At 41.6% G+C, this 288,358-nt stretch overlaps 2 protein-coding genes and 1 pseudogene across 4 annotated transcripts; 2 read left to right on the top strand and 1 right to left on the bottom strand.

Annotated features, from left to right (window-relative positions):
• Positions 1-13,436: 13,436 nt before the first annotated feature.
• LOC139765870 (uncharacterized) lies at positions 13,437-75,896 on the top strand. 2 transcript variants are annotated; one of them, XM_071693734.1, is made up of 8 exons: positions 13,437-13,682; positions 19,084-19,232; positions 26,824-27,006; positions 31,473-31,619; positions 38,892-38,903; positions 53,871-54,077; positions 55,127-55,283; positions 63,159-75,896. In XM_071693734.1, the coding sequence occupies exons 1-8, from the start codon at positions 13,556-13,558 to the stop codon at positions 63,413-63,415; spliced, it is 1,239 nt and encodes a 412-aa protein (XP_071549835.1). In that variant the 5' UTR covers positions 13,437-13,555; the 3' UTR covers positions 63,416-75,896. The 2 variants fall into 2 exon arrangements, with proteins under 2 accessions (XP_071549835.1, XP_071549836.1); XM_071693735.1 differs by lacking the exon at positions 38,892-38,903.
• A 22,593-nt stretch (positions 75,897-98,489) lies between these two features.
• LOC139765869 (dual oxidase 2-like) lies at positions 98,490-286,781 on the top strand. Of its 2 annotated transcripts, XM_071693732.1 has the most exons (32): positions 98,490-98,625; positions 121,403-121,567; positions 136,659-136,759; positions 146,335-146,493; positions 147,281-147,465; positions 157,140-157,268; positions 171,429-171,549; positions 179,650-179,766; positions 180,779-180,889; positions 184,035-184,237; positions 184,510-184,612; positions 185,732-185,913; positions 204,888-204,994; positions 207,907-207,975; positions 209,811-209,941; positions 215,220-215,426; positions 216,672-216,785; positions 218,800-218,990; positions 224,579-224,764; positions 229,288-229,437; positions 231,333-231,508; positions 243,788-244,231; positions 249,626-249,763; positions 250,190-250,369; positions 251,429-251,636; positions 264,059-264,179; positions 264,486-264,577; positions 266,135-266,269; positions 266,405-266,566; positions 276,360-276,515; positions 279,811-279,939; positions 285,956-286,781. In XM_071693732.1, exons 1-32 carry the CDS (start codon positions 98,621-98,623, stop codon positions 286,076-286,078), a joined length of 4,800 nt encoding a protein of 1,599 aa, XP_071549833.1. In that variant the 5' UTR covers positions 98,490-98,620; the 3' UTR covers positions 286,079-286,781. The 2 variants fall into 2 exon arrangements, with proteins under 2 accessions (XP_071549833.1, XP_071549834.1); XM_071693733.1 differs by lacking the exons at positions 98,490-98,625; positions 121,403-121,567; positions 136,659-136,759; ... (1 more) ...; positions 147,281-147,465; positions 157,140-157,268 and adding an exon at positions 161,189-161,315.
• Positions 117,886-118,689, bottom strand: LOC139765895 (uncharacterized; annotated as a pseudogene).
• Positions 286,782-288,358: the final 1,577 nt, after the last annotated feature.

The following is a 288,358-nucleotide window of genomic DNA, read 5'->3' as shown; positions in this document are numbered from 1 at the left end:
TAACAAATTTTTTTGTTTAGTTTCTTTTAGGGAAAAGTAAAGCAAAGAAGAAGATAAACGTGATGTATAACGAAACTGTCAGAAAGACCCAATGAAAAAACTAATCAGCCTTTCTCTGCATTATGAATTTCCAGCTGCATTCCTGAATTCCCATTTCTCCAAACAAAATATTAAGATAGTAATTGGTCTTTTTTTTAAATTTTTTATTATTATACCCTTTTTCGCTGCCCCCCTTTTTAGCGAGGGAGCCAAGGAAACAGACGAAAGAAATGGCCCAACCCACCCACAAAACACATGTATATACATAAGTCCCCCACAGCAAATATAAAATACCTATACATTTCAAGGTGATACAGAGCATGAGTGGGTGGTTGTGTTTCGTTGATGGTGGTGGGTTCTTAGGGGAGGTATTGATGGTTGTTGTATAGTGGATAGGTATCTGGTCTGAGATGGGTTTCGTAAGTAGGCTTTTCGGGGGCTGGCGCTGGGAATTCTCTCTATCTACATCTGAGTGATCCTGTGATCGCTTCACGCTAGGGGCGGATCTAAATTATAATTCCTATAAGATTAGGCTTATATAGAAAATACTTCTACTACCGCATTGACCGTCTCCCCTTATACAGCTCGGTACTACTCAATCAAATCCCAGATTTAATTCAATAGCTACTTCACTGAATCTGTAAACAGCTGTTGTTTCATTCAGCAAATATCGTACATCTTCATACTCATTCACCATTTGAACCTGTGTACCGTTTGTCTATCACAACAGCTTAGAGGAGCTAGTGCTCGATAACCCTTTACCCTACAAACAGGCTGCTATATTAATTTCACCTTTATATCTAAATACTTATTATGATCCTTAGTCCAATAATACTCTACCGCGCTGTCCTACTTACTACTTTTCATCGACACACGGCTAAATATATATGATGTTGGATATTGAACCTGGGTTGGGATTAGGGGGTTGGGGTGGTTGTCTGCTGAGGAGATTTAGGGGTCTTGCGGATCGCTATCTTTGTTGGTCATAAGCTGTACTATCTTTTATCGATTTTCATCCATGCTAAAACCCGCAGCCATAAACTAGTCCTAACTGCGAAAATAAAGCCATTACTGAAGCGGAAGCGCGAGTCTTCATCATCATTATTCATTCGCCCTCCTTCTTCTTCTTCAAATTAAGATGAGTCCTATTCCCCACGAGCACCTTCATGCTAGTTCAAAGCTAATCCTATATCTCCCAACCCACCCCCATACACATGTATATACATATGTCCACACACACAAATATACATACCTACACAGCTTTCCATGGTTTACCCCAGACGCTTCACATGCCCTGATTCAATCCACTGACAGCACGTCAACCCCGGTATACCACATCGATCCAATTCACTCTATTCCTTGCCCTCCTTTCACCCTCCTGCATGTTCAGGCCCCGATCACACAAAATCTTTTTCACTCCATCTTTCCACCTCCAATTTGGTCTCCCACTTCTCGTTCCCTCCACCTCCGACACATATATCCTCTTGGTCAATCTTTCCTCACTCATTCTCTCCATGTGCCCAAACCATTTCAAAACACCCTCTTCTGCTCTCTCAACCACCTCACACCACACATTGTCCTCAAACATCTCATTTCCAGCACATCCATCCTCCTGCGCACAACTCTATCCATAGCCCACGCCTCGCAACCATACAACATTGTTGGAACCACTATTCCTTCAAACATACCCATTTTTGCTTTCCGAGATAATGTTCTCGACTTCCACACATTCTTCAAGGCTCCCAGGATTTTCGCCCCCTCCCCCACCCTATGATCCACTTCCGCTTCCATGGTTCCATCCGCTGCCAGATCCACTCCCAGATATCTAAAACACTTTACTTCCTCCAGTTTTTCTCCATTCAAACTTGCCACCCAATTGACTTGACCCTCAACCCTACTGTACCTAATAACCTTCACATTTACTCTTAACTTTCTTCTTTCACACACTTTACCAAACTCAGTCATCAGCTTCTGCAGTTTCTCACATGAATCAGCCACCAGCGCTGTATCATCAGCGAACAACAACTGACTCACTTCCCATACACAGACATATTCATATATACACATGTACGTATTCATACATGCTGCCTTCATCCATTCCCCCCGCCACACATGAAATGACACCCCCTTCCCCCCCGCATGTGTGTGAGGTAACACTAGGAAAAGACAACAAAGGACACATTCGTTCACAGTCTATAGCTGTCATGTATAATGCACTGAAACCACAGCTCCCTTTACATATCCAGGCCCCACAAAACTTTCCGTTGTTTACCTCAGATGCTTCACATGCCCTGATTCAATCCATTGACCTCGTTGACCCCGGTATACCACATCATTCCAGTTCACTCTATTCCTTGCACGCCTTTCACCCTCCTCCTCGTTCCCTCCACCTCTGACACACATATCCTTTTTGTCAATCTTTCCTCACTTATTCCCTCCATGTGACCAAACCATTTCAATACACCCTCTTCTTCTCTCTTAACCACACTCTTTTTATTCCCACACATCTCTCTTACCCTTTCATTACTTACTCGATCAAACCATTTCACACCACATATTGTCCTCAAACATCTCATTTCCAACACATCCACCCACCTCTGCACAACCCTATCTATTGCCCATGCCTCACAACCATATAACATTGTTGGAACCACTTTTCTTTCAAACATACCCATTTTTGCTCTCCAAGATGATGTTCTCGCCTTCCACACATTCTTCAACGCTCCCAGAACCTTCACCCCCTTCCCCACCCTGTGGTTACTTCCGCTTCCATGGTTCCATCCGTTACCAAATCCACTCCCAGATATCTAAAACACTTCACTTCCTCCTGTTTTTCTCCATTCAAACTTACCTCCCAATTTACTTGTCCCTCAGCTTACTGAACCTAATAACCTTGCTCTTATTCACATTTACTCTCAGCTTTCTTCTTCCACACACTTTACCAAACTCATTCACCAACTTCTGCAGTTTCTCACCCGAATCAGCCAACAGCACTGTATCATCAGCGAACAACAACTGACTCACTTCCCAAGCCCTCTCATCCACAACAGTCTGCATACTTGCCTCTCTCTCCAAAACTCGTGCATTCACCTCCCTAACAAGCCCATCCGTAAACAAATTAAACAACCATGGAGACATCACACACCCCTGCCGCAAACCGACATTCACTGGGCACCAATCACTTTCCTCTCTTCCTACTCGTACACATGCCTTACATCCTCAGTAAAAACTTTAAAAACTTTTCACTGCTTCTAGCAACTTACCTCCCACACCATATACTCTTGATACCTTCCACAGAGCATCTCTGTCAACTCTGTCATATGCCTTCACTAGATCCATAAATGCTACATACAAATTCATCTGCTTTTCTAAGTATTTCTCATATACATTCTTCAAATCAAACACCTGATCCACACATCCTCTACCACTTCTGAAACCACACTGCTCCTCCCCAATCTGATGTTCTGTGCATGTCTCACCCTCTCAATCAATACCCTCCCATATAATTTCCCAGGAATACTCATCAAACGTATACCTCTGTAATTTGAATCTTTATCCCCTTTGCCTTTGTACAATGGCACTATCGATGCATTCTGCCAATCCTCAAGCACCTCACCATGAACCATACATATATTCAATATCCTCACCAACCGGTCAACAACACAGTCACCCCCTTTTTTGATAAATTCCATAGCAATACCATCCAAACCTGCCATCTTGCCGGCTTTCATCTTCCGCTAAGCTTTCACTACCTCTTCTCTGTTTACCAAATCATTCTCCCTGACCCTCTCACTTCACACACTACCTCGACCAAAACACCCTATATCTGCCACTCAAACACATTCAACAAACTTTGAAAATACTCACTCCATCTCCCTGTCACTTCAACACTACTTGTTATTACCTCCTCTACTTTTTTTTCATATCTGGAATGTATTTTTTTTATGCTTAAGGCTCCAGTCACAGATAGAAATCCACATCAAGGTTGGGCCTTAATTGAAGTATGGAAAGAATTATGAAACAGAAAAAGGAAAGACAAGAGAAAGTATTTATGAATTTTTGAGAAAGTGATAAACCTGTCTTTTAAAATGTGCCAGATCATAATTATTGGGAAAGACATGAGAAGGTAGAGAGTTCCAAAGTTTCGATGCAAATGGAAAGAAGCAGGTATCAAAACAGCCCAACCTTACGTTGCAGATGGCCACACAATAATCACATGATGCAGCAGTTTGCCGAGTATTGCATGGTCTAGCTAGTGGTGTGGACACACAAGCAGCCAGCTCTCGGTAGCAAAATCCAAAGTAATATCTATATAAGAGGCAAAGTAGAGCAACATTGCAATGTAGGGCAAAGGGGGTCAAATTTGAAGTCAGCCTGGGACAGCTCATAAGGGAGATCACTTTCAACTCAACTCTGTCAAGTAAGGATGTAGAGGTGGAACCACCCCAAATGTGAGAGCAATACTCCATACAGGGACAAATCAATCCTTTGTATAAATGGAACAACTGTTTGGACGAGAAGAAGTTTCAACATCTAAACAGGTCACCCAGTTTCTCAGAGGCAGACTTAGCTATTCCTGTAATGTATAATCACTGAGTCGAAGTGGAATTATGGAACCATCAAAGGAGATACAAGAGTTGTGAGGAGTTTTTGATGGAGATTTAAATAGAAACTGGATCATGGAGGCATTAAGTTTAAGATTTTGTCTACCCCACGGAGATATCCTGTCCAGTCAGAGTTTATTGAGGAAGCTTTGTCAAGATGAGATGCAGATCGAGTGCAAGAAGAAGGGGTAGAATTGAAGGATGTGAATGAATGCAGTGTTGCATAGCCAGTGTATGAATGCATTGGATTATTTGTTGAAGAGAGGAAATTGTTGAAAAAAGAGAAAAAGTAGGTGACAGGACAGAACCTTAAGGGATGCCACTGATAATGGAAGAAAGGGGTGAGGCTGATCCACCAACAACCACAGAGATAGAGCAGCCAGAGAGGAAGCTAGATATGAAGGAGCAAAGTGAGGGAGGGAGGCTAAAGGAGGGAAGCTTAAAGATGAGACTCCAATGCCACACCCCACCAAAAGCCTTAAATATATATCAAGGGCAACAACACATGACTCCCCAAAATCTTTCAGGGATGATGACCAGACATTAGTAAGATAAGAAAGAATATCACCAGTGGATCTTGCCTAACAGAAGCCATACTGGTGATCAGAGAGAAGACTGGATTTTGAGGTGTCTAAGATATGGAGTTAAGGATGGATTAGAGGACTTTGGAAATGGTAGATGTCAAAGCAATAGGACGATAGTTAGAGGGGTCAGAAAAGTAACCCTTACGGATGGGATGTATCAGTGCATGCTTCCAAGGAGAAGGAAAAGTTTTGGTTTTTAGACAGAAACAGAACAAACAAGCAAACACAGGTGCAGGCTCAGAGGCACACTCTTTCAGTACACAGGGATGGACACCATCAGGACCATAAGCCTTGCTTGTGTCCAGAGAAAGAAGCGCTTTTCGGACAGTCTGAAAAGAGATTACATGAAAGGGGCATAGGATTAGTTAGAGGATATCAGGGCATGAAGGAATGTTAGAGTCATCTAAGGTGGAGTTAGAAGAGAAACAGGAACCAAAGAGAGTTGCTTTGTCAATAGAAGAGACAGCTATAGTACTGTCAGAGTGAAAAAGTGAAGGGAAGGTAGAGCAACAAAAGTTGTTAGAGATGCCCTTAGCTAATAAAGATCAGAAAGACCTACCAGTAGATGACAAGGAGAAGTTATTGCACTTCCTTTGAACAAAGGAATACTTTGCCTCAGATAACATGCTTGCAGCAATTATGGCCTGAATGGGAGCCAGAGGAAGGAGAGTTTTTCCAAGCCCTATATGCCTGATCCCTTGCCTGAATGGCCTCAGAACATAAACAGTTGAACCAGGGATTAGATGAAGAGGTCTTCTTGGAGGTAGAATAAGCTCTGCTATGCATTTGGCAGAGGCAGAAGCATCACCATGTAAGAGACAGTAATTTGCCCAATGAAAAAGAAATTATGTAAATTACTCCAGTCAGCTATGTTGAGGTAACAGTATATATGTTTAGAAGGGGCTACTGGAGGGAAAGGTGCCATTAGAATAGATATATTCATGAGAGAGTGATCAGATTAACCAATTGGGGCAAGATTGTGTACTTATAGCAGGATGAATTATAGGTGAAAAAGAAATCCAGAATATTGGGAGAGTGGTCTCAGCAGTCAGGATTATGGTTAGGATGGGAGATAATTTTCTCCAAATCACTGAGAACAGAGAACATGAGGGTTTCAATCCCTCCATCATCTGTACGGGAGGAATTCAACGTTACCTATGGTGAATGCTGAAATCCTCAAGAAAGAAGATCTCTGCAGGTGAGAGGATGTCACCATCTCATGGCAGGAGTTTAGATATTCGGAGAAGGATATAAGGTTTAAAGAATAAGGAGAGCAATGGGTGAAACAGGAAAAAAGTGGAAATAGGGAGGCAAACCCTGAGCCACATAACATCAAAGTTTGGAGATTCAAGGGCCTTGAGACATGCAACGGGTTAGTTGATGTTGGAGTAAGCAATCACACCACCTTTGAATCGTAATTGTGAGTGGAGATTATAAATAGATGTGAAAAAGGGACCAGTGAGAACATAGTTTGGTCACTGTTTCCCTCGATAATGAGATAGCGCTAGGAATAGACGAAGAAAGGCCATATTCACTCATTCATTCTCTAGCTGTAATCTGTACCACACAAAAACCACAGCTCCCTATCCATAATCAGGCCCCACAGACTTTTCCATGGTTTACTCTGAACACTTCCCATGCCCTGGAATTTATATTTCTTAAAAATATCTCCATTGTTTACTCTGAACACTTCCCATGCCCTGGAATTTATATTTCTTAAAAATATCTAACTGCAAGAGTGTGAATGAAGATAAATGAAAATGCATTATATATGGCTGATGCCTGCAGGATGGCATAAACTTCCTCAAGTGTAAACAGATTCTTGACCCTACACTCATAATGATGAACAAACTATGCAGGGTATGAAGAAAATCAAACAAACAAATTTAAAGAGACACCGCATCACCACATTGCCAACTCATGAGCACTTCAAAAACATTGTATGTTATCATTTTATATTTATATTAATGCATTATGATACATAACACATGATGATGAACAAATTATATATGGTGTGAAGAAAATTAAAGTGTAGGATTTACAGGGATGCTAAGCAGCCCTTTGTAGCCATCTCATAAACATTCATCAAAAACATCTTATAATATCATCATTTATGCATTATGGTACGTAACACACACTTTAACACATATTGACATTATTTATTTATTTATTTATTTTGCTTTGTCGCTGTCTCCCGCATTAGCAAGGTAGCGCAAGGAAACAGACGAAAGAATGGCCCAACCCACCCACATAGACATGGATATACATACACGTCCACACACGCAAATATACATGCCTATACATATCAGCGTATACAGATATATATACACATACAGACATATACATATATACACATGTACATAATTCACGCTGTCTGCCTTTATTCATTCCCATCACCACCTCGCCACACATGAAATAACAACCCCCTCCCCCCCTCATGTGTGTGAGGTAGCGCTAGGAAAAGACAACAAAGGCCCCATTCGTTCACACTCAGTCTCTAGCTGTCATGTAATAATGCACTGAAACCACAGCTCCCTTTCCACATCCAGGCCACACAGAACTTTCCATAGTTTACCCCAGACGCTTCACATGCCCTGGTTCAATCCATTGACAGCACGTCGACCCCGGTATACCACATCGTTCCAGTTCACTCTATTCCTTGCACGCCTTTCACCCTCCTGCATGTTCAGGTCCCGATCACTCAAAATCTTTTTCACTCTATCTTCCCACCTCCAATTTGGTCTACCACTTCTCCTCGTTCCCTCCACCTCTGACACATGTATCCTCTTGGTCAATCTTTCCTCATTCATTCTCTCCATGTGACCAAATCATTTCAAAACACCCTCTTCTGCTCTCTCAACCACACTCTTTTTATTACCACACATCTCTCTTACCCTATTATTACTTACTCGATCAAACCACCTCACACCACATATTGTCCTCAAACATCTCATTTCCAGCACATCGACCCTCCTGCGCACAACTCTATCCATAGCCCACGCCTTGCAACCATACAAAAAAGGTTCCCCCTCTCTGACAGACCTGCCTCTTTTTCTATTTACTGAACCAATATTTATGTCTAGTAGCCTTTTATTTGTGTTGAACACCATCTGTCCGGTACCTTTCCTAAAATTTTACTTCTCTCTGAGACCCAGTTGTCTAATGATGTTCTCACTTGCCCAATTTTCATATCCAATGATAATCTCTGCTCACATTTTCAGTTCAGAGATGGTGCCTGTGCTTTATTCCAATATCAACACACTTGTTACACACCTCAAGGACCTTGAGTCCCCAAACTTTGATGTTATCTGGCTCAAGGTTCGTCTCACAACTACCACTTTTTCTTTGTTTTGCCTACTGCTTTCTTAATTCTACAATTTTGTTCTTTCTTTGTCTATCTAAACTTTTGCCTTGAACTGTGGCACCCACTCATGCACAAGCTGAGATCATCTACATAGCGGAATTAAACTTATCATAGGGATTGATTGAATTCCCCTCATATGGATGTTAGGAGGATTGAAGCCCTAACGTTCTCCATTCTCAGTGATCTACAGTAAAGTGTATACCACTCCACCCATATTTCAAAGAGCTGTGACCACTCTCCTAATATTTTGGATCTGTTTTTCACCTCAATTCCTTCACACTTCATTGCAAGTACATTATCTTTCAGGCAAAATATTCTGTTCAAAGGAAGTACGATAACCTCTCCTCTTCTTCCAGTGGTAGGTCTTTGTGGTCTTTAGCTAAGGGCATCACTAACAGCTTCTGTCACTGTTCCTTTCCTTCACTTTTCCCTTATGACCTTAGATGACTTTAACTTTCTGGTCATCATTCCTGGAAGGTTTTGGGAATTCTGTGCTGTTCCCTTGATATATCCAAAGCTCTTGATAAGGTGTGGCATCTGGGTCTCATCTCTTATGCTCCCCTCTTTTGGCTTCTCTTCCTTGCTTACCTCCCTTATAGCTTCCTCTTTGGCCAATCTGTCTCTGTGGTTGTTAATGGATCAGCCTCTACCCCATTCTACAGGTTCTTCAAGGTTCTGTCCTGTCTCCAACACTTTTTTGCCTTTATACCAGCAATTTCATATCTTCCACAAATAACCAAATGCACTCATATGCTGATGACTTAACGCTACATTCATCCATATCCATCAACTCTGCTCCTTCTCCCTCTCGATCTGTATCATACTTGACACAACTTTCTTAATAAACTCAGACTTAGACAGGATATCTCAGTGGGACAGACGAAGTCTGGTCAGGTTTAATATTTCCAAGACCCAGTTTCTGCCAATCTCTCTAACTAAAATTCCTTACAACTTTTCTCTCTCTTTTGACATTCCACCTCTAGACTCATTGAATATACTTGGTATTATTGTTACATCCATTCTTTCCTGGAAACTTCACTTTATGGAAGCAGCTAAGCTTGCCTCTAAGAAACTGGCAGTCCTGTTTAGAAGACGAAAATTCTTTTTTTTCCAAACAGTTGCTCCATATATGTACTAAGGAGTGATCCATCCTTGTATGGAATACTACCCTCACATCTGGGGTGGTTTTATCCCAGCATCCTCTCTTTGACAGAGTTAAGTGAAAAGCAGTTTAACTTAAGAACTCTCCCAGGCTAACTTCAAAATTTCAAAACCCACTTGCCCAGCACAGCAATGTTGGCTTACTTTATCTTCTATAGTTATTACTTTTGTTTTTTCTCCTGAGGACTGGCTGTTTATGTGTCCCCACCACTAGTTAGACCATGCAGTACTCAGCAAGTTGCATCACATGATTACAGGGTGGGCCACTTTGATAATTGTTTCTTTCCCTACACCTCAAAGCTTTAGAACTCTCTACATTCTCATGTCTTTCCCAATAACTATGACCTAGCACATTTTAAGACAGGTTTTTCATTTCCTCCGGAATTTGTAAATACTTTCTCATCCCTGTTTTTCCCTTTCATTAACCTCTCTATATTTCAATAAAGGCTCAGCCATATGTGAACTTTTGTCCATGACTGGAACCTCAACATTTGAAATAAAAATAGATTATTAAAAAAGTAGGAGAAATTAGTGATAAATGAATTACAAATGGATGTCCAATTATTGTCTGTTTGAAATTAAAATCGGCCACCATGTGGAAGCAGCACCTTACATGACCTTGTCACCATTTCCCTGTTGGGTTGTACGAATTGTTTTTGACAGTTATGGACTTTTGTTATATTTGGCGGTGAGAAGGATTGATATTATTACAACTTTAGTTGTAATTGGCAGCCAAAAGGTTTGGTCATGTAACACACAACATGTATTTAGGGTGGTAAATAAGATTGTATTGTATGATTTAAAGCTCACGAGGAAAGATGGATGCAGTGAGTCAACATTTTAAAGCTACTTTGGATTAAGGTGCCCTGGGCCATATATTTCATCATTTATAGTGGAGCCATTTGTTCGTTTGGGTGGAGGTGCAAATCGAGAGTAACTTATTTTGCTAAATGAGAAATTCAAAAACAATTTAGTAATGCAAAAGTCTTAGTCTACTTTAAATCAGTGAACATTTGGTGATGTGTGGAAGTGAACTGAGAAGGTGTTTGATGTTGATCTGTTACATGTGAACTGAAATAGAATCATGAGATTACATATACAAATAGTTAACCAATAGCATCTGTCCATCAAACTACAATTCAATGCTGTTCTTTTTGATTGATAGGTATTGAAGTATGAGACTCCACCTTGGATGACTAACATCCTCTGATGCTCCTCACACTAATCCTATACCCCTTCCCTTAATCTCTTTTTGGACTGTCCAAAAAGTGCTTCTTTCTCTGGACACAAGCAAGGCTTATGGTCCTAATAGCATCCATCCTCGTGTACAGAAAGAGTGTGTCTTTGAACTTGCTGGTCTGCTCTCTCTGTTTAATAAACGAAGCTTTTCCGTCTTCCAAGCATGCATTGATACATCCATCTCAAAGAAGGGAGACCATTCTGACCCTTCTAACTATCGTCCTATTGTTCTGACGTCTAACACTTCCAAAGTCTTTGAATTACTCATCACTTTGCACATCCTTGGACACATTGAAACTTAGTCTTCTCTCTGATCACCGGAATGGCTTCCGTGAGGCAAGACCCACTGGTAATGTTCTTTCTTATATTGCTAGGGTCTGGTCGTCGTCACTGAAGGATTTGGGGGAGCCATGTGTTGTTGCTTTTGACATTTTCAGAGCTTTTGACTGGGTGTGCCATCGGGGGTCTTGTCTTTAACCCCCCTCTTTTGGCTTCCCTCTCTAACTTTGCTTCTTCATAAACGGCTTCCTCTCCAGCCGATCTGTCTCTGTGGTTGTTGAATGATCAGCCAAGCCAACTCCCTCTTCTCCATCAACAGCAGTGTCCCTCAGGGTTCTGTCCTGTCCCCTACACATTTTCCTCCGTTTCAAGAAAATGTCCTTTCTTCTACAAATGGCTAAGTGCATTCATACGCTGGCGATTCAACACTATATTCGTCCACGTCCTACACTTCTGCTGCATCTCTCAGTCGATCTGCATTTCGTCTTGGCACAGCTTCCACGATAGACTTGGACGGGATATATCCATGGGGTGGACGAAATCTAGTTGAGTTTAATGCCTCAAAAACCCAGTTTCTACCCATCTCTATCGGGGGTTCCTCGTTGTTCTCGTCTCTCCTTTGACTAGGTGAACATGCTTGGTATTTCTCTGGCAGCCGCTCTTTCTTGAAAGTCCTACGTTGTGGATATGGCTGTGTCTGCTTCTCAATAGACTGTGTGTCATGTTTGGATGTTGAAGCTTCTTTTCTTTTGATCGGTTTCTCCAGTGAGTCGAAGGACGTTCATCTTATAAACTCTCCCAGGCTAGCTTCTGAACTTGGCTCTCTTTCCCTGTGTCGCGATAGGCAAAAATAGCATTCAAGTTTATGAATGATAAAATATACAAGCTGCTTAGGTCCTACATTATGCCAAATCCAAAATATTCTTTTAACATTTGATTACTGCACTTAAACACAGAATGCCGTTAGAAAAGGTACAGAGAAACACATCAAGGACAGAACCGTTAGTACTAAAGCTGAGAAAGAGAAAGGCTTTAAGGGCCATAGATTTGCCTACCACTGAGGAGAAGATGCCATGATCACAATATTTGTTTTCCAAACTGCCCGATGTTACAATTGGTGAACAATTTTTCGAAAGATGTAGAGATAGAACAACCAAAGCCCATAACATGATTTTAATAAGAAACAAAGGCTGTAAATAAGTACATCTATATACCTCTTATATGTGGATAAACTGAATAACTAAGTTTAATGAATCAGAAGACAGTGAGTGCTGACAGCACGGTAATAGAGAATGTTCAGGAGTTGGGGCCAGCTAAAGTAGACCTCCTTAAGATGCAACTTAGGCAAAGGCAGGTCCAGAGACTAAAGGCAAGCGTTGATGACCGCGAATTGAGCCCTCGATTGATTATACGAATTTTATTCTGATTTTAATAAGAAACAAAGGCTGTAAATAAGTACATCTATATACCTCTTATATGTGGATAAACTGAATAACTAAGTTTAATGAATCAGAAGACAGTGAGTGCTGACAGCACGGTAATAGAGAATGTTCAGGAGTTGGGGCCAGCTAAAGTAGACCTCCTTAAGATGCAACTTAGGCAAAGGCAGGTCCAGAGACTAAAGGCAAGCGTTGATGACCGCGAATTGAGCCCTCGATTGATTATACGAATTTTATTCTGCATCTTTCATAGATTTAATCTTTTCTGGATAATTTTTTTTATTTTACTTTATGCACCATTTTACAACACGTGATATTCATTTCAAAAATCAGTTCGTTTTAAAGATTTTTCTGTATGTTAGAGAAACAAAGAGATCCAGCAGTGACTCACTGGTCAGTGCCGTTCATGGTTTGTAAACAATTCTTTATCAGTTAAAGAATAAGCAATTATATTTGTACACAGAGTAACGATAAACGTAGTCTTCCTCTTAATTGCGGATACTCATTTTCTATGAATAGAAAATTTCCCTTTTCTTTTGTTTTATTTCATTAAGTTTCGTTCATTGAAATTAAATTTGTCTGAACTGTATTATAACTTTATACAACGAAAGTTTTTGGTAGTGATACCAAATTTTTACCTCCGTTATATTGTAGAAATATATCAATATCGACTGAGAACGAGACAATCATCTGCGATATCTGACCTGAATATATTTATATTTGTTCATTCTGTAAATGTTCGTTTTGAGCGTCTCCATCCATGTAAACATCTCGCGCGGGACCTACGCTTATCCAAACTTCTTGAGAGGAATTTCTGTCTGTCTTGTGTAAATTAATGCTTGGACTATGTCCACGTACCAGGTAAGGTCGTTGGAAGAAGCAGACCAGATTATTCGGGAGCATGAGAGAAAGACCAAGACCACTTACGCCCTGCTGAGGTCTACTAAGAATTTCGGCTGTGTGGATGTCCCAGGTTAGAAGCTCATTTGTTGTGTATATTATTAATAATGAAAGCTCATCAGCATTTATATTTAACACGTGTTATACTATTTAAACTTAAGGGGAAGTACAGATAATAATTGACTTTCTTGAACTGTATGGGTCCGTGGTTTTTGTTTTCCAGGTTAGTGTAAACCCGTCCTCAACCTTCTCTATAATTTAAAGTCTGTAAACCATCACCCTTATTCTGTGGCATGGAGCAGTCCTCTACTGAAAGTTTGATAGGGGCGGTGTTAATGTTAATTATGTCAATGGATCTTTGACATTTTGAATAATAATACCTTTAGAATGATTTTATGTACCTAACCTTAATTGTTTATCTCTTGGAAATTTGTTCTGTTAAGACTGAATGAACATTTGTTATCAGAATGGCACCATAGGCTCTTGGTATGGCATTTCTGTGTACTCAAGCTTAGTGGAATGTCCTGGACATAAGCATAGACATTGCTTTAATCTGTCTTAAGTCAGCTATTGTTTTGGTGTCATAATCAGGACTGAAATATATTTTGGCATGCTTTTATATAGGCCCAGTGAACCATCAGAGGTCAAAACCTTACCATTTTATTTAATGACAATGTCTTCCAGGACATTCAGCTTGGATGACTGATTTAGAGGTCTGCTGAATTTCAAATCTTCATATCTTATGAAATCTCAATGATTTCTTGATGTCACAGAGGAATTGTTTGAGTTAAAGGAATTTGATAGTATGGAAAACTATTGGATTACATTGATGTACATTAGTATTGTATGTTATGTGTATGACAGTGATGTAATGTCCTGCTTGCTGTCATTAGGATACCAGGAGACTTCTCCTAACCCTATAGTTCGAATGGTAGCCATAAGTAATGTTAGGTTAAGCTAAGAGACAATCTACTTATGTAGGTTTGCAAATGTTACATATAGAGATTTAATGCAATGTGACTCCACTTCTGTGTCATGATTCATGGCTTAGGTATAATAACACTTGGTTATTACATTCTATTGGACTCTTGTGATATACAAGCAGTGTTACATTAGGAATAAACTTTTCAATGTCTTCATCAATTGAAATTTTACCAAGTTAGTACAAGTAGTACAGAAATGGCAATTGTCATGGCATTATCAGATGGGCTTGGGCAATGGTATATATTGCACTGGAGTTGCCTGCTATTTCACATGATTACCAGGAGTTAGAGAAAGTTTTTGTACCAGATAAGTCTTGGAAAAAAATTTGTCATTTTATGTCAAGAGTTATGCATAGCATTGAGGTTGGCAAGTACTGCACTTCAAAAATTTTTTTTTCAGAGAACTTTACATGGAGAGACTTGAAATTAAGGAGAATATGGAAATATTTTGTTATCCTCCGTATTAGAATGAAGATAGTAAATGTCTAATTTTGAGGTCTGTGCTTTGTACATTGTTTTAATCCTTACATGGTAGATATGATCATTAAATTCCATCACCAGGTGTAAAAAGAAGATAGAAAAATATGGTTCCAATACTGAATTGATAGATTATTATTCTAAGATAGAATAAAAAGGTATGAATGGAGAAAAACTGGAGGAAGTGAAGTGTTTTAGATATCTGGGAGTGGATCTGGCAGCGGATGGAACCATGGAAGCGTAAGTGGATCATAGGGTGGGGGAGGGGGCGAAAATTCTGGGAGCCTTGAAGAATGTGTGGAAGTCGAGAACATTATCTTGGAAAGCAAAAATGGGTATGTTTGAAGGAATAGTGGTTCCAACAATGTTGTATGGTTGCGAGGCGTGGGCTATGGACAGAGTTGTGCGCAGGAGGATGGATGTGCTGGAAATGAGATGTTTGAGGACAATATGTGGTGTGAGGTGGTGTGATCGAGTAAGTAACGTAAGGGTAAGAGAGATGTGTGGAAATAAAAAGAGCGTGGTTGAGAGAGCAGAAGAGGGTGCTTTGAAGTGGTTTGGGCACATGGAGAGAATGAGTGAGGAAAGATTGACCAAGAGGATATATGTGTCGGAGGTGGAGGGAACGAGGAGAAGAGGGAGACCAAATTGGAGGTGGAAGGATGGAGTGAAAAAGATTTTGTGTGATCGGGGCCTGAACATGCAGGAGGGTGAAAGGAGGGCAAGGAATAGAGTGAATTGGAGCGATGTGGTATACCGGGGTTGACGTGCTGTCAGTGGATTGAATCAAGGCATGTGAAGCGTCTGGGGTAAACCATGGAAAGTTTGTGTAGGTATGTATATTTGCATGTGGGATGTATGTATAACATGTATGGGGTGGGTTGGCCATTTCTTTCGTCTGTTTCCTTGCGCTACCTCGCAAACGTGGGAGACAGCGACAAAGCAAAAAAAAAAAATAATAAAAATAAAAAGTAATGTTGCTACCTTTGTACTGGCTAGGTGTAGAGCTCAGTAAGCAGGGGAAGGGGTATGCATGATACACAGAAACAAACCAAAGAAGGAAGGTGACTGAGTTTGGTAAAGTGTGTGTGAAAGAGGAAAGTTGAGAGTATATGTGAATAAGCAAGGGTTTTTAGGAAAAAGAGGGTTTAGGTCAATCAATTTGGGGGGTGGTTTGAATGGAAAAAACTGGGGAATGAAGTGTTTTAGATATCTGGGAGTGGATCTGGCAGCGGATGGAAACATGGAAGCGGAAGTGGATCATAGGGTGGGGGAGGGGGCGAAAATTCTGGGAGCCTTGAAGAATGTGTGGAAGTTGAGAACATTATCTCTGAAAGCAAAAATGGGTATGTTTGAAGGAATAGTGGTTCCAACAATGTTGTATGGTTGCGAGGCGTGGACTATGGATAGAGTTGTGCACAGGAGGATGGATGTGCTGGAAATGAGATGTTTGAGGACAATATGTGGTGTGACGTGGTTTGATCGAGTAAGTAACATAAGGGTAAGAGAGGTGTGTGGAAATAAAAAGAGTATGGTTGAGAGAGCAGAAGAGGGTGTTTTGAAATGGTTTGGTCACATGGAGAGAATGAGTGAGGAAAGATTGACCAAGAGGATATATGTGTCGGAGGTGGAGGGAACGAGGAGAAGAGGGAGACCAAATTGGAGGTGGAAAGATGGAGTGAAAAAGATTTTGTGTGATCGGGGCCTGAACATGCAGGAGGGTGAAAGGAGGGCAAGGAATAGAATGAATTGGAGCGACGTGGTATACCGGGATTGACGTGCTGTCAGTGGATTGAATCAAGGCATGTGAAGCGTCTGGGGTAAACCATGGAAAGCTGTGAAGGTATGTATACTTGCGTGTGTGGACGTATGTATATACATGTGTATGGGGGTGGGTTGGGCCATTTCTTTTGTCTGTTTCCTTGCGATACCTCGCAAACGCGGGAGACAGCGACAAAGCAAAAAAAAAAAAAAAAAAAAAAAAGTTTGTTGAGTATTCCTGGGGTATTATATGGGAGGGTATTGATTGAGAGGGTGAAGGCATGTACAGAGCATCAGATTGGGGAAGAGCAGTGTGGTTTCATAAGTGGTAGAGGATGTGTGGATCAGGTGTTTGCTTTGAAGAATCTATGTGAGAAATACTTAGAAAAGCTAATGGATTTGTATGTAGCTTTTATGGATCTGGAGAAGGCATATGATAAGAGTTGATAGAGATACTCTATGGAAGGTTTTAAGAATATATGGTGTGGGAGGCAAGTTGTTAGAAGCAGTGAAAAGTTTTTATCGAGGATGTAAGGCATGTGTATGTGTAGGAAGAGAGGAAAGTGATTGGTTCTCAGTGAATGTTGGTTTGCGGCAGGGGTGTGTGATGTCTCCATGGTTGTTTGATTTGTTTATGGATGAGGTTGTTAGGGAGGCGAATGCAAGAGTTTTGGAAAGAGGGGCAAGTATGCAGTCTGTTGTGGATGAGAGAGCTTGGGAAGTTAGTTAGTTGTTGTTCGCTGATGATACAGCGCTGATGGCTGATTCGTGTGAGAAACTGCAGAAGATGGTGACTGAGTTTGGTAAAGTGTGTGAAAGAAGAAAGCTGAGAGTAAATGTGAATAAGAGCAGGGTTATTTGGTATTGTAGGGTTGAGGGACAAGTCAATTGGAGATAAGTTTGAATGGAGAAAAACTGGAGGAAGTGAAGTGTTTTAGATATCTGGGAGTGGATTTGGCAGCGGATGGAACCATGGAAGTGAATCATAGGGTGGGGGAGGGGGCGAAAGTTCTGGGAGCCTTGAAGAATGTGTGGAAGTCGAGAACATTATCTCCGAAAGCAAAAACGGCTATATTTGAAGGAATAGTGGTTCCAACAGTGTTATATGGTTGCGAGGCATAGGCTATAGACAGAGTTGTGCGGAGGAGGGTGGATGTGCTGGAAATGAGATGTTTGAGGACTATATGTGGTGTGAGGTGGTTTGATTGAGTAAGTGATGATAGGGTAAGAGAGATGTGTGGTAGTAAAAAGAGTGTGGTTAAGAGAGCAGAAGAGGGTGTTTTGAAATGGTTTGGTCACATGGAGAGAATGGGTGAGGAAAGATTGATCAAGAGGATATATGTGTCAGAGGTGGAGGGAATGAGGAGAAGTGGGAGACCAAATTGGAGGAGGAAAGATGGATTGAAAAAGATTTTGAGTGATTGGGGCCTGAACATGCAGGAGGGTGAAAGGCGTGCAAGGAATAGAGTGAATTGGAACGATGTGGTGCACTGGGGTTGACGTGCTGTCAATGGATTGAATCAGGGCATGTGAAGCATCTAGGGTACACCATGGAAAGTTCTGTGTGGCCTGGATGTGGAAAGGGAGCTGTGGTTTCGGTGCATTATTACATGACATCTAGAGACTGAGTGTGAACGAATGTGGCCTTTGTTGTCTTTTCTTAGCGCTACCTAGCACACATGAGGGGGAGGGGGTTTTTATTTCATGTTTGTCAGGGTAGTGATGGGACTGAATAAGGGCAGACAGTATGAATTGTGTACATGCGTATATATGTATAAGTCTGTGTGTGTATATATATATATGTATACGTTGAGATGTATGGGTATGTATATTTGTGTGTGTAGACGTGTATGTATATACATGTGTATGTGGGTAGGTTGGACCATTCTTTTGTCTGCTTCCTTGCGCTGCCTTCCTAATGCGGGAGACAGCAACAAAGCAAAATAATAAAATGATAATAATAATAATCTGTCACATGTGCTCCTTTTCTGCTGTTGATCTATATCTTATATAGCAGTACCATATTGTTCATTCGAAAGATTGTTTGATTTCTAAACAAGTCCTCTTTTTATTGTGTATTGTGTTTATTTACACTTTTGATTCATCCTCATTGAATCAGAATTACTACAGAATGAATACAGCAAGGTAATGTTATTAGTTAAGTTTTTGTCACTTTATTTGTGTATTGCTTCTCAGCGTTTTGGTGTAGATCAAAGTGTAGTGTACCCAGTTAATACTGAATTAATATTTCAGCATGTGCAAATGATGAAAATGAAGTGCGCTTTGAGACTGTAGGTGTTCCATATTGCGGTGTGCCATTTTTTGTAGCAGGACTCAAGATTCTTCAATGCCAGTCATATAGGGGACGAGGAGGAAGGAAAAAAAAAGAAATAAAGATTGAGGTAAGAGTTTTGATGTGGTTCTTTTTCCTGTTCCTAAAATGTTTTTGGATTTTCTATTCACTTTTGGTTAGTATATATATTTATTCATTTTGCTTTGTCGCTGTCTCCCGCGTTAGCGAGGTAGCGCAAGGAAGCAGTCGAAAGAAATGGCCCAACCCACCCACATACACATGTATATACATACATGTCCACACACGCAGATATACATACCTATACATCTCAACGTATACATATATATACACACACAGACATATACATATATACACATGTACATGATTCATTCATATTAATTATTCATATTAATTCATTCATATTCATTCATTAATATTAAGAATATATGGTGTGGGAGGCAAGTTGTTAGAAGCAGTGAAAAGTTTTTATCGAGGATGTAAGGCATGTGTACGTGTAGGAAGAGAGGAAAGTGATTGGTTCTCAGTGAATGTAGGTTTGCGGCAGGGGTGTGTGATGTCTCCATGGTTGTTTAATTTGTTTATGGATGGGGTTTTTAGGGAGGTGAATGCAAGAGTTTTGGAAAGAGGGGCAAGGATGAAGTCTGTTGGGGATGAGAGAGCTTGGGAAGTGAGTCAGTTGTTGTTCACTGATGATACAGCGCTGGTGGCTGATTCATGTGAGAAACTGCAGAAGCTGGTGACTGAGTTTGGTAAAGTGTGTGAAAGAAGAAAGTTAAGAGTAAATGTGAATAAGAGCAAGGTTATTAGGTACAGTAGGGTTGAGGGTCAAGTCAATTGGGAGGTGAGTTTGAATGGAGAAAAACTGGAGGAAGTGAAGTGTTTTAGATATCTGGGAGTGGATCTGGCAGCGGATGGAAACATGGAAGCGGAAGTGGATCATAGGGTGGGGGAGGGGGCGAAAATTCTGGGAGCCTTGAAGAATGTGTGGAAGTCGAGAACATTATCTCGGAAAGCAAAAATGGGTATGTTTGAAGGAATAGTGGTTCCAACAATGTTGTATGGTTGCGAGGCGTGGACTATGGATAGAGTTGTGCGCAGGAGGATGGATGTGCTGGAAATGAGATGTTTGAGGACAGTGTGTGGTGTGAGGTGGTTTGATCGAGTAAGTAATGTAAGGGTAAGAGAGATGTGTGGAAATAAAAAGAGCATTGTTGAGAGAGCAGAAGAGGGTGTTTTGAAATGGTTTGGTCACATGGAGAGAATGAGCGAGGAAAGATTGACCAAGAGGATATATGTGTCGGAGGTGGAGGGAACGAGGAGAAGAGGGAGACCAAATTGGAGGTGGAAAGATGGAGTGAAAAAGATTTTGTGTGATCGGGGCCTGAACATGCAGGAGGGTGAAAGGAGGGCAAGGAATAGAGTGAATTTGAGCGATGTGGTATACCGGGGTTGACGTGCTGTCAGTGGATTGAATCAAGGCATGTGAAGCGTCTGGGGTAAACCATAGAAAGCTGTGTAGGTATGTATATGTGCGTGTGTGGACGTATGTATATACATGTGTATGGGGGTGGGTTGGGCCATTTCTTTCGTCTGTTTCCTTGCGCTACCTCGCAAACGTGGGAGACAGCGACAAAGCAAAAAAAAAAAAAAAAGAAAAACAGGATTCATACTGTCTGCCCTTATTCATTTCCATCGCCACTCCGCCACACATGAAATAACAACCCCCTCCCCACAAATGTGCGCAAGGTAGCGCTAGGAAAAGAGAACAAAGGCCACATTCGTTCACACTCAGTCTCTAGCTGTCATGTAATAATGCACCGAAACCACAGCTCCCTTTCGACATCCAGGCCCCACAGAACTTTCCATGGTTTACCCCAGACGCTTCACATGCCCTGGTTCAATCCATTAACAGCATGTCGAACCCGGTATACCACATTGTTTCAGTTCACTCTATTCCTTGCACGCCTTTCACCCTCCTGCATGTTCAGGCTCCGATCACTCAAAATCTTTTTCTCTCCATCCATCCACCTCCAGTTTGGTCTCCCGCTTCTCCTCGTTCCCTCCACCTCTGACACATATATCCTCTTGGTCAATCTTTCCTCACTCATTCTCTCCATGTGACCAAACCATTTCAAAACACCCTCTTCTGCTCTCTCAACCACACTCTTTTTATTACCACACATCTCTCTTACCCTATTTTTTCTTACTCGATCAAACCATCTCACACCACATATTGTCCTCAAACATCTCATTTCCAGCACATTCACCCTCCCTCGCACAACTCTATCCATAGCCCATGCCTTGCAACCATATAACATTGTTGGAACCACTTTTCCTTCAAACATACCCATTTTTGCTTTCCGAGATAATGTTCTCGACTTCCACACATTCTTCAACGCTCCCAGAACTTTCGCCCCCTCCCCCACCCTGTGATTCACTTCCGCTTTCATGGTTCCATCCGCTGCCAAAGCCACTCCCAGATATCTAAAACACTTCACTTCCTCCAGCTTTTCTCCATTCAAACTTACCTCCCAATTGACTTGTCCCTCAACCCTACTGTACCTAATAACCTTGCTCATATTCACATTTACTCTCAGCTTTCTTCTTTCACACACTTTACCAAACTCATTCACCAGCTTCTGCAGTTTCTCACACGAATCAGCCACCAGCTTCTGCAGTTTCTCACACGAATCAGCCATCAGCGCTGCCTCATCAGCGAACAACAACTGACTCACTTCCCAGGCTCTCTCATCAACAACAGACTGCATACTTGCCCCTCCTTCCAAAACTCTTGCATTCACCTCCCTAACAACCCCATCCATAAACAAATTAAACAACCATGGAGACAACACACACCCCTGCCGCAAACCTACATTCACTGAGAACCAATCACTCTTCTCTCTTCCTACACGTACACATGCCTTACACCCTCGATAAAAACTTTTCACTGCTTCTAAGAACTTGCCTCCCACACCATATATTCTTAATACCTTCCACAGAGCATCTCTATCAACTCTATCATATGCCTTCTCCAGATCCATAAATGCCACATACAAATCCATTTGCTTTTCTAAGTATTTCTCACATAGATTCTTCAAAGCAAACACCTGATCCACACATCCTCTACCACTTCTGAAACCACACTGCTCTTCCCCAATATGATGCTCTGTACATGCCTTCACCCACTCAGTCAATACCGTGCCAAATAATATCCCAGGAATACTCAACAAACTTATACATCTGTATTTTGAGCACTCACTTTTAGCACTCTGCCTTTGTACGATGGCACTATGCAAGCATTCCGCCAATCCTCAGGCACCTCACCATGAGACATACATACATTAAATAACCTTACCAACCAGTCAACAATATAGTCACCCCCGTTTTTAATAAATTCTACTACAGTATCATCCAAACCCACTGCCTTGCTGGCTTTCATCTTCTGCAAAGCTTGTACTACCTCTTCTCTGTTTACCAAATCATTTTCCCTAACCCTCTCACTTTGCACACCACCTCGACCAAAACACCCTATATATGCCACTCTATCATCAAGCACATTCAACAAACCTTCAAAATACTCACTCCATCTCCTTCTCACATCACCATTACCTGTTATCACCTCCCCATTATCCCCCTTCACTGAAGTTCCCATTTGCTTCCTTGTCTTATGCACTTTGTTTACCTCCTTGTAAAACATCTTTTTATTCTCCTAAAATTTAATGATACTCTCTCACCCCAACTCTCAATTGCCCTCTTGCACCTTTCTCTTGACCTCCTGCCTCTTTCTTTTATACATCTCCCACTCATTTGCATTATTTCCCTGCAAAAATCGTCCAAATGCCTCTCTCTTGTCTTTCACTAATAATCTTACTTCTGCATCCCACCACTCAATACCCTTTCTAGTCTGCCCACCTCCCATGCTTCTCATGCCACAAGCATCTTTTGTGCAAGCCATCACTGGTTCCCTAAATACATCCCATTCCTCCCCCACTCCCCTTACCTCCTTTGTTCTCACCTTTTTCCATTCTGTACTCAGTCTCTCCTGGTATTTCCTCACCTGTCTCCTTCCCAAGCTCACTTACTCTCACCACTCTCTTCACCCCAACATTCTCTCTTCTATTCTGAAAACCTGTACAAATCTTCACTTTCGCCTCCACAAGATAATGATCAGACATCCCTCCAGTTGCACCTCTCAGCACATTAACATCCAAAAGTCTCTCTTTCGCGCGCCTGTCAATTAACACGTAATCCAAAAACGCTCTCTGGCCATCTCTCCTACTTACATACATATACTTATGTATGTATATCTCTCTTTTTAAACCAGGTATTCCCAATGAACAGTCCTTTTTCAGCACATAAATCTACAAGCTCTTCATTTCCATTTACAACACTGAACACCCCATATACACCAAATATTCCCTAAACTGCCACATTACTCACCTTTGCATTCAAATCACCCATCACTATAACCCGGTCTCCTGCACCAAAACTACTAACACACTCACTCAGATGCTCCCAAAACACTTGCCTCTCATGATCTTTCTTCTCATGCCCAGGTGCATATGCACCAATAATCACCCTTCTCTCTCTATCAACTTTCAGTTTTACCTATATCAGTCTAGAGTTTACTTTCTTACACTCTATCACATACTCCCACCACTCCTGTTTCAGGAGTAATGCTACTCCTTCCCTTGCTCTTGTCCCCTCACTAACCCCTGACTTTACTTCCAAGACATTCCCAAACCACTCTTCCTCTTTACCCTTGAGCTTCGTTTCACTCCGAGCCAAAACATCCTGGTTCCTTTCCTCAAACATACTCCCTATCTCCTTTTTTCTCATCTTGGTTGCGTCCACACACATTTAGACACCCCAATCTGAGCCTTCGAGGAGGATGAGCACTCCCCACGTGACTCCTTCTGTTTCCCCTTTTAGAAAGTTAAAATACAAGGAGAGGAGGGTTACCAGTCCCCCTCTCCCGTCCCCTTTAGTCGTCTTTTACAACACGTGAGGAATGCGTGGGAAGTATTCTTTCTCCCCATCCCCAGGGATAATTTTGGTTAGTAAGTGTGCAAAATGAAAAACATAATGACAGTTCAGTGGAACTGTTGATATCCATTTGATAATATATGTTGGATGCTAAGCATGAAAGGCACCAAGATTTTGGGTGCAAGGTCATCAGAATATGGACAAGGTCTTAGGCATGTGCACATTGACCGTAAAGACTGTTTTCATGCCTTTCAAGGCCACCAAAATCCAATCTAACCATATGAATTACATAGTTCACTGTCATTTATTCATTTATTCAGAAAAGACAACCCAGCAACCTCAAATGTTTAAGAATTTTCCTCATGATCAAAGGCACAAAGGGTAACAGAGCCTGGACTTAAAGCCAATAAAGGCTATCTTTCAAGGTTCATAATTACTACAGCTTCACACACCTTCTAGAGGCCCCAAATTTTGGATATAGGTGCATCAAAATATGGGTAATCCTTTAAGGTAATGCATATTGCCCCTGAAGGCCGTTTTGAGGTTATTAAAAGCCACCCATCCTTATAGATTATGCTTGATTCACTGCAGCCTGAAAATATAATGAAGGCACCTTAGGATCTAAGGCAGTATCCAAGGATGCCTAGGATTAAAGGCCAACAAAGACCACCATCAAAGTTTTGCCTCTGCAGCTTCATATGGCACCTATAGGCCTCAAATTATGGGTGTAGGTTCTTCAAAATCAGGGTGAGGTTTTAATCTACTGCTCAGTCACATTGAAGGCTGTTTTTAGGCTATCAAATGCTGCCCCAGCTTTATGAAATACACATGATTCACTGTACTTATTCAGAATAAGCAAACTAACAGCCTGAAATTATAAAGGCACACGACAAAAAAATCATATTCATCCCCAGGTTTAGGGAATTTCAGAATGATCACTGTGTCTTCGATTGTTTCAAGAGGGTTGGTACTACTTATTGATAATTATGATGCTGAGTAGATTTGAAATAAAGAAATGAAAATTTAATTGCAATGTTTTTAGAAAAATATATATATATATTGATTTCTTTTGTTATTGATTTACTCATAATAAGAAACTTATCCCTCTCATAGGATGAGTTGCCATACAGAAATATAAAGTATAATGAAAGGGATTAAGGTTAGCATGAATTGGTGACTTTCTTTTTTCATACTTGATCACCTTTTTCTGCATTAGCGAGGTAGTGCCTGGAATAAACGAAGTAAGGTTACATCCACTCCCATCCATTCTCTAGCTCTTGTGTATAATGCACTGAAACCACAGCTCTCTATCCACTTTGTATGCCCTGGCTCAGTCCATTGACAGTATGTTGACTGCAGTATATCATATCACTCCACTTCTGACACATATATCCTCTTTTTCAGCCTTTTGCTTACTCATTTTTCCCAAATATCTAAACCATTTCAACACACCCTCCTCTGCTTTCTCAACCAAACTCTTTTTATTACCTCACATCTCTCTTACCTTTTCATTACTAACTCGATCAAACCACTTCACACCCCCCTATTGTCCTCAGACATTTTGTTTCCAACACATCTGCCCTCCTACGCACAGCTCCATGCATAGCCCATGCCTCACATCCACATGATATTGTGAGGACTGTTGTTTCTTCAAACATACTCAATTTTGCCATCTCGCTTTCCACACATTCTTCGACATTACCAGAACCTTCACCCCCCTCCCCCTTCCCTATGACTCACTTCCACTTCCATTGTTTCATTCACTGCCAAGTCTACTCGGAGATGTCAAAAAGACCTTACTTCCCCCAGTTTTTCTTCATTCAAACTCACACCCCAACTAACCTGTCCCACAACTCTGCTGAACATAATAACCTTGCTTGTGTTCATATTCATTCTCAACTTTCTGCTATCACACACTCTTCCAAACTCAGTCACTATCTTCTGCGGTTTCTCACTCATACCTCCCACCAGTATCATCAGCAAACAACAACTGACTTACTTCCTGGGCCTTTCCATCCCCTTCAGACTGCCCCTCTCTCCAGGACTCACATTTACCTCCCACATTACCCCATCCATAAACATATTGAACACCTTGCTAACATCACACCCCTTATCTACACCACCCTTTACTTGGAACCATTCACTCTCCTCTCTTCCTTCACATACCCAAGTCTTACCCCTTGATAAACGAAGTCTTCAGAGACCCAAGGAACTTAAGCTCACGGGATACTACATTGTACAGAAAAGGTTTTATATCCCTTAAAACCTACATTTATAGTGCAATGAAATGTTTCACATCACTGTATTGATAAGCATTTCTTTGCTTCACAAGTGAAAATGATATTCAGTAAGATTTACCGGCATGAATAAACCTTAAACTAACAGGTGCTGTGAAGATACTGGTACTGTACTCAGATGATTAGCCTGGGGAACATTGGGGCAAATGCAGTCACTGCACTATAGGCATCGATAAGCATGTGGTCACAGGTAAATCCAAATATTGACAGTATCATTAAGATTGGTTCAGAATAGCATGTATTTCATAAACTCCATGAAGCTAAGTTTGTCGAAGTCTTAATTGATAGTATTATCGAATATAATTCTTTATATGATAAAGAAAGAACACATGTTGCAATGTATCTTTTACAATATTTGAGGAGCTACATCTGGTTTCATATCTTGTGTTCATTCAGCTGACTGGCTCTGGAGCAGGTGTGATTGGTGAGGCAGGCGTTGGAGATGCGGGAGGTGATGATGATGATCCTTTGCAGACAAAGCCTATGGTTAAGAAGAAGAAAAAAGCTGGTCGGACTCATAAGGTTGGCTGCACTGCCACCATCATCATGAAAGAAGTTATTTATTACCCTGAGTTTCAGGTGTGATGTGACACTGACTTAGTTGTGTAAAAGGGAGAGAGCTGAATTAACAGAGTAAGGGTGTGTCTAGTTAATGTAGTTGATTAAGTAATTAATAACATATTATTAGGGATTTTACATCAGTTGTTCAACTGCCTGTACCCTGGGATAACATGTGACCCTTGAATTCCTGAGGTTGGTTCCCTTTCCTTACAGTAAAATGTCAAATAATCTGGGATTTTCAACTTTGATGAAAAAAGACATTCATAATATTAGATAGATATTCATATTACAAAAACAAAAACATGTAAGAATATGTTTAGGTTATTAACATCCTTCTGAGAGTGTTTAAAAGTGTGGATTTCTTACTCAGTAGGGAGCCCTAGAGACAGGCTTCTGATTGGTGCTAGATATGTTTGATGCGAGCTGCTACCCTGTGGATTTGTTTGTTTTTTCCTCCTGTACTTCGTGATTGACTACCTTATTATTATGTATTGCAGATTAATTATTTCCATTTATAAATTTTGATTTATGCAAATATGTAATATGTAACAGCACATGGAAGTTTGTGTGGTAAAATATGATGTTTGGGGGGCATTGTTTGTTTACATTTACCCATGTTGCCCCCTGCAGTTTCTAGCTACATTTACCAAGATTTGTCTCTACCCTTTTCTCATTATTTTTATGCCACTTCCCTTGTTTCTTTTCTCTCTTCCAGTTTGATACACACATTTTCTTCTTAGAATACATGGTAATACAACCAGTAACTGCAGAAGCTGTTATCTTCGTTTGAGGGTGTGTAAAAGGAGAAAGTTAAGAGTAAGTGTCAGCAGAGGCAAGGTTCTAAGGTTTAGCAGTGAAGAGAGACGAATTATTTGGAATTTGAGAGTGGGAGTGGAGTGTGTTAGATACCGGGGAGTGGATATGGCGAACCTTGGGAGCTGAAGTTAGCCGTGGTGTGAGTGAGGAGGCAAAGTTCCTAGGTGCATTGAGGAATATGTGGAAAGAGAGGTCACTGTCTTTAAGGGCAAAGATGGTTATGTTTGATAGTATAATAATCCTACCAGTGTTGTATGGATTCGAGGCTTGGGCCTTAGATGAAAACGTGAAGAAAGGGATGGGTGTGTTGGAAATTGAATGTTTGAGGGCAATATATAGTGTGAGAAGAATTGATTATGTAAGAAATGATAAGGAAAGAGAGAAGTATGGCAGTAAGAGGAGTGTGATCGAGAGAGCACAAGAGGGTGTGCTCATGGAAAAGGTGAGTGAGCAGAAGAAAAATAAGAGGGGTTGCATGTCACGATGGATGTTTTGAAAGATTGTTGAATGTTTTAGATGATATGTTTGTAGATGTAGGGTTCTTGGGTTGAGTTATGCAAAGTGAGAGATACATAGAAAGAGGTTTGGTGAAAAAAGAAGAGGTATTGCAGTTTGATTTCATAAGAAGGGGGTGACTTCAATGATGATTGGTTTGTTAGGATTTTCACTGTATGGATGGATCAAGGTGAAGTGCCTGAAGATTGCCAGAATGCATGTATAATGTCATAGTATAAGGCATTGGGAAGAAAGATGAGTGTTATAAGTACATTGGTATTAGTGTTTTGAATGTATCTGGTAAGATAGGGTAACAATTCTTGGCTGTAACAATGCTGCAGGAAAACAAAACCAAGCTGATGGTAATTGGTAAGAGTGTTCACCCAAGGGCCTTTGAAGGGGTGAAAATTCTTCCACTTCCACTTAACTACCATGATACTTAAAAAGGGTGGTTAACAATTAAACAATTTCTTAAATGGTTTGAAAATTACTTCATGCATGAAGCTAGAGCTCACTGTAACTCTGTCAGTCTCAATTCAAAGTGTAAAATATTTTTGATTTTAGCTAATTATTTGGCTCACTCCAAAGCAGAACTTTTAATAAAAGGCAATGTTTTTGGTCTCTACCTCCCTTGAGATTGCACCTTTCTGATTCAGCCCTGTGACCAGGGCATATTACATTCACTGAAATCTAAATACAAATTAGAAACTTCCTGAAGATTTCATGAAGGAATTTAACTTAAAGGATATGGTATGGTCACCAGCTTCTGCCTGGAATAAAGTCGAGAAAAGTACACTGCAATGTTGCTGGCACAAACTGTGGCCAAGCTTAATGCTTTGGGACAAGGAAAGGAATTAACCTGACTTCTCTGGATTTAGAGTGCCTTATGAAAAGATATTGATCCAAGAATTGATAGAGCATGCTAGAAGTATGACTAACCCAAAGTGTCTTGCAATAACCAAAGAGATTACAGAGGAAAACGTATAGGAATGGCTGAAAATTGATAATGATGAGCCAGTTGTCTATCAATCAACTGATCGAGAAATGGTTCAGTGAGGTGAGAAGAAACAAGATCATTGTGAAAAAAGTGCAGAGGAAAACAAAGAAGTGGAAGAAAGAATTTCCATAGATAATGGTATCCAGATGGTAGATTTAATTGCAGTACTAGAGCAAAGGGACTTTATAGCAGAACAAGAAATTATGTTTGTTTATTTGAATCAAAGAAAATTGATTTGATAAGGAAAAGCCAGAGTACCAGAAGTAAGCTACATTGGAAGTGGGGTTGAGGAATGTCATTAATAACACTGCCAAGGCTCATTCCAGCATAGAGAATCCACCTTCCTGCACCACCTCTGCTCCTGATGTGCATGTATCTGCTTACCATGAAGACCCAGCTGACCCTAATGTACTTCCAATGTAATCTGATGTGTCACTAAAAACCATGTTTGGAAGCATTGATGGTTGGGTTATTTCATGTTTTATGCTTTGTTCTACCATTGACAGCATAGTAATATGTATGTGGAATGAGCTGACAAGACTAGGAGTCAGGCATATGTTTACATAAGGGGTTCCCTTAGGGGTCAGTTTCTGTTTTCTGGCATTTTCTGTGGTCTGGCAATAGCCAGGTCCCAAGGCTTCTTGATGACAGAGGTTCAACCTGTACCTTGATAGTTTAGCAAAGATGGAGTGAAGATGTAGAATTCTGGAATGGTAAAGTTTCTTTTGAATTTGGGATTAATGAGGAATATTGAAGGTAACTTGCCAACAAGGAGGTCTAAAAATACTTCCTCAGCAACATAACTTATTGACATGACTTTTACTACCCTGTTGAAATTATTGCGTGAAGAGAAATGATTGTCAGACAAAACTGGTCATATATGTTTGTAAAAAGAAGTGAAAGTAGATTTCAGGTTTTTAGGAAATGAAGTGGTTTGGATACCTGTGAGTGGACATGGGTGAGGGCTGAAAGTCCTGGAAAGGCAAAGCCAACATGTCTCAGATACAGTATTCCTTGGGGTGTTGTATGGATGTAAAATATGTTTAGGCCCAAACACTCAAAGCTTCATTTCTTTCACTCCATCCTTTTACCTGCTCCTTGGTTTTCTCCCTTTCCTTATTTCCCTTTGTAAAAAAGATACATATTTTTTCTTACTTGATCACCTTTTGTGCAACAGGATAGCACCATAAACAGATGAAGAACAGTCTGCTTTGCTCATCCACTCTCTTCTGTAATGCAACAAAAACAGAGCACCCATCTTCAGCCAAGCCCCATAGACCTCTCTACTGGTACCCCTGACTACTTATACCCTGGTTTAGACCAATAACAGCTCTCTCTCTCTCTCCACACACACACACCCATTCCAAATACCACATATAACTCATAATATCCCATGAATGACTCATCTTCCTTTACTTTCAGGCCCTGATACCCCAAGCCTTCTTCACTTTAGCCTAACATATCCTTGGTCTTCCCCTTCCCTTTGCTCCCTCCACTTCAGCCAAAAAATTGAAAAAAAAATTTCTAGTCAGCCACAGTCTTTGCTCATTCGTGCTTTCCATATTTTTATTTCAAAATGCCTTAGTCAGCTCTCCGTCTGACAGCATCTATTAGCAAGCAGAATTCTTACATTATTTCTTATGTAATGAACCTGACACCAGATATTCTCCTCGGAAATATTTCCAACATATCCCCCTTTTTCTATCCCTGGGGATAGGGGAGAAAGAATACTTCCCACGTATTCCCTGCATGTCGTAGAAGGCGACTAAAAGGGAAGGGAGCGGGGGGCTGGAAATCCTCCCCTCTTTTTTTTTTTGTTTTTCTCAAAGCAGGAACAGAGAAGGGGTCCAGATGAGGATATTCCCTCAAAGGCCCAGTCCTCTGTTCTTAACGCTACCTCGCTAACGCGGGAAATGGCGAATAGTATGAAAGAAAAAGAAAAGAATTTGCATGTTAATGATGAAGTGTAGAGCTTTGATATTTGTCATATAGTTCTACTAACACAGAGTAAACTTTTGATATGTTGTGCTGGATTTGATTTGATAGGTTTATTGAAGGTGAGAGTGATCTTGACGTTCATACATATTTTGGTTATGTTTATTGAAAGTATTTTTGTACACATTTTTATGTTGTGTCTCACACATTATTTGTTTCCCAAATAATTTATATTCAACAGCTTTTCGAACACTCAAAAAACAATCGCATAGCTGTTGCACGTCAGCTCAAAGATGCACTGAAGTCCAAGGCTCCGGTGCAGAAAGATCGTATTATTTATGTCACAGTGCCTGCAATGTCTGATCATTTTGGTCATTCAGTTGGACTGGTAAGCTAAAATCGTATCTTGTTAATTTACTGGAACTATGTTTTGAATTCTTTTTAGTAATTGCTTTGATGTCCTGTTTCAGGTGTATTGGTAAGTTTTGATTGCACTATTTCCTGTTTCAGGTGTATTCATAAGTTTTTATTGCATTATTTTGTTCTCATGAAACGTGCTAATTGTGGGATATAGAGTTACTTTTTATGTGATTTCTGTAATTTGAAATATCTAATGAATTATATCTCAAAGATGATCAGAACCCTAGAAGCATCTGAGAGTATTATCTCTTGGAGAGTTAAATTGCATTTCTCTTCTAAAATGAATTGTATCCTTGAGGATTCACACCCATTCAACTGTCATAAAACTTAGGGAGGTAGATGCAAGAGTTTTGGAAAGAGTGGCAAGTATGAAGTCTGTTGGGGATGAGAGAGCTTGGGAAGTGAGTCAGTTGTTGTTCGCTGATGATACAGCGCTGGTGGCTGATTCATGTGAGAAACTGCAGAAGCTGGTGACTGAGTTTGGTAAAGTGTGTGGAAGAAGAAAGTTAAGAGTAAATGTGAATAAGAGCAAGGTTATTAGGTACAGTAGGGTTGAGGGTCAAGTCAATTGGGAGGTGAGTTTGAATGGAGAAAAACTGGAGGAAGTGAAGTGTTTTAGATATCTGGGAGTGGATCTGGCAGCGGATGGAACCATGGACGTGGAAGTGGATCATAGGGTGGGGGAGGGGGCGAAAATCCTGGGAGCCTTGAAGAATGTGTGGAAGTCGAGAACATTATCTCGGAAAGCAAAAGTGGGTATGTTTGAAGGAATAGTGGTTCCAACAATGTTGTATGGTTGCGAGGCGTGGGCTATGGATAGAGTTGTGCGCAGGAGGATGGATGTGCTGGAAATGAGATGTTTGAGGACAATGTGTGGTGTGAGGTGGTTTGATCGAGTGAGTAACGTAAGGGTAAGAGAGATGTGTGGAAATAAAAAGAGCGTGGTTGAGAGAGCAGAAGAGGGTGTTTTGAAGTGGTTTGGGCATATGGAGAGGATGAGTGAGGAAAGATTGACCAAGAGGATATATGTGTCGGAGGTGGAGGGAACAAGGAGAAGAGGGAGACCAAATTGGAGGTGGAAAGGTGGAGTGAAAAAGATTTTGTGTGATCGGGGCCTGAACATGCAGGAGGGTGAAAGGAGGGCAAGGAATAGAGTGAATTGGAGCGATGTGGTATACCGGGGTTGACGTGCTGTCAGTGGATTGAATCAAGGCATGTGAAGCGTCTGGGGTAAACCATGGAAAGCTGTGTAGGTATGTATATTTGCGTGTGTGGACGTATGTATATACATGTGTATGGGGGGGGGTTGGGCCATTTCTTTCGTCTGTTTCCTTGCGCTACCTCGCAAACGCGGGAGACAGCGACAAAGTATAATAAAAAAAAAAAAAAAAAAAAAAAAAAAAAAAAAAAAAAATATAAAAAATATATATATATATATATATATATATATATATATGTATTCCTGGTAAATTATATGGGAGGGTATTGATTGAGAGGGTGAAGGCATGTACAGAGCATCAGATTGGGGAAGAGCAGTGTGGTTTCAGAAGTGGTAGAGGATGTGTGGATCAGGTGTTTGCTTTGAATTTGAAGAATGTATGTGAGAAATACTTAGAAAAGCAAATGGATTTGTATGTAGCATTTATGGATCTGGAGAAGGCATATGATAGAATTGATAGAGATGCTCTGTGGAAGGTATTAAGAATATATGGTGTGGGAGGAAAGTTGTTAGAAGCAGTGAAAAGTTTTTATCGAGGATGTAAGGCATGTGTACGTGTAGGAAGAGAGGAAAGTGATTGGTTCTCAGTGAATGTAGGTTTGCGGCAGGGGTGTGTGATGTCTCCATGGTTGTTTAATTTGTTTATGGATGGGGTTGTTAGGGAGGTAAATGCAAGAGTTTTGGAAAGAGTGGCAAGTATGAAGTCTGTTGGGGATGAGAGAGCTTGGGAAGTGAGTCAGTTGTTGTTCGCTGATGATACAGCGCTGGTGGCTGATTCATGTGAGAAACTGCAGAAGCTGGTGACTGAGTTTGGAAAAGTGTGTGGAAGAAGAAAGTTAAGAGTAAATGTGAATAAGAGCAAGGTTATTAGGTACAGTAGGGTTGAGGGTCAAGTCAATTGGGAGGTGAGTTTGAATGGAGAAAAACTGGAGGAAGTGAAGTGTTTTAGATATCTGGGAGTGGATATGGCAGCGGATGGAACCATGGAAGCGGAAGTGGATCATAGGGTGGGGGAGGGGGCGAAAATTCTGGGGGCCTTGAAGAATGTGTGGAAGTCGAGAACATTATCTCGGAAAGCAAAAATGGGTATGTTTGAAGGAATAGTGGTTCCAACAATGTTGTATGGTTGTGAGGCGTGGGCTATGGATAGAGTTGTGCGCAGGAGGATGGATGTGCTGGAAATGAGATGTTTGAGGACAATGTGTGGTGTGAGGTGGTTTGATCGAGTGAGTAACGTAAGGGTAAGAGAGATGTGTGGAAATAAAAAGAGCGTGGTTGAGAGAGCAGAAGAGGGTGTTTTGAAGTGGTTTGGGCATATGGAGAGGATGAGTGAGGAAAGATTGACCAAGAGGATATATGTGTCGGAGGTGGAGGGAACAAGGAGAAGAGGGAGACCAAATTGGAGGTGGAAAGGTGGAGTGAAAAAGATTTTGTGTGATCGGGGCCTGAGCATGCAGGAGGGTGAAAGGAGGGCAAGGAATAGAGTGAATTGGAGCGATGTGGTATACCGGGGTTGACCTGCTGTCAGTGGATTGAAGCAGGGCATGTGAAGCATCTGGGGTGGACCATGGAGGGCTGTGTAGGTATGTATATTTGCGTGTGTGGACGTATGTATATACATGTGTATGGGGGGGGGTTGGGCCATTTCTTTCGTCTGTTTCCTTGCGCTACCTCGCAAACGCGGGAGACAGCGACAAAGTATAATAATAATAATAATAATAAAAAAAAAATATATATATATATATATATATGAAAAATGTAAGAAATAATTTAGAAAACTGAAACTTCTAGCTTGAAATGAAATGAAAAATGAATGTCACATAATGGTTCAACCTCTGGCTATGGAAAATGGAAATGTATAATTCATTTACATGTACATATACATAATTATATAAATTATGTACATCATTTCCATGACACAAATCATAAGTGCTTGTAATTCATCTTGAGAACCATTGTACTTGGTGACAATCCCTGGGTTAAAGGAGAAAGTAATCTACCCCACATTCCCTGCATCATATAAGACAACCAAAGGGGGCAGGAGCAGGGGGCTAGAAACCCTCACCTTGTATTTCAATTTTAAAAGATGGAACAGAATCCCAGTAGGGAGTGCATGAGATTAGATACTAATGATGGGTGATTGTACTGTGAAGGTGAGTGTGGCTGGTGAGGGTATAATTGGGGGGTAATTGGTATTCAGTATTATGAATGAAAATGGGGAACAGATTGTAGAGTTGTGTGCTGAAAAAGGACAGATGACTGTAAGAGAGAGAAGTTAGGAAGTAAATGTGCTGAGAGGGGCAGCTAGTGGGATGTCTGATCACTGTCTTGTGGAGGCAGTTGTGAGGATTTGTAGAGATTGTAGGAAAAGAGGAAACAGCTTTGGAGACAAGAGAGTGGTGAGAGTAAGTGAGCATGGAAAAGAGACTTGTGAGAAGAAATACCAGGAAAGATTAAGTGCAGAATGGCAAAAGGTGTCAGTAAATGAAGCAAGGGGTGTTGGTGAGGAATGGGAAGCTCTTCTGGCATGTGCAAGAGATGCAAGTACCATGTAAAAGGTGGGAGGTGGTCAGATTAGAAAGGTTACTGGGTGGTGGGATGAAGAATTAGGTTAGTTAAAGAGAAAAGGGAGCTGTTTGGGTGTTGAAGGGAAGGAGTACAAATGAGTGGGAGAATTATAAGACAGTAGCAGGAGGTCAACAGGAAGGTGCAGGGGTTGAAAAGGAGGGCAAATGAGATTTGGGGTGAGTGAGTATCAGTAAACTTTAGGGGAAAATAAGATGATTTGGAAGGAATTTAGTAATGTGCAGAAAATGAGAGAACAAATGGGAACATCGATAAAGGGGGCAGAAGGGGAAATGGTAATGGGTAGTAGGAACAAAGTGGAAAGGAGATGGAGTGAGTATTTTGAAGGACTGTTGAATGTATTTGATGATAGGGTGGCAGATGTAGGGTGTTTGGGTCGGAGTGGTATGCAAAGTGAGAGAGTCATGGAGTGGTTGATGAAGAGAGGAGAGGTGGTGAAAGCCTTATGACAGATGAAATATGTCAAGGCATCTGGAGTGAATGGTATTGCTGTTGAATTTATTAAGATTGGGGTGACTTTGTTTTTGACTGATTAGTTAGGATTTTCATTGTATGTATGGATCATGGAGTAGCGCCTGAGGATTGGCAGAATGCATATATAGCGCCTTTGTATAAAGGCAAGGGGGATAAAGGTGAGTGTATAAAGTACAGTTTGTTGAGAGTACCTGGCAAGTTGTATGGGAGGGTAGTGATTGAGAGAATGAAGGTATGTACAGAGCATTAGATTAAGAAGGAAGAGTGTGGTTTCAGAAGTGTTTGAGGATGTGTGGATCCGATGTTTGTATTGAAGAAATTGCGTGAGGAATACTCATAGAAACATGGATTTATATGGGGCATTTATGGATATGGAGAAAGCTTATGATAAAATTGATAGAGATGCTTTGCAAGTCTTAAGAATATATGACGTGGGAGGGAAGCTGCTAGAAGCAGTGACAAGTTTTTATTAGGAAAGTAAGGCATGTGTACGAATAAGAGGAGAGGAGAGTGAGTTGTTCCAGTTGAAGGTTCGTCTGTGGCAGGGATGTGTGATGTCAATTGTGGACAAGACATAACAGCTTAAGTATGTATGATTATGTGATGCAGATGGATGTTAGACATTTCACAGATCTCTTGAGAACTACTGTGATTGCCTGTTTTGGCATTACTGGACTTCACCTTGTGGGGGTTATGCCGCGAGTCAAGAGTCACTATCAGTAAGGTTGTATCATCAGAGTACAACCTCACTGAAGAATGAATTTCTCACTCCGACAAATACCATCATTTTCCTTCAACTGATTGTTGCACAGCCTGAGGCTGTAGGAAACAAAGTCCTCCCAGTTGTCAGTCATGTATGCAGCATACCCTCTTGACGAGGGACTTGATTGGAAGGCTAAAATTGAAGATAGTCAGTATGTTAAGTTTAACTTTGCATGAGTGAAACTTATTTTATATCTTCTGAAACTAGTGTCAAGAAATAGAATTTGTGTGGGTGAATTTATGCTTATTTGGCTTGTGTATAGTGGGGAAGTGGTTTACTTTAGAATGTAAGCAAGACAAGAAAATAAAGGCAATGTGCCAAATTTGTTAGCCTCACCCATTCTCCTTCTGAGTGCAGTATTACCATTCTTTTGTATCCATCTATTTGTCTGTCTTCTATCTATATCTCTGATGCCCTTTTTCTCTGGGAACTCCCATCAAGGGCATGGCAATGACAGAGTCTCCACTTATCCTTGTCCTTACATGCCTCTCTCATTTACACTATTCCACGCATTCTTCCACCATTTCTCTCCCTTCCATATTCTTCCACTCAATTTCCCCATGTCAGATGGTCGTCCTCTCACACCAACCCATTTAATTGTACTATAATTTACTCTCCTTGTAAATTTCCAGTCGTGCATTCTTTCCACATACCCAGACCACCTAAAAGTATTAAGTTTCACCCACTCCACCACTTCATAATTCATTCCCTTCACATTCGCTGCCATACCACAGCTTTCATACACCTCTTTATTTCTTTTTTCATTCCATCTAATTATACCACACGTTCCTTTTAAATAGTTCGTTTCCACAGCCTGGATTCTTGACCTCTGTGACTCATTCCATATTCATATTTTGGTTGCATAGGTCAGGGTTGGGAGTACTATGCTGTCCCTTAATCCTCTATTCACTTCCATACATACATCTTTACCCTTCATTATTCTATTCATGGACCCTGTGACCATTCTACTTTGTACTGTTCTCTCCCTTATCTGTCCTTTCATATTACCAAAGTTATCCAAGACAGCTTGTAGAGACTTAGATTCTCTCACCACTTCCAGTCTTTCTCCCCCATATCCAAAATAATTTAGTACACTATATAGTTTTCAAAATCTATACTTTCACTTAGTTTCCTTGCAAACATGATTACTGTACTTTAACATGCATTTACATTCAAGCACATATGCTTATACACATCATATAAAACACTCTTACATCCCTCTGCAACTCCTCTTCATGCTCAGCAGACAACACAGTATTATCCATAAACAGACTTGCCACTAGCCTCCATACCTCACTGCCACGCTCCATATCTAGACTCCCTTTGCTTACTTTTGCTTTCATTTCTCTTATCACTCCATCCATCCATGGAAAATAGCAGTCTCTAAATGACTTGGTGTGTATATAATAGCATAAGGTTAGTTTCTTTGACACTAAAAGAGTGAAAACAGTGACCACCATGACCACCAAACAGTCAGTTGTATCCATGAAAAGATAGTTTGCCATAAAATCAGCATTATCAACTGCAAATGAGCAGGTTTCAAATCTGAAACATTGCAAACTGATATTGATGAAAGCCCTCATTGACCAAGGGTCGCAAAGGACTGTCATGACTGAGAGCTTGTTTAGAAGGCTAAAATTTAAAATAGCTGATTTGGTCACTATAACAATGTCTGGTTCCATAGATACTGGAGATACAAGGAGTATAGATAGTGTGATGTGCCACATAATCTGTTTACAGGTGAGGGACATAGGTTATGAATGAAAAAAAATAATTTCTCAACCCTGGTTGGAGCCCTGTGAAAAAACAATTATTTTCCATCCCTCTCTCTCCCTATTGAGAAACTATTTTTTATTCTGACTGGCTTGAGGCATCTACCCGTTATCAGTGATTGAATATGTGTGACAAGTCTGTAGGCCTAATTCATCTCTGCACTTTAGCATTATAGGCTTTGGTGTTGGGTTCTGTGAGCAAGTATTTGCTGGCCTCATAAGTTTTATGATGGTTTAAGAGAGTGAACTCTCACAGAAACACCTTATTTTGGAAGGTAAAATGGTATTTTAACCTCCCACTGAGCAAATAGTATCTCAGATGCTTGAAGGGCTGTGATTGTGGTATAGAAATGACTTTTCAACCTTCAAAACTTACATTTTATTGATTAAAATTATTTTCTTTTTTTCATGAAACTTGGTCGACAGGGCACCACAAAGGTTAGTGCTGCAGGTTGCTTTTCTGTACTTATCATGTTACAAGGATTAGTTTGTTAAAAACTGATCCAAAGTAATTAGGATATGCATTATTTTTATAAAGTACTATTGCTGAAAGCATGTTAACTTTGCTAGGATCTCATTTGGAAATGAATTAAGTACATTCTTTCTTGCACTTTTTTTTTTTACTTTCGTTTGCTTTCACCCATAATTTTTTAAATCTGGTGTTGAATATAATGAAGCTACTTTTGTTTTCTTTACAGCACTCTTGCCTTAAAATTCACAACTCAAGGTAAATCAGAAAAATGAGGAATTGGCACTTGCTTCTTTGGTGTTGTAAGGGAATGCTCCTATGAGTAGGGTAAATAGATGGGGATGAATGTCCATAGATGTGCAGAAGCCTCGATATATGAAGAGTTGCCTAAATGCTTTCATGTAAGATAAGTAAGAGGCACATGGCTGGAGACATTTTCTTGATGGTAAATGGCATGCTGAAAAATAGCATATAGATACAAAATGAGCTTGTCACCCATGGGTATCTCATAATCATCTAGAGAGACCAATGCTCCATGAGGAGTTAGACTGCACTTAATTCCCCACCAGATTTGGGGTTATTCAGGGAATTTACCCCCTTTGATTATCACAAGCATTTAAGCCATAGGATGCTTATCACCAGGACCCAAACCAGTCAGAATCTGCCCAGAACTGCACTATGATGTCACTGCCACAGCTGATGGGATTTACTCTGCTGGAGAGCCTTCAGTTTTTCACTGGTGTACTGGTTGTTGGCTACCTGTATTGGGGAATTTCATGAAACCTTTCTTGCTCTCTTGTTGCTCCCCTGGTTAGGTCTCATGTTTTTCCCGTTTACCTTTTGTAAATGTAAGTTTGCGGCAGGGGTGTGTGATGTCTCCATGGTTGTTTAATTTGTTTATGGATGGGGTTGTTAGGGAGGTGAATGCAAGAGTTTTGGAAAGAGGGGCAAGTATGAAGTCTGTTGTGGATGAGAGAGCTTGGGAAGTGAGTCAGTTGTTGTTCGCTGATGATATAGCGGTGGTGGCTGATTCATGTGAGAAACTGCAGAAGCTGGTGACTGAGTTTGGTAAAGTGTGTGAAAGAAGAAAGTTAAGAGTAAATGTGAATAAGAGCAAGGTTATTAGGTACAGTAGGATTGAGGGTCAAGCCAATTGGGAGGTAAGTTTGAATGGAGAAAAACTGGAGGAAGTGAAGTGTTTTAGATATCTGGGAGTGGATCTGGCAGCGGATGGAACCATGGAAGCGGAAGTGAATCATAGGGTGGGGGAGGGGGCGAAAATCCTGGGAGCCTTGAAGAATGTGTGGAAGTCGAGAACATTATCTCGGAAAGCAAAAGTGGGTATGTTTGAAGGAGTAGTGGTTCCAACAATGTTGTATGGTTGCGAGGCTTGGGGTATGGATAGAGTTGTGCGCAGGAGGGTGGATGTGCTGGAAATGAGATGTTTGAGGACAATGTGTGGTGTGAGGTGGTTTGATCGAGTAAGTAATATAAGGGTAAGAGAGATGTGTGGAAATAAAAAGAGCGTGGTTGAGAGAGCAGAAGAGGGTGTTTTGAAATGGTTTGGGCACATGGAGAGAATGAGTGAGGAAAGATTGACCAAAAGGATATATGTTTCGGAGGTGGAGGGAACGAGGAGAAGTGGGAGACCAAATTGGAGGTGGAAAGATGGAGTGAAAAAGATTTTGAGTGATTGGGGCCTGAACATGCAGGAGGGTGAAAGGCGGGCAAGGAATAGAGTGAATTAGATCGATGTGGTATACTGGGGTTGACGTGCTATCAGTGGATTGAATCAGGGCATGTGAAGCGTCTGGGGTAAACCATGGAAAGCTGTGTGGGGCCTGGATGTGGAAAGGGAGCTGTGGTTTCGGGCATTATTGCATGACAGCTAGAGACTGAGTGTGAACGAATGGGGCCTTTGTTGTCTTTTCCTAGCGCTACCTCGCACACATGAGGGGGGAGGGGGATGGTATTCCATGTGTGGCGAGGTGGCGATGGGAATGAATAAAGGCAGACAGTGTGAATTGTGTGCATGGGTATATATGTATGTGTCTGTGTGTGTATATATATGTGTACATTGAGATGTATAGGTATGTATATTTGCGTGTTTGGACGTGTATGTATATACATGTGTATGGGGGTGGGTTGGGCCATTTCTTTCGTCTGTTTCCAAGCGCTACCTCGCAAACGCGGGAGACAGCGACAAAGCAAAATGAAATAAAAAAATATACCTTTTGTGTAATTCTTTTAGTACCCTTGAAGTGTATTTCCATTTTGATAACCCCAGCTGTGGCTTCATTGATGGTATATCATAAAGTTTTAGCTGGCAGGTATTTTTCTGCTTTTTCAGGCAAGGTCATTTGATTTTCATGAGACTCTGGAGGTAGACAGACACTAGAGTTGAAATTCTTTTGCCTCAGCCAGGATACCCATGACACACTGGTGATACTTTCTTAGGAAGTCTATCCTCTTTCATTGATATTGAATTACATACCATAATTTTATCTAACTGTTTTCAGGTGTTGTCACATGTGGCTTATGCAGCATTACATCTGTTTTGTTCAAGAACATTGGCAGGTCTTAACTTTTTTTCCTTGTTTGTGGATCAACAAGTGGATTGCAGCTACACCACAAGGAATATGTATGCCTTTTAGTTTGTCCACGACATTTGTAAGACATACATAAAGAATCTCACTGTAATGAACCCATGTCATGTGAGGTCAAGAAAATATGAATACTCCCCTTTGGCCTTTATGGCCGGTTGTGTCCACCTTGGATCGCTTCTAGTTACCAAGAGTTAGAACCTTCTTCTCTCGGGTGGGATTTAATGGCTCGTCTGTTCAGGCATTTTCTTTAACCCTTAAATGGCTTGGAATCATCTTGTGACAACCTACATGTGTTACAGGCACCAGGGATCAGCATATGAGTGCTTAGCTTTGCGTTTTCTTTGACATGCTGATAATATTATGACATTCATATGGCTACCAAATGCTTTGTTATTGCAGGTACATTTTTCAGAGAGTAGCAGTCTGTGGAAATTCTCCCCTCCTGTTTTTTCCTTTTCCAAAAAAAGGAACAGAGAAGGGTGCCAAGTGAAGATATTCCCTCTAAGGCTCAGTCATTTGTCCTTAATGCTACCTCGCAAATGCAGGGAAACAGACGAAAGAATGGTCCAACCCACCCACATATACATGTATGTACATAAATGCCCACACATGCACATATACATACTTATACATTTCAACATATACATTTTTTTTTTTTTTTTTTTTGCCGCTGTCTCCCGCGTTTGCGAGGTAGCGCAAGGAAACAGACGAAAGAAATGGCCCAACCCACCCCCATACACATGTATATACATACGTCCACACACGCAAATATACATACCTACACAGCTTTCCATGGTTTACCCCAGACGCTTCACATGCCCTGATTCAATCCACTGACAGCACGTCAACCCCGGTATACCACATCGCTCCAATTCACTCTATTCCTTGCCCTCCTTTCACCCTCCTGCATGTTCAGGCCCCGATCACACAAAATCTTTTTCACTCCATCCTTCCACCTCCAATTTGGTCTCCCTCTTCTCCTCGTTCCCTCCACCTCCGACACATATATCCTCTTGGTCAATCTTTCCTCACTCATTCTCTCCATGTGCCCAAACCATTTCAAAACACCCTCTTCTGCTCTCTCAACCACGGTCTTTTTATTTCCACACACCTCTCTTACCCTTACGTTACTTACTCGATCAAACCACCTCACACCACACATTGTCCTGAAACATCTCATTTCCAGCACATCCATCCTCCTGCGCACCGCTCTATCCATAGCCCATGCCTCGCAACCATACAACATTGTTGGAACCACTATTCCTTCAAACATACCCATTTTTGCTTTCCGAGATAATGTTCTCGACTTCCACACATTCTTCAAGGCTCCCAGAATTTTCACCCCCTCCCCCATCCTATGATCCACTTCCGCTTCCATGGTTCCATCCGCTGCCAGATCCACTCCCAGATATCTAAAACACTTTACTTCCTCCAGTTTTTCTCCATTCAAACTCACCTCCCAATTGACTTGACCCTCAACCCTACTGTACCTAATAACCTTGCTCTTATTCACATTTACTCTTAACTTAACTTAACTCTTAACTTCAACATATACATACATATACATATATACACATGTACATATTCATACTTGCTGCTTTCATCCATTCCCGTCACCACCCCACCACATGTGAGATGGCATCTCCCTCCCCCCACGCATGTGTGACGTAGCACTAGGAAAAGACAATAAAGGCCACATTCGTTCACACTCAGTCTGTAGCTGTCATGTGTAATGCACCGAAACCACAGCCCCCTTGCCACATCCAGGCCCCCTCAAAACTTTCCATGGTTTACCCCAGATGCTTACATGCCCTGGTTCAATCCAATGACAGCATGTCGACCCCGGTATACCACATCGTTCCAATTCACTCTATTCTTTGCACGCCTTTCACCCTCCTGCATGTTCCGGCCCTGATCACTCAAAATCTCTTTCACTCCATCTTTCCACCTCTAATTTGGTCTCCCACTTCTCCTTGTTCCCTCCACCTCTGACACATATATCCTCTTTGTCAATCTTTCCCCACTCATTCTCTCCATGTGACCAAACCATTTCAAAACACCCTCTTCTGCTCTCTCAACCACACTCTTTTTATTACCACACATCTCTCTTACCCTTTCATTACTTACTTGATCAAACCACCTCACTCCACATATTGTCCTGAAACATCTCATTTCCAGCACATCCACCCTCCTCCGCACAACCCTATCTATAGATGCCTCGCAACCATATAACATTGTTGGAACCCCTATTCCTTCACACATACCCATTTTTGCTTTCCGAGATTACGTTTTCGCGTTCCGTACATTCTTCAACACTCCCAGAACCTTCGCCCCCTCCCCCACCCTGTGACTCACTTCTGCTTCCATCCACTGCTAATATCCATTCCCAGATGTCTAAAAGACTTCACTTCACCAAAACCATATATATGTATCCCTGAGGATAGGGGAGAAAAAATACTTCCCATGCATTCCTCGCATGTCGTAGAAGGTGACTAAAGGGGATGGGAGTGGGGGGCTAGAACCTTCCCCACCTTGTATTTTGACTTTCTAAAAGGGGAAACAGAAGATGGAGTCACGCGGGGAGTGCTCATCCTCCTCAAAGGGTCAGATTGGGGTGTCTAAATGGTGGATGTAATCAAGATAAGAAAAAAGGAGAGATAGGTAGTATGTTTGAGGAAAGGAACCTGGATGTTTTGGCTCTGAGTGAAACGAAGCTCAAGGGTAAAGGGGAAGAGTGGTTTAGGAATGTTTTGTGAGTAAAGTCAGGTTGGTGAGATGACAGGAGCAAGGGAAGGAGTAGTACTACTGAAACAGGAGTGGTGGGAGTATGTGATAAGAGTGTAAGAAAGTAAACTCTAGATTGATATGGACAAAAGTGAAAGTGGATGGAGAGAGATGGATGATTATTGGTGCGTATGCACTTGGGCATGAGAAGAAAGATCATGAGAGGCAAGTGTTCTGGGAGCATCTGAGTGAGTGTATTAGCAGTTTTGATGCACGAGACCGGGTTATAGTGATGGGTGATTTGAATGCAAAGGTGAGTAATGTGGCAGTGGAGGGAATAATTGGTGTACATGGGGTGTTCATTGTTGTAAATGGAAATGGTAAAGAGCTTGTAGATTTGTGTGCTGAAAAAGGACTGGTAATTGGGAATACCTGGTTTAAAAGGAGAGATATACGTAAGTATACGTATGTAAGTAGGAGAGATGGCCAGAGAGCATTATTGGATTAGGAGTTAATTGATAGGCACACAAAAGAGAGACTTGTGGATGTTAATGTACTGAGAGGTGCAGCTGGAGGGATGTCTGATCATTATCTTGTGGAGGCGAAGGTGAAGATTTTTATAAGTTTTCAGAAAAGAAGAGAGAATGTTGGTGCAGAGAGTGGTGTGAGTAAGTCAGCTTAGGAAGGAGACTTGTGTCAGAAAGTACCAGGAGAGACTGAGTGGAGAATGGAAAAAGGTGAGAACAAAGGAGGTAAGGGGAGTGGAGGAGGAATGGGATGTATTTAGGGAAGCAGTGATGGCTTGCGCAAAAGATGCTTTTGGCATGAGAAGCATGGGAGGTGGGCAAATTAGAAAGGGTAGTGAGTGGTGGGATGAAGAAGTAAGATTATTAGGGAAAGGGAAGAGAGGCATTTGGATGAGTTTTACAGGGAAATAGTGCGAATGACTGAGAGATGTATGAAAGATAGAGGCCGGAGGTCAAGAGAAAGGTGCAAGAGGTGAAAAAGAGGGCAAATTAGAGTTGGGGTGAGAGAGTATCATTATATTTTAGGGAGAATAAGAAGATGTTTTGGAAGGAGGTAAATAAAGTGCATAAGACAAGAGAACAAATGGGAAAATCGGTGAAGAGGGCTAATGGGGAGGTGATAACAAGTAGTGGTGATGTGAGAAAGAGATGGAGTGAGTATTTTGAAGGTTTTATGAATGTATTAGATGATAGAGTGGCAAATATAGGTTGTTTTGGATGAGGTGGGGTGCGAAGTTAGAGGGTTAATGAGAATGATTTGGTAAACAGAGAAGAGGTAGTAAAAGCTTTTCGGAAGATGAAAGCTGGCAAGGTAGCGGGTTTGGATGGTATTGCAGTGGAATTCATTAAAAAAGGGGGGGGTGACTGTGTTGTTGACTGGTTTTAAGGATGTTTGATGTATGTATGACTCATGGTTAGGTGCCTGAAGATTGGCGAAATGCATGCATAATGCCATTGTACAAAGGCAAAGGGGATAAAGGTGAGTGCTCAAATTACAAAGGTATAAGTTTGTTTCGTATTTCTGGGAAATTTTATTGGAGGGTATTGATTGAGAGGGTGAAAGCATCTACAGAGCATCAGATTGGGTAAGACCAGTGTGGTTTCAGAAGTAGTAGAGGATGTCTGGATCAGGTGTCTGCTTTGAAGAATGTATGTGAGAAATACTTAGAAAAACAAATGGATTTGTATGTAGCATGTATGGATCTGGAGAAGGCATAAGTATGATAAAGTTGATAGAGATGCTCTTCGGAAGTTATTAAGAATATATGGTGTTGGAGGGAAGTTGTTAGAAGCAGTGAAAAGTTTTTATCGAGGATGTAAGGCATGTGTACGAGTAGGAAGAGAGGAAAGTGATTGGTTCTCATTGACTGTCCGTTTGTGGCAGGGGTGCGTGATGTCTCCATTATTGTTTAATTTGTTTATGGATTGGGTTGTTAGGGAGGTGAATGCAAGAGTTTTGGAGAGAGGGCAAGTATGCAGTCTGTTGTGGATGAGAGAGCTTGGGAAGTGAGTCATTTGTTGTTCACTGATGATACAGCGCTGGTGGTTGATTCGAGTGAGAAACTGCGGAAGCTGGTGACTGAGTTTGGTAAGATGTGTGAAAGAAAAAGCTGAGAGTAAATGTGAATAAGAGCAAGGTTATTAGGTACAGTAGGGTTGAGGGACATGTCAATTGGGAGGTAAGTTTGAATGGAGAAAAATGGAGGAAGTGAAGTGTTTTAGATAACTGGGAGTGGATTTGGCAGTGGATGGATCCATGGAAGCGGAAGTGAGTCACAGGGTGGGGGAGGGGGCGAAGGTTCTAGGAGTGTTGAAAAATGTGTGGAAGGTGAGAACATTATCTCAGAAAGCAAAAATTGGTATATCTGAAGGAGTAGTGGTTCCAACAATGTTGTATGGATGCAAGGCGTGGGCTTTAGATAGAGTTGTGCGGAGGAGGGTCGATGTGTTGGAAATGAGATGTTTGAGGACAATATGTGGTGTGAGGTGGTTTGATCCAGTAAGTAATGAAACTGTAAGAGAGATGTGTGGTAATAGAAAGAGTGTGGTTGAGAGAGCAGAAGAGAGTGTTTTGAAATGGTGTGGTCACATGGAAAGAATGAGTGAGGAAGGATTGACAAAGAGGATATATGTGTCAGAGGTGGAGGGAATGAGGAGAAGTGGGAGACCAAATTGGAGGTGGAAAAATGGAGTGAAAAATATTTTGAGCGATCGGTTGAAAGGCGTGCAAGGAATAGAGTGAATTGGAACGATGTGGTATACCGGGGTCGACGTGCTGTCAATGGATTGAACCAGGGCATTTCAAGCATCTGGGGTAAACCATGGAAAGTTTTGTGGAGCCTGGATGTGGAAAGGGAGCTGTGGTTTTGGTGCATTATATTTGACAGCTAGAGACTGAGTGTGAACGAATGGGGCCTTTGTTGTCTTTTCCTAGCGCTACCTCGTGCACATGCAGGGGGAGGGGGTTGTCATTTCATGTGTGGTGGGGTGATGACGGGAATGAATAAGGGCAGCAAGTATGAATTATGTACATGTGTATTTATGTATATGTCTGTGTATGTATATATATGTATATGTTGGAATATATAGGTATGTATTTGTGTGTGTGTGTGTGGACGTGCATGTATATACATGCGTATGTGGGGGGTTGGGCCATTCTTTCATCTGTTTCCTTGCGCTACCTCGCTAACATGGGAGACAGCGACAAAGTATAATAATAACAATGGTATTTCCACACATCTCTTTTACCCTTTCATTACTTACTCTATCAAACCACCTCACATCATATATTGTCCTCAAACATTTCATTTCCAACACGTCCACCCTCCTCTGTACAACCTTGCCTAAGAGACTCCAGTGATCAGCAAAAACTGAGGGCTCATCAGGAACACGACTCCCAGTGTTGGCTGTGGTAGTCATAGGTCTATGTGTCTGCTTATTGTTTAGGGCCCTAATAATGAGTATCATCCATTATCCAATTACACTGTTTGTGATGGTCAGAGGAGGGGAATTTTCATGAATTTCCTTTGATATATGGGAAAGTGGGTGGAATTTAATCCCTTGTAGCCAGGAATCTCTCTAGATGCTCAGTGGTCTCCACCTCTGGTAGAGAAATGGAAGGCTGCCAAAGTGTAAAGGGACTAAGCTCTCTATGGTAGTGATATGTTATTAACTTAATACCTGTACTGCACTGTAGGACAAGGTCACCTTGCATGAATTATAGCTTGCTACCATCTCCCTTAAAGGAACATGGCTTGGGCCAACTCAAATCTGGTTGGAACAAACACACCCAAAGCATGCATTCTTACAAATCACTGAAATATGCTTTAAGGAAAGGTGAAAGGGAGACCGAAAGGAAAATGAAAGCTTGTACACCAGCACTTCTAAAGATTATAACTCTTTTTCTTGCTAATAGGAGGTAGAGGCAGGCCTCACTGTCTTGATAATCACAACTCTTCCTTTTCTGCTATTATATTTATATATATTCACATCAGTAAATGATGCAATTTCGTGCTTCTATATCTGTCCAGCATTTTCTTTTCATGGTTTTGATTGTTCACATCATGTCTTCACTTCACTATTTTGTTTGTCTTAGGCTCTAGTTATGGACAAAAGTCCACAGCAAGACCATGTTTGTCGTGGAAAAAACAATAGATAGTGAAGGAAAAAGAAGACAAGAATCATCTAGTACTTTTTTAAAGATGTGGAAGACCTGCTTTTTGAAAAGTGGTCATTTCTTAGCTCTTTGAAGAAACACAGGATGCTAAAGAAAGAGTTCCAGTGCTCCTCAGTAAGGATAGAAAGAAACGGACCACATTGGCCCATCCCTGAGTTGCCACTGGCCTCTTAGCAGTCATTTGATGCCATTGTTTTTGGAGTATTGGGTAGTCTAGCTGTTCATAGGAACTGGAATTGAAGTTATGTCTACACAAGAGGAAAGAAAACCAGCATGATAAGATGGATTTCTTTAATATATGACACACCTGTATTTACAATAATTCTAATTCTTGCAATATTTCAAAAGAGAAGAATCTTCGGCATCTGACCTGGGCTTCCAGTACAGATAGTCCCGACTTATGATGGTTCGACTTACGATTTTTGGACTTTATGTTGGTGCAATGTCAATGTAAGTTCAATAGAAAACGTACTTCGAATTTTGAAATTTGATCTTTTTCCCAGGGTAGTGATATACTGCACAACGGCAGCAAGCCATAGCTTACAGTCAGCTATGCAACCTCAACTGTAAACAACCATATGAAGTGTGTTAAATGTATTTTTGACTTACGATATGCTCGACTTACAGTGGGTTTACTGGAACATAATCCCATTGTAAGTTGGGGACCGGCTGTATCAGTTAGTGTAACTGGAGTTCTCTGATATAGATTAGATGTCAGTGATATCAGATATGTTTAATGTGTTAAGTGGTGTAAATTAGGAGTAATCAAAGGAGATGGGGAAAGTTACAAGGGTGTTTAGAGAAATGGGGAGGTATTGAGTAATAGAATCATTAAGCAGAACAAGGTTATGGGAGTCTTTTTCAGTTTTGATTTTATGGAGATAGTTGATGCTAGAGTGGCAGATATAGGGTGTTTTGGTCTAGGTGTTGTGCGAAGTGAGAGGGCCAGGGAGAATGGTTTGGTAAACGGAGAAGAGGTAGTGAAAGCTTTGTGGAAGATGAAAGCCGGCAAGGCGATGGGTTAGGATGGTATTGCAGTGGAATGAATTAAAAAAGGGGGTGACTTTGTTGTCGACTGGTTGGTGAGGATATTCAGTGTATGTATGGTGCATGATGAAGTGCCTGAGGATTGGCAGAATGCATGCATAGTGCCATTGTATAAAGGCAAAGGGGATAAAGGTGAGTGTTCAAATTACATAGGTATAAGTTTGTTGAGTATTCCTGGGAAATTGTTTGGGAGGGTATTGATTGAGAGGGTAAAGGCATGTACAGAGCATCAGATTGGGGAAATGCATTGTGGTTTCAGAAGTGATAGAGGATATGTAGATCAGGTGTTTGCTTTGAAAAATATATGTGAGAAATACTTAGAAAAACAAGTGGATTTGTATGTGGCATTTATGGATCTGGAGAAGGCATATGATAGAGTTGATAGAGATGCTCTGTGGAAGGTATTAAGAGTATATTGTGTGGAAGGTAAGTTGCTAGAAGCAGTGAAAAGTTTTTATCGAGGATGTAAGGCATGTGTACGAGTAGGAAGAGAGGAAAGTGATTGGTTCCCAGTGAATGTTGGTTTGTGGCAGGGGTGCATGATGACTTCATGGTTGTTTAATTTGTTTATGGATGGAGTTGGTAGAGAGGTGAATGCAAGAGTTTTTGAGAGAGGGGCAAGTATGCAGCCTGTTGTGGATGAGAGAGCTTGGGAAGTGAGTTAGTTGATGTTCGCTGATGATACAGCGCTGGTGGCTGATTCGGGTGAGAAACTGCAGAAGCTGGTGACTGAGCTTGGTAAAGTGTGTGAAAGAAGAAGGCTGAGAGTAAATGTGAATAAGAGCAAGGTCATTAGGTACAGTTGGGTTGAAGGACAAGTCAATTTGGAGGTAAGTTTGAATGGAGAAAAACTGGAGTAAGTGAAGTGTTTTAGATATCTGGGAGTGGATTTGGCAGTGGATGAAACCATTGAAGCGGAACTGGGTCACAGGGTGGGGGAGGGGGCGAAGGTTCTGGGAGTGTTGAAGAATGTGTGGAAGGGGAGAACGTTATCTCGGAGAGCAAAAATGGGTATGTTTGAAGGAAAAGTGGTCCCAACAACGATGTATGGTTGCAAGGCGTGGGGTATAGATAGGGTTGTGCGGAGAAGGGTGGATGTGTTGGAATTGAAATGTTTGATGACAATATGTAGTGTGAGGTGGTTTGATCAAGTAAGTAATGAAAGGGTAAGAGAGATGTGTGGTAATAAAAAGAATGTGGTTGAGAGAGCAGAAGAGGGTGTATTGAAATGGTTTGGTCACATGGAGAGAATGATTGAGGAAAGATTGACAAAGAGGATATATGTGTCAGAGGTGGAGGGAACGAGGAGAAGTGGGAGACCAACGTTTAGGTGGAAGGATGGAGTGAAAAAGATTTTGAGCGAACGGGGCCTGAACGTGCAGGAGGGTGAAAGGCGTTCAAGTAATAAAGTGAATTGGAACGATGTGGTATACTGGGGTCAACGTGCTGTCCGTGGATTGAACCAAGGCATGTGAAGCGTCTTGGTTAAACCGTGGAATGTTTTGTGGGGCCTGGATGTGGAAAGGGAGCTGTGGTTTCAGTGCATTACACATGACAGCTAGAGACTGAGTGTGAATGAATGTGGCCTTTTGTCTTTTCCTAGCGCTACCTCGCAGGGGATAGGGAGGATGCTATTTCATGTGTGGTGGGGTGGCAACAGGAATGAATAAAGGCAGCGAGTATGAATATGTACATGTGTATATATGCATATGTCTCTGTATGTATATGTATGTATACCTTGAAATGTATAGGTGTGTGGGCGTGTATGTATATACATGTGTGTGTGGTTGGGTTGGGCCATTCTTTCATCTGTTTCCTTGCACTTCCTTGCTAATTTAGGAGACAGCGACAAAGTGTGATAAAAAATGAATAATAATTCAAAACAAGGTTATGTCAAGGAAGAGAACATGGTGCAGATTTGAAAGAATTGGAGGAATGCAATGTTGAATCATCAGTTTGAGATCTTTGAGTTATTTGTTGAAGGAATCGTGCTTGATGAGGAGTAAGAGCATGAGACGAGAGTTACACTTATGTTGATAGGGAAAGAGGGAGAAGTTGATCCAGTTATAGTACAGAAATAGACCAGTCATAGGGAAATATAGAGATGAGGGAGTGGAGTGGAAGGGGAATGCAGAAGAGGAGATATTAAAGATTAATCCTTGATGCTTCACCTTCTCAAAACATTAGAGGCTGTAGCCAGAGGAAGTGTGGAGAAAGTAAAATGTTTTTGATAAGTGTGTGGTCAGAATATCCAGTAAGCTGAGATATTTATTTTCTCCGGCATGAATGATGAGTGATGAAAAATAGATAAAGTGTTGGGAGAGTGGTTGTTATTGTTTGGAAAATGAGAAGGTAGAAGATAATTTGTTTGAGGTTAGTAAGAATAGAAAATATTAGACCTTTGGTCCCTGCTACCCTGTATGTTAGAGGATTTCAACCAATCCCATTAGTGTATGTTGAAGTCTTCAAAGTAGAGGACCTCAACTTGAGGATGAAAGGATGCCTCAGACCCATAGGAGATATTAGATAGTTGAAGGATGTAATAATGTTAGTGGAGTTGGAAGATTAGTAAAAGCTAAGTGTTCAGTCTTCTTATAAGTTTAAGCTTTCCTGGTTACAAACAAGATAAGATTATATTTATCATCATATCAGATGAGTTGGAGGATTTTTGACAGATGAAGATATTTAAACCAGCAGTGTTATCTGAGGACTATTTATTGGAAAAATCTTAAAAAAAAGATAGCTTTGGTAGCTTTTAGGCAGATGATAAAGCTTTTATTAAAGTGAACAAGTTGGGTATTTTCAGAATTTAGGCATTATCTTGCACTGAAAAATATTTGATTGGTCAAGCATCACTAAAAGCATAAAGAACTGTTTCAGGTCTTCAGTAGTTTTCATGCAGATGATAAGACTTGGAGTAAAGTGAACAGGTTAGGCTTTTTCAGAATTTAGCCCATGTACTGTTCAGGGTTTTATTACACTTAAGAAATATGGGAATGGGCAAACATTACTAAAAAGTGTAAAGAACTGCCTCAGGTCTTTTGTGACATTCTTCACAGAGTTTACTTGAGTAAATGAATCCCTTCCTGATGCTACAGCTTGACTCTCCTCTACCTCTGACCCTTCTGTATCCAGATCGTCTTTGCCATCTTATGAGGCTCAGGAAGAGGTGTCATCTATAAAAAAAATCATTTGGGTACAATGAACAATTTCAAGAAAGAGAGGAGAGTGGAAGAGGACCTGGAGTATGGTGTGTACTCCATACCATATCATCCTGTACTGTCCTAGATTTGATCACCATTTTCTTGGAGTAGTTTTTTCAGCTGAATTAGTTATCTTCATGTGATTTCGACTTTTCTCTCATGATTGTCATGAAAAGGTTTAAAACTTCAGAATTTTCCTTTTGATAAAACCTTTCATTTACTTTTAAAGTAGAATTCAGTCAAGTTAGCCCTCTATAAAGTATTATTTTCTCTCCTTTGCATTGTGATATAAAAAGATTTGTTGTTTAAGATTTATTATCAAAAGCTGTTCTGAGTATTACTGTTCTGCAGAGAGAACTGCCTTGTGCATAGAAGTGAATGATTGCATGCAAATACAATGTTGCCTTTTTTTCATTTTTAGGTGGATTTCATCACATTATTTAGGGAGCAAGATATTCATTCAATCTTATTCTCAAGTGAAGTTATGTATTTTCAGTATCACCTTAAAGAATAGATTTGTGCAAGTGCCCTTAAAGAGGAAGAATTTTAGTGGTAGTTGAAAAGTGAAAGGATTCTATAAAGACAGTAAAGTGGTAGTGAAGATTGACTGAAGTACATTATTGTGTTAGTTTTAAGAATTTATTTTGCTATTCTCTGTTCTTTACAGTATATCCTGATTAGAGAGGAAAATTACAGCATTATTCAAAATTATCAGCATTTATAGTTCTCATAGTTAGGTTGATTTTGTACTGGATATGGTGAAGGTGAGTGTGTGTTGATAAGTTGTAACGTATGTGTCTTTGGATAAAGCTCTTTGTTACTTTGAAGTGAATAGGCTGCTGAAGCGTTAGGTGTGTGGTGATTAGGCTGTCAAGGTGAAGCTTTGCATAATGCATCTGGTGTGAATTGATAGGTTTAAGCTGCTTTCTTTTGTGGTTTGGAGAAAATCAAATATTCATATATAATTTAGGCTTTTCTGTTTCATTCGTATGAAATCATTTATGAATGTTTTAGTATGGATCTTTTAGGATATATGATTATGATTATAGAACAGCTTTTGAATTATTGTACGATAGATTTGATACATAAATGAAGAAAGATATTTCTGTTATTCTTAGTAAAATGTAGTTTCTTTTTTCCATATATGTCTCAGCAAGGAGCAAAGCGACTGTTTGTGAAGAATGACTTTTATGGTCATAATGAGCCAGGTTCAAGCAAACGAGTTTATTATCCTGTTAAGCAAGAGAAATTAAATGTAGCACAATTAACCAAGCGTATGAAAGTAGATGAAGATGACACAGAAGCCAGAGCCAAGGAAGTGCGTGAGATCTTGCAAAGCATCATGGGACTTACTTATAAGGTCAGATTTGCAAATTGTATAACTGTATACATAATATAGTTTACCAGAGCCCTACAATTTTGTTCAGAATATTTTTAACACCAAATTGCCTTTTCTGCCTTAGCAAGGTAGTGTCAGGAGGAAATGAACAAAGACCTCACGTTCACATGTCTGATCGCTAGTTGTTGTGTATGATATACTGTAACCAGAGTGTACAATATCTAGACAGGCCCTACAGACTCCTTAATGGTTTAGCTTGATAGCTTCATATACCATGGTTTAACCCATTGACAGATTATTGCCTTCGCCTCCTCCTGTATACCTGATTGATTCAGTTAATTGTGTTCAGTCATTGCTTCTTGCTTTCCTGAATATTCAGCCCGTAGTCTATGTCATTATTTATCTATCTCCTTTCTGGTCTCTTTTCCTTCTTGCTTCCTCCACTTCTGGCACTGAGATCCTCAACCTTTCATATGCCCAGATCATTTTAGCATTCTGGTGGGTACTCTCAGTCAGACTGTGTTTATTCTCTTGGACAGTTTCATTTCTTATGTGTTTATTGTCTACAGTATAGAATTACTTCTTGGGCTTGAAAGGTCTTGTGAGATGATGGATTGGTATTTGTAATGTTGTATAGGTGGCTAGTATTCAGAATTCAGAGAAAAAGTGTAACCCTTACATGTGATATCAGAGAAGAAGGTAGATGGGACTCTCTGGGTAGGTAGATATGGTAAGGTACATATATGATATAATGTTTAAAGGAAACCATAGAACAACCTAAGAGCCTACCTTTGTATGGATAGACTCTGGTTTTGATGCATTGTGCATGGTAGCTTGAGAATGTATGGGAGAAAATGAGGCCATTCTTTTGTGTTTTCCTGGTGTTACCTCACTAACCTGGAAAACAGCATAGAAGTATGAAAAAAATCATGAACATCTTTGAAGAGACCTAGTGGTCTATATGCATTTCTTCTGTATTTCAACATTAATCATGGAAACACAAGGATGGGACAAAAGAAAGACTGTTTTGTAAAACAGATTTTCCATGCAGTTTCTGATTTTTTTTCCAGCAACCTGGAACTACAGAAGCATACCATGAACTTTATAAAGACTTGATGCAAGCCAAACTAAAGTACCAGCAAACAATGGACACATTGCTTGGTGGAACCCATGTGTCACAAAACCATGTAGTGGGTGAATTGGTCGGACAAAATGGAGAAAACCAAGGTAAGGCATAAATAGTTATCTCTCTATGTGTCTGTCTATTTATACCTCTGATGCCTGTTCCCTGTGGGAACTCCCCTCGAGAGGTTGGCCATGACAAAAGTCTCCACTTATTCCTCTCCTTACATTCCTCCCTCACAGACCCTGTTCCATGCTTTCTTCTACCATTTTTCTCCCTCCAGCATTCTTTTATTCTATTTGTCTATGTCACAGGTGATCTTCATCGCACACTAATCCCTTTGATTGTAATATCATACATTCTCCCTGAACACTCTTAGTCTTACAGCCCTTCCACATGCCCAGACCACCTCATCGTATTATATTTCACTCTCCCTACAACTTCACAATTCATTCGATGTATTACTTACTTATTATACTTGATCACCATTTCCTGCATCAGCAAGGTAGCACCATGAAACAAAGAATGACATATCCACTCATATACACATATATGTACATAATTGCCCATACACTTACATATACATATTTTTATATTTTTTATTGTACTTAATCGCTGTTTCCAGTGTCAGATAGGCAGCGTCAGGAAACAGACCAAGAATGGCCAATCCACTCATTTTTTTTTTTTTTTTTTTTTTTTTTTTATACTTTGTAGCTGTCTCCCGCGCTTGCGAGGTAGCGCAAGGAAACAGACGAAAGAAATGGCCCAACCCCCCCCCCATACACATATACATACACACGTCCACACACGCAAATATACATACCTACACAGCTTTCCATGGTTTACCCCAGACGCTTCACATGCCTTGCTTCAATCCACTGACAGCACGTCAACCCCGGTATACCACATCAATCCAATTCACTCTATTCCTTGCCCTCCTTTCACCCTCCAGCATGTTCAGGCCCCGATCACACAAAATCTTTTTCACTCCATTTTTCCACCTCCAGTTTGGTCTCCCACTTCTCCTCGTTCCCTCCACCTCCGACACATATATCCTCTTGGTCAATCTTTCCTCACTCATTCTCTCCTTGTTCCCAAACCATTTCAAAACACCCTCTTCTGCTCTCTCAACCACGCTCTTTTTATTTCCACACATCTCTCTTACCCTTACGTTACTTACTCGATCAAACCACCTCACACCACACATTGTCCTCAAACATCTCATTTCCAGCACATACATCCTCCTGCGCACAACTCTATCCATAGCCTACGCCTCGCAACCACTATTCCTTCAAACATACCCATTTTTGCTTTCGGAGATAATGTTCTCGACTTCCACACATTCTTGAAGGCTCCCAGGATTTTCGCCCCCTCCCCCACTCTATGATCCACTTCTGCTTCCATGGTTCCATCCGCTGCCAGATCCACTCCCAGATATCTAAAACACTTTACTTCCTCCAGTTTTTCTCCATTCAAACTTACCTCCCAATTGACTTGACCCTCAACCCTACTGTACCTAATAACCTTGCTCTTATTCACATTTACTCTTAACTTTCTTCTTTCACACACTTTACCAAACTCAGTCACCAGCTTCTGCAGTTTCTCACATGAATCAGCCACCAGCGCTGTATCATCAGCGAACAACAACTGACTCACTTCCCAAGCTCTCTCATCCCCAACAGACTTCATACTTGCCCCTCTTTCCAAAACTCTTGCATCCACCTCCCTAACAACCCCATCCATAAACAAATTAAACAACCATGGAGACATCACACACCCCTGCCGCAATCCTACATTCACTGAGAACCAATCACTTTCCTCTCTTCCTACACGTACACATGCCTTACATCCTCAATAAAAACTTTTCACTGCTTCTAACAACTTGCCTCTCACACCATATATTCTTAATACCTTCTACAGAGCATCTCTATCAACTCTATCATATGCCTTCTCCAGATCCATAAATACTATATATATTTTTTTTTTTTTTTTTTGTCGCTGTCTCCCGCGTTTGCGAGGTAGCGCAAGGAAACAGACGAAAGAAATGGCCCAACCCACCCCCATACACATGTATATACATACGTCCACACACGCAAATATACATACCTACACAGCTTTCCATGGTTTACCCCAGACGCTTCACATGCCTTGATTCAATCCACTGACAGCACGTCAACCCCGGTATACCACATCGCTCCAATTCACTCTATTCCTTGCCCTCCTTTCACCCTCCTGCATGTTCAGGCCCCGATCACACAAAATCTTTTTCACTCCATCTTTCCACCTCCAATTTTGGTCTCCCTCTTCTCCTCGTTCCCTCCACCTCCGACACATATATCCTCTTGGTCAATCTTTCCTCACTCATTCTCTCCATGTGACCAAACCATTTCAAAACACCCTCTTCTGCTCTCTCAACCACGCTCTTTTTATTTCCACACATCTCTCTTACCCTTATGTTACTTACTCGATCAAACCACCTCACACCACACATTGTCCTCAAACATCTCATTTCCAGCACATCCATCCTCCTGCGCACAACTCTATCCATAGTCCACGCCTCGCAACCATACAACATTGTTGGAACCACTATTCCTTCAAACATAGCCATTTTTGCTTTCCGAGATAATGTTCTTGACTTCCACACATTCTTCAAGGCTCCCAGAATTTTCGCCCCCTCCCCCACCCTATGATCCACTTCCGCTTCCATGTTTCCATCCGCTGCCAGATCCACTCCCAGATATCTAAAACACTTCACTTCCTCCAGTTTTTCTCCATTCAAACTTACCTCCCAATTGACTTGACCCTCAACCCTACTGTACCTAATAACCTTGCTCTTATTCACATTTACTCTTAACTTTCTTCTTACACACACTTTACCAATATATAATATATGTATATTATCCCTGGGGATAGGGGAGAAAGAATACTTCCCACGTATTCCCTGCGTTTTGTAGAAGGCGATTAAAAGGGAAGGGAGCGGGGGGCTGGAAATCCTCCCCTCTTTTTTTTTTTTTTTTCCCCAAAGGAAGAAACAGAGAAGGGGGCTGGATGAGGATGTTTCCTCAGAGGCCCAGTCCTCTGTTCTTAACGTTACCTCGCTGACGCGGGAAATGGCGAATAGTATGAAAGAAAGAAAGTGCAAGGAAACAGACGAAAGAAATGGCCCAACCCACCCCCATACACATGTATATACATACACATCCACACACGCAAATATACATACCTATACATCTCAATTTACACATATATATACACACACAGACACATACATATATACCCATGCACACAATTCACACTGTCTGCCTTTATTCATTCCCATCGCCACCTCGCCACACATGGAATACCATCCCCCTCCCCCCTCATATGTGCGAGGTAGCGCTAGGAAAAGACAACAAAGGCCCCATTCGTTCACACTCAGTCTCTAGCTGTCATGCAATAATGCCCGAAACCACAGCTCCCTTTCCACATCCAGGCCCCACACAACTTTCCATGGTTTACCCCAGACGTTTCACATGCCCTGATTCAATCCATTGACAGCACGTCAACCCCAGTATACCACATCGATCCAATTCACTCTATTCCTTGCCCACCTTTCACCCTCCTGCATGTTCAGACCCCGATCACTTAAAATCTTTTTCACTCCATCTTTCCACCTCCAATTTGGTCTCCCACTTCTCGTTCCCTCCACTTCCGACACATATATCCTCTTGGTCAATCTTTCCTCACTCATTCTCTCCATGTGCCCAAACCATTTCAAAACACCCTCTTCTGCTCTCTCAACCACGCTCTTTTTATTTCCACACATCTCTCTTACCCTTACATTACTTACTCGATCAAACCACCTCACACCACACATTGTCCTCAAACATCTCATTTCCAGCACATCCACCCTCCTGCGCACAACTCTATCCATAGCCCTCGCCTTGCAACCATACAACATTGTTGGAACCACTATTCCTTCAAACATAGCCATTTTTGCTTTCCGAGATAATGTTCTCGACTTCCACACATTCTTCAAGGCTCCCAGGATTTTCGCCCCCTCCCCCACCCTATGATTCACTTCCGCTTCCATGGTTCCATCTGCTGCCAGATCCACTCCCAGATATCTAAAATACTTTACTTCCTCCAGTTTTTCTCCATTCAAACTTACCTCCCAATTGACTTGACCCTCAACCCTACTGTACCTAATAACCTTGCTCTTATTCACAATTACTCTTAACTTTCTTCTTTCACACACTTTACCAAACTCAGTCACCAGCTTCTGCAGTTTCTCACATGAATCAGCCATCAGCGCTGTATCATCAGCGAACAACAACTGACTCACTTCCCAAGCTCTCTTATCCACAACAGACTGCATACTTGCCCCTCTTTCCAAAACTCTTGCATTCACCTCCCTAACAACCCCATCCATAAACAAATTAAACAACCATGGAGACATCACCCACCCCTGCTGCAAACCTACATTCACTGAGAACCAATCACTTTCCTCTCTTCCTACACGTACACATGCCTTACATCCTCGATAAAAATTTTCACTAACAACTTGCCTCCCACACCATATATTCTTAATACCTTCCACAGAGCATCTCTATCAACTCTATCATATGCCTTCTCCAGATCCATAAATGCTACATACAAATCCATTTGCTTTTCTAAGTACTTCTCACATGCATTCTTCAAAGCAAACACCTGATCCACACATCCTCTACCACTTCTGAAACCACACTGCTCTTCCCCAATCTGATGCTCTGTACATGCCTTCACCCTCTCAATCAATACCCTCCCATATAATTTACCAGGAATACTCAACAAACTTATACCTCTGTAATTTGAGCACTCACTCTTATCCCCTTTGCCTTTGTACAATGGCACTATGCATGCATTCCGCCAATCCTCAGGCACCTCACCATGAGTCATACATTCATTAAATAACCTTACCAACCAGTCAACAATACAGTCACCCCCTTTTTTAATAGATTCCACTGCAATACCATCCAAACCTGCTGTCTTGCCGGCTGTCATCTTCCGCAAAGCTTTTACTACCTCTTCTCTGTTTACCAAATCATTTTCCCTAACCCTCTCACTTTGCACACCACCTCGACCAAAACACCCTATATCTGCCACTCTATCATCAAACGCATTCAACAAACCTTCAAAATACTCACTCCATCTCCTTCTCACATCACCACTACTTGTTATCACCTCCCCATTAGCGCCCTTCACTGAAGTTCCCATTTGCTCCCTTGTCTTATGTACTTTATTTACCTCCTTCCAGAACATCTTTTTATTCACCCTAAAATTTAATGATACTCTCTCACCCCAACTCTCATTTGCCCTCTTTTTCACCTTTTGCACCTTTCTCTTGACCTCCTGTCTCTTTCTTTTATACATCTCCCACTCGATATATATATGCCCTGGTTTAATCCATTGACAACATGTCGACCCCCGTATACCACATCGTTTCAATTCACTCTCTTCCTTGCACACCTTTCACCCTCCTGCATGTTCAGTCCCTGATCACTCAAAATCTTTTTCGCTCCATCTTTCCACCTCCAATTTGGTCTCCCACTTCTCGTTCCCTCCACCTCTGACACATATATACATTTAAGTGTCCATATATGTACATATACATATCAAGGTATACATACATACACATACACAGACAGACATAAATACACATGTACATATTCATACTTGCTTGCCTTCATCCATTCCTGTTGCAACCCCACCCCATAGGAAACAGCAGCACTTCAGCAAGGTAGCGCCAGAAAAACAGACAAAAAGTCCACATTCATTCACACTCAGTCTCTAGCTCCCTGTCCACATCCAGGCCCCACAAACCTTTCCATGGTTTACCCCAGATGCTTCACATTCCCTGGCTCAGTCCACTGACAGCAAGTCAACCCCGGTATACTACATCATTCCAGTTCACCGTATTCATTGCACGTCAGCATATACTCAAAATCTTTTTCATTCCATCCTTCCACCTCCAATTTGGTCTCCCACATCTCCTTATTCCCTCCACCTCTGACACATATATCCTCTTTGTCAACCTTTCCTCACAACTTCGCTCATGTCCAAACCATTTCAACACACTCTCTTCTGCTCTCTCAACTACACTCTTCTTATTATCACACATCTCTCTTAACGTTTCATTGCTTACTTGCACAAACCACCTCACACCACTTACTGTCCTCAAACATTTCATTTCCAACATATCCACCCGCCTCCATTCAACCCTATCTATAGCCCATGCCTCACAACCATATAATATTGTTGGAACAAGTATTCCTTCAGACATGCTAATTTTGATTTTTGAGATAAAATTCTCTCTTTTCACACATTCTTGATCGCTCCCAGAACCTTTGCCCACTCCTCACCTTGTGACTCACTATCGCTTATATGGTTCCACTTGCTACTAAGTCCACTTCCAGATATCTAAAACACTTCATTTCCTCCAATTTCTCTCCATTCAAACTTAGATCTCAGCTAACTTGTCCCTCAACCCTACCAAACCTAATAACCATGCTCTTATTCACATTTACTCTCAACTTTCTCCTTTCACACACTTTTCCAAACTCATTCACCAGCTGTTGTTGTTTCTGATTTGAATCAGCCACCAGATCCATAAGTGGCACATACAAATTCATCTGTTTTTCTTAATATTTCTCTCACACATTCTTCAAAAGAAACACCTGATCCACACATCCTCTACCACTTCTGAAACCACACTGCTCCTCCCTAGTCTGATGCTTTGTACATACCTTTACCCTCTCAGTTAATACCCTCCCATACAATTTTCCAGGAATACTCAACAAACTTATGCCTCTCTAATTTGAACACTCACCTTTATCCCCTTTGTCTTTGTACAATGGCACTATACATGCATTCTTCCACTCCTCAGGCACTTCACCATGATCCATATTTACACTGAATATCCTTACCAACCAATCAACAACACAGTCACCCCCTTTCTCAGTGAATTCAACTGCAATGCCATCTAAACCTGCCACCTTTACAGATTTCATCTTTGGAAGGCTTTCACTGCCTTTTCTCTCTTAACCAAACCATTCTCTTTGATCCTCTTATTTCGCACACCACCCCTACCGAAACACCCTGCATCTGCCACTCTCTCACCAAACGCACTGAACAAACCTTCAAAATACTCACTCCATCTCCTCACTTCATCACATCTGTTATATTTTAATAAATCAGAATAATGTGTTGCTTGAGTTTTTAGGTAGCAAGGACATGGAATTGCTACATGTGTTGAGAAGATTTTGTAAGAGGGAAGTGAGCTGTAAGAAAAGATCATTGAAATTATGAATACTGACAGGACATAAAAGCTTAAAAACTGTCTGATAGAGAGTATTCAAGAGTATGTGAACTGAATGAGGTATAAGAGAAAATTCAAGAATATGTGAACTGAATTAGGGATACTGTTGAAAGAAAATCATCATTGATTATATTTGGGGGTTTGAGACAAATTATATTTGGAGGACATTCTACATGGGCCATCTTGCTGCTTATTGTCTACATTAAACACCATAGCTTTAACCATTAATGGAACAAAAAAAAAATAAGCAGATAAGAACATGCATTAGGGTGAGACATGCATGGGATAGGACGAATTAATGCAGTGTGATATACCTGTGCTGTCAGTGGGCTGAACCAAGACCTATGAATCAGTCAGCAAAAATCATGGGGAGATATGTGGGACTTGACAGTTGATAGGGTGCTATGGTTTCAGTGTATTACATGATAGCTGGAGAGAGGATGTGAGTGAATGAGGCGGTTCATCATCTGTTCCAGGCACTGCTGACTAAGCATACCCTTTTCACCTCATAATCATGCTGTTCTTATTACCACACTTCTCTCTCTTAATACTATTGAATTATGTACTCAATCAGTTGTCTTCACGCCAACTGTTGTCTTCAAAATTGCATATGATAGTGATATAATTTTTTTTTATATTTCAGATGTAAGTCAAGGTGATGGTAGTGAGGGTACCTGGCCTGTGCCTAGGACGACTGTGGTGACAACTGCCACAGTTCCTTCTGTATCTTTGCCTCCTGTCTCCTCTGTTACTACCACCACTGCAGCTATCACTGCAGCTCCTCAGGTTCAACAAAATCCTGCTGTGGTCACAACTGCCACTTCGACTGCAGATGGAAACAATCAGGAAACCAGTATCTTTATTGAAGCTATGGAGGCCATTCTTAATTCACAAATGTAAGGTCTCCATGTTATTAATCTGATCCCAAACAAATATTGTTGAAGTATTCAGCATTGAATATGCATTATGGACTGAATTACTCAAGGATTTTTTCTTTGTTGTAGTCATAAGAATCATTAAGGCTGAAGTACATGATCACCATCACAAGCTGAGAGCTTTACCATTCAGCATATTGATTGTTGAATAGAAGACAATTAGGATTTTTATATAAAACTAAATTTTTATCATATACAACTCTAGGACCCCTTTTATGGGGCTCCTACAATTCTGAAGATGTATTCCAGGGAAATGGTGGATTCCATTGGAGGAAGATTGTTCTCCTCTCCATTCATTGAGGATGACATAGCCTTGCCAAAGTTGATATCTCACTCAAGGTTTAACCAGTAGTAGGAGTAGTGCACTGACACATACAGAGATATTTTCATATGTGATCATTACTTCCTGTATGAGCATGGTAGTATTAGAAACAGATGACTGAGTCTTACAGGAAAGAAAAGAAAAACTCCCTGCCCTCTTCCTGTGTAATAGTTTGAATATTCACCCTTATCCTCCCTCCCTTTATACAGTGGCATTATACATGCATTCTGCCAATCCTCAGGCACCTCACCATGATCAATACATACGTTGAAAATCATAGCTAACCATTTGACATCATTGTCCTCCCTTTTTTAAGAAATTCAGTTACAATACCATCCACTCCAGCCAGCTTGCCATATTTCATCTTACATAAGGCTATCACCATTTTTTTTCTTCTTTTTTCACTATTACCAATCAGTGATAAAGGTGCTGAAAACTAGTTACTGCAAGAGGATATTTCCAAGTGTCGATAGTGAAGGAAAAGGTTGTTAGTCAGAGCTGTGTATGTCAAGAAGAGGAAGACAATAGGTCAAACTGCAGATTGCAAAGACAGAATTAAGATGAGACATAGGCAGTATGAATGGTGGTTAGACCGTACCCTACCTAATAGGACTCACTACAGTCCAGCTCCCAGTACTGTTCACCATCCAGTGCGGCCTGACGGACAGGAGTAGCAGGCTATCCACTGTCCATGACACTCTTACTCTACATACCACCCTGACTCACACATCCTACATCTACCATGTCATCAAACACATTCAACAGTCCTACGAAATACTCACTCCATCTCCTCCTGACTTCATGGCTACATGCTACCACTTCCCCTTTTGCCTCCTTCCTCCTTCACTGATGTTCCCATTTGTTCTCTTGTTTTTTTTTTGCACATTATTAACCTTCCTAAATATTATCTTATTCTCTCTGAAGTTTACCGATACTCATTCACCCCAACTCTCATTTGCCCTCTTTTTCAACCCATGCCCTTTCCTCTTGACTTTCTGCCACTTTCTTTTATAGATTTATCCTTATTTGCACTCGTTTGCAAATACCTTTCTTTTCTTTCTCTCTAGCAACTTTACATCAATATCCCATCATTCACAACCCTTTCTCATCTGCCCACCTTCAACTTTTCACATGACACATGCATTTATTGCACATACTAGCATTGCTTCCCTAAATACCTCTCATTTCACATCCACTCCTATAGCTTCATTTACTCTCACCTCTTGTCATTCAGTAATCAGTCTCTCCTGGTATTTCTTTGCATGAGTCTCTTTTTCTAAGTTCACTACCCTCACCACTCTCTTCTCACTGATAACATTTCATCTTAAAACCTCTACAAATCTTCACCTTTGCCTCATCAGGGAAGTGAACAGGTATCCCACCAGCTGCCTTCTCAGCACATTCACGTCCAGTTTCCTCTCAATCAATTAATATGTAATCCAATAATACCTGCTGACCATCTTTTCTACTCACATACATATAGTTGTGTGTCCCTCTTTTTATACCAGGTATTCCGAGTCTCCAATCATTTTTCACCACACAACTCAACAAGATCTTCACTACATCCATTCACTTTACTGAATACTCCTTCCCCCCACATTTTACTCTTCACTGCCGAATTACTCAGCTTGGCATTTGAATTACCCATCACTAATACCTGGTCTCTTACATCAAAACTGCTCACACAATCACTCAGCTGCCTCGAAAACCCTTGCCTCTCATGATCTTTTCTTATGGTCAGGTGTACAGGCACTAATAGTCACCCATCTCTTGCCATCCACTTTTATTTTTACCTACATCTATGTAGAGTTCACTTCTTTACACTCTTTAACACACTCCCACAACATTTACTTTAGCAGTAGTCATTGCTACGCCTTCCTTAGCTCTTGCCCTCTCATCAACCTTTGACTTAAAGATATTTCTAAACCATTCTTCCCCTTTACTCTTTGAGCTGTGTACCATTGTGAACCAGAATATCCATGTTTCTTTCCTCAAATAATTTACCTGTCTCTCATTTCTTTTCATATTGGTTACATTCATGCATGTTTAGACACCCCAGCATGAGTCTTTGATGGGATGAGCACTCCCTGCTTGACTCCTGTTCCTTCTTTTAGTTGCCTTGTTTGACATGCAAAGAATACAGAGGGTAAAATTCTTTTTCCCTTACTTACTATGTAGGTACTGTGTCATGTAATTGTTTAAGCCCATAAAGAAATATTCAGATTTTCTAAATAGTGATGTCAAAGGCTTCTTTTAAAAGTAAGATAAACTTCTGTCTTTTAGAATCTTTACTGTCAATAATTTAGAAAATAAGACACTTTATTTATAGTTTGCAATTTCTCAGTTATTCATTACTTCATGTGAATGATTGGCATCAGCTTCTCTAGTTTGATAGTCAAGCAAACATTCAGATTCAGAAGTTTTTAGCAAACATTTGAACATTGCTGTTGGGCTTTCAGTACCATATGGTAGGTGGAGATTTTGTATTTCATCCTGCTTCAGATGCAAGAGATGGCACACATGATGTATATAAATTGAATATTTATTGCTGACTTGGACATACCAAATTTAGCTCTCTGCATGTCACATGACAGCACAACACCTCAACCTAATGCAAAGAATTTGCCCATGTTCCTTATATGATGAATTATATTTGTTGGTTGTCCTACCATGACGAATTTAATCAGATTTTGTGTTACTTTCTTTCAGTTTTGTAAGTGTAGGTTATACTGTAAAACAGATGTTGATATACTTTGGGAGAGGGATGGAAAGAAGTTGAGTGTAAATGTGTGAACAAAAGTATGGAAATTAGTGCAGCATGGGTATGAGAGAGGGTGCTTTAAGAATATTTCTGGATGAGGAGGATCTGGAGAAGGTGAAGTGCTTTAGATACTTTTGAGAGTGATGTGGCAACAGCTGGAACAATGGGGGCTGAAGTGAGTGGAAGGGTGGATGGGCTAAGGTCTTGGGTGTATTTAGAAGCATGTAGAAGTAGAGGTTAGTGTCTGTCTGGGCAAAGATGAGTATATTCAAAGGTATAGTTGTGATAAAAATGTTGTATGGATGTGAGTCTTGGGTCTTGAATTCAAATGAAAGGAGGGGGTGAACATGGAAATGAAATGTCTGAGGACAGTATTTGGTGTTAGGAAGGTTGTTTATGTAAGGAATGACATTGTAAGAGAGCGTTACGAATGTGAATGTACTGTGATTGAGAGTTGTCTAATGTGTACTGAAGTGGTTTGGAGATATGGAGAGGGTGAGTGAAGAAGATTGAACTAAGAGGATCTACATGTCAGAATTGGAGTGAGCAAGTGGAAGCATAAGACCAAGATGGAAGGATGGAGTAAAGGAGTCTTTGGAGTACTGGGACTCGAACTTTAGAAGGATGAGAGGCCTGTGAAGGATAAATTAGTATATAACAATGTGGTACTTAGAAGGTCGTATGTTGTCAGTGGCCAGAACCAGGGCACATTAGTTAGTCGAGCCTAGACTATAAATTAGTCTGTCGAGCCTAGATGTATATGGTAGTTGCAGGTTTGTACAAGACAGGTAGAGAGTGGATATATACAAATAAGGCCATTGTTTGTTTGTATCTGCTTCTGATACATATGTGTGAGTACAAAATATTTATTTATTATTTAGTTAACGTGATCGTTGTTTCCATGCGGCAGGAAACAGACAAAGAATGGCCCATCCTCTCACATACACACACACACACATACACACATATATATATTCTTTTCTTTCTTTCTTTCATACTACTTTCATACATTTCCCGCGATAGCGAGGTAGCGTTAAGAACAGAGGACTGGGCCTTTGAGGGAATATCCTCACCTAGCCCCATTCTCTGTTCCTTCTTTTGGAAAATTAAACAAAAAAAAAGGGGAGGATTTCCAGCCCCCCGCTCCCTTCCCTTTTAATCGCCTTCTACAACACGCAGGGAATACGTGGGAAGGATTCTTTCTCCCCTATCCCCGGTTGTTGTTCGCTGATGATACAGCACTGGTGGCTGATTCATATGAGAAACTGCAGAAGCCGGTGACTGAGTTTGGTAAAGTATGTGAAAGAAGAAAGTTAAGAGTAAATGTGAATAAGAGTAAGGTTATTAGGTACAGTAGGGTTGAGGGTCAAGTAAATTGGGAGGTAAGTTTGAATGGAGAAAAACTGGAGGAAGTGATGTGTTTTTGATATCTAGGAGTGGATTTGGCAGCAGATGGAACCATGGAAGCGGAAGTGAATCATAGGGTGGGGGAGGGGGCGAAAATTCTGGAAGCGTTGAAGAATGTGTAGAAGTCGAGAACATTATCTCGGGAAGCAAAAATGGGTATGTTTGAAGGAATAGTGGTTCCAACAATGTTGTATGGTTGCGAGGCATGGGCTATGGATAGAGTCGTGCGCAGAAGGGTGGATGTGCTGGAAATGAGATGTTTGAGGACAATATGTGGTGTGAGTTGGTTTGATCGAGTAAGTAATAATAGGGTAAGAGAGATGTGTGGTAATAAAAAGAGTGTGGTTGAAAGAGCAGAAGAGGGTGTTTTGAAATGGTTTGGTCACATGGAGAGAATGAGTGAGGAAAGACTGACCAAGAGGATATGTGTGTCAGAGGTGGAGGGAACGAGGAGAAGTGGGAGACCGAATTGGAGGTGGAAAGATGGAGTGAAAAAGATTTTAAGTGATCGGGACTGAACATGCAGGAGGGTGAAAGGCATGCAAGGAATAGAGTGAATTGGAACAATGTGGTATACCAGGGTTGACGTGCTGTCATTGGATTGAACCAGGGCATTAGCGAGGTAGTGCAAGGAAACAGACGAAAGAATGGCCCAACCCACCAACATACACATGTATATACATGCACGTCCACACACGCAAATATACATACATATACATCTCAATGTACACATATATATACACACACAAACATATACATATATACACATGTACATAATTCATACTGTCTGCCTTTATGCATTCCCATCGCCACCTCACCACACATGGAATAACAACCCCCTCCCCCCTCATGTGTGCGAGGTAGCACTAGGGAAAGACAACAAGGGCCCCGTTCGTTCACACTCAGTCTCTAGCTGTCATGTAATAATGTACGAAACCACAGCTCCCACAAAACTTTCCATGGTTTACCCCAGATATTTCACATGCCCTGGTTCAATCCATTGACAGCATGTTGACCCCAGTATACCACGTAGTTCCAATTCACTCGTATTTTTCCACCTCCAATTTGGTCTCCCACTTCTCCACGTTCCCTCCACCTCTGACACATATATCCTCTTTGTCAATGTTTCCTTACTCATTCTCTCCATGTGACCAAACCATTTCAAAACACCCTCTTCTGCCCTCTCAACCACACTCTTTTTATTACCACACATCTCTCTTACCCTATCATTACTTACTCGATCAAAACACCTCACACCACATATTGTCCTCAAACGTCTCATTTCCAGCACATCCACCCTCCTCCGCGAAACTCTATCTATAGCCCACGCCTTGCAACCATATAACATTGTTGGAACCACTATTCCTTCAAACATACCCATTTTTGCTTTCCAAGATAACTTTCTCGACTTCCACACATTCTTCAGTGCTCCCAGAACCTTCGCCCCTCCCCCACCCTATGATTCACTTCCGCTTCCATGGTTCCATCCGCTGCCAAATCCACTCCCAGATACCTAAAACGCTTCACTTCCTCCAGTTTTTCTCCATGCAAACTTACCTCCCAATTGACTTGTCCCTACTGTACCTAATAACCTTGCTCTTATTCACATTTACTCCAACTTGTATATCTTCTTAATAACCAGCTTCTCCCTCATGTCCAAAATATTTCAGCACATCCCCTTAAGCTTTCTCTTTGTACCTTTCGTACTAACACACCCCTATCTTACCCTCTCATTTCTTTTTGATCAGCCCCCTGACAATGAACATTGTTCTCATACATTTTATTTCCAGTACATCCACCCTTTTTCATACTTTTATATTTAGGGCCCAATCCTCTCATCCTTATGTAGGTTTTTTTTCTTTTTTTTTTTTTTGCCTCTGTCTCCCACGTTTGCGAGGTAGCGCAAGGAAACAGACAAAAGAAATGGCCCAACCCACCCCCATACACATGTATATACATACACGTCCACACACGCAAATATACATACCCATACATCTCAATGTACACATATATATACACACACAGAAACATACATATATACACATGCACACAATTCACATTTTCTGCCTTTATTCATTTTCATCGCCACCTCACCACACATGGAATAACATCCTCCTCCCCCCTCATGTGTGCGAGGTAGCGCTAGGAAAAGACAACAAAAGCCCCATTTGTTCACACTCAGTCTCTAGCTGTCATGCTATAATGCCCGAAACCACAGCTCCCTTTCCACATCCAGGCCCTACAGAACTTTCCACGGTTTACCCCAGACGCTTCACATGCCCTGATTCAATCCATCGACAGCACGTCGACCCCGGTATACCACATCGATCCAATTCGCTCTGTTCCTTGCCCGCCTTTCACTCCTGCATGTTCAGGCCCCGATCACTCAAAATCTTTTTCACTCCATCTTTCCACCTCCAATTTGGTCTCCCGCTTCTCCTCGTTCCCTCCACCTCCGACACATATATCCTCTTGGTCAATCTTTCCTCACTCATTCTTTCCATGTGCCCAAACCATTTCAAAACACCCTCTTCTGCTCTCTCAACCACGCCCTTTTTATTTCCACACATCTCTCTTACCCATGCATTACTTACTCGATCAAACCACCTCACACCACATATTGTCCTCAAACATCTCATTTCCAGCACATCCACCCTCCTGCGCACAACTCTATCCATAGCCCACACCTCGCAACCATACAACATTGTTGGAACCACTATTCCTTCAAACATTCCCATTTTTGCTTTCCGAGATAATGTTCTCGACTTCCACACATTCTTCAAGGCTCCCAGGATTTTCTCTCCCTCCCCCACCCTATGATTCACTTCCGCTTCCATGGTTCCATCCGCTGCCAGATCCACTCCCAAATATCTAAAACACTTTAATTCCTCCAGTTTTTCTCCATTCAAACTTACCTCCCAATTGACTTGACCCTCAACCCTATTGTACCTAATAACCTTGCTCTTATTCGCATTTACTCTTAACTTTCTTCTTTCACACACTTTACCAAACTCAGTCACCAGCTTCTGCAGTTTCCCACATGAATCAGCCATCAGCACTGTATCATCAGCGAACAACAACTGACTCACTTCCCAAGTTCTCTCATCCCCAACAGACTTCATACTTGCCCCTCTTTCCAAAACTCTTGCATTCACCTCCCTAACAACCCTATCCATAAACAAATTAAACAACCATGGAGACATCACACACCCCTGCCACAAACCTACATTCACTGAGAACCAATCACTTTCCTCTCTTCCTACACGTACACATGCCTTACATCCTCGATAAAAACTTTTCACTGCTTCTAACAACTTGCCTCCCACACCATATATTCTTAGTACCTTCCACAGAGCATCTCTATCAACTCATCATATGCCTTCCCTAGATCCATAAATGCTACATACAAATCCATTTACTTTTCTTAGTATTTCTCACATACATTCTTCAAAGCAAACACCTGATCCACACATCCTCTACCACTTCTGAAACCACACTGCTCTTCCCCAATCTGATGCTCTGTACATGCCTTCACCCTCTCAATCAATACCCTCCCATATAATTTACCAGGAATACTCAACAAACTTATACCTCTGTATAGGTACACCACTGATTTTCTGGCACTCTTTGTTCCAAAGCTTTGCCGGATTAACCATTTTGCCGAACCAACTATGGTCACGTAATAATAATTCAACACACCTCAAACCCTGTGAGTATGCATATCCCATGTGTCTAAAGTATACCATGGGCTGCTGTAAATTTGAATGAGATATTAAATGTTTGAGCACCCTAAGATAGTAAGTCTGTCCTTAGATTGTTTGAATCCTGTGGGGTCTTCTTCATCTTCTGTTGTTAGCGTTTTCCTTGGTGTGCATCAACAGAATAATTCAGTTTCATCTGCTTTATACACCTGCTCAGGACTGAGATGCTCGTCAGCTACGAGTTTCGCAAATTCATCCACCTATTCCGCAGCTCCTTTGTGGTTTGCAGACCGCTTTTCTCCTCACACTTTATTCATGGAAATTCCATGACATTTCTTGAATCTTATACCTTCACTATAGTCACACTCATGTTGTAATTTAAGTTCTTTATGGAACAAAATATCCTGGTCTATTGTCCTGCTACCTGATAAATCCACTCCATCACTAAAATGCTGTTGAAACCATTCCATCATCACTGGATCATGCTCAGTACTCTTATCATCTTTCATTGTTTTTCTAATCTTCATTTGCTTCTTGGAATCACTGTGTGCATAGAATTTCAATATTTTTTCCCTTTGCTTCTTTATATCATAAACAGTTGATGAACCAATACTGTAGATGTCACACAGCTAATGCACTGAAACTCCACGGTCCATTTTTTCCAGCATTTCTACTTTATCTTGGATCGATACGGACTGGTGTTTACGTTTGACACCACAACTGACACACATATGTCTTAGAAGCCATAGCTAGGGTTAAATTTAAGCAAAATAAGCTAAGAATCTCACAGATTTGTGGTATCACCACCAACAAGTGCAGTGTAAAGAATGTAAATAAGCATGCCCTACACACAATGCCATCTGTGGCTGCCCAGTAAACTAGTGTGGTGGCTGCGGTAATTTCAAGTTCCCTTACGAAATTTTGTCCTGACTAAAGGAGGTGCCAGACCATCAGTTGCTGGAAATTTGATGGTGTACCTGTAACACAGTCAGGACTACTTTACCATCAAACAAATCCGTCTTTTCCCTCACAGACAGTGTCCTTCCTTTCCACACTCCTCAACGTGCCCATTCTGATGCTCAGTGCATGCCACCACCCTCTCAATCACCACTTCCCCATACAGTTTACCAGGTTTTCTCAGCAAACTTATTCCTCTGTAATTTGTATTTTCCTACTTTACCACTTTTTTTTGTCATATTGAACTAGTGCTAGGAAGAAATAATGGCCTCATTTATTCACACCCAATCTCTAGCAGTCATGTATGATTCCCCCCAAACCAAAGCCTTCCATCCACAGGCAAATCCTAGGAACCAATCTGTGGTTTTATCTGACTTCATATTTCTTGGTTCATCTTATTGACTGCACCTCTCCCCTAGTCCAGTTTGCTCCATCCCATGCATGACACATTCTTTTGTATATTCAAGCCTTGAACACCTAAAGCAACTTTCTCTTCATCCTTCCATCTCATCCTTGGTCAGGGGTCAAACTTAGCTGTTTTCCTTGGGGGATATGAGGTATGAGTACCTGACAAATGGGGCATGGTGTTATCGTTGCCCATCAATTGCATAACATTATTTTATTTTGCCAGTGTCTATGAGAATTAGAATTCAGTACTCAGAAATGGCCCATATTTACCAACAACTCGAAAATACTGCTGAACACGAGCATCCCCCCAAAAAAATCAGTATTATTACCTGTCCCCAGTTTCCCCCTTCTTCATCTCAACATTTTCAACACATATACCGTCATATTCAACCTCTCGTCACTCATTCTCTCTATATGACAAAACCAGTTCAGCACATCCTCTTTAGGTCTCTCAAACATATTTTTCTCATTACCTCTCTCTTACTCTGACATTTCTTTTTTGGTAAACCATCCTCACAGCCTGTATTGTCCCAAAGCATTTGATTTCCATCACAATATCCTTACCTTACATTTGTGCTCCAGAATCCCTTTTACAAGGCTTCTGCATCTCTCAGGAAGCTCTATACTGCATACAGTTGTTTCTCTCACCTTAATATGGTATTTTCAGGAACAGTTGAACTGTGATTTGATTGGTTCACATCCACTCTTTGTTTATCATCAGCAATGCATCAAAACAGCAAAGCCTCCTACTCACAGCCATGCCTCACAGACTTTTTCCTAGTTTTCCTGATTATGTGGATTACTATATGTCCTGGTGCTGCCTGTCGACAGCACACAGCACTCAGTATGCCACATCAGCTCACTTTATTCTGTTATATCCATGTCTTTCAGCCTTCTGAATGTTCAGGCCTTGATACCTCAAAGCCTCCTGTACTCAGTCGTTTTATCTTGATTTCTGTACACCCTGTTCAGCTTTCTCAGTCAGTCTGGAGTTACAGTCACTTTTCTATCTTGCACTTTCATTTCTTACATTCTGAATCTGCCTTGCACTTTGTATCACTCTCAGGCTTTTTATTTATATATCACTCTTTTAGATAAGTAATTTTGAAGTTTTTGTGGATATACCATTTTAAATTGAAATTCCTCCTTTTGGAGAGATCAGCAATTTACTAAGTACCAAGTACTCATGTAACTTAATGGAATGTTTTGATTAACATTCCAAAATATTTGATCTGTAAACTATGCATTTTATTTATTATTATTTTATATGTCCATATATTTAGTCTGACAAACTTTGTATCACATTTGTCACCTTGTGCTCTCAAAGCAATCTTTTAATTACTACTGTACAATACAGATAGAACTTCAGTAGACATTCAACCATGATTTTCAGTATTCCTCACTAACATTATTTCACTGTTCATCTGCTTCATGATTATCATGCATTATATCTCTTCACAGTATCAGTTACTCCATCTATCTTTCATTCATCATTATTTCATTCCATCCCTGTCTAACTGACTGTTGTTTACAACTGTTCTTCCTCTTACTTACCATGGTCTCTGGATCTTTATCACTGCTGTTTTCATGTACAACCAGCTCAGTATGGTCTTATTACTTTTTCGACCACCATTGTCACTTCATTACCCTCATTTATATCATTTATTAACACTGTCTGAAAATGTATTGCCATATTTTAGAATACTTCACAGTGTGTAGAGTGTATTCTTAATTACTACATAACCAGTTCTTTTTACATGTAGTACCAATGATTATGTGTATTCATCTATATTTTTTCTTCCATGACATACTATACAAGGGGAGGATTGGAGGATCCAGATAAACTATACAGTATTGTATATAAGACTCATTTCATAAAACGTTTATTGTATTTAAGTAAAAGTGTCGAACATTCAGAATCATTGCCCATTTCTTTTGAACCAGTTAGGACTGTTAACAGAGAGGTCTTTTTCTTGCAGGCAGTGATTATGAATGAAGTACTTTAAGCACAGCCTTGACAGAAAACTAACTTGTAAATTATTTGATAATAAGGATATGAAGAACAAGCTATTTTATTCTATTGTATATTCAATGTTCTTACATTTGTGAATGAAAAGAAATAAATTATATATACTAGAACCCAGAAATTTGGTTTTGTTACAAAATGAAATGAAACCATATTTTTTAACCTGTTAGCATCTAAGACCATATGCTCCAATGAGGGCTAAAACACTATTTTAACTACAGAGTGAAGATTATTCATTACAAAGGATACACAGGCATTCGAACTGCAATAGACTATTTGGTTCTTTTGAAGCTGTTAACCTAATGGATGAAATCTGATGTACATGGCTTAGTGTAGTGGGAGTAGAAAAGCATTCAAATGAATTTAAGACAAATACTTGTAAACTTTTTTAGAAACTAAGAAGACAAATAATGTTATTTGTATATTTCAGGTATTGTATTTATCAAGTCATGGTAAACATATCCATGGTGTTTCAGTTATTGTTATTGGTATGTCATTCATGTTAAAGATTTTGTTGAAGAAAAAGTACTTTGCCTTCTTAAAAGTAAGCTGTTTGCCAATATTTCCAATTAGTGAAATCAGATAAGTTAGCCCAAATTAACTTTATAGACCAAGATTATCAAAGCTTTGGATGATTATGAATACTTTGATAAAATCACCTATTAACATTTTGTTTTCAAAGCTAAATATATTCAAGCCATCTAGATAGCTCTCATAGGATTTGTTTCTCAGTTGAGGGATCTCCTTGGTTGTTAGCCACTGTACTTTCTCTTATTGTCTTCATCTTCTTACATGAAGGGTAACTAAAACTGAATACATTATTCAAAGTGAGAACATCCAAGTTAGTATTAAAGAGGAATAATTTCCTGAACTTTTCATTTACTTGGTGTAGTACACTCCTTCAAGGTTTTACATTGCTTAGTGCTAAAAATATTACTAATTTATTACACCAACTTTATTCAAGCCTGATAAATAAGGAAGCTGAATAGATACTTGATAGAGCTGGTCAGTTGCCAAGTTTGTTTCTACATATGCCTATTTCCAGGTTCTATTAGAAAGACAAAGAAAGAACATTCATGTTGCTTTTAGTAATTATTGATCTTTTCCTTGCACAGATGTGAATTCTTATTAACATATTGGCCTTGCAATCGATTTATTGGTAATACATGTTTTTGTTCTACTGATACTGTAAATATTTTCAAAAGTAAGATAAATTCACTTTGCATGTTGATAATAATTTGATGTTTCCCACTTAGCCCACTTAGTCATGTAGTTTCACAATTCAGGCAGAAGGACCATTCAGTGGATCAGAATAAGATTCAGAACTGTTATGTGGGAGATACAGAGCCTGAACTTGATCGAATGTCATTTGTGTCCAGTTCTCAAGAGGTGGTTGGTGGACAGCTCGAAATTGTTGTTCACTGATGAATGCATTCTGAATGTATACTTTGATTTCTCCACTAAGTTTAGATTACAATCAGCACTCAACCGCATCAGAACTTGAAGAAATTCATCCAGGCTAGGATGTGGATTGCAAATATTATGTTACTGGACTTAACATACAGTGTTAGGTTGACTATAGCCCTAAACACTAACACTTGTAAGGATTATACTGATAAAGTGCAGCAAGGAAGTTATGAAAGGTGGGTACCAATGTTTCTATGCCTTTAAGGCTTGGTATGTATTAGGATCAGCCTTGAAATGTTTAGGTCTCAGGAATCTGTTCATGATGGAGAACTTCACCTCTTAAGGGTAATGAAGAAAATATTGTGAGACCTCAGTTTGATTTAATGTTGTGAGGCCTCAGTTTGATTTAATGCTTTTGGCTGAAATTGAGTAAGTGCCAGCGACTGAACAGACATTCCAGACTTACCTTTCCTTCAGTGAGAGCAAATGACTTGAGTAGTTGAGGAATAGGATGTATTTAGGGAAGCAGTAATAGCATGTGCAAGAGATGCATGTGGCATGAGAAAGGTGGGAGGTGGGCAGATTAGAATGGGTAATCAGTGGTGGAATGAGGTAAAGTTGTTAGTCAAAGAGAAAAGAGAGGCATTTGGAAGATAAAAGGTAGGAGTGCAAATGACTGGGAGTTGTATAAGAGAAAGCAGCAGGAGGTCAAGAAGAAGGTTTTAGGTTTGAAAAAGAAGGCGGTTGAGTTATGTTGAGAGAATATTATTAAACTTTAGGGAGAATAAAAAGATGTTTTGGAAGGAAGTAACATGCATAAGACAAGAGAACAGATGGGAACTTTGGTGAAGGGGGCAAGGGAGGAAGTGATAACAGGTAGTGATGAAGTGAGTATTTTGAAGGTTTGTTGAATGTGTTTGATGATAGAGTGGCATATGTAGGGTGTTTTGTTCGTGAGAGTCAGGGAGAGTGTTTTGGTAAAAAGAGAAGAGGTGGTGAAGCCTTGCGGAAGATGAAATCCAGCAAGGCGGCGGGTTTAGATGATATTGCAGTTAAATTTATTGAGAAAGGGGGTGACTTGTGTTGTTTTATGGTTGGGAAAGATATTCAGTGTATGTACGGATCATGGTGAAGTGCCTGAGGATTGACAGAATGCATGTATCATGCCATTGTCTAGAGGCAAAGGGGATAAAGGTGTGTTCAAACTTTAGAGGTATAAGTTTGTTGATTATTCCTAGAAAATTGTATGGGAGGGTATTGATTGAGAGGATGAAAGCACATACAGAGCTTCAGATTAAGGGGGAGTAGTGTGGTTTCAGAAGTGTTAGAGGATGCTTTGAAGAATGTATGTGAGAAATACATAGAAAAACAGATGGATTTGTATGTAGCATTTATGGATCTGGAGAAGGCATATGATAGGGTTGATAGAGATGCTTTGTTAAAGGTCTTAAGAGTATATGGTGTGTTATGTGAGCTACTAGAAGCAGAGAAGTTTTTATCATGGGTGTAAGGCATGTGTGCAAGTAGGAAGAGAGATCATGATTGGTTCCCAGTGAAGGTTGGTCTGTGGCAGGGGTTTGTGATGTCCTCATGAATGTTTAATTTGTTTATGGATTGGGTGGTTAGGGAGGTAAATGCAAGAGTTTTGGAGAGGATGGTGAGTTTGCAGTCTGTAGGGGATGAGAGGGGCCTGAGAAGTGAGGCAGTTATTGTTCTCCGATGATACACTACTGGTGGCTGATTTGAGTGAGAAACTGCAGAAGTTGGTGACTGAGGTTAGAAAAGTTTGTGAAAGGAGAAAGTTGATAGTAAATGTGAATAAGAGCAAGGTTATTTGATTCAGCAGCATTGAGGGAAAAGTTAGTTGGGATGTAAGTTTGAATGGAGAAAAACTGGAGGAAGTGAAGTGCTTTAGATACCTGGGAGTGGACTTCACAGCGAATGGAACCATAGAAGCCGAAGTGAGTCACACATACACAGACATATACACATGTACATATTCATGCTTGTCTTCATCCATTGCTGGTGCCACCCTACCCCACAGGAAACAGCATATCCACCCCCTGTATCAGTGAGGTAGCACCAAGAAAACAGACAAAAAATGCCACATTCATTCACACTAAGTCTCTTGCTGTCATGTGTAATGCACCAAAACCACAGCTCCCCTATCCACATCCAGGCCCTACAGACCTTTCCTTTACCCTGACCTTTAACTTGCCCTGGTTAAGTCCATTGACAGCATTTCAACCCTTGTATACGACATCATTCCAGTTCGCCCTATTCCTTGCACACCTCTCACCCTCCAGCATATTCAAGCCCTGATCACTCAAGATCTTTTTCACTCCATCCTTCCACCTCCAATTTGGTCTCCCATTTCTCCTCATTCCCCTACCTCTGACACATATATCCTCTTCATCAAATTTTCCTTACTCATTCTCCATATGGCCAAACCATTTCAACACACCCTTTTCTGCCCTCTCAACCACACTATTTTTATTACCACACATCTCTTTCTTCGTCAGTTTCCTGGCACTACATCACTGATGCGGGAAACAGTGACCAAGTATAAGAATGAAAGTGATTTTTTTTTTCTTTTCTTTGCTTTGTCGCTGTCTCCCGCGTTTGCGAGGTAGCACAAGGAAACAGACGAAAGAAATGGCCCAACCCACCCCCATACACATGTATATACATACGTCCACACACGCAAATATACATACCTACACAGCTTTCCATGGTTTACCCCAGATGCTTCACATGCCCTGATTCAATCCACTGATAGCACGTCAACCCCGGTATACCATATCGATCCAATTCACTCTACTCCTTGCCATCCTTTCACCCTCCTGAATGTTCAGGCCCCGATCACACAAAATCTTTTTCACTCCATCTTTCCACCTCCAATTTGGTCTCCCACTTCTCCTCGTTCCCTCCACCTCCGACACATATATCCTCTTGGTCAATCTTTCCTCACTCATTCTCTCCATGTGCCCAAACCATTTCAAAACACCCTCTTCTGCTCTCTCAACCACGTTCTTTTTATTTCCACACATCTCTCTTACCCTTACGTTACTTACTCGATCAAACCACCTCACACCACACATTGTCCTCAAACATCTCATTTCCAGCACATCCACCCTCCTTTGCACAACTCTATCTATAGCCCACGCCTCGCAACCATAGAACATTGTTGGAACAACTATTCCTTCAAACATACCCATTTTTGCTTTCCAAGATAACGTTCTCAACTTCCATACATTTTTCAATGTTCCCAGAACTTTCGCCCCCTCCCCTACCCTATGATTCACTTCTGCTTCCATGGTTCCATCTGCTGCCAAATCCACTCCCAGATATCTAAAACACTTTACTTCCTCCAGTTTTTCTTCATTCAAACTTATCTCCCAATTGGCTTGTCCCTCAACCCTACTGTACCTAATAACCTTGCTCTTATTCACATTTACTCTCAGCTTTCTTCTTTCACACACTTTACCAAACTCAGTCACCAGCTTCTGCAGTTTCTCACATGAATCAGCCACAAGTGCTGTATCATCAACGAACAACAACTGACTCACTTCCCAAGCTCTCTCATCCACAACAGACTGCATACTTGCCCCTCTCTTGAAAACTTTTGCATTGACCTCCCTAACAACCCCATCCATAAACAAATTAAACAACCTTGGAGACACCACACACCCCGCCACAAACGAACATTCATTGAGAACCAATCACTTTCCTCTCTTCCTACACGTACACATGCCTTACATCCTTGATAAAAACTTTTCACTGCTTCTAGCAACTTACCTCCCACACCATATATTCTTGATACCTTCCACAGAGCATCTCTATCAACTCTATCATATGCCTTCTCCTGATCCATAACTGCTACATACAAATCCATTTGCTTTTCTAAGTATTTCTCATACATTCTTCAAAGCAAACACCTGATCCACACATCCTCTACAACTTCTGAAATCACACTGCTCTTCCCCAATCTGATGCTCTATACATGCCTTCACCCTCTCAATCAATACCCTCCCATATAATTTCCCAGGAATACTCAACAAACTTATACCTCTGTAATTAGAGCACTCACTTTTATCCCCTTTGCCTTTGTACAATGACACTATGCAAGCATTCCGCCAATCCTCAGGCACCTCACCATGAGTCATACATAAATTGAATAACCTTAACAACAAGTCAGCAATACAGTCACCCCCCTTTTTTTTAATAAATTCCACTGCAATACCATCCAAACCCGCTGCCTTGCCGGCTTTCATCTTCTGCAAAGCTTTTACTACCTCTTCTCTGTTTACCAAATCTTTCTCCCCAACCCTCTCACTTTGCACACCACCTCAACCAAAACACCCTATATCTGCCACTATTATCCCTGGGGATAGGGGAGAAAGAATACTTCCCACGTATTCCCTGCGTGTCGTATAAGGCGATTAAAAGGGGAGGGAGAGGGGGACTGGAAATCCCCCCCTCTCGTTTTTAATTTTCCAAAAGAAGGGACAGAGAAGGGGGCCAAGTGAGGATTTCCTTCATAGGCTCAATCCTCTGTTCTTAGCTACCTCGCTAACGCAGGAATTGGCGAATAGTATGAAAAAAAAATATATATATTTTAGATATCTGGGAGTGGATCTGGCAGCGGATGGAACCATGGAAGCGAAAGTGAATCATAGGGTGGGGGAGGGGGCAAAAATTCTGGGAGCCTTGAAGAATGTGTGGAAGTCGAGAACATTATCTCGGAAAGCAAAGATGGGTATGTTTGACGGAATAGTGGTTCCAACAATGCTGTATGGTTGCGAGGCGTGGGCTATGGATAGGGTTGTGCGCAGGAGGGTGGATGTGCTGGAAATGAGATGTTTGAGGACAATATGTGGTGTGAGGTGGTTTGATCGAGTAAGTAATGTAAGGGTAAGAGTGATGTGTGGAAATAAAAAGAGTGGTTGAGAGAGCAGAAGAGGGTGTTTTGAAATGGTTTGGTCACATGGAGAGAATGAGTGAGGAAAGACTGACCAAGAGGATATATGTGTCAGAGATGGAGGGAACGAGGAGAAGTGGGAGACCAAATTGGAGGTGGAAAGATGGAGTGAAAAAGATTTTGAGTGATCAGGGCCTGAACATGCACGAGGGTGAAAGGCATGCAAGGAATAGAGTGAATTGGAACGATGTGGTATACCGGGGTTGACGTGCTGTCAGTGGATTGAATCAGGGCATGTGAAGCGTCTGGGGTAAACCATGGAAAGTTGTGTGGGGCCTGGATGTGGAAAGGGAGCTGTGGTTTCGGTGCATTATTACATGACAGCCAGAGACTGAGTGTGAACGAATGGGGCCTTTGTTGTCTTTTCCTAGCGCTACCCTGCACACATTTTTTTTTTTTTTTTTTTTTTGCTTGCTGTCTCCCGCGTTTGCGAGGTAGCGCTAGGAAACAGACGAAAGAAATGGCCCAACCCACCCCCATACACATGTATATACATACGTCTACACACGCAAATATACATACCTACACAGCTTTCCATGGTTTACCCCAGTCGCTTCACATGCCTTGATTCAATCCACTGACAGCACGTCAACCCCGGTATACCACATCGCTCCAATTCACTCTATTCCTTGCCCTCCTTTCACCCTCCTGCATGTTCAGGCCCCGATCACACAAAATCTTTTTCACTCCATCTTTCCACCTCCAATTTTGTCTCCCTCTTCTCCTCGTTCCCTCCACCTCCGACACATATATTCTCTTGGTCAATCTTTCCTCACTCATTCTCTACATGTGCCCGAACCATTTCAAAACACCCTCTTCTGCTCTCTCAACCACGCTCTTTTTATTTCCACACATTTCTCTTACCCTTACGTTACTTACTCGATCAAACCACCTCACACCATACATTGTCCTCAAACATCTCATTTCCAGCACATCCATCCTCCTGCGCACAACTCTATCCATAGCCCACGCCTCGCAACCATACAACATTGTTGGAACCACTATTCCTTCAAACATACCCATTTTTGCTTTCCGAGATAATGTTCTCGACTTCCACACATTCTTCAAGGCTCCCAGAATTTTCGCCCCCTCCCCCACCCTATGATCCACTTCCGCTTCCATGGTTCCATCCGCTGCCAGATCCACTCCCAGATATCTAAAACACTTCACTTCCTCCAGTTTTTCTCCATTCAAACTCACCTCCCAATTGACTTGACCCTCAACCCTACTGTACCTAATAACCTTGCTCTTATTCACATTTACTCTTAACTTTCTTCTTTCACACACTTTACCAAACTCAGTCACCAGCTTCTGCAGTTTCTCACATGAATCAGCCATCAGCGCTGTATCATCAGCGAACAACAACTGACTCACTTCCCAAGCTCTCTCATCCCCAACAGACTTCATACTTGCCCCTCTTTCCAAAACTCTTGCATTCACCTCCCTAACAACCCCATCCATAAACAAATTAAACAACCATGGAGACATCACACACCCCTGCCGCAAACCTACATTCACCTACATATATATATATATATATATATATATATATATATATATATGTATTATATTTATATATTTATATATATTGCTCCATAGCGAACCAATTATGATTTCTCACAGCTCAGTTAGTTGCCCTAATTGATGCCCTTGTTTTGCACTTGCCTGACACCCTGCTTGTTGTAGTAGGTGACTAAAAGGGGTGGGAGTGGGGAGCTGAAATCCTCTTCTCCCATTTTTTATTTTTTATATTCTATTTTCCAAAAGAAAGAACAGAGAAGGGGGCCAAGTGAGGGTGTTACCTGTAAGGCTCAGTTCTTTGTTCTTACTGCTACCTTGCTAATGTGGGAAATGCCGAATGTGTATGATATCTACATATTTATTTATTTATGTATTATACTTTGTAGCTGTTTCTCGCGTTAGCGAGGTAGCGCAAGGAAACAGAAGAGAGAATAGTCCAACCCACCCACATACACATGTATATACATACATGTCCACACACGCACATATACATACCTATACATTTCACCGTATATACATATACATATATACACATGTACATAATTCATAATGCTGCCCTTATTCATTCCTGTCGACACCCCACCACACATGTAATGACAACGCCCTCCCCCCACATGTGCAAGAGGTAGCACCATGAAGAGACAACAAATGCCACATTCGCTCACACAGTCTCTAGCTGTTATGTATAATGCACCGAAACCACAGCTCCCTTTCCACATCCAGGCCCCACAAAACTTTCCATGGTTTACTCCAGACTCTTCACATGCTCTGGTTCCATCCATTGAAAGCGTGTCGACCCCGGTATAGCACATTCTTCCAATTCACTCTATTCCTTGCACGCCTTTCACCCACCCGCATGTTCAGGCTCCGATCGTTCAAAATCTTTTTGATTCCATCTTTCCAACTTCAATTTGGTCTTCCACTTTTCCTCATTCCCTCCACCTCTGACACATATATCCTCTTTGTCAATCTTTCCTCACTCATTCTCTCCATGTGACCAAACCATTTCAAAACACCCTCTTCTGCTTTCTCAACCACACTCTTTTTATTGCCACACATCTCTCTTACCCTTTTATTACTTACTCGATCTAACCACCTCACACCACATATTGTCCTCAAACATCTCATTTCCAACACATCCACCCTCCTCCACGCAACTCTATCTATAGCCCACGCCTCGCAACCATATATCATTGTTGGAACCACTATTCCTTCAAACGTAACCATTTTTGCTGTCCGAGATAATGTTCTCTCGACACATTTTTCAATGCTCCCAGAACTTTCGCCCCCCCTCCCCCACCCAGTGATTCACTTCCTCTTCCATGGTTCCATCCGCTGCCAAATCCACTCTCAGTCATCTAAAACACTTCACTTACTCCAGTTTTTCTCCATTGAACCTTACCTCCCAATTGACTTGTCCCTCAACCCTACTGTACCTAATAACCTTGCTCTTATTCACATTTACTCTCAGCTTTCTTCTTTCACACACTTTACCAAACTCAGTCACCAGCTTCTGCAGTTTCTCAGTTTCATCAGCCACCAGCACTGTATCATCAGCGAACAATAACTGACTCACTTCCCAAGCTCTCTCATCCACAACAGACTGCATACTTGCCCCTCTCTCCCAAACTCTTGCCTTCACCTCCCTAACAACCCCATCCATAAACAAATTAAACAACCATGGAGACATCACACACCCCTGCTGCAAACCGACATTCACTGAGAACCAATCAGTTTCTTCTCTTCCCACTCGCACACATGCCTTACATCCTTGATAAACACTTTTCACTGCTTCTAACAACTTGCCTCCCACACCATATATTTAAATACCTTCCACAGAGCATCTCTATCAGCTCTTATCAAATGCCTTCTCCAGATCCATAAATGTTACATACAAATCCATTTGCTTTTTTAAGTATTTTTCACACAGATTCTTCAAAGCAAACACTTGATCCACACATCCTCTACCACTTCTGAAACTACATTGCTCTTCCCCAATCTGATGCTCTGTACATGCTTTCATCCTCTCAATCAATACTCTCCCATAAAATTTCCCAGGTATACTCAACAAACTTATACTAATGTTATTTGAACTCTTACCTTCATCCCCTTTGCCTTTGTATAATGGCACTATGCATGCATTCCGCCAATCCCCGCGTGTTGTAGAAAGTGACTGAAAGGGACGGGAGCGGGGGGCTAGATACCCTCCCCCCTTGTATTTTAAGTTTCTAAAAGGTGAAACAGGAGTCATGGAGATAGTGCTCACTCTTCTCGAAGACTCAGATTGGGGTGTCTAATTGTTTGTGGATGTAATCAAGAGGAAAAAAAGGAGAGATAGGTAGTATGTTTGAGGAAAGGGACTTGGATGTTTTGGCTCTGAGTCAAACGAAACCCAAAGGGTAAAGGGGAAGAGTGGTTTGGGAATGTCTTGGGAGTAAAGTCAGGGTTTGGTGAGAGGACAAGAGATAAGGAAGGAGTAGCACTACTCCTGAAGCAGGAGTTGTGGGAGTATGTGATAGAGTGTAAGAAAGTAAACTCTAGATAGGGTAAAACTGAAAGTTGATGGAAAGAGATGGGTGATTATTGGTGCCTATGCACCTGGTCATAAGAAAGATCATGAGAGGCAAGTGATTTGGGAGCAGCTGAGTGAGTGTGTTAGCGGCTTTGATGCACGAGACGGGGTTATAGTGATCGGTGATTTAAATGCAAAGGTTAACAATGTGGCAGTTGAGGGTATAATTGGTGTACATGGGGTGTTTAGTGTTATAAATGGAAATGGTGAAGAGCTTGTGGATTTGTGTGCTGAAAATGGACTGGTGATTGGGAATACCTGGTTTAAAAAGACATATATACATAAGTATACGTCTTTTAGTAGGAGAGATGGCCAGAGAGCGTTACTGGACTACATGTTAATTGATAGGCACGTGAAAGAGAGACTTTTGGATGTTAATGTGCTGAGAGGGCAACTTGAGGGATGTCTGATCATTATCACTTGTAGGCGAAGATGAAGATTTGTAGAGGTTTTCAGCAAAGAAGAGAGAATGTTGGGGTAAAGAGTGTGGTGAGAGTAAGTGAGCTTGGAAAGGAGACTTGTGTGAGGAAGTACCATGAGAGATTGAGTGCAGAATGGAAAAAGGTGGGAGTAAATGATGTAAGGGGAGTAGGGGAGGAATGGGATATATTTAGGGAAGCAGTGATGGCTTGCGCAAAAGACGCCTGTGGCATAAGAAAGGTGGGAGGTGGGCAGATTAGAAAGGTTAGTGAGTGGTGGGATGAAGAAGTATGATTGTTAGTGAAAGAGAAGAGATAGGCGTTTGGACGATTTTTGCAGGGAAGTAGTGCGAATGACTGGGAGATGTATAAAAGAAGAGGCAGGAAGTCAAGCGAAAGGTACAAGAGGTGAAAAAGGGGGCAAATGAGAGCTGGTGTGAGAATCATTAGATTTTAGGGAAAATAAAAGATGTTTTGGAAGGAGGTAAATAAAATGCATAAGAGAAGAGAACAAGTGGGAACATCGGTGAACAGGCTAATGAGGAGGCAATAAGAAGTAGTAGTGAAGTGATTAGATGGAGTGAGTCTTTTGAAGGTTTGTTGAATGTATTAGATGATAGAGTAGCAGATATAGGATGTTATGGTTGTGGTGGTGTGCGAAGTGAGAGGGTCATGCAGAATGGTTTAGTAAACAGAGAAGAGGTAGTGAAAGCTTTGCGGGAGATGTAAGCAGGCAAGGCGGCGGTTTTGGATGCTATTGCAGTGGAATCTATTAAAAAAGGTGGTGACTGTGTTGCTGACTGGTTGGTAAGGATATTCAATGTATGTATGGATCATAGTGAAGTGCCTGAGGATTCGCGGAATGCATACATAGTGCCATTGTAAAAAGGCAAAGTGGATAAAGATGATATATATATATATATATATATATATATATATATATATATATATATATATATATATATATATATATATATATATATATATATATATGGGGAGGTGATAACAAGTAGTGGTGATGTGAGGAGTGAGTATTTTGAAGGTCTGTTAAATGTGTTTGATGATAGAGTGGCAGATATAGGGTGTTTTGGTCGAGGTGGTGTGCAAAGTGAGAGGGTTTGGAAAAATGATTTGGTAAACAGAGAAGAGGTAGTAAAAGCTTTGCGGAAGATGAAAGCCGGCAGGGCAGCGGGGTTGGATGGTATTGCTGTGGAATTTATTAAAAAAGGGGGTGACTGTATTGTTGACTGCTTGGTAAGATTATTTAATGTATGTATGACTCATGGTGAGGTGCCTGAGGATTGGCGGAATGCCTGCATAGTGCCATTGTACAAAGGCAAAGGGGACAAAGGTGAGTGCTCAAATTACAGAGATATAAGTTTGTTGAGTATTCATGGGAAATTATATGGGTGGGTATTGATTGAGAGGGTGAAGGCATGTACAGAGCATCAGAGTGGGGAAGAGCAGTGTGGTTTCAGAAGTGGTAGAGGATGTGTGGATCAGGTGTTTGCTTTGAAGAATGTATGTGAGAAATACTTAGAAAAGCAAATGGATTTGTATGTAGCATTTATGGATCTGGAGAAGGCATATGATAGAGTTGATAGAGATGCTCTGTGGAAGGTATTAAGAATATATGGTGTGGGAGGCAAGTTGTTAGAAGCAGTGAAAAGTTTTTATCGAGGATGTAAGGCATGTGTACGTGTAGGAAGAGAGGAAAGTGATTGGTTCTCAGTGAATGTAGGTTTGCGGCAGGGGTGTGTGATGTCTCCATGGTTGTTTAATTTGTTTATGGATGGGGTTGTTAGGGAGGTGAATGCAAGAGTTTTGGAAAGAGGGGCAAGTATGAAGTCTGTTGGGGATGAGAGAGCTTGGGAAGTGAGTCAGTTGTTGTTCGCTGATGATACAGCGCTGGTGGCTGATTCATGTGAGAAACTGCAGAAGCTGGTGACTGAGTTTGGTAAAGTGTGTGAAAGAAGAAAGTTAAGAGTAAATGTGAATAAGAGCAAGGTTATTAGGTACAGTAGGGTTGAGGGTCAAGTCAATTGGGAGGTGAGTTTGAATGGAGAAAAACTGGAGGAAGTGAAGTGTTTTAGATATCTGGGAGTGGATCTGGCAGCGGATGGAAACATGGAAGCGGAAGTGGATCATAGGGTGGGGGAGGGGGCGAAAATTCTGGGAGCCTAGAAGAATGTGTGGAAGTCGAGAACATTATCTCGGAAAGCAAAAATGGGTATATTTGAAGGAATAGTGGTTCCAACAATGTTGTATGGTTGCGAGGCGTGGACTATGGATAGAGTTGTGCGCAGGAGGATGGATGTGCTGGAAATGAGATGTTTGAGGACAATGTGTGGTGTGAGGTGGTTTGATCGAGTAAGTAACGTAAGGGTAAGAGAGATGTGTGGAAATAAAAAGAGCGTGGTTGAGAGAGCAGAAGAGGGTGGTTTAAAATGGTTTGGTCACATGGAGAGAATGAGTGAGGAGAGATTGACCAAGAGGATATATGTGTCGGAGGTGGAGGGAACGAGGAGAAGAGGGAGACCAAATTGGAGGTGGAAAGATGGAGTGAAATAGATTTTGTGTGATCGGGGCCTGAACATGAAGGAGGGTGAAAGGAGGGCAAGGAATAGAGTGAATTGGAGCAATGTGGTATACCGGGGTTGACGTGCTGTCAGTGGATTGAATCAAGGCATGTGAAGCGTCTGGGGTAAACCATGGAAAGCTGTGTAGGTATGTATATTTGCGTGTGTGGACGTATGTATATACATGTGTATGGGGGTGGGTTGGGCCATTTCTTTCGTCTGTTTCCTTGCGCTACCTCGCAAACGCGGGAGACAGCGACAAAGCAAAAAAAAAAAAAAAAAATATATATATATATATATATATATATATATATATATATATATATATATATATATATATATATATATATATATATATGCCATTGTACAAAGGTAAAGGGGATAAGAGTGAGCTCAAATTACAGAGGTATAAGTTTGTTGAGTATTCCTGGGAAATTATATGGGAGGGTATTGATTGAGAGGGTGAAGGCATGTACAGAGCATCAGATTGGGGAAGAGCAGTGTGGTTTCAGAAGTGGTAGAGGATGTGTGGATCAGGTGTTTGCTTTGAAGAATGTATGTGAGAAATACTTAGAAAAGCAAATGGATTTGTATGTAGCATTTATGGATCTGGAGAAGGCATATGATAGAGTTGATAGAGATGCTCTGTGAAAGGTATTAAGAATATATGGTGTGGGAGGCAAGTTGTTAGAAGCAGTGAAAAGTTTTTATCGAGAATGTAAGGCATGTGTACGTGTAGGAAGAGAGGAAAGTGATTGGTTCTCAGTGAATGTAGGTTTGCGGCAGGGGTGTGTGATGTCTTCATGGTTGTTTAATTTGTTTATGGATGGGGTTAGGGAGGTGAATGCAAGAGTTTTAGAAAGAGGGGCAAGTATGAAGTCTGTTGGGGATGAGAGAGCTTGGGAAGTGAGTCAGTTGTTGTTCGCTGATGATACAACGCTGGAGGCTGATTCATGTGAGAAACTGCAGAAGCTGGTGACTGAGTTTGGTAAAGTGTGTGAAAGAAGAAAGTTAAGAGTAAATGTGAATAAGAGCAAGGTTATTAGGTACAGTAGGGTTGGGGGTCAAGTCAATTGGGAGGTAAATTTGAATGGAGAAAAACTGGAGGAAGTAAAGTGTTTTAGATATCTGGGAGTGGATCTGGCAGCGGATGGATCCATGGAAGCGGAAGTGGATCATAGGGTGAGGGAGGGTGCGAAAATTCTGGGAGCCTTGAAGAATGTGTGGAAGTCGAGCACATTATCTCGGAAAGCAAAAATGGGTATGTTTGAAGGAATAGTGGTTCCAACAATGTTGTATGGTTGCGAGGCGTGGGCTATGGATAGAGTTGTGCGCAGGAGGATGGATGTGCTGGAAATGAGATGTTTGAGGACAATGTGTGGTGTGAGGTGGTTTGATCGAGTAAGTAACGTAAGGGTAAGAGAGATGTGTGGAAATAAAAAGAGCGTGGTTGAGAGAGCAGAAGAGGGTGTTTTGAAATGGTTTGGGCACATGGAGAGAATGAGTGAGGAAAGGTTGACCAAGAGGATATATGTGTCGGAGGTGGAGGGAACGAGGAGAAGTGGGAGACCAAATTGGAGGTGGAAAGATGGAGTGAAAAAGATTTTGTGTGATCGGGTCCTGAACATGCAGGAGGGTGAAAGGAGGGCAAGGAATAGAGTGAATTGGATCGATGTGGTATGCCGGGGTTGACGTGCTGTCAGTGGATTGAATCAGGGCATGTGAAGCGTCTGGGGTAAACCATGGAAAGCTGTGTAGGTATGTATATTTTGCGTGTGTGGACGTATGTATATACATGTGTATGGGGGTGGGTTGGGCCATTTCTTCGTCTGTTTCCTTGCGCTACTCGCAAACGCGGGAGACAGCGACAAAGCAAAAAAAAAAAGAAAAGGAAAAAAAATATATATATCCAACTGGAGGGATGTCTGATCATTATCTTGAGGAGGCGAAGGTGAAGATTTGTAAAGGTTTTCAGAAAAGAGGAGAGAATGTTGGGGTGAAAAGAGTGGCGAGAGTAAGTGAGATCGGGAAGGAGACTTGTGTGAGGAAGTACCAGGTGAGACTGAGTACAGAATGGAAAAAGGTGAGAACAATGGAAGTAAGGGAAGTGGGGGAGGAATGAGATGTATTTAGGGAAGCAGTGATGGCTTGCACAAAAGATGCTTGTGGCATGAGAAGCGTGGGAGGTGGGTTGATTAGAAAGGGTAGTGAGTGGTGGGATGAAGAAGTAAGATTATTAGTGAAAGAGAGGAGGGAGGCATTTGGACGATTTTTGCTGCGAAATAATGGAATGACTGGGAGATGTATAAAAGAAAGAGGCAGGAGGTCAAGAGAAAGGCGCAAGAGTAGAAAAAGAGGGCAAATGAGAGTTTGGGTGAGAGAGTATCATTGAATTTTAGGGAGAATAAAAAGATGTTTTGGAAGGAGGTAAATAAAGTGCGTAAGACAAGGGAACAAATGGGAACCTCAGTGAAGGGGGCTAATGGGAGATGATAACAAGTAGTGGTGATGTGAGAAGGAGATGGAGTGAGTATTTTGAAGGTTTGTTGAATGTGTTTGGTGATAGAGTGGCAGATATAGGGTATTTTGGTCGAGGTGGTGTGCAAAGTGATAGGGTTAGGGAAAATGATTTGGTAAACAGAGAAGAGGTAGTAAAAGCTTTGCGGAAGATGAGAGCCGGCAGGCAGCAGGTTTGGATGGTATTGCAGTGGAATCTATTAAAAAAGGGGGTGAATGTGTTGTTGACTGTTTGGTAAGGTTATTTAATGTATGTATGACTCATGGTGAGGTGCCTGAGGATTGGCGGAATGCTCGCATAGTGCTATTGTACAAAGGCAAAGGGGATAAAAGTGAGTGCTCAAATTACAGACGTATACGTTTGTTTAGTATTCCTGGGAAATTATATGAGGGGTATTGATTGAGAGGATGAAGGCATATACAGAGCATCAGATTTGGGAAGAGCAGTGTGGTTTCAGAAGTGGTAGAGGATGTGTGGATCAGGTGTTTGCTTTGAAGAATGTATGTGAGAAATTTGTATGTAGCATTTATGGATCTTGGGAAGGCATATGATAGAGTTGATAGAAATGCTCTGTGGAAGGTATTAAGAATATATGGTGTGGGAGGCAAGTTGTTAGAAGCAGTGAAAAGTTTTTATCGAGGATGTAAATCATGTATGCGTGTGAGAAGAGAGGAAAGTGATTGGTTCTCAGTGAATGTAGGTTTGCGGCAGGGGTTGTGTGATGTCTCCATGGTTGTTTAATTTGTTTGTGGATGGGGTTGTTAGGGAGGTGAATGCAAGAGTTTTGGAAAGAGGGGCAAGTATGAAGTCTGTTGTGGATGAGAGAGCTTGGGAAGTGAGTCAGTTGTTGTTCGCTGATGATACATCGCTGGTGGCTGATTCATGTGAGAAACTGCAGAAGCTGGTGACTGAGTTTGGTAAAGTGTGTGAAAGAAGAAAGTTAAGAGTAAAGGTGAATAAGAGCAAGGCTATTAGGTACAGTAGGGTTGAGGGTCAAGTCAATTGGGAGGTAAGTTTAAATGGAGAAAAACTGGAGGAAGTAAAGTGTTTTAGATATCTGGGAGTGGATCTGGCAGCAGATGGAACCATGGAAGCGGAAGTGGATCATAGGGTGGGGGAGGGGGCGAAAATCCTGGGAGCCTTGAAGAATGTGTGGAAGTCGAGAACATTATCTCGGAAAGCAAAAATGGGCATGTTTGAAGGAATAGTGGTTCCAACAATGTTGTATGGTTGCGAGGCGTGGGCTGTGGATAGAGTTGTGCGCAGGAGGATGGATGTGCTGGAAATGAGATGTTTGAGGACAATGTGTGGTGTGAGGTGGTTTGATCGAGTAAGTAATGTAAGGGTAAGAGAGATGAGTGGAAATAAAAAGAGCGTGGTTGAGAGAGCAGAAGAGGGTGTTTTGAAATGGTTTGGGCACATGGAGAGAATGAGTGAGGAAAGATTGACCAAGAGGATATATGTGTCGGAGGTGGAGGGAACGAGGAGAAGTGGGAGACCAAATTGGAGGTGGAAAGATGGAGTGAAAAAGATTCTGAGTGATCGGGGCCTGAACATGCAGGAGGGTGAAAGGCGGGCAAGGAATAGAGTGAATTGGATCGATGTGGTATACCGGGGTTGACGTGCTGTCAGTGGATTGAATCAGGGCATGTGAAGCGTTTGGGGTAAACCATGGAAAGCTGTGTAGGTATGTATATTTGCGTGTGTGGACGTATGTATATACATGTGTATGGGGGTGGGTTGGGCCATTTCTTTTGTCTGTTTCCTTGCGCTACCTCGCAAACGCGGGAGACAGCGACGAAGCAAAATATATATATATATATATATATATATATATATATATATATATATATATATATATATATATATATATATATATATATATATATGCCATTGTACAAAGGTAAAGGGGATAAGAGTGAGCTCAAATTACAGAGGTATAAGTTTGTTGAGTATTCCTGGTAAATTATATGGGAGGGTATTGATTGAGAGGGTGAAGGCATGTACAGAGCATCAGATTGGGGAAGAGCAGTGTGGTTTCAGAAGTGGTAGAGGATGTGTGGATCAGGTGTTTGCTTTGAAGAATGTATGTGAGAAATACTTAGAAAAGCAAATGGATTTGTATGTAGCATTTATGGATCTGGAGAAGGCATATGATAGAGTTGATAGAGATGCTCTGTGAAAGGTATTAAGAATATATGGTGTGGGAGGCAAGTTGTTAGAAGCAGTGAAAAGTTTTTATCGAGAATGTAAGGCATGTGTACGTGTAGGAAGAGAGGAAAGTGATTGGTTCTCAGTGAATGTAGGTTTGCGGCAGGGGTGTGTGATGTCTTCATGGTTGTTTAATTTGTTTATGGATGGGGTTAGGGAGGTGAATGCAAGAGTTTTAGAAAGAGGGGCAAGTATGAAGTCTGTTGGGGATGAGAGAGCTTGGGAAGTGAGTCAGTTGTTGTTCGCTGATGATACAACGCTGGAGGCTGATTCATGTGAGAAACTGCAGAAGCTGGTGACTGAGTTTGGTAAAGTGTGTGAAAGAAGAAAGTTAAGAGTAAATGTGAATAAGAGCAAGGTTATTAGGTACAGTAGGGTTGGGGGTCAAGTCAATTGGGAGGTAAATTTGAATGGAGAAAAACTGGAGGAAGTAAAGTGTTTTAGATATCTGGGAGTGGATCTGGCAGCGGATGGATCCATGGAAGCGGAAGTGGATCATAGGGTGAGGGAGGGTGCGAAAATTCTGGGAGCCTTGAAGAATGTGTGGAAGTCGAGCACATTATCTCGGAAAGCAAAAATGGGTATGTTTGAAGGAATAGTGGTTCCAACAATGTTGTATGGTTGCGAGGCGTGGGCTATGGATAGAGTTGTGCGCAGGAGGATGGATGTGCTGGAAATGAGATGTTTGAGGACAATGTGTGGTGTGAGGTGGTTTGATCGAGTAAGTAACGTAAGGGTAAGAGAGATGTGTGGAAATAAAAAGAGCGTGGTTGAGAGAGCAGAAGAGGGTGTTTTGAAATGGTTTGGGCACATGGAGAGAATGAGTGAGGAAAGGTTGACCAAGAGGATATATGTGTCGGAGGTGGAGGGAACGAGGAGAAGTGGGAGACCAAATTGGAGGTGGAAAGATGGAGTGAAAAAGATTTTGTGTGATCGGGTCCTGAACATGCAGGAGGGTGAAAGGAGGGCAAGGAATAGAGTGAATTGGATCGATGTGGTATGCCGGGGTTGACGTGCTGTCAGTGGATTGAATCAGGGCATGTGAAGCGTCTGGGGTAAACCATGGAAAGCTGTGTAGGTATGTATATTTTGCGTGTGTGGACGTATGTATATACATGTGTATGGGGGTGGGTTGGGCCATTTCTTCGTCTGTTTCCTTGCGCTACTCGCAAACGCGGGAGACAGCGACAAAGCAAAAAAAAAAAGAAAAGGAAAAAAAATATATATATCCAACTGGAGGGATGTCTGATCATTATCTTGAGGAGGCGAAGGTGAAGATTTGTAAAGGTTTTCAGAAAAGAGGAGAGAATGTTGGGGTGAAAAGAGTGGCGAGAGTAAGTGAGATCGGGAAGGAGACTTGTGTGAGGAAGTACCAGGTGAGACTGAGTACAGAATGGAAAAAGGTGAGAACAATGGAAGTAAGGGAAGTGGGGGAGGAATGAGATGTATTTAGGGAAGCAGTGATGGCTTGCACAAAAGATGCTTGTGGCATGAGAAGCGTGGGAGGTGGGTTGATTAGAAAGGGTAGTGAGTGGTGGGATGAAGAAGTAAGATTATTAGTGAAAGAGAGGAGGGAGGCATTTGGACGATTTTTGCTGCGAAATAATGGAATGACTGGGAGATGTATAAAAGAAAGAGGCAGGAGGTCAAGAGAAAGGCGCAAGAGTAGAAAAAGAGGGCAAATGAGAGTTTGGGTGAGAGAGTATCATTGAATTTTAGGGAGAATAAAAAGATGTTTTGGAAGGAGGTAAATAAAGTGCGTAAGACAAGGGAACAAATGGGAACCTCAGTGAAGGGGGCTAATGGGAGATGATAACAAGTAGTGGTGATGTGAGAAGGAGATGGAGTGAGTATTTTGAAGGTTTGTTGAATGTGTTTGGTGATAGAGTGGCAGATATAGGGTATTTTGGTCGAGGTGGTGTGCAAAGTGATAGGGTTAGGGAAAATGATTTGGTAAACAGAGAAGAGGTAGTAAAAGCTTTGCGGAAGATGAGAGCCGGCAGGCAGCAGGTTTGGATGGTATTGCAGTGGAATCTATTAAAAAAGGGGGTGAATGTGTTGTTGACTGTTTGGTAAGGTTATTTAATGTATGTATGACTCATGGTGAGGTGCCTGAGGATTGGCGGAATGCTCGCATAGTGCTATTGTACAAAGGCAAAGGGGATAAAAGTGAGTGCTCAAATTACAGACGTATACGTTTGTTTAGTATTCCTGGGAAATTATATGAGGGGTATTGATTGAGAGGATGAAGGCATATACAGAGCATCAGATTTGGGAAGAGCAGTGTGGTTTCAGAAGTGGTAGAGGATGTGTGGATCAGGTGTTTGCTTTGAAGAATGTATGTGAGAAATTTGTATGTAGCATTTATGGATCTTGGGAAGGCATATGATAGAGTTGATAGAAATGCTCTGTGGAAGGTATTAAGAATATATGGTGTGGGAGGCAAGTTGTTAGAAGCAGTGAAAAGTTTTTATCGAGGATGTAAATCATGTATGCGTGTGAGAAGAGAGGAAAGTGATTGGTTCTCAGTGAATGTAGGTTTGCGGCAGGGGTTGTGTGATGTCTCCATGGTTGTTTAATTTGTTTGTGAATGGGGTTGTTAGGGAGGTGAATGCAAGAGTTTTGGAAAGAGGGGCAAGTATGAAGTCTGTTGTGGATGAGAGAGCTTGGGAAGTGAGTCAGTTGTTGTTCGCTGATGATACATCGCTGGTGGCTGATTCATGTGAGAAACTGCAGAAGCTGGTGACTGAGTTTGGTAAAGTGTGTGAAAGAAGAAAGTTAAGAGTAAAGGTGAATAAGAGCAAGGCTATTAGGTACAGTAGGGTTGAGGGTCAAGTCAATTGGGAGGTAAGTTTAAATGGAGAAAAACTGGAGGAAGTAAAGTGTTTTAGATATCTGGGAGTGGATCTGGCAGCAGATGGAACCATGGAAGCGGAAGTGGATCATAGGGTGGGGGAGGGGGCGAAAATCCTGGGAGCCTTGAAGAATGTGTGGAAGTCGAGAACATTATCTCGGAAAGCAAAAATGGGCATGTTTGAAGGAATAGTGGTTCCAACAATGTTGTATGGTTGCGAGGCGTGGGCTGTGGATAGAGTTGTGCGCAGGAGGATGGATGTGCTGGAAATGAGATGTTTGAGGACAATGTGTGGTGTGAGGTGGTTTGATCGAGTAAGTAATGTAAGGGTAAGAGAGATGAGTGGAAATAAAAAGAGCGTGGTTGAGAGAGCAGAAGAGGGTGTTTTGAAATGGTTTGGGCACATGGAGAGAATGAGTGAGGAAAGATTGACCAAGAGGATATATGTGTCGGAGGTGGAGGGAACGAGGAGAAGTGGGAGACCAAATTGGAGGTGGAAAGATGGAGTGAAAAAGATTCTGAGTGATCGGGGCCTGAACATGCAGGAGGGTGAAAGGCGGGCAAGGAATAGAGTGAATTGGATCGATGTGGTATACCGGGGTTGACGTGCTGTCAGTGGATTGAATCAGGGCATGTGAAGCGTTTGGGGTAAACCATGGAAAGCTGTGTAGGTATGTATATTTGCGTGTGTGGACGTATGTATATACATGTGTATGGGGGTGGGTTGGGCCATTTCTTTTGTCTGTTTCCTTGCGCTACCTCGCAAACGCGGGAGACAGCGACGAAGCAAAATATATATATATATATATATATATATATATATATATATATATATATATATATATATATATATATATATTTCTTTATTTACCCCTTGCGGGGGGAGGTGGGTGCTGTTTCGTGTGTGGCGGAGTGGCGATAGGAATGGATGAAGGCAACAAGTGTGAATGTGTACATATTTGTATATGTATATGTCTGTGTGTGTTTATGTATCTGTGCGGTGAAGTGTATAGGAATGTGTATGTGTGCGTGTGGGCGTTTAAGTGTGTGCATGTGTATGTGGGTGGGTTGGACTGTTCTTTCGTCTGTTTCCCGGCGTTACCTTGCGGACGCGGGAGACAGCGACTAAGTATGGTCAATAGAAAAAATGAAATATATATAGATAGATGGATACATACATAGATATAGATAGATACGATCAAGCTAGTCCATGATGAAAGTTATTAAGGTGAAATCGCACTTCAATAGTTCATATAATTTTGTTTAACGTAACTTTTTCTATTCGTGACACATGTTTCGTGGACGCAGTCCACCACATCAGGTGCCAATTACTTGATAAAGTTATTTGAATCTCAGCATCACGGTGGAAGTAACGTCCGGCGTCTAGAAAACTAGATAACACAGTGGCCTGACCGACAGTAACTGTAAAAGGGAGAGTGGTTAAGGGGGTTTATGTGGCGGGGGTTGAGGTTGGGTAGGTGTGTCAGGGACCACTTTTCGTATATTGTTTTTTGTCAATACTCTCACAATGATTTAGTTAATGATAGGATGGGTTTTGAAATTTCCAGTGGACAAATTAAAGTTCTTAGTGTTAGCAGTTAAGACAGCTTCAGAGACGTTGTAGACCTTGAAAGTCCATTTATTCTGTACCCTTCTGCAGATTATGCCACACGCTAATATCAAGAACTTTAATTTGTCCCAAGATAACTGAAAGTTTGGAAACTTTGATGTTATGTGGCTCAAAGTCTGTCTCCCAACTACCAGACTTTTCCTCTCTTTCGGTTTTGGCAGTGGGCTTGGAAGTGGTTCCTTACATACGGAGAGTGGAGGGATTGAAGGCCTCAAGTTCTCCTACCTCAATGATGTAGAGCAGATTATCTCCCAACCCACCCATATACCTGACCGATGTGACCATTCTCCTATATTCTGGATATGTTTTTCACCTCCAGTACATCCCGCTGTAAGTTCACAATCTCGTTAATCTGATCACAATATTTTGTGGTTTATCAAGTATATTAGCACAAATTTTCTGCACATGGTGAAAGTTCAATGGCACTATGAGCCTTGTATAGGCCAAGACCCTTTAATATTCTGTTTGTGTTTGAGTGTGTTTGTGCATTTATTTTTGTGTGTATGAGCGTCTGTTTCCTGTCTTTGTATGTCAGTGTTGCATGAGTTTATTTGTGAATGTGTAGTATACGTGGATGCGTTTGTGTGTGTGTCATTAAAACATCATTTATACTATTTTGTATAGCGATTCAGTGAGAGGATAAGGCAAAGCAGTTTTCTGGAGAGTTATTCGGTTGAATTTGGGTCGACAGCTGTGGGTTAGTTGAAACTGATTTGTAGGATAATCGGCTGGCGTTGGCTCGGTAGGTGTAAGTGACAAGGCTTAGGGACAGTCGGTTGTGACGGTGACAGCAAAGCAAAGAGGCGTGGCCGTTATCAGAGCTGTAACGTCATATCCGACTTTCTGTACGCCGTCAAGCGGTGGACTATGTCACTTGCGTTCGTGGAGTCGTCGAGATGCGGTAAGTGTCATCTTTTTCACGTATGATGGTATCCTTTTACCGCATTTTTACTTTTACTGAGTTTATTGCATTTTCTAAGTTCGTTCGCTTGCTCCGTGGAGTGCGTACGTTTTCCTTTAAACTCTTCAGTCAAAGTCTGCTGAAAGGTCAAGAAGCTTGAAGGAGGTGATTTTGGGAGTAGCAATGGCGTTGATTTGGCGGAGGCAGGTACATTGGACGATGATTGGGCTTTATCTGATAATGGTATAGACTATGATAGTACGCCATTTGAACGTGACAAAAGTAAAAGGAAGCTGCTTAAGTTAGAAAGTCAGGTGTAGTTGAGGAAATGACCAATGGAAGAGAGCTGCGTCGAAATTAGCGATGAAAATCAAGGAAAGGATAGATTTCGTAATTTCTTAGCAAGAAAGTGTCTTTACTTCCCGAGGTGGAGTGAGGAGTTAGACTAGCTAAATCTGAAATAGTTTTCGAGGATGGTAGGCACTGGCCCTATATGATAAAGGTGAAGGATGGTGAGGAGGTTGAATATTTGTGTTCAAAGGGTTTTGAAAACGTGTTATTTAAAGTGCCGAAAGATACTGAGAAGTGTACGAAGATACTTATGTATGATTATCCCACATATTTGGATCCAGGTGATGTATTGACTCATGTTTGTGTGGGGTAAACGAAGTGTTCGATTTAATGGGAAACTTGAACCGAAACCACAATTGGCAGCCTTAGTAAAAGGAACATCGTAAGAGACGGCTTTTGTTAAATGCTTATGACATCATAAAATGCTTTTGATAATGAGAATTTTGTTTTGTGTCATAAATGTAGTAAAAGGGTTCACATGCGTATAAGTGCCACAATGACTACCAGTGTAATTGTTGTAGAAGAAACAAAAAAACATGATTACAAAAAATTTTCTGATAGAATTACGAAAACATTAAGGCTGTACCAAAATGCTGTGAGTGTGGTGGTGTTCATAATGCCAATTCTTAGGCATACCTGAAAGGCTCAAGTAGGGCATTTAAAGGAAAAAAGGAATCCGATAACTGTAGCAGACAAAAACAATGAAATGTAAAGATATTAATGGTAACTTAGCTTTAATGATGTGTGGGGAAAAATAAAGATGTAAATAAGCCTCTGCAGCAACTGTTGTAGGGCAGATATGAAATGTTAATCAGGAACGCAAAAGTAGGATTATCTCTTGATTTGTAAAATGCTGAAATTGCATCAGTCTTGGAAAAGAAATTGAAGGTCCGAAGCAGTTGATTCCAACAGGACAGAAAAATGTAAAATGTTTGTATTTTTTGGATGGGATGGTTGCTAAAGAGAGGGTTATAGTTAACTGACAATGAATTTGTTAGGCCAAAGTTGGTGTCCGGTAATGGTTTGCTTTTGTGGGAGGATGAAAAATGAGAAGAAATACTGTTATGTATGATATGTTTAGTATTGTAGTTCTATTGTTAATTGCACGTATTACCCTAAAGAGAAATTAGAACTGAATGTTCTTGTTTCAGCGAGGCAAAGTAGGGATTAGATTGCTTCTCATCGAACTCAAGTTTTATTATACAATGGAATGTCAACATTTACCAGAAGAGGTCTACAGATGTTCATGCCTATGTGTTAGTAAATAATATTGATTGCTCCGCAAGAGGTTATTACTCATGCTGCATGTCAGCAATTAAAAGGATAACAGTGTCTTGAGTTGCAAGTTGATTTGGAAATCCTGGAGGGTTAACACATACTTTAAAAATAACATACAGGCCACTCTACATTCTGCTCATAGAGTAAACGGTATAGAGTATTTGTTTCAACATTCACATGGATGCTGAAATAACTTGCATGCTTAATATGTAAGTACTTGCAAATTATATGGGACTTGAAGATCTGCCAATTGTATCTTCCCGTCTGATTGTCATTTGTTGGTTGGTGATATAAATGCAAGGCAGAAGAATTTTAGGAGTAAAAGTACTGAAAATATGAATGGAAATATATTGCACTGAATCTTTTAAGAGCCCAATAACAATGTAAGCATTTTGGGGGATGGTGAACCTACTCTTGTGAGAGGGGTAAGACTAGATTATGCAATTCATCTTAATTTTGGAGAAATTCAAGTAAATGCTGTTAATGTATTAAGTTAATATGTTAAGTGACCACTTTTCTGTTATTATATGAGTAAAATGAAATTCGTAAATAACAGAAAAAGATGTGTGTCGAAAGATTAACAAGTTAAGGTTATAGTGAGAGTTAGTGAATGGTATAAGGAGTAAAGAAAATCAAATGAAGAAAAATTGCCGCACCGAGCAGTCGATAATTATGATCAACTAGTTCATCGTGTACTCCACATGAGAAGAGAGTCGGACCGTCTTCATCGATTTATCTATACGTTTCAGCGGCGGACAAACGCTATTTTTCGCAAATATCTCATAAACGATTCATTGTATCATTATGATATTTCAGCACACCAACACCCGGGCCAAATGTATGGCTGACATACCACATTGCTATATGTGTTATGTGAGGAGTTTACTCGTGAAAAAAAATACGAAACCGAGTAGTCACACTGACGCTTTCGAAGGAAAGTGTGGCCCCCCCCAACACCCCAATTCCCCCTTTCTCGCCATCGTTATCCCTCCTCTTCTCCCTCTAACTCCTCATCACCCAACCTTGTGTCCCTCCCTATTTTCCCATAACTTTAGTACGTAATTATAATAGAATGTTATGTAGATGTATATGTATAGGTATGATTATTAACTAACAGTATGGTACAATTCCATAGACGCAAGACGTATTTCACGTTGATAATTACTGTACAACAGCATATTTACATACATGTAGCATGAAGAAGGTCGATTTTAAAGTCTTTATGGTCAACCAAGTGAACACGATGTACTGCCATTACCTGTGGTCTGGACCTTCTAGGAAGTGTTACTGCTGTTATTAGTACATAATGTGTACCTACCCATCATAAACTGTTAACCTGGTCCAGTTAATATACTGTCAGTTTGTTGACTGGTCTCTTTCATATCTATATTATCACGAAATTATAATCTGCATATAATTTCGCCCTCTATATATATATATATATCTGCCACTCTATCATCAAACACATTCAACAAACCTTCAAAATACTCACTCCATCTCCTTCTCACATCACCACTACTTGTTATCACCTCCCCATTTGCGCCCTTCACTGAAGTTCCCATTTGCTCCCTTGTTTTACGCACTTTATTTACCTCCTTCCAGAACATCTTTTTATTCTCCCTAAAACTTAATGACACTCTCTCACCCCAACTCTCATTTGCCCTTTTTTTCACCTCTTGCACCTTTCTCTTGACCTCCTGTCTCTTTCTTTTATACGTCTCCCACTCAACTGCATTTTTTCCCTGCAAAAATCGTCCAAATGCCTCTCTCTTCTCTTTCACTAATATCTTACTTCTTCATCCCACCACTCACTACCCTTTCTAATCAACCCACCTCCCACTCTTCTCATGCCACAAGCATCTTTTGCGCAATCCATCACTGATTCCCTAAATACATTCCATTCCTCCCCCACTCCCCTTACTTCCATTGTTCTCTTGGTCAATCTTTCCTCACTCATTCTCTCCATGTGCCCAAACCACTTCAAAACACCCTCTTCTGCTCTCTCAACCACGCTCTTTTTATTTCCACACATCTCTCTCACCATTACGTTACTCACTCGATCAAACCACCTCACACCACACATTGTCCTCAAACATCTCATTTCCAGCACATCCATCCTCCTGCGCACAACTCTATCCATAGCCCACGCCTCGCAACCATACAACATTGTTGGAACCACTATTCCTTCAAACATACCCATTTTTGCTTTCCGAGATAATGTTCTCGACTTCCACACATTCTTCAAGGCCCCCAGAATTTTCGCCCCCTCCCCCACCCTATGATCCACTTCCGCTTCCATGGTTCCATCCGCTGCCAGATCCACTCCAGATATCTAAAACACTTCACTTCCTCCAGTTTTTCTCCATTCAAACTCACCTCCCAATTGACTTGACCCTCAACCCTACTGTACCTAATAACCTTGCTCTTATTCACATTTACTCTTAACTTTCTTCTTCCACACACTTTACCAAACTCCGTCACCAGCTTCTGCAGTTTCTCACATGAATCAACCACCAGCGCTGTATCATCAGCGAACAACAACTGACTCACTTCCCAAGCTCTCTCATCCCCAACAGACTTCATACTTGCCCCTCTTTCCAAAACTCTTGCATTTACCTCCCTAACAACCCCATCCATAAACAAATTAAACAACCATGGAGACATCACACACCCCTGCCGCAAACCTGCATTCACTGAGAACCAATCACTTTCCTCTCTTCCTATACGTACACATGCCTTACATCCTCGATAAAAACTTTTCACTGCTTCTAACAACTTTCCTCCCACACCATATATTCTTAATACCTTCCACAGAGCATCTCTATCAACTCTATCATATGCCTTCTCCAGATCCATAAATGCTACATACAAATCCATTTGCTTTTCTAAGTATTTCTCACATACATTCTTCAAAGCAAACACCTGATCCACACATCCTCTACCACTTCTGAAACCACACTGCTCTTCCCCAATCTGATGCTCTGTACATGCCTTCACCCTCTCAATCAATACCCTCCCATATAATTTACCAGGAATACTCAACAAACTTACACCTCTGTAATTTGAGCACTCACTCTTATCCCCTTTGCCTTTGTACAATGGCACTATGCAGGCATTCCGCCAATCCTCAGGCACCTCACCATGAGTCATACATACATTAAATAACCTTACCAACCAGTCAACAATACAGTCACCCCCTTTTTTAATAAATTCCACTGCAATACCATCCAAACCTGCTTCCTTGCCGGCTTTCATCTTCCGCAAAGCTTTCACTACCTCTTCTCTGTTTACCAAATCATTTTCCCTAACCCTCTCACTTTGCACACCACCTCGCCCAAAACACCCTATATCTGCCACTCTATCATCAAACACATTCAACAAACCTTCAAAATACTCACTCCATCTCCTTCTCACATCACCACTGCTTGTTATCACCTCCCCATTTGCGCCCTTCACAGAAGTTCCCATTTGCTCCCTTGTCTTACGCACTTTATTTACCTCCTTCCAGAACATCTTTTTCTTCTCTCTAAAATTTAATGATATATATATATATATATATATATATATATATATATATATATATATATATATATATATATATATATATATATATATATATATATATATTTTTTTTTTTTTTCTTTTTTTTTATACTTTGTCGCTGTCTCCGGCGTTTGCGAGGTAGCGCAAGGAAACAGACGAAAGAAATGGCCCAACCCCCCTCATACACATGTATATACATACGTCCACACACGCAAATATACATACCTACACGGCTTTCCATGGTTTACCCCAGACGCTTCACATGCCTTGATTCAATCCACTGACAGCACGTCAACCCCGGTATACCACATCGCTCCAATTCACTCTATTCCTTGCCCTCCTTTCACCCTCCTGCATGTTCAGGCCCCGATCACACAAAATCTTTTTCACTCCATCTTTCCACCTCCAATTTGGTCTCCCTCTTCTCCTCGTTCCCTCCACCTCCGACACATATATCCTCTTGGTCAATCTTTCCTCACTCATTCTCTCCATGTGCCCAAACCACTTCAAAACACCCTCTTCTGCTCTCTCAACCACGCTCTTTTTATTTCCACACATCTCTCTTACCCTTACGTTACTCACTCGATCAAACCACCTCACACCACACATTGTCCTCAAACATCTCATTTCCAGCACATCCATCCTCCTGCGCACAACTCTATCCATAGCCCACGCCTCGCAACCATACAACATTGTTGGAACCACTATTCCTTCAAACATACCCATTTTTGCTTTCCGAGATAATGTTCTCGACTTCCACACATTCTTCAGGGCCCCCAGAATTTTCGCCCCCTCCCCCACCCTATGATCCACTTCCGCTTCCATGGTTCCATCCGCTGCCAGATCCACTCCCAGATATCTAAAACACTTCACTTCCTCCAGTTTTTCTCCATTCAAACTCACCTCCCAATTGACTTGACCCTCAACCCTACTGTACCTAATAACCTTGCTCTTATTCACATTTACTCTTAACTTTCTTCTTCCACACACTTTACCAAACTCAGTCACCAGCTTCTGCAGTTTCTCACATGAATCAGCCACCAGCGCTGTATCATCAGCGAACAACAACTGACTCACTTCCCAAGCTCTCTCATCCCCAACAGACTTCATACTTGCCCCTCTTTCCAAAACTCTTGCATTTACCTCCCTAACAACCCCATTCATAAACAAATTAAACAACCATGGAGACATCACACACCCCTGCCGCAAACCTACATTCACTGAGAACCAATCACTTTCCTCTCTTCCTACACGTACACATGCCTTACATCCTCGATAAAAACTTTTCACTGCTTCTAACAACTTTCCTCCCACACCATATATTCTTAATACCTTCCACAGAGCATCTCTATCAACTCTATCATATGCCTTCTCCAGATCCATAAATGCTACATACAAATCCATTTGCTTTTCTAAGTATTTCTCACATACATTCTTCAAAGCAAACACCTGATCCACACATCCTCTACCACTTCTGAAACCACACTGCTCTTCCCCAATCTGATGCTCTGTACATGCCTTCACCCTCTCAATCAATACCCTCCCATATAATTTACCAGGAATACTCAACAAACTTATACCTCTGTAATTTGAGCATTCACTCTTATCCCCTTTGCCTTTGTACAATGGCACTATGCACGCATTCCGCCAATCCTCAGGCACCTCACCATGAGTCATACATACATTAAATAACCTTACCAACCAGTCAACAATACAGTCACCCCCTTTTTTAATAAATTCCACTGCAATACCATCCAAACCTGCTGCCTTGCCGGCTTTCATCTTCCGCAAAGCTTTCACTACCTCTTCTCTGTTTACCAAATCATTTTCCCTAACCCTCTCACTTTGCACACCACCTCGACCAAAACACCCTATATCTGCCACTCTATCATCAAACACATTCAACAAACCTTCAATATACTCACTCCATCTCCTTCTCACATCACCACTACTTGTTATCACCTCCCCATTTGCGCCCTTCACTGAAGTTCCCATTTGCTCCCTTGTCTTACGCACTTTATTTACCTCCTTCCAGAACATCTTTTTATTCTCCCTAAAATTTAATGATGCTCTCTCACCCCAACTCTCATTTGCCCTTTTTTTCACCTCTTGCACCTTTCTCTTGACCTCCTGTCTCTTTCTTTTATACATCTCCCACTCAATTGCATTTTTTCCCTGCAAAAATCGTCCAAATGCCTCTCTCTTCTCTTTCAGTAAGACTCTTACTTCTTCATCCCACCACTCACTACCCTTTCTAATCAACCCACCTCCCACTCTTCTCATGCCACAAGCATCTTTTGCGCAATCCATCACTGATTCCCTAAATACATCCCATTCCTCCCCCACTCCCCTTGCTTCCATTGTTCTCACCTTTTTCCATTCTGTACTCAGTCTCTCCTGGTACTTCCTCACACAGGTCTCCTTCTCAAGCTCACTTACTCTCACCGCCCTCTTCACCCCAACATTCACTCTTCTTTTCTGAAAACCCATACAGATCTTCACCTTAGCCTCCACAAGATAATGATCAGACATCCCTCCAGTTGCACCTCTCAGCACATTAACATCCAAAAGTCTCTCTTTCGCACGCCTGTCAATTAACACGTAATCCAATAACGCTCTCTGGCCATCTCTCCTACTTACATAAGTATACTTATGTATATCTCGCTTTTTAAACCAGGTATTCCCAATCATCAGTCCTTTTTCAGCACATAAATCTACAAGCTCTTCACCATTTCCATTTACAACACTGAACACCCCATGTATACCAATTATTCCCTCAACTGCTACATTACTCACCTTTGCATTCAAATCACCCATCACTATAACCCGGTCTCGTGCATCAAAACCACTAACACACTCATTCAGCTGCTCCCAAAACACTTGCCTCTCTTGATCTTTCTTCTCATGCCCAGGTGCATATGCACCAATAATCACCCACCTCTCTCCATCAACTTTCAGTTTTACCCATATTAATCGAGAATTTACTTTCTTACACTCTATCACATACTCCCACAACTCCTGTTTCAGGAGTATTGCTACTCCTTCCCTTGCTCTTGTCCTCTCACTAACCCCTGACTTTACTCCCCAGACATTCCCAAACCACTCTTCCCCTTTACCCTTGAGCTTCGTTTCACTCAGAGCCAAAACATCCAGGTTCCTTTCCTCAAACATACTACCTATCTCTCCTTTTTTCACATCTTGGTTACATCCACACACATTTAGGCACCCCACTCTGAGCCTTCGAGGAGGATGAGCACTCCCCGCGTGACTCCTTCTTCTGTTTCCCATTTTAGAAAGTTAATATATATATTTTTTTTATCTTTTCTTTCAAACTATTCGCCATTTCCCGCATTAGCGAGGTAGCGTTAAGAACAGAGGACTGGGCCTTTGAGGGATTACCCTCACCTGGCCCAATGCTCTGTTCCTTCTTTTGAAAAAAAAAAAAAAAAAAAAAAATTGTTGCGAACTCAATACTTATTCGAGCAAGTTCGCCAGTAACATATATATGTTACAAATACTATATTGAACCTTGTCTTTGGAAGGACGTTTGATTTGTTATGTTGCACAACTCAGGATAACACCATGATAACGTTATGGGATTAGAACAAACACCAGGGTTAGAATTACTTATAATGAAAGAATTCAAATATACAAGGTGAACATATAAATCAGGCATGAATCATTTACGTTAACACTGAACATGAGTTTAACATTGAACATGAATTTAACATTGAACATGAGTTAACATTCCTGATAAGATTTCAAACCATGAGATCTCTTTCCTTTATGATAATTTATTCGATAGCATTACACTTAGTTAGACCTGACGTGACACAGTAAACATCATCGTTACACTTAGCTAACCCTGACGTGACATAGTAAACATCATCGTTACTCTTAGCTAAGCCTGACGTGACACAACAAACATCTTACAAACTAGGGTATCGGTGGCTACGGCGTTCGAGACAGGGAAAGCCTTCATTACCTTGCTGGGCTCGGGACTGCTGAAGGAATCGACTCCCAGACGATCGTCTGAGCCGTTTAAGTGAAGGACCAGCAAGGCAGGAACAGCTAGCCACGCCTTGACCCGCCATCTATGGCTACGATCAAAAGGTCAAAAGGCTAGGTCAAAAGACTGAATTGTCACGCCCTCATCCCAACGTGATTGGGTGGAGGAGGCCTAAGGTCCGGCCCACATCTTGCCTAGATTTCAAACTCCTTTGTTCCCTAGTTCACGACAGCAGCGAACGTACGGGATGACATACCCCGTAGCTGGCCCTACGCCTTGACCTGACGCCACTGATAAGGGTTTGGGTGCTGGAGGACTGGTAAGCATCTGCTTCAAAATACGATTACTAAGACAAATAACTTGGTCAGGGAAGTGAGGTCCGAGCCGAGGGCAACAACACCCTACACCAAGGCACACCATACACAAAGACACATCATACATATATAAGAGCATGTGGGCACATACACCATGTTCGTAACAATACACTGTATTTTTTTTTTTGTTTTTTTTTTTGTTTTTTTTATACTTTGTCGCTGTCTCCCGCGTTTGCGAGGTAGCGCAAGGAAACAGACGAAAGAAATGGCCCAACCCCCCCCCCCCCCCCCCATACACAATGTACATACACACGTCCACACACGCAAATATACATACCTACACAGCTTTCCATGGTTTACCCCAGACGCTTCACATGCCTTGATTCAATCCACTGACAGCACGTCAACCCCTGTATACCACATCGCTCCAATTCACTCTATTCCTTGCCCTCCTTTCACCCTCCTGCATGTTCAGGCCCCGATCACACAAAATCTTTTTCACTCCATCTTTCCACCTCCAATTTGGTCTCCCTCTTCTCCTCGTTCCCTCCACCTCCGACACATATATCCTCTTGGTCAATCTTTCCTCACTCATTCTCTCCATGTGCCCAAACCATTTCAAAACACCCTCTTCTGCTCTCTCAACCACGCTCTTTTTATTTCCACACATTTCTCTTACCCTTACGTTACTTACTCGATCAAACCACCTCACACCACACACTGTCCTCAAACATCTCATTTCCAGCACATCCATCCTCCTGCGCACAACTCTATCCATAGCCCACGCCTCGCAACCATACAACATTGTTGGAACCACTATTCCTTCAAACATACCCATTTTTGCTTTCCGAGATAATGTTCTCGACTTCCACACATTTTTCAAGGCTCCCAAAATTTTCGCCCCCTCCCCCACCCTATGATCCACTTCCGCTTCCATGGTTCCATCCGCTGACAGATCCACTCCAAGATATCTAAAACACTTTACTTCCTCCAGTTTTTCTCCATTCAAACTCACCTCCCAATTGACTTGACCCTCAACCCTACTGTACCTAATAACCTTGCTCTTATTCACATTACTCTTAACTTTCTTCTTCCACACACTTTACCAAACTCCGTCACCAGCTTCTGCAGTTTCTCACATGAATCAACCACCAGCGCTGTATCATCAGCGAACAACAACTGACTCACTTCCCAAGCTCTCTCATCCCCAACAGACTTCATACTTGCCCCTCTTTCCAAAACTCTTGCATTTACCTCCCTAACAACCCATCCATAAACAAATTAAACAACCATGGAGACATCACACACCCCTGCCGCAAACCTGCATTCACTGAGAACCAATCACTTTCCTCTCTTCCTATACGTACACATGCCTTACATCCTCGAAAAACTTTTCACTGCTTCTAACAACTTCCTCCCACACCATATATTCTTAATACCTTCCACAGAGCATCTCTATCAACTCTATCATATCCCTTCTCCAGATCCATAAATGCTACATACAAATCCATTTGCTTTTCTAAGTATTTCTCACATACATTCTTCAAAGCAAACACCTGATCCACACATCCTCTACCACTTCTGAAACCACACTGCTCTTCCCCAATCTGATGCTCTGTACATGCCTTCACCCTCTCAATCAATACCCTCCCATATAATTTACCAGGAATACTCAACAAACTTACACCTCTGTAATTTGAGCACTCACTCTTATCCCCTTTGCCTTTGTACAATGGCACTATGGCATTCCGCCAATCCTCAGGCACCTCACCATGAGTCATACATACATTAAATAACCTTACCAACCAGTCAACAATACAGTCACCCCTTTTTTAATAAATTCCACTGCAATACCATCCAAACCTGCTTCCTTGCCGGCTTTCATCTTCCGCAAAGCTTTCACTACCTCTTCTCTGTTACCAAATCATTTCCCTAACCCTCTCACTTTGCACACCACCTCGCCCAAAACACCCTATATCTGCCACTCTATCATCAAACACATTCAACAAACCTTCAAAATACTCACTCCATCTCTTCTCACATCACCACTGCTTGTTATCACCTCCCATTTGCGCCCTTCACAGAAGTTCCCATTTGCTCCTGTCTTACGCACTTTATTTACCTCCTTCCAGAACATCTTTTCTTCTCTCTAAATTAATGATATATATATATATATATATATATATATATATATATTTTTATATATATATATTATATATAATATATATATATATATATATATATATATTTTTTTTTTTTTTCTTTTTTTTATTACTTTGTCGCTGTCTCCGGCGTTTGCGAGGTAGCGCAAGGAAACAGACGAAAGAAATGCCCAACCCCCTCATACACATGTATATACATACGTCCACACACGCAAATATACATACCTACACGGCTTTCCATGGTTTACCCCAGACGCTTCACATGCCTTGATTCAATCCACTGACAGCACGTCAACCCCGGTATACCACATCGCTCCAATCACTCTATTCCTTGCCCTCCTTTCACCCTCCTGCATGTTCAGGCCCTGATCACACAAAATCTTTTTCACTCCATCTTTCCACCTCCAATTTTTGGTCTCCCTCTTCTCCTCGTTCCCTCCACCTCCGACACATTATCCTCTTGGGCAATCTTTCCTCACTCATTCTCTCCATGTGCCCAAACCACTTCAAAAACACCCTCTTCTGCTCTCTCAACCACGCTCTTTTTATTTCCACACATCTCTCTTACCCTTACGTTACTCACTCGATCAAACCACCTCACACCACACATTGTCCTCAAACATCTCATTTCCAGCACATCCATCCTCCTGCGCACAACTCTATCCATAGCCCACGCCTCGCAACCATACAACATTGTTGGAACCACTATTCCTTCAAACATACCCATTTTTGCTTTCCGAGATATGTTCTCGACTTCCACACATTCTTCAGGGCCCCCAGAATTTTCGCCCCCTCCCCCACCCTATGATCCACTTCCGCTTCCATGGTTCCATCCGCTGCCAGATCCACTCCCAGATATCTAAAACACTTCACTTCCTCCAGTTTTTTCTCCATTCAAACTCACCTCCCAATTGACTTGACCCTCAACCCTACTGTACCTAATAACCTTGCTCTTATTCACATTTACTCTTAACTTTCTTCTTCCACACACTTTACCAAACTCAGTCACCAGCTTCTGCAGTTTCTCACATGAATCAGCCACCAGCGCTGTATCATCAGCGAACAACAACTGACTCACTTCCCAAGCTCTCTCATCCCCAACAGACTTCATACTTGCCCCTCTTTCCAAAACTCTTGCATTTACCTCCCTAACAACCCCATTCATAAACAAATTAAACAACCATGGAGACATCACACACCCCTGCCGCAAACCTACATTCACTGAGAACCAATCACTTTCCTCTCTTCCTACACGTACACATGCCTTACATCCTCGATAAAAACTTTTCACTGCTTCTAACAACTTTCCTCCCACACCATATATTCTTAATACCTTCCACAGAGCATCTCTATCAACTCTATCATATGCCTTCTCCAGATCCATAAATGCTACATACAAATCCATTTGCTTTTCTAAGTATTTCTCACATACATTCTTCAAAGCAAACACCTGATCCACACATCCTCTACCACTTCTGAAACCACACTGCTCTTCCCCAATCTGATGCTCTGTACATGCCTTCACCCTCTCAATCAATACCCTCCCATATAATTTACCAGGAATACTCAACAAACTTATACCTCTGTAATTTGAGCATTCACTCTTATCCCCTTTGCCTTTGTACAATGGCACTATGCACGCATTCCGCCAATCCTCAGGCACCTCACCATGAGTCATACATACATTAAATAACCTTACCAACCAGTCAACAATACAGTCACCCCCCTTTTTTAATAAATTCCACTGCAATACCATCCAAACCTGCTGCCTTGCCGGCTTTCATCTTCCGCAAAGCTTTCACTACCTCTTCTCTGTTTACCAAATCATTTTCCCTAACCCTCTCACTTTGCACACCACCTCGACCAAAACACCCTATATCTGCCACTCTATCATCAAACACATTCAACAAACCTTCAATATACTCACTCCATCTCCTTCTCACATCACCACTACTTGTTATCACCTCCCCATTTGCGCCCTTCACTGAAGTTCCCATTTGCTCCCTTGTCTTACGCACTTTATTTACCTCCTTCCAGAACATCTTTTTATTCTCCCTAAAATTTAATGATGCTCTCTCACCCCAACTCTCATTTGCCCTTTTTTTCACCTCTTGCACCTTTCTCTTGACCTCCTGTCTCTTTCTTTTATACATCTCCCACTCAATTGCATTTTTTTCCCTGCAAAAATCGTCCAAATGCCTCTCTCTTCTCTTTCAGTAATACTCTTACTTCTTCATCCCACCACTCACTACCCTTTCTAATCAACCCACCTCCCACTCTTCTCATGCCACAAGCATCTTTTGCGCAATCCATCACTGATTCCCTAAATACATCCCATTCCTCCCCCACTCCCCTTGCTTCCATTGTTCTCACCTTTTTCCATTCTGTACTCAGTCTCTCCTGGTACTTCCTCACACAGGTCTCCTTCTCAAGCTCACTTACTCTCACCGCCCTCTTCACCCCAACATTCACTCTTCTTTTCTGAAAACCCATACAGATCTTCACCTTAGCCTCCACAAGATAATGATCAGACATCCCTCCAGTTGCACCTCTCAGCACATTAACATCCAAAAGTCTCTCTTTCGCACGCCTGTCAATTAACACGTAATCCAATAACGCTCTCTGGCCATCTCTCCTACTTACATAAGTATACTTATGTATATCTCGCTTTTTAAACCAGGTATTCCCAATCATCAGTCCTTTTTCAGCACATAAATCTACAAGCTCTTCACCATTTCCATTTACAACACTGAACACCCCATGTATACCAATTATTCCCTCAACTGCTACATTACTCACCTTTGCATTCAAATCACCCATCACTATAACCCGGTCTCGTGCATCAAAACCACTAACACACTCATTCAGCTGCTCCCAAAACACTTGCCTCTCTTGATCTTTCTTCTCATGCCCAGGTGCATATGCACCAATAATCACCCACCTCTCTCCATCAACTTTCAGTTTTACCCATATTAATCGAGAATTTACTTTCTTACACTCTATCACATACTCCCACAACTCCTGTTTCAGGAGTATTGCTACTCCTTCCCTTGCTCTTGTCCTCTCACTAACCCCTGACTTTACTCCCCAGACATTCCCAAACCACTCTTCCCCTTTACCCTTGAGCTTCGTTTCACTCAGAGCCAAAACATCCAGGTTCCTTTCCTCAAACATACTACCTATCTCTCCTTTTTTCACATCTTGGTTACATCCACACACATTTAGGCACCCCACTCTGAGCCTTCGAGGAGGATGAGCACTCCCCGCGTGACTCCTTCTTCTGTTTCCCATTTTAGAAAGTTAATATATATATTTTTTTTATCTTTTCTTTCAAACTATTCGCCATTTCCCGCATTAGCGAGGTAGCGTTAAGAACAGAGGACTGGGCCTTTGAGGGATTACCCTCACCTGGCCCAATGCTCTGTTCCTTCTTTTGAAAAAAAAAAAAAAAAAAAAAATTGTTGCGAACTCAATACTTATTCGAGCAAGTTCGCCAGTAACATATATATGTTACAAATACTATATTGAACCTTGTCTTTGGAAGGACGTTTGATTTGTTATGTTGCACAACTCAGGATAACACCATGATAACGTTATGGGATTAGAACAAACACCAGGGTTAGAATTACTTATAATGAAAGAATTCAAATATACAAGGTGAACATATAAATCAGGCATGAATCATTTACGTTAACACTGAACATGAGTTTAACATTGAACATGAATTTAACATTGAACATGAGTTAACATTCCTGATAAGATTTCAAACCATGAGATCTCTTTCCTTTATGATAATTTATTCGATAGCATTACACTTAGTTAGACCTGACGTGACACAGTAAACATCATCGTTACACTTAGCTAACCCTGACGTGACATAGTAAACATCATCGTTACTCTTAGCTAAGCCTGACGTGACACAACAAACATCTTACAAACTAGGGTATCGGTGGCTACGGCGTTCGAGACAGGGAAAGCCTTCATTACCTTGCTGGGCTCGGGACTGCTGAAGGAATCGACTCCCAGACGATCGTCTGAGCCGTTTAAGTGAAGGACCAGCAAGGCAGGAACAGCTAGCCACGCCTTGACCCGCCATCTATGGCTACGATCAAAAGGTCAAAAGGCTAGGTCAAAAGACTGAATTGTCACGCCCTCATCCCAACGTGATTGGGTGGAGGAGGCCTAAGGTCCGGCCCACATCTTGCCTAGATTTCAAACTCCTTTGTTCCCTAGTTCACGACAGCAGCGAACGTACGGGATGACATACCCCGTAGCTGGCCCTACGCCTTGACCTGACGCCACTGATAAGGGTTTGGGTGCTGGAGGACTGGTAAGCATCTGCTTCAAAATACGATTACTAAGACAAATAACTTGGTCAGGGAAGTGAGGTCCGAGCCGAGGGCAACAACACCCTACACCAAGGCACACCATACACAAAGACACATCATACATATATAAGAGCATGTGGGCACATACACCATGTTCGTAACAATACACTGTATTTTTTTTTTTGTTTTTTTTTTTGTTTTTTTTATACTTTGTCGCTGTCTCCCGCGTTTGCGAGGTAGCGCAAGGAAACAGACGAAAGAAATGGCCCAACCCCCCCCCCCCCCCATACACAATGTACATACACACGTCCACACACGCAAATATACATACCTACACAGCTTTCCATGGTTTACCCCAGACGCTTCACATGCCTTGATTCAATCCACTGACAGCACGTCAACCCCTGTATACCACATCGCTCCAATTCACTCTATTCCTTGCCCTCCTTTCACCCTCCTGCATGTTCAGGCCCCGATCACACAAAATCTTTTTCACTCCATCTTTCCACCTCCAATTTGGTCTCCCTCTTCTCCTCGTTCCCTCCACCTCCGACACATATATCCTCTTGGTCAATCTTTCCTCACTCATTCTCTCCATGTGCCCAAACCATTTCAAAACACCCTCTTCTGCTCTCTCAACCACGCTCTTTTTATTTCCACACATTTCTCTTACCCTTACGTTACTTACTCGATCAAACCACCTCACACCACACACTGTCCTCAAACATCTCATTTCCAGCACATCCATCCTCCTGCGCACAACTCTATCCATAGCCCACGCCTCGCAACCATACAACATTGTTGGAACCACTATTCCTTCAAACATACCCATTTTTGCTTTCCGAGATAATGTTCTCGACTTCCACACATTTTTCAAGGCTCCCAAAATTTTCGCCCCCTCCCCCACCCTATGATCCACTTCCGCTTCCATGGTTCCATCCGCTGACAGATCCACTCCAAGATATCTAAAACACTTTACTTCCTCCAGTTTTTCTCCATTCAAATACACTGTATATATATATATATATATATATATATATATATATATATATATATATATATATATATATATATATATATATATATATATATATATATATATATATATATACATATATATATATATATATATATATATATATATATATATATATATATATATATATATATATATATATATATATATATATGTATACTTATTATATATTCATATATTTTGCTTTGTCGCTGTTTCCCGCGTTTGCGAGGTAGCGCAAGGAAACAGACGAAAGAAATGGCCCAAACCACCCCCATACACATGTATATACATACACGTCCACAAACGCAAATATACATACCCATACATCTCAATGTACACATATATATACACACACAGACACATACATATATACACATGCACACAATTCACACTGTCTGCTTTTATTCATTCCCATCGCCACCTCGCCACACATGGAATAACATCCCCCTCCCCCCTCATGTGTGCGAGGTAGCGCTAGGAAAAGACAACAAAGGCCCCACTCGTTCACACTCAGTCTCTAGCTGTCATGCAATAATGCCCGAAACCACAGCTCCCTTTCCACATCCAGGCCCCACAGAACTTTCCATGGTTTACCCCAGACGCTTCACATGCCCTGATTCAATCCACTGACAGCACGTCGACCCCGGTATACCACATCGATCCAATTCATTCTATTCCTTGCCCGCCTTTCACCCTCCTGCATGTTCAGGCCCCGATCACTCAAAATCTTTTTCAATCCATCTTTCCACCTCCAATTTGATATCCCTTTTCTCCTCGCTCCCTCCACCTCCGACACATATATCCTCTTGGTCACTCTTTCCTCACTCATTCTCTCCATGTGCCCAAACCATTTCAAAACACCCTCTTCCGCTCTCTCAACCACGCTCTTTTTATTTCCACACATCTTTCTTACCCTTACATTACTTACTCGATCAAACCACCTCACACCACACATTGTCCTCAAACATCTCATTTCCAGCACATCCACCCTCCTGCGCACAACTCTATCCATAGCCCACGCCTCGCAACCATACAACATTGTTGGAACCACTATTCCTTCAAACATACCCATTTTTGCTTTCCGAGATAATGCTCTCGACTTCCACACATTCTTCAAGGCTCCCATGATTTTCGCCCCCTCCCCCACCCTATGATTCACTTCCGCTTCCATGGTTCCATCCGCTGCCAGATCCACTCCCAGATATCTAAAACACTTTACTTCCTCCAGTTTTTCTCCACTCAAACTTACCTCCCAATTGACTTGACCCTCAACCCTACTGTACCTAATAACCTTGCTCTTATTCACATTTACTCTTAACTTTCTTCTTTCACACACTTTACCAAACTCAGTCACCAGCTTCTGCAGTTTCTCACATGAATCAGCCACCAGCGCTGTATCATCAGCGAATAACAACTGACTCACTTCCCAAGCTCTCTCATCCCCAACAGACTTCATACTTGCCCCTCTTTTCAAAACTCTTGCATTTACCTCCCTAACAACCCCATCCATAAGCAAATTAAACAACCATGAAGACATCACACACCCCTGCCGCAAACCTACATTCACTGAGAACCAATCACTTTCCTCTCTTCCTACACGTACACATGCCTTACATCCTCGATAAAAACTTTTCACTGCTTCTAACAACTTTCCTCCCACACCATATATTCTTAATACCTTCCACAGAGCATCTCTATCAACTCTATCATATGCCCTCTCCAGATCCATAAATGCTACATACAAATCCATTTGCTTTTCTAAGTATTTCTCACATACATCTTCAAAGCAAACACCTGATCCACACATCCTCTACCACTTCTGAAACCACACTGCTTTTCCCCAATCTGATGCTATATATATATATATATATATATATATATATATATATATATATATATATATATATATATATATATATATATATATATCTCCTTTCTTCCTTTCAAACTATTCGCCACTTCCCGCATTAGCAAGGTAGCGTTAAGAACAGAGGACTGGGCCTCTGAGGGAATATCCTCACCTGGCCCCTTCTCTGTTCCTTCTTTGGAAAATTAAAAAAAAGAAAACAAGAGGGGAGGATTTCCAGCCCCCCCGCTCCCTCCCCTTTTAGTCGCCTTCTACGACACGCAGGGAATACGTGGGAAGTATTCTTTCTCCCCTATCCCTAGGGATGATATATATATATATATATATATATATATATATATATATATATATATATATATATATATATATATATATATGAGAAAACCAAATTTATTCGTAATCACTATCAAAGAAAACGTCATCGTCTTCATTATCACTGGCGATGTTAATAATAACGGGTTCGACTCCCTCGTGTATGTTGTCAGTCCTCCAGTATTCTTCTTCAGAATTACGGGAGTGCTGAACAGCTCCCGCCCACACGTCCTTGTGTACCAATTGCCTGGCTTCTTCCAATCTTGCCTTTAAGTCCGTCCGGGTAAACCGCTGGAGTGTGGAGCGCACATGACGCTTCATAAATCCCCATACTTGCTGGATGGCGTTGAGCTCGGGGTGGCCAGGTGGCAACCGTATGACCTCGTGGCCCCACATACGGATGGTGTTGTCGATCTTATACTGGGGCTGTGGACGGTTCTGCTGGCAGAGGACCAGCAGCTCAGGGCGAGTGGCAGCAGGTAGGATGGAAATCTTGCTCCAGCCACCTGATGATGAGGTCCGCCTTCCTGGTGGCCGTAGTAGGGCATCGACTCTCCTCCGTCAGCTGGCTGTGGTATGGTGCATTGTCTAGCACAAGTATCGATGGCTCTGGCAGTGACGGAAGGAGCTGCGTTGTTAGCCATCGCAGGAACAGTTCGGCATTCATTTCTCCATGATAATCACCCTGGTTGGTCTTGGCTGGGTAGCACAGGTATGAGCTGTCTACAAAGCCTTCGTCCGTGCCACCTGCGACCACTACAAATCGCTCCCCTTCACCAGGTGTTACCTGACGACTGTACGTGGTGTTGCTTGGAGCTTGTGTGGTATCTAGCCACTCCCTACTGTGGCCCATCCTGGTGGTAAACCACGTCTCATCCACATATACCACCTTCCTTCCCTCCTCTCGGTGGCGCTGTAGAGCCCGGAGAGCGTCAATCCGACGACACAACGTCCAGCGATTCCCTCCTTACATACATCTTTCGCTGTGACAGTCTGTATTGAAATCACATGGTGTGCAGGATCCGCTAAACTCTGGTGTCAGAGGTATCCTCCGGGAGGATCCCATGTGTTTTCAGGTTCGCTGATATGACTCTCGGTGTTAAATATTGTTTTTCCGAAATCTTCTTGTGGATGTGGCGCCGTATTGCACCGACAGTAAAGATATCACAAACAGCCGATGTAGGCGGTGGTGGTGCCGGTGTGGAATGGGAGGCTGTGGTGGTGGTGTTGGATATTATATTAAGGCATATATTTCTTATTCAAAAACGTAAAGAACACATGAAGTACCCATAAACGATTTCATTTGGTTGTCCAAAACCAAAACTGACTTCATTCTTCTTGTCGCTGTCAACACGTCGGTTATTAACAACGGGATTACCTGTTGCTTTCATGGTCGTTTGACGCACTCTGGTTTTCACGTCCATACACAATAACAGTATTACATATCATTACTAATGTATGATACATATATACATACTGTCATACCTATTATTAATGTACGTAATTAGAATACGACAAAATCAAATTTAGACAATGGTTGGTGTAAATATGGGGTGAAGACGGAAATGGGGAGGGAGATACTGCGATATTGGGGGGGTCTAGGGGGGGGGGTTCGAAGTGTTGAGGGAGGGTTAGACGACTACCCCACACTCGTCTGATTCCCTATAACGCCTTCGATATGATGACTGGCGTAAGCTTAATATCACTCAGTAAACTCCTCACATAGCACATATAGCAATGTGGTATGTCAGCCATAAATTAGGCCCGGGTGTTAAGGATAGTGTGCTGAAATATCATGGTGATACAACCATTCGTTTAGCAGAAATTTGTGAAAATCAGCGTTTGTCCGCCGCTGAAACGTATAGGAACTCTTGAGAAGGGGGATAAGCGGCTCACATATCAGCAGTCTGATCTATCATCTTCCTCTTGGTGTTTCCATATATCCCTTCCTTCAATTAACAACTTTCACTATCAACATGTAGTTTAATCACCTACTGACAACTCCCCATTAGATCAAAAAGAGATGCACTGTAGTATGTAGTTAAGCCTTTCCAGCAGGTCAAATCACTAATCAGGTATCTATTAAGAGTTTCAAAGTTTATTTTATGTATCCTTACGTATACTGTCTCGTGTATCCTTATATGTAATGTTGATATATAAATATATTAGGCCCGTCTCCCTTTTACTTTGAACGGTCGCCATGCCCTCTGACGGCAGAAGTGATAAGTTCTTAGGCAGTTAACACGTTCCCTTGGGTCTCGCTCATTTCATATATGCTTGCATGTTTGTGTATAAGCTCAGTGTCATGTCTTCACCAGTGTCTTTCACCATTCCTACTTGGCGCAATGAGTAGGATAAAGGAGGGGTGCAAGAAGACAGACACAGTGACGCAAGATATTGCTAGCCACCATAACACGCCATAACTGCCTTTGGTGCCCAGCCTCACGTGCTGCCGACCTGCATTTCCTGTGCCGTACCTCTCCCCCCCCCCCCCCCCCCCCCCCCCGTACGTCGCTGACCGTCTGTAGTCTGCCGTGACCATCCCAGGTGTTTTTCGCCGTGATTTTAACGGCCCAAGGTTGACACCTTGCCCCTGCCCACATCGGGACCCTGTGCTGTTACTTTGTTTCCCCGACGCCTATGAATCATCCCCAGTACCAACGTTGCCATGCCCGGCGTCGCAATCGTTGGAGAACGCGCGCCACCAAACAAGCAGAACGCCCATCAGCAGTGTGATGGCTGTGGTGTCACGATACATCCTTAAGGACGAGAGAAGCAGTGTCTTGCCAGGAGAGAGTGCTCCCATTATGGCAGCACGGGACCCATCAAGGAAGTGCGTCGCAAGACGCTACAGGATTCACAGAAAGTCCGTGACAACAAGCTGCCCGTTGCCTGAAGCCAACATCCCGCGCCCAAAGTAAACGTCGGAGTGTTTTTACTTGAAGGGACACGTCGAGGGGCAAAAACGACAGCCATCGGACCACGACAGCTGCAACAGCATGGTCTCTGCAAGTCTGACCCCTTTTCTCCGCAGGACGAGGAGGTTCTCTTGGCAAACAGCAGCTACTAAACTCACCTGTGGGATCATTCAAGGCAGTTCTTACACTACTACACTACCCCTACCTGTGTCCCGTCTTAACGCCTCTCACCGAGGTAGAGGCCACAAAGACGGTGTGGTGGCATGGCATCACAACACATGAACATTACGTATATGTAAGGATACATGATATATAGTATACATGAGGGTACATAACATGAACTTCCGCACCCGCACCCAGACTATCTCATTTCGATCAGTTGAAGGTAAATAGGAGTTACGTTAGGTAATTACTCCAGTGCATTATAACTTACACATAAAGAAGTCGTTCATCCTTGTTATCGGTGGTTCTGTCAAGTGGTTCATAAGGTTGACTGATTTTTTTTTTTTTAGATTTACCAAAGGCAGTGTCGTGAACATTTGGGTCCACATACTAACCACAGCGACGGTCACATCATAGACCAAAGTTATAGGATTATGATCTAATGATAATAATGATATATTAATAATAACAATAGTGATTATGATAACAACAGCAACCTATTATTACCACTGCAGCAGGTGGACGCTGACGGCTTTGGTGTTGGTAGCGGTGGCGGGTCAACGGTGTCAACACAATACTAGGACGCTTCGGCCTGATCCGTGCAGTTGGGCTACGGAGGAGGTTGGGCGGGACTCCTTCTTGGATTGGCTCATCAGTGGCTGCCTTATCGGTGACGAAAAGTAAGTTTGGTACCTATTGACGCCTATATATATGTATTGCACAGAAGGGAGGAAATCATACACACTTAACTAGGCAAGGCTTAGTGAACAATCTAGTGTATATTCGTATAGATAAAAACGATTACAGTAGCAAATAAATGTCGCCCAGGGAAGCAGATCCACACCCATTTGGATACGATATAAGCTGAGGTCTCTATACAAAGCAATTGCTGACAAATAAGTGTATTTTGAATACTGACCTCAAACAGAACGCTGGTTAAAGTTTTCCTGTCACATGACCAACTAGTGTAAACATTTTTTTACATTTGGCGTGGTATCATCTTCCCATTGCAGCATGGTGATGTATGAGAGAATGTGGATTATGTGTTTGCTTTGAAGAATGTATTTGAGGAATACTTAGAAAAACAAATGGATTTGTATGTAGCATTTATGGACCTGGAGAAGGCATATGACAGAGTTGATAGAGATACTCTGTGGAAGGTATTAAGAGTGCAAGGTGTGGGAGGCAGGTTGCTAGAAGCAATGAAAAGTTTTTATCGAGGATTTAAGGCATGTGTACGAGTAGGAAGAGAGGAAAGTGATTGGTTCCCAGTGAATGTCGGTTTGCGGCAGGGGTGCGTGATATGTCCATGGTTATTTAAGTTTCTTATGGATGGGGTTGTTAGGAGGATGAATGCAAGAGTTTTTGAGAGAGGGGCAAGTATGCAGTCTGTTGTGGATGAGAGATCTTGGGAAGTGAGTCAGTTGTTGTTCGCTGATGATACATCGCTGGTGGCTGATTCGGGTGAGAAGCTGCAGAAGCTGGTGACTGAGTTTGGTAAAGTGTGTGAAAGAAGAAAGCTGAGAGTAAATGTGAAAAAGAGCAAGGTTATTAGGTACAGTAGGGTTGAGAGACAAGTCAATTGGGAGGTAAATCTGAATAGAGAAAAACTGGAAGAAGTCAAGTGTTTTAGATAACAGGCAGTGGATGGAAACATGGAAACGGAAGCGAGTCACAGGTAGGGGTAGGGGGCGAAGGTTCTGGGAGTGTTGAAGAATGTGTGGAAGGCGAGAACATTATCTCGAAAAGCAAAAATGGGTATATTTGAAGGAATAGTGGTCCCAACAATGTTATATGGTTGCGAGGCGTGGGCTATAGATAGGGTTGTGCGGAGGAGTGTAGATTTGTTGGAAATGAAATGTTTGAGGACAATGTGTGGTGTGAGGTGGTTTGATCGGTAAGTAATGAAAGGTTAAGAGAGATGTGTGGTAATGATAAAAGTGTGGTTGAAAGAGCAGAAGAGGGTATATTGAAATGGTTTGGTCACATGGAGAGAGTGAATGATGACAGATGGACAAAGAGAATATATGTGGCAGAGGTGGAGGGAATGAGAAGTGGGAGACCAAATTGGAGGTGGAAGGATGGAGTGAAAAAGATTTTAAGCGATTGAGGCCTGAACATGCAGGAGGGTGAAAGGTGTGCAAGGAATAGAGTGAATTGGAACGATGTGGTATACCGGGGTCGACGTCCTGTCAATGGATTTGAAGCAGGGCATGTGAAGCGTCTGGGGTAAACTATGGAAAGTTTTGTGAGGCCTGGATGTGGAAAGGGAGCTGTGATTTCGGTGCATTATACATGACAGTTAGAGACTGAGTGTGAACGAATGTGGCCTTTGTTGTCTTTTCCTAGCGCTACCTCGCGCGCGTGCGGGTGGAGGGGGTTGTCATTTCGTGTGTGGCGGGGTGGCGAAGGGAATGAATAAGGGCAGCAAGTATGATTTATGTACATGTGTATATATGTATATGTTTGTGTGTATATATATGTATACATTGAAATGTATAGGTATGTATATGTGCATGTGTGGACGTGTATGTATATACATGTGTATGTGGGTGGGTTGGGCCATTCTTTCATCTGTTTCTTTGCGCTACCTCGCTAACGCGAGAGACAGCGACAAAGTATAATATAGAAAAAAAGTAATAGCGAGGTAGCGTCAAGAACAGAGGATTGAGCCTTAGAGGAAATATCCTAACTTCTCTGTTTCTTCTTTTGGAAAATCAAAAATGGGAGGGGAGGATTTTCAGCCCCCTGTCTCCTTCTACGACACGCAGGGAATACGTGGGAAGTATTCTTTCTCCCCTGTCCGAAGGGATTATATATATATTTGCAGATACGGTTGTGCGGAGGAGGGTGGATGTGTTGGAAATGAGATGTTTGAGGACAATATGTGGTGTGAGGTGGTTTGATCGAGTAAGTAATGAAAGGGTAAGAGAGATGTGTGGTAATAAAAAGACTGTGGTTGAGATAGCGGAAGAGGGTGTATTGAAATGGTTTGGTCACATGGAGAGAATGAGTGAATAAAGATTGACAAAGAGGATATATGTGTCAGAGGTAGAGGGAACGAGGAGAAGTGGGAGACCATATTGGAGGTGGAAGGATGGAGTGAAAAAGATTTTGAGCGATCGGGGCCTGAACATGCAGGAGGGTGAAAGGCGTGCAAGGAATAGAGTGAATTGGAACGATGTGGTATACCGGGGGTCGTCGTGCTGTCAATGGATTGAACCAGGGAACGTAAAGCGTCTGGGGTAAACCATGGAAAGTTTTGTGGGGCCTGGATGTGGAAAGGGAGCTGTGGTTTCGGTGCATTAAACATGACGGCTAGAGACTGAGTGTGAACTAATGTGGACTTTGTTGTCTTTTCCTAGCGCTACCTCGCGCGCGTGCGGGGGGAGGGAGTTGTCATTTCACGTGTGGCAGGGTGGCGACGGGAATGAATAAAGGCAGCAAGTATGAATTATGTACATGTGTAAATGTGTATATATCTGTGTATGTATATATATATGTATACGTTGAAATGTATAGGTATGTGTGTGTGTGGATGTGTATGTATATTCATGTGTGTGTGGGTGGGTTGGACTATTCTTTCGTCTGTTTCCATGCGCTACCTCGCTTATGCGGGAAACAGCGACAAAGTATAATATTAGAAAAAAAAGAAAAACGAATATATATATATATATATATATATATATATATATATATATATATATATATATATATATATATATATATATATTAGATTTATCTATTTATTCATTTATTTATTTATCATGATCATGATTAGAGGAGGTAAGTCAGGCTAATGGCTCACTCAGATAGTGATGAATTAATTGCATTAGGGCATCATTAAGCACATTGTTTTACTCTCCCTATACGTGTCAAATGTATCTTTCATTATTTCATTTCCAGTACAGGTTTATATCTAATTTGATATAAAGTGTTTCCTCTGCACACATTTCTCATTACTTCTTTGCAGAAATTTTTTCGGCAAAAATATTTATCTCAGTGAGCGCAATTTTTACAGCTCTGCGAGTCGTTTTTTTTTATTCTTTTTTGTGGGTTCTTTATAAGGATAAACTTCAAATCAGCCCGCTTTTTTCAATAGGCATGTTTTATTTTCTCTGTGGACTTTTTTCATTAAGCACAATTGTCTTAGTGGGCACTTTTTCTCATAGTAGGTGGTAAAGCTTCGTTGGTCACACGCTTTTTTCTGTGGTCACATTTTCGTTAATGAAGATGGAGTTTTTCCTCAGTGGTCTTATTTTCCTCTGTTTTATTTCTATTTAGGGCAATAGAATTTTTTACTTTATTCAGTGGATTCCCATTCTCAGTAAGTTTGACATAGAGGTATGATTTCTTTTTCATGAAACAAAAATGTCTTCAAACTAAAGAAAGCATTTTATCAAGAAAAACTTTTTTTTTCTTTTTTTTTTCTTTTTTTTTACTTAGAAGTGTTTACCTAGGGCAGACGAATTTTTGTCAACCGTTATTTTGGCTTTGAATGATTTAAAGATTTCTGTCAGCTCTGAGAGAAACGAAAGGACAACGAAAGGGGGAGGAATGATTTGGAAATATTCTAGCGGTAAAGCCAGGGTATAGTGGCGTGGGCAAGAGTTAAGAAAGGCGTAGCGCTTCCATGGAAGGAGTTGTGGGAATATGTAAAAGGGTTTAAGGAAGTGAGCTCCAGACTGATGTGGTTATGATGAAAGTATATTACGGGAGATATGTGATTAGTAGTGCATAGTCACTTAGGAACGATTGGTAATAGGAAGAGTTGAATGTTTTGGGTGGAACTGAGTGGTGTGTCAGCAGTTGTAATGCGGGGATCAAGTATTTGTGTTCGGTGATTTGAATGCGGGAATGGGTAATATGGCACCTGACGTTATAATTGGGGGGCGGGGATGGGGTATCCAGTGTCGTGAATGGAAATGATAAACAACTTGTAGAGTTGTGTGTTGTAAAAGCACAGGCAACAGGGAATACCTAATTTAGAAAGAGGGCCTTACATGAGTATGCTTGAGTGAATAGAGTAGATGAGAAGTGGGCATTCGTAGATTATAACAGGCTTGCAAAAGAGATTCTTGGATGTGTATTTGCTGAGAGGGGCAGCTCGTGGGATGTCTTTGTATTACTTAATAGGGGAGAGGATGAAGGTCTGTAGAGGCTTTAGGGCAAGAATGATTGATATGGATGGAAAGCGGGTTGTGGAAGTGAGTCAGCTTTGGAAAGATACTCGTAAAGAGAAACAAGGAGAGACTGATTATAGAATAACAAGAAGGTGTGAACAAATGATGCTAGATGAGAGTGTGAGGAATGGGAGGCATTTAGGCAAGCATATTTACGTGTTTGAGAGAAGTGAGTGGTTTGTGGAAGGTGGGAGATAAGCATTTTACCAACCAATCAACAGCGCAGTCACCCCATTCCTTAACAGCATCAAGAGCAATACTATCGCATCTAGCCAGCTTACCACATTTCAACCACCGTAAGACTTTCACAACTTCGCATCCCACCCCGACCCAAACACCCCACATATTCCACTCTGTAGTCCAACACATTCATCAGCCCTTCAAAATACTCACTCTATCTCTTCATTTCATCACCGGATGTGATCACTTCCCCTTTTGCGCCCCATCATCATGTTCCCATTCGTTTTCTTGTTTTCGCGCATTAACTATTTCCTTCCATAACATCTTATTCTCTCTAAAGTTTACTGATACTTGCTCAGCCCAATTCTCGTTTGCCCTCTTTTTCAATCCCTGCACCTTCCTCTTGACTTCCTGCCACTTTCTCTTATACATCCCCAAATCATTCGCACTCCTTCCTTGTAAGTACCGCCCAAACGCCTATCTTTTTCTCTTTCACTAGTAACTTTACTTCTACACCCACCACTCACTGCCCTTTCTAATTTGTAATTCTTCATCCCAACTCTCATTACCCTTTCTAATCTACTCGTCTCCCACCTTTCGCATGCCACATGCATCTATTGCATATGCTAGCACTTCTTCCCTAAATACCTCCCAATGTACACCCACTTCTCTTGCTTCATTTACCCTCACCTTTTGCCATTTTTCACCCAATCTGTCCAGGTATTTCTTCACAAAAGTCTCTTTTTCAAGCTTACTTACTCTCACCATTCTCTTGTCACCTACACTGTTTCCTCTTTTCCGAAAACACTCTCTTCACCCTCGCCTCCCGAAGATAGTGATCATACATCGCACCAGCTGCCCCTCTTAGCACTTTTACATCCAAAGTCTTTCTTTTACGCGCCTGTCAGTTGATATGCAATCCAATAATGCTAGCTGACCATCTCTCATACATACGTATACTTGTGTATGTCTGTCTTTTCAAACCAAGTATTTGCAATCACTAGTCCTTTTTCTGGACACAACTGCACAAGCTGGTCAACATTTCCATTCCTATCACTGAATATTCCATGCCCGTCAAGGGGGCCAAGTGAGGATTTTTCCTCTTAGGCTCAGTCCTCTGTTCTTTACGCTACTTCGCTAATGCGGGAAATGACGAATATGTATGAAAAAGAACTTGTGATTAGGAATACCTGTTTTAGATAGAGGGATGTACTTAAGTATACGTGGAATAGGAAGGACGGTATGTGGGCTTAGTTGGATTCTGTATTAACTGAAAGGCGTGCAAAAGTGAGAATTGAATGTGACTGTCCTGAGTGGGGCAGCTAGTAGGGTATTTGACCTATACCTGGTGGAGGCAAGGGAGAAGATTTGTAGAGGTTTTCATTAAAGAGGAAATATGGGTGAAAAGAAGACGAAGAAAATAAGTGAGTGTAGAAAAGAAGCTTGTTTAAAAGAATACTAAGAAAGACTGAGTGTAGAATAACAAAGAATAGAGCAAATGAGGCAAGGGGAGCGAGTGAGGATTGGGAGGCGTTTAAGGAGGCAGTGCTATTATATGCAACAGAAGTGTGTGTTATGCGAATGGTGCGAAATGTGCTAGTGAGAAAGGGTAATGAATGTTGGAATGACAAAGTTAACTTGCTAGCGAAAGAGAAAAGAGTGGTGTATTGGCGTTACATACAGGGAGGAGTGCGAGTAAGTAGGAAATGTACAGAAAAAAGCGGTAGGTCAGGAGGAAGGTGAGTAAGAGAGATGGAAAGAGCGAGCATCAGAAATATTCAGGGAAAATGAAATGTTTTGGAAGGAGGTTAGTAATGTGAGAAAAACAAGAGAAAGAGTAGGAACATAGGTGAAGGGGCAAATGGGAAAGTGGTAACTGGCAGAGATGAGGTGAATAAGAAATTGAGTGGATATTTTGAGGGATTGTTGAATGTATTTGATGACAGGTTGATAGGTGTAAGTGTTTGAATCGGGGAAGTATGCGAAGTGAGAGGGTCATGGCTAGTGGTTTGGTAAAGAGAGAAGAGGTGGTGAGTTGCCTAAGATGAAATGAGGCAAGGCGGCTGGTGTTGATGGTATAGCAGATGAATTTCTTAAAAAAGGAGGTAACTGAGTTGTTGATTGTTAGTTTGGATATTCACTGTGTATGCGGATCATGGAGAGATGCCTGAAGATTGGCGAAATCCCTGTCTAGTGCCATTGTTTAAAGGCAAGGGGTATAAGTTCGTTGAGCGAGTCGTATCTAGGAAAAGCACAGGGTGCACCTCGTCGCATGTGAGCGGTGGGCTACTAACCTGGGAACGTACTTCGTGATTGAGTATGGACAGCCTCACGTTCAGATTCCCGTGCATCCGGTTGTCTATATAGTTAGTCATATTATGAGGACGTGTGTAAACAGGTGATGTTCCCTTAACCGAACTTTTAACACCAGAGACCGAGCATAGCCGTCAGTCAGTATCATGTTGTGCGGCAAGACATACAAAGTACGAATTGTTTCGATTTTGAAAGAGCTAAATCATTCGTGCTTAGTCATAGGATGTGTTTTTACACGTGTAATGGATTTATTTCCACAAATATTCCCTTACACTTGTCAGTTAAGATGCTTTAGTTAGTATGTGTGTTAGGATGCATGACTTTACTTTTACCGCTCGTACTAGATTTACATGTTAAATGTTACTTGCTGAGTGATGAGCATGCTTATGAATGATTATGAACATGATAGCTAATGATGAACATGATGGTGAGTGATAACGAACATGTGGTGAGTGATAATGGACATTTGGTGAGTGATAGTGAACATGGTGAGTGATGAATATGATGGTGAGTGAAAATGATGAGTGATCATGAACATGATGGTGAGTATGATGACCATAATGAAGAGTGAGCGAACTTGATGGTGATGGTAAGCATGATGGTGAGGGAAAGTGAACATGATGGTGAAAAATATTGAATGTGATGGTAGGTGACAATGAACGCGATTGTGCTTTCTGTTTAACATGGAGGTGAGTGACAGAGATCATGATGGCGAGTGACTGAACGTGATGGCGGGAGACGTACTGCATTTTTAACGCGGAATTTCCAGTCATATTCAAGTCTTTTAGTGTAACTGGCTAACAGCCGACGTCAGTTACATAAATACTGAACTATGTAAAATATGTTTGCGTTGCCTGGCAGGCTCCTGCTGTGTTGGCAAACCGTTAAAGTGTTCAGACGTAAATCCCCAGAAGATGATAGGGTCATCCTGTCTATGAATTGTGTTGGTGTGAACACTTGTCTCTGGTGTGTGTGCTGTTAAGAGAGGGACTTTTACACTTGTAGGTGCCCATTGCTTCAACTTTCTCTCCTGCTGTAACTTTTTGATATATATTCATATTCATTTATTTATAATACTTTGTCGCTGTCTCCCGCGTTAGCGAGGTAGTGCAAGGAAATAGACGAAAGAATGGCCCAACCCACCCACATACACATGTATATACGTACACGCCCACACACGCACATATACATACCTATACATTTCAGTGTATACATACATATACATACACAGACAAATACATATATACACGTGTACATATTCATACTTGCTGCCCTCAGCCATTTCCGTCGCCACCCCGCCACACATGAAATGGCACCCCCCTGCCCCCGCACGCACTCGAGGTATCGCTATGAAAGGACAACGAAGGCCACATTTGTTCACACTCAGTCTCTCGCTGTTATGTGTAATGCACCGAAACCACAGATCCCTTTCCACATCTAGGCCGCACAAAACTTTTTATGGTTTACCCCAGACACTTCACATGCCCTGGTTCAATCCACTGACAGCACGTCGACCCCGGTGTACCACATCATTCCAATTCACTCTATTCCTTGCACGCATTTCACCCTTCTGCATGTTCAGGCCCCGATCGGGGAGAAAGATACTTTCCACGTATTTCCTGCGTGTCGTAGAAGGCGACCAAAAGGGGAGGGAGCGGGGGCTAGAAATCCTCCCCTCTCGATTTTGATTTTCCAAAAGAAGGAACAGAGAAGGGGGCCAATTGAGGATATTCCCTCAAAGGCTCAGTCCTCTGTTCTTAACGCTACCTCGCTAACGCGGGAAATTGTGAATGGTATGAAATATATATATATATATATATATATATATATATATATATATATATATATATATATATATATATATATATATTTATATTTATATATATATATATATATATATATATATATATATATATATATATATATAGGTAGTAAAAGCTTTGCGGAAGATGAAAGCCGGCAAGGCAGCAGGTTTGGATGGTATTGCAGTGGAATTTATTAAAAAGGGGGTGACTGTATTGTTGACTGGTTGATAAGGTTATTTAATGTATGTATGACTCATGGTGAGGTGCCTGAGGATTGGCGGAATGCGTGCATAGTGCCATTGTACAAAGGCAAAGGGGATAAGAGTGAGTGCTCAAATTACAGAGGTCTAAGTCTGTTGAGTATTCTTGGTAAATTATATGGGAGGGTATTGATTGAGAGGGTGAAGGCATGTACAGAGCATCAGATTGGGGAAGAGCAGTGTGGTTTCAGAAGTGGTAGAGGATGTGTGGATCAGATGTTTGCTTTGAAGAATGTATGTGAGAAATACTTAGAAAAGCAAATGGATTTGTATATAGCATTTATGGATCTGGAGAAGGCATATGATAGAGTTGATAGAGATGCTCTGTGGAAGGTATTAAGAATATATGGTGTGGGAGGAAAGTTGTTAGAAGCAGTGAAAAGTTTTTATCGAGGATGTAAGGCATGTGTACGTGTAGGAAGAGAGGAAAGTGATTGGTTCTCAGTGAATGTAGGTTTGCGGCAGGGGTGTGTGATGTCTCCATGGTTGTTTAATCTATTTATGGATGGGGTTGTTAGGGAGGTGAATGCAAGAGTTTTGGAAAGAGGGGCAAGTATGAAGTCTGTTGTGGATGAGAGAGCTTGGGAAGTGAGTCAGTTGTTGTTCGCTGATGATACAACGCTGGTGGCTGATTCATGTGAGAAACTGCAGAAGCTGGTGACTGAGGTTGGTAAAGTGTGTGAAAGAAGAAAGTTAAGAGTAAATGTGAATAAGAGCAAGGTTATTAGGTACAGTAGGGTTGAGGGTCAAGTCAATTGAGAGGTAAGTTTGAATGGAGAAAAACTGGAGGAAGTAAAGTGTTTTAGATATCTGGGAGTGGATCTGGCAGCGGATGGAACCATGGAAGCGGAAGTGAATCATAGGGTGGGGGAGGGGGCGAAAATCCTGGGAGCCTTGAAGAATGTGTGGAAGTCGAGAACATTATCTCGGAAAGCAAGAATGGGTATGGTTGAAGGAATTGTGGTTCCAACAATGTTGTATGGTTGCGAGGCGTGGGCTATGGATAGAGTTGTGCGCAAGAGGGTGGATGTGCTGGAAATGAGATGTTTGAGGACAATGTGTGGTGTGAGGTGGTTTGATCGAGTAAGTAATGTAAGGGTAAGAGAGATGAGTGGAAATAAAAAGAGCGTGGTTGAGAGAGCAGAAGAGGGTGTTTTGAAATGGTTTGGGCACATGGAGAGAATGAGTGAGGAAAGATTGTCCAAGAGGATATATGTGTCGGGGGTGGAGGGAATGAGGAGAAGTGGGGGACCAAATTGGAGGTGGAAAGATGGAGTGAAAAAGATTTTGTGTGATCGGGGCCTGAACATGCAGGAGGGTGAAAGGAGGGCAAGGAATAGAGTGAATTGGATCGATGTGGTATACCGGGGTCGACGTGCTGTCAGTGGATTGAATCAGGGCATGTGAAGCGTCTGGGGTAAACCATGGAAAGTTGTGTGGGGCCTGGATGTGGAAAGGGAGCTGTGGTTTCGGGCATTATTACGTGGCAGCTAGAGACTGAGTGTGAACGAATGGGGCCTTTGTTGTCTTTTCCTAGTGCTACCTCGCACACATGAGGGGGGGGAGAGGCATTACATGTGTGGCGAGGTGGCGATGGGAGTGAATGGGGGCAGACAGTGTGAATTGTGTGCATGGGTATATATGTATGTGTCTGTGTATGTATATATATATATATGTACATTGAGATGTATAGGTATGTATATTTGCGTGTGTGGACGTGTGTGTGTATACATTGTGTATGGGGGTGGGTTGGGCCATTTCTTTCGTCTGTTTCCTTGCGCTACCTCGCAAACGCGGGAGACAGCGACAAAGCAAAATAAATAAATATATATTTTTTTTTTTTTTTTTTATACCTCGTCGCTGTCTCCCGCGTTTGCGAGGTAGCGCAAGGAAACAGACGAAAGAAATGGCCCAACCCCCCCCATACACATGTACATACACACGTCCACACACGCAAATATACATACCTACACAGCTTTCCATGGTTTACCCCGGACGCTTCACATGCCCTGATTCAATCCACTGACAGCACGTCAACCCCTGTATACCACATCGCTCCAATTCACTCTATTCCTTGCCCTCCTTTCACCCTCCTGCATGTTCAGGCCCCGATCACACAAAATCCTTTTCACTCCATCTTTCCACCTCCAATTTGGTCTCCCTCTTCTCCTCGTTCCCTCCACCTCCGACACATATATCCTCTTGGTCAATCTTTCCTCACTCATTCTCTCCATGTGCCCAAACCATTTCAAAACACCCTCTTCTGCTCTCTCAACCACGCTCTTTTTATTTCCACTCATCTCTCTTACCCTTACATTACTTACTCGATCAAACCACCTCACACCACACATTGTCCTCAAACATCTCATTTCCAGCACATCCATCCTCCTGCGAACAACTCTATCCATAGCCCACGCCTCGCAACCATACAACATTGTTGGAACCACTATTCCTTCAAACATACCCATTTTTGCTTTCCGGGATAATGTTCTCGACTTCCACATATTTTTCAAGGCTCCCAAAATTTTCGCCCCCTCCCCCACCCTATGATCCACTTCCGCTTCCATGGTTCCATCCGCTGCCAGATCCACTCCCAGATATCTAAAACACTTCACTTCCTCCAGTTTTTCTCCATTCAAACTCACCTCCCAATTGACTTGACCCTCAACCCTACTGTACCTAATAACCTTGCTCTTATTCACATTTACTCTTAACTTTCTTCTTCCACACACTTTACCAAACTCCGTCACCAGCTTCTGCAGTTTCTCACATGAATCCGCCACCAGCGCTGTATCATCAGCGAACAACAACTGACTCACTTCCCAAGCTCTCTCATCCCCAACAGACTTCATACTTGCCCCTCTTTCCAAGACTCTTGCATTTACCTCCCTAACAACCCCATCCATAAACAAATTAAACAACCATGGAGACATCACACACCCCTGCCGCAAACCTACATTCACTGAGAACCAATCACTTTCCTCTCTTCCTACACGTACACATGCCTTACATCCTCGATAAAAACTTTTCACTGCTTCTAACAACTTGCCTCCCACACCATATATTCTTAATACCTTCCACAGAGCATCTCTATCAACTCTATCATATGCCTTCTCCAGATCCATAAATGCTACATACAAATCCATTTGCTTTTCTAAGTATTTCTCACATGCATTCTTCAAAGCAAACACCTGATCCACACATCCTCTACCACTTCTGAAACCACACTGCTCTTCCCCAATCTGATGCTCTGTACATGCCTTCACCCTCTCAATCAATACCCTCCCATATAATTTACCAGGAATACTCAACAAACTTATACCTCTGTAATTTGAGCACTCACTCTTATCCCCTTTGCCTTTGTACAATGGCACTATGCACGCATTCCGCCAATCCTCAGGCACCTCACCATGAGTCATACATACATTAAATAACCTTACCAACCAGTCAACAATACAGTCACCCCCTTTTTTTTATAAATTCCACTGCAATACCATCCAAACCTGCTGCCTTGCCGGCTTTCATCTTCCGCAAAGCTTTTACTACCTCTTCTCTGTTTACCAAATCATTTTCCCTAACCCTCTCACTTTGCACACCACCTCGACCCAAACACCCTATATCTGCCACTCTGTCATCAGACACATTCAACAAGCCTTCAAAATACTCATTCCATCTCCTTCTCACATCACCACTACTTGTTATCACCTCCCCATTTACGCCCTTCACTGAAGTTCCCATTTGCTCCCTTTTCTTACACACCCTATTTACCTCCTTCCAGAACATCTTTTTATTCTCCCTAAAATTTAATGATAGTCTCTCACCCCAACTCTCATTTGCCCTTTTTTTCACCTCTTGCGTTTTTCTCTTGACCTCCTGTCTCTTTCTTTTATACTTCTCCCACTCAATTGCATTTTTTCCCTGCAAAAATCGTCCAAATGCCTCTCTCTTCTCTTTCACTAATACTCTTACTTCTTCATCCCACCACTCACTACCCTTTCTAAACAGCCCACCTCCCACTCTTCTCATGCCACAAGCATCTTTTGCGCAATCCATCACTGATTCCCTAAACACATCCCATTCCTCCCCCACTCCCCTTACTTCCATTGTTCTCACCTTTTTCCATTCTGTACACAGTCTCTCCTGATACTTCCTCACACAGGTCTCCTTCCCAAGCTCACTTACTCTCACCACCTCTTCACCCCAACATTCACTCTTCTTTTCTGAAAACCCATACTAATCTTCACCTTAGCCTCCACAAGATAATGATCAGACATCCCTCCAGTTGCACCTCTCAGCACATTGACATCCAAAAGTCTCTCTTTCGCACGCCTGTCAATTAACACGTAATTCAATAACGCTCTCTGGCCAACTCTCCTACTTACATAAGTATACTTATGTATATCTCGCTTTTTAAACCAGGTATTCCCAATCATCAGTCCTTTTTCAGCACATAAATCTACAAGCTCTTCACCATTTCCATTTACAACACTGAACACCCCATGCATACCAATTATTCCCTCAACTGCCACATTACTCACCTTTGCATTCAAATCACCCATCACTATAACCCGGTCTCGTGCATCAAAACCGCTAACACACTCATTCAGCTGCTCCCAAAACACTTGCCTCTCATGATCTTTCTTCTCATGCCCAGGTGCATATGCACCAATAATCACCCACCTCTCTCCATCAACTTTCAATTTTACCCATATTAATCGAGAATTTACTTTCTTACATTCTATCACATACTCCCACAACTCCTGTTTCAGGAGTATTGCTACTCCTTCCCTTGCTCTTGTCCTCTCACTAACCCCTGACTTCACTCCCCAGACATTTCCAAACCACTCTTCCCCTTTACCCTTGAGCTTCGTTTCACTCAGAGCCAAAACATCCAGGTTCCTTTCCTCAAACATACTACCTATCTCTCCTTTTTTCACATCTTGGTTACATCCACACACATTTAGGCACCCCACTCTGAGCCTTCGAGGAGGATGAGCACTCCCCGCGTGACTCCTTCTTCTGTTTCCCATTTTAGAAAGTTAATACAAGGAGGGGAGGATTTCCGGCCCCCCGCTCCCGTCCCCTCTAGTCGCTTTCTACGACACGCGAGGAATACGTGGGAAGTATTCTTTCACCCCTATCCCCAGGGATAATATACATATATATACACACACACACACACACACACACACACACACACATACGCACATACACACACACACACACATACATATATATACATATGAAAAATGTAAGAAACAATTTAGAAAACAAACTTTTAGCTTGAAATGAATGAAAAAATGAACGTCACATAATGGTTCAACCTCTGGCTATGGAAAAGGAAATGTACAATTTATTCACACAAACGTCAATAGCAGTTCTCATCAATTTCACCACTGAATCAATAAGCTTCAATGTCTAAGCTACATTTTTCTCCAACTTCACTATTTTCTTGTCAAAACACCATGCATGAAAACTATCACTCCAGTAACACAACTATAAACATTTACTTCCCCTTTAAAAGGTTCTGTGGAAGTCTGTCTCGATACACTGAGGCGACGCGACGCTGACACAATCACTGTCACAATATCACTTATATATATATATATATATATATATATATATATATATATATATATATATATATATATATATATATATATATATATATTTATTTATTAGATTTGTCTGAATCTTTGAATTTCTGTAATTTCTCTTTACTTGGTGGCTTTTGGGTGTGTGTCAGATGCCTCCAGATATTGATTTGAATTCACTGAATGATGTTTAGGGTAGGCTGGTAAAGCTGAAGCCTCACCCGGCTACCCGCAGTTACACACACACACACACACACACACACATACACACAAAGGAATCTCTTAATAACTTCTACAAACAATCTGTCCGCTTCACAGCAACAGTGTTGTCGTATCAGGCTTTGATATGTCACCCACCACTGTCTTTTGGTCTAACCTTAGCGGTGGTAATGATTTCACTAACACTTCACATAATGACATTCTCTCCCTGAAACAGCTGTGCTCGTGTTGTTGATGACGGCAGCATAGATCATGTGGAATACGAAGGCTATGATGGTTGGTACAACAACTTCAACAGACCGAGCCAGGGAGCTATCGGTAAGCTGTGGGTAGCTAGCCATACTATTTCCATCCTCCGTTGGTATGACTTCACTGCACGGTAAGGTTTGTCGTATACTGACGTCAAGCTGGTGAAAATCTACCTGTCTCATTTGTGGTGAACTCAAGATACAGTAGACTTTGAGGTGTGCATCTGGGCAAATGTTTAGGATATTGTCATACGATGTGTTGTGTGGTCCACAGTATAGGAATAGATAGATAATGTTACTGGAAGAAAGCTGTTTATTGTTGTTGGGTCGCAAGCTGGCAACATTGGATATTGTTAGAAATGTTGATATTGTGATCAAGAGACAGAGGGAACAAAGGATGACAGAGGTGACAGGAGAGGACATGGAGGAGAAGACGGAACGGATCGGATAGAAGACAGGTCAGGGAACAAAGGACTGAGTGAAAATTGTTTTAATTAGAGAAACAAAAATGTCTGTATTTATGATGTTTCTTGTCGAGTTCGATCTGCAAACATCTAAGGAGCCAAAATTTATATCTGTTTTTTTTCAAATGTTTTTCATCCGAGATAGCTATGAGTAGGGCATGCTTTTGCCCGGTTGTCTTGATCGCAAGCTACTGGGCGTTTCAGTGACAGCCAGTGATATATATTGTGTTAGTTACTTTCTTATGTACATTAATCATTGTGTAAGTATACGATTGATTTATGCAGATTTCTGGAAGAGAAGTAAACTAATATTTGTTTTGCCGTTTGACGGAAAGTAATGTTGTCTAAGAACTATAGGAAATACAGAGGTAACTGTACATTACGTAAATTCACCTATAGGAACCCACATATATAAGCAGTCATTGTCTTATTGATTTGGATTCTGTCTGTGGTATTATGACCGAATCTGATTAATCTAAAGCTACAGTACCTTGCGACTTTGTGCCCTTTACTATATAACATCCCTCACAGTGTGACCTTTACCATATGACCTCCCCAATAATATGACCTCCACCATTTGATTTCCACTGTCATGTAACTTCTACCATATGACCTTCATTTGGCGTTTACACTGTGACCTACTCTACCATTCGATCTTCACTATCCACTATCTTGTGACCTCCTCTACTGTATAACCTTTACCATGTGATCTCTAGCATGTGGCCTCCTATAGCATTTGATTTCTGCAGCCATGTGACATTGTCTACCGTATGATATCTATCATGTAACCATCTGTACCATGTGACCTTCCTTACACTGTGCCTGTCTCAGATATGTGACTCCTGTACTGCTTGGCATCAGCCATGTGACTACCATATGGCATCCTTTATCATGTGGCCTCCTCCATCATTTGACGTCCTATAGCCTTTGACTCAATTTCCATGTGATCTCCCTGGAATTTGACCTCTACCATGTGACCTCTGCCATGTGACCTCCATCTTTTGAGCTGTTCTACCAGATGACTCTTTTACCATGTGACCTCATTAACCATGTAACCTTGAATTGTGACTCCTCTTTCATGTGACGGCTTGCATTATATGACCTCCGTTGCAATGTGAATAATCATGTGACTTATTATCTCATATGACCACCGCTACCTGCGAGCACATATATCATGTATCCAGTTTTACTACGTGTCCACTCATAAAACATTTTATACTTTCGCTAAAGTGTGACCACTTATATGACTACCTCTACTACCACTGCTGTATGGCCATCTCTGCTACAACTGCTGTATGGCCACCTCTACTACCACTATTTTTTGATCATTAATACCACCACCTCTACTACTACCACTATTTGATCACTTATATGACCACCTCTACTACCACTGCTGTATGGCAACCTCTGTTACCACTATTTTTTGATCATTAATACTACCACTTCTACTACTACCACTATTTGATCACTTGCATGACCACCTCTACTACCACTGATGTGTGGCCACCTCTTCCACCGCCACAATTTAATTACTTATATGACCACCTCTCTACCACCACCTTTGCGTACCTCTGTGGTACACGCATGGACCCTCTTGAGGTCGCTACCGTTTTGGTTCATATCCTCTGCGTGGCTCTTGCCCAGTGCTCAACCCAGGTGTTCTTCCGCCTCTCGAGGCTGGTCGATGAATGAGTACCTAGCTTATATATATATATATATATATATATATATATATATATATATATATATATATATATATATATATATATACTAACTTCCAATAGCCAGGATCGAACTCGAGACTCCTGCTTAGGATGTGGGAGCAGTACGGCTAGGCTATGATCACCCTCGATCAAAGAGGTGATCATAGCCTAGAAGTGCTCCCTCCTCCTACGCAGGGGTCACGGGTTCGGTCCTGGCTGTTAGAGGCTTGTGTGTTATATGGTATTGCGCGTTCGTATGCACTGTTTACGTGTGTGTGTGTGTGTGTGTGTGTGTGTGTGTGTGTGTGTGTGTGTGTGTGTGTGTGTGTGTTCATTCTTCTCGAAGGCTCAGATTGGGATGTCTAAATGTGTGTAGATGTAACCAAGATGAGAAAAAAGGGTGGATAGGTAGTATGTTTGAGGAAAGGAACATGGATTTTTGGCTCTGAGTGAAACGAAGCTCAAGGGTAAAGATTTGCAGAGGTTTTCAGAAAAGAAGAGAGAATGTTGGGGTGAAGAGAGTGGCGAGAGTAAGTGAGCTTTGGAAGGAGACTTGTGTGAGGGAGTTCCAGGAGAGACTGAGTGCAGAATGGAAAAAGGTGAGAGCAAAGGACGTAAGGGAAGTGGGTGAGGAATGGGATGAATTTAGGGAAGCAGTGATGGCTTGCGCAAAAGATGCTTGTGGCATAAGGAACGTGGGAGGTGGGCAGATTAGAAAGGATAGTGAGTGGTGGGATGAAGAAGTAAGGTTATTTGTGAAAGAGAAGAGAGAGGCATTTGGACGATTTTTGCAGGGAAATAGTGCAAATGACTGAGAGATGTATAAAAGTAAAGAGGCAAGAGGTCAAGAGAAATGTGCAAGAGGTGAAAAAGAGGGGAAATGAGAGTTGGGGTGAGAGAGTATCATTAAATTATACGAAGAATGAAAAGATGTTTTGGAAGGAGGTAAATAAAGTGCATAACATAAGAGAATACATGGGAACATCGGTGAAGGGGACTTATGGGGAGTTAATAACAAGTAGTGTGATGTGAGAAGGAGATGGAGTGAGTATTTTGAAGGTTAGTTAAATGTGTTAGATGATAGAGTAGCAGATATAGGGTGTTTTGTTCGAGGTGGTGTGTGAAGTGAGAGGGTCAAGGAGAATGGTTTGGCAAACAGGGAAGAGGTAGTGAAAGATTTGCGGAAGATGAAATGGGGCAAGGCGGCGGTTTTGGATGGTATTGCAGTGGAATTTAGTAAAAAAGGGGATGACTGTGTTGTTGACTGGTTGGTGAGGATATTCAATGTATGTATTGCTCATGGTGAGGTGCCTGAGGATTGGCGGAATGCATGCATAGTGCAATTGTACAAAGGCAAAGGGGATAAAGGTAAGTGTTCAAATTACAGAGGTATAAGTTTGTTGAGTATTCCTGGGAAATTATATGGGAGGGTATTGATCGAGAGGGTGAAGGCATGTACAGAGCATCAGACTGGGGAAGAGCAGTTTGGTTTCAGAAGTGGTAGAGGATGTGTGGATGAGGTGTTTGCTTTGAAGAATGTATGTGAGAAATACTTAGAAAAACAAATGAATTTGTGTGTAGCATTTATGGATCTGGAGAAGGCATATGACAGAATTGATAGAGATGCTCTGTGGAAGGTATTAAGAATATATCGTGTGGGAGACAAGCTGATAGAAGCAGTGAAAAGTTTTTATCGAGGATGTAAGGCATGTGTACGTGTAGGAAGAGAGGAAAGTGATTGATTCCCAGTGAATTTTGGTTTGCGGCAGGGGTGCGTGATGTCTCCATGGTTGTTTAATTTGTTTATAGATGGGGTTGTTAGGGAGGTGAATGCAAGAGTTTTTGAGAGAGGGACAAGTATGCAGTCTGTTGTGGATGAGAGGGCTTCGGATGAGTTAGTTGTTGTTCGCTAACGATACAACGCTGGTGGCTGATTCGAGTGAGAAACTGCTGAAGCTGGTGACTGAGTTTGGTAAAGTGTGTGAAAGAAGAACGCTGAGAGTAAATGTCAATAAGAGCAAGGGTATAAAGTACAATAGGGTTGATGGACAAGTCAATTGGGAGGTAAGTTTGAATGGAGAAAAACTGGAGGAAGTGAAGTGTTTTAGATATCCGGGAGTGGATTTGGCAACGGATGGAACCATGGAAGCGAAAGTGAATCACAGGGTAGGGGAAGGGGTGAAGGTTCTGGGAACGTTGAAGAATGTGTGGAAGGCGAGAACATTATCTCGGAGAGCAAAAATGGTATGTTTGGAGTAATAGTGGTTCCAAGAATGTTATATGGTTGCGAGGCGTGGGCTATAGATAGGGTTTGCGAAGGAGGGTGAATGTGTTGGAAATGAGATGTTTGAGGACAATATGCGGTGTGAGATGGTTTGATCGCGTAAGTAATGAAAGGGTAAGAGAGATGTGTGGTAATGAAAAGAGTGTGGTTGAGAAAGATGAAGAGGGTGTATTGAAATGGTTTGGTCGCATGGAGAGAATGAGTGAGGAAAGATTGACAAAGAGGATATATGTGTCAGAGGTGGAGGGAACGAGGAGAAGTGGGAGACCAAATTGGGGATGGAAAGATGGAGTGAAAAAGATATTGAGTGATCGGGGCCTGAACATGAAGGAGGGTGTGATGCATGCAAGGAATAGAGCGGATTGGAACGATGTGGTATACCAGGGTCGACGTGCTGTCGATTCCTTGCACGCCTTTAACCCTCCTGCATGTTCAGGTCCCGATCGCTCAAAACCTTTTTCACTCCATCCTTTCACCTCCAATTTGGTCTCCCACTTCTCGTTCCCTTCACCTCTGACACATATATCCTCTTTGTCAATCTTTCCTCACTCATTCTCTCCATGTGACCAAACCATTTCAAAACACCCTCTTCTGCTCTCTCAACCATACTCTTTTTATTACCACACATTTCTCTTACCCTTTCATTACTTACTCGATCAAACCACCTCACACCGCATATTGTCCTCAGACATCTCATTTCCAGCACATCCACCCTCCTCTACACAACCCTATCTATAGCCCACCCCTCGCAACCATATAACATTCTTGGAACCACTATTCCTTCAAACACACCCATTTTTTGCTCTCCAAGATAACGTTCTCGACTTCCACACATTCTTCAACGCTCCTAGAACTTTTGCCCTCTTCCCCACCCTATGATTCACTTTCGCTTCCATGATTCCACCCGCTGCCAAATCTACTCCCAGATATCTAAAACACAACTTCTTCCAGCTTCTCACCAGTCAAACTTACCTCCCAATTGACTTATCCCTCAACCCTACTGTACCTAATAACCTTGCTCTTATTCACCTTTACTCTCAGCTTTCTTCTTTCACACACTTTACCAAACTCAGTCACCAGCTTCTGCAGTTTGTCACCCGAATCAGCCACCAGTACTGTATCATCAGCGGAGAACAACTGACTCACTTTCCAAGCTCTCTCATCCACAACAGATTGCATACTTGCCCCTCTTTCCAAAACTCTTGCATTCACCTCCCTAACAAGCCCATGCATGAACAAATTAAACAACCATGGAATCATCACGCACCCCTACCGCAAACCAAAATTCACTGAGAGCCAATCACTTTCCTCTCTTCCTACACGTACACATGCCTTACATCCTCGATAAAAACTTTTCACTGCTTCTAACAACTTGCCTCCCACACCATATATATATATATATATATATATATATATATATATATATATATATATATATATATATATATATATATATATATATATATATATATAAATGTTGGAAAGGATCACAATTTTGCGCGTGATCAAGATATTCCTATGAGTCCACGGGGAAAATGAAACACGAAAAGTTCCCAAGTGCACTTTCGTGTAATAATCACATCATCAGGGGAGACACAAGAGAGAAATATAACAGTCAATTGATATACATCGAAGAGAGGAAGCTAGGACGCCATTTGGTAAACATTTACCAAATGGCGTCCTAGCTTCGTCTCTTCGATGTATATCAACTGACTGTTATATTTCTCTCTTGTGTTTCCCCTGATGATGTGATTATTACACGAAAGTGCACTTGGGAACTTTTCGTGTTTCATTTTCCCCGTGGACTCATAGGAATATATATATATATATATATATATATATATATATATATATATATATATATATATATATATATATACATTATGTGTACGTGTAGGAAGAGAGGAAAGTGATTGGTTCTCAGTGAATGTAGGTTTGCGGCAGGGGTGTGTGATGTCTCCATGGTTGTTTAATTTGTTTATGCATGGGATTGTTAGTTAGGTGAATGCAAGAGTTTTGGAAAGAGGGGCAAGTATGCAATCTGTTTTGGATGAGAGATCTTGGGAAGTGAGTCAGTTGTTGTTCGCAGATGATACAGCGCTGGTGGCTGATTCATGTGAGAAACTGCAGAAGCTGGTGAATGAGTTTGGTAAAGTGTGTGAAAGAAGAAAGTTGAGAGTAAATGTGAATAAGAGCAAGGTTATTAGGTACAGTAGGGTTGAGGGTCAAGTCAATTGGGAGGTAAGTTTGAATGGAGAAAAACTGGAGGAAGTGAAGTGGTTTAGATATATGGGAATGGATTTGGCAGCGGATGGAACCATGGAAGCGGAAGTGAATCATAGGTTGGGGGAGGAGGCGAAAATTCTAGGAGCGTTGAAGAATGTGTGGAAGTCGAAAGCATTGTCTCGGAAAGCAAAAATGGGTATGTTTGAAGGAATAGTGGTTCCAACAATTTTATATGGTTGCGAGGCGTGGGCTATGGATAAAGTAGTGCGGAGAAGGTTGGATGTGTTGGAAATGAGATGTTTGAGGACAATATGTGGTGTGAGGTGGTTTGATCGAGTAAGTAATAATAGGGTAAGAGAGATGTGTGGAAATAAAAAGAGCGTGGTTGAGAGAGCAGAAGAGGGTGTTTTGAAATGGTTTTGTCACATGGAGAGAATGAGTGAGGAAAGATTGACAAAGAGGATATATGTGTCAGAGGTGGAGGGAACGATTAGAAGTGGGAGACCAAATTGGAGGTGGAAAGATGGAGTGAAAAAGATTTTGAGTGATCGGGGCCTGAACATGCAGGAGGGTGAAAGGCGTGCAAGGAATAGAGTGAATTGGAACGATGTGGTATACCGGGGTCGACGTGCTGTCAATGGATTGAACCAAGGCATGTGAAGCGTCTGGGGTAAACCATGGAAAGTTTTGTGGGGCCTGGATGTGGAAAGGGAGCTGTGGTTTCGGTGCATTATTACATGACAGCTAGAGACTGAGTGTGAACGAATGTGGCCTTTGTTGTCTTTTCCTATATATATATATATATATATATATATATATATATATATATATATATATATATATATATATATATAGCAAATGGATTTGTATGTAGCATTTATGGATCTGGAGAAGGCATATGATAGAGTTGATAGAGATGCTCTGTGGAAGGTATTAAGAATATATGGTGTGGGAGGAAAGTTGTTAGAAGCAGTGAAAAGTTTTTATCGAGGATGTAAGGCATGTGTACGTGTAGGAAGAGAGGAAAGTGATTGGTTCTCAGTGAATGTAGGTTTGCGGCAGGGGTGTGTGATGTCTCCATGGTTGTTTAATTTGTTTATGGATGGGGTTGTTAGGGAGGTAAATGCAAGAGTTTTGGAAAGAGGGGCAAGTATGAAGTCTGTTGGGGATGAGAGAGCTTGGGAAGTGAGTCAGTTGTTGTTCGCTGATGATACAGCGAATGGGTATGTTTGAAGGAATAGTGGTTCCAACAATTTTATATGGTTGCGAGGCGTGGGCTATGGATAAAGTAGTGCGCAGGAGGATGGATGTGCTGGAAATGAGATGTTTGAGGACAATGTGTGGTGTGAGGTGGTTTGATCGAGTGAGTAACGTAAGGGTAAGAGAGATGTGTGGAAATAAAAAGAGCGTGGGTGAGAGAGCAGAAGAGGGTGTTTTGAAGTGGTTTGGGCACATGGAGAGGATGAGTGAGGAAAGATTGACCAAGAAAATATATGTGTCGGAGGTGGAGGGAACAAGAAGAGGGAGACCAAATTGGAGGTGGAAAGATGGAGTGAAAAAGATTTTGTGTGATCGGGGCCTGAACATGCAGGAGGGTGAAAGGAGGGCAAGGAATAGAGTGAATTGGAGCGATGTGGTATACCGGGGTTGACCTGCTGTCAGTGGATTGAAGCAGGGCATGTGAAGCGTCTGGGGTAAACCATGGAAAGCTGTGTTGGTATGTATATTTGCGTGTGTGGACGTATGTATATACATGTGTATGTGGGGGGGGGGGGGGTTGGGCCATTTCTTTCGTCTGTTTCCTTGCGCTACCTCGCAAACGCGGGAGACAGCGACAAAGTATAATAAAAAAAAAAATAATATATATATATATATATATATATATATATATGTTTGGTATTGATCATTGTATATGATATGATTTCTCCAGATCCGTAAATGCTACGTACAAAACTTCCCATCTCTTATAGTATTTCTCACACATTTTGATACACACCCTTTATTACTTCTGTAATTTCTTTATTCTTCCCCAGTCTGATGCTTTGTACATGCCATCTCTCTCAATCACCTTTCTGCCATATAACTTACCATGTAAACTTAGCAAACTTACATATATGTGGTTCGAACATTCGACTTTATAAAGTGGCATTATACATGCATTCGACCAATCTTTAGTGACCTCACCATGATTCATTAACTGAAAATCGTAAGTATTTAGTCAACAACAGTTATCCCTTTTCTTAAGAAATTCAACTGCAATACCAACCACTTCAGCCACCTTGTCACATATCTTGCTAGCTGCACTGTGTGAATGACCACAGTATAAAAATGGCTTCAGTGTCTGACTGGCTAGAGTGTGTGATTGGTTACGGTGTATGACCAGCTACACTATCTGACTGGCTAGACTCTGTGACTACCTACAGTGTGTGAATTACTACTTTGTATGACTGGATGCACTGTCTGTCTGGCTACCCTGTTTGGCTGCTTACAGTGTGACATGAATGGCTGTCTGTGTGACTGGACTGGCCTCAGTGTGAGAATGTCTATTTAGTCTGACTTGCAAAAGTGAACTACTGGCTACTCTGTGTGACCGATTATAGTTTGTGAATGGCTGCATAATGTAACTGGCTATACAGTGTAACTGGCTGCACTGTGTGAATGTTCACAGCGTGACATGAATGGCTGCACTGCGTGACTGGATGCAGTGTTTGACTGGCTACACTGTGTGAATGGCTGCAATGTCTGACTAGCTAAAGTATGTTACTTATAATGTGTGACTTGTTAGACTTTGTGATTGGCTACAGTGTGTGAATTGCTCCTCTGTGTGACTGACTAGACTGTGTTACTAAGTACACTGTGTGACGCTACACTGTGCGACTGGATATACATTGTGACTGGCCACACAGTTTGACTGTTTACACTGTATGAACTACCCATAGGCAGGCATTAGATAAGAGTTTCTCGCCAGATACGCCCCTGTTGCGCCTGTTGCCCCCGGCCTACAGTGATGGTGTATACCAACCTACCAACATCACAGTCAACCCCCTCACCATCAGTGAACAGCTCATGAACGGCTCCAACGGTCAGCTCTCCAAGGCCGGCATAACGGCCTTCCTTGTTTACTATGGTAAGTTTTGGTCCGACAGACTGTGGTTGATGAAACCTGTTGAGTGTGATGCCTTGAAATGGTTAGTACTTTACATGGAATGAAAATATTTTTGACGCTTTGTACAAAATTACTTGGTATGATGCTGATTAAGAAAGAGAACTGTTTGAGTGACACTTGGAGTTGTAGTGTAGTGACTGGACATGTCAAGTACAAAATCTAAACTTTGCTTACGATAGATTTGCCTGTAGTTTTCAGTGACAACTCCAGAATCTTGGTGATAACCCTTTCAGTATGATAAGTTAACCTCTTATGATTAGTATCAAGTTTAGAATCATAATATCAACTCTTAAATATGATAACCTTGACAACATTGATGGCAGACCCAACGTCGCCAGCCATCGTACTGAAAGGTTGGGATTGATATTTTCAAGTGATATTTTGATTGGTTGGGGTCGATAGAATTATTGAAGAGCAAAACTTGAAAGACTGATTGTTTATAGAAGCAAGATGACAACCGTGACTGACGGGCCACGTGAGGCAGGATTGCTGACATCGCTGTTTGACAAACCATGATGGCGTGGTAAGTTGACGTCAGTGTGTCAGGTCAGAAGAATTTGTATGGCTGACATTAATGTGTTGAACAGACAAGGACGGTAAGATTTGCTGACTGTGTGGCTAACAGGGCAGTGAGTTGAAATGAGTTGATGAGAGTGTGGCTGACAGGCGAATAATGTATGGTAGAATGAAAGCAGTTTGAGTGATGAAGCAGTAAGGTGTATAAGACTGACACTAGTGTGGTTGACAGGCCAGCAGGTGGTGGAGGAAATCATGGATGCCCAAAGGCCAGGCTGCCCACCAGAGTACTTCAACATCAAGATCGACTCCGGACACGAGTATCAGAGGATGTCGCCCTTCCTCAAGGAGCTTCCCCTACTACGCACACGTCACGATATGACAACTGGCTTTTCTCCAAATAATCCTCGGCAACAAGTAAGAACAACAACAGGAATGAGAAAGATGTTACATTGTAGAAATGTGAAATTAAGGTTTCTTTAACATGAACAGCAAAGGGTTTGGGATGACCAGGTTCCAAACATGTAGTATTGACGGATGTGGCCGGCTAGCCTTCTTGGGGCGCCGGAGGTCTGTGGTTGGGTTTAGTAAATCGGAGTTGCTACATTGTGAAGCTGATAGCTTTTGTTTCAGTATGAGTTGCTTAGATCAGTGGCTGTGATACAGCTAAGAGGTCATTAAGATAGAACGCGCAAATTAACGGGTAAGTCAAATTGGGAAGAAATGTATTTTGCTTGAGGGAATGTTTCTTGACTGTTAGCAACTTTTTAAAGGCAGTTTTGATTTTAAGTTAATGGCGTCGTTAATATGTTAAGTAACAGTGTACTTATTAGATAGTTATTGATATTATGGTTAGTGTTGTTATTATGGTAAGTGTAGGTGGTTCAGGGATGTCATGACGGTTGATGTGGATACGCACCAGTCAGGGTCGAGACACTTGTTTATATGTACGTAGTTGCGAGCAACGTGTTCCTATAGAGCTACACGTAATCATGTAAAGATAAGGTGTATCAAAGGAAGGACAACACTGTAGTCTTCCACATTAAGATACTTCAACGTTGAAAAATTTTATAGTGTGATTGTTCCACATCCTCATAACTCTGCCAAAAGGTGAAAGGAAGTCGTAGATGTATAAGTTTTAGTATCTGTTTTATGCTACCTAGCTATCTGCAGTGCTGGTTTAACATTTTTCATATGATTAATGATGTAAGGCCAGTGCCTTATCGCAGCTATGATTGATGGAATATTTATTCACTGTGTGTTGCCAGCTTTATAGGGAATAGAATGGTACAGAGTTCAGTTGCGCTCACCAGATATAGAAAGGTCAACTGCAAATGTAAACGGTCATTATATCCTCGAGCATACTTGAAAGTCCTGCTTCTTCCAACCATGAGAAGCATATTCCACGGTCTCGATATGATGATATACATTCGAGGTACACTCCACACAGTTTATAAGACTAGAACATTTATTTCAGTACATGGATGACACTGGCCAACAACAGTTTTCATCACACATGGCTATGATGTACATCGTGTAGTTTTGGACGCTGATTTCGAAAATGCAATCCGTTCTCTTGTATCACGTCTTCTTTTCATCCGAGATTTGGCACTGCCGAAGATATAGCTAAACTTTTAGCATCTCGTCTAAAAGCACTGTCTGCTTAAGAATAACTTATTTCAGGAAAAGGAGTCAGACTCTTACCTCTCATTTTTCCGTGCATGGGCTGCTCTGTTTTTCAACAATATTGATACATTATTCCACTGCTTTTCCCGAGATCATGATCCCTATCAATGGCGCTTGTTCATCGACTCATCTAAGAGAAGTCTGAAAGCGGTGCTGCTCCACAAAGGGAACGAGAAGCCCTCCGTCCCTGTAGGGCATCAGTCCACTTGAAGGAATGTTATGGGAACATGCAGGCACTACTAGATGCCATAAAATACAAAACTACAACTGGAAAATATGTGGAGACTTGAAAGTGATCGGTATGCTGATGGGAATGCAGTGGATGTGGATTCACGAAATACTGCTGTTTTTTATGCCTCTGGGATAGCCGAGCAACTTCCAGGCATTATATGGAGTCGGACTAGCCTCATCGATGATCGCATAAACCAGGAATTTCGAGTGTCCTGGATAAGCCTCTGGTTGATTCACAATATGTTCCTCTTCTCCTGCTTCACTTAAAGCTTGGTCTCATGAAGCAATTTGGGAGACTTGAAAGGATTCAAGTATGTGGTGGAAAAATTTCCGAAGATCACTGAGGCCAAGTTGAAAGGGGGAATCTTCGTCGGTCCGAAGATAAAGGAACTCCTGGAAGACCACAATTTCAGCGTCAAATCTTGACGTGGAGCTGGAGGCTTGGAACACTTTCGGATGGCTTTGCGAACATTTCTTGGGAAACATAAGATCTCCGGATTTTGAAGGCGGCGTGAAAGGGCTTTTGAAATCCTATGCTACTATGGGATGTAGGATGTCGCTCAAGGTGCATTTCCTCCATTCACATCTGGATGTTTTGCGGAGAACCTTTGAGCAGCGTCTGACGAACAATGAGAGCGCTTCCATCAGGACATCAACGCGATGGAACATCGATACCAGGGTTTCTGGAATGAAGGAATGCTTACAGATTACTGCTGGATGTTGTACAGGGACGAACCTGAGTCAGAACACCAAAGTAGGTCCAAAGCGCAGCGCTTTTAGCTTATGAATATCGCCATAGAAATCTAAAAGCTCCACGTTTTTGGCTTTTCCTTCTGGATAGTATTTTCTTTGTATACCTGCCACCTTCGCCTTTGCATCATGTAGTTGAACTGAAAATGTATCCGTAGAAAGAGAATGAGACGTGTTTTACTGAAACGGACTAATCAATTATTCGTAATCTGCATCGGAAATAGGTCCAGAAAAGTTACGCTGCATCCTTGATGAGAAAATAAAGTTCAGTTTTGTTGACTAGTGTATTCTATAGATGAAATATTTCTTAAGCTTGGAAGCAAGTAGGTTTCCAAGGATACATACCCCTCTCTGGGCCTGTATTCCAAGGTCCTCCACACCCCCATTTCTGTTGAAAAGATATGTGAACATCTTCAGGAGAGAATCCACTTGTCTTCTACAATGTACAGTTTAAGTGCATTCTTAGTTACATTGGAATATCTTTTTGATTGTATTAGAATGTTTTTGCAATTACTAAAACTTTCCTAAAGTTACTAAAATGAAAAACTACAGGCCTGTAGGGCATCATCTTTGTCAGCATCAAGGGTTCCCCTCCAGAATAATAGGTGCACTGCACAAGCCCCATGAAAAAACAGATGTGCCACAATTTCCCCAAGAAGAAAATTACGGTAGGAAGTTGCCGGACGCACGATGACTAACCACCATACACAGATACCGAGAATTCATCACTGCCATGTTAGGATGAAAACTGACTACTGCAGGGATGATATGTTTTCGGTAAAAAGATATACTATACTATAGTTGAAAAAGAATTTGTAATATACCGCCAGTTCGGGAGGTATGAAGCGCAAAATAGCGAGGTAGAGAATCAAATTAATAAGCAATGTTAATGCATCATTCAGGTTGTTCTGTGCAGGGTAGAAAGGAGTTGTGGTAGCTAGGGATGGAGGGAGTCCTGATGGTGAGAGAGGTGTGGTGGCTAGGGAGGGGAAGGCAAGGGTTTGATGAAGGAAGGTGTGGTATCCTGGGAGGGAGGGTGTGGTGGCCAGGATGGGATGGCGTGTTGGTGATGAGGAAGAGTGTGGTAGCCAAGAAGGAAGGAGTGATGGAAGTAAGGGGTGGGTGTGATGGCCAGGATGGGATGGCGTGGTGTGGTGAAGGAGAATGTGGTGGCCAAGAAGGAGGGAGTGATGGAGGTGTGGGGTGGGTGTGATGGCCAGGATGGGATGGCATGGTATGGTGAAGGAGGATGTGGTAGCCCACGCAGAAGTGAGCAGGGTTCAGGTGGCCCAAATATAATAATAATGATAATAATTATCCCTGGGGATAGGGGAGAAAGAATACTTCCCAAGCATTCCCCGCGTGTCGTAGAAAGCGACTAAAGGGGACGGGAGTGGACGGCTAGAAACCCTCCCCTCCTTGTATCTTAACTTTCTAAATGGGGAAACAAGTCATGCGGGGAGTGCTCATCCTCCTCGAAGGCTCAGATTGGGGTGTCTAAATGTGTGTGGATTTAACCAAGATGAGAAAAAAAGGAGAGCTAGGTGGTATGTTTGAGGAAAGGAACAGGGATGTTTTGGCTCTAAGTGAAACGAAGCTCAAGGGTAAAGGTGATGAGTGGTTTGGGAATGTTTTGGGAGTAAAATCAGGGGTTGGTGAGAGTACAAGAGCAAAGGAAGGAGAAGCACTACTCCTGAAACAGGAGTTGTGGGAGTATGTGATAGAGTGTAAGAAAGTAAACTCTAGATTGATATGGGTAAAACTGAAAGTGGAAGGAGAGAGATGGGTGATTATTGGTGCCTATGCACCTGGGCATGAGAAGAAAGATCATGAGAGGCAAGTGTTTTAGGGGCAACTGAGTTAGTGTGTTAGCAGTTTTGATGCACGAGACCGGGTTATAGTGATGGGTGATTTTAATGCAAAGGTGAGTAATGTGGCAGTTGAGGAAATAATTGGTGTACATGGGGTGTTCATTATTGTAAATGGAAATGGTGAAGAGCTTGTAGAGTTGTGTGCTGAAAAAGGACTGGTGATTAGGAATAACTGGTTTAAAAAGAGAGATATACATAAATATACGTATGTAAGTAGGAGAGATGGCCAGAGAGCATTATTGGATTAGGTGTTAATTGATAGGCGCGTGAAAGAAAGACTTTTGGATGTTAATGGGCTGAGAGGTGCAACTGGAGGGATGTCTGATTATTATCTCGTGGAGGCGAAAGTGAAGATTTGTAGAGGTTTTCAGAAAAGAAGAGAGAATGTTGGGGTGCAGAGAGTAGTGAGAGTAAGTGAGCTTCGGAAGGAGACTTGTGTGAGGAAGTATTAGGAGAGACTGAGTGGAGAATGGAAAAAGGTGAGAGCAAAGGACGTAAGGGGAGTGGGGGAGGAATGGGATGTATTTAGAGAAGCAGTGATGGCTTGCGCAAAAGATGCTTGTGGCATGAGAAACCTGGGAGGTGGGCAGCTTAGAAAGGATAGTGAGTGGTGGGATGAAGAAGTAAGATTATTAGTGAAAGAGAAGAGAGAGGCATTTGGACGATTTTTGCAGGGAAATAGTGCAAATGAGTGGGAGATGTATAAAAGAAAGAGACAGGAGGTCAAGAGAAACATGCAAGAGGTGAAAAAGAGGGGAAATGAGAGTTGGGGTGAGAGGGTATCATTAGATTTTAGAGAGGATAAAAAGATGTTTTGGAGGGAGGTAGATAAAGTGCACAAGAGAAGAGAATAAATGGGAGCATCGGTGAAGGGGACTTATGGGGAGCTAATAACAAGTAGTGGTGATGTGAGAAGGAGATGGAGTGAGTATTTTGAAGGTTTGTTGGATGTGTTAGATGATAGAGCGGCTGATATAGGGTGTTTTGGTCGAGGTGGTGTACGAAGTGAGAGAGTCAGGGAGAATGGTTTAGTAAACAGAGAAGAGGTAGTGAAAGCTCTGCGGAAGATGAAAGCCGACAAGGTGGCGGGTTTGGATGGTATTGCAGAGGAATTTATTAAAAAAGATGACTGTGTTGTTGACTGGTTGTTGAGGATATTCAGCGTTATGTATTGCTCATAGTGGAGTATCCAAGGGGATAAAGGTGAGTATTCAAATTGCAGAGGTATAAGTTTGTTGAGTGTTCCTGGGAAATTATATGGGAGGATCTTGATTGAGAGAGTGAAAGCATGCACAGAGCATCGATTGGGGAAGAGCATTGTGGTTTCAGGAGTGGTAGAGGATGTGCGGATTAGGTGTATGCTTTGAAGAGTGTATGTGAGAAATACTTTGAAAAACAAATGTATTTGTATGTAGCATTTATGGACCTGGAGAAGGCATATGATAGAGTTGACAGAGATTCTCTGTGGAAGGTATTAAGAGTATATGGTGTGGGAGGCAAGTTGCTAGAAGCAGTGAAAAGTTTTTATCGAGGATGTAAGGCATGTATACGAGCAGGAAGAGAGAAAAGTGATTGGTTCCCAGTGAATTTTGGTTTGCGGTAGGGGTGCATGATGTCTCCCAGGTTGTTTAATTTGTTTATGGATGGGGTTGTTAGGGAGGTGAATGCAAGAGTTTTTGAGAGAGGGGCAAGTATGTAGTCTGTTGTGGATGAGATGGCTTGGGAAGTGACCCAGTTGTTCGCTGATGATACAGCGCTGGTGGCTGATTCGGGTGAGAAACTGCAGAAGCTGGTGACTGAGTTTGGTAAAGTGTGTGAAAGAAGAAGGCTGAGAGTAAATGTGAATAGGAGCAAGGTTATTAGGTACAGCAGAGTTGAGGGATAAGTCAATTGTAAGTTAATTTTGAATGGAGAGAAACTGGAGGAAGTGAAGTATTTTAGATATCTGGGAGTGGATTTAACAGTGGATGGAACTATGGAAGCGGAAGTGAGTCACAGGTTGGGGGAGGGGGTGAAGGTTCTGGGAGCATTGAAGAACGTGTGGAAGTCGAGAACATTATCTCGGAAAGCAAAAATGGGCATGTTTGAAGGAACAGTGGTTCCAACAATGTTATATGGTTGCGAGGCGTGAGCCATAGATAGGGTTGTGCGGAGGAGAGTGGATGTGCTGGAAATGAGATGTTTGAGGACAATATGTGGTGTGAGGTGGTTTGATCGAGTAATTGATGAAAGGGTAAGAGAGATGTGTGGTAATAAAAAGAGTGTGGTTGAGAGAGCAGAAGAGAGTGTATTGAAATGGTTTGGTCACATGGAAAGAATGAGTGCGGAAAGATTGACAAAGAGGATATATGTGTCGGAGGTGGATGGAACGAGAAGTGGGAGACCAAATTGGAGGTGAAGGATGGAGTGAAAAAGATTTTGAGCGATCGAGGCCTGAACATGCAGGAGGGTGAAAGGCGTACAAGGAATAGAGTGAATTGGAATGATGTGATATACCGGGGTCGACGTGCTGTCATTGGATTGAACCAGGGCATGTGAAGTATCTGGGGTAAACCATGGAAGGTTTTTTGGGGCCTAGATGTGGTTTGGGATCTGTGATTTCGGTGCATTATACATGGCAGCTAGAGACTGAGTGTGAACGAATGTGGCCTTTGTTGTCTTTTCCTAGCGCTACCTCGCGCGCGTGCGTGGGGAGGGGGGTGCCATTTCATGTATGGCGGGGTGGCGACGGGAATGACTGAGGGCAGCAAGTATGAATATATACATTTGTATATATGTATTTGTCTGTGTATATATATATGTATGTATACAATGAAATATATATAGCGCTATATGTTCTGGAAGGAGGTAAATAGGGTGCGTAAGACAAGGGAGCAAATGGGAACTTCAGTGAAGGGCGTAAATGGGGAGGTGATAACAAGTAGCGGTGATGTGAGAAGGAGATGGAATGAGTATTTTGAAGGTTTGTTGAATGTGTCTGATGACAGAGTGGCAGATATAGGGTGTTTTGGTCGAGGTGGTGTGCAAAGTGAGAGGGTTAGGGAAAATGATTTGGTAAACAGAGAAGAGGTAGTAAAAGCTTTGCGGAAGATGAAAGCCGGCAAGGCAGCAGGTTTGGATGGTATTGCAGTGGAATTTATTAAAAAAGGGGGTGACTGTATTGTTGACTGGTTGGTAAGGTTATTTAATGTATGTATGACTCATGGTGAGGTGCCTGAGGATTGGCGGAATGCGTGCATAGTGCCATTGTACAAAGGCAAAGGGGATAAGAGTGAGTGCTCAAATTACAGAGGTATAAGTTTGTTGAGTATTCCTGGTAAATTATATGGGAGGGTATTGATTGAGAGGGTGAAGGCATGTACAGAGCATCAGATTGGGGAAGAGCAGTGCGGTTTCAGAAGTGGTAGAGGATGTGTGGATCAGGTGTTTGCTTTGAAGAATGTATGTGAGAAATACTTAGAAAAGCAAATGGATTTGTATGTAGCATTTATGGATCTGGAGAAGGCATATGATAGAGTTGATAGAGATGCTCTGTGGAAGGTATTAAGAATATATGGTGTGGGAGGAAAGTTGTTAGAAGCAGTGAAAAGTTTTTATCGAGGATGTAAGGCATGTGTACGTGTAGGAAGAGAGGAAAGTGATTGGTTCTCAGTGAATGTAGGTTTGCGGCAGGGATGTGTGATGTCTCCATGGTTGTTTAATTTGTTTATGGATGGGGTTGTAAGGGAGGTAAATGCAAGAGTCCTGGAAAGAGGGGCAAGTATGAAGTCTGTTGGGGATGAGAGAGCTTGGGAAGTGAGTCAGTTGTTGTTCGCTGATGATACAGCGCTGGTGGCTGATTCATGTGAGAAACTGCAGAAGCTGGTGACTGAGTTTGGTAAAGTGTGTGGAAGAAGAAAGTTGAGAGTAAATGTGAATAAGAGCAAGGTTATTAGGTACAGTAGGGGTGAGGGTCAAGTCAATTGGGAGGTGAGTTTGAATGGAGAAAAACTGGAGGAAGTGAAGTGTTTTAGATATCTGGGAGTGGATCTGTCAGCGGATGGAACCATGGAAGCGGAAGTGGATCATAGGGTGGGGGAGGGGGCGAAAATTTTGGGAGCCTTGAAAAATGTGTGGAAGTCGAGAACATTATCTCGGAAAGCAAAAATGGGTATGTTTGAGGGAATAGTGGTTCCAACAATGTTGTATGGTTGCGAGGCGTGGGCTATGGATAGAGATGTGCGCAGGAGGATGGATGTGCTGGAAATGAGATGTTTGAGGACAATGTGTGGTGTGAGGTGGTTTGATCGAGTAAGTAACGTAAGGGTGAGAGAGATGTGTGGAAATAAAAAGAGCGTGGTTGAGAGAGCAGAAGAGGGTGTTTTGAAATGGTTTGGGCACATGGAGAGAATGAGTGAGGAGAGATTGACCAAGAGGATATATGTGTCGGAGGTGGAGGGAACGAGGAGAAGAGGGAGACCAAATTGGAGGTGGAAAGATGGAGTGAAAAAGATTTTGTGTGATCGGGGCCTGAACATGCAGGAGGGTGAAAGGAGGGCAAGAAATAGAGTGAATTGGAGTCATGTGGTATACAGGGGTTGACGTGATGTCAGTGGATTGAAGCAAGGCATGTGAAGCGTCTGGGGTAAACCATGGAAAGCTGTGTAGGTATGTATATTTGCGTGTGTGGACGAGTGTATGTACATGTGTATGGGGGGGGGGGGGGTTGGGCCATTTCTTTCGCCTGTTTCCTTGCGCTACCTCGCAAACGCGGGAGACAGCGACAAAGTATAAAAAAAAAAAAAAAAAAAAAAAAAAAAAGTATATGTGCGTGTGTGGGCGTTTATGTATATACATGTGTATGTGGGTGGGTTAGGCCATTCTTTCGTCTGTTTCCTTGCGCTTCCTCACTAACGAGGGAGACAGCGACAGAGTATAATATAATATAGTAATAATAATAATAATAATAATAATAGTAATAAGGTGAAGATTTGTATGGGTTTTCAGAAAAGAAGAGTGAATGTTGGAGTGAAGAGGATGGTGAGAGTAAGTGAGCTTGAGAAGGAGACCTGTGTGAGGAAGTACCAGGAGAGACTGAGTACAGAATGGAAAAAGGTGAGAACAATGGAAGTAAGGGGAGTGGGGGAGGAATGGGATGTATTTAGGGAATCAGTGATGGATTGCGCAAAAGATGCTTGTGGCATGAGAAGAGTGGGAGGTGGGTTGATTAGAAAGGGTAGTGAGTGGTGGGATGAAGAAGTAAGAGTATTAGTGAAAGAGAATATTATTATTATTATTATTATTATTATTATTATTATTATTATTATTATTATTATTATTATTATTATCATTATTTTTCATTATTATTATCATTATTTGTTATTATTATTATTATCATTATTATTATTATTATTATTATCATTGTTATATACAATAGTTATATCAGCAAAAAATAGAAATAAGTATAATGATTAACGGTACAATAATGAGTTGTGATCGTAAATGGAGTACATTACTTGCCTTATGTTCTTACTGTTTGTCACTGTTAGTTGTTGACCTTGTTTTTCGTCACAGTTGAACGAGATCACGCCTTACATGGACGGCGGACTTGTTTATGGTACCGCTAAGGGCTGGGCCGATGTCCTGAGGACCTTTTCCAACGGCAGCCTCGCCCCTCGAGGTCTTCTGGCGTGGCACGACCAGGTGAGACTTATCTATCTATCTCTATCTATCTATCTATCTATTTCTTTCTATCTATCTTATCTATCTATCTATCTGTATATATATATATATATATATATATATATATATATATATATATATATATATATATATATATATTTCCATTTACAACACTGAACACCCCATGTATACCAATTATTCCCTCAACTGCCACATTACTCACCTTTGCATTCAAATCACCCATCACTATAACCCGGTCTCGTGCATCAAAACCACTAACACACTCTTTCAGCTGCTCCCAAAACACTTGCCTCTCATGATCTTTCTTCTCATGCCCAGGTGCATATGCACCAATAATCACTCATCTCTCTCCATCAACTTTCAGTTTTACCCATAATGATCGAGAATTTACTTTCTTACATTCTATCACATACTCCCACAACTCCTGTTTCAGGAGTACTGCTACTCCTTCCCTTGCTCTTGTCCTCTCACTAACCACTGACTTTACTCCCAAGACATTCCCAAACCACTCTTGGTGAAGAGCTTGTAGATTTATGTGCTGAAAAAGGACTGGTGATTGGGAATACCTGGTTTAAAAAGCTAGATATACATAAGTATACGTATGTAAGTAGGAGAGATGGCCAGAGAGCGTTATTGGATTACGCGTTAATTGACAGGCGCGCGAAAGAGAGACTTTTGGATGTTAATGTGCTGAGAGATGCAACTGGAGGGATGTCTGATCATTATCTTGTGGAGGCTAAGGTGAAGATTTGTATGGGTTTTCAGAAAAGAAGAGTGAATGTTGGAGTGAAGAGGGTGGTGAGAGTAAGTGAGCTTGGGAAGGAGACTTGTGTGAGGAAGTACCAGGAGAGACTGAGTACAGAACGGAAAAAGGTGAGAACAATGGAAGTAAGGGGAATGTGGGAGGAATGGGATGTATTTAGGGAATCAGTGATGGATTGCGCAAAAGATGCTTGTGGCATGAGAAGAGTAGGAGGTGGGTTGATTAGAAAGGGTAGTGAGTGGTGGGATGAAGAAGTAAGATTATTAGTGAAAGAGAAGAGAGAGGCATTTGGACGATTTTTGCAGGGAAAAAATGCAATTGAGTGGGAGATGTATTAAAGAAAGAGACAGGAGGTCAAGAGAAAGGTGCAAGAGGTGAAAAAGAGGGCAAATGAGAGTTGGGGTGAGAGAGTATCATTAAATTTTAGGGAGAATAAAATGATGTTCTGGAAGGAGGTAAATAAAATGCGTAAGACAAGGGAGCAAATGGGAACTTCAGTGAAGGGGGCAAATGGGGAGGTGATAACAAGTAGTGGTGATGTGAGAAGGAGATGGAGTGAGTATTTTGAAGGTTTGTTGAATGTGTTTGATGATAGAGTGGCAGATATAGGGTGTTTTGGTCGAGGTGGTGTGCAAAGTGAGAGGGTTAGGGAAAATGATTTGGTAAACAGAGAAGAGGTAGTAAAAGCTTTGCGAAAGATGAAAGCCGGCAAGGCAGCAGGTTTGGATGGTATTGCAGTGGAATTTATTAAAAAAGGGGGTGACTGTATTGTTGACTGGTTGGTAAGGTTATTTAATGTATGTATGACTCATGGTGAGGTGCCTGAGGATTGGCGGAATGCGTGCATAGTGCCATTGTACAAAGGCAAAGGGGATAAGAGTGAGTGCTCAAATTACAGAGGTATAAGTTTGTTGAGTATTCCTGGTAAATTATATAGGAGGGTATTGATTGAGAGGGTGAAGGCATGTACAGAGCATCAGATTGGGGAAGAGCAGTGTGGTTTAAGAAGTGGTAGAGGATGTGTGGATCAGGTGTTTGCTTTGAGGAATGTATGTGAGAAATACTTAGAAAAGCAAATGGATTTGTATGTAGCATTTATGGATCTGGAGAAGGCATATGATAGAGTTGATAGAGATGCTCTGTGGAAGGTATTAAGAATATATGGTGTGGGAGGCAAGTTGTTAGAAGCAGTGAAAAGTTTTTATCGAGAATGTAAGGCATGTGTACGTGTAGGAAGAGAGGAAAGTGATTGGTTCTCAGTGAATGTAGGTTTGCGGCAGGGGTGTGTGATGTCTGCATGGTTGTTTAATTTGTTTATGGATGGGGTTGTTAGGGAGGTGAATGCAAGAGTTTTGGAAAGAGGGGCAAGTATGAAGTCTGTTGGGGATGAGAGAGCTTGGGAAGTGAGTCAGTTGTTATTCGCTGATGATACAGCGCTGGTGGCTGATTCATGTGAGAAACTGCAGAAGCTGGTGACTGAGTTTGGTAAAGTGTGTGGAAGAAGAAAGTTAAGAGTAAATGTGAATAAGAGCAAGGTTATTAGGTACAGTAGGGTTGAGGGTCAAGTCAATTGGGAGGTAAGTTTGAATGGAGAAAAACTGGAGGAAGTATAGAGTTTTAGATATCTGGGAGTGGATCTGGCAGCGGATGGAACCATGGAAGCGGAAGTGGATCATAGGGTGGGGGAGGGGGCGAAAATCCTGGGAGCCTTGAAGAATGTGTGGAAGTCGAGAACATTATCTCGGAAAGCAAAAATGGGTATGTTTGAAGGAATAGTGGTTCCAACAATGTTGTATGGTTGCGAGGCGTGGGCTATGTATAGAGTTGTGCGCAGGAGGATGGATGTGCTGGAAATGAGATGTTTGAGGACAATGTGTGGTGTGAGGTGGTTTGATCGAGTAAGTAACGTAAGGGTAAGAGAGATGTGTGGAAATAAAAAGAGCGTTGTTGAGAGAGCACAAGAGGGTGTTTTGAAATGGTTTAGGCACATGGAGAGAATGAGTGAGGAAAGATTGACCAAGAGGATATATGTGTCGGAGGTGGAGGGAACGAGGAGAAGTGGGAGACCAAATTGGAGGTGGAAAGATGGAGTGAAAAAGATTTTGTGTGATCGGGGCCTGAACATGCAGGAGGGTGAAAGGAGGGCAAGAAATAGAGTGAATTGGAGTCATGTGGTATACAGGGGTTGACGTGATGTCAGTGGATTGAAGCAAGGCATGTGAAGCGTCTGGGGTAAACCATGGAAAGCTGTGTAGGTATGTATATTTGCGTGTGTGGACGAGTGTATGTACATGTGTATGGGGGGGGGGGGTTGGGCCATTTCTTTCGCCTGTTTCCTTGCGCTACCTCGCAAACGCGGGAGACAGCGACAAAGTATAAAAAAAAAAAAAAAAAAAAAAAAAAAAAAGTATATGTGCGTGTGTGGGCGTTTATGTATATACATGTGTATGTGGGTGGGTTAGGCCATTCTTTCGTCTGTTTCCTTGCGCTTCCTCACTAACGAGGGAGACAGCGACAGAGTATAATATAATATAGTAATAATAATAATAATAATAATAATAGTAATAAGGTGAAGATTTGTATGGGTTTTCAGAAAAGAAGAGTGAATGTTGGAGTGAAGAGGATGGTGAGAGTAAGTGAGCTTGAGAAGGAGACCTGTGTGAGGAAGTACCAGGAGAGACTGAGTACAGAATGGAAAAAGGTGAGAACAATGGAAGTAAGGGGAGTGGGGGAGGAATGGGATGTATTTAGGGAATCAGTGATGGATTGCGCAAAAGATGCTTGTGGCATGAGAAGAGTGGGAGGTGGGTTGATTAGAAAGGGTAGTGAGTGGTGGGATGAAGAAGTAAGAGTATTAGTGAAAGAGAATATTTATTATTATTATTATTATTATTATTATTATTATTATTATTATTATTATTATTATTATCATTATTTTTCATTATTATTATCATTATTTGTTATTATTATTATTATCATTATTATTATTATTATTATTATCATTGTTATATACAATAGTTATATCAGCAAAAAATAGAAATAAGTATAATGATTAACGGTACAATAATGAGTTGTGATCGTAAATGGAGTACATTACTTGCCTTATGTTCTTACTGTTTGTCACTGTTAGTTGTTGACCTTGTTTTTCGTCACAGTTGAACGAGATCACGCCTTACATGGACGGCGGACTTGTTTATGGTACCGCTAAGGGCTGGGCCGATGTCCTGAGGACCTTTTCCAACGGCAGCCTCGCCCCTCGAGGTCTTCTGGCGTGGCACGACCAGGTGAGACTTATCTATCTATCTCTATCTATCTATCTATCTATTTCTTTCTATCTATCTTATCTATCTATCTATCTGTATATATATATATATATATATATATATATATATATATATATATATATATATATATATATATAATATTTCCATTTACAACACTGAACACCCCATGTATACCAATTATTCCCTCAACTGCCACATTACTCACCTTTGCATTCAAATCACCCATCACTATAACCCGGTCTCGTGCATCAAAACCACTAACACACTCTTTCAGCTGCTCCCAAAACACTTGCCTCTCATGATCTTTCTTCTCATGCCCAGGTGCATATGCACCAATAATCACTCATCTCTCTCCATCAACTTTCAGTTTTACCCATAATGATCGAGAATTTACTTTCTTACATTCTATCACATACTCCCACAACTCCTGTTTCAGGAGTACTGCTACTCCTTCCCTTGCTCTTGTCCTCTCACTAACCACTGACTTTACTCCCAAGACATTCCCAAACCACTCTTGGTGAAGAGCTTGTAGATTTATGTGCTGAAAAAGGACTGGTGATTGGGAATACCTGGTTTAAAAAGCTAGATATACATAAGTATACGTATGTAAGTAGGAGAGATGGCCAGAGAGCGTTATTGGATTACGCGTTAATTGACAGGCGCGCGAAAGAGAGACTTTTGGATGTTAATGTGCTGAGAGATGCAACTGGAGGGATGTCTGATCATTATCTTGTGGAGGCTAAGGTGAAGATTTGTATGGGTTTTCAGAAAAGAAGAGTGAATGTTGGAGTGAAGAGGGTGGTGAGAGTAAGTGAGCTTGGGAAGGAGACTTGTGTGAGGAAGTACCAGGAGAGACTGAGTACAGAACGGAAAAAGGTGAGAACAATGGAAGTAAGGGGAATGTGGGAGGAATGGGATGTATTTAGGGAATCAGTGATGGATTGCGCAAAAGATGCTTGTGGCATGAGAAGAGTAGGAGGTGGGTTGATTAGAAAGGGTAGTGAGTGGTGGGATGAAGAAGTAAGATTATTAGTGAAAGAGAAGAGAGAGGCATTTGGACGATTTTTGCAGGGAAAAAATGCAATTGAGTGGGAGATGTATTAAAGAAAGAGACAGGAGGTCAAGAGAAAGGTGCAAGAGGTGAAAAAGAGGGCAAATGAGAGTTGGGGTGAGAGAGTATCATTAAATTTTAGGGAGAATAAAATGATGTTCTGGAAGGAGGTAAATAAAATGCGTAAGACAAGGGAGCAAATGGGAACTTCAGTGAAGGGGGCAAATGGGGAGGTGATAACAAGTAGTGGTGATGTGAGAAGGAGATGGAGTGAGTATTTTGAAGGTTTGTTGAATGTGTTTGATGATAGAGTGGCAGATATAGGGTGTTTTGGTCGAGGTGGTGTGCAAAGTGAGAGGGTTAGGGAAAATGATTTGGTAAACAGAGAAGAGGTAGTAAAAGCTTTGCGAAAGATGAAAGCCGGCAAGGCAGCAGGTTTGGATGGTATTGCAGTGGAATTTATTAAAAAAGGGGGTGACTGTATTGTTGACTGGTTGGTAAGGTTATTTAATGTATGTATGACTCATGGTGAGGTGCCTGAGGATTGGCGGAATGCGTGCATAGTGCCATTGTACAAAGGCAAAGGGGATAAGAGTGAGTGCTCAAATTACAGAGGTATAAGTTTGTTGAGTATTCCTGGTAAATTATATAGGAGGGTATTGATTGAGAGGGTGAAGGCATGTACAGAGCATCAGATTGGGGAAGAGCAGTGTGGTTTAAGAAGTGGTAGAGGATGTGTGGATCAGGTGTTTGCTTTGAGGAATGTATGTGAGAAATACTTAGAAAAGCAAATGGATTTGTATGTAGCATTTATGGATCTGGAGAAGGCATATGATAGAGTTGATAGAGATGCTCTGTGGAAGGTATTAAGAATATATGGTGTGGGAGGCAAGTTGTTAGAAGCAGTGAAAAGTTTTTATCGAGAATGTAAGGCATGTGTACGTGTAGGAAGAGAGGAAAGTGATTGGTTCTCAGTGAATGTAGGTTTGCGGCAGGGGTGTGTGATGTCTGCATGGTTGTTTAATTTGTTTATGGATGGGGTTGTTAGGGAGGTGAATGCAAGAGTTTTGGAAAGAGGGGCAAGTATGAAGTCTGTTGGGGATGAGAGAGCTTGGGAAGTGAGTCAGTTGTTATTCGCTGATGATACAGCGCTGGTGGCTGATTCATGTGAGAAACTGCAGAAGCTGGTGACTGAGTTTGGTAAAGTGTGTGGAAGAAGAAAGTTAAGAGTAAATGTGAATAAGAGCAAGGTTATTAGGTACAGTAGGGTTGAGGGTCAAGTCAATTGGGAGGTAAGTTTGAATGGAGAAAAACTGGAGGAAGTATAGAGTTTTAGATATCTGGGAGTGGATCTGGCAGCGGATGGAACCATGGAAGCGGAAGTGGATCATAGGGTGGGGGAGGGGGCGAAAATCCTGGGAGCCTTGAAGAATGTGTGGAAGTCGAGAACATTATCTCGGAAAGCAAAAATGGGTATGTTTGAAGGAATAGTGGTTCCAACAATGTTGTATGGTTGCGAGGCGTGGGCTATGTATAGAGTTGTGCGCAGGAGGATGGATGTGCTGGAAATGAGATGTTTGAGGACAATGTGTGGTGTGAGGTGGTTTGATCGAGTAAGTAACGTAAGGGTAAGAGAGATGTGTGGAAATAAAAAGAGCGTTGTTGAGAGAGCACAAGAGGGTGTTTTGAAATGGTTTAGGCACATGGAGAGAATGAGTGAGGAAAGATTGACCAAGAGGATATATGTGTCGGAGGTGGAGGGAACGAGGAGAAGTGGGAGACCAAATTGGAGGTGGAAAGATGGAGTGAAAAAGATTTTATGTGATCGGGGTCTGAACATGCAGGAGGGTGTAAGGAGGGCAAGGAATAGAGTGAATTGGATCGATGTGGTATACCGGGGTTGACGTGCTATCAGTGGATTGAATCAGGGCATGTGAAGCGTCTGGGGTAAACCATGGAAAGCTGTGTAGGTATGTATATTTGCGTGTGTGGACGTATGTATATACATGTGTATGGGGGTGGGTTGGGCCATTTCTTTCGTCTGTTTCCTTGCGCTACCTCGCAAACGCGGGAGACAGCGACAAAAATATATATATATATATATATATATATATATATATATATATATATATATATATATATATATATATATATTTATTTTTTCGTACTATTCAACATTTCCCGTGTTAGCGAGGTAGTGTTAAGAACAGATGACTGGGCCTCTGAGGGCATATACTCACCTGGCCCCCTTCACTGTTCCATATTTTGGAAAATTGAAAAAATTGTGATCCTTTCCAATATATATATATATATATATATATATATATATATATATATATATATATATATATATATTTTTTTTTTTTTTTTTTTATATACTTTGTCGCTGTCTCCCGCGTTTGCGAGGTAGCGCAAGGAAACAGACGAAAGAAATGGCCCAACCCCCCCCCCCCCCATACACATGTACATACACACGTCCACACACGCAAATATACATACCTACACAGCTTTCCATGGTTTACCCCAGACGCTTCACATGCCTTGATTCACTCCACTGACAGCACATCAACCCCTGTATACCACATCGCTCCAATTCACTCTATTCCTTGCCCTCCTTACACCCTCCTGCATGTTCAGGCCCCGATCACACAAAATCTTTTTCACTCCATCTTTCCACCTCCAATTTGGTCTCCCTCTTCTCCTCGTTCCCTCCACCTCCGACACATATATCCTCTTGGTCAATCTTTCCTCACTCATTCTCTCCATGTGCCCAAACCATTTTAAAACACCCTCTTCTGCTCTCTCAACCACGCTCTTTTTATTTCCACACATCTCTCTTACCCTTACGTTACTTACTCGATCAAACCACCTCACACCACACATTGTCCTCAAACATCTCATTTCCAGCACATCCATCCTCCTGCGCACAACTCCATCCACAGCCCACGCCTCGCAACCATACAACATTGTTGGAACCACTATTCCTTCAAACATACCCATTCCTTCAAACATATATATATATATATATATATATATATATATATATATATATATATATATATATATATATATATACCTGACGATAGGGGAGAAAGAATACTTCCCACGTATTCCGTGCGTGTCGTAGAAGGCGACTAAAAGGGAAGGGAGCGGGGGGCTGGAAATCCTCCCCTCTCGGTTTTTTTTGATTTTCCAAAAGAAGTGACAGAGACGGGGGCCAGGTGGGGATATTCCCTTAAAGGTCCAGTCCTCTGTTCTTAACGCAACCTCGCTGATGCGGGAGATGGCGAATGGTATGAAAGGATATATATATATATATATATATATATATATATATATATATATATATATATATATATATATATATACACACCAGGAGAGACTGAGTACAGAATGGAAAAAGGTGAGAACAAAGGAGGTAAGGGGAGTGGGGGAGGAATGGGATGTATTTAGGGGAGCAGTAATAGCTTGCGCAAAAGATGCTTGTGGCATAAGAAGCGTGGGAGGTGGGTTGATTAGAAAGGGTAGTGAGTGGTGGCATGAAGAAGTAAGATCATTAGTGAAAGAGAAGAGAGAGGCATTTGGACTATTTTTGCAAGGAAAAAATGCAAATGAGTGGGAGATGTATAAAAGAAAGAGGCTTGAGGTCAAGAGAAAGGTGCAAGAGGTGAAAAAGAGGGCAAATGAGAGTTGGGGTGAGAGAGTATCATTAAACTTTAGGGAGAATAAAAAGATGTTCTAGAAGGAGGTAAATAAAGTGCGTAAGACAAGGGAACAAATGGGAACTTCAGTGAAGGGGGCTAATGGGGAGGTGATAACAAGTATTGGTGATGTGAGAAGGAGATGGAGTGAGTATTTTGAAGGTTTGTTAAATGTGTTTGATGATAGAGTGGCAGATTTAGGGTGTTTTTGTTGAGGTGGTGTACAAAGTGAGAGGGTTAGGGAAAATGATTTGGTAAACAGAGAAGAGGTAGTAAAAGCTTTGCGGAAGATGAAAGCCGGCTAGGCAGCAGGTTTGGATGGTATTGCAGTGGAATTTATTAAAAAAGGGGTGACTGTATTGTTGACTGGTTGGCAAGGTTATCTAATGTATGTATGATTCATGGTGAGGTGCCTGAGGATTGGCGGAATGCTTGCATAGTGCCATTGTACAAAGGCAAAGGGGATAAGAGTGAGTGCTCAAATTACAGAGGTATAAGTTTGTTGAGTATTTCTGGTAAATTATATAGGAGGGTATTGATTGAGAGGGTGAAGGCATGTACAGAACATCAGATTGGGGAAGAGCAGTGTGGTTTCAGAAGTAGTAGAGGATGTGTTGATCAGGTGTTTGCTTTGAGGAATGTATGTGAGAAATACTTAGAAAAGCAAATGGATTTGTATGTAGCATTCATGGATCTGGAGAAGGCATATGGCAGAGTTGATAGAGATGCTCTGTGGTAGGTACTAAGAATATATGGTGTGGGAGGCAAGTTGTTAGAAGCAGTGAAAAGTTTTTATCGAGGATGTAAGGTATATGTACGTGTAGGAAGAGAGGAAAGTGATTGGTTCTCAGTGAATGTAGGTTTGCGGCAGGGGTGTGTGATGTCCCCATGGTTGTTTAATTTGTTTATGGATGGGGTTGTTAGGGAGGTAAATGCAAGAGTTTTGGAAAGAGGGGCAAGTATGCAGTCTGTTGTGGATGAGAGAGCTTGGGAAGTGAGTCAGTTGTTGTTCGCTGATGATTCAGCGCTGGTGGCTGATTCATGTGAGAAACTGCAGAAGCTGGTGACTGAGTTTGGTAAAATGTGTGAAAGAAGAAAGTTAAGAGTAAATGTGAATAAGAGCAAGGTTATTAGGTACAGTAGGGTTGAGGGTCAAGTCAATTGGGAGGTAAGTTTGAATGGAGAAAAACTGGAGGAAGTAAAGTGTTTTAGATATCTGGGAGTGGATCTGGCAGCGGATGGAACCATGGAAGCGTAAGTGAGTTACAGGGTGGGGGAGGGGGCGAAAATCCTGGGAGCCTTGAAGAATGTGTGGAAGTCGAGAACATTATCTCCTAAAGCAAAAATGGGTATGTTTGAAGGAATAGTGGTTCCAACAATGTTGTATGGTTGCGAGGCGTGGGCTATGGATAGGGTTGTGCGCAGGAGGGTGGATGTGTTGGAAATGAGATGTTTGAGGACAATATGTGGTGTGAGGTGGTTTGATCGAGTAAGTAATGTAAGGGTAAGAGTGATGTGTGGAAATAAAAAGAGCGTGGTTGAGAGAGCAGAAGAGGGTGTTTTGAAATGGTTTGGGCACTTGGAGAGAATGAGTGAGGAAAGATTGAAAAGAGGATATATGTTTCGGAGGTGGAGGGAACGAGAAGTGGGAGACCAAATTGGAGGTGGAAAGATGGAGTGAAAAAGATTTTGAGTGATCGGGGCCTGAACATGCTGGAGGGTGAAAGGAGGGCAAGGAATAGAGTGAATTGGATCGATGTGGTATACTGGGGTCGACGTGCTGTCAGTGGATTGAATCAGGGCATGTGAAGCGTCTGGGGTAAACCATGGAAAGTTGTGTGGGGCCTGGATGTGGAAAGGGAGCTGTGGTTTCGGACATTCTTACGTGACAGCTAGAGACTGAGTGTGAACGAATAAGGCCTTTGTTGTCTTTTCCTAGTGCTACCTCGCACACATGAGGGGGGAGGGGGATGTTATTCCATGTGCTGCGAGGTGGCGATGGGAATAAATAAAGGCAGATAGTATGAATTATGTACATGTGTATATATGTATATGTCTGTGTGTGTATATATATATGTACATTGAGATGTATAGGTATGTATGTTTGCGTGTGTGGACGTGTATGTATATACATGTGTATGGGGGTGGGTTGGGCCATTTCTTTTGTCTGTTTACTTGCGCTATTTCGCAAACGCGGGATACAGCGACAAAGAAAAAAAAAAAAAAAAAAAAAAAATATATATATATATATATATATATATATATATATATATATATATATATATATATATATATATTCATTTATCTATTTATATTTATCATGCTTTGTCGTACAGTAGCTCCAATAATGTCACAAATCCAATGAATTTCGCTCAGTGGCGACATCTGGCGTTTTGCCTGATTAGACGGATTTCTCCTTGTATTTTAACAAGAGAAGGACAATTCATTGAAATAATACTAGATATATATCAGTTATTGTTTGAGAGAAAAATATAATCTTAATTACAAATCAAATTAGTTCGCACTGTAAAGACGGAAATTTTAATAAACGAAGCATTGCGACCCGAAATTATCGCTCACTGAGGGGGAGAGAGCGTCGGGTGGTGTGCTAGTTTTGAATAATAGTGGTGATTACACATTATGAAAAACAAGTCATAGATGTTAGAGGAGGCCGGCTAACTAAGCATTGTTTTATTATCCCCTACGCTTGGCGTGAGTGTAATGATGATAGTAATAATAATAATAATAATAATAATAATAATAATAATAATAATAATAAGATAAAACGAATTAATTTCCAGAGAGGAAGAAAGTGAAAGGGTGAGCAACACGCGCTCTAGGCAGGTGGAACAAAGGGTGGCTGGTATGGGAGGGAGCTGGGTGGAGTAGTCAATATTAATGATTTACAGATAAGCTCCAACACTGCTTGCAAAAAGATGGGCATTTAACAGTTCTCAAGGTCACTATGGGTTGATGGAAGGGGGGGAGGGTTTGAGGGGAGGTAATGGATGGGACAGGAGTGTCCCCAGCAAGTAGGTTTGACATATTGGAAAAGTTAGTTATTTACGCACGTCATGACGTGCATAACGGAAACAATAAACCATTACATGAATAGTTAAGACGTTGTTTAGTAATTTGAACACTATGAACTAATGTATTGATTTATTCAGTAATTAAAGCTGACCAATTGATATTAATCGTGGCACATACAGCTTCTCTTCCAAGTCCCTCCTGCATCTCTAATAACTAATGTAATTCAACCATTCCTTCTCGCTTTCTACCTGATCAATCTGCACCTAACCTTGTAACTGACTGATCTGCTCTGTTTGGTAACATTTTCCTCTAATTTACCTTTGATTGATTTTGCTTCTAGTCCTCCGCCTTCATCTCCAATTAAACTTATGCCATCTCTTAGCTCCTCAGGCAAGATCTTCCGGGTAATCTCCTAGCTTTAGGTAGACAATACGTATGGCCCAGAAGTCGTGCCTCCTCAATCCCTAAAGGAATGTGGCTCGGAGTTGGATCCGATTCCTGCTCACCATTTCACCTTTGGCTAAAAACCCAGACTTTTCCTTCCTTCTTGGAAGTATTGCTTGGAAAAGCCGATCTGGAAGAAAGATCGCTCTAACCCCTTAAACTCTTGTCCCATTGGTCTCACTTTTGTTTTTTTCGAAACTCTCTTCAACTTTAACTGTCTTAAACACTTAAAATCCCATTTCCTTTTCCTGGCTCTCGGTACGACTTTCGCAGTACTAGGGTTCATGATGATCCTCTGTACCATGTAACTCACTTTTTTCATCTCTCATGGACTTTGATGGAATAATCGTAGCCCTCGACATCTCCAATAGCATTTGACAAGGTCTGGCATTAGTTTTCGCTTTCTAAAAGCATTTCCTTTGGTTTTCCTGCTTTTCTCTTTTTCCTGATGCATAATTTCCTCTCTAGCTGTTCCATTGCAGTAGTCGTTAATGGAGCGACGTTCCTTTCATATCCTGTCAACATCGGTGTCCCAAAGGGATCTGCCCTATCACCTGCTCTGATTCTTCCTTCAATAAATGATCTTTCTTCAGCTCCTAACTCTATTCACAATTAAGCTGATGATCCCAATTTACATACTTCAACTCGCTTTCCTTTCCCTCCTCCCAATACTCGTTCTCTTTCTCGTGTTAAACATATTTCTTCTTTTGGATCTGTGTAACATTTCAGAGTGGGAAGCAGTAATCCAGTTACATTTGCAAGTTACAGTTTTTCCCTATTTATCTGTGTAGTGTCATTTAGTTCCTACTGTTCAGTTCCAAAACACCGCATTTCATCCCAGTAAACATGTTGGGTGTAGTCATATCCACCAGTCTATCCTGGAAACACCATATGTTCACCATAATTAAGTCTGCCTCGCAGATGGTGGCCGTTTCATATCTACAAGGATTTTATACGGTCTAGTAAGGAATATTGCTCACACATCTGAAGACATCACCTCTATTTGACCACCCCTTTCTGTATATTGCATGCTGCCACTTTTTTCCACCGGTTTATCTTGGCTGTTGTTCTCATGAGCTGTACGTGTCCCCAACCCCAAGGCATAGTGGTGAGGCACTCGTCTGGCTGTTGCTTCTCACAGTTCTCACCGTTCAATTGAGAATTGATTGTAACAAGACCTCCTTCTTTCTCTGAGATCTGGAATTCTCTTCCCTTCGTCTTTCCTTCGTAAAACTTTTCTATTTTTAAGAGTTAGGTTAACAAACACCTGTGGAGAACTTCGTTAATTTATACTGTCTCTTTCCTCTCACTTTATGTCTTTAACCCGAGATGGCCTTGTTGGGGGCTTGTTTTGCTCATACCATGCCGGTCCCTAAAAATTATAATACAAAAGAAATCGCATAGCCTCCGTCTAACAAGGCTCATCATATAGTTAACATCTTAATGGGCATAGTGTTTATTTGCCAGGGCTCATCACACAGTTCACTCCTGACAGGGCTCATCACATACTATATGTGTGATAGGGTTTGTTATAAACTTTATATCTGACAAGGTTCATCAAATGAATTACATCTTTTTGGTGTTCTATTAATATCGTTTACATCTTACAGGATCCCTAGCATAGTTTACATCTTAAAGAGTTCCAAACATAGTTTACATCTTACAGGGTTCTTGATATAGTTTATACGTTACAGGGCTCATCATGTAATTTGCAGTGCCTTAGAGTCAAGCGTAAGGACACCTACCATATGTCTATAGAGCAAGATTCGTATATATTCTGACAATAACGATATCACCCTATTTAGTTCTAAGTTGATATTCTCCGTAATTCTATTTTCATTGCTTAAGTTCTCATAACTTTTAACATTGTTCTGGCCATGACAGCTCGGTCGAAACTTCCCGGCGCAAAACACCCAGCGTCTGCCGATGGCCAACCCTCCGGCACCCACCAACCACTCGCAGTACGTTGACAGGGGCTTCACTGCGACCGTAGACAGATTCTTCAGTAAGTGGTCCAGTAACTTCGTTAGGAGTTTACAAGTTACCATTTCTGGAGCATTACAACTAATTAGAAACGTTAGCACTTCATGCAGTATTTACTTTAGATTCTCGATGGTACAATACATTTTCGATGGTATAATAGAAAGTTTTATCATTTTGAGTGTCAAAGATATTGATTTACTTTCTAGAAATCTCGAGCTCGGAAAAGACAAAGTATATGAGGCTTTTGCCTTATTAAGAAACGTCATCTCATACTACAGCTATTACATGATAATCAGTGATCATCTTCAGTAATGAGTACTATCCCATATGATAGCTATAGTTCTCGTTATAACAGTAGTTCCAATCTATAGCACAGTGACTTTATCCTTTGCCAACAGCGCCTCTATTACAGACTACGCTAGGGGAAAAAACAGACACCTGAGTATAGCGACCAAATCTTGAGACTGTAGTAGTGGATTCATATATGACTCTGGCAGGGGACTTACGAGTAGCCACTTGAATGAAAGTATTGTTTGTCATTGGGATAATAAGAGAATTATCTTGATGATAGGAGAACTGTGTTTGTTATCCTTGTGATGGGAGAACTGTGTTTGTTATCCTGGTGATGGGAGAACTGTGTTTGTTATCCTGGTGATGGGAAAACTGTGTTTGTTATCCTGGTGATGGGAGAACTGTGTTTGTTATCCTGGTGATGGGAAAACTGTGTTTGTTATCCTGGTGATGGGAGAACTGTGTTTGTTATCCTGGTGATGGGAGAACTGTGTTTGTTATCCTGGTGATGGGAGAACTGTGTTTGTTATCCATGTGATGGGAGAACTGTGTTTGTTATCCTGGTGATGGGAGAACTGTGTTTGTTATCCTGGTGATAGGAGAACTGTGTTTGTTATCCTTGTGATGGGAGAACTGTGTTTGTTATCCTGGTGATGGGAGAACTGTGTTTGTTATCCTGGTGATGGGAGAACTGTGTTTGTTATCCTGGTGATGGGAGAACTGTGTTTGTTATCCTGGTGATGGGAGAACTGTGTTTGTTATCCTGGTGATGGGAAAACTGTGTTTGTTATCCTGGTGATGGGAAAACTGTGTTTGTTATCCTGGTGATGGGAGAACTGTGTTTGTTATCCTGGTGATGGGAGAATTGTGTTTGTTATCCTGGTGATGGGAGAACTGTGTTTGTTATCCTGGTGATGGGAGAACTGTGTTTGTTATCCTGGTGATGGGAAAACTGTGTTTGTTATCCTGGTGATGGGAGAACTGTGTTTGTTATCCTGGTGATGGGAGAACTGTGTTTGTCATCCTGGTGATGGGAGAACTGTGTTTGTTATTCTGGTGATGGGAGAAGTGTGTTTGTTATTCTGGTGATGGGGAACTGTGTTTGTTATCCTGGTGATGGGAAAATTGTGTTTGTTATCCTGGTGATGAGAGAACTGTGTTTGTTATCCTGGTGATGGGGAACTGTGTTTGTTATCCTGGTGATGGGGAACTGTGTTTGTCTTCCTGGTGAGGGGAGAACTGTGTTTGTTATCCTGGTGATGGGTGAACTGTGTTTGTTATCCTGGTGATGGGTGAAGTGTGTTTGTTATCCTGGTAATGGGAGAACTGTGTTTGTTGTTCTGGTGATGGGAGAACTGTGCTTGTCATAATGGTGATGGGAGAACTGTGTTTGATATCCTGGTAATGGAATTACTGTGCTTGTCATCCTGGTAATGGGAGAACTGTGTTTGTCTTCCTGGTGAGGGGAGAACTGTGTTTGTCATCCTGGTGATGGGGAACTGTGTTTGTCATTCCGACGACGTTAGAACTTTTTTTGTCATCCGAATGATGAGGGAAATGTGTTTGTCATCCAGGTGATGGGCAACTGTGTTTGTCATCCTGGTAATAGGAGAACTGTGTTTGTCATCCTGGTGATGGTGGAACTGTGTTTGTCATCCTGATAATAGGAGAACTGTGTTTGTTATCCAGGTGATGGGAGAACTGTGTTTGTCATCCAGGTGATGGGGAACTGTGTTTGTCATCCTGGTAATGGGAGAACTGTGTTTGTTATCCAGGTGATGGGAGAACTGTGTTTGTCATCCTGATAATGGGAGAACTGTGTTTGTTATCCAGGTGATGGGAGAACTGTGTTTGTCATCCAGGTGATGGGGAACTGTGTTTGTCATCCTGGTAATGGGAGAACTGTGTTTGTTATCCAGGTGATGGGAGAACTGTGTTTGTCATCCTGATAATGGGAGAACTGTGTTTGTTATCCAGGTGATGGGAGAACTGTGTTTGTCATCCTGATGACGGTGGAACTGTGTTTGTCATCCTGGTAATGGGAGAACTGTGTTATCCAAGTGATGGGAGAACTGTGTTTCTCATCCAGGTGATGGGAGAACTGTGTTTGTCATCTGGGTGATGTGAGAACTGTGTTTGTCTTCCAGATGATGAGAAAAATGTTTGTCAGCCGGATGATGGAAGAACTGTGTTTGTTCATCCGGGCGATGATACAACTGAGGTTGTCGTCCGGGTGACTGGAAAACTGTATTTGTCATCTGGATGATTGCAGAACTGTGTCATCCGGATGATTGCAGAACTATGTGTCATCCGGGTGATGGGAGACTGTATTTGTCATCTAGTAAAAGGAAAAATGTCTTTATCATCCAACTGATAGGTGAATAGTGTTTGTCGTCGAAGTGAAGAGAAAACCGTTGTTTATCATCCTGTTGATGGGACAATTGTGTTTGTTATCCGGTTGATAGTAGAACTGTGTTTGCTATTCGGGTGATGGGAACGAGATCCGACCAGACAAGTGTCGTTCATTTGGAAGCAAAGTTGCTACACAAGCTCTTTTCTGGCCAAATGTGAACTGCAACATTTTCTTTTGAGAAGTGAAACATGGATTCATCAACTGCAAGCTGCACAGACCCACGAAGAAAAACATAAGTGCAGCACCTTCGCTGTGCAGTTGTGTTTGGCCGCTGCCTTTACCTTTTGCCTTCCCCTGAAAAATTTAGTTATGTTTTCATCAAAATTAAAGTAATCATACCGTTAGTGATGTCTTCCACATGTTATTGAATTAGACAACTTTGCAACCAGGTCTTCCTGACTGATAAACAGTTAGCCAGGTCACCGCCTCTCCAGCACTGCTCAAGTGTTATACCCCAGGAATGACGTTTGCTTGTGGCATTCTTCACAATAGTTCTTCCAAATATGTAGCTCATATATATACATGCATATACATACATATATATATATATATATATATATATATATATATATATATATACATATATATATATATATATATTCTTTTTTTTTTTTTTTTTTTTTTCGCTGTCTCCCGCGTTTGCGAGGTAGCTCAAGGAAACAGACGAAAGAAATGGCCCAACCCACCCCCATACACATGTATATACATACGTCCACACACGCAAATATACATACCTACACAGCTTTCCATGGTTTACCCCAGACGCTTCACATGCCCCGATTCAATCCACTGACAGCACGTCAACCCCGGTATACCACATCGCTCCAATTCACTCTATTCCTTGCCCTCCTTTCACCCTCCTGCATGTTCAGGCCCCGATCACACAAAATCTTTTTCACTCCATCTTTCCACCTCCAATTTGGTCTCCCTCTTCTCCTCGTTCCCTCCACATATATCCGACACATATATCCTCTTGGTCAATCTTTCCTCACTCATTCTCTCCATGTGCCCAAACCATTTCAAAACACCCTCTTCTGCTCTCTCAACCACGCTCTTTTTATTTCCACACATCTCTCTTACCCTTACGTTACTTACTCGATCAAACCACCTCACACCACACATTGTCCTCAAACATCTCATTTCCAGCACATCCATCCTCCTGCGCACAACTCTATCCATAGCCCACGCCTCGCAACCATACAACATTGTTGGAACCACTATTCCTTCAAACATACCCATTTTTGCTTTCCGAGATAATGTTCTCGACTTCCACACATTCTTCAAGGCTCCCAGGATTTTCGCCCCCTCCCCCACCCTATGATCCACTTCCGCTTCCATGGTTCCATCCGCTGCCAGATCCACTCCCAGATATCTAAAACACTTCACTTCCTCCAGTTTTTCTTCATTCAAACTTACCTCCCAATTGACTTGACCCTCAACCCTACTGTACCTAATAACCTTGCTCTTATTCACATTTACTCTTAACTTTCTTCTTTCACACACTTTACCAAACTCAGTCACCAGCTTCTGCAGTTTCTCACATGAATCAGCCACCAGCGCTGTATCATCAGCGAACAACAACTGACTCACTTCCCAAGCTCTCTCATCCCCAACAGACTTCATACTTGCCCCTCTTTCCAAAACTCTTGCATTCACCTCCCTAACAGCCCCATCCATAAGCAAATTAAACAACCATGGAGACATCACACACCCCTGCCGCAAACCTACATTCACTGAGAACCAATCACTTTCCTCTCTTCCTACACGTACACATGCCTTACATCCTCGATAAAAACTTTTCACTGCTTCTAACAACTTGCCTCCCACACCATATATTCTTAATACCTTCCACAGAGCATCTCTATCAACTCTATCATATGCCTTCTCCAGATCCATAAATGCTACATACAAATCCATTTGTATATATATATATATATATATATATATATATATATATATATATATATATGTATTGGGTGATAGACTGGCAGGTGGCGATCACCCACTTCCTAGCCTCGTTGAACACCTTCTCCTCTGAAGAAAGTCAACAGCCACCTTAGGAAGCCAGAATACAACTTGTAATAGTAAACTTTTTTTTTTAATAAATAAAAATGATGTGTATATATATATATATATATATATATATATATATATATATATATATATATATATATATATATATATATACACATCATTTTTATTTATTAAAAAAAAATTTATACCTCTTTATACTATTATGCTATTTATAATTTATACCACTCCCACTCATTTGCATTTTTTACCTGCAACAATCGTCCAAATGCCTCTCTTTTCTCTTTCACTAATAATCTTACTTCTTCATCCCACCACTCACTACCTTTTCTAATCGACCCACCTCCCACGCTTTTCATACCACAAGCATCTTTTGCGCAAGCCATCACTGCTTCCCTAAATACATCCCATTCCTCCCCCACTCCCCTTACCTCCTTTGTTCTCACCTTCTTCCATTCTGTACTCAGTCTCTCCTGGTACTTCCTCAAACAAGTCTCCTTCCCAAGCTCACTTACTCTCACCACTCTCTTCACCCCCAACATTCTCTCTTCTTTTCTGAAAACCCCCACAAATCTTCACCTTCGCCTCCTCAAGATAATGATCAGACGTCCCTCCAGTTGCACCTCTCAGCACATTAACATCCAAAAGTCTCTCTTTCGTGCGTCTATCAATTAACACGTAATCCAATAACGCTCTCTGGCCATCTCTCCTACTTACGTACGTATACTTATGTATATCTCGCTTTTTAAACCAGGTATTACCAATCACCAGTCCTTTTTCAGCACATAAATCTACAAGTTCTTCACCATTTCCATTTACAACACTGAACACTCCATGTACACCAATTATTCCCTTAACTGCCACATTACTCACCTTTGCATTAAAATCACCCATCACTATAACCCGGTCTTGTGCATCAAAACCACTAACACACTCATTCAGCTGCTCCCAAAACACTTGCCTCTCATGATCTCTCTTCTCATGCCCAGGTGCATATGCACCAATAATCATTATATATATATATATATATATATATATATATATATATATATATATATATATATATATATATATATATATATATTCCTACGAGTCCACGGGGAAAATGAAACACGAAAAGTTCCCAAGTGCACTTTCGTGTAATAATGACATCATCAGGGGAGACACAAGAGAGAAATATAATAGTCAGTTGATATACATCGAAGAGACGAAGCTAGGACGCCATTTGGTAAACATGTGTTTTGGACAATATTTTTTTTCTTTTTTTTTTTGCTTTGTCGCTGTCTCCCGCGTTTGCGAGGTAGCGCAAGGAAACAGCCGAAAGAAATGGCCCAACCCACCCCCATACACATGTATATACATACACGTCCACACACGCAAATATACATACCTACACAGCTTTCCATGGTTTACCCCAGATGCTTTACATGCCCTGATTCAATCCACTGACAGCACGTCAACCCCGGTATACCACATCGATCCAATTCACTCTATTCCTTGCGCTCCTTTCACCCTCCTGCATGTTCAGGCCCCGATCACACAAAATATTTTCACTCTATCTTTCCACCTCCAATTTGGTCTCCCACTTCTCCTCGTTCCCTCCACCTCCGACACATATATCCTCTTGGTCAATCTTTCCTCACTCATTCTCTCCATGTGCCCAAACCACTTCAAAACACCCTCTTCTGCTCTCTCAACCACGCTCTTTTTATTTCCACACATCTCTCTTACCCTTACGTTACTCACTCGATCAAACCACCTCACACCACACATTGTCCTCAAACATCTCATTTCCAGCACATCCATCCTCCTGCGCACAACTCTATCCATAGCCCACGCCTCGCAACCATACAACATTGTTGGAACCACTATTCCCTCAAACATACCCATTTTTGCTTTCCGAGACAATGCTCTCGACCTCCACACATTCTTCAAGGCCCCCAGAATTTTCGCCCCCTCCCCCACCCTATGATCCACTTCCGCTTCCATGGTTCCATCCGCTGCCAGATCCACTCCCAGATATCTAAAACACTTCACTTCCTCCAGTCTTTCTCCATTCAAACTCACCTCCCAATTGACTTGACCCTCAACCCTACTGTACCTAATAACCTTGCTCTTATTCACATTTACTCTTAACTTTCTTCTTCCACACACTTTACCAAACTCAGTCACCAGCTTCTGCAGTTTCTCACATGAATCAGCCACCAGCGCTGTATCATCAGCGAACAACAACTGACTCACTTCCCAAGCTCTCTCATCCCCAACAGACTTCATACTTGCCCCTCTTTCCAAAACTCTTGCATTCACTTCCCTAACAACCCCATCCATAAACAAATTAAACAACCATGGAGACATCACACACCCCTGCCGCAAACCTACATTCACTGAGAACCAATCACTTTCCTCTCTTCCTACACGTACACATGCCTTACATCCTCGATAAAAACTTTTCACTGCTTCTAACAACTTTCCTCCCACACCATACATTCTTAATACCCTCCACAGAGCATCTCTATCAACTCTATCATATGCCTTCTCCAGATCCATAAATGCTACATACAAATCCATTTGCTTTTCTAAGTATTTCTCACATACATTCTTCAAAGCAAACACCTGATCCACACATCCTCTACCACTTCTGAAACCACACTGCTCTTCCCCAATCTGATGCTCTGTACATGCCTTCACCCCTCTCAATCAATACCCTCCCATATAATTTACCAGGAATATATATATATATATATATATATATATATATATATATATATATATATATATATATATATATATATATATATATATATATATGCTGTAGTACACTAACCAGCTACTCTCGTAACCTTGCTTTTAATAAAAACATTTTGTTTCTATATGCCAAGATCTTTCAAATGATACCATACAATACCAGACCTTGAACTGGTACCAAGAAAGTAGTACTGCTGATAGACTATTATGTAGATCAAGTTCCATGGGAACAAGGGGAGTTCCTGTGGCGTTAATCACGAAGTTCACTTGAGTTCAAGATGCGGACATAAATATCTTTTTTTTAGATATTTCTTAACATTTCGCTACTTTTTGTAAATCATAAGTGAATGTTGTAGCAGCGGATTCCTGTACCTGTAGCAATAGATGGCTACAGCTGTAACAGCGGGTGCTTGCACATGCAACAGCGGGTACCCGCAGCTGTAACAACGATTATCCGCAGCCGTGGCAGTGGGTACCCGCAGCTTTAACAAAGGATATCCGCAGTTGTAGTACCGGATGACCACAGCTGTAGCAGCGGGTGCTCGCAGCTGTTGTACAGGTGCCCGCAGCTGTAGCAGCTTGTGTCTACAGCTGTGGTAGTGACTTGGTTAACATGTGTTTACCCTCCTCTCCTCCCAACAGAACTTGGCAATCCGCGCGGAAACGAGAATCCATTTCTCCTGACCTTCGGCATCATGTGGTACCGCTGGCATAACCATATCGCCAGCTACCTCGACCGGAAGCACCCAGATTGGTCAGGTGAGTCCAACAGGGACCACGTGCACCCGTAGCGAACTTGTATCACGATCGAAATCGTCTGATCGTGGCCATTTTGCACACTCAGCTGTCACTAAGTTTATTTTTCTCCAGACACCCACAGTCACATCCACCAATCAGTGTTACATGCCACAGTACATGACTCTACTCAAAGAGAGAGAGAAGTATAACCTTTCACTGTGTAAATCTTGCTGTTTACACAAACATCACGTTCATGCATCATTTGCCATCATTCACATGACCACAGCCTTGCACAGAATTTCCTCAAGTCTCCAACATTCAGAACACTAAGGAACATAGCATCTCATAGAGGTATCACATACACCCTTTCTGCCCACGACTAACCACATACTCGTAGGCCGTCACACTGTCACATAGCTAAACTGGCACTGTGTACAGCCAATCTCACGTACTGTATCCACCCTACACCATCTTAGCACATTGTGCCATCATCCACAAACGTTTCACAATCATTACTCGTCCCGTCACCATCATATCTTCACACTACTCACTTCAAAAATACATTCATATTTCCCATACATCACTCATCGCACAATACAATATACCACCATATCTATACTTTGGATTATCATATCCACACACACACTGTAAGGATATTTCTACATACTTTACCACTATCTTCATATGCTGCGATGATGTTACCATACACTATACGCTGCATTCACGCGCACTTCCTCATACCAATAAAGCCCTCCATCATTGTCCCCATACCACCACAATACTGCATCACTATCCCCACATTCAATCACCACACATTTATTCAGCCACCCTATCCACTTACAGTGTACCACCATCCAGACACTCACTACACATTGCTTACATGCTGATTTTCGCTTTATAAAACGAAACATTTCGAGGCATATGAACATAACTGAAGCCCTCATCTCGATGTTTAACTATGCCACACATTTCAAGAAGTTTACCGTTACAAGTTGTATTCTGGCTTCCTAAGGTGGCTGTTGACTTTCTTCAGATGAGAAGGTGTTCAACGAGGCTAGGAAGTGGGTGATCGCCACCTACCAGTCTATCACCCTATACGACTGGCTTCCCAAGTATGTACGTGCCCAGCCTGAGTCATACCAAGGTGAGTCAAGTACAGGCGAGCACAGCCTGAGTCATGCCACGGTGAGTCACACCAAGGGAAGTCAGTTACAGGCTAGCACAGCCTGAGTCATACCACGGTGAGTCAGTACAGGCGTTCCCAGCCTGAGTCACTCCAGAGTGAGTCAAGTCTGACGTTACCATTTCTTTAGTCGGCGAACACAGGAAAGAGCAGTATTCTGCTTTGCCTCTTATGTATACACTGAACGTTTTCATCAGTAGTGGTTTTTCTCTTGTAATAAAAGTTTTCGTTATCATACCAGTTAGCTCTCCGGTGATATTTTCTCAATATCTTCATTGAATCTTAGATTATCATTAATGATGACTCCTTGATCTTCATTTTTCACTTTCTTTCATTTCCCTCTTGGAGCTTTGTACGGTGTCATAAACGTACTGTCAATCTGTTCGGTAAATTCTTTAGAAGTTCACTTCTGCCCATATGTAGGATCGTATCTAGATTTTTTGCATTTCCTTTTGATTATCTTCTGATTTCATTTTACTTAATCTAATGTCATCAGCAAAGCACCTAGCTATGTTTTGCTGTTTATTATCTTTGATGTTTGATGTCACTCTTGTGAGGAGATTTGATGGTAACACCGTTCCTTATGGTACCACTGATACAACGTCTTCATTAAGACATGGTTCCTCTTGTTACTACTTTCAATTTTCTTTTAGTTAAAAACTGATCCATCTCCCTGTCTTAACAACCTTATTGTTTTGCTTCGATTCTTTCAACTGTAAAGTTCTTCAGTTTTTCAAATGCCTTGGCTAAACTAGGTAAAACAGCAGTGTTTATTTCCTTGCATTAAAGTTTGATAAGTGTTATCATAATGAACTGATAATTGGGTTTGCGTATTTTTCCTGGTAAATCTCTGTTCATCTATAAAGTTGTTCATAATCACATGTTCAGTTATATGTCCTTTTAACTTTCTTTAAGGAACTTTATTACTTGTGAAGTCAAGCTAAGTGTTCTAAACTTATCAACCTGGATCCTCCTTGATGTACAAATATAACATATGCCAAGTTAAGGATGTCTCTTGTTACATATTAATCTGGTTCATCCTTGATGTACACGTGTATATAACATATGCCAAATCAAGGATGTCTCTTGTTACATATTAACCTAGATCATCCTTGATGTATACATATGCCATGTTGAGGGTTTCGTGTCGTTCAGGCTTTCCTTAATCATTAACGTCATGGGTTTCGTTAGTGCTGCAAGGAAGATGGCTGGAAGTCCATTTAGTTTTCAACTTAGGTATGTTAGTTGATTTCTTCTTTTTTTGCTTTCTTCTTATATCTTCGTTCAAATTTTATATGACTCTCCCAGTTCTCTTCTGTTGGTTTTCATTATTTCATCACCGTTTATTTTATTTCTCTCCCATTAAACTCGTTCTTTCCTCGCCCATTATTTTTTCCATTTTTCCATGTTCTTTTTATTAATCTCGTAGTTTCTTCCAGTTTATACTATTTTTCCTTTGACTGGTGGTATGTACACACTGATTATCATCTGTTATTTTCTGATGGGATACTGTGTTCTGTAATTACAAATCATTCTCCAAACTGTTCACTGGTGGTCAAAATTTATTTTGCTCATTTTTCTTTCAACTTTCGTTGCTTTACCATGTTCACATTCAGTTCATTCCATATTGTGTACTGTTGCCTTTCCTGAATAGTGTCATATGATTTGTAAAGGTAAATCCGACGTGTTGTACCCTATCGATCGTCTGTGTTGTAATTTCGCAAGGTTGAATGACCCAAAGAGATTAAATATCCTTTGAAATTGTTCTCTTTCATCTGCTGATCCACTAATCGTTTTTGTTTGTTTGTTTCTGTATCCAAACACAGTTCTTCTTTCCTGCCACTTGAGGAAATGGAAATATAAATCACACCACATAAATGGTGAAACAGGTATCTCTATGCCTTCAGGATTTATGTCACTTATGATAATCATTCTTTCAAGTTGTTTAGTTTGGTGTGTGGAGGTTTGTGTGATAACATGTTTATTGCTATGGTGTTAACTACAATCCCTTCACATTACTATAACTTATCTTGATCACTTGCTCTTCTTCCGGCTTATTATGCACAATCATTGCTACATCTCTTTTATTTTTACTGTATTTCCTCTGTATGATTGTATCAAGTTTGCTTAATCTTCCACTTACTCATTGAGCGGAATTTGTTATATTGATTATGATTATGATGTTATCTTTAGCATACTAAATGATGTGACTTACTTTGATTCTAGACTTTTTGGTCTCAGACTTTGTATACTTATAGATATACATTATCATCCATGGGTTCAGTCATTCTCTACTTGTTCTCAGCTGATTTTGGATCTTTGTGTATTCGCCTATTCTAATGTTTGGTTTGTCATTTGGAGTTCGTTTATATCCAATTTTCATAGGAACTTTGTTTCGACAATGTAGTTTGTTTTCACAGGTGTTCATTCCCCCATTTCTGCTGGGACTTTCCTTATTTCCTTCTCTCATAAAGATTTCTTTTGGTCTAATAAATTTCTGTAGGTGGTATAGTCTGGTTCTGATCCTCATTCAGTCTTACCTTTTAATTTTGATATGGAATATGTCTCCAGTCTTTAACTAGTATTGCCTTCCCATACAATTTTACTTTGCTCCTCTGCAATGTTGATATGTAGTTTTCATAATATCATTCTTGCCACTTAGGGTTTTATTTTGATGTAGTTCCCCTGTTGGTTTTCTTGCTCCATCTTTTTTCATGCCTTGCTCATTCCTATTTATCCTTGTTTGATTTTCATTAAACGATCGTTAATTTTTTGTTTTTGTTTTGAGAGAGAGAGAGAGAGAGAGAGAGAGAGAGAGAGAGAGAGAGAGAGAGAGAGAGGCTCTCATCCTCAAGCACAATGTCTATCATATCTGTTTTATAACTGATTTTTATGTGTAAACTCATCTGAAATTTACAAGAAATGACAGACCTTGCTTATTCTAACAAGGTGTTAGTATAATCAGCAATGTTCTACGAGTACCATTAGCATAATAGTTGTCACTGAACAAACTTTCAGCTGTGAGAGAGGTATACTGTGATCTTAGACATGACTGACCTCCCCTTAGTTCCACTAACACCGGTGCCCTGGTCCTCCCCCCAAACAGGTTACAAGCCAACCACTGACCCACAAGTGAGTAATGTGTTCCAGTCAGCGGCGATGCGGTTCGGACACACCTTGGTGACCCCTGGTGTCCACTTGCGGGACAGAAGCAGGGACCAGTGTGGCACTGAAGGCTTTACCCTTGACATTACCCAAGGTCATAACTCTGCTGGGGTCAGGACCTGTAACTCTTTCTGGCGTTCCCCGGTGAGTTATGACACTAACCTTGCACAACACACCTCCATTACCACCACCACCACCACCACCACCAGGCCAACACTGACCACTACCACGCCAACATTTAACTGCATCACCACCTGTAACACTTTCCTGTAACACTTCCCTTGTAACACTATTTCTTCTTGTTAACAGAGGCTGCCTTTACGCATCTTCTCATTATATAGATAGTCTTTCTGTAGACAGAAATCTAAAACAAGATCTGTTGTAGACTTGAAAAGTTAAAGTACAAAAACTTTCAGGAACTATTCACGAGCAACGCTGAAAACTTTGAGAAATTCCTGATGGGTTTGAGCAGCCAGAGCGCAGAAAGGGAGGACAACGTTATCGTAAATGACCTGAGAGGTACGTGGTACTGCCACTTGTGAACCTGGGGATATAGATGTATGTGGTATTGCCACTTGTGCACATGGGGATATAGATGTTCGTGGCGTTGCCACTTGTGTACCTGGAGATAAAGATGTACGTGGTATTGCCACTTGTGTACCTGGGGATATACTTGTACGTGGTACTGAAGTTTGTATACCTGGGGATATACATGCACGTGGTACTGCCACTTATGAACCTGGGGATGTACATGGTACTACCACTTGTGTATCAGGTGATATACATGTACGTGGTCCTGCCCTTGTGTACCTGGGAGAGACTGGGAATGTACAGGTACGTGGTGATCCCCTTTACCTGGGAAAGGTTGGGGATGTAACGTAAGTGGTGCTGCCACTTGTGTACATGGGAAAGACTGGGGATGTACGGGTACATGATATTGCCGCTTGTGTGCCCAGGGAAGGCTGGAGATGTATAAGTACATGGTGCTCTCACTTGCGTACCTGAAAAGGCCTGAGGATGCACAAGTACTTGGCACTGCCCTTTGTATATACTTCGGGAAGGGTGGAGAGTTACAGGTACGTGATGCTGCCACTTGTGTACCTAGGGAAGGCTAGGTGTGTACAGGTACGTGGTGCTGTCACCTGTGTACTTAGGATAGGTTAGTAATGTATCACACAGGTTTAGCTTTGCAGGAACGTGAGAAACTGTGTATCTCTGATAAGAGGATGGACTAGTTAGAAACAGTGTTATGAATAAAGACTAAGGAAGGATTTCAGATAATACTCTCATCTGTATAGCCAGATTTAGCTCTTGAGACATTGAATTATTAACTAGATTTGACATTCATTTAATCTGTTGATATGATTATGCTTTGTAAATGTTGTTGGGATAACATATATACCTACTAAAACCAGCAGCTTCCCCCCCCCCCCCCCCCCACACACACACACACACACACACACACACACACACGAGACACTTCAAGGCTGACTACAGCCAGGGCAAGCTAGGTTAAACTCTGCTGTTTTTATCTCACGAAAATTTTTTCCCTCATCACTTCCACCAACTTCTTGTAGCTCTACAAATAACTTTTCCTGACACAAATGATAACCATCATTAACGAGAAGGTTCCCAAAGGTCGTTTGTTTGGCCCACTGGAGTTCTCACGACGTGACCTGATGGCCATCAATATTCAGCGAGGGCGGGACCATGGTTTGCCGGACTACAATACCGCCAGGAAGCTCTTCGGTTTGCCCTCATTGGACTCGCTCAACACCGACGAGTTCAAGACTAAGACAGGAAGTCAAGTATCTAATGATGTAAGATATTTTTATTTCTTAAGTAAAGATACTCCGCTATAACACATGTAATAAACTTTCTAACTGTACCTGAATACATCAACATTCCAATCATTTCAGGGTGTTTAAAACTATGTAAATCAAAAGAAGAATGAATAAATGAACTATAGAAGGAGAGGGTTTCCAGCCCCCCCCCCCCCCTCCCCCCTTTTAGTCGACTTCTACTTACAACACGCGGGGAATAAATGGGAAGTATTCTTTCTCCCCTATCCCCAGGGATATATGTCAGTGGTGGAGGGAACAACAAGTGGGAGACCAGATTGGAGGTGGAAGCATGGAATGAAAAAGATTTTGAGCGATCAGGGCCTGAACATACAGGAGGGTGAAAGGCGTGCAAGGAATAGAGTGAATTGGCAACGATTTGGTATACTGGGGTTGACGTACTGGCAATGGATTGAACCAGGGCATGTGAAGCGTTCGGAGTAAACCATGTAAAGATATGTGGGGCCTGGATGTGGAAAGGGAGCTGTGGTTTCGGTGCATTACACATAACAGCTAGAGACTAGGTGTGAGCGAAAGTGTCCTTTTGATTTTGTCTTTTCCTGGCGCTACCTCGCTGGAAAGGGGTTAAGGGGTGGGGGGGGAGCATGTCTCAATCTATACCTGTGTATGTATGTATGTATCTGTGTATGTATATGTATGCATACGTTGATATGTAAATGTATGTATATGTGCGTGTATATGTATATATATATATATATATATATATATATATATATATATATATATATATATATATATATATATATATATATATATATAAATTCTTTCTTTCTTTCTTTCATACTATTCGCCATTTCCCGCATTAGCGAGGTAGCGTTGAGAACAGAGGACTGGGCCTTTGAGGGAATATATATATATATATATATATATATATATATATATATATATATATATATATACTTCCCACGTATTCCCTGCGTGTCGTAGAAGGCGACTAAAAGGGGAGGGAGCGGGGGGGCTGGAAATCCTCCCCTCTTGTTTTTTCTTAATTTTCCAAAAGAAGGAACAGATATGTATATATATATATATATATATATATATATATATATATATATATATATATATATATATATATATATATATATATACATATATATATATATATGTATATATATATATATATATATATATATATATATATATATATATATATATATATATATATTTTTTTTTTTTTTTTTGCTTTGTCGCTGTCTCCCGCGTTTGCGAGGTAGCGCAAGGAAACAGACGAAAGAAATGGCCCAACCCACCCCCATACACATGTATATACATACGTCCACACACGCAATATACATACCTACACAGCTTTCCATGGTTTACCCCAGACGCTTCACATGCCTTGATTCAATCCACTGACAGCACGTCAACCCCGGTATACCACATCGCTCCAATTCACTCTATTCCTTGCCCTCCTTTCACCCTCCTGCATGTTCAGGCCCCGATCACACAAAATCTTTTTCACTCCATCTTTCCACCTCCAAATTGGTCTCCCTCTTCTCCTCGTTCCCTCCACCTCCGACACATATATCCTCTTGGTCAATCTTTCCTCACTCATTCTCTCCATGTGACCAAACCATTTCAAAACACCCTCTTCTGCTCTCTCAACCACGCTCTTTTTATTTCCACACATCTCTCTTACCCTTACGTTACTTACTCGATCAAACCACCTCACACCACACATTGTCCTCAAACATCTCATTTCCAGCACATCCATCCTCCTGCGCACAACTCTATCCATAGTCCACGCCTCGCAACCATACAACATTGTTGGAACCACTATTCCTTCAAACATTCCCATTTTTGCTTTCCGAGATAATGTTTTCGACTTCCACACATTCTTCAAGGCTCCCAGAATTTTCGCCCCCTCCCCCACCCTATGATCCACTTCCGCTTCCATGTTTCCATCCGCTGCCAGATCCACTCCCAGATATCTAAAACACTTCACTTCCTCCAGTTTTTCTCCATTCAAACTTACCTCCCAATTGACTTGACCCTCAACCCTACTGTACCTAATAACCTTGCTCTTATTCACATTTACTCTTAACTTTCTTCTTTCACACACTTTACCAAACTCAGTCACCAGCTTCTGCAGTTTCTCACATGAATCAGCCACCAGCGCTGTATCATCAGCGAACAGCAACTGACTCACTTCCCAAGCTCTCTCATCCCCAACAGACGTCATACTTGCACCTCTTTCCAAAACTCTTGCATTCACCTCCCAAACAACCCCATCCATAAACAAATTAAACAACCATGGAGACATCACACACCCCTGCCGCAAACCTACATTCACTGAGAACCAATCACTTTTCTCTCTTCCTACACGTACACATGCCTTACATCCGCGATAAAAACTTTTCACTGCATCTAACAACTTGCCTCCCACACCATATATTCTTAATGCCTTCCACAGAGCATCTCTATCAACTCTATCATATGCCTTCTCCAGATCCATAAATGCTACATACAAATCCATTTGCTTTTCTAAGTATTTCTCACATACATTCTTCAAAGCAAACACCTGATCCACACATCCTCTACCACTTCTGAAACCACACTGCTCTTCCCCAATCTGATGCTCTGTACATGCCTTCACCCTCTCAATCAATACCCTCCCATATAATTTGCCAGGAATACTCAACAAACTTATACCTCTGTAATTTGAGCACTCACTCTTATCCCCTTTGCCTTTGTACAATGGCACTATGCACGCATTCCGCCAATCCTCAGGCACCTCACCATGAGTCATACATACATTAAATAACCTTACCAACCAGTCAACAATACAGTCACCCCCTTTTTTAATAAATTCCACTGCAATACCATCCAAACCTGCTGCCTTGCCGGCTTTCATCTTCCGCAAAGCTTTTACTACCTCTTCTCTGTTTACCAAATCATTTTCCCTAACCCTCGCACTTTGCACACCACCTCGATCAAAACACCCTATATCTGCCACTCTATCATCAAACACATTCAACAAACCTTCAAAATACTCACTCCATCTCCTTCTCACATCACCACTACTTGTTTTCACCTCCCCATTTGCGCCCTTCACTGAAGTTCCCATTTGCTCCCTTGTCTTACGCACTTTATTTACCTCCTTCCAGAACATCTTTTTATTCTCCCACTCAATTTCATTTTTTCCCTGCAAAAACCGTCCAAATGCCTCTCTCTTCTCTTTCACTAATACTCTTACTTCTTCATCCCACCACTCACTACCCTTTCTAATCAACCCACCTCCCACTCTTCTCATGCCACAAGCATCTTTTGCGCAATCCATCACTGATTCCCTAAATACATCCCATTCCTCCCCCACTCCCCTTACTTCCATTGTTCTCACCTTTTTCCATTCTGTACTCAGCCTCTCATGGTACTTCCTCAAACAAGTCTCCTTCCCAAGCTCACTTACTCTCACCACCCTCTTCACCCCAACATTCACTCTTCTTTTCTAGAAACCCATACAAATCTTCACCTTAGCCTCCACAAGATAATGATCATCCCTCCAGTTGCACCTCTCAGCACATTAACATCCAAAAGTCTCTCTTTCGCGCGCCTGTCAATTAACACGTAATCCAATAACGCTCTCTGGGCATCTCTCCTACTTACATAAGTATACTTATGTATATCTCGCTTTTTAAACCAGGTATTCCCAATCATCAGTCCTTTTTCCGCACATAAATCTACAAGCTCTTCACCATTTCCATTTACAACACTGAACACCCCATGTATACCAATTATTCCCTCAACTGCCACATTACTCACCTTTGCATTCAAATCACCCAACACTATAACCCGGTCTCGTGCATCAAAACCACTAACACACTCATTCAGCTGCTCCCAAAACACTTGCCTCTCATAATCTTTCTTCTCATGCCCAGGTGCATATGCACCAATAATCACCCATCTCTCTCCATCAACTTTCAGTTTTACCCATATTAATCGAGAATTTACTTTCTTACATTCTATCACATACTTCCACAACTCCTGTTTCAGGAGTACTGCTACTCTTTCCCTTGCTCTTGTCCTCTCACTAACCCCTGACTTTACTCCCCAGGCATTCCCAAACCACTCTTCCCCTTTACCCTTGAGCTTCGTTTCACTCAGAGCCAAAACATCCAGGTTCCTTTCCTCAAACATACTACCGATCTCTCCTTTTTTCACATCTTGGTTACATCCACACACACATTTAGGCACCCCAATCTGAGCCTTCGAGGAGGATGAGCACTCCCCGAGTGACTCCTTCTTCTGTTTCCCATTTTAGAAAGTTAAAAAAATACAAGGAGGGGAGGATTTCTGGCCCCCCGCTCCACATATATATATATATATATATATATATATATATATATATATATATATATATATATATATATATATATATATATATGTGATTGTAGGTTTGCGGAAGGGGTGTGTGTTGTCTCCATGGTTGTTTGATTTGTTTATGGATGGGGTTGTTAGGGAGGTGAATGCAAGAGTTTTGGAAAGAGGGGCAAGTATGAAGTCTGTTGGGGATGAGAGAGCTTGGGAAGTGAGTCAGTTGTTGTTCGCTGATGATACAGTGCTGGTGGCTGATTCATGTGAGAAACTGCAGAAGCTGGTGACTGAGTTTGGTAAAGTGTGTGAAAGAAGAAAGTTAAGAGTAAATGTGAATAAGAACAAGGTTATTAGGTACAGTAGGGTTGAGGGTCAAGTCAATTGGGAGGTAAGTTTGAATGGAGAAAAACTGGAGGAAGCAAAGTGTTTTAGATATCTGGGAGTGGATCTGGCAGCGGATGGAACCATGGAAGCGGAAGTGGATCATAGGGTGGGGGAGGGGGCGAAAATTCTGGGAGCCTTGAAGAATGTGTGAAAGTCGAGAACATTATCTCGGAAAGCAAAAATGGGTATGTTTGAAGGAATAGTGGTTCCAACAATGTTGTATGGTTGCGAGGCGTGGGCTATGGATAGAGTTGTGCGCAGGAGGATGGATGTGCTGGAAATGAGATGTTTGAGGACAATGTGTGGTGTGAGGTGGTTTGATCGAGTGAGTAACGTAAGGGTAAGAGAGATGTGTGGAAATAAAAAGAGCGTGGTTGAGAGAGCGGAAGAGGGTGTTTTGAAATGGTTTGGGCACATGGAGAGAATGAGTGAGGAAAGATTGACCAAGAGGATATGTGTGTCGGAGGTGGAGGGAACGAGGAGAAGTGGGAGACCAAATTGGAGGTGGAAAGATGGAGTGAAAAAGATTTTGTGTGATCGGGGCCTGAACATGCAGGAGGGTGAAAGGAGGGCAAGGAATAGAGTGAATTGGATCGATGTGGTATACCGGGGTTGACGTGCTGTCAGTGGATTGAATCAGGGCATGTGAAGCGTCTGGGGTAAACCATGGAAAGCTGTGTAGGTATGTATATTTGCGTGTGTGGACGTATGTATATACATGTGTATGGGGGTGGGTTTGGCCATTTCTTTCGTCTGTTTCCTTGCGCTACCTCGCAAACGCGGGAGACAGCGGCAAAAAAAAAAGAAATATATATATATATATATATATATATATATATATATATATATATATATATATATATATATATATATATATATATATATATTTACTTATTTATTTATTTTATTTTTTTTATTTTGCTTTGTCGCTGTCTCCCGCGTTTGCGAGGTAGCGCAAGGAAACAGACGAAAGAAATGGCCCAACCCACCCCCATACACATGTATATACATACACGTCCACACACGCAAATATACATACCTATACATCTCAATGTACACATATATATACACACACAGACACATACATATATACCCATGCACACAATTCACACTCTGCCTTTATTCATTCCCATCCCCACCTCGCCACACATGGAATTTCATCCCCCCTCCCCCCTCATGTGTGCGAGGTAGCACTAGGAAAAGACAACAAAGGCCCCATTCGTTCACACTCAGTCTCCAGCTGTCACGTAATAATGCCCGAAACCACAGCTCCGTTTCCACATCCAGGCCCCACAGAACTTTCCATGGTTTACCCCAGACGCTTCACATGCCCTGATTCAATCCACTGACAGCACGTCAACCCCGGTATACCACATCGATCCAATTCACTCTATTCCTTGCCCACCTTTCACCCTCCTGCATGTTCAGGCCCCGATCACTCAAAATCTTTTTCACTCCATCTTTCCACCTCCAATTTGGTCTCCCACTTCTCCTCGTTCCCTCCACCTCCGACACATATATCCTCTTGGTCATTCTTTCCTCACTCATTCTCTCCATGTGCCCAAACCATTTCAAAACACCCTCTTCTGCTCTCTCAACCACGCTCTTTTTATTCCCACACATCTCTCTTACCCTTACATTACTTACTCGATCAAACCACCTCACACCACACATTGTCCTCAAACATCTCATTTCCAGCACATCCACCCTCCTGCGCACAACTCTATCCATAGTCCACGCCTCGCAACCATACAACATTGTTGGAACCACTATTCCCTCAAACATAGCCATTTTTGCTTTCCGAGGGTTGACGTGCTGTCAGTAGATTGAATCAGGGCATGTGAAGCGTTTGGGGTAAACCATGGAGAGTTGTGTGGGGCCTGGATGTGGAAAGGGAGCTGTGTTTTCGGTGCATTATTGCATGACAGCTAGAGACTGAGTGTGAACAAATGGGGCCTTTGTTATCTTTTCCTAGCGCTACCTCGCACACATGAGGGGGGGGGGGGGATGAAATTCCATGTGTGGCGAGGTGGGGATGGGAATGAATAAAGGCAGTGTGAATTGTGTGCATGGGTATATATGTATGTGTCTGTGTGTGTATATATATGTGTACATTGAGCTGTATAGGTATGTATATTTGCGTGTGTGGACGTGTATGTATATACATGTGTATGGGGGAGGGTTGGGCCATTTCTTTCGTCTGTTTCCTTGCGCTACCTCGCAAACGCGGGAGACAGCGACAAAGCAAAATAGAAAAATAATAATAATAATAATGATAATAATATATATATATATATATATATATATATATATATATATATATATATATATATATATATATATATATATATATATGTATGTATATATTACCATTAGTCTACGGGGAAAATGAAACACGTTAAGTTCCAAGCGCACTTTCGTGTAATAATCACATCATCAGGGGAGACACAAGAGAGAAGTATAACTGTCAGTAGATATACAACGAAGAGACGTAGCTTGGACTCCATTTGTCAAACATGCGATTTTCCAAGAATGTGGCGGTCTGTTGATATACAACGAAGAGACGTAGCTGGGGCGTCGTTTGGTAAACGTGCGATTGTCCAAGACAATCTTGGACAATCGCATGTCTACCAAATGGCGTCCTAGCTACGTTTCTTTGTTGTATATCAACTGACGTATATTTCTCTCTTGTGTCTCCCCTGATGATGTAATTATTACACGGAAGTGCACTTGGGAACTTATCGTGTTTCATTTTCCACGTGGACTCATAGGAATATCTTGATCACGCGCAAAATTGTGATCCTTTCCAATATATATGTGTGGGGCCTGGATGTGGAAAGGGAGCTGTGGGTTCGGGCATTATTGCATGACAGCTAGAGACTGAGTGTGAACGAATGGGGCCTTTGTTGTCTTTTCCTAGTGCTACCTCGCACACATGAGGGGGGAGGGGGATGGTATTCCATGTGTGGCGAGGTGGCGATGGGAATGAATAAAGGCAGACAGTGTGAAATGTGTGCCTGGGTATGTATGTATGTGTCTGTGTGTGTATATATATGTGTACATTGAGATGTATAGGTATGTATATTTGCGTGTGTGGATATGTATGTATATACATTGTGTATGGGGGTGGGTTGGGCCATTTCTTTCGTCTGTTTCCTTGGGCTACCTCGCAAACGCGGGAGACAGCAACAAAGCAAAATGAAATAAAAATAAATATAAATAAATATAAAATAAATATAGACTATAAATGAATATAAATGCAATTGAGTGGGAGATGTATAAAAGAAAGAGACAGGAGGTCAAGAGAAAGGTGCAAGAAGTGAAAAAGAGGGCAAATGAGAGTTGGGGTGAGAGAGTATCATTAAATTTTAGGGAGAATAAAAAGATGTTCTAGAAGGAGGTAAATAAAGTGCGTAAGACAAGGGAGCAAATAGGAAATTCAGTGAAGGGCGCAAATGGGGAGGTGATAACAAGTAGTGGTGATGTAAGAAGGAGATGGAGTGAGTATTTTGAAGGTTTGTTGAATGTGTTTGATGATAGAGTGGCAGATATAGGGTGTTTTGGTCGAGGTGGTGTCCAAAGTGAAAAGGTTAGGGAAAATGATTTGGTAAACAGAAAAGAGGTAGTAAAAGCTTTGCGGAAGATGAAAGCCGGCAAGGCAGCAGGTTTGGATGGCACTGCAGTGGAATTTATTAAAAAAGGGGGTGACTGTATTATTGACTGGTTGGTAAGGTTATTTAATGTATGTATGACTCATGGTGAGGTGCCTGAGGATTGGCGGAATGCGTGCATAGTGCCATTGTACAAAGGCAAAGGGGATAAGAGTGAGTGCTCAAATTACAGAGGTATAAGTTTGTTGAGTATTCCTGGTGAATTATATGGGAGGGTATTGATTGAGAGGGTGAAGGCATGTACAGAGCATCAGATTGGGGAAGGGCAGTGTGGTTTCAGAAGTGGTAGAGGATGTGTGGATCAGGTGTTTGCTTTGAAGAATGTATGTGATAAATACTTAGAAAAGCAAATGGATTTGTATGTAGCATTTATGGATCTGGAGAAGGCATATGATAGAGTTGATAGAGATGCTCTGTGGAAGGTATTAAGAATATATGGTGTGGGAGGCAAGTTGTTAGAAGCAGTGAAAAGTTTTTATCGAGGATGTAAGGCATGTGTACGTGTAGGAAGAGAGGAAAGTGATTGGTTCTCAGTGAATGTAGGTTTGCGGCAGGGGTGTGTGATGTCTCCATGGTTGTTTGATTTGTTTATGGATGGGGTTGTTAGGGAGGTGAATGCAAGAGTTTTGGAAAGAGGGGCAAGTATGAAGTCTGTTGGGGATGAGAGAGCTTGGGAAGTGAGTCAGTTGTTGTTCGCTGATGATACAGTGCTGGTGGCTGATTCATGTGAGAAACTGCAGAAGCTGGTGACTGAGTTTGGTAAAGTGTGTGAAAGAAGAAAGTTAAGAGTAAATGTGAATAAGAGCAAGGTTATTAGGTACAGTAGGGTTAAGGGTCAAGTCGATTGGGAGGTAAGTTTGAATGGAGAAAAACTGGAGGAAGTGAAGTGTTTTAGATATCTGGGAGTGGATCTGGCAGCGGATGGAACCATGGAAGCGGAAGTGGATTATAGGGTGGGGGAGGGGCGAAAATTCTGGGAGCCTTGAAGAATGTGTGGAAGTCGAGAATATTATCTCGGAAAGCAAAAATGGGTATGTTTGAAGGAATAGTGGTTCCAACAATGTTGTATGGTTGCGAGGCGTGGGCTATGGATAGAGTTGTGCGGAGGAGGATGGATGTGCTGGAAATGAGATGTTTGAGGACAATGTGTGGTGTGAAGTGGTTTGATCGAGTAAGTAACGTAAGGGTAAGAGAGATGTGTGGAAATAAAAAGAGCGTGGTTGAGAGAGCGGAAGAGGGTGTTTTGAAATGGTTTGGGCACATGGAGAGAATGAGTGAGGAAAGATTGACCAAGAGGATATATGTGTCGGAGGTGGAGGGAACGAGGAGAAGTGGGAGACCAAATTGGAGGTGGAAAGATGGAGTGAAAAAGATTTTGTGTGATCGGGGCCTGAACATGCAGGAGGGTGAAAGAAGGGCAAGGAATAGAGTGAATTGGATCGATGTGGTATACCGGGGTTGACGTGCTGTCAGTGGGTTGAATCAGGGCATGTGAAGCGTCTGGGGTAAACCATGGAAAGCTGTGTAGGTATGTATATTTGCGTGTGTGGACGTATGTATATACATGTGTATGGGGGTGGGTTGGGCCATTTCTTTCGTCTGTTTCCTTGCGCTACCTCGCAAACGCGGGAGACAGCGACAAAGCAAAAAAAAAAAAAAATATATATATATACATATATATATATATATATATATATATATATATATATATATATATATATATATATATATATATATATATATATATATATTCCCTGCGTGTCGTAGAAAGCGACTAAAAGGGAAGGGAGCGGGGGGCTGGAAATCCTCCCCTCTCGTTTTTTTTTTTTTTTTTTCCAAGGGAAGGAACAGAGAAGGGGGCCAGGTGAGGATATTCCCTCAAAGGTCCAGTTCTCTGCTCTTAACGCTACCTCGCTACGCGGGAGATGGCGAATAGTATGAAAGAAAAGAAAGAATATATATATATATATATATATATATATATATATATATATATATATATATATATATATATATATATATATATATATTTATATATATGATTTGGTAAACAGAGAAGAGGTAGTAAAAGCTTTGCGGAAGATGAAAGCCGGCAAGGCAGCAGGTTTGGATGGTATTGCAGTGGAATTTATTAAGAAAGGGGGTGACTGTATTGTTGACTGGTTGGTAAGGTTATTTAATGTATGTATGACTCATGGTGAGGTGCCTGAGGATTGGCGGAATGCGTGCATAGTGCCATTGTACAAAGGCAAAGGGGATAAGAGTGAGTGCTCAAATTACAGAGGTATAAGTTTGTTGAGTATTCCTGGTAAATTATATGGGAGGGTATTGATTGAGAGGGTGAAGGCATGTACAGAGCATCAGATTGGGGAAGAGCAGTGCGGTTTCAGAAGTGGTAGAGGATGTGTGGATCAGGTGTTTGCTTTGAAGAATGTATGTGAGAAATACTTAGAAAAGCAAATGGATTTGTATGTAGCATTTATGGATCTGGAGAAGGCATATGATAGAGTTGATAGAGATGCTCTGTGGAAGGTATTAAGAATATATGGTGTGGGAGGCAAGTTGTTAGAAGCAGTGAAAAGTTTTTATCGAGGATGTAAGGCATGTGTACGTGTAGGAAGAGAGGAAAGTGATTGGTTCTCAGTGAATGTAGGTTTGCGGCAGGGGTGTGTGATGTCTCCATGGTTGTTTAATTTGTTTATGGATGGGGTTGTAAAGGAGGTAAATGCAAGAGTCCTGGAAAGAGGGGCAAGTATGAAGTCTGTTGGGGATGAGAGAGCTTGGGAAGTGAGTCAATTGTTGTTCGCTGATGATACAGCGCTGGTGGCTGATTCATGTGAGAAACTGCAGAAGCTGGTGACTGAGTTTGGTAAAGTGTGTGGAAGAAGAAAGTTGAGAGTAAATGTGAATAAGAGCAAGGTTATTAGGTACAGTAGGGGTGAGGGTCAAGTCAATTGGGAGGTGAGTTTGAATGGAGAAAAACTGGAGGAAGTGAAGTGTTTTAGATATCTGGGAGTGGATCTGTCAGCGGATGGAACCATGGAAGCGGAAGTGGATCATAGGGTGGGGGAGGGGGCGAAAATTTTGGGAGCCTTGAAAAATGTGTGGAAGTCGAGAACATTATCTCGGAAAGCAAAAATGGGTATGTTTGAGGGAATAGTGGTTCCAACAATGCTGTATGGTTGCGAGGCGTGGGCTATGGATAGAGATGTGCGCAGGAGGATGGATGTGCTGGAAATGAGATGTTTGAGGACAATGTGTGGTGTGAGGTGGTTTGATCGAGTAAGTAACGTAAGGGTAAGAGAGATGTGTGGAAATAAAAAGAGCGTGGTTGAGAGAGCAGAAGAGGGTGTTTTGAAATGGTTTGGGCACATGGAGAGAATGAGTGAGGAGAGATTGACCAAGAGGATATATGTGTCGGAGGTGGAGGGAACGAGGAGAAGAGGGAGACCAAATTGGAGGTGGAAAGATGGAGTGAAAAAGATTTTGTGTGATCGGGGCCTGAACATGCAGGAGGGTGAAAGGAGGGCAAGAAATAGAGTGAATTGGAGTCATGTGGTATACAGGGGTTGACGTGCTGTCAGTGGATTGAAGCAAGGCATGTGAAGCGTCTGGGGTAAACCATGGAAAGCTGTGTAGGTATGTATATTTGCGTGTGTGGACGTGTGTATGTACATGTGTATGGGGGGGGGGGTTGGGCCATTTCTTTCGTCTGTTTCCTTGCGCTACCTCGCAAACGCGGGAGACAGCGACAAAGTATAAAAAAAAAAAAAAAAAAAAAAAAAAAAATATATATATATATATATATATATATATATATATATATATATATACATATATATATATATATATATATATATATATATATATATATATATATATATATATATATATATATATATGGTATATATTGTTTCTTTTTTTTTAATTTTCCAAAAGAAGGAACCGAGAAGGGGGCCAGATGAGGATATTCCCTCAGGGGTCCGGTCCTCTGTTTTTGATGCTTCCTTGGTAACGCGGGAAGTGGCGAATAGTATGAAAAAAATATATATATATATATATTCCCTGGGAGCGGGGGGCCAGAAATCCTCCCCTCCTTGTATTAACTTTCTAAAATGGGAAACAGAAGAAGGAGTCACGCGGGGAGTGCTCATCCTCCTCGAAGGCTCAGAGTGGGGTGCCTAAATGTGTGTGGATGTAACCAAGATGTGAAAAAAGGAGAGATAGGTAGTATGTTTGAGGAAAGGAACCTGGATGTTTTGGCTCTGAGTGAAACGAAGCTCAAGGGTAAAGGGGAAGAGTGGTTTGGGAATGTCTGGGGAGTAAAGTCAGGGGTTAGTGAGAGGACAAGAGCAAGGGAAGGAGTAGCAATACTCCTGAAACAGGAGTTGTGGGAGTATGTGATAGAGTGTAAGAAAGTAAATTCTCGATTAATATGGGTAAAACTGAAAGCTGATGGAGAGAGGTGGGTGATTATTGGTGCGTATGCACCTGGGCATGAGAAGAAGGATCAAGAGAGGCAAGTGTTTTGGGAGCAGCTGAATGAGTGTGTTAGTGGTTTTGATGCACGAGACCGGGTTATAGTGATGGGTGATTTGAATGCAAAGGTGAGTAATCTGGCAGTTGAGGGAATAATTGGTATACATGGGGTGTTCAGTGTTGTAAATGGAAATGGTGAAGAGCTTGTAGATTTATGTGCTGAAAAAGGACTGATGATTGGGAATACCTGGTTTAAAAAGCGAGATATACATAAGTATACTTATGTAAGTAGGAGAGATGGCCAGAGAGCGTTATTGGATTACGTGTTAATTGACAGGCGTGCGAAAGAGAGACTTTTGGATGTTAATGTGCTGAGAGGTGCAACTGGAGGGATGTCTGATCATTATCTTGTGGAGGCTAAGGTGAAGATTTGTATGGGTTTCTAGAAAAGAAGAGTGAATGTTGGGGTGAAGAGGGTGGTGAGAGTAAGTGAGCTTGAGGAGGAGACCTGTGTGAGGAAGTACCAGGAGAGACTGAGTACAGAATGGAAAAAGGTGAGAACAATGGAAGTAAGGGGAGTGGGGGAGGAATGGGATGTATTTAGGGAATCAGTGATGGATTGCGCAAAAGATGCTTGTGGCATGAGAAGAGTGGGAGGTGGGTTGATTAGAAAGGGTAGTGAGTGGTGGGATGAAGAAGTAAGAGTATTAGTGAAAGAGAAGAGAGAGGCATTTGGACGATTTTTGCAGGGAAAAAATGCAATTGAGTGGGAGATGTATAAAAGAAAGAGACAGGAGGTCAAGAGATAGGTGCAAGAGGTGAAAAAAGGGCAAATGAGAGTTGGGGTGAGAGAGTATCATTAAATTTTAGGGAGAATAAAAAGATGTTCTGGAAGGAGGTAAATAAAGTGCGTAAGACAAGGGAGCAAATGGGAACTTCAGTGAAGGGCGCAAATGGGGAGGTGATAACAAGTAGTGGTGATGTGAGAAGGAGATGGAGTGAGTATTTTGAAGGTTTGTTGAATGTGTTTGATGATAGAGTGGCAGATATAGGGTGTTTTGGTCGAGGTAGTGTGCAAAGTGAGAGGGTTAGGGAAAATGATTTGGTAAACAGAGAAGAGGTAGTGAAAGCTTTGCGGAAGATGAAAGCCGGCAAGGCAGCAGGTTTGGATGGTATTGCAGTGGAATTTATTAAAAAAGGGGGTGACTGTATTGTTGACTGGTTGGTAAGGTTATTTAATGTATGTATGACTCATGGTGAGGTGCATGAGGATTGGCGGAATGCGTGCATAGTGCCATTGTACAAAGGCAAAGGGGATAAGAGTGAGTGCTCAAATTACAGAGGTATAAGTTTGTTGAGTATTCCTGGTAAATTATATGGGAGGGTATTGATTGAGAGGGTGAAGGTATGTACAGAGCATCAGATTGGGGAAGAGCAGTGTGGTTTCAGAAGTGGTAGAGGATGTTTGGATCAGGTGTTTGCTTTGAGGAATGTATGTGAGAAATACTTAGAAAAGCAAATGGATTTGTATGTAGCATTTATGGATCTGGAGAAGGCATATGATAGAGTTGACAGAGATGCTCTGTGGAAGGTATTAAGAATATATGGTGTGGGAGGCAAGTTGTTAGAAGCAGTGAAAAGTTTTTATCGAGAATGTAAGGCATGTGTACGTGTAGGAAGAGAGGAAAGTGATTGGTTCTCAGTGAATGTAGGTTTGCGGCAGGGGTGTGTGATGTCTCCATGGTTGTTTAATTTGTTTATGGATGGGGTTGTTAGGGAGGTGAATGCAAGAGTTTTGGAAAGAGGGGCAAGTATGAAGTCTGTTGGGGATGAGAGAGCTTGGGAAGTGAGTCAGTTGTTGTTCGCTGATGATACAGCGCTGGTGGCTGATTCATGTGAGAAACTGCAGAAGCTGGTGACTGAGTTTGGTAAAGTGTGTGGAAGAAGAAAGTTAAGAGTAAATGTGAATAAGAGCAAGGTTATTAGGTACAGTAGGGTTGAGGGTCAAGTCAATTGGGAGGTGAGTTTGAATGGAGAAAAACTGGAGGAAGTGAAGTGTTTTAGATATCTGGGAGTGGATCTGGCAGCGGATGGAACCATGGAAGCGGAAGTGGATCATAGGGTGGGGGAGGGGGCGAAAATTCTGGTGGCCTTGAAGAATGTGTGGAAGTCGAGAACATTATCTCGGAAAGCAAAAATGGGTATGTTTGAAGGAATAGTGGTTCCAACAATGTTGTATGGTTGCGAGGCGTGGGCTATGGATAGAGTTGTGCGGAGGAGGATGGATGTGCTGGAAATGAGATGTTTGAGGACAATGTGTGGTGTGAGGTGGTTTGATCGAGTGAGTAACGTAAGGGTAAGAGAGATGTGTGGAAATAAAAAGAGCGTGGTTGAGAGAGCATAAGAGGGTGTTTTGAAGTGGTTTGGGCACATGGAGAGGATGAGTGAGGAAAGATTGACCAAGAGGATATATGTGTCGGAGGTGGAGGGAACAAGGAGAAGAGGGAGACCAAATTGGAGGTGGAAAGATGGAGTGAAAAAGATTTTGTGTGATCGGGGCCTGAACATGCAGGAGGGTGAAAGGAGGGCAAGGAATAGAGTGAATTGGAGCGATGTGGTATACCGGGGTTGACGTGCTGTCAGTGGATTGAATCAAGGCATGTGAAGCGTCTGGGGTAAGCCATGGAAAGCTGTGTAGGTATGTATATTTGCGTGTGTGGACATATGTATATACATGTGTATGGGGGGGGGGGGGCCATTTCTTTCGTCTGTTTCCTTGCGCTACCTCGCAAACGCGGGAGACAGCGACAAAGTATAATAATAATAAAAAATATTCCCTGGGGATAGGGGAGAAAGAATACTTCCCACGTATACCCCGCGTGTCGTAGAAGGCGACTAAAAGGGGAGGGAGCGGGTGACTGGAAATCCTTCCCTCTCTTTTCTTTTTTTTTTTAATTTTGCAAAAGAAGGAGCAGAGAAGGGGGCCAGGTGAAGATATTCCCTCAAAGGCCCAGTCCTCTCTCTCTCTCTCTCTCTCTCTCTCTCTCTCTCTATATATATATATATATATATATATATATATATATAAAGTTAGCAAAGAAAGAATTCATTTTTATATAGTTGAGCCCAAACCTCCCATTGACACCAAGACAATTTTAGTTCTCCCTTTTAATAATAATTTCACTTTACTTACCATGTTGCTTAAATCCTTTAAAGTAAATGTTGCCTTCAGCAACAATAATACTATAAAGAATATCTTGATCAGGAACTCGCCAGAAAACTGTATGCATCTATAAAGCAGTATGTAGAAATTGTGATAAGTTTTATGTTGAGCAGACTGGTAAGGATCTTTCTGTTAGACTTAAGCAACATAAATATAGTATAAGAACAGGACAAGATTCAAATGCCTTGTTTAATCACATTAGAAATTATGATCATTGTATTGACTGCAGTAATGCCATCTCAGTTATTTACTCTAACTCCAGTACCACGAGAAATATCATTGAATCTTCTATCATTAGATACGCAAAGAATTAGAACCTTAATATCATGAAGGTCTATAAACACTGGATAACTTTATTGTTGATAAAATTTGTGAACAGTTCACCTTCTTGTCCACATAATAAGTTTATGATACGCTCGTTTTATGTCTTGGACAATCACATGCTTATCAAATGGTGTCCTAGCTACGTTTCTTCGCTGTATATCAGCTGACTGTCATATTTCCATCCTGTATCTTCTCTGATGATGTGATTATTACACGGAAGTGCACTTGGGAACTTGTTTCATTTTCCCCGTGGACTCATAGGAATATACAAGTATTTCCTATGAGTTCACTGGGAAAACGAAACACGATAAGTTCCCAAGCGCACTTTCGTGTAATAATCACATAATTTGTAAACAATTCACCTTTTTGTCCACATAATAAGTTTATGGTACGCTCGTTGTCTGTCTTGGACAATCACATGTTTACCAAATGGCGTCATAGCTACGACCCTTCTTTGTATATCAACTAACTTATATTTCTCTCTTGTGTCTCCCCTGATGATGTGATTATTACACGAAAGTGCACTTGGGAACTTACCTTGTTTCATTTTCCCAGTGGACTCATAGGAATACATATACATATCAAAATGAATATATATATATATATATATATATATATATATATATATATATATATATATATATATATATACATATATATATATATATATATATATATATATATATATATATATATATATATATATATATATATATATACATATCAATATAAACATATATGCACACACACACACACACATATATATATATATATATATATATATATATATGCTTCCCTACTTCTACCCAGTGATTGACCCCAAGCTGCTATATTCTGCCTTTTCTTTCACCTGCCTCATTCCCAACCTGTATTAGCTGACCTATCCTGTCATGTCACCTCACTGCCTAGTTACCCGTATCTGCCTGTGAAGTGACGCCAGGCTACTGCATTCTGCTTTTCCTCTATATCCATTCTCAGCCGCCGGTGCCAGTTGATCCATTTCGTCATGTAACTCCACTGCCTCGCGTCTCTCCTCTACCTAGGAAGTGACCACTAGCTTTTTTTTATTTCATAGCGTTCCCTACATGCATCTGTTGCGTGACTTCTGGTTTACCTATTCTGTCATGTTCCTTATCATGCTGAATATCTATTTTGGTTTTATTATGTTCTGAAAACCTGACTGGTCTGTATCTATTGAAAATACTTTCGTCTTACGCTCCGCCAAGGTGGGCTTTCCCAATTCCATTCAAATGATGTATACCCTTGGCTAAGAGTATTTTGTCCCGGATAGAATAATCCCAAAAATCCATTTTATTCGAAAGACACTTTTCTTGTATTAGTCAACATCTTTTTTTAGTATTCTTTTAATATCTTTTCTAAATATATGAATGTTTTTTAAAACCTCTTCCCCATTCTGTCTCTGAGTTTAGGACTGCAGTGTTTTCGATTGTGAAGACACTTTTGAACTTGTTATCCTTAACAGTTCTTCCCTCTGAATCTCTTCCTCTGATTAGCTTCTCTGTAATTGAGGTTCTTTTTTCTTTCGCATCGTGTCCACAACATTCTTTTCAATGTTTCTTTGTTCCTCCTTTCTTATTCTGATATACTCTTTCCTTTCTGTCTTTTACCTTGCAAATGTTAGCTGTGTGGAATGCTGTCTATATGTTCGCCACAGCACATCTTAAATCTCCTTTGATTTCTAAATCCTTCAGCAAACCATGCTTTCATCCTCCTTATCATTTCCTCTGTAATTGAGACTAGAAGTACCCATATTCCTACTTCTTCATTGTAATATCTCACAACCTCTCACCACAAAACCCGTGTTTCTGGCTGTTGAACTCCATGCTCCATCCACAGTGCTATAGAAATTGTTGAGATCTGTATAGTTTCCACAATTATGTCTCCTCTTTATGTTTTCTTCGTCTCTGGTCTTTTAATATCCTCGTTTACCACATAGTCAAACTTGAGCATGACCTGGATCATTTTTGGTCTAGTTGGTTCATCATATATGATATTTTCAATATCCATTCTAGTATATGTGAAGATAAGATCCAGCAATGATTTTGTATTAGTTCCTCTAAGTATCAGTCCCTCTCATCGTAGTGTGCTCACTGACATTGGTATAGGAAATTTTCCTGTAAACATTTCTAAAATCTTGTCTTCAAGACTTGCTATACCCACGAACATCTAAATTTCCTATGTCTATCTCTTTATAAGTGAAATTCCCGATGATAAGTATTTTATCTCAGAGAATTGAGTGTTTTATAATTTCAGGTACTATAGACAATTGAGTGTTTTATAACTTCAGGTACTACTCTGATTATTTGTTCGTTGTATATTTGTTCTGGATCGTTGCAGTATTTGTGAGGGTAGGGTTATTTGATTTAACACCCCTATGCATTTCTTCTCTACATTTACTCTTGCCATAATGTATTGTGTGTGTGTGTGTGTGTGTGGGATCATCATCTTTGGCAAGTAACATCACTTACATGAGGCAACAGTAACTGTGCAAACTAAGATTATAATGAATTGGGCAGGTGATCGAGCGACTGGCAGCGGTGTATAACAGCAACCCGAACCACGTGGACATATGGTCCGGAGGACTCTTGGAGACGACCAACGGCCCTGGCCAGCTCTTCTCAAGGTAACTGTACCATCTTATTCAGGAAGGCAAGACGTGTAGACATGTCTGAGAGAGAGAGAGAGAGAGAGAGAGAGAGAGAGAGAGAGAGAGAGAGAGAGAGAGAGAGAGAGAGAGAGAGAGAGAGAACCATAGGCTTGGATATACAGACCACGCAGACCCAAGGTCCAGACGAGGTGGTCTGGTCTTAACACTAAGAAAAAAAATGCCCCCATGTAAGCAGTAGAAGAAAAGCATAGCAAAGCGAAAGCTCTCTCCCCATGTTCTGTCATCTGGTTGCTTTATTCCTACATTTTTCAAAGAACTTTTCACTGTCCACGTCATCGATTTGTTTTAAACACAAAAGTTGTGATCAGGTTACCCCTCACTCTTCTCTCTTCCAATGTGTGCAGATTTTTAAGACTTTAGCGTTTCCTCTTAATTCCGATGTCTTAAATTTGGTACCGTATTTCTTGCTTTCTTCTGGACATACACCGTTTGCTCATTGTGTGATGACCAAACTGAGAAGCATATTCCAAGTTTTAGCCTTATGAAGGACGTGAACAGTTTGTTAAAGATTTCCTTATCCATAAACTAGAAAGCAATTCTGATATTTGCCACTTTATCTCATCAAGCATTCTTTTATGTGGAACTCTGTTGACAGGTTAGGGATGAAGTCGATTCCCAAGTTCCTCTCACACACAGATCCTGAAACTTATTCCCTGCTAAATAATAATCATATTGAGGCCTTCTTACACTTTGAACCATTCTTATTGCATCTGTTCGGGTTAAATTTCACCAACCATATATCAGACCAGCTTCCTGTTATGTCCCATTGTAAGTTGATGCAGTCCTCCTTGCATTTCATTTATCCCATGACTTTTGCGTCATCTGCAAACATACTAAGGTAGGGGTCCATACCAACAAGCAATAATTCATATAGATCAAGAGGAGTAATGGTCCCAGGACAGAACCTTGTGGCACTCCGCTGGTCATCTCGACCCATTTAGAGAAGGCTCCTTTGCTCCCTTCCGATAAGATGTTCTATCCACTGACGGTGTTTCACCCAGATTCTTGCCTCGTGAAACAGCTTCTTAATCAGCCTCCCCTGCGGTAGTCTCAAATGCTTTCCGGAAGTTCAGATACAAACAATCTAGCCAGCCTCCATTTTGTCTGAGAGAGAGACCACTCGCATTAATCTAAGAGGATCGTTACATATGACCTCCTTGACCTAAAACTGTGTTGTCTCTAACTTAGGTATTTTTTTTTTTCTCAGCAGGAAGTCATCCATTTGCATTCTAATTAATTCAACACTTCTTCCGTTTTTTTTTTTCGTAGATAGGTATGACGTTTGCCCTTTTCCACTCATTTGGCACTTTTTCTCCAGCGATGTGAAGAATATTTCAAGTGGCTGGTCAAATGTATCTGCACACATCTTCAGCACTTAAGGTGAAACTTTGTAGGAACTCCTCCTTGTCCCATCTCATTAATGATGGGGCTGTAGTGTCTTCCACTGTAAAAGACATTTCTGAACTTGTCATTCAGTTTCTCACATATCCTTTCATCTTCCTTCATGAATCCTCCCTCTGAATCCGTTATACTAATTAGCTGCTCTTTAACTGACAATCAGTACCTAATGAATTTATGGAAGTATTTTGGATTTTTTCCTGCCATTTCCATATCATTTTTTTCGAAGGTTCTTTGTTCCTCCTTTATTGTCGTGTTATAATAATTCCTCGCTCTTTTATATCTTACAAATGCTGGCTGGCCGGAGAGTCGCCCGACTTGTGCATCTCGAATTCCTTTTATGATAACTTCCTTAATTGGACAATTCCTTCCCCTTTCGTAACCTTTCCTCTGTATATGAAGCAAAAGATACACATGTTCCTAGTATTTCATATGAAATTTTACATGATTTTCCAAAGTTCTGGTTCTTGGCAGCGAATTCCATTTTCCAACTTGTGTCATCTTCGTGCCTTTTAACCTCCTCATTTTTCACATTATCAAATCCAGGCATTAAATAACCACCCTCTGCCATTACATATGATATTCTTTTCATTATCTATCCCACTAGTATAATGGAACATCAGTCCCTATCATCCTAGTGTGTTCATCGACATACTGTTAAAAAAAAATTTCTGTATACAATGAAAAAACTTGTCCCAATCATGTCTCTTTGACACCATGAGAATCTACTTCTACAAGTTTATCCTTTTATTATTGAAATCTTCCATTATTTTTACCGTACCATTTCTGAAAAGTGCAAGTTTTACTGTTTCATGTACCATCCTGATTGTTCCTTCATTTATCATTAAATACTTGTTAGTATTCTTTGGAAGATTCTCTAATATCAATTATGTAATGATTCTGTTACATTGTGATTACTGTTTGTAATTAATGTTTGTGTATTGCGAGAAGAGTCTTACATTCGTGTTGCCCCGCCTCTTACCTTGTAAATATGAACCATGTCTTTAGTCCTATATATTTATGAACACACACACACACACACACACACACACACACACACGCACACACACACACTAGCCTGCTTATGCTAGGTAACAGTTTTATCAACCAGCCCCGAACATATGCGAGTTTGATCCCAGCCGTCCGTGCATGCATAATGGTCAGTAACGTTAACTGTCACACCAGGGAGGTGTGTGTGTGTGTGTGTGTAATGACTTCTTTCAATGGTACGAGGAGGGTGTTCTACACTCGTAGGATCCCTATCTTGAACTTTCATTATTGTCATACAACGTTTTAAACTTTTGTATACTGTCTGTATTTATCACAGGTTATTCCACTCGTGTGTGTGTGTATGTGTGTGTGTGTGTGTGTGTGTGTGTGTGTGTGTGTGTGTGTGTTATAGTATATGAAATTATGGGAGAGATTAGCGCAAGACCATCATTTGACATTATTTGTTTTCTCACCCTTAGGATCACCCTGGATCAGTTTCAGCGCATCCGGGACGGAGACCGCTTCTGGTTTGAAAACACCCAAAACAAGTTAGTACGGCCTACTCCTTCAGTTATTCCCAAACCATAATGTAGGCAGTTCTGATGTGAGTTTAGGATTGTATTGGTATGCAGCTGATCAATAACTCGTGCTGGTGACAATCTAAGCATTAGTAATTGATTATGTCGAAATGTAAGTTTTTTACTTTAATGTATACTTGTATGATGTTGAGATGAATAGGCAGAAAATGTTGCCCTTTTTATTTTATTGCCATATTGGTTGACTTGTGGAGAGTGATGGATAGAATGTGCAAGAACAGTACTATCGCAGCAGGAAACACTGCTACTGCGAGAGTTGTTAGGGAACACTGCTACTGCTACTTACAAAAGTTTTCAAGGGTGCACCAGGTAGAAAACTGAATTTGGCTGAAAATGGAAACGGACTTATCTAGAGAAGAGTTGAGTTGTCAGGCATCTTGAAAATCCTCACGGGCCCTTATGTCCAGGCCCGGTGCTCTTCCTTACCTTGGCCTGGTACCTTCTCATACTCGGCTTGGAGCCCTTTCGTACCATTGCCTGGTTCTCCCTCATACCCTGATCTGATGCCCTTTCATGCTCTGGCCTGATGCTCCCTCAGTCTATGCATAGGCTGAATATTATATGTTCTTGCCGTAAATGTGGAGATTCTTTGGTTGTTTTGCTATATGATGCTCCTGTTGATTAACTATAGTTTCCTCATATCATGGCATGGTTCTTTGTCACAACCTGGTCTGGTGCTTTCTCATTCTTTTGCCGAGTTCTCTGTCATACCTTGACCGGATGCTCCCTCATGTTCTGGTCTGGTTCTCTGTCATACCATGGCCTAGTGTTCCCTCACACATTGGCCTGGTGAGACCTCATCCCCTGGTTCAGTTGTTCCCTCATGCTTTGGTCTGGTGATCTCTCATACCCTTACTTGGCTCTTCCCTCATACTATGGCCGGATGATCCCTCATACCCTGGCCTGGTGCTCACTCATGTCCTGGCCTGGTGCGCACTCATGTCCTGGCCTGGTTCTGTTATACCCTGATCTGATGTTTCCTCATGTCTTGGCCAGGTTCTCTATAATACCCTGGTCAGGTGCTCTCATGTCCTGTTCAGGTTCTCTTTCGTACCTTGGCCCAGTGCTCCTTTATACTCAGGCCTGGTACTCCCTCAAACTTGGCATATCCTCTTTCATACCCGAGCTTAGTGCTCCCTCATGCTCTGGTTATTTTTCTGTCTTACCCGAGCCTGGTGCTCTCTCATACTGTGGCCTGGTGCTCCCTTTTACTCAAGCCCGGTGCTTCCTCATATCTTGGCCAGGTTTTCTATCATATCTTGGCTTGGTATTCCCTCGTAACTTGACCTGCTGACTCTATGAACAAGCCTGTTGCTTCTGGTACCTAGGCGTAGTGTTCTTGGTACCCCAGGTATCTAGGTCTGCTCTTCTGGTACGTGTGCATTGTATTCCTGGTGCCCAGGCCTAGTGACCCTGATACAGAGGCCTGGTGCTCTTGGTACAGAGACCTGGTGCCCCTGTTTTCCAGATCTGGTGGCTTTGGTATCCAGCCTTGTACCCTTAGTCCGCAGGACTGATGTCTCTGGTACCCAGGGCTGATGCCGCTGGTGCCACTGGTGCACAGGTCTGCTACCTCTGATGCCCAGGTCTGCTACTCTTATTGCCCAGGTCTGATTCCCTTGGTACCTAGGCCTGAAGCCCCTGGTACGTAGCCTGGTGCCCCTGATACCCTGGTCTGGTGTCCGTGGTGCCCAGATGTGATGTCTTGGTATCTATGCTGGGCACCATTGACACCAGGCCTGCGTACCAGACAGAACTCTTCCTTGCTAGTGATAACTTTCCCACAGTCTCTTCACACCGGAAGAGCGGCGGCGGCTGCGGCAGGTCAAGATAGTGGACATAGTGCTCTCGGTGACTACCCTTCTGCCTAATCAAGACATCCAGAATGACCCCTTCACTGGCGTTCACGGCGACAACGGTAAGTCCACCCACCCAACCCACCTGACTGCACGGTTTGTCACCCCACGCTTCACTGTACGTGACCCCACACTCACGACACGTCAACCCACATCACGACACGTTAACCCACATCACGACACGTTAACCCACACTTCACGACAGGTGAACCTACACTTCAAGACACGTCAATCCACTTTTCATTCTACGCCAACCCATTCGTTATACATGTACCCCACTTCATTATACGTCAACCCACACTTCATTGTACCTCAACCCACACTCCACTAAACGTCATCCCACACTTCAGCGTACATCAACCTATCTATCTATATCTCCGGCACCCTTTCCCTCCGGCAACTGCCATTGGGGGGCACAGCAAAAGAGTCTCCACTTATCCCATCATTACATGCCTCCCTCTCATACACCATCCTCCATTATTATTATTCCGCTCTATTTGCCCATGACATAAATGGTCTTCCACTCACACCATCCCCTTTATTAATTGTACTATCGTACACTCTTCCTGTAAGCTCCCGGTCTTGCATTTTCCACATACCCAAACCACATCAAAAGTATTAAGTTTCACCCACTCCATCACTCCACAATTCATTCCCTTTGTATTTCCTGCCATACAATATCTCTCATACCCCTTCATTTCTTTCTTCATACCTTCACACCACATGCTCTTCTCAAATAGCTCATTTCCACAGCCTGGATTCTTGACCTCGGTGCCTTATTCCACGTCCATGCTTCGGCTGTATGGGTCAGGGTTGGGAAGCCTGTGCTGTCTGTTAATCCTCTCTTTACTTCCGTACTTACACCTCTACCCTTCATTATCATCTTGAGCGACCCACTGACTCTTCTACCCTGTACTGCTCTCTCCCTCATCTCTCCTTTCATATTACCAGACTTACCCAAGACTGTTCCTAAATACTTAAATTCTCTCATCTCTTGGGGTTTTTCTCTTTCTATAGCCAAAACGCAGTTTAGTAAACTTTCTTTTATCACTCCATATGGTTTTGCAAAATCTATACTTTCTATCTATTTCAATTCAGACACCATTACTTTACTTTTGTTTCATTTACCTTCATCACCTATGCTGATACACATCATAAAACACATTTACAACCTTCTGCAAACAACATAGTATCATCTACAAACAGGCTTGCCACTAGCCACCATATCTTACCGCCACACTCCATCTCTACTGTCCCTTTCCCTAATTTTGCTTTCATCTCCCTTATCACTCCAACCATATATATATATATGTATATATATATATATATATATATATATATATATATATATATATATATATATATATATATATATGGTGGGGGAGGGGGCGAAAGTTCTGGAAGCGTTGAAAAATGTGTGGAAGTCGAGAACGTTATCTTGGAAAGCAAAATTGGGTATGTTTGAAGAAATAGTGGTTACAACAATGTTATATGGTTGCGAGGCGTGGGCTATAGATAGAGTTGAGCAGAGGAGGGTGGATGTGCTGGAAATGAGATGTTTGAGGACAATATGTGGTGTGAGGTGGTTTGATCGAGTAAGTAATGAAAGGGTAAGAGAGATGTGTGGTAATAAAAAGAGTGTGGTTGAGAGAGTAGAAGAGGTTGTTTTGAAATGGTTTGGTCTCATGGAGAGAATGAGTGAGGAAAGATTGACAAAGAGGATATATGTGTCAGAGGTGGAGGGAACGAGGAGAAGTGGGAGACCAAATTGGAGGTGGAAAGATGGAGTGAAAAAATTCTGAGTGATCGGAGCCTGAACATGCAGGAGGGTGAAAGGCATGCAAGGAATATAGTGAACTGGAACGATGTGGTATACCGGGGTCGGCGTGCTGTCAATGGATTAAACCATTGCATGTGAAGCGTCTGGGGTAAACCATGGAAAGTTCTGTGGGGCCTGGATGTGGAAAGGGAGCTGTGGTTTCAGTGTATTAATACATGATAGCTAGAGACTGAGTGTGAACGAATGTGGCCTTTGTTGTCTTTTCCTAGCGCTACCTCGCACACATGGGTGGGGGGGGGGTTGTTATTTCATGTGTGGCGGGGTGGCGATGAGAATGAATAAAGGCAGACAGTATGAATTATGTACAGGTGTATATATGTATATGTCTGTGTGTGTGTATATATATGTATACGTTGAGATGTATAGGTATGTATATTTGCGTGTGTGGACGTGTATGTATATACATGTGTATGTGGGTGGGTTGGGCCATTCTTTCGTCTGTTTCCTTGCGCTACCTCGCTAACGCGGGAGACAGCGACAAAGCAAAATTAATAATAGATAAATAAATAATATATATATATATATATATATATATATATATATATATATATATATATATATATATATATATATATATATATATGTATATATAAGAAATATCCCTGGGGATAGGGAATAAAAGATACTTTCCACGTATCCCCTGCGTGTCGTAGAAGGCGACTAAAAGTGGAGGAAGCGGGGGGCTGGAAATCCTTCCCTCCCATTTTTGACTTTCCAAAAGAAGGAACAGAGAAGGGGTCAAGTTAGGATATTCTCTCTAAGGTTCAGTCCTCTGTTCTTAACACTACCTCGCTAACGTGGGAAAAGGGAATGTGCATAAAAAATATATATATTAAAAGCCACGGTAACATCATACAGCCTTGCCTCGCACCCACATGTATACCGAAACTTTCGCTTAGCGCTCCATCCACTCTTAGACACGCATTTGCTCCTCTATACAAGGCTTTTACTCCATTCAACAGTTGTCCCCCTATACCATATATATCCTTAACACATCTCATAAAGCATTCCACTCGACTGTGTCAAACGCTTTTTCCAAATCCATAAAAGCTACATACTACTTCTCTATTTTCGCTAAATACTTTTTCACGGCTATCTTTACCTCAAAAATCTGATCTACACATCCCCTACATCAAGGCCGGGCTTTACTTGGAATATAGAGAGGTTAATGAACGGGAAAAAGAAGAAACAAGGGAAGGTACTTAAGGATTTTGGAGGAAGAGAAAAACCTGCTTTTAGAATGTGCTAGGTCATAGTTATTAGGAAAGACATGTAAGGATAGAAAGTTCTAAAGCTTCGAGGTGTAAGGAAATAAAGAGTTATCACAACGGTCCACCCTTGAGTTGCCACCGGCCACACAGTAATCAAATGACGCAGCAGCTTACCAGGTATTGCGTGGTCTAGCTTGTGGTCAGGGTACACAAGCAGCCAGCTCTCGGAAGCAAAAACCAAAGCTATACCCTAGAAGAGGAAAAGTGAACCTCCATTGCGGCCTAGGGCTAGAGGTTCAAGTTTTGCAGTTGGCTTGGGAGAGTCTGTATGTTTTACCGCTTTTGACTCAAGTCTGACAAGTAAGGATGCAGAACTAGAACCACCCTAGATGTGAAAGCAGTACTCCAGTCAAGGACGGACCACTCTTTTATATAAACGGAGCAACTATTCAGAAGAAAAGAAAGGTCGACTTCTAAACAGGATTCCCAGTTTTTTAGAGGCAGGCTTAGCTACTTCCGTAATGTGGGGTTTCCAAGGTAGAGTGGATGTTACAGTAATACCAAGTATGTTCATTGAGTCAAGAGGCGAAACCTCAGAACCGTCAAAGGAGAGAGAAATGTTGTGAGGAGTTTTCGATATAGAGATGGGTAGAAACTGGATCATAGAGGCATTAACCTTAACCAGAGTTTGTCAACCCCACTGAGATATCCTGTCCGAGTTTTGTCGAGGGGAGATGCAGATCAAATGAGAGAAGGAACAGAAATGAAGGATGTGGAGGAATATAGTGTTGAGTCGTCAGCGTACGAGTGCGTTTGGTTATTTGTGGAAGAAAGGAAACTGTTGATGAAGAGGAGAAAAAGTGTAGTAGACAGGACAAAACCTTGAGGGACACCGCTGTTGATGGAGAAGGGTGGAGTAGTGGGAGGCTAATTTATCAACAACCACAGCGATAGATCGGCCAGAGAGGATGCTAGACATGAAGGAGCAAAGTTACTGGGAGATTAGTGATGAGACCCCGATGCCACACTCTTTCAAAAGCTTTAGGTATGTCAAGGGTAAATTCATATGAATCCCCAAACATTAGTGAGATAGGAAAAACAAATCACCAGTGGATCTCTCAATACAGAAACCATACTGGTGATCAGAGAGGAGACTGATATTCAAGATGTGTGAGGGTATAGGAATTTGAGAGGAATTCACAGACTTTGGAAATGGTAAATATCAAAGCAACAGGACAGTAGTTAGAAGGTTAGAACGGCCACCTTTCGTAGGGATGGGATGTGCTAATGCATACTTCCAAGAGGAAGGAGGGGTTCTGGTTTTTAAATAGAAACGGAACAGACGAGCGAGCACAGGTTCACGTTCAGAGGCACACTCTTTCAATACTCTGGGATGAATGCCGCCAGGACCATAAGCCTTGCTTGTGTATAGGAAAAGAAGTGTTTTTCGGATAGTGCGAAATGAGATCACGGGAAAGGGCATAGGATTAGTGATAGGAGTATCGGTGGGTGAAGAGAGTCATCCATGGTGGAGTTTGAGGAGAAACAGGAACCAAAGTTGCTTTGTCTATGAGAGAAACAGCTATAATACCATCATAATGGAAAAGTAAAGGAAAGGTAGAGCGACAAAATTTGCTAGCGATGCCCATAGCTAAAGACCAGAAAGACGTATCAGTGGATGACAAAGAGAAGTTATCGCACTTCCTTTGAATAAAGGAACGCTTTGCTTCCGGATAAAGTACTTGCAATTATTATAGGCAGTGACAGATGCCGAATGATAGTCGGAGGAAGGAGAGTTTTTCCAAGCCCGATATGCTTGATCCCTTGCCTGAATGGCCTCAGATCAGGAACGGTTGAATTATAGGTTGGAAAAAGATTAGGCTGGATTGGATTAAGCCAGATTAGGTTAGGTTAGATTGGTTTTTAAGTTACTGCATAATGTTTTGCTGGCTAGTTTTAGTTTGAAAGAATCAAGAAGTAAATCGAACCAAACTTAACTAATTTTACAATGAGAAACTTTATTTTTTCGAAATTCTAGATGAAATATATGGGAATCTCGAGTGCTACAGCTGTAGATTTATGGGATGAATGGCTTAAGGACAGTTATTGATTACTTTGAATTACTCGCTACATAAGATAACAAATAGTATTGTTAGGTTGGATGAGAAATGGTATGGCTAGATTAGATGATAGATATCATAGCTTGTTTAGATAAAAGATAAAGTAAGGTTAGATTACAGATAGCAGACAGTTGTGATATTGAAAAAGAGTGATTTTGTTTTGGTGCAGCTGTGAGCAGCATATGTTTTGACCGACTGACGGAGACGACGAAGTGTCAGCTGCTCAATGGATCAACATCCACTTGTCACTTCCTTCCCCCGGTCACAGTGAACAACAGAGCAGAGGATTGTACGACTCCTCGCACCTATGATTATTTCAGCGGGTCAGAGGCCTCCTACGTGTTAACGTTTTTCTTCGTGCTGGCTGCTTGTGCAGGTAGGCCAGAGGGAGAGAGAGAGAGAGAGAGAGAGAGAGAGAGAGAGAGAGAGAGAGAGAGAGAGAGAGAGAGAGAGAGTCTTCTGTATGTTCATCTTTTTAACTTGGAATGTTTCTGTGTGTTATTAGATATTACATAATATATTCATAAATGTGATGACGCCTTACTGTATTTTCACATATTGTATATGTCAGCATCATACTGCGGTACCAAATATAGTATATGATAGCAACTTACTGTGGTACCACATATAGTATATGATAGCACCTTATTGTGGTACCACATATAGTATACGATAACACCTTATTGTGGTACCATATATAGTATATGATAGCACCTTACTGTGGTACCACATATAGTATATGATAGCACCTTACTGTAGTACCACATATGGTATATAATAGCACCTTACTGTGGTACCACATATCGTATATGATAGCACTTTACTGTGGTACCATATATGGTATATGGTAGCACCTTACTGTGGTACTATATATAGTATTTGATAGCACTTTACTAAAGTACCACATTGTGCATGATAGCACCTCACTTTGGTACCACATATGGTACATGATAGCCACACTGTGATACCACACATCGTAAATAGTGCACTGAAGTATCCATATGCCTTATCATCTTCTCTAGGTATTCTAGTCAGATGTGTCTGACTGTGTTCTACTGATCAGGTCTCTTACTTTTCATGGACACCCGAACTTCGTGCGTTAGAAATAACTTTTCCTTCAATTATGTATTATAGATACAAGGTCTGTTTCCAGTTTTTTGTATGACAGTAAAGAGAGGTCTCCATGCATGTTTAGGAATGTCACTGAGGGTGCGCACAAACCCCAGTTTAGATCTATTTCTCATTTCGCATATATCAAACTGTATTTGCATTTAACAACTGTTGTTTTATGATGTGAGTTAAGAAACAGTTTATACTTAATACAGCACAGTAGTTCATCGTAGGATCAACAAAGCATCACTAATCATGCACATGCCTCTATTATTGAATATGTATGTTATCCTTAGATGTATTGATAAGTAAAGATGAGATTTGTAATCATATGAATTGATATTTTTAAGTTAAAGCTATCTCTGAAATCTCCAGCATGGATGAGGGTTCCTTTCCGGACTTTGATAAAGAGCATATGATAGGTAAGAGATGTTGTTGATGACTTCTGACAGTTCTTCTGATGCTCAATATAACATCCAATCACACATTACTTTAGTGTTCTTCTCTACAGTGCTACTGATTTTTGTGGTATTGAAGGCGCACTATAAGGACCGTAAGAAAGCCAAGAGTGGTTTCGGATCACTGAAGATCACAGAGAACGTGCACACCATTAACAAGGCCAAAGGTCAGTAGATGTGACATGGTCTATGGACAGGTGTCTACTTACATGTTTCATAATAACTCGATGCCATTACCTTCGCTATCAAATTAACTCATGAATCGAGTATTCTAAAGAAATCATATGTTCATAATTACTGAAGAGTTTAGGGGAAAATTCTGTGTTTTGTTGGAAAGACTGAATGATGAACAAATGCATAATGTTGGACTGTTCTGTCTGTGTTTGTAGAGACACATATTAATGTTTATATGAATTTGTGGGTGACAAACCCTCATATACCTGGACAACTGGAAATCTCCTCTACAGAGATCATGGGAGTGGTGGGTGTTTTAAAGAATTGGTCATCTGGACGTAGGATGATCTAGAAAGCAGATCGTGTGGGTATTGGGTGATTTAGAGAGCAGGTCATTTGAGTGTAGGGTGATCTAGAGAGCAGGTCATCTTGGTATAGGGTCATCTAAAGAGCAGGCCGTTTGGATATAGCAAAATGTAAGGAGCAAGTCGTCTGGGTGATCAAGAGAGTAGGTCATCTGGGTGTTAAATGATCGAGAGAGCAGGTCATCTGGGTGTAGGGTGATCTAGAGAGCAGGTCATGTGGGTTGATTTCATGTTATGGCTTTTGACTGTTTTATTTTCGCATCTTTTAAGGAGCCGTTTACCAGTGACGTTATCAAACTTGTATAAAATCTTAAGGTAGTGATCAAGTCACTCCTTAGTCTTTTCTCTGCCCCATTGAACAAACCTATGGCCTCTAACATCTTGCTGTACCTCAGTTCTCTTAATGTTAGTACCGTCTTCGTTCTCCTCCTTTGAGCCTCCTCTTTTTAGTTCATTATGCTTCTTTAAGTGTTCCGACTTGAGAAGCATACTCTAGTTTTGGCCTAAAATAAAATGTGAACAGTTTGCTGAATGTTTCCCTATCTATGTACTTGAGTACGATTTTGAGATTTGCCTGCAGACAGTTTGTCTCCTTTACAGTTCTCCGAAGTGGGGCACTGTTTACAAGTAAGGTGTAGTGTCGACCTCTAAATCATTCTAACACGCAGATTCTTGCAGCTTATTTAGTTTTATGTAATATTCGTATCAAGGTCCTCTTTATTTCCCATCCTCATTACTTTGTGTTTAGTCGAGTTGAGTTTCATCAACCATGTATTAGGCCAACTTTGTAGTCTGTCCAGGTTTTCTTTAAAGTTGATGTAATCCTCCTCACTCTGCACTTCCTTCTTGAAATGTGGCTTCTCTGGCAAACATATCAAGGTATGAGCCTAATCCGTTTGGCAAATCATTCATATAGTTAAAACAGAGCAGTGGTCCAGGACCGAGCCTTCCGGCACACAACTGTTGACTCGGGTGATATGCAAGCTTTGTTCACTTTCCATAAAGTATTTTGCTATCCAGCAAAATTGTCTGTCCCTTATTTCTACCTGAAGATTCAACATATGTAACAGCGTTGTATGTGGCTTAGGGTAAAATTTCCTCTGTCGGTCCAGATGTTAACAGTCCACCCAATCTTTTCTTTCACATAGAATGGAGCACACTTTCTCTTTAAAGACAAAGAGGTCTATTAAGCATGACCCACTTTTCCTGAACTCGCATTGTCCCCTTTTTAGGAAGAATCTCCTCTTCAAGTAGTCATTGTTATGATACATGTCATATTATGTGTCCATAAGGCTCGTATGGTGTACTGTTTATATGAAGATACATAAGGTATGGTATTTGAATAATAGCATGTGTTATACAACCTATAAGATGCTACATGTGGATACTATCTGAGTGATGATGCGTGTGGTATACTACGAGTGATGATGCACGTGGGATACGTATCTTTTGTGTCAGTGACAGTTGCGATGGTCATGTCTTCCTGTAGCTGAAGTGGCTGACCAGTTGCCTCTAATGATGCTATACGGAAAATGTTCATGCAAGGATGACTCATCAGAGATGAAGGATTCTGTTCTGCGGGCCAGCAGTGCTAGCCCCTCGTAAAAAGTGTTTTGTAAAACGAATCGAGGATTTGTTTCAGAGCAAGTAACGTCGTGGGAGAGTCGGTACGTGAAGATAGAGTTGGCAAAGGATACACGTCATGTGCAGGTGCGCAGTGTGAATGATCAACTGCTCCGAACCATTGACCTCAAGAACGTGAAGGGCCTGACTGTTCGTCATTTGCCGGACTTCACCCAGATGGTCGTGACTGTGGCACATCATTATGATCTGGTGAGCTGGAGGCTAGGGCTAGATAAAGAAGCCGGTCTGGAGAGATAGGGCTTTCTGAAGAGGAAGAAAAACACTGGGAAAGAAGGGAATCATTGGGCAGGATGGGAAACAGTGGGGAGGAAAGGTGGAACACTCACAGTAAGAAGGGACAGTATGGAAAGGAGGGAGCGAAAACTGGATGGAGAGACTATGCTTTGGAAGGATTGATGGTGGAAACGCACCGTGGAAGGATGAATGGAGGGAACTTTCCGAGAAGAATGAATGAGTGAAGTTTTTTTTTTTTATACTTTGTCGCTGTCTCCCGCATTTGCGAGGTAGCGCAAGGAAACAGACGAAAGAAATGGCCCAACCCCCCCCCCCCCATACACATGTATATACATACGTCCACACACGCAAATATACATACCTACACAGCTTTCCATGGTTTACCCCAGACGCTTCACATGCCTTGATTCAATCCACTGACAGCACGTCAACCCCGGTATACCACATCGCTCCAATTCACTCTATTCCTTGCCCTCCTTTCACCCTCCTGCATGTTCAGGCCCCGATCACACAAAATCTTTTTCACTCCATCTTTCCACCTCCAATTTGGTCTCCCTGTTCTCCTTGCTCCCTCCACCTGCGACACATATATCCTCTTGGTCAATCTTTCCTCACTCATCCTCTCCATGTGCCCAAACCACTTCAAAACACCCTCTTCTGCTCTCTCAACCACGCTCTTTTTATTTCCACACATCTCTCTTACCCTTACGTTACTCACTCGGTCAAACCACCTCACACCACACATTGTCCTCAAACATCTCATTTCCAGCACATCCATCCTCCTGCGCACAACTCTATCCTTAGCCCACGCCTCGCAACCATACAACATTGTTGGAACCACTATTCCTTCAAACATACCCATTTTTGCTTTCCGAGATAATGTTCTCGACTTCCACACATTCTTTAAGGCCCCCCGAATTTTCGCCCCCTCCCCCACCCAATGATCCACTTCCGCTTCCATGGTTCCATCCGCTGCCAGATCCACTCCCAGATATCTAAAACACTTCACTTCCTCCAGTTTTTCTCCATTCAAACTCACCTCCCAATTGACTTGACCCTCAACCCTACTGTACCTAATAACCTTGCTCTTATTCACATTTACTCTTAACTTTCTTCTTCCACACACTTTACCAAACTCAGTCACCAGCTTCTGCAGTTTCTCACATGACTCAGCCACCAGCACTGTATCATCAGCGAACAACAACTGACTCACTTCCCAAGCTCTCTCATTCCCAACAGACTTCATACTTGCCCCTCTTTCCAAAACTCTTGCATTTACCTCCCTAACAACCCCATCCATAAACAAATTAAACAACCATGGAGACATCACACACCCCTGCCGCAAACCTACATTCACTGAGAACCAATCACTTTCCTCTCTTCCTACACGTACACATGCCTTACATCCTCGATAAAAACTTTTCACTGCTTCTAACAACTTGAATGAGTGAAGTAAATATATTAATTCTTTCCCATAATTGCTCTTCGGTAAAGGATGATGGGAGTAACACTTGATTGTTGAGGAGAGGATGACTGATAGAGAGTGGCCAATCTTAGAACACTTGTGTGTCTAAGAGAGATATGGTAATGTAGGAGTTCCTAGACGTCTGGTACTGGACAAGTTCTCCTGAACGTAAGTATATATATTCTTTGGCAAAGATAACTATGTAAATATACATGAAAAACGGGTGAGTTGAAGAAGTAAAGTTGCTAGTGAAAGAGAAAAGAGGTGTTTGGGCGGTACTTACATGGACGAAATGAAAATGATCGAAAGATGTATAAGAGAAAGCGGCAGAAGGTCAAGAGGAAAGTGTAAAAGTTGAAAAAGAGATCAAAGGAGAGTTGGGGGAAACGAGTATCAGTAAACTTTAGTGAGAATAAGAAAATGTTTTGGGAGGAGATAAATAATGTGAGAAAGAAACGAATGTGAACCTCGGTGAAGGGGACAAAAGGGGAAGTGATAACAGGTAGTGATGAAGTATGGAGAAGTATTTTGAAAGACTTGAATATGTAAGATAGTAGAGTGGCAGATATAGGGTGTTTTAGTCGGGGTGGTATGCCAAGTGAGAGTCAAGGAGTTTGGTCTGGTGAAAAGAGAGGAAGTGGTGAAAGCCTTGCTTAAGATGAAATGTGGCAATGAGGCAGGGGTGGATGGTAATGCTCTTCATTTATTAAGAAAGAGGATGACTGTGTTGCTGGTTGGCTGGTAAGGATTTTCAAAGAAAGATCATGAGAGGCAAGTGTTTTGGGAGCAGCTGAGTGTGTTAGTAGTTTTGATGCACGAGACCAGGTTATAGTGATGGTTGATTTGAATGCAAAGGTGAGGAATGTGGCAGTTGAGGGAATAATTGGTGTACATCAGGTGTTCAGTGTTGTAAATGGAAAGGTGAAGAGCTTGTAGATTTATGTGCTGAAAAAGGACTAGTGATTGGGAATACCTGGTTTAGAAAGAGATATATACATAAGTATGCGTATGTAAGTAGGAAAGATGGCCAGAGAGCGTTATTGGATTACGTGTTAATTGATAGGCGCGCAAAACAGAGACTTTTGGATGTTAATGTGCTGAGAGGTGCAACTGGAGGGATGTCTGATCACTATCTTGTGGAGGCGAAGGTGAAGATTTGTAGAAGTTTTTAGAAAAGAAGAGAGAATGTTGGGGTGAAGAGAGTGGTGAGAGTAAGTGAGCTTGGGCTGGAGACTTGTGTGAGGAAGCACCAGGAGAGACTGAGTACAGAATGGAAAAAAATGAGAACAAAGGACGTAAAGGGAGTGGGGGAGGAATGAGATGTATTTAGGGAAGCAGTGATAGCTTGCGCAAAAGATGCTTATGGCATGAGAAGCGTGGAAGGTGGGTTGATTAGAAAGGGTAGTGAGTGGTGGGATGAAGAAATAAGATTATTAGTGAAAGAGAAGAGAGAGGTATTTGGACGATATTTGCAGAAAGATAATGCAAATGAGTGGGAGATGTATAAAAGAAACAGGCAGGAGGTCAAGAGAAAGATGCAAGAGGCAAAAAAGAGGGCAATTGAGAGTTGGGGTGAGAGAGTATCATTAAATTTTAGGGAGTATAAAAAGATGTTTTGGAAGGAGGTAAATAAAGTGCGTAAGACAAAGGAACAAATGGGATCATCAGTGAAGGGGGCTAATGGGGAGGTGATAACAAGTAGTGGTGATGTGAGAAGGAGATGGAGTGAGTATTTTGAGGGTTTGTTGAATGTGTTTGATGATAGAGTGGCAGATATAGGTGTTTTGGTCGAGGTGGTGTGCAAAATGAGAGGGTTAGGGAGAATGATTTGGTAAACAGAGAAGAGGTAGTAAAAGCTTTGCGGAAGATGAAAGCCGGCAAGGCAGTGGGTTTGGATGGTATTGCAGTGGAATTTGTTAAAAAAGGGGGTGACTGTATTGTTGACTGGTTGGTAAGGTTATTTAAAGTATGTATGACTCATGGTAAGGTACCTAAGGACTGGCTGAATGCTTGCATAGTGCCATTGTACAAAAGCAAAGGGGATAAGAGTGAGTGCTCAAATTCCAGAGGTATAAGTTTGTTGAGTATTCCTGGGAAATTATATGGGAGGGTATTGTTGAGAGGATGAAGGCATGTACAGAGCATCAGACTGGGGAAGCGCAGTGTGTTTCAGAAGTGGTAGAGGATGTGTGGATCAGGTGTTTGCTTTGAAAAATGTATGTGAGAAATACTTAGGAAAGCAAATGGATTTGTATGTAGCATTTATGGAGAAAGCATATGATAGAGTTGATAGAGATGCTCTGTGGAAGGTATTAAGAATGTATTGTGTGGGAGGTAAGTTGTTAGAAGCAGTGAAAAGTTTTTATCGAAGATGTAAGGCATGTGTACGTGTAGGAAGAGAGGAAAGTGATTGGTTCTCAGTGAATGTTAGTGTGCGGCAGGGGTGGGTGATGTCTTCATGGTTGTTTAATTTGTTTATGGATGGGGTTATTAGGGAGGTGAATGCAAGAGTCTTGGAAAGAGGGGCAAGTATGCAGTGTGTTCTGAATGAGAGAGCTTGGGAAGTGAGTCAGTGTTGTTCGCTGATGATACATCGCTGGTGGCTGATTCATGTGAGAAACTGCAGAAGCTGGTGACTGAGTTTGGTAAAGTGTGTGAAAGAAGAAAGCTGAGAGTAAATGCGAAGAAAAGCAAGGTTATTAGGTACAGTAGGGTTGAGGGACATGTCAACTGGGAGGTAAGCTTGTAGAAAAACTGGAGGAAGTGAAGTGTTTTAGATATCTGGGAGTAGATTTGGCAGCGGATGGAACCATGGAAGCGGAAGTGAATCATATGGTGGGGGAGGGGGTGAAAGTTCTGGGAGCGTTGAAAACTATGTGGAAGTCGAGAACGTTATCTTGGAAAGCAAAAATGGGCATGTTTGAAGGAATAGTGGTTCCAACAATGTTATATTGTTGCGAGGCGTGGGCTATAGATAGAGTTATGCAGAGGAGGGTGGATGTGCTGGAAATGAGATGTTTGAGGACAATATCCGGTGTGAGGTGGTTTGATCGAGTAAGTAATGAAAGGGTAAGAGAGATGTGTGGTAATAAAAAGAGCGTTGTTGAGAAAGCAGAAGAGCGTGTGTTGATATGGTGTGGTCACATGGAGAGAATGAGTGAGGAAAGAATGACCAAGAGGATATATGTGTCGGAGGTGGAGGGAACGATGAGAAGTGGAAGACCAAATTGGAGGTGGAAAGATGGAGTAAAAAAGATTTTGAGTGATCGGAGCCTGAACATGCGGGAGGGTGAAAGGCGTGCAAGGAATAGAGTGAATTGGAACGATGTGGTATACCGGGATCGACGTGCTCTCAATGGATTGAACCAGGGCATGTGAAGCGTCTGGGGTAAACCATGGAAAGTTCTGTGGGGCCTGGATGTGGAAAGGGATCTATGGTTTCGGTGCATTATACATGACAGCTAGTGACTGAGTGTGAACGAATGTGGCCTTTGTTGTCTTTTCCTAGCGCTACCTCGCGCACATGCGGGGGAGGGGGTTTTCATTTCACGTGTGGCGGGGTAGCGACGGGAATGAATAAGGGCAGACAGTATGAATTATGTACATGTGTATATATGTATATGTCTGTGTGTGTATATATATATATATATATATATATATATATATATATATATATATATATATATATATATATATATATATGTATACGTTAAGATTTTTAGATATGTATATGTGCTGTGTGTGGACGTGTATGTATATACATGTGTATGTGGGTGGGTTGGGCCATTCTTTCGTCTGTTTCCTTGCGCTACCTCGCTAACGCGGGAGACAGCGACATAGTATAATAAAGAATAAAAATAAGATATATATATATATATGAAAAAATATATTGGCATTGTTGAAGTTGGACTCTTTAGGAGTTTTATCAGGAATGAAAAGGGTACAAATGGAGACAGTATGGATGAGTTTACAGAGAGAGGAGTACTGTCCTTGATGTTGATATATGTGAAGGAATCGCTTATTCTGTATTGTATGTCCACGATATGCTCACGGTCAGTGATTTCTTTTCTTTCGACAGTTCCTGAAGTTTGAAAGTGGCTTCACTGGTCATAAATTTCATGAAGATTTGAAGAATTTTTGTACAGATCTTGGCGTCACCTTAATCCCTAGGCAGGAGACCAAGGCAACGATTACCCGTGGCGTGATGACGGTGTATCAGCGCGAGAAGCTCCTTGCTGAGTTCTCAAGAATGGTGCTGATCAATGTGAGTCTAGAACCAAATGTTTTAGTACACACACACACACACACACACACACACACACACACACAAGCTAATGATAATAATGGTGAATATATATTTTTTCATATTTGTTCACAATTTTCCTGATTACTGGAAAGTGAACGACAGACTGGCACTCGTTCCTCAACTGAATGACCCAAAAGACTGGCAGCATCCAACACTAGCGAGCAATAAAGGAAATTCGTGCCTCAAACACAACCCCAGTTTCCATACATTTAGTATTTTAGCCTATACTAACGACATCCCTTCTTTCAAACAATTCACAAGCATACTCAGGAAACATTTCTCAAAATCTGGTCAGAATTAACCACATTTCTAAACAGAACAGAAATGAAAAATTTACTCAAATTATGCCCTAAAACAGCTGTTTCTCTGACTCCCGAAACTCTTTACAAATCTTGAAGAACTCCCTTGCAACAGGCTTCGGCAACATAGCAAACTTTCACATAGAGTACTTTTTCCCAATTGCAGTCCAAACACCCACAGATATCTCCAGTCACACCTGGATACCTAGAAAAATCCCATACACCTGGAAACTTGTCAACATATTACCCATACCAGAACCTTCCAAGCCACCCTTTGTCCGACTGTCCTATGTCTCTGCTGTTATCAGTGGTTAAAATCCTTGAAAGACATGACAAAAGAGTCGACCAAAATATCCCACCCTAACCCACAGAGCTGCAAATCCGGTCACTCTACTACCACACTGCACACAAACCTCACACAACATGTCCTGGGTAGCTTCAGCCAGTCATAGTCCCCTCCCTACACGGTACAAGAGATACCACCCTCCACAGAGCAGGGTTCCACAACTTTCATAGTTGGCCGCCAAGACATAGGATGTACCAAGGGATCACCTCCAAAATCCTCAAGCTTTACAGATCCACTAGGAGCTTGTATCACATGCTGTAGGCAAGGCAAAAATTATTCTCAAGTCAAGGTACTTTGATCCCTTCAGGTAGCAGCACATCCTTTACTGATGTCTTAAATCTTGATGTTCTGAAACAGCACTTATGGAAATGATGGAATAAGAAAGGTGTCTGAGAGCTAAGGTTGCAAGAACAGATTTTGTAGATCCCGTAATGCATTGCAAGTAACTTTGAAATGTTTCTATATTCAAATATAGCTGAAGATATAAAGTTTAATAGGATTAAGTTTCTTGATCAGTGAGTAAAGGATTAAATATCAATTTCAAAATGGATTTTATGAATGGCCTTTAAGTCTCTTAAATGAATTTTGCTTTACATTTTGATGAATCTACACAAGCTCAAGATTATAAGCGAATGGATCTGAGACTGCAATGTTGGTTACCTCTTCAGTACATACTGAAGTATAGTGTAGATTATTCAGAGATCTGTTTTTGTAAGCACAAGTGAGATGCAAGAGTATATGATGTCATCCTAACTCCTTTCAGGAAAAACAAAATATCACTAGAGCAGACAGCTGCTTTTGAAATGGATGGTTCTAATTTTAGCAAGACTATAGTATCTATGTTTAGATCTGACCTCACGGGAAAAATACCAAATCGTTAAGGAATTGTTAACAATGAAAGATGTTACACTCATATATACAGCCCATGACTTGATAGGTATGGAAAGAGTAAGATAACGTTTATGGACATGAACCTTTCATCAAAGTATAATGCTGCAAGGCTTTGCTGTTTCAGAGATGCACAGGTGAGGACCACCTGTGACCATGCTAAATGAGTAATTGGAATTGCCGCATTCACAAGAGGAACTTGGAAAGTATGAAAAGAATGTCCTAAAAAAAGTATAAAAGTTAAGAGCAATCAGCTCTTTCGTGTCATCCTGCTGAAAGTCATCTGCAGGTTTTATGTTTGGAGAACACTTTTCTTTTGTTCTACAATATTTTGTTTGATGTCTGTGAAATGCCAAGCGAAATGTTGAAAAGACTTATGGATCCTAAAATCATCAGGGGAAAGAGTTGTAAGCAACTATCTTGTGTGGACTGCAATAATGTTAATCAAATGATGAAATGGTATTGGGAGATAAAGTTGAAGGCAGCTACCAAAAATCATAGCTGATTTACATAGGAAAAAATTATATCTACGTGAATTTTCTTTGCTGAGTCAGTGGAGAACGTGAAAACACTTCCAATGTGCAATGGTCTTATTTTAGACATAGGTTGTTTGAATGCTTTAAGTGGATATGGAGATCAAGGAGAGTATTTCAGACTGTCATTAGGCAGCATGATAACTTGAACCAGATCCATAGGCAGCATGATAACTTGAACCAGATCCTTATGTGGCAGGAGTTACTTTAAGGTGGTTTGGTCATGTGGAAAGAGTGCAAGACTGGGAGTGTGTATGATAGTACAATTGAAGGGGTTGGTGTGAGTGGAGGACCACCTGTGTCATGGGCAAATAGGATGGGGGAATACTGGAGGGAGAGAAACAGAGGAAGAATACGTGGAATGGTGCATGCGAGGGAGGCATGTAAGGACAGGGATAAGTGGAGACCCTTTTGCCGTGGGCACCCCTTGATGGGAGTTTTTGGAAGGAATGGGCGTCAGAGATATAGATAGGGTGTGCTATTGACGACACTGCCATTTCGCCTACTGAGACGTAAAATTAGACCATTACTAGAGGAAAGTTTTCATTTTAATCGACTTTAGGATTGCACCAGACAAAGTACAGTATCCTCTATTGTGGAAACTGGTTGATGTTACACCTTATCCTGCATCATGACACTGAAGATGTAGAAAGAAATTTGTCATTACACGGGAGAATGTTACTAAGGAGAAAAGTCAGCCATGTGAAGAAGCAATCATTAGTCTCAGAATGGCAAACAATTCAGGCATATTTAATGGTCATTCCAGACCTGAATATTTTCCTTTTAACAAAGATGTGTTTTTAAGCATACAGAAAGCATATTCAATATGTCAGAACAGTTTGACTGATGAAAGAAGTAAAAAGGAACCCTGAATTCATACCGACGGAGGAGAAAGGAGTTGCCAGATAAACTTACTCAAAAAAGAGGAATGAGACAAGAGCAGGTAGCTTAGAGTTATGGAACACTATGAAGAGAGAGAGAGTTTAAAATATAAATATGAAGTTGGGTGGATATCTGAGAAGGGAACAGAATAACTGATTAATAGAAAAGAAAATGAATGCAATAGAACTTGAAGAGGGTGAACAGACTGCTAAACAAATGAATGTTGATATAGAAAAAATTTAATGAAGTGCAAAGAGAGACTTCATAATATATTCAAAGGTAAACAGACTGGCAAAAGAGCATTGTCATTTGCCCAAATGATGAGTGACACAGTAGCAGTCATACGTAGTGATGCTCTTAAAAAGTTTGAAAAAGTAAAAAGGAAATGAGAAGAGAAATGAATTAAGATGTGACAAAAATCGTAGAAACGAAGAAACATAAATAATGACAAAAAATCGTAGAAATGAAGAAACCTAAAAACATACAACACAAAATCGTAGACATGAAGCAACTTTGAAAACACGAGACAAAAAAACTGTATACATGGAGAAACCTAGGAAACGCATGCAACAAAAAATTGTAGATATGAAGAAACCTTGAAAACACCTACCTAACTAGAAATATTCAAGCATAGGAGAAAAGAAAAGAAAAATAACAAGATGTAATCTTTTGGCATAAGCTATTGAAAACACGTCATTCAGTGTGTATCACTGACATCATACTTTATTCACTCAGTGTGCATCACAGACATCTTATTTTCTTTAGCTGATCAGCTTTTATAGATTCTGATATTTTGTATATCATTATTCATGTATGTTATACATCAACCAGTGAGATCATAATCATTAAAACTCTAGATTCTATTCTTTATGTCAGACCTTTTAACAATATTCATGTGTTCATGATGATTTTTTTTTTACTAGAAGGATGCAAAGGTCAATAAGATATCTGGATAAATGTTTAATACTAGTTAATATAGAACAAGCTCATGATTATAGAAGCCTGATGAACTGTATGTTTATAGAAATTAGGAAAAATAATTGAAAATAATTGATGAAAAATAATGACTGTAAGAAAGGCATTACTTAGAAATTAATAGTCTGAATAAATGACGAATGTTTTAATCTCTATGTCTAAATAATGTGATGAATTTTTTATCAAATATTTTCGTTTGTATCAAATATTCAAGACTTGTACTTGAATAAGGAAGAGGAACTTCTTATACTTCTCATTTCATTGTTCTTTATTATATTTTCCCTAAATTCTTCAAACAGTATTTATGTTCCCATATTTCTGTACATCATAAATAGCTTGCTGACCTACACATGTTACCTAGAAGAGCACTTTCAGCAGCCGCCACAGCCATCAAAAGGCGCTACAAACAGGCGGCGGCAGAGGCTGATGGTAAAGGGTTTGCAATTTGAGGCAACTGGAAATGTTACTGAGTGTTAGTGGCTGGTCCTACGAAAACATTTATTTCACCAGACAGAGAAATGTGACGGACTTAACTAATCTTCCCATTTCATTTAACAGGCTTTTGCAGACAAGGTTAAAGCGAAGGCAACAGGAAACTTATTGTCATTGGCGATAGGAAAGATGGATGAGGTCTTGAAGATGGAGATAACCCAGGTGGAATTGGCCAGGCAGCTAGGCATGAAGCCAAATTCTGTCTTCGTCAACCAGGTGAGTTGTAATGTGTTTGTTTATATTGTCATTCCCACACCATTTACACTGGGGGGGGGGGGGGGGGGTGTCAGGTACCTTTTCACTTCCTGCACTATGCACATTATGATGTGGTGGTGGTTTGGGGGGGAAGCCAGGAACTTCCTCAACTCTCACGCCAACCACACCATGAGTTAGTGCAGCCTAGGTACCTCCTCACCTTTCACAACAGCCACACCATGAGTTAGTGCAGCCTAGATACCTCCTCACCTCGCATAACAGTCACACCATGAGTTAGTGCAGCCAGGTACCTCCTCACCTCTCACAGCAGCCGCACTATGAGGTGGTGCAGCCAGGTGCCTCCTCACCTCTCACAACAGCCACACCATGAGGTGGTGCAGCCAGGTACCTCCTCACCTCTCACAACAGCAACACCATGAGATGAGGGGTAGTCACCTCTCACAGTAGGAGTGGTACTAGACAGATGGTGTTCAACAGAGAAAAGGTTACTAAACAGACCATGAATGTTGGTATAGTGAATAGAAATAGAGGAAGGTCTAACAGAGAGGGAAAGGTCGTGGGAGGGGCCGTTACTACTACTGCCAGAAGCCCTCCCTCTCATTGGCAGTAGTCAGGCAGGAACCCGGAGATTCTTAGCACCCAATGATGCCAGGGACTTGGGGCCATATCTTTGTTGGGCTCTATCATGATAATATTTAAGAATGTTTGAGTGGACAGGAGCTGGCAGGAGTACTTATGTGAAAAAATTAATCAAGGTTTGAGTAGGTGTATGACGAGTTGGCAGGAGTAGTTATGTGAAAAAAGAAGAAGCAATGTTTGAGTAGGTATATGATGTTTGTAAGAGGATAGTTTGGTTTATACATTATGAACTTGATTGAGCATTAAGTGATGAATAGTTACTGCAGTACAGTAGTTAACATATCACATAACCTAGCTAATAGGAAACTGAACTGTTCACTTATACAGCATTGCACTTGTTCATGTATTGTGTATGACATTCACAAAGGTAGGTATAAGACTGTTCTTATATATGTTTGTATTAGCTCTGCTTGGAACTAGTCGATTGCGGTTTTGAACGGCGTTCCGTAGTGGGGGGGGGGGGGGGGATGTATAAACAGTTTATTGCTAGACTGCTGTGTGAGCTGCCGGTGTTGGTTGGAGAGGGTGGACAGGTTAAGCAAGATAAAGGCCTCTCGGTACGCGTTGTAAGGAGGGTCCAGTTTGATTCTGCATATCCGTTTCTACACTCTTTCTAGCTGGTCCCTATGTATATCCGTTAATGAGGAGGACTAGGCTTGGAAGGATTAGAAAAGCTTAGGTAGAATGGAGATGGTATAGACATTCCTGAGTCCAATTGGTGGAACGCCTAGTAATATCAATCGGAGGAGAAGGTACACACGGCATGAGGAAAATATGATGATAGTGCTGACATGACTCCTCAAGTTTAAGCCGTCGTCTGTTGTGACATCAAGAAGTTTGAAGTCTCTGACCATCTGGAGGATTCCAGGACCTTTTTTGATGTCAGGGGGCAGGATGTTGTCTGCGTCCAGGTTGACGTGCATCATCACAGTCTTGGTGTAGTTGATGGTGACGTCGTAGGTGATGATAATGTGCTGAAGGACATTGAAGTTAAATGAGTTATTGTTGATTGTGATGCCAGAGGTGGAGTCGTCTGCGTGGTGGAGAATTACAAGAGAGACGTGAAAGTGCAAATAGTATTCTGTGACTTTAAGTAATTTTTTCTTTGAGATTGCGTGGCCCACCGTGGCATGTGCTCAAGATCGGTGCATCACCCATCTTAGTGTGTGCACAATTCCATGTTTTATGATGCTCACGTCTCATCTAAAATATTAAAGTTACCACCAGTAATGATTTTCTCTGTGGCGTGGCCGCAGTTGTTCCAGCTGATGGACAAAGACGAGAGTGGCTTCGTCACCATCAAGGAGTTCTGGGACGTAATGGTAGTGTTTGCTCAGGGCACGCCAGACGAGAAGGCCAAACTTATCTTCAGCATCTATGACCTTTCCAACAAGGGTTCCATATCACCAGAGGACCTCATGAACATCGTCAAGTGAGTTATTATCTAACGAATGTAGCCTTTCAGTTGCTGAAGTTTAAATGATGAATTTTGTTTTGGGATCTATCTAGACTTAAGGGTATTTGCCTTGAGGTAGCCAAACTTTTGAAAATATAAGACTTTCACGTAGGCATGAGAAGAATATTCCCTTTATATGAAATATATGTCATTTTCCACATCGATGGAAGGTAGCTTTTGCAGTCTGCTTTAAACTCTTGCTTTACCAACACTGACCATCTTCATACCTGTATTTCAAAGTTTCAAGAGGCAGAGTTAGAACATCAGCAGCAGCACTTTAAAGTTTCAGCAGCAACATTTGGTTGACTGTGTCATCCCCATCTGTTAGTTCAGTGCAGCACCTCGTACTCATCCTCCCTATGATCTCTTTACGTTGAGTAAAAATCCCTTCATACTCTCGATTTAAACAAGGCTTTTGGGCCAAATAGCATTCCTCCTATTTTGAAGCAACGTGTCTTTAGGTTTGCGCCCATACTTGCTCATTTGTTTTGATTTCCTTAATCAAACAACCCAATATTTTCTTTCTTTTTGGAAATAATTATTGATGCAGCCTATCCTATAAAAGGTGAATTCTAACGTCTTCATCTATGGTCCCTTTACTCTGACCTCTGCTATCTCTAAGTTCCTCGAATCTCCTTAACTCCCATTTGCTCAAGCATCTTGAAAATTGATCTTTCCTATGATCAGCAGTATGGTTTTAGCCAGACGAAGGCTACCGGTGATGTCCTTGCCTATGATACTTGTGTCTGGTCACCCTATCTTGGAGACTGGGAGGATTTTGTATTGTAGTCCTTGTCATATCGAAAGCTATTGATAGGGCGCGTCATCGGTATTTTATCTACCTCATTTGGCATTTCTCCCTACTCATTTATCGCCAGTCCAGCTTACTGTCTTGCAAGTCATATCCATAACTGTTGAAGGTCAGTCTCTTCCTCGTTCCTTATCATCAGAGGGGTCCCTCAGGGTTCTCTCTTGTCATCTAAACTTTGCCTCTCCTTTAACAACGATTCATTTCTTCGACAATTGATCAAAGCACTGATAATTGACGATCCAGCACTTAATTCTTCCACTTACCTCAGATCCTACCCTTCCTCTCTTGCTTGATCTTCTCATCTAGTCTAGTTATCTCTATGAATATGGATTTGGACAGAATTTGATAGTGGGGAAAGGGAACACGTCTAAAACTAAACACCTGGCTGTATCTCTCTCTGAAACCCCTCACATCTTTCCTATTGTATTTGATGGCTCTGTAACTCCACCACTCATTATTACATGATATCATCTGAACACTTAATCTGTCCTAGAAACCTCATATTGCTACAATAGCTCTCTTCCTCCAAGAACTTGGAGTTCTGTAGATCTAACGAACATTCTTTCCCTTTGATTAGTTGATCCGATTTTTTTCTTTATGATAAGATGAAATGTGGTAAGGCGGCTGGAGTGGATGGTATTGCAATTGAATTTCTTAAGGAAGGGGGTGACTGTGTTGTTGATTGGTTAGTTAGGATTTTCAGTGTATGTATGGATCATGTTGAGGTGCTTGAGGGTTGACAGAATGCATTGTATAAAGGCAAGGGGGATAGAAGTGAGTGTTTCTTCAGTGTACCTGGTAAGTTGTATGGAAGAGTAGTGAATGAGAGGGATAAGGCATGTACAGAGCACCAGACTGTGGAGGAGCAGTTTGTGTTCAGAAATGGTAAAGGATGCGTGGATCAGGCGTTTGATTTAAAGAATATGTGTGAGAAATATTTAGAAGAACAGATGAATTTGTGTGTGGCATCTATGGGTTTGAAGAAATGGTATTATAAGGTTGACAGAGATGCCTTGTGGAAGATTCTAAGAATATATGGTCTGGGAGGAAAGCTGATAGAATCAGAAAGTTTTTTTTTTTATCAAGGGTGTAAAGCGTGTGCATGAGTGGGAAGAGAGGAGAGTGAATGGCTCAAAACGAAGGTTTATCTGCGGCAGGGGTGTGTGGTGTTACCATGACTGCTTAATGTTTATGGTGGGGTAGTGAGAGATGTAAATGCAAGACTCTTGGAGAGAGAGAGAGAGAGAGAGAGAGAGAGAGAGAGAGAGAGAGAGAGAGAGAGAGAGAGAGAGAGAGAGAGAGGCGAGTATGCAATCTGTAGATGGGGACTTGGAAAGTGAGTCAGTTGTTGTTTGCTGATGTCACAGCAGTGGTGGCAGCTTCGTCGTCTGAGAGACTGCAGGAATTAGTGACTAAGTTTGGAAGAGTACGTGAAAGTAAATGTATATAAAAGCGAAGTTATTCGGTATATCAGGGCAGAGAAACAGGTTAATTAGTTCGTGAATTTAAATGGAGAAAATTTGGAGGACGTGAAACGTTTTGGATACGTGGGAGTGGACATGGCAGCGAATGGAGCCACGTAAGTGGAGGTGAGTAACAGGGTAGGTGAGGGGTAAAAGGTCCTGGGGTCAGTGAGGAATGCGTGGAAAGAGCGGTCGTTATTTGGGTGTGGTGAGGTTGGGAGGGGGGGCGGCTTCAATGGGTATGTTTGAAGATAAAGTTGTCCCAACGATGTTATGTGGATGCGAGGCATGGGAAAAGGATTTGCGGAGGATGGTGGAGGTGTTGGAAATGAAATGTTTGAGGACAGCATGTGGTGTGATGTAGTTTGAGCAAGTGATAAAAGCGTAAGAGAGAGGTATGGTAATAAGATGAGTGTGGTTGAGATAGCTGAAGGTTTGCTGAGACGGTATGAACATACTGAGAGAATTAGAGGAGAGGTTGACAAAGAGGATATATGTGTCAGAAGTGGAAGGGCCAAAGAGAAAGGAGAGATAAAATTGAAGATGGAAGGATGGAGTGGAAAAGGTTTTAAGTGATTGGGGCCTGAACATGTAGAAGGATGAAAGGCATGCATGAGATAGAGTTAACTGAAACGATGTGGTATACAGGGGTCGACGTGATCTCAATAGACTTGATCAGGGTGTGTGAAGCATTCGGGGGAAACTATGGAATGGTCTGTGGGGCGTGGGTGTGGATGGAGGTCTGTGGTTTTGAGCATTGCACGTGACGGCTAGAGGATGAGTGTGACGGGGATGGAGGCTGGAACCTCTTCCCCCTTCCCCCTCTTGTATCTAAATTTTAACGTTGAACAGAAGAATGACCCAAAGAAGGAGTGCTCATCCTCCTCGAAGCTTCATGCTGTAATGTTTGAATATGACCGGATGAAACCAAGATGAGAGGAAAGGAACCTGGATAATCTGGCCCTGAGTGAAACAAAGCTCAAAGATGAAGGTGAGGATTAGTTTGGGAATGTTACTCGGGTAAAATCAAGGGTTAGTGTGAGCATAAGAGCTTAAGTAGGGGTTGCAGGAATGCATGAGAGAGTCAAGGGAAATGAGTTTCAGACTGATGGGGTTGAAAATGAAAGTTGGTTGCGAGAGATGGATGATTATTAGTGCTTATAATCCTGACCAAGAGAAGACTGATCATAAGAGGCAAGTGTTTTGGGATCAGCTGAGTAAGAATTTTAGCGATTGGGGATTTAAATGTGAACGTGTGTAATGTGGCAGTTAAGGGTATAACTGGAGAACATTGGATATTCAGTTAGGTGAACAGGAGTTGTGAGCTGAAGAAGGACTTATGATTAGGAATACCTGGTTTAAAAAGATGGACATACATAAGTATACGTGAATGAGAAGAAAGGATGCTGCAGGGCAGTATGGGATTGCTTGCTAAGTGATAGATGTACTAAAGAGAGACTCGTGGTTGTGAATGTTTTGACAGGGTTAGCCGATGGCATGTTTGATCATACTAGCTAGGAACAAAGGAGAAAATTTATAGAGGTTTTTGGAAAAGAGGAAACGATATGAGTGAAATTGGAAAAGAGAAGTGTGTGTGTGAAGAAAGACCAGAAGTGATTAGGAGTGGAATGGTAAAAGTTGAGAGTAAACGAACCTAGGGGAGTGGGTGAGGATTGAGTGGTATTTAGGAAAGTAGTACTAACATGTGTAAAAGAAGTGTATTGCATGCGGAAGGAGGAAGGTGAGCAGGTGAAAAAGAATAGTGATTGGTGGGATGACGAAGTAAAGTTGCTAGTGAAAGAGAGATGAGAAGTGTATGGACAGTAATTTCAGGAAAGGAGTATGAATGACGGAGAGATATTACAAGAGCGATCGGCAGTACGTCAAGGAGTTGCAGTGGTCGAAAGAGAGGGGCAAATGAGAGATGGGAGAACGACCAACGGTAAACTTTGGGAAAAATTGAATATTTTGGAAGGAGGTTGATAGTGTGAGAAAAACAAGAGAATAAATGGGAACATCGGTGAGAAAGGTAATAAGGAAGTGGTAGCAGGCAGTGATGAGGTAAGGAGGATATAGAGTGAATGTTTTGAAGGATTATTAATTGTGTTTGATGATAGGGTGGCAGATGTGGGGTGTTTAGGTTGGGGAGGTATGCGAACTGAGAGTCGTGGAAAGTGGTTTGGTGATGAGAGACTTTGTGAAAGCCTTGCATCGTAAGATGAATGTGGCAAGACGGCTAGAGTGGATGATATTGCAGTTGAATTTCTTAAGAAAAGGGATGACTATGTTGTTGACTGATTAGTTAGGATTTTTATTATATGTGTGGATCATGGTGAGGTACTTAAGGATTGGCGGAATGCATGTATAGTGCCATTGTATAAAGGCGAGGGGGACAAAGGTGAGTGTTTAAGCTTCAAAGGTATGAGTTTGTTTAGTGTACCTAGTAAGTTGCATGGGAGAGAGGTGCGTGAGAGGATAAAAGCACATACAGAGCATCAGACAGGGGAGAAATAATGTGGTTTCAGAAGTCCAAGGAATGTGTCTGAGAAAAACTTAGAGAAACAGAAGGATTTACAGTATATAGGGCATTTATGGATCTGGAGAAAGCATATGCTAGGATGGATAAAAATGCTTTGAGGAAGGTCTTGCGATTATATGGTGTGGCTGGAAAGCTATTCGAAGCATTAAGAAGATTTATCAAGAGTGTAATGCATGTGTGCGAGTAGGTTAAGAGGAGAGTGAGTGGTTCCAGGTGAAGATAGATCTGCGTTGGGGGTGTGTGATATCATGATAACTGTTTGATTTATTTACAGATGGGGTGGCGAAGGAGATAACTGCAAGGGTCTTGGGGAAAGGGATCTGGGAAATAAGTCAGTTGTTGATTGCCGATGACACAGCACTAGTGGCAGAGTTCAGTGAAAAACTACAGAGTTGTTGTCTGAGTTTGAGAGAGTATGTGAAAGAAGGAATTTGAGAGTAAATATGAAGAAAAGCATGGTTATTAGTTTTATCAGGCAGAGGGACAGGTTAGTTGATAGTTAAGTTTGAATGGGGAAAAAATTGGTGGAAGTGGAGCGTTTTAGATATCTGAGGGAGGGCATAGCAGTGAATGAAACTATGAAAACGGAAGTGAGTCATAAGATGAGTGAAGGGGAAGATGGTTCTTGGAGCATGGTAGAATGAGGCATGAGCTATGAATGAGAATGTGCGAAGAAGGGTGGATGTGTTGGAAATGAAATGTTTCAGGACAGTATGTGATGTGAGGTGGTTTTATGAGTGAGTGATAATAGGGTGAGAGAGATAGATGTTGAAATCAGAAGAGTGTGGTTGTGAGAGCTGAAGAAGGGAAAAGGGTGTAGGGAAATGGTTTGGATATATGGAAAGAGAGAGTGGTGATTAGTTGACAAAGGGGATATATGTGTCAGAAGTTGGGGAACAAGAAAGAGGGAGATCAGATTGAAAATGAGAGGATGAAGTGAAAAATATTTTGGATGGTTGAGGCCTGAAACTGCAGTAGGGTGAAAGGCATGCACGGTATAGACTGAATTGGAGCGATGTGGTGTACGGGGGATGTCGTGCTATGAGTAGACCAAACGAGGTCATATGAAGCAACGGGAGTAACCAGTGAAAGATCTGTGGGGCCTGGTTGTGGATAGGTTGATTTTGATTTTTTCTTCAAGAGTGGCTATTTTACCTCCTACCCATCCTGTGGGTGGTGGTGCAAAAGAGGATACAGAATGCACAAAAAATCCATGGACTAGACCCCAGTGATTGAAATACATTATAAATTACATTGTGAGAAAAAGTTTTAACATGGTTTGGGCAACATGATGAATTATTCAGCAGTTTATGGTTAGTGAAGTTTACAACAGTTGAGCAACGATGATTGGATTACATATCATGATAAATAACAAAATAACTATTTACAGTAAGCAAAGTTATTCTACTTTTCAAGTATCTGAGGTAGAACATTGTTATGAATTAAACGTTTGCGTATATCTTGTAATGTTTGGTAAGAATCATCTCTGAACTCAATGGTTTTACATAATGTCACAAGGTATGTGACTTAATTTGCTGGCGAAGTTTACTCTTGATCTGTTTCTTATCAGCAAGAGGAACAAAGTCCCATGAGTCCCTATAGCTCACCCTAAGTAGAACCATATATATATATATATATATATATATATATATATATATATATATATATATATATATATATATATATATTTATTATTTATTTTCTATTATACTTTGTCGCTGTCGCCCGCGTTTGCGAGGTAGCGCAAGGAAACAGACGAAAGAAATAGCCCCCCCCCATACACATGTATATACATACGTCCACACACGCAAATATACATACCTACACAGCTTTCCATGGTTTACCCGAGACGCTTCACATGCCTTGATTCAATCCACTGACAGCACGTCAACCCCGGTATACCACATCGCTCCAATTCACTCTATTCCTTGCCCTCCTTTCACCCTCCTGCATGTTCAGGCCCCGATCACACAAAATCTTTTTCACTCCATCTTTCCACCTCCAATTTGGTCTCCCTCTTCTCCTCGTTCCCTCCACCTCCGACACATATATCCTCTTGGTCAATCTTTCCTCACTCATTCTCTCCATGTGCCAAACCACTTCAAAACACCCTCTTCTGCTCTCTCAACCACGCTCTTTTTATTTCCACACATCTCTCTTACCCTTACGTTACTCACTCGATCAAACCACCTCACACCACACATTGTCCTCAAACATCTCATTTCCAGCACATCCATCCTCCTGCGCACAACTCTATCATAGCCCACGCCTCGCAACCATACAACATTGTTGGAACCACTATTCCTTCAAACATTCCCATTTTTGCTTTCCGAGATAATGTTCTCGACTTCCACACATTCTTCAAGGCCCCCAGAATTTTCGCCCCCTCCCCCACCCTATGATCCACTTCCGCTTCCATGGTTCCATCCGCTGCCAGATCCACTCCCAGATATCTAAAACACTTCACTTCCTCCAGTTTTTCTCCATTCAAACTCACCTCCCAATTGACTTGACCCTCAACCCTACTGTACCTAATAACCTTGCTCTTATTCACATTTACTCTTAACTTTCTTCTTCCACACACTTTACCAAACTCAGTCACCAGCTTCTGCAGTTTCTCACATGAATCAGCCACCAGCGCTGTATCATCAGCGAACAACAACTGACTCACTTCCCAAGCTCTCTCATCCCCAACAGACTTCATACTTGCCCCTCTTTCCAAAACTCTTGCATTTACCTCCCTAACAACCCCATCCATAAACAAATTAAACAACCATGGAGACATCACACACCCCTGCCGCAAACCTACATTCACTGAGAACCAATCACTTTCCTCTCTTCCTACACGTACACATGCCTTACATCCTCGATAAAAACTTTTCACTGCTTCTAACAACTTTCCTCCCACACCATATATTCTTAATACCTTCCACAGAGCATCTCTATCAACTCTATCATATCCCTGGGGATAGGGGATTAAGAATACTTCCCACGTATTCCCTGCGTGTCGTAGAAGGCGACTAAAAGGGGAGGGAGCGGGGGGCTGGAAATCCTGCCCTCTCTTTTTTTTTTTTTGTAATTTTCCAAAAGAAGGAACAGAGAATTGGGCCAGGTGAGGGTATTCCCTCAAAGGCCCAGTCCTCTGTTCTTAATGCTACCTCGCTAACGCGGGAAATGGCAAATAGTTTAAAAGAAAGAAAAAAAAAAAAATATATATATATATATATATATATATATATATATATATATATATATATATATATATATATATATATATATATGTGTGTGTGTGTGTGTGTGTGTGTGTGTGTGTGTGTGTGTGTGTGGATGTAACCAAGATGAGAAAAAAGGAGAGATAGGTAGTATGTTTGAGGAAAGGAACCTGGATGTTTTGGCTCTGAGTGAAAGTGGTTTGGGAATGTCTTGGGAGTAAAGTCAAGGGTTAATGGGAGGACAAGAGCAAGGGAAGGAGTAGCACTACTCCTGAAAGAGGAGTGGTGGGAGTATGTGATACAGTGTAAGAACGTAAACTCTGGATTGATATTGGTGAAACTGAAAGTGGATGGAGAGAGATAGGTGATTATTGGTGCATACGCACCTGGCATCAGAAGAAAGATCATGAGAGACAAGTGTTTTGGAAGCAGCTGAGTGAGTGTGTTATTAGTTTTGATGCACGAGACCGGGTTATAGTGATGGGTGATTTGAATGCAAAGGTGAGTCACGTGGCAGTTGAGGGAATAATTGGTGTACATGGGGTGTTCAGTGTTGTAAATGAAAATGGTGAAGAGCTTGTAGATTTATGTGCTGAAAAAGGAGTGGTGATTGGGAATACCTGGTTTAAAAAGAGAGATATTCATAAGTATACGTATGTAAGTAGGAGAGATGGCGAGAGAGCGTTATTGAATTACGTGTTAATTGATAGGCGCTCGAAAGAGAGACTTTTGGATGTTAATGTGGAGGCGAAGGTGAAGATTTGTAGAGGTTTTCAGAAAAGAAGAGAGAATGTTGGGGTGAAAAGAATGGTGAGAGTAAGTGAGCTTGGGAAGGAGACTTGTGTGAGGAAGTACCAGGAGAGACTGAGAACAGAATGGAAAAAGGTGAGAACAAAGGACGTAAGGGGAGTGGGGGAGGAATGGTATGTATTTAGGGAAGCAGTGATGGATTGCGCAAAAGATGCTTGTGGCATGAGAAGCGTGGGAGGTGGGCAGATTAGATAGGGTAGTGAGTGGTGGGATGAAGAAGTAAGATTATCAGTGAAAGAGAAGAGAGAGGCATTTGGACAATTTTTGCAGGGAAATAATGCAAATGAGTGGGAGATGTATAAAAGAAAGAGGCAGGAGGTCAAGAGAAAGGTGAAAGAGGTGAAAAAGAGGGCAAATGAGAGTTGGGGTGAGAGAGTATCACTGAATTTTAGGGAGAATAAAAAGATGTTTTGGAAGGAGGTAAATAAAGTGCATAAGACAAGGGAACAAATGGGAACTTCAGTGAAGGGGGCTAATGGGGAGGTGATAACAAGTAGTAGTGATGTGAGAAGATGGAGTGAGTATTTTGAAGGTTTGTTGAATGTATTTGATGATAGAGTGGCAGATATAGGATGTTTTGGTCGAGGTGGTGTGCAAAGTGAGAGGGTTATGGAGAATGATTTGGTAAACAGAGAAGCGGGTAGTAAAATCTTTGCGGAAGATGAAAGCCGGCAAGGCAGCAGGTTTGGATGGTATTGCAGTGGAATTTATTAAAAAAGGGGGTGATTGTATTGTTGACTGGTTGGTAAGGTTATTTAATGTATGTATGACTCATGGTGAGGTGCCTGAGGATTGGCGGAATGCGTGCATAATGCCATTGTACAAAGGCAAAGGGGATAAAAGTGAGTACTCAAATTACAGAGGTATAGGTTTGTTGAGTATTCCTGGTAAATTATATGGGAGGATATAGATTGAGAGGGTGAAGGCATGTACAGAGCATCAGATTGGGGAAGAGCAGTGTGGTTTCAGAAGTGGTAGAGGATGTAGAATGTATGTGAGAAATACTTAGAAAAGCAAATGGATTTGTATGTAGCATTTATGGATCTGGAGAAGGTATATGATAGAGTTGATAGAGATGCTCTGTAGAAGGTATTAAGAATATATGGTGTGGGAGGCAAGCTGTTAGAAGCAGTGAAAAGTTTTTATCGAGGATGTAAGGCATGTGTACGTGTAGGAAGAGAGGAAAGTGATTGGTTCTCAGTGAATGTAGGTTTGCGGCAGGGGTGTGTGATGTCTCCATGGTTGTTTAATTTGTTTCTAGATGGGGTTGTTGTTGAGGTGAATGCAAGAGTTTTGGAAAGAGGGGCAAGTGTGCCGTCTGTTGTGGATGAAGGAGCTTGGGAAGTGAGTCAGTTGTTGTTCGCTGATGATACAGCGCTGGTGGGTGATTCCTGTGAGAAACCGCAGAAGCTAGTGACTGAGTTTAGTAAAGTGTGTGAAAGAAGAAAGCTGAGAGTAAATGTGAATATGAGCAAGGTTATTAGGTACAGTAGGGTTGAGGGACATGTCAATTGGGAGATAAGTTTGAATGGAGAAAAACTGGAGGAAGTGAAGTGTTTTCGATATCTGGGAGTGGATTTGGTAGTGGATGGAACCGTGGAAGCGGAAGTGAATCATAGGGTGGGGGAGGGGGCGAAAGTTCTCGGAGCGTTGAAGAATGTGTGGAAGTCGAGAACACTATCTTGGAAAGCAAAATGGTTATGTTTGAAGGAATAGTGGTTCCAACAATGTTGTATGGTTGCGAGGCGTGGGTTATAGATAGAGTTGTGCGCAGGAGGGTGGATGTGCTGGAAATGAGATGTTTGAGGACAATATGTGATGTGAGGTGGTTTGATCGAGTAAGTAATGTAAAGGTAAGAGAGATGTGTGGTAATAAAAAGAGTGTGGTTGAGAGAGCAGAAGAGGGTGTTTTGAAATGGTTTGGTCACATGGAGAGAATGAGTGAGGAAAGATTGACCAAGAGGATATATGTGTCAGAAGTGGAGAGAACGAGAAGTGGGAGACCAAATTGGAGGTGGAAAGATGGAGTGAAAAGGATTTTGAGTGATCGGGGCCTGAACATGCAGGTGGGTGTGATGCATGCAAGGAATAGAGTGAATTGGAATGATGTGGTATACCGGGGTCGACGTCCTGTCAATGGATTGAGCCAGGGCATGTGAAGCGTCTGGGGTAAACCATGGAAAGTTCTGTTGGGCCTGGATGTGGGAAGGGAGCTGTGGTTTCGGTGCATTATTACATGACAGCTAGAGACTGAGTGTGAACGAATGTGGCCTTTGTTGTCTTTTCCTAGTGCTACCTCGCGCACATGCGAGGGGAAGGGGTTGTTATTTCATGTGTGGAGGGATGGCGATTGGAATGAATAAAGGCAAACAGTATGAATTATGTACATGTGTATATATGTATATGTCTGTGTGTGTATATATGTATATGTCTGTGTGTATATATATGTATACGTTGAGATGTATAGGTATGTATATTTGCGTGTGTGGACGTGTATGTATATACATGTGTATGTGGGTGGGTTGGGCCATTCTTTCGTCTGTTTCCTTGCGCTACCTCGCTAGTGCGGGAGACAGCGACACAGCAAAATAAATAAATAAATAAATAAATAAATAAAGATATATATACATATGTGTGGATCTTCTTGCATGATATTTTGGTGGTACATGGATGTGCTTGTGTTGATTTCATCCTTCCGTAAGTCTAAAAGATTTTTTTTTTTTTTTTCTGAATGATAGTTTTAAGGCTACTTGCAGGCAGACCCAGATGGTAATCAGCCTCATCATTCAAGGCAGAAGTTTTAGCTAGTTCATTAGTTTTATCATGCATTCTGAGCCCTATATGGCTTGGAACTCAATGACAGTGGACCCTACATCCAGCATGAGTAATTTTGTCATACATAGGTAATGCTTCAGACACAAGTATATTACAATCATAGTGAACCGAGTTTAACACAGTTAATGATGGAAATTTATAACTTACAATGTGAAGAGGAGACTGTGGTTGTGGTTCAATAGACATGACAGGTAGACTGGATCTGAGCGAATGAAGCCTTCGTCTTTTCGTGATGCAACCTAGCTAATGTGGAAGCGGTGGACAGGTAAGAAAAAATAATGTTAATTATTATTATTATTATTGTTATTATTATTATTATTATTATTATTATTATTATTATTATTATTATTATCATTATTATTATTATCATTATTATTATTTTTTTTTTTTTTTGCTTTGTCGCTGTCTCCCGCGTTTGCGAGGTATTATTACTATTATTATCATTATTATATCATCATCACTGCTTCTACTTCTATTTTCAATACTATAATTTCCGCTATCATGATTGCAATTTCTTATCATAATCGCAGTATCATTATTTTCATTTTCGTTTGTGAAATTGATGGTCATGTATTTATTTGGCAGGTCAACTCTCGGTAGCGAGGGCAAGAACCGTAACATGAGCGAAGTGGTTAAGACCATGCTTGAATCCGTCGGACTTTCACAGGGACGTTCCATCGATTTCAACGAGTTCCGGAAGATCTTTGATACTCAAGATGTATTCAGAAACGTGAATATCGATTTGGAGAAACAGGCTGCCAGTAAGGCAGACTCTCGCTTCAGCCTGTACGGTTTTGTGCCGGTGGGGGGATTTGTTGCTGAAGCCGCTCGACAGGAGTATGAGGAGGCAAGGAATGAGGTGCTGGCGGACGAGAAGAACCGTGAGGATGCGCCTGTGGACAGCCTTCTGCACCAGTATTACAACTATTATGTTAATAATATCAGGGGAGATATTCAGTATGTGTTCTGGAAGATCCTATACACCATCGTTATGTTTTTGATCTTCGCAGAGCGAGCCTACTTCTACTCGTGAGTCATACCTTATCCAGGGTGTTGAATGTTCATATGGTTACATCTGTACCAAATATGTACACTTCTCTCTCGCCTACAGCCTGATCCTATGACGTTAGTCTTTCTGATTTTCTTTTATATCTGAAACAGATAAAATCTCACGCGTCGTATCATATTAAGTAGTGGGGCATCGCACACAAATTCTTCTTTCCTCATTTAACTCTTTTGAGCATCCTTTCATAATCTGCCATTCTTCTTTCACTCTGTTCGCTGGATCTGCCTTTCCTGTGGTAGTACCATCACCCTTCTCATGTACTTAAACTCTACACGCTTACCATTCATCAGAACTGCCCATACATTCTTGTACTGTATCAGCCATTACTTTCCTATTTTTCATATTACCCTCATTATATTTTCAGTCTTCATCCTGTCCACCATTCCATGTATCATTTACAATTTGGCATAACATCTACCTTTGTCTCCTGCACACATTTGGCCAAAATTCTTGTTCGTACTCAGTGTTAATCATTAAGGAACACGGAATTATTTCTAATGTCCTTTGCTTCACAGCTAAAAACAAACTTTAAAATCTCCAGAGATTTTTTCCCCATCCATAGCACTGTATCTCCTCTACCTTAAACAGCAACCTCAAGTAATACCGTAGCTTCATTAAGTGAGTTTTGCTAGGGATCCACAACTGCCTTTTCTCTCGTCTTTCCATCTTCCATGTCTCAAGCTGCTTGCTTCTGTCAACTTTCTCTTTCATTAATGCCCATAGAATTATCATATTTATTGTTTGCCTTTACCCACTCTAGAGACAGTTGCATGATACATGCTGGTGTCTCTTAGTTAGAAGCAAAATCTAAAAGGTATGTGATTTTCGATTTCTGATTTTCTTTTTTTTTTTTTTTAAAAGCTAAATATTTTTGAGTGATTTCATAGAGGTTAACGGTGAACGTTTTAGCATCAGTACAAAATCAAACATTACATTACTTGTGCTAGCTACATAGTTTGCTAATCTTGTGTCATTACTGTAGAATTAAGTGGGAAACCGAAGTCTCCATTAGACTTAGTCTCCGTGCGATCATATGTTAACGCTGTGAAAAGAACAAAGGTGGTCTTTATTCCTCACCCTCTGTTTTGAGTGACATGGAACAACTGGTGTGGTTTTAAAGATGAAGCACATACACACACACACACACACACACACACACACACAAGAATAATGTGAACAAGACAGAAGGTAATCTAAGCTTTTTCTACAGATTCATCAAGAATAAAATGTCGGTTAACGAGCAGGTAATCAGAATAAGGGATCCAAAGGGAAAAATTGCAGAGAATGGTGTAAAGATAGACGAGGAGCTTAATAGAATGCTCAGAAGTGTCATTACCGTGGAATACTCTATAAACCCAACACGAGTGAAGTCGAGTGAGGAGGAGGTCTTGAAAAACCAGGAAATTGTCTAGAAAAGACACAAGCAGACTGCTTAATGTCTCTGCTGACAAAGTTTGTCCGTATATGCCAAAGGAACATGAAGATAAGCGTGATACACCACTTAAAATGTCCAGTATGTCGCTGGTGAAAGATCAAGTGTCAAGGGAATGGAGCACAGCTGATGTCACTATCAATGAACTTGCGTGAGAAAGACAACAGGAAGCCTGATTAGCCCACGACTGGGTTATCTGAAAAAAAGATTAACAACAAAAAAAATTTAATTCCGCTCAGTGCTTTTTTGAGCCATCACGACTCCCCGCTGCTGCACGTTATCTTTCTAGAGAGAACAAAAGAGCGAGAAGATGCGCCGAATAACAATCTCTCTAACGAGTGTGGTTTGTAAAACTGGAAAATATAATCGGAGAGGAAACGGTAACTACTTGCAAAGTGAAACTAGAGTACCTCAGCGAGAGGAAAAAATTGATTCAGGAAAGGGAGGTCATGCCTTACAGACTTTGTGGTCTTTTATGAAGGAATGATCTCTGTTTTAGACAAAAGAGAAGGACGGGTAAATTGAGTGTATTTTGACATGGTAAACAGTATCTCATCTTGTGCCACTTCCGAGGAAGACGGGGTAGTGGAATGGAACAAGGAAACTCATGTCAGAGAAGCCCTCGCGGACTGGGCTGGGACTACCAGTGGGTTGCTTCAGGTCTCAGTTGAGGGACTTAATGCTTTACATGTTATTTGGAAGCGACTTGTCAGAAGATCTGGACTCGTACCTGGATAAGTTTGCATATGATGCCAGAAGGGCCGGACTCATATCTGGATAAGGTTATCCTAAACGGTTGTCCCTTGACCTCTGTCGCGAAGGGACATACTTCTGAGCTCCTAATTCGCCGTTTTGATACGAAGAATGGTGCCTGCACGAGTTAGCTGTCTTTGCTCTACCAGTGAATTCACCCGGGACTTGTTCATTAAGCTAGAAAGTTAATATTCTTGTTCTCTGCACTTTGCTATATCGCATATAGAAATTAGGAAAACAGTGAGGAACTAGAAAAACTAAATGTTGGAATGAATCAGCAAGAAAGTGATTTGGGCAATGCTACTGCAAAAATAGTCGATGTACAAGAGCACAAATCATTGGTGACAAATAAGTTAGAGAACTTTGAAGATGGATTGGATGCTGTGGTGATAGATATTCCTTCCAGACCGCTTGGAAAACATGTCGACGAGCACATGTTTAGGAAAGGAGATTCTGTCTCAGAATAGGTTAGGTTTACTGGAAGACGAAGGACAGGATGACCAAAGCGTCATTCTGGTTGGGGATTCCATAGTCCGGGATCAGGACCAGGAGTTCTGAGTTAAGAAAAAGAGAAGAAATCTTATTTTCTTGGTGGGAAATTGGAAGATATTTTGGGGAAGTTTGATGGCATTATGGCAAACACTCCCGAGGACTTGACGTTTATTGTCCATGTTAGGACAAACAACATAGGACAAACAATGGGACACCAGACGAAATTGTAGGGAAGAACAGGGATCTTAAACGTCAAAATAAATGCCAGTATGAAGAGTATATTGCTGAATATAGCAAAAGAAACCGTGACGATTTTATGGGTATGTTAGAAACAAGCAAGTCATCTCCCACGCTATTGGCCCATTCATAACCGAAAATAGGATTTGGTTCACAGCAACGAAGACATGGCAAAGATTTAGAATGACCTCCTCGCATCTGGCCCGATTCCAGTTCTAGTGTCAAGAGTGGAACACATCTTGCGACATATGGATATGTATTCAAGCTATAGCATCAGTACGAAATGATATGAAAATATATAAAACAGCAGCCCAGATAAATTTCATCCGAGAACAATGAGAGGCGAAAAATGAGATAGTTAAACCCTTCACCATTCTCTTCATTAGGTCACTTGCTACAGGAAAAGTACCAGAGGAATGGAAGCTTGCTGATGTAACACCCATTTTCAAAAAGATAATCACAGCCCGGATATTATCGTCCAGTCAGCATAATATCTGTAGTTGGTAAACTTATGGAAACTATCATTTGGGATAAGATTGTAAACCATTTAGGGGACCGCTACTTAATAGATGACTCTCAACGTAGTTTTCGATGAAATCGTTCATGTTTGACAGATCTGCTTCATTTCTTTAATGATGTAATCAAAATGTATGATGAAAGAATAACAGTTGATGTAATCTATTTAGATTTTCAAAAAGTATTCGATAAAGTTCCACATCGAAGGTTACTAACCAAGTTAGTCATATGGTACAGATGGGGTTGTACTTCGATGGATAAGAAATTGATTAACTGGCCGAAAACAGAGTTGTGATTAATTGTCAAGCCTCAGAATGGTTAAACGTTAAAAATTTGTGTACTGCAAGGATCAGTCTTAGGACCAGTTCTCTTTCTCATATAAATTAGGAGTATTGATAATGGGCTGCATTGTAAGATATCGAAATTTCCTGACGGTACTAAGTTGGAAACATCTACAACAGAAACTGAACATGTGCAGCTTCAAACGGACATAGAATTTAAATCCAGGTAAATCATTCTTACTTTTCACACGTCACTCATGCGTCTCCATCTTGAATATTGTGTTCAGTTTTGATCACCTTACCTGAGGAAAGGCATAGATAGAATGGAGAGAGTACAGATACGAGCTACCGAGGTGATTCTCGGACTGAGAAACAAATCCTATGACAGCCGATAAAACGACATAAATCTATTTAGTGTGGAAAAGAAGGTTAAGGGGTGATTCAATAAGGCATTCAAAATTATCAAAGCTTTCGATAATCTCGATCTAATGACATACATATAGATAGAATCGTCTGATTTCACTCTTGGTAATGGTTAAAAACTCATGGACAAAAGTTTTACCTCAAATAAGACGAAATACTTTCAGCAGGAATGTTAACACAGAATGATTTACCAATTACGGTGGTTGAAAGTAGTACCTTAGATACATGTAAGAATAGCCTTGATAGATATTTCACTTCAAATCCACGACTGACATTATTTGCGCCTCTTCAGCTACATGAAAAGTTTATAATGTTTTTTATCTTTGATATGTACGTATTTCTACTCTTTAACGCACTGATCTGTGAAATTCATGTCTCTTTTACGTTCACAAACAGCCTCGAAGGGACCAGGTGGTCTGTTGCCGTTTGAATTCCTTTGTATAAAGAGTGATGAGAAGTGCATCAACTTGCAAGACCAGTACAAACTTTAAAATTTGTCTGAAGTATGGTTGAGGATATTCAACTAAAGTACAGGACACAGTGAAAGAAGGCCTTGACATTAATATCACCCAGTGATAGTGGGAGACGGACTTGAGAACTGAACCAGCACCTATTCTGTCGGCATCACCATACCTTAGGAGAACTGTAAAGGAAAGAAACTGTGGTTGTGAACGTAAGTACTGCATTCCAGTACAAAGAGAAAGAAGTGTTCTGCAAACTGTTCACATCGTATATGAGAACAAAATTAGAATGTGCTTCTCAAGATAGCAAATGCATTTAATGAAGCACAAAGAACTAACAGAGAAGGTCAGGGGCAGAAGAGATGGTGTCAAAATTAGAGACAGTCGAGTCACAGTGAAAGGTTAGAGTCCATGCATTTGTACACCATTGAAGAAGGAAGAGTGAGTACTGACTTCATCACTACCTAAAAGTTCTAAGCTGGTTTGAGGATATCAACAGTTAACAGAACAACAAAAGGCTATAACTTGAAGTTAAGTAGATAAAACTTAGAAAAGATGTAACGAAGTGCTTTTGTAGTATTAGTTTAGTGGATGATTGGAATAGTCGAAATTATGGAACTGTAAATGATGACAACACACAAGTGTTTAAAATGTTGTTTGTTAGTAACGAAAGTTGAAGAGATATGGCCCCACAATTTGAACTCCTTGCCCGTAACGTACAAATGTCATTACATAAATGTTGACCCTAGTGTTGTGATCCAGGGTAGAGAGAGAACATGCTGGATTGCGACGCATTGCTGGCTACGGTGTGACAGTGACCAGAGGAGCGGCGTCAGCCATGATGTTCACCTACTCCACACTCCTCATCACCATGTGCAGGAACCTCTTCTCTGTACTCAGGTAAACCCCGACACTAGTACTTAACATCATGTTCTTCGCTATGACCACTGTTTTCACTTACTAACTTGAGAACATTTTTCACTTTAAGTTGACGGCAAATGTTTCACGGACCATTTACTTTGTAAAATAGTTTTTTTTGTGATAAACATCTTGTACCATTTCATTAATTTCTTAACACTGGTGTTCGAAGATTTGCAATAAATGAGATGAGGGAGCATTTCATAAGTCTGTTTCTCTAGGATGTGAGCAGATGTAGTCTTACCATCACACCTACAAGCACAACCAAGTTGATATACATGGATACACCTACACACATAAACATGCTTAGATGGCTATACTCACTCCTGCATTCATCAACCCGAGCTACATTCAGCCTTAGACAGTAATTCTCTCATCCTACGTCTCTGCCTCCTCCCGCCTGACTAGGTCCACGTTCCTGCACCGCCTCGTCCCCTTCGACAGCATGGTCGACTTCCACCGCTACATGGGGCTATGGGCACTCATTTGGACCATTATGCACATCATTGGTCACGCCATCAACTTCTACCACATCTCCACGCAGACGCCTCCTGACCTAATCTGTCTCTTCAGGGACTACTTCAGAAGGTGAAAAAATGTCTGAAATATGATCAGCCTAACCATGTGTATTCCATGTGTCCTGTATATTATGATATGAGTCTAGTTACATCTGTATGTTGTATGGTTTTGTATTGTTTGTTGCCTGCTTGACCCACTGTACTTGTATTTAACACTGATCTTCCCCTTTGATTATAGGGACACTTAAAACACATAAGTTAACAGATCTGTTGGTCAGACCATTTTGGCAGTTTGTCATTTTACTATGTTACTAATACTGATACAACTGTATGTGTAGTGTAGTGTGACAGCAGTATAGATCTCTGGTAGTGTAACGATTGTAGGCTCTGGAAGTGTAACTGAAATATGTATTACATATTAGTTAATGTCTTTGACGGTATAGCAACTGTGTATATGTGAAAATGCTGTCATTGTAAGTAATGTGTCTGTGAGACACTAGCTAGTTTCTTTGATAAAGTAAGTACTGTATCTGTGAGAAGGTACTTTTAGAGGGCAACATTGTAAGCACCGTGTCAGTGAGACGGCAGCTGGAGTCTGTGATAGTGCAAGTACTATGTCTGTGAGAAGGTAGTTGGTACCTGTAATAGTGTAAGCACCATATCAGTAACAAGCCAACTGGTGTCAGTGAGAAGGCAGCTGGAGTCTGTGATAGCGTAAGTACTGTGTTTGTGAGAAGGGAGCTGGGGATTGTGAAAGCGTAAGTACTGTGTCTGTGAGACGGTAGCTGGTATCTGTGATAGTGTAAGTACTGTGTCTGTGAGAAGGTATTTGGTGTCTGTGATAGTGTAAGTACTGTGTTTGTGAAAAGACAGCAGGCGTTTGTGATAATACAAGTGCTGTTTCGGTGAGAAGGTAGCTGGATTCTGTGAAAGTGTAGGTAGTATGTCTGTGAGGAGGCAGCATGTATCTGTGACAGTGTGTGTTATGCGTCTTTGAGGAAGCAGCTGATGTCTGTGATAGTATAAGTACTGTGTCAGTGGGAAGGCATTTGGTGTGTGATAATGTATTCATTATGTCTGTGAGAAGGAAGCTGGTGTCTATGGCTAAGGAGTTTGGTTGTACCGGCAGGACTCACGTGCTCCCCAAGTTCCACTACTGGTGTTGGGAGACTATCACTGGCTTGACAGGTGTCATCCTCACTCTGCACGTCGCCCTTATCTACGTGTTCGCCTACTTCGGTCGCCAGCATTTCTTCCGATTCTTCTGGCTGACTCACAATACCTACCCCGTCTTCTACTTCCTCTTTGTCTTGCATGGCTCAGGCATGTTGGTACAGGTCAGTCCACAGGCTAGTCCTGGTCCTCTCGTCCTGCATGGATCAGGCATGTTGGTACAGGTCAGACCACAGGTTGTTCCAGATCAGTTTCGTCCTGCATGGCTCAGACATCTTTGGTACAGGTCAATCCGCAGGCTGGTCCAAGTCAGAGGTCTCGTCTGCATGGCTCAGGCCTTCGTGTTGGTGAGTGGTACTCCTGGTGTTGATGGGTGGTGACCCAGGTGTTGGTGAGTGGTGACCCACGTGTTGGTGAGTGGTAATCCTGGTGTTGATAAGTGTTGGCATTGGTGGTAGAGAGTTGAGGTCATGTTACTGATGGATAATGGCCCTGGTATTGGGGAGTGGTAGTCTTGGTGTTGATGGATGGTAGTAATTATGATGATTTGTAGTCCTGGTGTTGCTGAACGTATTCATGGTCTTTGTGAGAGATGATCCTGGAATTGGCGAATGTTATTTCTAGTGATGCTGAATGTTAGTCTTAGTGATAGTACAAAGGAATGACAAAGTTATTCAAACAATAAGAGACCATTAGGCATTATGATGCTGTTTGTGAAAATAGAAGGGATGAGAACCTTCGCTCCCAGCACCACCCTGTGACTCACTTCCGCTCCCATGGTTCGTTCCATCCACTGCTAAATCCACTCCCAGATATCTAACACTTCACATCCTCCAGTTTTTCTCCATTCAAACTTACCTCCCAATTAACTTGTCCATCAACCCTACTGAACCTGATAACCTTGCTCTTATTCACATTTACTCTCAGCTTTTTTCTTTCACACACTTTACCAAACTCAGTCACTAACTTCAGCAGTTTCTTACCCGAATCACCCACCAGTGCTGTATCATCAGCGAACAACAACAACAACTGACTCACTTCCCAAGCCCTCTCATCCAGAACAGACTGCATACTTGCCCATCTCTCCAAAGCTCTTGCATTCACCTCTCTAACAACACCATCCGTAAACAAATTAAACAACCATATTATACATATCAATCAAGAGAGGGATTCACATTTCCCAAGAGTAGGGATATATATATATATATATATATATATATATATATATATATATATATATATATATATATATATATATATATATATATTATTTATTTATTTATTTATTTTGCTTTGTCGTTGTCTCCCGCATTTGCGAGGAAGCGCAAGGAAACAGAAGAAAGAAATGGCCCAACCCACCCCCATACACATGTATATACACACACGTCCACACACGCAAACATACACACCCATACATCTCAATGTACACATATATATACACCCAGAGACACATACATATATACCCATGCATACAATTCACACTGCCTGCCTTTATTCATTCCCATCGCCACCTCGCCACACATGGAATACCATCCCCCTCCCCCCTCATGTGTGCGAGGTAGCGCTAGGAAAAGATAACAAAGGCCCCATTCGTTCACACTCAGTCTCCAGCTGTCATGCAATAATGCCCGAAACCACAGCTCCCTTTCCACATCCAGGCCCCACACAACTTTCCATGGTTTACCCCAGACGCTTCACATGCCCTGATTCAATCCACTGACAGCACGTCAACCCCGGTATACCACATCGATCCAATTCACTCTATTCCTTGCCCGCCTTACACCCTCCTGCATGTTCAGGCCCCGATCACTCAAAATCTTTTTCACTCCATCTTTCCACCTCCAATTAGGTCTCCCACTTCTCCTCGTTCCCTCCACCTCCGACACATATATCCTCTTGGTCAATCTTTCCTCACTCATTCTCTCCATGTGCCCAAACCATTTCAAAACACCCTCTTCTGCTCTCTCAACCACGCTCTTTTCATTTCCACACATCTCTCTTACCCTTACATTACTTACTCGATCAAACCACCTCACACCACACATTGTCCTCAAACATCTCATTTCCAGCACATCCACCCTCCTGCGCACAACTCTATCCATAGCCCACGCCTCGCAACCATACAACATTGTTGGAACCACTATTCCTTCAAACATATCCATTTTTGCTTTCCGAGATAATGTTCTCGACTTATTAGGTTATTAGGTACAGTAGGGTTGAGGGTCAAGTCAATTGGGAGGTAAGTTTGAATGGAGAAAAACTGGAGGAAGTAAAGTGTTTTAGGTATCTGGGAGTGGATCCGGCAGCGGATGGAACCATGGAAGCGGAAGTGAATCATAGGGTGGGGGAGGGGGCGAAAATCCCGAGAGCCTTGAAGAATGTGTGGAAGTAGCATGCCTGCCTCTTGCACAAGGGGTCCCAGGTTCGATCCTGGCTGATCGAGCTTTGTATGTTCTATGAAGGTGCGCGTTCATATACACTTTATTCGTATATATATATATATATACGAAGTATATATATATATATACGGAGTTTGGTAAAGTCTGTGGAAGAAGAAAGTTAAGAGTAAATGTGAATAAGAGCAAGGTTATTAGGTACAGTAGGGTTGAGGGTCAAGTCAATTGGGAGGTGAGTTTGAATGGTGAAAAACTGGAGGAAGTGAAGTGTTTTAGATATCTGGGAGTGGATCTGTCAGCGGATGGAACCATGGAAGCGGAAGTGGATCATAGGGTGGGGGAGGGGGCGAAAATTTTGGGAGCCTTGAAAAATGTGTGGAAGTCGAGAACATTATCCCGGAAAGCAAAAATGGGTATGTTTGAAGGATTAGTAGTTCCAACAATGTTGTATGGTTGCGAGGCGTGGGCTATGGATAGAGTTGTGCGCAGGAGGATGGATGTGCTGGAAATGAGATGTTTGAGGATAATGTGTGGTGTGAGGTGGTTTGATCGAGTAAGTAACGTAAGGGTAAGAGAGATGTGTGGAAATAAAAAGAGCGTGGTTGAGAGAGCAGAAGAGGGTGTTTTAAAATGGTTTGGGCACATGGAGAGAATGAGTGAGGAAAGATTGACCAAGAGGATATATGTGTCGGAGGTGGAGGGAACGAGGAGAAGAGGGAGACCAAATTGGAGGTGGAAAGATGGAGTGAAAAAGATTTTGTGTGATCGGGGCCTGAACATGCAGGAGGGTGAAAGGAGGGCAAGGAATAGAGTGAATTGGAGCGATGTGGTATACAGGGGTTGACGTGCTGTCAGTGGATTGAATCAAGGCATGTGAAGCGTCCGGGGTAAACCATGGAAAGCTGTGTAGGTATGTATAATTGTGTGTGTGGACGTGTGTATGTACATGTGTATGGGGGGGGGTTGGGCCATTTCTTTCGTCTGTTTCCTTGCGCTACCTCGCAAACGCGGGAGACAGCGACAAAGTATAAAAAAAAAAAAAAAAAAAAAAATAAATATATATATATATATATATATATATATATATATATATATATATATATATATATATATATATATATTCATTTGTTTTATTTATATTTGTATACTTAGTCGCTGTTTCCCGCGTTAGCGAGGTAGCGCGAGGAAACAGACGAAAGAATGGCCCAACCCACCCACATACACATGTATTAACATAAACGCCCACACACGCACATATACATACCTATACATTTCAATGTATACATACATATACATACACAGACATATACATATATACACATGTACATATTCATCCTTTCTGCATTCATCCATTCCCGTCGCCACCCCGCCACACCTGAAAAACATCACAAACACACACACACACACACACACACACACACACACACACACACACACACACACACACACACACACACACACACACCCGTGTGGTAGCGCTAGGAAAAGACAACAAAGGCCACATTCGTTCACTCTCAGTGTCTAGCTGTCATGTATAATGCACCGAAACCACAGCTCCCAACTCCCATCCAGGCCCCACAAAACTTTTCATGGTTCACCCAAGACGCTTCACATGCCGTGGTTCAATCCATTGACAGCACGTCGACCCTTGTATAGCACATAGTTCCGATTCACTCTATTCCTCACACCTTTCACCCTCCTGTATGTTCAGGCCCCGATTGCCCATCGTCTTTTTTCACTCCATCCATCCACCTCCAATTTGGTCTCCCACCTCTCCTCCTTCCCTCCACCTCTGTCACATGTATCCTCTTTGTCAATCTTTCCTCACTCATTCTCTCCATGTGACCAAACCTGCGCACAACCCAGTCTACAGCCCATGCCTTGCAACCATGTAACATTGTTGGAACCACTATTCCTTCAAACATATCCATTTTTGCTCTCCGAGATAATGTTCTCGCCTTCCACAAATTCTTCAATGCTCCTAGAACCTTCGCCCCCTCCCCCACCCGATGACTGAGAGATGTATAAAAGAAAGAGGCAGGAGGTTAAGAGAAAGGTGCAAGAGGTGAAAAAGATGGCAAATGAGAGTTGGGGTGAGAGAGTATCATTAAATTCTAGGGAGAATAAAAAGATGTTTTGGAAAGAGGTAAATAAAGTTCGTAAGACAAGAGAACAAATAGGAATATCGGTGAAGGGGGCTAAAGGGGAGGTAATAACAAGTAGTGGTGAAGTGAGAAGGAGATGGAGTGAGTATTTTGAAGGTTTGTTGAATGTGTTTGATGATAGAGTGGCAGATATAAGGTGTTTTGGTCGAGGTGGTGTGCGAAGTGAGAGGGTCAGGGAGAATGGTTTGGTAAACAGAGAAGAGGTAGTGAAAGGTTTGCGGAAGATGAAAGCAGGCAAGGCGGCCGGTTTGGATGGTATTGTAGTGGAATTCATTAAAAAAGGGGATGACTGTGTTGTTGATTGGTTGGTAAGGATATTCAGTGTATGTATAGTTCATGGTGAAATGCCTGAGGATTGGCGGAATGCATGCATAGTGCCATTGTACATAGGCAAAGGGGATAAAGGTGAGTATTCAAATTACAGAGGTATAAGTTTGTTGAGTATTCCTGGGAAATTATATGGGAGAGTATTGATTGAGAGAATAAAGGCATGTACAGAGCCTTCATATTGGGGAAGCGCAGTGTGGTTTCAGAAGTGGTAGAGGATGTGTGGATTAGATGTTTGCTTTGAAGGATGTATGTGAGAAATACTTAGAAAAGCAAATGGATTTGTATGTAGCATTTATGGATCTGGAGAAGGCATATGACAGAGTTGACACAGATGCTCTGTGGAAGGTATTAAGAGTATATTCGTGTGGGAGGTAAGTTGCTAGGAGCAGTGAAAAGTTTTTATGAAGGATGTAAGGTATGTGTACGAGTAGGAAGAGAGGAAAGTGATTATGTGTACATATATTTTTTTCTTTCAAACTATTCGCCATTTCCCGCGTTAGCAAGGGAGCGTTAAGAACAGAGGACTGGGCCGCTGAGGGAATATCCTAACCTGGCCCCCTTCTCTGTTCCTTCTTTTGGAAAATTAAAAAAAAACAAGAGTTGAGGATTTCCAGCCCCCCGCTCCCTCCCCTTTTAGTCGCCTTCTACGACACGCAGGGAATACGTGGGAAGTATTTTTTCTCCCCTATCCCCAGGGATATATATATATATATATATATATATATATATATATATATATATATATATATATATATATATATTTATATGCATTTGGGAACTTTTCGTGTTTCATTTTCCCCGTGGACTCATAGGAATATATATATATATATATATATATATATATATATATATATATATATATATATATATATATATATTCATTTATTTATTTTGCTTTGTCGCTGTCTCCCGCGTTAGCGAGGTAACGCAAGGAAACAGACGAAAGAATGGCCCAACCCACCCACATACACATGTATATACATACACGTCCACACACGCAAATATACATACCTATACATCTCAGTCTATACATATATATACACACACAGACATATACATATATACACATGTACATAATTTTTACTGTCTGCCTTTATTTATTCCCATCGCCACCTCGCCACACATGGAATAACAACCCCCTCCCTCCTCACGTGTGCGAAGTAGCGCTAGGAAAAGACAACAAAGGCCCCATTCGTTCACATTCAGTCTCTAGGTGTCATGTAATAATGCACCGAAACCACAGCTCCATTTCCATATCCAGGCCCCATAGAACTTTCCATTGTTTACCCTAGACGCTTCACATGCCCTGGTTCAATCCATTGACAGCACGTCGACCCCGGTATACCATATCGTTCCAATTCACTCTATTCCTTGCGCGCCTTTCACCCTCCTGCATGTTCAGGCCCCGATCACTCAAAATCTTTTTCACTCCATCTTTCCACCTCCAATTTGGTCTCCCACTTCTCCTCGTTCCCTCCACCTCTGACACGTATATCCTCTTGGTCAATCTTCCTTCACTCATTCTCTCCATGTGACCAAACCATTTCAAAACACTCTCTTCTGCTCTCTCAACCACACTCTTTTTATTACCACACATCTCTCTTACCCTTACATTACTTACTCGATCAAACCACCTCACACCACATATTGTCCTCAAACATCCGATTTCCAGCACATCCACCCTCCTGCGCACAACTCTATCCATAGCCCACGCCTCGCAACCATACAACATTGTTGGAACCACTATTCCTTCAAACATACCCATTTTTGCTTTCCGAGATAATGTTCTCGACTTCCAAACATTCTTCAAGGCTCCCAGAATTTTCGCCCCCTCCCCCACCCTATGATTCACTTCCGCTTCCATTGTTCCATCCGCTGCCAGATCCACTCCCAGATATATATATATATATATATATATATATATATATATATATATATATATATATATATATATATATATATATTTCGCTGTTGTTCGCTGATGATACAGCGCTGGTGGCTGATTCATGTGAGAAACTGCAGAAGCTGGTGACTGAGTTTGGTAAAGTGTGTGAAAGAAGAAAGTTAAGAGCAAATGTGAATAAGAGCAAGGTTATTAGGTACAGTAGGGTTGAGGGTCAAGTCAATTGGGAGGTAAGTTTGAATGGAGAAAAACTGGAGGAAGTAAAGTGTTTTAGATATCTGGGAGTGGATCTGGCAGCGGATGGAACCATGGAAGCGGAAGTGGATCATAGGGTGGGGGAGGGGGCGAAAATCCTGGGAGCCTTGAAGAATGTGTGGAAGTCGAGAACATTATCTCGGAAAGCAAAAATGGGTATTTTGAAGGAATAGTGGTTCCAACAATGTTGTATGGTTGCGAGGCGTGGGCTATGGATGGAGTTGTGCGCAGGAGGGTGGATGTGCTGGAAATGAGATGTTTGAGGACAAAGTGTGGTGTGAGGTGGTTTGATCGAGTAAGTAACGTAAGGGTAAGAGAGATGTGTGGAAATAAAAAGAGCGTGGTTGAGAGAGCAGAAGAGGGTGTTTTGAAGTGGTTTGGGCACATGGAGAGAATGAGTGAGGAAAGATTGACCAAGAGGATATATGTGTCAGAGGTGGAGGGAACGAGGAGGAGAGGGAGACCAAATTGGAGGTGGAAAGATGGAGTGAAAAAGATTTTGTGTGATCGGGGCCTGAACATGCAGGAGGGTGAAAGGAGGGCAAGGAATAGAGTGAATTGGATCGATGTGGTATACCGGGGTTGACGTGCTGTCAGTGGATTGAATCAGGGCATGTGAAGCGTCTGGGGTAAACCATGGAAAGCTGTATAGGTATGTATATTTGCGTGTGTGGACGTGCATGTATATACATGTGTATGGGGGTGGGTTGGGCCACTTCTTTCGTCTGTGTCCTGGCGCTACCTCGCAAACGCGGGAGACAGCGACAAAGCAAAAAAAAAAAAAAGAAAAATATATATATATATATATATATATATATATATATATATATATATATATATATATATATATATATATATATATATATATTCATTTGTTTTATTTATATTTGTATACTTAGTCGCTGTTTCCCGCGTTAGCGAGGTAGCGCGAGGAAACAGACGAAAGAATGGCCCAACCCACCCACATACACATGTATTAACATAAACGCCCACACACGCACATATACATACCTATACATTTCAATGTATACATACATATACATACACAGACATATACATATATACACATGTACATATTCATCCTTTCTGCATTCATCCATTCCCGTCGCCACCCCGCCACACCTGAAAAACATCACAAACACACACACACACACACACACACACACACACACACACACACACACACACACACACACACACACACACACACACCCGTGTGGTAGCGCTAGGAAAAGACAACAAAGGCCACATTCGTTCACTCTCAGTGTCTAGCTGTCATGTATAATGCACCGAAACCACAGCTCCCAACTCCCATCCAGGCCCCACAAAACTTTTCATGGTTCACCCAAGACGCTTCACATGCCGTGGTTCAATCCATTGACAGCACGTCGACCCTTGTATAGCACATAGTTCCGATTCACTCTATTCCTCACACCTTTCACCCTCCTGTATGTTCAGGCCCCGATTGCCCATCGTCTTTTTTCACTCCATCCATCCACCTCCAATTTGGTCTCCCACCTCTCCTCCTTCCCTCCACCTCTGTCACATGTATCCTCTTTGTCAATCTTTCCTCACTCATTCTCTCCATGTGACCAAACCTGCGCACAACCCAGTCTACAGCCCATGCCTTGCAACCATGTAACATTGTTGGAACCACTATTCCTTCAAACATATCCATTTTTGCTCTCCGAGATAATGTTCTCGCCTTCCACAAATTCTTCAATGCTCCTAGAACCTTCGCCCCCTCCCCCACCCGATGACTGAGAGATGTATAAAAGAAAGAGGCAGGAGGTTAAGAGAAAGGTGCAAGAGGTGAAAAAGATGGCAAATGAGAGTTGGGGTGAGAGAGTATCATTAAATTCTAGGGAGAATAAAAAGATGTTTTGGAAAGAGGTAAATAAAGTTCGTAAGACAAGAGAACAAATAGGAATATCGGTGAAGGGGGCTAAAGGGGAGGTAATAACAAGTAGTGGTGAAGTGAGAAGGAGATGGAGTGAGTATTTTGAAGGTTTGTTGAATGTGTTTGATGATAGAGTGGCAGATATAAGGTGTTTTGGTCGAGGTGGTGTGCGAAGTGAGAGGGTCAGGGAGAATGGTTTGGTAAACAGAGAAGAGGTAGTGAAAGGTTTGCGGAAGATGAAAGCAGGCAAGGCGGCCGGTTTGGATGGTATTGTAGTGGAATTCATTAAAAAAGGGGATGACTGTGTTGTTGATTGGTTGGTAAGGATATTCAGTGTATGTATAGTTCATGGTGAAATGCCTGAGGATTGGCGGAATGCATGCATAGTGCCATTGTACATAGGCAAAGGGGATAAAGGTGAGTATTCAAATTACAGAGGTATAAGTTTGTTGAGTATTCCTGGGAAATTATATGGGAGAGTATTGATTGAGAGAATAAAGGCATGTACAGAGCCTTCATATTGGGGAAGCGCAGTGTGGTTTCAGAAGTGGTAGAGGATGTGTGGATTAGATGTTTGCTTTGAAGGATGTATGTGAGAAATACTTAGAAAAGCAAATGGATTTGTATGTAGCATTTATGGATCTGGAGAAGGCATATGACAGAGTTGACACAGATGCTCTGTGGAAGGTATTAAGAGTATATTCGTGTGGGAGGTAAGTTGCTAGGAGCAGTGAAAAGTTTTTATGAAGGATGTAAGGTATGTGTACGAGTAGGAAGAGAGGAAAGTGATTATGTGTACATATATTTTTTTCTTTCAAACTATTCGCCATTTCCCGCGTTAGCAAGGGAGCGTTAAGAACAGAGGACTGGGCCGCTGAGGGAATATCCTAACCTGGCCCCCTTCTCTGTTCCTTCTTTTGGAAAATTAAAAAAAAACAAGAGTTGAGGATTTCCAGCCCCCCGCTCCCTCCCCTTTTAGTCGCCTTCTACGACACGCAGGGAATACGTGGGAAGTATTTTTTCTCCCCTATCCCCAGGGATATATATATATATATATATATATATATATATATATATATATATATATATATATATATATATTTATATGCATTTGGGAACTTTTCGTGTTTCATTTTCCCCGTGGACTCATAGGAATATATATATATATATATATATATATATATATATATATATATATATATATATATATATATATTCATTTATTTATTTTGCTTTGTCGCTGTCTCCCGCGTTAGCGAGGTAACGCAAGGAAACAGACGAAAGAATGGCCCAACCCACCCACATACACATGTATATACATACACGTCCACACACGCAAATATACATACCTATACATCTCAGTCTATACATATATATACACACACAGACATATACATATATACACATGTACATAATTTTTACTGTCTGCCTTTATTTATTCCCATCGCCACCTCGCCACACATGGAATAACAACCCCCTCCCTCCTCACGTGTGCGAAGTAGCGCTAGGAAAAGACAACAAAGGCCCCATTCGTTCACATTCAGTCTCTAGGTGTCATGTAATAATGCACCGAAACCACAGCTCCATTTCCATATCCAGGCCCCATAGAACTTTCCATTGTTTACCCTAGACGCTTCACATGCCCTGGTTCAATCCATTGACAGCACGTCGACCCCGGTATACCATATCGTTCCAATTCACTCTATTCCTTGCGCGCCTTTCACCCTCCTGCATGTTCAGGCCCCGATCACTCAAAATCTTTTTCACTCCATCTTTCCACCTCCAATTTGGTCTCCCACTTCTCCTCGTTCCCTCCACCTCTGACACGTATATCCTCTTGGTCAATCTTCCTTCACTCATTCTCTCCATGTGACCAAACCATTTCAAAACACTCTCTTCTGCTCTCTCAACCACACTCTTTTTATTACCACACATCTCTCTTACCCTTACATTACTTACTCGATCAAACCACCTCACACCACATATTGTCCTCAAACATCCGATTTCCAGCACATCCACCCTCCTGCGCACAACTCTATCCATAGCCCACGCCTCGCAACCATACAACATTGTTGGAACCACTATTCCTTCAAACATACCCATTTTTGCTTTCCGAGATAATGTTCTCGACTTCCAAACATTCTTCAAGGCTCCCAGAATTTTCGCCCCCTCCCCCACCCTATGATTCACTTCCGCTTCCATTGTTCCATCCGCTGCCAGATCCACTCCCAGATATATATATATATATATATATATATATATATATATATATATATATATATATATATATATATATATATATATATTTCGCTGTTGTTCGCTGATGATACAGCGCTGGTGGCTGATTCATGTGAGAAACTGCAGAAGCTGGTGACTGAGTTTGGTAAAGTGTGTGAAAGAAGAAAGTTAAGAGCAAATGTGAATAAGAGCAAGGTTATTAGGTACAGTAGGGTTGAGGGTCAAGTCAATTGGGAGGTAAGTTTGAATGGAGAAAAACTGGAGGAAGTAAAGTGTTTTAGATATCTGGGAGTGGATCTGGCAGCGGATGGAACCATGGAAGCGGAAGTGGATCATAGGGTGGGGGAGGGGGCGAAAATCCTGGGAGCCTTGAAGAATGTGTGGAAGTCGAGAACATTATCTCGGAAAGCAAAAATGGGTATTTTGAAGGAATAGTGGTTCCAACAATGTTGTATGGTTGCGAGGCGTGGGCTATGGATGGAGTTGTGCGCAGGAGGGTGGATGTGCTGGAAATGAGATGTTTGAGGACAAAGTGTGGTGTGAGGTGGTTTGATCGAGTAAGTAACGTAAGGGTAAGAGAGATGTGTGGAAATAAAAAGAGCGTGGTTGAGAGAGCAGAAGAGGGTGTTTTGAAGTGGTTTGGGCACATGGAGAGAATGAGTGAGGAAAGATTGACCAAGAGGATATATGTGTCAGAGGTGGAGGGAACGAGGAGGAGAGGGAGACCAAATTGGAGGTGGAAAGATGGAGTGAAAAAGATTTTGTGTGATCGGGGCCTGAACATGCAGGAGGGTGAAAGGAGGGCAAGGAATAGAGTGAATTGGATCGATGTGGTATACCGGGGTTGACGTGCTGTCAGTGGATTGAATCAGGGCATGTGAAGCGTCTGGGGTAAACCATGGAAAGCTGTATAGGTATGTATATTTGCGTGTGTGGACGTGCATGTATATACATGTGTATGGGGGTGGGTTGGGCCACTTCTTTCGTCTGTGTCCTGGCGCTACCTCGCAAACGCGGGAGACAGCGACAAAGCAAAAAAAAAAAAAGAAAATATATATATATATATATATATATATATATATATACCCCTACCCTTGGGAAATGTGTATCCCTGCCTTGAATAATATGTATCTCTACCCTAGGTTACATACATCTCCACTCTGAGTTATATATAACCTTATTAAGGGACATGTCTCTACGCTGAATTATATGTATTCCTACCTTAGGATATATGGATCTCTGCTCTAGGATGATGGGATATATGTATCCCTACCCTGGTTTATATGTATCTCTATCCTCGGTTACATGAATTCCCTAGATTACATGCTTCCTTGCACTGAGTTACATGCATTTCAACTACAAGATGTATGTATTTCTTCCCTGTGTCCTCTCCTGGCAGCCTCCATTCTTTCACTTCTTCTTCCTGGCGCCATGCATCCTCTTCGTGCTGGACAAGCTCGTCTCCGTGTCCAGGAATAAGATCAAGATAGATGTCATCAGCGTCCAGCACCTTCCCTCCAGTAAGCATTGTCCCCTGATTATTGTACTGCCCTTTAGTATCTGTTTTGCTCCTCAGTAGAGATCATTGTCTTATCATTATTGTATTACCCTCCAGTAAGTGTCATTTTCTTCTAGATATTGTATGTCCTCCAGTCAGTGTTATTGAATACCCTTCACTAACTGCCCTCCCCTTCCGGAAAGTGCTTTTGCCCTCCATTAAGTACATCACAAACATCCGATGTCATTAACTGTTATCTGTTAGATTCATTGCTCCTACAATTTCTGTTAAGTAGTAAGTTAAAAGATAATGTTCACGATGCTTACAGATGTAGTTCGACTGGAGATCCGTCGACCACCAAACTTTAGCTTCTTGTCTGGACAGTGGGTGAAGATAGCATCCCTGGGCATCAGTGAACAGGTAGGCCAGTCATGAATTCTGTGTAAGGACAGAGGGGCCAGCAGGAGGTAGGATGGGGTAGATACACAAACCCTAAAGCTGTTTCTCTTTACACTTTAGATGGTAATTCCTGTTACAATAGGAAGTTGAAGGCAAAGTCGCCTCCAGACAATGTGGCTGCATTTACATATCATCACATTTTTGTGTCAAGGGCTCGACACTTGTTACACAGGCAAATAGCGTCAGTGAGGTGGAAATTTTTCAGTACCTGAGGATGGCAGGCTCAAAAGAAACCCAAGGAGGCTAGGCAAGAGTGAGGGAACACAGGGAGGCTAAAGGGCTGTGAGGAGCATTGGGAGGCTAGAGGAGAGTGAGAGAGCACAGGTAGAAGAGAGTGGTAGAACACAGAGGTAAGAGAAGAGTGAGGGAACACAGGAAGGCTAGAGAAGAGTGGTGCAACACAGAGGCAAAAGAAGAACGATGGAATACAGGGAGGCTAGAGGAGAGTGTTGGGGCACTGGGAGGCTAGAGGAGAGTGAGGGAACACAGGAAGATGAGAGTGAGGGAACAAAAGGAAGAAAGGGAAGAACAAAACACAGGGAAGTTAGGGAAGAGTCAGGGAACGTAGGGAAGTTAGAGCAAATATGAGAGTGCAGGGGAAGTAGGAAGAAAGAGGGAACTCAGGAAAGCTAGGGAAGAATGAGAGAACCCAAGGAAGCTATGGAATAGCGAAGCAAAGCAGGGAAACTGAGGAAGAATGAGAGAATGCAGGGAAGCTAAGGAAGAATGAGAAAACGCAGGGAAGCTAGGGAAGAATGAAAGAGAAAAAGAAAAACGCAGGGCGACTGAGGAGAAAAATACGGGAATAGTAAGGTATCATGGAATGATTAAAAAATAGCTTAATTGACAAGATTTACTTAACCAATAACTTAGGGAAAGGTTTTCTCTTTTCCAGAAAATCTCTTTTTCTTTAAGAATTATCTCGAGTACTGATATGTCCCACACTAAGACTGACAAGTACAGTGATTCAAGAATGCGGATATAGGTCGCATTGACAAGTGTACATTGTGTTAAACCTAAAGTACGATGGATAACATGACCTTAGGGGTATGGGAAGTAATATGACCAAGTCTTTGGGAACAGCTATGACCTTAGAGCGAGATGACTTAAGTTTTGGTCATTGAAATGACCCAATATGTTGGAAGTAAGGATGCAGATATTAAGGTAACCCAAGTTGTGGAGAGTAAGGTGGTCACAAGATTTGAGATGGACGTTATACTGTGAAGTCTGGATGTTGGTGGTCATGAGGGTCAAAGCTTGTGGTCACCTTAACGTCAAAAGATTGAAATGACTTTGAGGTTTGAGCACTCGGATAATTCCAAGAAATCTGAGGCATGATGTCATTCTGAATGTGATAAATGATGCGATCTTGTGTTGTGCTTCTAATTAAGATAACCCCCTTATGTAGGCTGTGAGGTGTTGCCAGTCTGGAAGGCGGCATCTTGTCATGGGGAATTACTCAACCCAATCGTCTCAGAAGGTAAGACTGCTTCTGACTGTCTCTCATGCTGCCCACAGGAGTACCACCCATTCACGCTGTCCTCGGCCCCTCACGAGAAAAACTTAACGTTGCACATCCGAGCCGTGGGCCCCTGGACCAAGAAGTTGTCCGAAGTCTACCAGGAGCAGCCGCTTGGCCTCAAATACCCAGCGGTACGTGGACATTCATGCATTACCTCAATTCATGTAATGTCTAATTGCCTTTGACGTTATTGTGATCTTTCATAGCAGATGTTTAATTTTATAGATGTCTCTGGGAATTATCCACACGATTCTTTTATTCTAAAGATTTTCATGGATGGCCCATTCGGCGAGGGACACCAGATGTGGTGGGACTATGAGACTGTAGTCTTGGTTGCAGGAGGAATCGGGGTCACACCCTTCTCTTCCATCCTGAAGGATATTGCCTACAAGCTGCAGCACTCTAGTACTCTCCTTAAAACGAAGAAGGTACGTGGCTTTTATGGAACCTCCTTCTGTCATATTTCCTTTTGCCGTAGTAGGATCTTTCATTTTCTTCATTGACCCAGTCGGGTAGAAGCATAGTGGAATCAAGCGACAAAAACAGAAAAGATCGCCACCCAAGGGGACCGCCATCCAGGGGCCGCCACTCAGGGGAGAGCCACCCACGGGCCGCCACTCAGGGGAACGCCACTCAGGGGCCAATCTTAAGGGAACCGCCACCCAGGGGCCATCACTAAGTGGATCGCCACTCAGGGGGCGACAGTCAAGGTAACCCTATCCACGGACCATCACTCGGGATGTAAACCAATGAGCCGCCACTCTGGAGATCCCACCCAGGGGTCATCCCCATGGGGATGGCCAACCAGGGGCCATCCTCAAGGGCACCGCAAAGCAGCGGCTGCCACGTCAAGAGACCGCCACCCAGGTCCTGCCTGACTAATCTCATTCTTCCATGTAAGGTACTCCAGTGATCAGGGACTGACGTATCATCTATGTATGTTAAGTACACATAAAAGAACGTGTAGTAAACTATCTGAAAATGATTCCTCACAACTTAATCTAAACGTTTTGAACTCTCCCCAAGATGTACAGTATTGAATGTCATCTGTGTCATAAGCAAACTTAGCATGATTGTTAGGCTTTCTGAAATTAATGAGGTTTTCAGCAGCCATCATAAGCGCTCTATCCCCAAACTCACAATTTTGTTCAACAACATCCTCTACATTTCAAATTTACTGATCAAAATTCACAAGCTTACCATCAAATAACTCGTGTGATTCCCTAGCGAGTTTTACTATAAAAACGTTTTTGTGAAGGAATCGTTTGTCCTGAGTTCCCATGATGTGGAGGGGTTGGTGGGGAATCAGGTGGTTTTTGGTAAGGCATTGTGCGAGGCAATGCTTGTGGGTCGCCTGAGTTACCAGAATCCATCAAAACAACATCGACTGATGTAGCCATTTACCTAAAGATCCTAGGTAAATTTCCAAATGCATATGAAATTTACCTCTATAACACGAGTCCTTATCAGACATATATTAGAATATAAAAGAAAGCACCTAATTAGCCGAAATAAAAATACCACCTACCTAAACTTATATATCATGAATCATATTCAAAAAGTTTGCAAGAACACAATAAATGCTGTTACTGAATGTACACTTAACACTATGACACATTATTAGAAGACTCTATAATAAAGGAGTCATCACCCAAGTATCATAATAACAGAAAAAAAATCATAAGTAATGGAACAATAGGTGGAATCCCTGATTAATTGCTTAGAGAAATCAGATATCAATCAGAAATGAATAGTCATGTCAAGAAGCACTGAAAAGTAAATATATATTTATTTATTTATATCTATTTTGCTTTGTCGCTGTCTCCCGCGTTAGCGAGGTAGCGCAAGGAAACAGACGAAAGAATGGCCCAACCCACCCACATACACATGTATATACATACACGTCCACACACGCAAATATACATACCTATACATCTCAACGTATACATATATATATATATATATATATATATATATATATATATATATATATATATATATATATATATATATATATATATACACACACACACAGACATATACATATATACACATGTACATGATTCATACTGTCTGCCTTTATTCATTCCCATCGCCACCTCGTCACACATGAAATAACAACCCTCTCCCCCCTCATGTGTGCGAGGTAGTGCTAGGAAAAGACAACAAAGGCCACGTTCCTGCACACTCAGTCTCTAGCTGTCATGTAATAATGCACCGAAACCACAGCTCCCTTTCCACCTCCAGGCCCCACAGAACTTTTCATGGTTTACCCCAGACGCTTCATATGCCGTGGTTCAATCCATTGACAGCACGTCGACCGCGGTATACCACATCGTTCCAATTCACTCTATTCCTTGCACGCCTTTCACCCTCCTGCATGTTCAGGCCCCGATCACTCAAAATCTTTTTCACTCCATCTTTCCACCTCCAATTTGGTCTCCCACTTCTCCTCGTTCCCTCCACCTCTGACACATATATCCTCTTTGTCAATCTTCCCTCACTCATTCTCTCCATGTGACCAAACCATTTCAAAACACCCTCTTCTGCTCTCTCAACCACACTCTTTTTATTACCGCACATCTCTCTTACCCTATTATTACTTACTCGATCAAACCACCTCACACCACATATTGTCCTCAAACATCTCATTTCCAGCACATCCACCCTCCTCTGCACAACTCTATCCATAGCCAACGCCTTGCAACCATATAACATTGTTGGAACCACTATTCCTTCAAACCTACCCACATTTGCTTTCCGAGATAATATTGTCGACTTCCACACATTCTTCAACGCTCCCAGAATTTTCGCCCCCTCCCCCACCCTATGATTCACTTCCGCTTCCATGGTTCCATCCGCTGCCAAATCCACTCCCAGATATCTAAAACACTTCACTTCCTCCAGTTTTTCTCCATTCAAACTTACCTCCCAATTGACTTGACCCTAAACCCTACTGTACCTAATAACCTTGCTCTTATTCACATTTACTCTTAACTTTCTTCTTTCACACACTTTACCAAACTCAGTCACCAGCTTCTGCAGTTTCTCACATGAATCAGCCACCAGCGCTGTATCATCTGCGAACAACAACTGATTCATTTCCCAAGCTCTCTCATCCACAACACACTGCATACTTGCCCCTCTTTCCAAAACTCTTTCATTCACCTCCCTAACAACCCCATCCATAAACAAATTAAACAACCATGGGGACATCACACACCCCTACCGCAAACCTACATTCACTGAGAACCAATCACTTTCCTTTCTTCCTACACGTACACATGCCTTACATCCTCGATAAAAACTTTTCACTGCTTCTAACAACTTGCCTCCCACACCATTTATTCATAACACCTTCGACAGAGCATCTCTATCAACTCTATCATATGCCTTCTCCAGATCCATAAATGCTACATAAAAATCCATTTGCATTTCTAAGTATTTCTCACATACATTCTTCAAAGCAAACACCTGATCCACACATCCTCTACCACTTCTGAAACCACACTGCTCCTCCCCAATCTGATGCTCTGTACATGCCTTCACCCTCGCAATCAATACCCTCCCATATAATTTACCAGGAATACTCAACAAACTTGTACCTCTGTAATTTGAGCACTCACTCTTATCCCCTTTGCCTTTGTACAATGGCACTATGCAAGCATTCCGCCAATCCTCAGGCACCTCACTATGAATCATACATACATCAAATAACCTTACCAGCCAGTCAACAATACAGTCACCCCTTTTTTTTTTTAATAAATTCCACTGCAATACCACCCAAACCTGCTGCCTTGCCGGCTTTCATCTTCCGTAAAGCTTTTACCACCTCTTCTCTGTTTACCAAATCATTTTCCCTAACCTTCTCACTTTGCACACCACCTCGGCCAAAACACCCTATATCTGCCACTTTGTCATCAAACACATTCAACAATCCATCAAAATACTCACTCCATCTCCTCACATCACCACTACTTGTTATCACCTCCCCATTAGCCCCGTTCACTGAAGTTCCCATTTGCTCCCTTGTCTTACGCACTTTATTTACCTCCTTCCAAAACATCTTTTTATTCTCACTAAAATTTAATGATACACTCTCACCCCAACTCTCATTTGCCCTCTTTTTCACCTCTCACACCTTTCTCTTGACCTCCTGCCTCTTTCTTTTATACATCTCCCACTCATTTGCATTTTTTTCCCTGCAAAAATCGTCCAAATGCCTCTCTCTTCTCTTTCACTGATAATCTTACTTCTTCATCCCACCACTCACTACCCTTTCTAATCACCCACCTCCCACGCTTCTCATGCCACAAGCATCTTTTGCGCAATCCATCACTGCTTCCCTAAATACATCCCATTCCTCCCCCACTCTCCTTACCTCCTTTGTTCTCACCTTTTTCCATTCTTTACTCAGTCTCTCCTGGTACTTCCTTACACAAGTCTCCTTCACAAGCTCTCTTACTCTCACCACTCTCTTCACCCCAACATTCTCTCTTTTTTTCTGAAAACCCCTACAAATCTTCACCTTCGCCTCCACAAGATAATGATCAGACATCCCTCCAGTTGAACCTCTCAGCACATTAACATCCAAAAGTCTCTCTTTCGCGCGCCTATCAATTAACACGTAATCCAATAACGCTCTCTGGCCATCTCTCCCACTTACATACGTATACTTATGTATGTCTCGCTTTTTAAACCAGGTATTCCCAATCACCAGTCCTTTTTCAGCTCATAAATCTACAAGCTCTTCACCATTTCCATTTACAACACTGAACACCCCATGTATACCAATTATTCCCTCAACTGCCACATTACTCACCTTTGCATTCAATTCACCCATCACTATAACCCGGTCTTGTGCTTCAAAACCACTAACACACTCATTCAGCTGCTCCCAAAACACTTGCCTCTCATGATCTTTCTTCTCATGCCCAGGTGCATATGCACCAATAATCACCTATCTCTCTCCATCAACTTTCAGTTTTACCCATATCAATCTAGAATTTACTTTCTTACACTCTATCACATGCTCCCACAACTCCTGTTTCAGGAGTAGTGCTACTCCTTCCCTTGCTCTTGTCCTCTCACTAACCCCTGACTTTACTCCCAAGACATTTCCAAACCACTCTTCCCCTTTACCATTGAGCTTCATTTCACTCAGAGCCAAAACATCCAGGTTCCTTACCTCAAACATACTACCTATCTCTCCTTTTTTCTCATCTTGGTTACATCCACACACATTTAGACACCCCAGTCTGAGCCTTCGAGGAGGATGAGCACTCCCCGCGTGACTCCTTCTGTTTCCCCTTTTAGAAAGTTAAAATACAAGGAGGGGAGGGTTTCTGGCCCCCCGCTCTCGTCCCCTTTAGTTGCCTTCTACGACACGTGAGGAATGCGTGGGAAGTATTCTTTCTTCCCAATCCCCAGGGATATATATATATATATATATATATATATATATATATATATATATATATATATATGATATATATATCATATATTATTATTATTTTTTTATTATACTTTGTCGCTGTCTCCCGCGTTTGCGAGGTAGCGCAAGGAAACAGACGAAAGAAATGGCCCAACCCCCCCCCCCATACATGTATATACATACGTCCACACACACAAATATACATACCTACACAGCTTTCCATGGTTTACCCCAGACGCTTCATATGCCTTGATTCAATCCACTGACAGCACGTCAACCCCGGTATACCACATCGCTCCAATTCACTCTATTCCTTGCCCTCCTTTCACCCTCCTGCATGTTCAGGCCCCGATCACACAAAATCTTTTTCACTCCATCTTTCCACCTCCAGTTTGGTCTCCCTCTTCTCCTCGTTCCCTCCACCTCCGACACATATATCCTCTTGGTCAATCTTTCCTCACTCATTCTCTCCATGTGCCCAAACCACTTCAAAACACCCTCTTCTGCTCTCTCAACCACGCTCTTTTTATTTCCACACATCTCTCTTACCCTTACGTTACTCACTCGATCAAACCACCTCACACCACACATTGTCCTCAAACATCTCATTTCCAGCACATCCATCCTCCTGCGCACAACTCTATCCATAGCCCACGCCTCGCAACCATACAACATTGTTGGAACCACTATTCCTTCAAACATACCCATTTTTGCTTTCCGAAATAATATTCTCGACTTCCACACATTATTCAAGGCCCCCAGAATTTTCGCCCCCTCCCCCACCCTATGATCCATTTCCGCTTCCATGGTTCCATCCGCTGCCAGATCCACTCCCAGATATCTAAAACACTTTACTTCCTCCAGTTTTTCTCCATTCAAACTCACCTCCCAATTGACTTGACCCTCAACCCTACTGTACCTAATAACCTTGCTCTTATTCACATTTACTCTTATCTTTCTTCTTCCACACACTTTACCAAACTCAGTCACCAGCTTCTGCAGTTTCTCACATGAATCAGCCACCAGCGCTGTATCATCAGCGAACAACAACTGACTCACTTGCCAAGCTCTCTCATCCCCAACAGACTTCATACTTGCCCCTCTTTCCAAAACTCTTGCATTTACCTCCCTAACAACCCCATCCATAAACAAATTAAACAACCATGGAGACATCACACACCCCTGCCGCAAACCTATATATATATATATATATATATATATATATATATATATATATATATATATATGTATGGAAGGAGGTAAATAAAGTGCGTAAGACAAGGGAGCAAATGGGAACTTCAGTGAAGGGCGCAAATGGGGAGGTGATAACAAGTAGTGGTGATGTGAGAAGGAGATGGAGTGAGTATTTTGAAGGTTTGTTGAATGTGTTTGATGATAGAGTGGCAGATATAGGGTGTTTTGGTCGAGGTGGTGTGCAAAGTGAGAGGGTTAGGGAAAATGATTTGGTAAACAGAGAAGAGGTAGTGAAAGCTTTACGGAAGATGAAAGCCGTCAAGGCAGCAGGTTTGGATGGTATTGCAGTGGAATTTATTAAAAAAGGGGGTGACTGTATTGTTGACTGGTTGGTAAGGTTATTTAATGTATGTATGACTCATGGTGAGGTGCCTGAGGATTGGCGGAATGCGTGCATAGTGCCATTGTACAAAGGCAAAGGGGATAAGAGTGAGTGCTCAAATTACAGAGGTATAAGTTTGTTGAGTATTCCTGGTAAATTATATGGGAGGGTATTGATTGAGAGGGTGAAGGCATGTACAGAGCATCAGATTGGGGAAGAGCAGTGTGGTTTCAGAAGTGGTAGAGGATGTGTGGATCAGGTGTTTGCTTTGAAGAATGTATGTGAGAAATACTTAGAAAAGCAAATGGATTTTTATGTAGCATTTATGGATCTGGAGAAGGCCATTGTACAAAGGCAAAGGGGATAAGAGTGAGTGCTCAAATTACAGAGGTATAAGTTTGTTGAGTATTCCTGGTAAATTATATGGGAGGGTATTGATTGAGAGGGTGAAGGCATGTACAGAGCATCAGATTGGGGAAGAGCAGTGTGGTTTCAGAAGTGGTAGAGGATGTGTGGATCAGGTGTTTGCTTTGAAGAATGTATGTGAGAAATACTTAGAAAAGCAAATGGATTTGTATGTAGCATTTATGGATCTGGAGAAGGCATATGATAGAGTTGATAGAGATGCTCTGTGGAAGGTATTAAGAATATATGGTGTGGGAGGAAAGTTGTTAGAAGCAGTGAAAAGTTTTTATCGAGGATGTAAGGCATGTGTACGTGTAGGAAGAGAGGAAAGTGATTGGTTCTCAGTGAATGTAGGTTTGCGGTAGGGGTGTGTGATGTCTCCATGGTTGTTTAATTTGTTTATGGATGGGGTTGTTAGGGAGGTAAATGCAAGAGTTTTGGAAAGAGGGGCAAGTATGAAGTCTGTTGGGGATGAGAGAGCTTGGCAAGTGAGTCAGTTGTTGTTCGCTGATGATACAGCGCTAGTGGCTGATTCATGTGAGAAACTGCAGAAGCTGGTGACTGAGTTTGGTAAAGTGTGTGGAAGAAGAAAGTTAAGAGTAAATGTGAATAAGAGCAAGGTTATTTGGTACAGTAGGGTTGAGGGTCAAGTCAATTGGGAGGTAGGTTTGAATGGAGAAAAACTGGAGAAAGTGAAGTGTTTTAGATATCTGGGAGTGGATCTGGCAGCGGATGGAACCATGGAAGCGGAAGTGGATCATAGGGTGGGGGAGGGGGCGAAAATTCTGGGGGCCTTGAAGAATGTGTGGAAGTCGAGAACATTATCTCGGAAAGCAAAAATGGGTATGTTTGAAGGAATAGTGGTTCCAACAATGTTGTATGGTTGCGAGGCGTGGGCTATGGATAGAGTTGTGCGCAGGAGGATGGATGTGCTGGAAATGAGATGTTTGAGGACAATGTGTGGTGTGAGGTGGTTTGATCGAGTGAGTAACGTAAGGGTAAGAGAGATGTGTGGAAATAAAAAGAGCGTGGTTGAGAGAGCAGAAGAGGGTGTTTTGAAGTGGTTTGGGCACATGGAGAGAATGAGTGAGGAGAGATTGACCAAGAGGATATATGTGTCGGAGGTGGAGGGAACGAGGAGAAGAGGGAGACCAAATTGGAGGTGGAAAGATGGAGTGAAAAAGATTTTGTGTGATCGGGGCCTAAACATGCAGGAGGGTGAAAGGAGGGCAAGGAATAGAGTGAATTGGAGCGATGTGGTATACCGGGGTTGACGTGCTGTCAGTGGATTGAATCAAGGCATGTGAAGCGTCTGGGGTAAACCATGGAAAGCTGTGTAGGTATGTATATTTGCGTGTGTGGACGTATGTATATACATGTGTATGGGGGGGGGGGGTTGGGCCATTTCTTTCGTCTGTTTCCTTGCGCTACCTCGCAAACACGGGAGACAGCGACAAAGTATAATAAAAAAATAAAAATAATAATATATGTATGTATTATCCCTAGGGATAGGGGAGAAAGAATACTTCCCACGTATTCCCTGCGTGTCGTAGACGGCGACTAAAAGGGGAGGGAGCGGGTGGCTGCAAATCCTCCCCTCTCGTTTTTTTTTTTTTAATTTTCCATAAGAAGGAACAGAGAAGGGGGCCAGGCGAGGATATTCCCTCTAAGGCCCAGTCCTCTGTTCTTAACGATACCTCGCTAATGCGGGAAATGGCGAATAGTATGAAATATATATGTATATATACATGTGGTATGAAATATATATGTATATATACATGTGGTTTCCTTGCTCTACCTCACTAACGCGGGAGACAGCGACAAGGTATAATGGAAAAATATGAAAGGTAATCACCTATCCGTGATGATAGTATGAAGGTGAAATCGCATGTCTGTAGTTCATATAATTTCATTTAACATATAATATTTTTATGCACGTGGCATGACATGTTTTGTTGAGACAATACACATCATCAGGTGCCACTACTTAACAAAGTTATTTAAATCCCAACATCACACTATGTTCCCAACGTCTAACACCATTTTCCTAGGCCAAGCACTGTCTGCTTTGTCTGGTCATAACCCATGTAAGGGAGAGTGATTAATTGGAGGGGGGGGGGGGTCAGGTGGCAGAGGTTGACCTGGTTAGCTGGGTGTCCTGAACAACTTTTGTATATTTTCATGTTTCGTCATTTCTCTCATAATAATTTGATTAATGCTAGGATGGGCTTTAAAACTACCTGGGGACAAATTAAAGTTCTTAGTATTAGCAATGAAGACAGATTCAATGACGTTACCTGGCATAATCAGCAGAAGGGTATAAAATGACGGGAATTTCAAGATCTCTGAGGAGTTCATTTTCATGACAATGTTTAGCGATCGCATTTTTGTGGTCATCCTTGCTTACTGAATGTCTGTGCCAATAACACCTCTCCGTTAGTTTTAACAGTCTGGCTTAAATGAATATACTTACATGCCTTGCGTTTAACGTCGTAATCACTCGCAATTGTTGCATGATTTGGCCTTTTATTTATTAAGGTTTTGCTGATCCCAGTGAACAGTGGCTCCTATTTGCTAAAGAGGGTCTTGTGAGCCGTATGGCAGTGGCCTACCTCTTGTTAACAGGAATGCCTTTAGATTTTAAGGATAGCTCTAGGATTGATCTTCCTTTTAAAGATGAGTTTAAGACTGATCCTGTTGTTTAAGGATGACTTTAGGGGTGATCTTCCAGTTTAAGGAAGACTCTGGGAGTGATCCTCCTGTTCAAAAGCTATACTAGGAGTGATTTCCTTGTTCATGTTGACAGGTAATCTTTCTATGGACGACCAGGAGCCAGCGACAGTACGAGTGGATGACAGACATCCTCCAAGAGGTGGAAAAGATAGACACGAAAAACATCATACGCAACCACATCTTTATCACACAGTTCAAGAGCAAGTTTGATTTGAGGACCATTATGTTGGTTCGTACTCTTGGCTTACTTGTATCGTCTTCCTCCTGGCTTATTTGTATTGTTTTCCTCCTGTTTTACTTGCATTGTCTTCTTTCTGGCTGACTTGAAATGCCTTCCTCCTGGCTTACTTGCATTGTATTGCTTCTGGCTGACCTCTATCATCTTCCTGCTGACTCACTTGTATTGTCTTCCTTCTTGCTCACGTGTACTGTCTTCCTCCTAACTTACTTGCATTGTCTTCCTTCTGGCTGACCTATATTGTCTTCCCCCTAACTCACTTGTATTGCCTTACTCCTGGCTTACCTGTGTTATCTTTCCCCAGGCTAGCCTGTATTGACATCCTCTTGGCTGTATCTACTGTCTTCCTCCTGTATCTCTTATATTGCCTTCCTTCTGGCCCACTTGTATTGCATTCCTTTTGGCTGACATGTATTACCTTCCTCGTGGCTGACTTGTATTGTCTTCCTCCTGGCTGACCTCCATTATCTTCCTCCAGGCTCACTTGTATTGTCTTATTCTTGGTTGACCTGTATTGTCTTATCCTGGCTACTTGTATTGTCTTCTGCCTGGCTTACTTGTATTGGCTTCCTCCTGGCTGACCTGTATTATCTTCCTCATGGCTCACTTGTATTGTCTTCCTCCTGGCTGATGTGCATTTTCTCCCTCCAGGCTCACTTGATTGTCTTCCTCCTGACTTACTTGTATTGTCTTCCTCCTGACTTACTTGCATTGTCTTCCTCCTTGCATTATCTTCCTTCTGGCTGACCTGTATAATTATCCTAGCTCACCTGTGTTGTCTTCCTCCTGACTTATTTGCATTATCTTCCTTCTGGCTGACCTGTATTGACTTCCACCTGAACTTATTTGCATTGTCATCCTTCTGGCTGACCTCTATAGTCTTCCTCCTGGCTTACTTGCATTGTCTTCCTCCTGGCTCACATGCATTGTCTTCCTTATGATTTAGCTGTTTTTCCTCCTGACTTGGCTGAACTACATTGCCTTCCTCCTGACTCATATGTATTGTTTTCCTCCTGGCTTACCTGTATTATCTTCCTCCTGATTGACCTGTACTGTCTTCCTCTTGGCTTACTTGTACTGTTATCCTCTTTGCTGTATCTATATTGTCTTCCTTCTGGATCATTTGTCTTCTTTCTGGCCCACTTGTATTGTCTTCCTCTTGGCTTACTTTTATTGTCTTTCTCCCGGCTGACTTATATTGTTTTCCTCGTGACTCACTTGTATCATCTTCCTCTTGACTGAATTGCAATGTCTTCTTTCTTGCTGACCTACAACATCTACCTCACTTGTATTGTCTTATTCCTGGCTGACTGTATTGTTTTTACTTTTTAGATTACTTCTACTGGTTTACTTTTTTTAATGTTAGCTGAAACGTCACGGTCAGCTGAGGCCCTAATCAAGGCCATTCCATTAACGATATACCCTAGCCAAAGCCAGGTACGCAATTTATCGACCAACGCCTACGAGTGGATGAACATGTGGTTAACTGTGGACTGACTGGCGCAACTTGGATTTGAACCGATGCTCTTGACCCTGGCCGGCCCGTGAATGCGTCGCAGTAAGCAGCGCTAACCGATACACCACGCAACTTGTATTGTCTTCTTCCTGGCTGACCTGTATTTCTTCCTCCTGACTTATCTCTTTTGTCTTCCACCTGGCTCACTTATAATGTCTTCCTCTTGGCTTCCTTGTATTGCCTTTCCCCTGGCTGACCTGGGGGAAGACAACACTTATATCATCTTCAACGTGGATCACTTGTAATGTCTTCCTCCTGGCTGATCTGCAATATCTTCATCTTGGCTACCCGGCTGACCTTTATTGCCTTCCTCCTGGCTTGCTTGTATTGTCTTCATCCTTGATCATTTATCTTTTCTTCCATGCTGACTGTATTGCCTTCTTTCTAGCTTATTTGTATTGTTTTTCTCCTGGATAATTGTATTTTCCTCCTGGCTGACCTGTATTGTTTTCCTCTTGGCTTACTTGTATTGTTTTCCACCTATCTCACTCCCTATTGTCTTCCTCCTTGATCACTTAGCTTGCCTTTCTATTGGCTTACAATTAATTTCTTTCTCTTGGATAACTTATATTGTCGTCTTCCTGGCTCACTTGTGTTGCCTTCTCTCAAGTTTACATGTATCATTTTCCTCCTGACTGACCTGTAGTGTCTTTCTCATGGCTTACTTTTTATTGTATTCTTTTCCTTTTGGCTTGTACTGTCTTCACCCTGGCTCACTTGTATTACCTTCCCCTGGTTTGTAATGTCCTTCTCCTGGCTTACCTGTAATGTCCTCTAGGTTTACCTGTATTGTCTTCCTCCTGGCTTGTATTATCTTCCTTCTTGCTTTCTTGTATTCTCCTCCTCCTGGCTGACTTGTATTGGCTTCCTTCTGGCTTACTTGTATTCTCTTCCTGGCTGACTTGTATTGGCTTCCTTCTGGCTTACTTGTATTCTCTTCCTGGCTGACTTGTAATGCCTTCCTCCTGGCTCACTTGTATTGCTTTCCTCCTGTCTTAATTGTATTTTCTTCCTTACTTGTATTCTACTCCTGGCTGACTTGTATTGCCTTCCTCCTGGCTCGCTTGTATTGCTTTCCTCCCGTCTTAATTATATTTTCTTCCTCCTGGATCTTTTTTATTGTCTTCCTTCAGGTTTACATATATTGTCTTCCTCCTGGCTCACTCGTATTGACTTCTTTCAGCCTTGTGTCATCATCTTCCTGGCTCACTTTTATTGTCTTTGTCTTAGCTTATTTTATTGTCTTCCTCCTTTGGTGTAAGTGATTACTTGTATGGCCTTCCTCCTCTGGTGTATGTGATTACTTGAATGGTCTTCCTCCTCTGGTGTATGTGATTACTGTTTGAATGTTATAGGGACTGAGTTTTACACTAGTGTTGCCCAGTCTGTTAACACGTATATACGTATCATCTCTCTCCTCCTCTGTATGTACACACATACACAGACACAACACAAATATCAAGCTAAGCCATTTATCGACCAGCCCCAAGGGGAGGGTGTATATCTGGGCTGGGTAAAGGCCAAGTGCCACATTCAAGATTCCAACCCATGTGGACCCAACGCTGGAAGGACTCAGGGTAACGCTAACCATGACACCAAGGAGGTATATATATGTGTGTGTGTGTGTGTGTGGGTGTGTGCACATATATGAAAATACATGTCTCCTGTCATAGAGATACTTCTGTAGAGCTGCTCAAGAATATAAGCGTGTAAGAATGTGATTTTTAATAATTTCTTACTGTAAAAGCTAACGCTGTTTTTGTTTGCCAGTATCTAGCGGAAAGACACTTCCAGCGTATCTCGGGCACCTCCCTCTTCACAGGACTACGTGCCATCACACACTTTGGCCGACCCATATTCCTTTCCATCTTCAAATCCATCAAGAAGAAGTACAGTACAGTGAGTAGCACCAGCCCCTACATACTATATCTGCTGTAACATTCAGCTTGAAGTACTTCAGTATACTAGGTATCACCAGTCCCACTGTATCATAACTGCTGTAACAGTAATCATGAAGTAGAGTACTGTGAGTAGCACCAGTCGTGGTTTACTGTAACTGCTGTAACATTAATCTTGAAGTAGAGTACTGTGAGCAGCACCAGTTCTGGTGTTCTGTAACATTAATCTTGAAGTAGAGTACTGTGAGCAGCACCACTCCTGTTGTACTGTAACATAAATTTTGAAATAGAATAGTTAAAACAGCACCAATCTTGATGTACCATTACTGCTGTCATGTTAATTTCGAAGTGGAGTACAGAGAGCAGAACCAGTCCTGGTCAAGTGTAACATCATTCATACAGCACATTACTCTGGCTGGATCATATTTATAGCTGCTTCAGTTTAGGGATTTTCTTTCCTGTAAAAAACAGATTATTTATTTATCTAAATTTATTTTACTTCGTCGCTGTCTCCCGTGTTAGCGAGGTAGCGCAAGGAAACAGACGAAAGAATGGCCCAACCCACCCACATACACATGTATATACATACACGTCCACACACGCAAGTATATACATACCTTTACATCTCAACGTATACATATATATACACACACAGACATATACATATATACACATGTACATAATTCATACTGTCTGCCTTTATTCATTCCCATCGCCACCCTGCCACACATGAAATAACAACCCCCTCCCCCAGCATGTGCGTGAGGTAGTGCTAGGAAAAGACAACAAAGGCCACATTCGTTCACACTCAGTCTCTGGCTGTCATGTATAATGCACCGAAACCACAACTCCCTTTCCACATCCAGGCCCCACAGAACTTTCCATGGTTTACCCCAGACGCTTCACATGCCCTGGTTCAATCCATTGACAGCACGTTGACCCCGGTATACCACATCGTTCCAATTTACTCTATTCCTTGCACGCCTTTCATCCTCCTGCATATTCAGGCCCCGATCTCTCAAAATCTTTTTCACTCCATCTTTCCACCTCCAATTTGGTCTCCCACTTCTCGTTCCCTCCACCTCTGACACATATATCCTCTTTGTCAATCTTTCCTCACTCATTCTCTCCATGTGACCAAACCATTTCTAAACACCCTCTTCTGCTCTCTCAACCACACTTTTTATTACCACACATCTCTCTTACCCTGTCATTAGTTACTTGATCAAACCACCTCACACCACATATTGTCCTCAAACATCTCGTTTCCAGCACATCCATCCTCCTGCGCACAACTCTCCATAACCCATGCCTCACAACCATATAACATTGTTGGAACCACTATTCCTTCAAACGTACCCATTTTTCCTTTCTGAGATAATGTTCTCGACTTCCACACATTCTTCAACTTTCCCAGAACTTTCGCCCCCTCCCCCACTCTATGATTCACTTCCGCTTCCATGGTTCCATCCGTTGCCAAATCCACTCCCAGATATCTAAAACACTTCACTTTCTCCAGTTTTTCTCCATTCAAACTTACCTCCCAATTGACTTGTCCCTCAACCCTACAGTACCTAATAACTTTGCTCTTATTCACATTTACTCTCAGTTTTCTTCTTTCACACACTTTACCAAACTCAGTCACCAGCTTCTGCAGTTTCTCGCGCGAATCAGCCACCAGTGCTGTATCATCAACGAATAACAACTGACTCACTTCCCAAGCTCTCTCATCCCCAACAGACTGCATACTTGCCCCTCTTTCCAGAACTCTTGCATTCACCTCCCTAACAACCCCATCCATAAACAAATTAAACAACCATGGAGACATCACGCACCCCTGCCGCAAACCAACATTCACTGAGAACCAATCACTTTCCTGTCTTCCTACACGTACACATGCCTTACGTCCTTGATAAAAACTTTTCACTGCTTCTAACAACTTGCCTCCCACACCATATATTCTTAATACCTTCCACAGAGCATCTCTATCAACTCTATCATATGCCTTTTCCAGATCCATAAATGCTATATACAAATCCATTTGCTTTTCTAAGTATCTCTCACATACATTCTTCAAAGCAAACACCTGATCCACACATCCTCTACCACTTCTGAAACCACACTGCTCTTCCCCAATCTGATGCTCTGTACATGCCTTCACCCTCTCAGTCAATAACCTCCCTACATAATTTCCCAGGAATACTCAACAAACTTATACCTCTGTAATTTGAGCACTCACCTTTAACCCCTTTGCCTTTGTACAATGGCACTATGGAAGCATTCCACCAATCCTCAGGCACCTCACCATGAGTCATACATACATTAAATAACCTTGCCAACCAGTCAACAATACTGTCACCCCCTATTTTAATAAATTCCACTGCAATACCATCCAAACCTGCTGCCTTGCCGGCTTTCATCTTCCGCAAAGCTTTCACCACCTCTTCTCTGTTTACCAAATCATTCTCCCAAACCCTCTCACTTTGCACACCACCTCGACCAAAACACCCTATATCTGCCACCCTATCATCAAAACATTCTACAGACCTTCAAAATACTCACTACATCTCCTTCTCACATCACTACTATTTGTTACCATCTCCTCATTAAACCCCTTCACTGAAGTTCCCATTTGTTCCCTTGTCTTACGCACTTTATTTACCTCCTTCCAGAACATCATTTTATTCTCCCTAAGATTTAATTATACTCTCTCACCCAACTCTCATTTGCCCTCTTTTTCACCTCTCGCACCTTTCTCTTGACCTCCTGCCGCTTTCTTTTATACATTTCCCAGTCATTTGCATTATTTCCCTGCAAAAATCGAAAGTTCTGGGAGCACTGAAAAATGTGTGGAAGTCGAGAACGTTATCTCGGAAAGGAAAAATGGGTATGTTTCAAGAAATAGTGGTTCCAACAAGGATATATGGTTGCGAGGAGTGTTCTATAGATAGAGTTGTGCGGAGGAGGGTGGATGTGCTGGAAATGAGATGTTTGAGGACAATATGTGGTGTGAGGTGGTTTGATCGAGTAACTAATAATAGGGTAAGAGAGATGTGTGGTAATAAAAAGTGAGGTTGAGAGAGCAGAAGAGGGTGTTTTGAAATGGTTTGGTCACATGGAGAGAATGAGTAAGGAAAGATTGACCAAGAGGATATATGCGTCAGAAGTGGAGGGAACGATGAGAAGTGGGAGGCCAAATTGGAGGTGGAAAGATGGAGTAAAAAAGATTTTGAGCGATCGGGGCCTGAACATGCAGGAGGGTGAAAGGCGTGCAAGGAATAGATTGAATTGGAACGATGTGGTATACTGGGATCGACGTGCTGTCAATGGATTGAACTAGGGCATGTGAAGCGTCTGGGGTAAAGCATGGAAAGTTCCTTGTTGTCTTTTCCTTGCACTACCTCGTGCACATGCGGGGGGAGGGGGTTGTTATTTCATGTGTGGCAGGGTGGCGACGGAAATGAATAAGGGCAGACAGTATGAATTATGTACATGTATATGTCTGTATATATATATATATATATATATATATATATATATATATATATATATATTTTTTTTTTTTTTGCTTTGTCGCTGTCTCCCGCGTTTGCGAGGTAGCGCAAGGAAACAGACGAAAGAAATGGCCCAACCCACCCCCATACACATGTATATATATACGTCCACACACGCAAATATACATACCTACACAGCTTTCCATGGTTTACCCCAGACGCTTCACGTGCCTTGATTCAATCCACTGACAGCACATCAACCCCGGTATACCACATCGCTCCAATTCACTCTATTCCTTGCCCTCCTTTCACCCTCCTGCATGTTCAGGCCCCGATCACACAAAATCTTTTTCACTCCATCTTTCCACCTCCAATTTGGTCTCCCTCTTCTCCTCGTTCCCTCCACCTCCGACACATATATCCTCTTGGTCAATCTTTCCTCACTCATTCTCTCCATGTGACCAAACCATTTCAAAACACCCTCTTCTGCTCTCTCAACCACGCTCTTTTTATTTCCACACATCTCTCTTACCCTTACGTTACTTACTCGATCAAACCACCTCACACCACACATTGTCCTCAAACATCTCATTTCCAGCACATCCATCCTCCTGTGCACAACTCTATCCATAGTCCACGCCTCGCAACCATACAACATTGTTGGAACCACTATTCCTTCAAACATACCCATTTTTGCTTTCCGAGATAATGTTCTCGATTTCCACACATTCTTCAAGGCTCCCAGAATTTTCGCCCCCTCCCCCACCCTATGATCCACTTCCGCTTCCATGGTTCCATCCGCTGCCAGATCCACTCCCAGATATCTAAAACACTTCACTTCCTCCAGTTTTCTCCATTCAAACTCACCTCCCAATTGACTTGACCCTCAATCCTACTGTACCTAATAACCTTGCTCTTATTCACATTTACTCTTAACTTTCTTCTTTCACACACTTTACCAAACTCAGTCACCAGCTTCTGCAGTTTCTCACATGAATCAGCCACCAGCGCTGTATCATCAGCGAACAACAACTGACTCACTTCCCAAGCTCTCTCATCCCCAACAGACTTCATACTTGCCCCTCTTTCCAAAACTCTTGCATTCACCTCCCTAACAACCCCATCCATAAACAAATTAAACAACCATGGAGACATCACACACCCCTGCCGCAAACCTACATTCACTGAGAACCAATCACTTTCCTCTCTTCCTACACGTACACATGCCTTACATCCTCGATAAAAACTTTTCACTGCTTCTAACAACTTGCCTCCCACACCATATATTCTTAATACCTTCCACAGAGCATCTCTATCAACTCTATCATATGCCTTCTCCAGATCCATAAATGCTACATACAAATCCATTTGCTTTTCTAAGTATTTCTCACATACATTCTTCAAAGCAAACACCTGATCCACACATCCTCTACCACTTCTGAAACCACACTGCTCTTCCCCAATCTGATGCTCTGTACATGCCTTCACCCTCTCAATCAATACCCTCCCATATAATTTGCCAGGAATACTCACCAGACTTATACCTCTGTAATTTGAGCACTCACTCTTATCCCCTTTGCCTTTGTACAATGGCACTATGCACGCATTCCGCCAATCCTCAGGCACCTCACCATGAGTCATACATACATTAAATAACCTTACCAACCAGTCAACAATACAGTCACCCCCTTTTTTAATAAATTCCACTGCAATACCATCCAAACCTGCTGCCTTGCCGGCTTTCATCTTCCGCAAAGCTTTTACTACCTCTTCTCTGTTTACCAAATCATTTTCCCTAACCCTCGCACTTTGCACACCACCTCGACCAAAACACCCTATATCTGCCACTCTATCATCAAACACATTCAACAAACCTTCAAAATACTCACTCCATCTCCTTCTCACATCACCACTACTTGTTATCACCTCCCCATTTGCGCCCTTCACTGAAGTTCCCATTTGCTCCCTTTCAAACTATTCGCCATTTCCCGCATTAGAGAGGTAGCGTTAAGAACAGAGGACTGGGCCTTTGAGGGGCTACCCTCACCTGGCCCAATTCTCTGTTCCTTCTTTTGGAAAATTAAAAAAAAAAAAAAACGAGAGGGGAGGATTTCCAGCCCCCCGCTCCCTCCCCTTTTTGTCGCCTTCTACGACACGCAGGGAATACGTGGGAAGTATTCTTTCTCCCCTATCCCCAGGGATAATATATATATATATATATATATATATATATATATATATATATATATATATATATATATATATACGTTGAGATGTATAGGTATGTATATGTGCGTGTGTGGACGTGTACGCATATACATGTGTATGTGGGTGGGTTGGGCCATTCTTTCGTCTGTTTCCTTGTGCTACCTCGCTAACACGGGAGACAGCGACAAAGTATAATAAAGAAATGATAAATATATATATATATATATATATATATATATATATATATATATATATATATATATATATATATATATATATATATATGTTACAGAGAGATTTTGTCTTATTTCTCAGGTTTCCCATGTGGGCGTATTCACCTGTGGAAGTCCAACTCTCAGTCAGTCTGTCGAACTTGGCTGTGAACAAGTCAACAAGGAGGGCGGTACATTTTTTAGGCATTACTTTGAGAACTTTTAACCCAAGAATGTATTGTCTCTCATTCCCTTCAATGCTAAGGCCTGTGAAGACTTTAGTGGCTGGCAATAATTATTTAGAACATCAGTATCAATGGCCATCATTAAGACTTACTTTATTAAGTACTTGAAGCACACTCAGTTTTGTGCGCTGCTGAATCAAATCACTACAGTTACTCCAACTCACCTCAAACTAATCCTAGTCACACTGTATCGCTTAGGATACCTTTGCCCTTTGCTCTTACATAGCCAGTGCATCCTTGCCTTTGGTCACCTACAGCTTGGTCTGTGGCCAGCCACAGTCTGGACCGTGGCCAGCCACAGCCTGGTCCATGGGCAGCCGCAATCTTTTCCACAGCCAGTCACAGCACTCATTACAATGTTGGCTTCTGAGGATATACAACCTCACAGAGCATTGTTTACATCTTCTTGCCTTGGGAACTGTTCTTGTGTTCCTGTTTCTGAAACTCTGAATTATATAATGATCATATATATCTAGATTAAATAAGTGTTGTATAGTGCAATGGTGCCTTACAAATATCTTGTAGCTCATATGTATTGTATAATGTAGTGTAAATACTTCTTAGAATCCAGTTGTTTAATCCAGTAAAGCAATACCAATTTTCCCTTCTCCATTGTTTACTGATTTTAAGATGATTACATAGATTATACTGTAGTTGGTTCAGGAATAGATATCATCATCCAATGCCCTCTGTTTAATGAATTTATCCTGGTAATCTCCTAGAGACTTTAATGATCAGCCTGCTGTGTTAAATTTATCATTAAGTGTGCGAGTTTGTGTGTGTGTGGTGTTTTACTTTAGGAAAACCCCAACTTATGCAATCAATAGTGTTGCTGCTAGGGCTAAAGTAGTGCAACCGATAATACTCCAGTACTGTTGCTGGAAGTATTGGAGTATTTTAGCTGGAAGCACTAAAGTAGCATAGCTGAAATACTGCAGTATTATAGCTGGTAGTACAGCAGTAGTGTAGGTGGTAGGACTACATTACTGTAGCTGTTAGTACCAGGTTAGATTAGGTTGGGTTGGGTTGGGTTGGGTTAAGTTGGGTTGGGTTGGGTTGGGTTGGGTTAGGTTAGGTTAGGTTGAGTTGGGTTGTTTTGGGTTAGGTATTTATGTATCTTTAAGAATGTTTTACAGTTCTAAGAAACATACTGCATGAAGATCACTAAAGGAATTTTACCAGGAAGCTGGGTTACAATATAAGCAAATAAACACAGAAGTCTACCTTAGAAATTATTTGAGCATTAAACAGCATGCTTTGAAACTCACAGTATGCAATTTAATGCAATCTTTGATGTATAAGAAAATAAGGAAAAAACACCAAACCAATTTTCAGTAGTAGCCTGAAAAAGGGTTATATATGGTGGCCATTATCACAAGTAAACACAACATATACCATTAGAAAGGCTTGAGACATTTTACTAACATGTCTTAGTGTTGTTACTTTAAAAAATGACAACTCTTTAGGTATATTTGGTCTGGAGTATTACAGTTTAGTCTAAATCATGTTTAAGGTAATTTCTGTGACAATATATGAAAACATTATTTCTATATTAGATACAAGGAGGCTGTAGATGTAAATTCCTTGAAGCAAAATATCTCTGTAATTGAGGAAGAATGCTCAATACTTCTCAGAAATATACTTGGAATGAGGGTAACAGATAACACAGAATATTTGTTAATTTTCCTTTGAAATATTAATACAGTCTTTCACTGCTCGTAAATCATTCTTTGTTTTAAGGCCTTTCATCTTTATGAAGTTAGAGAACCACTTCAATCAATGTCACACAAAGTCAGAAAGATTTTTTTTTTATTCTAATGCAAATACATCCTAATTCAACTTTCTAAAAGGAGATTTAATTCTAAGCTTTGTGCTGATGTCTAGAGCTGAACAGAAAAAAAGAAAACTATAAGAGAAAAGGAGCCAATAAAAAGATTTAAAACAATTAGGACAGTTGAATTTTGCATTTTATCTGTTGCTTTTTGTTTAATTATGATTTTTGAAGGCACATTTCACAATGAACATCCATGTCAATAACCCAGATTTATAATATTAGAAGACAAATTTGTGTCATACAAAATGAACATGTATATTATTTTCCAAAAGTGTTCCAGCAGACTGATGGAGAAAATTGATACATTACAACTCAAGAGATTTCATCAAATTCAAAATACTAAGAATAACATATGGTTTACAGGAGACATCTTATAATGCTTAGCATCACAGACATGTTCGTAGGCGTTATGAGGGATGTTGTGGAG

This window comes from Panulirus ornatus, chromosome 56, assembly GCF_036320965.1.
Source record: "Panulirus ornatus isolate Po-2019 chromosome 56, ASM3632096v1, whole genome shotgun sequence".
Lineage (NCBI taxonomy): Eukaryota > Metazoa > Arthropoda > Malacostraca > Decapoda > Palinuridae > Panulirus > Panulirus ornatus.
Note: the sequence above shows the minus strand (reverse complement) of the source record. Positions and strands in the feature narration are given on the sequence as shown.

Coding starts and splice junctions, on each gene's coding strand:
- LOC139765870 (XM_071693734.1), top strand. CDS start 13,556: ATGTCCACGTACCAGGTAAGGTCGTTGGAAGAAGCAGACCAGATTATT. Junction 13,683..19,083: donor CGGCTGTGTGGATGTCCCAG/GTTAGAAGCTCA, acceptor TTAATATTTCAG/CATGTGCAAATGATGAAAAT. Junction 55,284..63,158: donor ACAAAATGGAGAAAACCAAG/GTAAGGCATAAA, acceptor TTTATATTTCAG/ATGTAAGTCAAGGTGATGGT.
- LOC139765869 (XM_071693732.1), top strand. Junction 157,269..171,428: donor TTCTGGCGTGGCACGACCAG/GTGAGACTTATC, acceptor TGGCCATGACAG/CTCGGTCGAAACTTCCCGGC. Junction 184,613..185,731: donor TATCGTAAATGACCTGAGAG/GTACGTGGTACT, acceptor AGGTTCCCAAAG/GTCGTTTGTTTGGCCCACTG.